Source organism: Lepisma saccharinum, chromosome 13 (genome assembly GCF_977018435.1).
Source record: "Lepisma saccharinum chromosome 13, izLepSacc3.1, whole genome shotgun sequence".
Taxonomy (NCBI): Eukaryota; Metazoa; Arthropoda; class Insecta; order Zygentoma; family Lepismatidae; genus Lepisma; species Lepisma saccharinum.
This window is the reverse complement of record NC_139241.1, coordinates 12,618,299-12,868,414: the sequence shown is the minus strand read 5'-3', so window position 1 is coordinate 12,868,414 and position 250,116 is coordinate 12,618,299. Positions and strand designations below refer to the sequence as shown.

At 38.9% G+C, this 250,116-nt stretch overlaps 2 protein-coding genes and 4 non-coding genes across 8 annotated transcripts; 3 read left to right on the top strand and 3 right to left on the bottom strand.

Moving 5' to 3' along the window:
- Positions 1-6,818: 6,818 nt before the first annotated feature.
- LOC145997178 (mitochondrial protein C2orf69 homolog) lies at positions 6,819-186,815 on the bottom strand. Of its 3 annotated transcripts, none has more exons than XM_083133870.1 (7): positions 186,665-186,815; positions 78,772-78,915; positions 68,378-68,530; positions 63,010-63,137; positions 30,072-30,134; positions 20,188-20,783; positions 6,819-7,908 (listed from the first exon to the last, which is right to left on the bottom strand). In XM_083133870.1, the coding sequence occupies exons 2-7, from the start codon at positions 78,856-78,858 to the stop codon at positions 7,706-7,708; spliced, it is 1,230 nt and encodes a 409-aa protein (XP_082989996.1). In that variant the 5' UTR covers positions 78,859-78,915; positions 186,665-186,815; the 3' UTR covers positions 6,819-7,705. The 3 variants fall into 3 exon arrangements, with proteins under 3 accessions (XP_082989996.1, XP_082989998.1, XP_082989999.1); XM_083133872.1 differs by lacking the exon at positions 186,665-186,815 and adding an exon at positions 146,473-146,612; XM_083133873.1 differs by lacking the exon at positions 30,072-30,134.
- On the bottom strand, positions 146,806-148,462 carry LOC145997179 (two pore potassium channel protein sup-9). The gene has a single exon (XM_083133874.1). The coding sequence runs from the start codon at positions 148,444-148,446 to the stop codon at positions 147,364-147,366; it is 1,083 nt and encodes a 360-aa protein (XP_082990000.1). The 5' UTR covers positions 148,447-148,462; the 3' UTR covers positions 146,806-147,363.
- Positions 186,816-201,226: 14,411 nt separating the features above from the next.
- TRNAV-CAC (transfer RNA valine (anticodon CAC)) lies at positions 201,227-201,299 on the bottom strand. Its single transcript has one exon. It is a non-coding gene; the product is annotated as a tRNA-Val (tRNA).
- A 9,947-nt stretch (positions 201,300-211,246) lies between these two features.
- On the top strand, positions 211,247-211,318 carry TRNAA-UGC (transfer RNA alanine (anticodon UGC)). The gene has a single exon. It is a non-coding gene; the product is annotated as a tRNA-Ala (tRNA).
- A 25,793-nt stretch (positions 211,319-237,111) lies between these two features.
- Positions 237,112-237,184, top strand: TRNAT-CGU (transfer RNA threonine (anticodon CGU)). The gene has a single exon. It is a non-coding gene; the product is annotated as a tRNA-Thr (tRNA).
- A 3,116-nt stretch (positions 237,185-240,300) lies between these two features.
- On the top strand, positions 240,301-240,373 carry TRNAT-CGU (transfer RNA threonine (anticodon CGU)). The gene has a single exon. It is a non-coding gene; the product is annotated as a tRNA-Thr (tRNA).
- The last annotated feature ends 9,743 nt before the right edge of the window (positions 240,374-250,116 follow it).

The following is a 250,116-nucleotide window of genomic DNA, read 5'->3' as shown; positions in this document are numbered from 1 at the left end:
GAGAGAGAGAGAGAGAGAGAGAGAGAGAGAGAGAGAGAGAGAGAGAGAGAGAGAGAGAGAGAGAGAGAGCACGAATATCAGAACACTTTTAAAAACTTACTGATGTAGCATAATATTTTAGCACTTAATTTCCGTGACTTTGTTTCAATGAAGATTAACATCATTTCATTTTCCATAGGATTTATTACCAGAAGATTGCAGCAGTGTTTGTTATAGGCACGGAGTTTTAGAAATAACACATTAAAGAAAAATAGCTTCCACACTCAAAGTTATGTCGCAAGCTCCGAAAGCATAATCATTTTAATAATTACTTTCTTCTTGCCACACAAACAATAACAAAGTATGAAGCTGTGATTCAGTGAAATAGTTTTTGTGGCGCCCATTTGAAAAAAAAAATAATATTTTGACCACACGGGTTTCCAACCTAGGATTTTAGCTCAAGAACCAGACCTTTTACCGAGATGGACAGAAGCAGTGGTGAGGAAACCAAGCTGTTTGGGTAATTTCTCCATAAGATTGCATCTTTGCCTGACCAGCTTCAAAATTACCATGTCGCTTCTCTCTAATTACATTCATTTGAAAGCAATAAGTTTCATCAGATAGTGTCTATATGCTGACAACACATTGCTCACAGAATTGAGTAAAGGTTATGCATGTAAATTTACGAAGATGATTCTACTTCGTGCTTTTGTGCAGGTTAGTGTTTCCAACCCTAAATGACCACCGTTCTCCAGTTTCTGTTAACAAAGCAGATTCAGCTACAGCTACGTGACGACGAATCTTATTAGCCAACGGGGCAAATATTATTTTATATTTTTAAACTACTTATTTCACAAAGAAGAGTCATTATTCAGGAATCAACGAACACATTCATTCAGCCTATACTGATTTTTCACGCTTTATTATCCTACTCTTTGTGTTCAATGACATGCTAGGAAAGCAGTATGCACACGTAACAGAAAGAAACGAATGTGATCCTGAGGGCACGTAACTCTGGCCTTTACAGAAAGACACACACTCCTATTGCCTTACATTGCTTATTTTGTCCCGTCCACATTTTGAATCTCAATTTGATTTGTTTCTTGTTACTTAGCATCATGCTTCTACCACTTGTGGCTAATTGTGACGATGATGATATGAGAAAATTGATGAAGGGACACGTGCAACAAACACCAAGGTCCTGGCCGGAATTCGAACCCGGGTCATCTGTGTGAATGTCGACTTTGATGATATGTTATGCTAAGGGAAGGGGGTAATTGAACCAGCATCCACTCCCATCGGTTTTCAAATAAATATGAGCTTTTCCCCAAGGGAAGAAACTGAGGCACTTTTTAAGATTAGTTATGGAATACTGAGTTTTTGGACACTTTTTTTTCCAAAAAAATTTCCCTGTTGTTCGAATGTAAAATTGGACACTGCATTGCATCTATAATTAGAATGTAAGGTTTTACAGTAACCGTTTTCCTTCACTTGAAGTCAGAAAATTCCCTGCATGTGGTGAAAAACTTGATTGCCTAAGAAGCTGGACTTCAACTCAAACGAGTGTGCCAGTTCATCTGAGAAGAAGTGTACAACACGGTTAAACTGAAAAACCCATCCACAGGAACAACCTGGAACTTAACACTGTAGGACTGCAACATCATCTTCTAGCAGACACAGCAAGTAGCGTCATCTGAGCCTCGATCACGTCTTCTTTCTCTCTCAACCAGCTCCGGTGATGACTGAGATGGAGTTGAAAGCTTGGAGAGACTTTTAAAGTGTCTTGTATCGTGTATGCATTGTGTGTTTTTTAACAAAGATTTTTTTTTACCATCATGACTAATTTTTACACCAATCCAAAATAAGGTTCCAAAAAGTTCATTGACCTCTTTAATAAACGTATGTTACCAGATGAACCAAGATTTTTGCAATGCAGAAGCAGCTGCATATTTAGACATTTAGTTTATATGTTTAGATAGATGAAAATTATAACAAAATGGCAAAATACTGCACTAAATTACATGATATTTATAGCTTTATCGGATCGGAAAAAATTATCAGTAATTTTATTGATGCACCGATATGCCTATATCAGCCGATACTAATAGAGCACCAATTAATCTGTCCCATCTCTACTAATTTTGCCACCATCTTCTTGTGAACTCGTTGTGCGATTGCTTGGTGAACGTTTGTTGGGTATAGATTTGTAGTATGCTGCAAGGAGGTACACTGTCGTCTCCTGTAGCATCCTCTGTTGCCCCTTGTTCCCAGCTGCTACGTTAGATGGATTCAGATGAGGGAAGTCCATAAAAATAAAACAAACACATGACATTGTGCACTTCCCACATGAATTAAACATCGACAGACAGGCAACACATTTTGTATAACATCACTGCAGCAGCTGGTATCAAGGAGCAGCAGAAGATGCTGCACCCAAGCAGGTGACAACAGCACACCTACTGGTGATCTCCAGGTGAGAGTACAGTGTAGGGCTTATGGTCACAATGTTGCCATATGATGCATAGCAGAAGGTTCCACCACTTATTGAACATTTGCTGCAGTAGTCCAGGGTAGCTACGAATTTTTGATTATGAAATTCCCAGACTTTTCCAGGTTTTCCAGACCAGAAATTAAATTTTTCCAGACATGTTTGTCGTCATGACTTTTGCTTTTGAACCTCATGTTTTTCAATTAAATATGCAGGCACGTTATTTATTATGAATATGAATATACACAGTTATTAGCTGAAAATTTACTAAGTGATTAATACAATGCTATTCAATGAAAAAATAAATAACTATTTTACTACCCCACTTTCACTAAGTCATTACAATTAAGGTGGTGTAAACAAAATCAACAACAAATGTGGCATATATCAAAGCTTTACAATATAACCTGTATACAACCTCAATTATATCAATACAAATGAGAAACAACATAAAATTAGGTCATGTACCTTTAGAAAATATGCAATAAGTTTAATGATTATATTTTTAATTTATTGAAAATAGTACATATTTCGGAAATTCAGAAAGTGAATGGGGCCGGTGACCAACCATACACCTAAAAAAATATATACGCTACGCAGACCATACTTTGGAATCAAATATCTCCATTATTTGAGTTTTCCACGTGCTGGAACCAATTTTATATTATGGAAAACATCGAAATCTGTCTATTACAACCTTTGTCAGAGAAGTTCCAGGACTGAGCTCGTAAAAAATAATTTATTCAACTTAGGAACTAATGGTCCTAGGTTTTGTCAAAATAGTCCCCTTGGCTATCTATACACAGATGCCACCGTTTCTGGAGGTCATGGAAGCAAGCAGGGAAAGCTTGATCTAGGATACTTCTCAGCACATCTGTCACAAAACCGTTTGGATTGCTACCAATATCTTAATGACGTTTCCTTTTCAGCGGTGTTTGCACATTGGGAGACAACAAACAATCAAACGGTAACTGGTCGGGTAAATATGGGGGATGTGGTAGAGCAGAAATACGATGCTTGGCCAGATATTTCTCCTCTGATAAAGCAGTATGTGGCCTTGCATTGTCGTGCAATAAGAACCACTGCCCAGATGCCCACAAATCTGGAAGGCGCCGCAGATCATCTTGCACTGAATCTCTGCCCTTCCGAAACCTTTTGTGACATTCAAAGATACGGCTTTTCGATCATGCCTTGTCACCAAATGCTGTATCATATTCCATGTTTCACTAGGGGTTTCCAAGCTTATCAAAAACTTAATGTTAACTCTCTGCTCGGAATGCATGTCCATCACGACACTTGTGTAACTTCCAACTAAATGCGCCAACAAGGCAAACAGTGGACTACTAAGCACAGCCCTGCCACCTAGTGTGTTTACATGGAAACACTTTTAAGGCCATTTCTATTCAGAACACATATCAGGTGCATTTCTTGTGTTTGAATATTACAGGCAAAGAATAAAAAAATCAGTCCTGGAACTTTTCTGACAAAGGATGTAAAAAGGTAATAGTTCCAAATGTTTTATGATTTTTTTCAAATTTTCCTAGCAGGAAGACTATCATAGAATTTTGGCAATCATTGTGACACGAAATTTGAACCTTCCTTAAAATAATGGGCACTGTTTGGATTTGAAAAAAGTTATGTTGAAAAAAACAAACTTCAAAATGACCTTACGCAAGCATACACGCTTCCCACGGACAAGGTATTCTCCGGTTGACAAGCTACAGTCGACAGTAAGTATCGTAAACTAGTGGGAATGAATGTAGAAATAAATCGGAACCTTAGTAGAGTGATTATTTTCTTGTAGTTTACGGTTATTGCAAGCATAAGAGAGTGCATTCAGCGTCTTTATTTTAATTCTAAGACAACCAAACCTGACCTTCCTAACCTAACCACAAAAGCATATATTGACAAAATCTTAATTAATGGCTAAAAATCTGCAGTATGTGTTAACAGACATAAATCAAAATCGAACCATGTAAAATTTGCATTTGTAGCATGATGAAATCGTAATAAAACAAACAGAACTTGGCCCATTTTCACCACTTTTCAGCATAATTTCATTATACACGCAAAAAATACGTAATATTAGTTTCAGCATCGAACCAACATTCCTAACCTAACAACAATGTGTGACCAGCGTACATTTAATTCCTCTATTTCGCAACAGTTTTTAAAAAATAAATTCGTTCTACATGCACAAAACACGTGCATATTCGAATAATGACATCACAGATATTGCATAAAATCACTAATTTCATTGTAACACATCTCTGCAATGTAAAAACTACGACAACGAGCAAATGAACTATACCCCGCGACAGGTTAAGTTTGCAGCAACTTTTCGCATATATGGACCAAAACGTGCGCGCAGAATATAGTTCCGCTGCAATACTGCTGATTTTCTCACTGTATGAGATATGAACAGCTCGACGGTTGAGGCAAGACTGGCACGGAAGATTCTCAGCGCCGTTCTCGCGCGGATTAATACATAAAACCTGCTGTAAACTTAACCTGTCGTGGAGCTTAGTTGATCAGGTTGCTTCTGAACGGGTCGCAAACGAAGGACTCAAATTCAAAGAACGGGTTCACGGGGGGAACGAAGTAGTTAGAAAAGTAGTAGTTGTGTTTACTCCGCATCCGCACCCGTCCAGTGTGACGTCAACCACAGCCAGTTACGTGAAATTCGGCTCTTCAAGGCAGAAAGTATTACATTGTCTTTGGTTCAAGGAGTATACAGTTATTGCAGATCCAAAACTTATGAACTGTTCGAAAACCAACTTACTCCGCTTCACGTATCAAAAGAGAACGAGTTCCGAACGGGTGTGTTCTTGAAGAAAGGAAATTTCCTCACCTCACACAAAGCTAAAGCAACATTTTTTTTCAGCAAGAAATTGTGAGGATGGCTGGTGCGCAGGTTTCGTCTTGAGTCGCTGGTTTTCTAAGGAAAAAATCTTACTCCTCTCCAAATGCCGGTCTTGAACAGGTTCACAAGAACAAGTCGCAAAATGAACGGACAGTCGTAACGAATCCAAGAACCTAGATCCGAGAATGAATAAACATAGAATCGAAATGCAAAGGAACCATAATTTTGTACGTAACAGACTAGAAGTCATAATGACAAGAAGAGCAAGTTTCTGAACTGAATCTGACTGGAATCACAAGAACCGTATTCGAAAGTGGAAATGAACCGTTCGTTCATTTTGTAACTGGTTCTCCTGCAACTCCAAAATGTGCGTAAATTCCAGAAAATATGCAAATTTCCCTGACTATTCCCTGACTTTTCCCTGACCAACCAATTTCCCTGACTTTTCCCTGTTTTCCAGGTTTTCCAGTCGCGTAGCAACCCTGAGTACACACTGAAACAAAATAACAGCCTCCTTATATTGAACCTGCCGAATTGCGGAAAACATAAGAAAGGAATATGTCATTGCAAGATGATCTGGATTGTAAGGGAAAGGTAGACAATCCTGATACTACGTGCATATTCATTCTTCTCTGTTCAAATGTTAACGACTTTCCTCCTAACAAGAACACTCTTATTGGGGGAAGGGGAGGGGGGTGATCTGAAACGTAAAAACCCATAAAGCCCTAGACTAAACTCTTCAACTGGGAACACCTATAGAGACATGCAACAAAAGCTCACCATGCCATAGCATAACAAATTCCCAAGAAAATGGTGCTCACTGAAATTAACAAAACACATACAATAAAGTTTTGGAAAACTTCCTTTCAGTTGTATTTATATTTATAAGTATTTAGTAGGACTGAGCCGATAGCACTTTTGTACAGATACCAATACTCTCACCGATACCAATAGTCCGGAATCAGCCCAGCATGAAGATGCTGGTTTTGAAAACATCCACGTTCTAACCCTACAAGTTTTGCGAGCAAGAATTTTAATGAATGGTTTATTTTATTTCCACATAGCAGTGACCACCAGGCAGTTTACGAGTCTTCAGTGTCACGTTTGGGTGCAGCACTTTAGTTCTGCCTTTGATCTTGTCATCTGCTTCCCAGGAGGGTACAGAATTTCTCAGAAATCTACATGGAACTTCCTGTGTTGGACCCCCAACTCACAAGGAAGGGTGAACAAACCTTTGAAAAGGACAAATATTAAAAAATGAGTTGTTTCTCTTGGCCACTCTTCGAGCCAATCAAAATCATTTGTATCAGCGAAGAAATTGCAACCACTGGTTGTCAATTGGTATCGGCTCAGCCCTAGGTTTTTTTTATTTTTTTTTTTATTTTACTGGAGAATCAAGTTTGTAACTTTGGTAAAACAATACTTTAAAACTGATTTTTCAATTCCTATTGTACAAAAAAACACAAAAACCAGATCTGTATTCTTTTATCAAAGCACTTTATTTTCATTGGAAGAATTAGGCGCAAAATGTGTTTATGAAACAACACTGTAACAGCCTTTCCCCTACCTGACATTAATTTAAATGATCACTCACTTAACAACCAAAATCCTCTTACAAAATTTCAATACTTACAAAACGATATTTTAAGTTATCGATTGTTTCCTTAAAAAACTGTACACTGTGTTTGCAATGCATGCCTCCTTAAAATTCATAAATTCAAAAATATTCACAAGTCACACATGCAACTGTAACAAACAATGATACTCGTAATTTGCTGCATGTCAAAAACACAATTAAAACTAAAATCACACAATCACTGTAAGGCCAAGCTTGGCTCGTATAACATTCAATCGTTCATACTGGATATTAATTTTGACACACAGTCGTCAAAGGAGAGAAAAAAATATTCATACCCTGTTCTTGTCAATGGAACTGGGAGGGAAAGGGATGAGGGGTGGCAATAAGATAACTAAACACACACAACTGTCAGTCATCGCCAATCTATGAACATCACCATGTCACAACTGTGCAAGCGTCAAGTCTATTGCAAAAATGACACACCAATAACAGTAATATAAAAATACTGCCTGCCTCGAGTCATTGCCACTTTTAACAATGTCAAATCCTCACACTACCTGTAAATATATATATATGTACATACATGAAATAGTATTAAAAAGAGACAGTCTTACGCCAAGAGGTATAAAGTTTCTATCAAAGATAATTGATACCAGTACAGTTAATTTCTGTTCATGAAAAGCACCTTCTCAAAGTACACGGTATCACTGTCAATGTTTCACAATTTCACAATGAGTACGTGTGATTGCATAAATTAAATGGAAACAAAAGAAGCTTTTAATTTTGTTTGCATTCTTCACTTATTAGGTTGCTTGAAAGCATTTATCACTTCAAAGTGGGTATACAGGTTGGCTACTTGATTTTCAAAGTGCAAGGTTCGTTGCACGGAGGCACCTAGTCTCCTCAACAGGTCGGCAAAGGCTTTCTCTTCTTTACGTATCCAGGGACGTCGCTCATCATGAACTTGATATGGGGTCACATGAATGTGGATCCTAATACCTGCAAAAGTATGTTATTGTTAGACAAGTACTCTCTCATGTACCTAAAGAAATGGCAAAACACAGGGTGTTGCAGCATTCATAGCATAATTTGAGTAGGAGTTGACAATTATGTTGGCAACAGTGTTGTCGTACTGTACATGAATTTCCATTTACAGTAGACTGTGCTTCAGTTGTTGTTTGTTATTATTCTGTGCAGTATAGTGGATTTCTTCCGACAGACCTTTCCACAAAAAGTGTTTTCCCGTTATGGTGACATCTGGTGGTTGGTTCGATTTGTCATCTTCGGACTTCTTCTTATGGGGTTTCCTTAAGCAAGAAGTATTCCAAACACATCCTGCCACGATATTGGAACTGAAAGATCGCAACAGGATGTCGTTACCAGTATCCTGATATACATGTCAGAACGAGTAACGAACAGCATCCGATGCTGCTTGGAAGAATATGTGGTGTGTCAAGGTCTCATCTGCCAGGGGTCAGATTCAAACATTAACTGGTAAATGGCATTCCTTTCTGTACCATTAGGTACTGAGGTAATTCAATGAAAGTACAGTAGAACGTCGTTTATCCGCAACGTCAGTTATCCGCACACTCATAAAAGCAAGATTCAACAAGTGTTTTCTCATTTTCACATGTCTTTTTCTATTTTGTACTGTACATATGTAGCACTGTATGTATAAAATAAATCTGTACTGTATGTGATTTTCTTTTTTAAGTAAACACATGTTTGATTATCTGCAAAAATCGTTTATCCGCATAACCTTCGGTCCCAATTAATTCGAATAAACGACGTTCTACTGTACTTAATTTCATATGTAATAGGAATTTCAAATTATGCTATGGTCACTGCTGCACTCTGTATATGAGGAGATGTGGATAGTGGCAAAACAGTTAAGCAAAACATTGCTATTTATAAAATAAGGTACTTTTTGCAACACAATGCACTCTACTGACATTCCCCAGAATATGTGTGTGTGTGTGTGTGACTCAAAGCACACTGTGTTGTGGTTACTGGCAAAATTGCGTCAAATGGAATAAGTGTTGAGTCAATGATGAAATTGCTCTGAAAGAAAACTGTCGGCCACATACAATGAGCAGGGATGATGATGAAGAAAATTCTGTGATCACCAATGAAAAGTTGGTGATGTACTGATAAAGAACTGGGTATGAAAAGAAAGGCTGTGCAGTCACTTGTCCATGAATAAGGAGCTGTTCATGTTGTATGCAAGTGTGTCATCAGTTGCAAAGAAGTGGATGCGAATGACAGGTGTTTATTCTGTGGTTGCAAATTGGGCAATCTATACAAAGACCAACATTTCCTTCTTTTCAAATGAATGGGACATTACACTGGATGGTCGAGTGAATAAACAAGATTTCTGGGATTTTAAAGACCTAGTTAGATAACACGGCTCTTACATTCAGCAAAAGGTTACTTCGTGGGTGCTGAGTCCCTACATTATCAAGGATGATCAAGGGAATCAGCTTACTGTTACCTAGGAAAGGTACAGAGAATTCGTTATTTCACAGTTTGGGTTTGATCTGAAGACATCTTGTCTGGTCTAGAATGTGTTTCAGCAAGATGGAGTGACACCACACACACAGCTAGATAATCCTTAACAGTTTCTGCAACATCACCTTCAACAATGCATAATATCAAAGGGAAAAGGCTACCTGTATGCTTACAACTCACCCTATCTAATGCTTATTTGTGGGGAAGGCTGAAGGAGTATATCTACCATGATCCAGTGCTTTGAACTTCAAATGAATATCACACATATTTCGCATTCAATTACAAGGGACACAATAGCAGTAACATTTGAAAACCTGCAGGGTTGTTTATGTTCAAATGTTGTGTATATATATATAATGGATAAAAGCAAGGAGGGCCAAAAGGGCTAAGTAAAAATCAAATAAGGTAAAAGGAAACACTCACCGGACAGTAGGAAAATTCAAAATTTTCGCTAACTTATAGCATCATCGGTGTGAGAAGAAACAGAAGACGGAACCGGAAGTTGGGGTCCTGCAGAGTTGCCAGGTCCCCATTGAAGAAGAAGCGGTGCGTAGAACGAAAAAAACACTGTTTCGTCACCAGGCTCGTCGTAAACTGTGAGTGTGTAGGATGAGTTGGGAGGGAGGGCGGGAGGGTGGGTGAGGGTTGGGCATTACTGGGTGGCCTTGTTCAGGCCAGGTGGAGTGGTTGCACTCATGGCCGATATATAGGCCCTCTCCCATCTTTTGCGAACAGAGGTGTTGGCTGGTTGGGGTAGGAGGTGGATGATCGCTACCCGGAAGCAGTCGTTGAAACTGATGTTGTGGTGGTTGGTGTGGACGGCGACAGTGAAGTCCAGGTTGTGGGTGGTTATTGATGCGGAGGTTGAGGGCCGTTGATGATTCCCCCAGGTAAAAATCACCACAGATGTTGCAGGTGAGGATGTAGATAAGGTTTGAGGCATGGCAGGTCCCTTTGGGATGGAGGGTAAATTTGCCAGTGGCCGTGTGCACCTGGAGGGTGTGAGAAGTGATGAGGATGGGACAGGTCTTGCACCTGGGTCGGTTGCATTTATGGGCAGGGGGGTGTTGGATGTGTGGTGAAGGAGTGTTGTGGACCAGGATGTTTTGGAGGTTAGGGGGGCGTTTGAAAACCACCCTGGGTTTGTCGGGAAATATGTTTTTGGTTTCGGGATCACTGTGGAGGATTGGGAGAAGAGAGTGCAGTGTGTGCCTGATTTTGTTGAGGTGGGGATGATATTGGGTGATGAGTGCAGGTGGGTTGGTGGCAGCAGGTTTCTTGGTGGTAGTGGTATGTGAGGCAGCTCGTGATATTTGCTTGGTGACCAGGATGGAGGGATATCCAACCAGACTGTACTCAATTTATCCAGCCATAAACTGTGCACTGATGAAATAGCTGTTTTATCCAAAGGCCTCACCTTCTCCCCCACAACTCCCCCCAACCAATTCCGCCTACTTTTTGACATACACACATTTGCTCGCAGCCTCCGATGGCAACATTTCTGGGCCAAAAATCCCTCACTCCAAACTACTACCAGTGAAACCCACCCGAGCCTCCTTCAATTTAGCCCCCCCTCCTCCCAAGATCCACCCCCCCTGCCCACCAACCACCCCTTGGAAAGATACATCACTGCCGTCATTTCCACCACCTCTGACAGCTCATTCTTAAATAACTTTCACAACCAACCTAACCTCAATCCCCCCCAACAGAAAGCTCTCAGAGACCTCCGCAACAACCACAACATCAAAATCCTCCCAGCTGACAAGGGGTCCACCACGGTGGTCTTGAACTCTCAAGACTACCTGGCGGAAGCCAACCGCCAGCTGGCTGACCCCTCCACCTACAAACCCACCACAGTTGACCTATCCGCCGAACACCTCACCAAAATCCGGGACTTCATCCACACCCGCGGCCCACCTGAAGGCCTAACAGCTCGTACCACCGCCATGTTAATACCCGACAATCCCCGCACCCCCACCTTCTATCTATTGCCCAAAATCCACAAACCTGGCAACCCTGGCAGACCCATTGTGTCCAGCTATAACTCACCTACAGAACGAATCTCAGCCTTTGTTGACTCCCATCTCCAGCCTCTTGTGAAAGCTCTGCCCTCCTACCTCCGTGACACCAACCACTTCCTCCAGAAAATCAGCACCCTCCCACCTTTGCCCCCAAATACCATCCTTGCCACCACTGATGTCACTTCCCTCTACACCAACATACCTCACTCCCATGGCCTCCGCTCCATAGAATTCTATCTCAATAGCAGACCCAAACCTCACAACCCCAGCACCAACTTCCTGACCCACCTAGCCCACCTTGTCCTCACTTGTAACAACTTCACCTTTGAAAACCAAAATTTCCTACAGATCCGAGGTACAGCCATGGGTACCAGAATGGCCCCATCCTATGCAAACCTCTTCATGGGCCAACTTGAGCAAGAGTTTTTGGCTACCCAACCCCTCCAACCCCTCCTCTGGCTCCGCTTCATCGACGACATCTTCATGCTCTGGACACATGGAGAACCATCCTTGTCAGCCTTCCTGGACCAACTTAACCACTTCCGTTCCCTAAAATTCACCTGGACCCACTCCCCCAACCAGATCACCTTCCTGGATGTGGACGTGCACATCGAGGGAGGACACCTGACTACCTCCATCCACATAAAACCCACCAACCACATGCAATACCTACACTTCTCCAGCTCCCACCCGTTCCACACCAAAAAAGCAATTCCATTCTCTCTGGCCCTCAGGGGACAGCGCCTGAACACCTCACCCACCTCCCGCCAGAATTATAACCTCCGCCTACACCAGGCCCTGGTTAACCGTGGATATCCCTCCATCCTGGTCACCAAGCAAATATCACGAGCTGCCTCACATACCACTACCACCAAGAAACCTGCTGCCACCAACCCACCTGCACTCATCACCCAATATCATCCCCACCTCAACAAAATCAGGCACACACTGCACTCTCTTCTCCCAATCCTCCACAGTGATCCCGAAACCAAAAACATATTTCCCGACAAACCCAGGGTGGTTTTCAAACGCCCCCCTAACCTCCAAAACATCCTGGTCCACAACACTCCTTCACCACACATCCAACACCCCCCTGCCCATAAATGCAACCGACCCAGGTGCAAGACCTGTCCCATCCTCATCACTTCTCACACCCTCCAGGTGCACACGGCCACTGGCAAATTTACCCTCCATCCCAAAGGGACCTGCCATGCCTCAAACCTTATCTACATCCTCACCTGCAACATCTGTGGTGATTTTTACCTGGGGGAAACATCAACGGCCCTCAACCTCCGCATCAATAACCACCCACAACCTGGACTTCACTGTCGCCGTCCACACCAACCACCACAACATCAGTTTCAACGACTGCTTCCGGGTAGCGATCATCCACCTCCTACCCCAACCAGCCAACACCTCTGTTCGCAAAAGATGGGAGAGGGCCTATATATCGGCCATGAGTGCAACCACTCCACCTGGCCTGAACAAGGCCACCCAGTAATGCCCAACCCTCACCCACCCTCCCGCCCTCCCTCCCAACTCATCCTACACACTCACAGTTTACGACGAGCCTGGTGACGAAACAGTGTTTTTTTCGTTCTACGCACCGCTTCTTCTTCAATGGGGACCTGGCAACTTGAGTGTTTCCTTTTACCTTATTTGATTATATATATATATATATATATATATATATATATATATATATATATATATATATATATATATATATATATATGTTGTGTTGATGCAGATAACATTTTTCATTATACTAAAAAATTAAATTAACAGTACATGATCTGAATTTCAGTGTACTTTATTTCTGGCCATACTATTCAAAGCAAGAAGCAAATTTATACATGAAACAAAGTTATTGCAATTTATTGCACTAAATAGAATCACCAATAATATTAGTTAAAGTAAAATTGTGTAAAAATAAAATATGCATTCTTTCGTTAAGAAGCTCCAAACAAAAGAACAAAACAGTCAAAATACGGCCCTCAATATTCAATTGTATGCTGAAGACACTTACTATTATTTTATTGTCCTTTGAAATTAAATATCACCAAACTAATGACCAGAATCCAACAGTATTACTTGTGTCTTAATGTTGACAGAAAGAACAAGAAAAGTGAATGAAACAAATTTCAATTCAACAATCATGTAAAAGTTACTTCCAATATATATTCTGCTAGGTACATGTTAAATTAAAATATGCATAAAACACCTTAGCTATACAATTAGATGCACTATAAAACTTCAGAGTATTCAAAATCAAGTGAAACCATTTAATCTTTAAAAACAGAGGAATTCTTGGTAATGAAATAAATATATACAAGTGTAAAAATCCACCCTCCGTAGTTATCACTAAGCAGTTTTTCCGAGATTGAAATAAAGATTATAATTAGAACCAAGTCAATACCAATATCGATGAATCAGTATCACCAACATTAGTGGCACTGAAAATATCAGTTCAGTTTAACCCTTTCAGTGTGAAGAATGTGTACGTTTGATTTTTCTCTATTGTGTACAAATCACAGACAATATGAGTTATTATATTTTGAGTGCTTGTGGAAACATGTACACGTTTCTACATCGTTCATTGTCTTGCTGCAAAGGTTTAATATTTCTGTTCATAAGTTGCTCACTTGATGGCAGCACAAATGCTGTTTCTTTGTTCTTCCTCATTCCTTGAGACATGTGCGCTGTGAATTTTCTCATTTAACACAATGACTGGCAAAACTGTCTCAACTTGTTCCCAGCAGATAGTCTCCCCAAATTATATTCAGCATTGTCTGGAGGGGAATGTGAATGATACCGAGTCTCAACGTTCAGAAGAGAATGTAGAAATTCACTGAATATTTAGAAAATAGACTTAATGAATGGATATTTTTAAGATGGCAACACTGACATTTGAAGAAAATTACATTCTTTTAAGTTCCATTTGTATTTGTGAACAAAATTAGAGGTCTGTGTAGTACATACTAACAGAGTAATTAATTTTCAAAATAAAAGTTGTGGTATTTCCATTTCTGTGCCAATGGTCCGCTGGGGCCAACTTCGCCAGTTTTGCCATAATGTCGGGAACGTTTTCACGTAATAAATTTGAAATAGAATAATATTTTTCTACCTTGAAAACTAAGAATGCTAGTGTGATACATGATGTCTTGTTTTGTTCAGTAAAGATTAGGCTACGACCTTATAGTCCAAAATTCCTAATTTTCCTTTACCAAATAGAAAAAGAAAGTAAAACATCTTTGTTTTTTGTTTTTTTTTTCCACACACACACACACAAAATTTGAATTTCCTTGAGCCCCCATGTAAGCAATGCCAGGACGTGAGGGTTCAAAGCTGTACCTGTGTATTGCTCGATATGTATTCCATTCTCGTGGCAAGAATTGTGCACTTGCTGGTGATACTTTCAGAGAAAAAAAAATCCTTTGTAAAACCCATGCTCTTTTTTGTTTGGCAGAAAATTTATAATTCCATATATGTATGTATATACACTATATAGCCAAAAGTCACCGGACACCCAAGTGAACGTGGCGATAGTGTCATGGTCTGGGGGCTGATTTTCCTGGTTTGGACTCTGGCATTAGTTTTGGTCAGTGGCAACCAGAGGCATATTCTGGGTGCATGCGAATGCATGCGGCGCATGTGTTAATTGTGGGAAAAGAATTATTACTTTCTTTCAATTCAGATCCAAGAAATGTAATGTAAGTAGTTGAGGGCTCTCGTGTAAAATAAATACTTCTCCCATATGAAGAAATTAGAATGTAGAAATGCTCATTAATGTCGTCGCAGAGCAAGCTGTCTGATGGACCGCATCAGCGTAGGACGATTTTAACGTGGGCAAGCGCTGTTCGTGTGCTTCTTCCCTCCCCTCTCCGCTTTTCCCCCTCACAATGCGTGAATATCGCGTTGGCTGCATGCGGTGAGGTGACAGCTACAGAGAAGAGTATGCTTGTTGTTTCGTTGAACAAAGAGGTGGCAGCAATTGATTTTCTTCCTTGGAGGTACAGTGCAATGCACATTTAGTTTAAAGTTTGGTTTATTTTTATTTCTGGGCCTCTTTCAAAGTTCCACATGGCTTAGTGCAGTATTTTCCCAAAATATTTTTAAAAAATGACAGAAAATGAAGCAGAGGGTGTGATACAAGATTATTATTATTATTTGACTTTGTAAAGCTAAAGAATGAGTTGATTGCTCTATACTCTTCCCCCGAGTTTGAAAATAAACCTGTACATGCACTAGTACCATATACGTATGAACAGGAGCAATATTCATAACATTATGAGTAAAACTTACAAGTTGACTACACGTATTTTGTCAATACCAGCTTCAACTGCATCAGTGTAACGATCTTTTTCAGCATTAAGAAGAATTAATAATTATATTAGAGCAACCCGATCGCAAGAAAGATTAAGTTCGCTTGGTATATTATCCATTGAAAAAGAGCCGCTTCTGAAAATTAAAGCATTACCCTCATTTTACGAAGATGTTATAAGGGAATTTAGAACTCAAAACAGAAGAACAGAATTTACATTTAAATTATTTTAATTAAGTCTGGTCATTGTTCCTGAATCTCTGATTGTAATTTAGGCCTCTACTATAATGTTATTTGCATAAGCCAAACAAAACTAAATTGTGAATCTCCAATGTAAAAATAAATTGTTTATAAATATCAAGTGATTTTATAATTTTATGAAGACTTCCACATCAGACATCAAACCTGGTGAGTTTTAAACTTTATTATCCATATTTCATTACTTTATACGTTATGCAATATTTAGTAATGTTAATGTGCAAATCGTCAACTATTGAATACGTATAATGCTATCCCCCATTCCATAATATACAGAGTGATCAAAAAGTCATGCAACCCATGTAACATTTGTTTTTTATTGTGTTGAGGTGACTTGTGGTGTTAGTTGAGGCAGGAAGCAGTGTAGAGGTCCACAGCAGGATGGTGTACTCACTTGAGGAACGGATCTTCATTCTGGAACAGTACATACGGAGTTTGAGTTACAGAACCAACGGGCCATGCTTCGCCAAGGTGTATCCAGAGAAGACACCTCCGAAGAAATCAACAATTAAACGTCTGTATGGTAAGTTCAAGATTACAGGGAGTGTGGTTGATGCACCCCGAAGTGGTAGACCGAAAGTTCTCACAGAAGACAAAGTAATGGATATCAGTGCACATTTCTTTGACTCCCTGACTGACGAGGAAAAGGACAGAACATGGTTTCAGCAGGACAGTGCAACAGCCCATACCTCTCGTGTGAGCATGGACTATCTTGAATCTTTGTTACCTGGGCGCATCATTACGAAGCCACTATGGCCACCCAGGTCTCCCGATCTCACTCCGCCAGACTTTTTCCTCTGAGGATTTCTGAAGTCTGCGGCCTACGTAACACATCCACACACTTTGGATGAACTGAAGACGAATATTCAACGTACTGTGGACAACATTTCATGTGATACACTCCAGAGGGTCTTCAGGAACATGATCAAAAGGGTGCACATGTGTGAGGAACTGAATGGTGGCCATTCCCAACATATTTTATAGTCCCTCCATGGGTTGCGTGACTTTTTGATCACTCGATATATGTTTTAAAAAATGTGTGTACAGCATGCCGTTTATGAAAATCCAGGATACGCCACTAATGGCAACATGAACAGTGGTGCTTATGAGGACATTTTAGACAATAGTATGCTGCCCACACAGTGGCAACCGTTTGGAATGGGCCCTTTTCTCTATCAGCACGATAATGTCCCTGCTCATAAAGCAGGACCCATCGTGGTTTGAGGACAATCAGGTGGATGTGTTTAGCTGGCCCGCTCAAAGCCCCGACTGGAACCCCATACAACATCTTTAAGATGAAGTGGAGAGTCGGTTGCGTGCCAGACCCACTCGACCGAAAACCATCCATGAACTATTCACGAGACTCCACCAGCAATATACCAGAACTTAGTGGAAACACTGCCCGAAAAGTAAATGCTGTAATAATAGTGAAGGGAGGTCCGATATCATAATAGTTACCTGGCTGGTGTCCTTGGAATGAACAGCACTGGTTGTCCGGTGACTTTTGGCTATATAGTGTATATATTGGATACTATGAAGGCTACAAAGCTAGAGTTAAAAATTATACCTTGTTTTTTTCAGTACAAACTAGGCTCTAAGCCTTTGGTTGAAGAAACCTAATTCTCATCAAGTAGAAGACAAAGCCCCCCCTACACACACACACACAACTTGAACCATGTTCGTTGTGACATAAGCACTGCCCAAACATGATTGTCCAAAATGGTATCTGCATATTACTTGATGTTTTTCATACTTGTGGCAAGAATTATGAACTTGATGCTGATACTTTCACAGGAAAAAAATTCTAATGTAAAATCCATGCTTGTTTTTGGTGAGAAATTTAAAATTCCATCAAGGTTTAAAAAAAAGTTTAGATCTCAGAGTTACAAATTATACCTTATTTTTTTCAGTACAGACTAAGTTATAAACCTGTGGTTAATAAATGCAATTGTCATTTATCAAGTACAAGAAGAAGATGAAAGTACCCTCACATCATGGCGGCTACTAAGTGGGGGAGCAATGAAGTTAAAATTTTTAAAAAACTAATAATATTTGTTTTTTTACTACCGTCACCTTCTTCTATTTGGTAACGAAAATGTTTTTTTTTTCAACATAGGCTTATACCCTAGACTTAATTGAACAAAATGGGCTAAAATTTGTAGTTACCAAGATATAATTTTTTATTTAAAACTTTGCAGAATTTTAAATTTCCCGTCAAAAAAAGCATGGGTTTTATATTATATATTTCTTTTCTCTCCTAAAGTATCAGCTGCAAGTGTGCCATTCTTGACATATCGGGCAATACGCAGGCACAGTTTTGAACTCTCATGTTCTGGTGTTGCCTACAAGGGGGGCCCAACAAAATTCAAATTTCATTTTATTTTAAAAAATAAGATTTTTCTATTTGGTAAATTAAAATTGGGTTTTCTCAACAATAGGCTTGTGGCCTAGACACCACTGAAAAAAAGAATGAGCTATAATTTGTAGCTCTAGCACTTGTAGTTATCGAGATATACATTTTTATTTAAAACTTTGCATAATTTTAACCTTCCCACTGAAACACCCTCAGTGTTGATGGCTTATTAACATTGCCCTAAGCATTTAATGGTTAACATTTACTTTTCAAAACTTGAACTTAACTGAGTAGCCAGCGCAGACAGCTACAGGCTGTCCCTTGCTTCCAATATGCTCTCAGCCTCCAACATAAAAAGGTTGCTTGTAGCTTTCCTGGCGGCGAATGATGGAAGAAATTCTCTCGGTATATCAGCCAGGTGATCTCTGGATAGGCTTCCGAGTTTTCGAGAGCTAACATCACTTTCATCTTCACTTCGATCCCTGAAGATGAGAGTGAAGTTAGCTCTCGAAAGCTCGGAAGCCTATCCAGAGATCACCTGGCTGATATCCTGAGAGAACTTCTTCATAAAAAGGTTTGTTTTGACTGTACTTATGATACTAACCAGTGGTGTGTGGTGACGTTTTCCCTTGGGGAAGCAGATCCCGAAAAATTAAGAAAACCAAGAATTCATTGCTTCTACTACATGGTACGTTATACTGAAAAAAAATTAGCACTCTACCTGATACTGTTTCCTTAACGTCTCTAAGGGGAAAGATGAATGCGCAGTTGTTCATTTTTTCGAATTTCAGTTGGTCTGTTGTCAAACATATTTAATGCAACAGACAATCGCGGATGATTGAAACCATCAAGACTTTCACACATTGCAATATTCACAAATCCACTTTGGCACCATGTAGTTTCCATAGTAAATAGTAAACAATGCCAACACTAAAGTTTTTGAAGCAAACAAATAGAAATTCACCCACCTGAAAAACAGTAATTTTAACCTCGCAGGACACTTGAAAAAAGTGTGACCGCGGCCAGTGAGTTTTACCAACTCTATTTGGCAGATCTCTCCATCGACATGTTAGCTGTCTTAATAGACTGAACGGCCTGAAACATTTATCTTCACATAGAATATGTCATCCGTATGTCAGCAATCATATTTTTGTGTTTCTCCTGTGTTTTGAAACTTTATAGTTTATTTATGAATATAAATTTTAAACTAGCTTGGTGGATATGCTACATCACTGACAGTATGCAGTACACTTCAACACTTAATCGTGCAGTTTGCAACACTGAGGACATCAACCGACTGAACCGATCGCACTCTGGCTTTCTTCCAGCACTTGCCGATTGGGAAAAAAAATTGCTTCCACACAACGTACCCTCCCATTGGATCCTTCAATGTTGCCTGTTGATTTTTCGGGTGCTTGGTGGCATTGCAGGCAGGCTACAGGCTGGCCAGGGTGATGTTACGCAGATATTTTGTCAACACGCCGCAAGAGGGTGTTGATGGCCCCATATCGGAAAAGGACGAACTTTGGAGGATTGCGGCAACACAGAAGAAATAATGAAAAACCAAAAGTTAAAGTAATTTGTAACAGTTATGCTGTGTGCAACCACTGCTGGCCTTGCTGTACCGGAGTGCACGCGCATGATGGTAACATAATTTTTCATGAACATTTGACTTTGTTTTTCTGACTTAAACCAAAGTTGGCAGTTTACTATTAATGAAATTTGTAATGCATTTGGGGCGGAGTAGTGATTTACGTTACCTACATCTGAATGCTCACTATATCAAGAGTTGAATGTAGCATGCCATGACTTACCTAACCGAGTAAGCGTTTCCAGCAAACTTCTAGACGTGATCCAAGTATTCTTCCCGCCAGCATGTCCGCCATCCAACCAATACATATCTTTTATGCGAGAAACAAGTCTCATCATTGTATCGTCATCAGGAGTGAGAGTCTTGATGTAGTGGAACTCGTATATAAACTGATTCAACACAACACAGCCCTTGCTAAAGCCTATCAGGGTAAGATCTGCCTTGTCCAGGTTGATGTTCTCCTGCCACCAGAATGGAGGGAGGTTTTCTTCCTCTCGTTTCTCGCACTTCGCATCCTCTGGACCATTTTCGACACTCGGCGAATCTTCGTTCAACTCCCCCAACTCGGCAACCCCCTCGTCGACATGAGTCCCCTGTGTTTGGACCTCATCCTCTTCCTCCTCTGTGCATTTGAGGGAGTGAGACGTCTGAGCAAGAGGCTCCAGTTCAGAGGATGGAAGGGACTGGATCCTCTGGGATATTCCTTGAAGAAGGCGCTCAAGGTGTTGCAGGGAATAGTGAGTTGGGGTATGATCTGGAGCTCCGCAATTGTTACACGGCACAAAGTTGTCATAGCAACTGAAAGTTTTGAATTCCATCCTGAAATAAGAACAACCATAAAAGAACTATACGTAGAAGAGCTTATTTTATTCACGAAGCAATTTACTTTTGCACAACACAAATGAAGTAAATGTAAAATCCAATACATTTCAGAGTAAAATGTAAGGTTCTGAGATAACATACAAGCAGTACTCTTAGTTCTGATTATGCAATTCAAAATAGTTATAATTGTAATTTCACTCATATATACGCCTACATGTATATGTTGTTGCCTTGTAATCTGGGGGCTACGAGTTCTAATCAGATGGAGGCACATGGATCCCACTTTAAACTGTGGGCCCGGTCTCAATTAGCTTATCTGTGTAAAAATGCAACATCAATGTGTATCAGTGTTGGAGAAAGAGTTTGGTGGGGAAAGGTTTGAATGCCTTGTCAGTTGTCCCCTTACTGCCCCTAGCAAACAAGAAAATATGGAATTTTTGTATGGTATTTAGGTGTATGCTAAATGTGACTACCCCCTTCCTCTCCCCTCATATTTTTCTGGTGTCGTTACTGATGTTTATGCATCTTGCAGATATTGTTTGTTAATACAGCCAGTGGTATAATGTAAGAGTATGAAAAATGTGCATTATTGTGATCATTCACATTTTTTATGTGATATGGTTTGAGACTTGGAAGAAAGGTGCCAACAAAGGAGAACTTTCTCCAGCACAGATACAACCCCTACCCTTTGAACATATTACAGCCCTTTGAACATATTACAGCTTAACCAAGAGGAGAAAACCCACATGGCACTGCCATCCCATTTTTAACAGCAAGTGATTGGAAGGAGTGTGATCCTGCCCTTTCATTGTCAAAATGTTCAGCAATCTCCAGCACATCATCGTCACCTTTGGTCAATGACAAGTGCTTATATCACTATTATGGCTGAGCCGATACCGATGCCGATGAATCCGTATCGGTATCAGAAAGTATTAGTTCGAATTTATTTACCAGTACTTCTTGAATTTTGGTCTTTTACGGACTCTGAAAAAATGCTGCACGATACTCTTGCGGAGTGTAATTATCCTGGAAATTATGCAAAATTCAAAGTTTCTTTTTATTTGCACCAGTTTTGAGGTAAATAAAACTGTTGTTTTTTTTGATTATGTGACACATTTTAATATTTTAATTCTTGAATATTTTAAATCAAATTCTTGGTAAATTGATTGATGCATACAGTAAGAGTAGAATACATGCACACTGTAATATTAATGAACATTTTGAACAGTTTAAATTATAACAATTTTCAAGTAACAAATGACTAAAGTGAATAGTGGGAATTTGTGAGAACATCGGCATCGGTATCGGTTCAAAGTGGTATCAGCTTACCGCTAATCATTATAAAGGTGAAAACCATACACAATGGTGGTTTTGTTGAAGATTTTGACAACGAAAAAAGGGAAGGAAGCTCCTCTACACATGGTAACATGTGGGCACTCGGTCAGAAGTAAAGTGGAAGCAAGAGGAGAAAACAAATGACTGTTCACTTTAGTTCACAAGTTTGATGGGATTCTTCTCGTCTTGGTTGAGCTGTAAAGGAAAGAGAAATAAAATAACAATAGATAATTTGTTTATACATTTGCTGCTGGTTGTACCGTGTTGACCTCTAATGTACAATAAAGGAAAAAATTGGTTTAATCATACAAGATGAGAAAAAGATGTGTACTTTATGGTATCCCACAGACAAGTTACTGCTGCTGTCAAATGGCTGAGAGTTATTTTTCTTTTTTAATAAGATAGTAGTCTGCCCTCTAGTGACAGAGGGGAGATGAAGAGACAAGTCCAATGAGACTGCCTTTGTATAATAGATATTTCAAACCAAGAAATTTATGTAGTATTGGATGTACAACCATTTTTTATAATTTTTTACTTTGATTGATTGATTTGCTTGATTTTACATAATTTTTTGTGCCACTTTTGGCTAATTTGTGAATATGGGGATGAGTGATGACATGATGAAATTGATGAATGGACACTCACAAACATCAATGCCCAGGCTGGGATTCAAACATGGGACTCCTGTCGTCGTAGCATGATGTGATAACCACTCTGCCATAGGGGCTGGCTATTTTTTTTATTCTTTTTTTTTTTGCATAGTAGGGAGGATACAGATTAATCAGTACTCTATTCACATCTGTCAATACAAGTATTTCTGTGTATCAGTTTCACTATAGCTCTATATTGCCTGTAATTGGGTAAAGTATTCCGTTATGAATATAAACATAGAATTCATATGCCCTGGTTTTTTGTAAATTACATGTCAAAATACACAGTTATCATCATTCCAGTCACCTGGTTACGTGCATTGTGAGTTTTATAGTGGATCTGCATGGCAATAATTTTATATTAGTCAATCCCTACTACATACTGCATACAAATGAAAATATCTTTATGGTAAAATAGCTTTACGGTCAAGTTAAAAAAAATCCAATATTTGGCTTCATACATGTAAGTTGAATGCACGAAGTCTGTCAGTATCCATTTCTTCCTCCAAATTGAAACTTTATTCAGGCTCCCTTTGGAGTTTTTAAAATTTTATGTCAATACAAAACCCCTATAAAGGACAACACAACATTAATATTTTTTTAGGCTGTTGACATTTCAGACACTTATCATTATTATCTCATCATCTTCTGCATTACTAAAAGCCCAGTGAATTTCATAGTTCCTCTTAGAGCAGTGTACTGTGTGTGTGCACACACATGACTGCGTGAATAACTCAAAACTAGGGATCGAAAGGCTATTCAAATTATTATAGTGTTTAAAAAGGAAGACTATACTGCAATTTTAATAATTCTTCATAGATATAGGACTTGAACAACTGAAACCATTATAAACATACAGGAGTCCCTGGAATAAATATTTTATGAGTAAAAATACATTGGTTACCTTGTTTCTTTTTCAATGTGAACTATTTTACATACAAACCATATGATATATACGTTATCACAACTTTAAAATATAAACACTAGCATGACTAGCGACAATTCAAACAAGTGAAGCCTTTTACCAAGTAGTTATGTAAAACGGGAAGTAGGTAATATATGTACAATTCTTCAAGAAATTTTACACTCCTACAATCTTTGTCATGAAAGTTTCAGGAATGACTCTGTACTTCTGAAACAGTTATGTTACAGTTGTTATATTTCAGATTGTATTCAAACATGGGTGTTCTGCACATACATGGCCCTGAAAGGAGTTCAACCAAATTCCACTTGGTGGTAGGGCAGCAGTGTTACACCAGCAACAGTGGTGCTGTTGCGTTATGCTGAGAATTGATGTGGAAGTTGAACAGTGAGAGAACAGAAAGTTTTGTGTATAGTTAAGGAAGACAACCATTGAAACATGGAAACTTGATCAAGAGGTAAAAGCAATCCTAGTTCACCAGCTTCGAAGAGAGCATCACACTATTAGTCTCCATGGCAACAGATGCATGTGTTGTGGTGTCATAACGAGAATGGACGTGGAAGTTGAACAATAACAATAAGTTTTGAACAGTGAGGGAAGACAGGCTAAGGTGACGAGGCATTATGTAAAGACAAAGGCAATCCCATTTCACCAACTTTAAAGAAAGTCCTGAGGAAAACATAAAAATCAAAAACTGTGTTGATTGTGTTGGCATTGTGCACCACAAATATGTGCCTCAGAAATAAACATTCAAACTATATTTTTAGATAAGTCACATCTTACACTAACTAGACATGGACTTACTTTTACTCAAATTTCTGGCAAAACACGTGGCTTCTTTAGAAGTTAAGACAAGAATAGTCAAAGTTTAAAACATGGAAAGGTAAATTCTGTTAAAAAGATTAAATTTGAAGGTAAAAGACAATGTAGTGTGTCCTGTCACTGCTTCCTACTCCATCTCAGGTAGGCAAATCTTCAGCTACTTAGTGCATTTATTATTATTATTATTATTATGCCAATGTTCTGAAACAATTAAATAATATTTCAATCTTTAATGACAACGAATGATGATGAAGTTTTCTCAGGATATCAACCAGGTGATTTCTTGATAGACTTCTGAGCTTTTGAGAACTAACATCACTCTCATCTTCAGGGACTGGAGCGAGAAAACCTCTTCATTAATGTTCTGAAACATTTACATGAATAAGCAATTCGGTCTCACCAAGATAGCTTGTGGACGTCAAACAAGACCACACTACTATGTTGGTCCACAAATTTTTTGCCAAACACCAAATGATAGTTATTACACTTCACCATATTCTCATGAAGAAAATGCTGAAACGCAGGCAGTACATGCACACTGCAACTGCCCAGAAGGCACATTTAGGAAATGTGGGGGTTGGGCACCACACATTCTCGATCTCAGCCATTTTGGAGGTGATGTGATCAGCACCATGCTCTGGCCACATTTACCCTGCAAGGTTGACCCCAGGTATGCGTTGATTTGAGTCTGGGTGAGGCCCAGAGCCACTTTAAGCGGGGACAAGGCCGGAAAAATTCCGACCTTAGATCACACACCCCGGGAATCAATCCTGGGTCTCCCGTATGGCAATCAGATGACCTACGAACTAGACCACCTCGGCTCCTCCAGAACGGATGAGCTGAAAAGTATTCCAGAATAAACTATCTTGCAAAAACCTTCATGAGCATTGACAGCAGCGTATTAATTGCAGAGGGGAAGACTTTGAAGAGAACAAGTTGAGTAAGTTATTTCTTGCAGTGCCAATCCTGGAACTTTTATGGCAAACATTGTACATGCAAACTTTTATGTTAACTATGGAAGTATGGGACTCTTCACTGGGATGTTCAAATAAAAGCAGTCTCCTTGTTCTCCCTCCCTCTCTCACCATCAGACAACACATTTGAATAAATAACAACAGCGGTTAAATACTGAACATAGAAACCAAGACACTATTCTCAACTCCAGTACTTCCACCATTAATTGGATTAGTGGCAATATTTTCATGATTTTATGCTTCCTTAAATAAATTAATATCTAATAATATACTCACTTTTGTTTCCGACACACTCAAAGTTCAATTCTGTATATCTCAGGATAAAAGAAGCAAAGAAGGTGAAACTTACATAAGGAATTAAACTTGGCACAAAATGGCTGTAGCTGCACCAGTACAATTTAATTTAAAAGGGGGAGGTCCTCTTTTTAATTATTAGTGAGTGCAAATTTGTATACCTCTCCAGTGTGCAAACATCATGATTGCATTGTAATTGTATGTTGGGAGATTCATAAATCAAGTAAAATTAATAAATTTTATTTTTATGCAATTGTAATTTTTCAAGGTGATCCAAGCTTAATTTTTAAGTCCACCCCTGAGCTACAATGAGATACAAGAACGAAGAATAGCATGTTGCAGTGAAAAACACAATTATTCATTTACCAAATCAGTGGAAAATATGACTAGTTTTCCTGTAAACATGCAATTTGTGAATGTTGTACTGTTAAAACGTTCCAAGAGTAATTGCTATATTTATTTAACTTTAGTCACCAGACCTTCGCATGCCCTGTATTTCTTTTGAATCTCATGCCTTTTCAAGCACGTGCTTTTCAAACTTGCTGCAAAGTACAAAAAAATCGTAAATTGAGCACTAATTATCGTAGAGAGATGAAATTGATTTTGTTTTCTTTCTTAAAGACAGTGCTCTTAGCGAGGTAAAATTTTTACATTGTGCGTCCCAATAATTATGTTAAAGGAAGAAGAAGAAAGTTGAATTGTTTTTTTAAAAAATGGACATGCCACTCAATAGACCAAAGTGAATGAAAAAAAATAGTATGTAACGGTGCTAAATTACTACAACCATGCAAAGTTATGTTGAAATCAGAATGACACTTCTTGATTAAAAAAATAAAAACATTAAATAAAGCAACAGTGTTGCCAGCTTTGGGACAATGTCCAGAATTTCACTTCTATGGGTGATTGATAGACCAAATTTTCGAAGGAAGCACTACAAAAGACCACTCTATGAGGATATGTAATGCATGTGCCGCAACTATGAAAAAATCTGGAAATTACCGCATTCGGAAAATTTGCGTAATTACGGAAAATTTCGAACTTTGGGCCTTTGCCCCTGCTTTAACTTTATCTAACATTTATCTTCTTTTGTTCGATACATAAGTTTTCATACATTCATATGTGCCTACCTAGAAGTACAGGTTGTATCCATTAACATTATTATTATTAGTGTTCATGTTACACCAATAATTAATTATAAAGGGCACCTGGAATCAACAAAATCACACAATTTTAGTTGTGGGAATTATTAAGAACCTAAAGGTGGCCAATATGAAGTATCAGGTCCCAGGTACAAACAAACCCTTGCTAGCTAAAATTGAGGTAACAAAAACTTATTGTGATGTAAATAAATTATGTTAGGCAAACTATATCATACAATATATTATCCTACGATTCATCTGTTTTACCCAAACTGTGTTCATGATTTTTTGCCTAAGTTCTACTAATGTGTACTTCTGTAGAAAGTTTCTTTTGCATGTGAAAATTCTGCTTCCATGTCTAATTCAACTAATGCTAAAGAAGTGGCTCATGGTTTCTCTTGGATTGAATGAGTTGATGTTGCACCACACATTTCTATATATACTAAGTATCACAATGGTAGACATTTTCATTTCTGCTTGTAACATTATGTAAAGAAGGTCCTTGAAGCATAGGATCAAGGTAAATTGAGTATTAAAATGTACTCCAGTTTCATACTGCATTTCTTAATTCTATCAATTAGGAAAATGGATTAGGGGTAGGGAGAGAATTAGCATTTTATTCAAATATGTGCATTTGGGGGAGGGGATTCCCATTCTTATGATCAAGATTTAACTCCGATAAACTATTATTCTCATTTACTTATATTTATATTCACACAATCATTTACCACAAGGAACAAGGCAGCAAACTCAATTGCACTAATTAGTGAATAAAAAAAAACTAAAGAAATAAAAAATCAGAACTCAATTGTTAAAGCATGATGTTTATACAAACTTCTTGCTATTGTAATCCCAATGAATGTTGAAGGGCAAGGGAGAGAAAAAACTACTTCAAATATTATTTTATGTGCATTTATAGCGTAATCAATAAAGGTTTCATGTCGGGAATAATACCGTAAATGCTGAATTTTAGTCAGTTGTTAGAACACTATTAGTAGTGCAAAATCCCTCCCAATGGGGCTTTCCCCCACCAACGATATGAATTTTATTTCCCCTTAAAATGTAATTTAAGGTAAATTTAAAAATATAAAAAATAGTATTTTAAGGGTTTAGTTCGTCTTAAGTCTTCGAACACACATTTTGTAACCTACCAAATATAAAATACTATTGTTTGGTTTGAGAATTGTTAACTTTCAACTAGCAGTTATTCACATAAAATATTATAAATAGTGAGTTTTTCTACCAAACTTCTAATTTTATTCTTCAGAAATAGATTTGTTGATATATTAATAAAGTTTACACTATTTGGATCATTTCTGAAACATGATATTTCCCAAGATACGACGTATATCACATCCAAAATATCCAATATGGCAGACTCTTTTCAAGATGGCGGCTGTCAGGACTCGGATGGCGATTGGCTACTCGAATGAACATGTCAACTGGAATAACAATTAATTCTACCAAGTCTCTTGATTTTATAAAAAAAGTAAATGATTCCGGACTTAACTGCCGGACTGTGATGAAGACTTTTTTTGGCACTATCCTCCACTTGGAGACACATTTTATGATCTATCTTAAAATACATTAAAACTCATATCGTTTTAAAGCTTATAAATTGGGCTACAACTTTTATCCAAAACAATTTCTTGTAATTTAATTTGTTCAAAAGTTACAAGGCAAAAACTTCAGAAAGTACTAGAAAAAATCATTTTTAAAGATTATTTTGAAATTATGGCAAAACCACTGACATTATCGAAAAATTATACAGAATCTTTTTTGCAGCCCATTTAATGAGGACTAAGACTAAAAAAGATTACCTGTCTACGTCCACTGGTTATGGGGAGCCTGCGAAATTGATGTTGAGGGGCTGGGGGGAACCAAAATTCAGCTTTTACGGAATTATTCCCGATATGGGCCTTTTTCTGTCCTTCATTGACTGGGCTATTATGACAGTTACTTTCAACAGAAGTAAAACCTGTGTAATGATATGTATATTTTTTTTCATTTTGGGAGTTATTTAGAAAACCAAACTAACTTCTTGAGCAAAAACTACTACACTGACAACACATCAATCACAAGTTCCCTAAGTCACGTCCTTCTTTAATGCAATATGAATGTGAAGCATACACTGCCACAATGTATGAACGGTAACACTAAATGAAGTGGGGGAAAAAGCAACTAATGACTAAATATTTTCACAAATAATATCAAATTTGAAAGTATTCATTTCATTGTAGATTAAAAGTAATTATGAATAATCATGGAATAACGTGATCAATATTTCTCTTCTGTTCAAATACACTGCAACAAAGGATGCATAGCTTTCAGTTATATATTCATAGATGTCCATATACGTATTATCATACTCCAATTACAATCTGATCAAAAGATTATGATGATATCTTTCCAGATACTATTGTTAAGTCACTGTCCTCACAGTGATCTACAGTTGAATATACAAATAAGCATTAATACATAATAAAAAAAGTGTATTAGAAGAATTATCTTTTACCTCATTATACGCAAATCATCGAACTTAATTATATGCACAAAAAAACATTATTAAATTTAGTCACATATCTTATAAAATTAACATTTTACTTTAAAAAGTGTCTCATTTCCTCTATGCTGACAGTTTAATTTTATTTTTAAACTTAAGATGCATTTGGAACCAAATGATAATAGCAATTAATGTGATACTAGCAGTTACATGGACTTATACCGTACATTATTCATCGACATCACCAAAAATTTCTCCAAATTTCTCAAAAAAATTAGTAAAAGTAATTTCATACATAATTATAAAATGTTTTCAGAATGAATCATTACTAGCAAATGAAAATTAAACAGAAAATTAAAATTTAATGTATTGTAATGAGAAGTTAAATGAAGCTAAGAGAACTGATATCAAAATATATATTTTTAATTATTTTACTGGCTGCAAATTGTGTTTCACTTTCACACAGAAGTCTTAATAATTTGGTGCCCTTCTCAAATTTATCAACCCATATTCTCCCATAAAACAGCAAAAATATGCAGCAACCCCTAAAATATCTCAAAATATGAAAAATTTACTCACTTATTTGTTCACTTAGTGTTCTAGAAAATCAATTTGAAATAAAAGACACTCATTTTGATCCACTTGCCTGTTATGGTCCCCTTCAGTAGAAAGAAAGCCCATGAATGACGCTAGCTTAGGAGTAGTGGATCTAGTCAGAAGGAACCATGGTGTACAATCAGTATTTTAGTCAAAATTTGCAGTCAAGCAGTTTACACAAAGGGATTTTTACCTAATAATAATAATTACAGACTAGCTCCTACACATGTAAAAATGTGAAAACACAATTATCTTGCATACAAATATAACCTTCGTCAAGAAAGTTACAGGATTGATTTTTTTAATTCCCAAACTGTGAACTGTGTGTTATTTAGTCACCTCATATGTGTTGTGAATATGCATATCCTTTGACCACCAGATGTCAGGGCTGGCCTAGCAACGCATTTGTTTGTCGTGTTGGTTCATTCAGTTGGAGTTACACAAGTGACATGATGGATGTGAAGATGCAGCAGAGTTAACGTTAAATTATGTGTTAAGCTAGGGAAAACATGGAAAAAAAAAGCTAAGGAAACACTGAACACGATACGGCAAGCTTACGGTGACCAGGCATTGAATGGCACAAGAGATTTCGGGAGGGCAGGAATTCAGTGGAAAACGATCCACGATCAGGTCGGCCTTCAACAGCACATACTGCTGAAACTGTGTAACATGTGAGGAAAGATAATGAACCACAATTTTAGCATTGAGGTAATGAAATGTTTGCTTGATGCAATTTAGCACAGCCGACCTGAGTTGTGTGCATATGGGCAGTTATTCTTCTTGGATGATAACGCAAGGCCCCGTAATGTATCGGTACAGGAAAATGTCTGGCCAAACATTGTTACCCTAAAAAAACACTAAGTTGCTGACCAAGTCAGTTTATTAACACATAAAACACTTAACATGTTTTTATGTCTTAATAAACTGCCTTGGTTAGCAACTTAAGTGTTTTTTAATATGGAAACAAGGCTTAATTATATTAGAATTGTATCCCTGCTCCTCAACATCCTCCATATTTGCCTGATCTGTCACCATGCAATTTCTTTGTTTTCCTATGTGAAAAGGAAAGCAACATCAAGATATTCCAGCATCCAAAAGGCTGTCACATGTGCAGAGAAGCATCCGAGAAAAGGCTTTCTCTGCTTGCTTCCGAGACTTCCAGAAACACTGGCAACTGTGTCTAGATATAGGAGGAAACTACTTTAACACAACCAAGGATCATTAGCTGGTGAGTTCAATGTACAGTGGAACTCAATTTTACGTTTTTCAGGGGACCAAGCTGAAGTAACTTAAAACGCAGGAAAATGTAAAATAAAGGAAAATTTTATAACATTTTCAGATGTTCAGACCATGAAGATTGAATGTATAATGAGGGAAAATGTAAAATCTTGGAACATAAAATCAGGGTTTCACTGTATTAGTTTTGACAATATCAGTCCAGGAACTTTTCTGACAAAGGTTACACACCACTCCCCCTTGACCCTTGAAGTAGGCTCTTGTATACTTTGTCAAGATAAACACACAACTGAACTTTGCAAAATATTAAAGAACTGATTTCATCTGTGTCAAGCCAAGGTGAGTGTTTCCGTTAATTTATATGCAAAACATGTGTTGACACATGATAAATCATTCTGAATACTCTTATAATTCTTTTCTATTATTATTTACTTATATCAGACACCACAAATAATGCTTGCTTAAGCAAAGTCTTAATTATTTATTACTTTAACTTCTTAAATTATAGAATAACACTCTTCATTCAATACATACTTTAAAATCCAAAATAAACTGCTGCACGAACAGCATTTGCAAAAATATGAAAACTATAACCTGGTGCTGAATGAATAAGTTTGTTTAGTTATGAAAATATAGTAACACATTCTTGTAAGAAGTGCTTATTAATATTTTCTAACTGAATACTACAATAAATCAAAACATCTTTTCCCACGCAATTCTACAGTTAAGAACAGTTCATTGTGCCATTTTCATTCTTGGCAAAATAAACAGTATTTCAAAAAGCATACTGTCACTGTTTGTACAATCACTAACCAATGAGAGACTTTAAAAACGATTAAATATTCACTACTATTGCATTGTGCATTTATACTTCCAACATAATACAGCTTTCGTTTTAGCAAATTTAAAGTTTTCAAAACAAATTGTATGAAATGTGTAGTCAAATAACTACAAATTAGCAGGATAGAAACATAATTACAAAATACATCTTTAAAAAAAAAAAAAAAAGTTGAATATTGCATTCAATGTTGTCCACACGAAAGCAACATTTCCAGCAACATCTGCCAAAGAAAATAATGCTTTAAAAAAAGAAGTCTGCAGATGGATGGGAAGGCATTCAAAAGTACCATAAGATCAATACAGATAATAATAATAAAAATAATACAGACCAAAAAATGCACTTTATGAGATTATTATTAGGAATAGGACAGACACCTTTTATCAGAATTGCCCAAAAAAGTATAGCCGTTTGATGGTAATATTGCTGATAATTTTCAGATTAATTATCTAAATAAATAGCATACAAATCGGCAATCTACTCATTGTTTTTATAAATATAAAGCTATAATTTCTTTACCACATTTTTGTAAAATACCTTTTCTTCCCAAAAAGAGGGATGTGAAGTATCAATCAAGTTCATGAAACAGTCAGCACTAAATGTAAAACTAGTACTTTACAGGTGCTGGTAAAAAAAATCTAGTGTATTCATTGTAGCTGCAGTAACTCAGTCATTAGGGCATCTGACTATCAAGCAAGAGGGGACACCGGGATTTTTTCCACCTGTTCAAGCGGTTCTGGCACCCACCAAGCATCGTATAAACTGGGTACCCGGAGGAAATTCTATGGGGGTAAAGGCAGCTAGGGGCATGGTTCTGATCAAATCAGCCCCAGCTTTGGCTGTGTTCAAGAAAGCATTGGGCCCAACTTCACAGCCCCTATACACATTCATGGCATGATGCAAAGCACAGGGGAGCACGTTAATTTACTTTATCCCTTGAAAATAAGGTAACCAGTTGGCTTGGAGGTCAAGCACATAAAGACTCGGCTGGACCTTTGAAAAACACCGGGGCAGCTGTTTCAGAATTTTCCTCTCCTTTTGAAAAACCGCTATGATATTCTAAAATCTAAAAACTTACACATGCTTAGAATTCCTTCTGGAGCATTCACATGAAATCTTTCAAATGGTTCGCTTTCCACATTTTCTACATATTATCAATAGTTTAATTTACTTGCGTAGTCACAAAACTATTGAGATTATCTAAGCAACAGCAAAAGCAAACTACATGAAGATTCATGTAACACACAAAACAAACCTAAAGAAGCATCTACTGTCCAAACAATAGTGTCTGGATTTGTCTTTGAATGGGAATGAGGTATTGGTTTTAGTTTTAGTTTCTGTAATAATTGTATTCTAATTGTGGTTTTAGGTTTAACTCTGTACCTTCAGTACATTAATTGTTTACATTATAAGTATGAATGTTTCATTTCTATTTTTCTACTGCAACAGTGATTTTCAAGAAATGTAAAGTGTCAATTGTAATATTTTATTTTGTTTTTGTTTTAAGGGTTTGTTGTAAGGCCAAAACACGCCCTCTCAATAAAGACATTATTATTATTATTATTATTATTATTATTATTATTATTATGTGAATGCTCTACAAGGAATTCTAAGCATATGTTATTTGTCAGATTTTGGAATATTATAGCAAATTTACGAAAGGAGAGGAAAATTCTAAAACTACTGCCATGGTGTCAGCCAAAGGTCCAGTGAACCTTAAGGGGTCACATTGAAGTTCCTGGACTCAAGCCCCATCATGCACATGGATGTTCTTTGTGAGCATCCCTTCATCAATTTCATCTAATCATCACTCATCCTCATCACTATGATCAGTCAAAAGTGGCACAAAAAGCAATACTAAATATAATTCAATACAACAGATGCAATGTTACTTTTCACAGAATTTAAAGTCCTATGCAAGGCAGAAAAGTTGTTGTGGGCTCTCTTCTTGAACAAGAATCACTCCTGACGAAACCATCAGACGGGTGACGAAATCAATCACGAGAAAAATTTACGTGGAAAAAATTAAAAGTGAGCTTATCATAGTTAATTACCTATCTCTGTGTATAACATAGAAAAGAATATACAGATTAAATTGAATAAAACAATAGGACATAAAAATGATAATACGTACAATGTGTACATATTCTTTGGGATGAGAAAGACTGAAATTAGCGTTGTCAATGCCTATTTGCCGATGCCAACACTGCTTACTTTTAATGTATTTTTTAAAATTTTTGTTATTGAGCATCGGTTTTCTGCAACTTTTGACCAATCGCAAAGATGAAGATGGGTGATGATATGATGAAGTTGACGAAGGGACACTCGCAAAGAATGCCCATGCCGAGGTATGGCTTCAAAGCAAATTGTGCTAACCACTCTGCAGATATTTCACATAATTATTTCACACTTTCTTGAAATTACAGCTTGACCTAGATTAGACTGCCTCTGAGGTGATGCAGACGAACTTTCAACCATAGGCATGGGGAGGGAAGGAGTAAGAGCTATGCAATCAGTTCCTTGCATTGTTCGCATGTTCATGCATTGTCAAACTGTGCAGCACTGTCGAAAGCTCGTTGCTCATTCAGTGAAAAGTATTAATCATCACTAAGGGGAAAACTGTACACAGCAAAAAGAGAGATATTGAACGTACCTGAAATTTTTGACAACGGAAGCAAGGGAGGAAAGTTGTAAATGGAGCCCTGGATAGTTACACACTTAAAATACCTAAAATATGCATGCAAATATGCAATAAAAAGGTGCAAAATATGCAAATATATATATGCACTTTTTGAAATATTAGCGCGAAAACCTTACATATAAACAGATATTTGTTCTCTTTTCAGCTCAGGATTTAGCATGAAATAAATGTAAAGTTGCAGTTCCGAATTCTTCCACACATTCTATTTTAATTGACACTGCTGTTTCATAAACGAAGGAAAAATTACATGATTACTAGAGGCATGCATATTTATTTTTTTATGAAAACACGAAATGTGAAATAACATATTGTAATGTTAATTTTTCATGTTTCTGAAAGGGGTGAGGTGCATTTTCCTACCCTTTTTTATCACGAAATAATGAGAAGTGAACTGCAAAATGTGAAATAGACTCTAAACATGAAATATAGAGTTTATTTACCGACGCGACACTTTCTGAAGTCAGAATTATCCTGTGAGTTATGCAATTCATGGAAAATTGATTAATTCTGCTGTAAATATTTTTGAAGCAAAAATTGACACCCTTATACAGGATTAAACTTAAAATTCTGGTAATGACATAAATGTGCTATTAGAAGGCATATGCTTATTTTGTGTAGTAAGTGCAGTTTATAAATCAAATTTGGGATTATATTCACATTCTTTAAAACCAAAATGTCATTTTATATACTGCCTATCACCGCTATAACAGCAAAATTTTATTGTATTTACCGCTTTTAAAACCGAAATTGACTCAGTTTTTGTACCTAACTTTTGTTTTTTATTTATCAAAAATATGTGCCTCTAATGATTACATTTGATTACAACATGATATCTCACATTTTCAACCTTGAAATTTCTGTTTTCGACAAGAATATTTATATTTAAAAAAAATAAAAAATCACAAGATGCAATTGAACAATATTTTAAGGGATGACAAAAGGAAGTCTTATCTCCTTGTTTTGTAAAAAAAAGTGGAGAATAAACAGCAGTGACGGAAGGAAATAGGAAGTTATTTTATTAAGAAGACAATATGTCATACACACAAATATAAAATACACTTTTAGCACTGGTGGTTGGCTCAAAAAATTGCATGAAGTATATGTGCAAGATTCATACATGCATTTGCATGTTCCACGTGTAAAATGCATAACTAGCGAGGCCTACAAAGTGTTCAGCTTCTGCAGTAATAAAAGTCAAATACTGTGGAAGTGAGAGTGAAATTGTGAAGTACGAAGAAGGAGAGTGGACTGAGTGAGTACTGTTCTTTTTTCATTATTATTCTCTTGATTTCACTTTTTTCTTTTGTTCCTCATCAGTCCTTCATGAGAAATAAGCAACTGCATGTGGTGGTCAGATCGGCATCTTCCTTTGGTGTATGCAAATGTTATTAATCTCCTAATTCACTATTACCTGAAGAGCAAGGGAAGAAATATTTACTAAATACTTTGCAAATCAACAATAATGCTGATATATTAGATCACCAATATTTTCATGGGTTGTAGATTCTTTAATCTTTCTTAAATTTTTTCACACTTCTCATTAGGTGCCTTATGTCAGTGACCAATCTCCAAAGGTCCCTCAAAAATATAAATGTTATTGAATACCTTAGTGAATAAAATTTATGGACGAATATAACAAAGTGAGGAACGGAAGTTATTATGACGATAATATCACAATATCAAGGTACAATGCATGCAGCTACTGGTATGTAAAAATTGGTGGTATGTAAAAATTGGAAAGTCTCATCGAGAAAATAAAAACAGGGGAAGAATGGTATCCTCTAATTTAATTTCTATTTTTAAAAAACATAAAGTTATCCCCACACCACTGGAATATGTAAGGGTGTGAAGACAGGGTCTCACACATTCTTGTTCTCAGCCTTAATAGATGTGATATGAACAGCACCACACTCCAGCAGTCTTTGCCCAACCCCTCTCCCAAGATACCCATTGATCAGAGGCTGGGTGAGTCCTGGAGCCACTTTAAGTTGTCATAAAAATTCCCAACAATATATGTGACCGAACCATACCATCAGCCAATGTCGGTAGTTCTATTCTATTTTCATTATTTAAATCACATTTCTACTGGTAGGAGATAATGGCGATGAGGATGACGGATGATCTGATGAAATGTTGACAGGACAGGTACAACAATATATTTATGCCTGACCAAGGTTCGAACCTGGGACCTTTGGCTTGGTAGCAGTTTGCACTATCATTATGCCATGGAGGTCCATTCAATATTAGTATCAAAGAGCAGCAGTTTGAAGTCTCGCTAAATTAGCCCATCGTGCAAAATCTTCTGAGAGCAAAGAGCTTTTTCTAGATAAAAATGGTCAGCAGGAACTAGCCTCATTGCTACTATATAGGCAAGTCAGTAAGTAGGCCACAAACGTTTATTAAAAAAAATACTAAGTGAGATACGGACTTGAAAACTGGTTTTATCCCACCCCTTTATTATTCCCCCAAAACTTGCTGGATAAAAGTCATTGGACTGCTGTCCCAGCCACAGTTGCACCTCACGTTCTACATCCTCATCATCAGCAAAATGTTTACCACCCTCTTGTGCACACTTTTCAGAAATTCAAACAATCATGCATTAAACTAAACTATGGGACTAGCCTATTGTAGTTGCTATGCTGTCTACGGTCACTCGCCTGTCAGCTCGAATCATCTCATCCACCAGTACCATTTCCATGTAGTCCTCGAGTACGGTCACCATTTTCAAACTGAGTTGCCCATGCATGTGTCTTCTATCTAGTGACTTCTAACTGAATATCACCCAGCTGGATTGTGCTGCCACCTAATGCCACCTTTAGAAACTACTCTCTATTATTTTCAGCTATCCTACATCAGTTTGTGACCTATTTCCTGACTTCCCCTCATATAATCAGACACTAGACCAGATGAAATGTAAATTCGTGGAAATTGTGCAAAATGTATACTTTTCATTAATTTTGCTCTAGTACTGTGTGGAAAAAAGGATCTTGTGTTTAACCTTTAGCAGACAGAGCCTTGGGCTCCTGTAAAGTCTCTCAGGATGGAAACTTCTCACAATCAAACTTGGGACAAAGTTTAAAAAAAATGTAGCATGAGAACTATTTCTCATAGAGAAATTAAATAGGTTAAGTTTTCTTTCGGAATGACAGGGCTTTTAGGGAAGGTGAATTTTATACATTGTATCTCCCAATAATGAAAGTTAAAAGAAGAATAAAATTGAAATTTAAAAATAAAAAAAAATGTATTGAGCACTGGCACACACCTATGACCACCACAATAGACCAAAGTGAATGAAAAAATGTAGTATGAAGCAGTGGTGCATTCAAACAAACATGCAAAGTTTTGTTGAAAACAGACTGAAACTTATATTGAAAAACAAAAGAGCAGCAGTGTTGCCAGCTTATGGAAGCAATATATATGTAATTTTGCTTCTAGCGTCGGCCCTATGCATGTTGAATGGACCAAATTTGCAAGCAAGCATGATGAAAGACCACTCTTTGGGGATATATAATGCATGTCCCCTAGTTATACAACATGCAGTACAATTTAGGTTCAAGAAATGCCTTCCTTAGTTGTAGGTCGAAAAGCTATTGCTATGTGGACTAAGACAAGAATATTGTCTTGTACATACAATGAGTCAACAACCTATGCCACCTCCCACCCCTTTCAATTCTGTATAGTGGCACCACCAGCAAAATAACATGTGCAGACCAGTGACTCCTGTGCATCGAACTCCCATGTGGAGAGGAGGGGCTAGAGTAAAGCAAGCTTCCTTATGGCCTGAGTTGAACAGATTGAGGGGAAGTTCTTTTGTTTGTAGTTGCTCTACAACAAGCTTGTTTATTGTTTACTGCAAGAAAGTAAGATCAAGGGAGCAAATTAGGGTGACCAACTTTCAGCTATGAATTTAAAGGAGATTTCAAAGTTTTGGCATTAAATTTACAGGAGATTATGGGATATTTAGTCATGACAAATTTTGCTCATATTTAGTGGTGTGTCATCACTCAAACAAATGTTTATAGAATGGATAATATTAAACAAAATAATTTACATTTTATAAAATATACAAATCTCAATATAGAATAACAAGTTACAAACTTGCATGATCCTTAGTCCTAACGCATATGTTGTGCATTGGTGCTGAACTAAGTATCAATCAACTACTGCAAGATATGACATCATTTCTGCCTGCCAAACATTAAGTGCAGCAGCGGTGCCAGGATTAATCATCTAGGGGTGCTGAGGGGGTGCGGAAAGAAATTTAGGGGGTGCGATGCTGAAAATAAGGAAAACATGAAACATGCATGCAACCTTTCAAAACTGGGGGAGCAAAGTGCCAAGATGGGGGGGGGGGGCAGGGCGAGGACAGTTTACTTTCCCTTGGTAGATAAGGTTTAGCATAATGCAGGGCCAAAAAAAGCAAAAAGCGGGGGTCAACTGCACCCTAATCGCCACTACTGATTAACATAAATTACTGACTGAAATAAAATTGTATGTGTGAAATACGTATAATAACTTTAGATTGACATTTATTTTCCAGGGAGGCTGTGCCCCCTTGCCCTCCCCCTGGACATCCATGATGATATGTATTAAGTCTCATACTCCAAGAAAGTGGTCATATAGTGTAAACATTCAGATACACGTTGCAGTCTTATTGAACTATGTAGTGAAGTACAAAATGTTATCCTTGTCTTTAAAAACACAATTTTTGAACCTTTTCAATGTAACCCATGGAGATACAAAATATATAAACACTTCAGGACAAAACGCAAAGTGCACAGCGATTTAGTCTTCGTTAATATCCCTTCTACCGCACTATACCCAACAACGAACTGTAAAATTTCTTCGTGACCATTGGGCCTCTTCCTAACGGGTTTTGAAAAAGCCTGAAATTGTATGTTTACTAGACATGTTACTTGGAACAAATACACAAAATGTATTAACAAGAAAACTACCCTTCACGTTACAACTCACAATACATAATTTCCCGAGCACAACTTGGTGGTACCTTGAAAACAGCTAAAATTTGTGCTCCAGTGTGAGGAAGAACAAGTAGGCAGAAAATAAAGCGATTATCAACAATGCAAAAAAGAAAAAGGAAAAACTAACATTAAACTCTAGGCTGTTGCATACAATAATAACGGTCTTAGGTACTTAACTTAACATTAGTACTTAACATTCGGCGCTCAATATGACGACATGACATAATATGACACGCTAAGGGTAGTTGTTTTCAGTTGAACTTAGGGGGTGCTGAAGGGGGTGCAGAAGAAAATTAAGTGGCATGCAAGCATCCCCTTGTGTCCCCCTGGCACTGGCCCTGATTAAGCGTGCAAGATCTTGCAGTCGGTATGAATTTCGTATGGCTCGCTGAACTCAAAATGAGTTGAAATTTCATAATCTTGGTTGATAATTAAATATACGGGGAAATTAGAATGTAAATGCGGGAGCTGAGAGGTTAAAAAAAAATAGCTCTAATGCAGGAGATCCCAGGGTATATGGGAGAGCTGGTTACCCTACCAGTTCTACAGAAGGTTGTTCGCTTTATATCCGACCATTTTTGACGGGTACTCACCTTAAGAGATACCGCGCCGCCACCACTGATCATGTTCTTTTGGACCCCCAGCATTGTGGACTATCGCCCGGCACCACAGTTTCCATTGCAGCAAGCTCCGGTGCAGGACAGGCATGGGAATTCTGTCCCACTCCTCCCTGCAAGCGTTCCATAGACCATCCAGGGTGCGTGGGCAGCGATGTTGAAGACGTCGTTTCAACAGTCCAAATGCGCAAAAATCCATTGGACTGGCATCTGGGCTTTTCACAGGAATGTCTTCAAATGGAATGACACGAATTACTAATTCATCTGCCATTTCCTGATAAAAATGTAGTGATGTTCTGGCAGTATGACTCGAAGCCTTGTCCATATGGATCATCACCTGGTTCGCGTCCATTCCATACAATTGTGGGATGTCTCTCCAATAGATAGGTGTCAGAATGGAGTCTTGGAAGTATCTGGCATTCACTTTCACGTTTTTGTCCACCTTGTGTATCATCAACTTACCCTCATATCCGAATCCCGTCACAACCATAAAGCCACGAGGGAAACTTTCCCTGCACTGACGAACAAAGTTGTAGCGCCCCTTGCCATCAATGTCACGGTATGTGATCGACCAAATGTGACCACCAGCAGTGAGATGGATATATGATTCATCCATTGTGACAACTTTCTTCCATTTGGAACCCGCCAGGTACTTTTCATACAGTTTCCTGCAATTCGTCTTACGTTCGGCAATGTGACACAGTAGAAGGTGGTGTACACGGGCCTTCCGCACACACTTCAACCTGAAGCGCTTGCGAATTGTTTTGTTCACAGTTGACGGTGCGAGGTGAAATCTGTGGGCCATATCATGTTGAGTTGGGGGAGTTTCTTGGCACGGGCCACAATAGCTTTCGCAGTAGTCACCCCGAGTGTTAACCCATTCTCCCAACACTGTTTCACAATGCATACGTATGAAAACTTAGCATGGAAAAGGGCCATTACGTAACCCTCCCAATACCGGTTGATTTCGGTGCCATTTGATAACATTCACTACCAACACTCACGCACCTACAAGGTCAGACACAACACTGCTCCCGCCAGCAGACCCATAGTTCCAGCATGATACGCCAGATGGCAGCACCGAATCGACAATGGTCGGATATAAAGCGAACAACCTCTGTACTGCTGCTTTCAAATTGCAAACTGTGCAGCATGCACAGGAAAATATCAACAGGGCTGCAGCTCGAAAATTCGATGTTGGTAAGGCAACTGTCAAGAATGGCAGGAGCAAGAAGAAAAGCTGAATCCAGTAGTACCATCCAGCAGAAGGGTTGCAAATATCCAGAATGAGCAAGTTATTTCAAATACCAATATTATGCCTCCCATGCTGTGGGAGGTGCATGCTCAAATACCTCTAGAATGGCGCCGCTTGTCTCGACATCGAAAAATGATCCAATAGCAGGTGAAAAATCATGAGAAACAGCCACTTCACTTTTATGTGTGCATTTCTTTCTTTAATTTATTAATGCTAAAATAATGAAACCTGGCTGCCTAATCTAAGCTATTTGTACAAAATCTTATAAGGTAGAAATACCTTATACCGTAGACATGAGAGCAATTTTTGAAGAAATTGTTTACAATGATTTCCTGTGAACATAGAAAAACTGGCAGGCATAATTTATATTTATACTTGTTGATACATATGTATTATATGCAGTGACTAGGAATCGCTACCACCTGTTGGTGATGGGTTCTAAAGTGGAAATGATTATTGAGGAAGTTGTTTTCCATTATTTCTCCTGCAACAAATACCGTTCATATGCCTCCCGTGTGATGGGAGGTGCACACTCAAAATTCTGCCAAAATGGTGCTACTTTTCTCGGTGTTGCAAAACGTACTTAGAGTGTAAAAGCTTAGTGTTCCCCTGTGCTTTGCACCAAGCCATGAAGGCATATAGCAAATGTGGAGTTAGGGCTCCACACTTTCTTGATTACAACCATAGGTGGGGTTGATGTGATAAGCACCACATCCTTGGATGCCTTTACCTCCAAGAGTTTCCTCCAGGTACCCACTTTATGCAATGCTGGGTGTGCGCCGGAGCTGATTGAACAGATGGAAAAAAATCCCGATTCTCCCCCACCAGGGATCGAACCCCGGGATCTCTCGCATGGCAATCACATGCCCTAACGACGGAGCTACCACACTCTAAAACGTACTAATACAAAGTGAAAAATTATGGGAAATGGGCATTTCACTTTTATACTTTTTCTGTTTATTGATAAAGAAACCACAAGCTAGGAATTTGTATTTGCACCTGTTGATATGTGCATGTTAAATGCAGTCACATAGTGAAACACGAATGATTTAATTTTGGATGTTTAAATTATTCCATGTGTAGCACACGCCACAGTTAAGGGAGACAGAAATTTTGGGAAAAAGTGATCATTATACATGTGTAAATATGATATGTGGGAGCGGAGGTTGGCACGTAAAAAATGCCTTCCGAAAAGCTTACCCCTTACACCACAAAACTCTGGTAGATCAGCATGGCATAGTTGCAACAGAATACTTACATATTAATAGTTACAATACTCTGAGCAACTTATCAGCAAATGTGGTATTGGAAACAATTCAAATTCATATTGGCTCAGTCCTACAAAATACACAGCCATGTAATTCTGCACCAAGAACTGTGTAGCAAGCAGGCTGGATAAAAACCATGATTTTTATTTTAAAAAATCATTTTTGATGATTTTTTAAATTTAAATCGTATTTTTTTTATTTGAATCTATTATTTTTATTCTTTTAAAAAACACCCTCAAAATGGTTTGTATGGTTTTTGGCACCATACATATAGATACATGATTTTTTATGGAAAGACTTTTTCTGGTAAACAGACCTGTAAAATATTTGAAGAGTTTGATTAAAGCAAAAAAAAAGTATGTAAATATACATTTTTCTATTTCTGATACTGTATGAACCTACTATGGAAATGTTTGTTGAGTGTGTTAATGAAACTATAATAATTTATGTAACTTTCTTCGAGTAAAAATAAAACATTCTGGATGTACTATATAATTGAAACTTAAAATATATTTATACCCTTTGTAGCTAAATTTTGGCAATTTTTTATGATAGTTTGGAAAATACAGTTTGGTCCAAAAAAAATATCCCCGCCAAAAGGTTTTATTGAAAGCACATGAGAATGAAAACTAACCTAATTTAACCAATAATTTTCAAGCTTACTAATAGAGAACTACCTATACTTTGTCTTGGGAATCCGTGGAGCAAGACCATGTGGTAGTGAAGGGGAGAAAGCGAGTGGGCAGAGCAAAGCAGTGCACGCTGATGCAAATGGATGGTAGCTGCAGCTGCATTTTCCCCTCCATGCCCTCGCTTCCACTCTCATGCGTTAATTGGTCGAGTCAGTTCTTGTCCAGATGCATGTACACATGTAAGAAAATTACTCTGGGGTGTTGAAATAAAATTGTTTAGCAGAAATAAAAAGAAGCACAACCATCTACAACATTGCCATCAAACATATACGTAATAAAATATAATTCAATTCTTGTGTATGTATGATGTAATTCACGTCGATTATCTGTGTGAAAGGATGTCAATAATAGGCATTCTTATCTACAGTTACCAGTTAATTGATACTTGTTTCTAAAATAAATAATATTGGCATTCCTATGACATTGAAACAGATTTAAGTTGAAATATATGAAGAAATAAACAAATATTGCAAGTGGGGATATTTTTTTTGGACCAAACTGTATCAGCTGCCATGTTTATTTACAGTTTAATGATAATGACACTCTTTGTGGTTTAATATGATTAGTATTTTGTACATTATTCTACACAAAATGCCTATTTTTGCCTGTAAAATTTATTGAATTTTAAATCAAGAGAAATTTAAGAATGTTTAGTTTACATATTCTTTCGTACGAGCTTTGTGCCATCAGTACATATATTTTGTATCCTTTCTTTACCTTTATTAGAGCCTAATAAACACCAATTAAATAATTACTAGATTAATGTACTTTCACCAAAGATGAATATGTTATCTACAAAATCCTTATGTACATTATTCTATGAATTATTTTTTTAAAGTGATATTTTTAAATCAGTGATTTTTTTTAAAAAAATCATTTAAATCAATCCATCTTGGTAGCAAGTAAATTTTGTGATCAAATGGTTGATATTTTAATATATTTATTACCTCACATGTAAATCAATGTACACTTGTGTGTAAATTTCTATTCACACATTTGTAACTATTCTATTGTAATTAGAGCCTGAATTTTATATTTCATTCCAGTTATATTAATAACATAAAACTGTAAAATTCACTCACATTAACTTCTTGTTTTACATATTTTCATACACTTCGGTCAATTGTAGCTATTTGCAATGTACATAAAAATACATATTTTGGAGTTTTCCTAATTTAATGTTCTATATTTCTGCCCAAACTTGTGTCTGGCAAGCAAAGCTCAAGAGTATTATGGAATATGTGATGTAGAAAGTGGTGCAGTGCAAGCTGTTTTGGAAAAAAAAATGCACAAATAAGGGAACAAACAAAAGAAAAGTTCACCACCCAAACCTAGAACCCTTGGCAACTAGGCAACTACTACCTAACCTTCAACTGTTCTTATTTCCATAAAAATGAGAATTGAGAATTTATTTCTTTGTTCAATATTGTAAAAGATTTTTAATCACAACTTCCATGTATTCTAGGGACTGATAAATATGAAATTTTTACTGATAAGGTACTGATAAAAAAAAAACCAATAGCTGATAACTAGGGACCTTGATTTCTTGCAAAAGTGACAAAACCATGAAAATCTAGCATTCCTGTGTTTTATACTTAAAAAATAATAAAAACTACCATATTTGCATATGTATAACATGCGTGTCTTCCAAATTTTTATCACAAAAAGAAACTACAGTGCATGTTATACATGAAATAATTGAACAGCTACATCAAATTATATGTAAAGGGTGTTTTCCCATGATTTTCCACCTTCTATTGGAACATTTTGTATAACCGAGCAAATGAACATGCGGTGCACACCTACCATCACACGAGAGCCCTAACATCAGCATTTTTGTGCAAGAAATGCTCTGCATTACCAAGCAAAGTGGCACGGTTCTGGCAATGATCGAGTGTGCACCTACCATAAGCACACAAGACATAACATCAGTACCTGTTGTGCACGAAATAATTCAAAATAACTTCCTCAAAAATCATATGCAACGTATGACACTTCCATGAACAGGCATAGGCCACATGGCTTACAAATTAAAATACTAGTGTAAAAAACAATGGAATAAAAGTGTGCTAAAATCAAAATGCAAAATTTGAAGAAAAATAACAACGAAAAAAAGGTAATGCCAGTTTTCGACAAGAGAAAAAAAAAAAGCATTGAAAAGTCGAGGTACCTACTGATGATAGATATTCTACTGACCCAATATAAAATTGCCAATGTTTCTTGAAGTACGAGAATGGTGGTTCACTAACTTCCTTAATTCCAGATGCAACAAGATTACTACAGACAGTTTTGCTTTGAAAATAAAAAGCATATTTCAGCATTGGGTCAGTCCATGTGAAATCAACCAATGAAAAAACACTTTTCAACCTCACATATTCACACAAACTCGTTCATTTTGAAATCTGTCATATGGAAAGCACCAGCTGAGCTAAATAGATATGCAAAGTTGCAGATCCTTATCTTTTGTATTACCGAAGTCACAGTGGGTGCAAAAAGGGCGATTTTGATCATTTCTTCAACATCTTGTTAAATTTGAATTGCAATATTTTGGCAATCAGGGCACCTAATTCAGACGGCACTGAAGAGCTATTTCACATGAGATATTACATGCATATGTCACGGTAAAAAACAATTGAAAGTAGTGTAATAAAAATTTTGGTAGCCATTTTCTCCAAAAAGAGTCTTTCATCCTTTTCAAAAAATATATGTCATACATACACTATTACTCAATAACTGTGCAAAATATTAAAATTGGATGCCAATGGGATATGGAGTTAGGTTAGATTTAGGTCAAGTTAGGGTAAGTTAGGTAAAACATGATAACAATTTGATAAACAACTTACTATAATTTAAAAGTAAACATACAACAGAAATGAAAATTAAATATGAACACAATATCTTTGAATTAATGTACATGAAACTGATATTTACATTCCCATATCTTAGAAATACAGAGTGATTGTAAAGTCCGATCCCATAGGCAAGTCTGTTATTAGTGCACATAATGAAAAATGCTAAGGTATGAAAGTTGTTGGAAATAGACTACTTTGAATCTAACGTGCAAAACCATAGAATACTGGGAAATTAATAATTTATGACAATTACACGCAAAGTAAAAAAAGAGAAGAAGAAAAATGTGTTATACTTCCAGACTATTAGAAAAGGATAAATGTACATAAACAAATCTTGTTACATCCTGGTCATTAATACCCATTGGTGTCTGTTTAATCCTAGGAAAAGAGACAGGACTCCATGCAAAGGTACCAAGTGACATTACTGTCATTCATGTGCATCACATTTTCGACAAGCATTGAGGTTCGTAATAGTGTACAGCCTATGTTGAAAATTCAAGCACTTTAGATTGAAACTTGCCTATTTCCAACAACTTTCACCTCTTTCAATTTTTTGCTATGTGCACTAATAACAGACTTGCCTATGGGATCAGACTTTCAAATCACCCTGTATTTCTAAGAATTAAACTTCAGTTTCATGTAAATTAATTCAAACAATATTGTTTGCATATAATTGTCATTTCAGTTATACTTTTATTTTTGCATCATAGTAATTTGTCTGTCAAAATATGTTATCTTGCATAACCTAAAATACTCTAACCTAACCTAAGATCCCACTTTCATCCATCCAATTTTTAAATTTCAAACAGTTATTGAATAATAGTGCATGTATGACATATTTTATTTGGATTACAGTACTTTCATTTCTTTTTTTCTTAACCCTGACAGAGGCATGTAATATCTCATGTGAAATAGCTCTTCGAAACCTTACCAATGCTTTGTATCTAAAGATATCTGTTTTGCAGTTACGCGGAGATAGGTAATTTACTCTGATAAGCTTACTTTTCATTTTTCTGCGTAAATTTTTTTCGTGGTCGATTTCGCCACCCATCTAGTGGCTTCGTCAGGCATGTACTGTCTTGCTGCAGGCGGCATGGTTTCTTCTTCTTCCGCTTGTGCTGGTGGAAGCGCTAGTTGATGCGGTAAAAGAAGGAAGCACTACACCCACACGAGAACAGCAGAAAGTGAAAAGACAATGTTAACTAGTGCCGCAATGAGCATAAGCGGAAGAAGATGGAACCACGCTGGCCACAGCAAGACAGTACACGCCTGACGAAGCCACTAGATGGGTGGCGAAATTGACCACGAAAAAAATTTACGCAGAAAAATGAAAAGTAAGCTTATCAGAGTAAATTACCTATCTCCGCGTAACTGCAAAACAGATACCACGCTGGCCGCAGCAAGACAGTACACGCCTGACGAAGCCAGCAGACAGGTGGCGAAATCGATCACGAGAAAAATTTACTCGGAAAAATGAAAAGTAAGCTTATCAGAGTAAATTGCTTACCAATGCTGTCTGAATCACTTTCATGTGTGACCTGATTGCCGAAATATTGCCAATTAAAGTAAACAAGATGTTGAAAAAAAAATGGTCAAAGTCATACATTTTGCACCCCTGTTAACTTCAGAAATACAAAAGAAAAGGATCTGCCTTAGGTGGCCCTTTCAGTATGCCAAATTTCAAATTAATCAAGAAATGTAAAATTTAGAACCTTGTTGATCTATCATGAAATGACCCATTTACTTTACAAAATAATGTTCACAATCATATTATGGCTGAGTGCGTTAATTTTTAGTGAATGCAGCGATGCACAAAAAAAAAAAAATTCTCAGCATGAGAATTAATTGTAATAGAGAAATCAAATCAGTTTTTTTTTTTACCAGAATGACAGGGTTTTTAGCGGAAGTCAAAATTATAAATTCTACCTCCCACCAACAAAAGTTAAGGAAGAAGAAGAAAATCAAAATTTAACAAAGAAATTGGTATTCGGCACATGCCTGCAGCCACCACAATAATCCAAAGTGAATGTAAAAAGGTACTATGTAGAGTGGTCCATGCAAAGTTGCTCTGAAATTAGGTTGATACCTCTTGAAGAAAAAAATATCAACAATTTATAAGAGTGGCAGTCCTATGGACACTGGATGGACCAAATTTGGAAAGAAGCACAACAAAATACCACTCCATGATATGTAATGCTCATCCCCTAATTTGAAAAAAAGGAAAAAAATGAAAATTGTAATTTTCTGGTCACCTAAAGACCCGCTCTTTTCCAGCTAGCATGGGAACCACCTTGGCAGTGACCCTCTGTTGCCGCATTTACCTTCAAAAGAACTCACGATCAAACAACCAATTAGACCTACTGCTTGGGCAAGAAGCAGCAACATTAAAATCCCCCTCCCCAAAGCAGCCAGCAAGAAAACATAGTTTTGTCAAAATAACCATTCTGCACCATCATTGGACACCAGTTGGTACAGCGGCTCCATTATAATAGTCCCCCGGTGGTCTACTCGGTAGGGTGTTTGACTGCCATGTGGGAGACCCGGATTCAATTCCTGGGGTGGGTGATCTAAGGTTGGAATTTTACCGGCCTTGTCCCTGTATAAAGTGGCTCTGAGGTGCACCCAGCCTCAAATCAATGGGTACCTAACGGCAACCCTGGAGACTAAAGGCAGCTGGAGCATGTGCTGATCACACCTCCAAAATGGCCAAGCTTGAGAATGTATGGAGGCCTACCCCCACATCCCTTGAAATGTGCCTTCATGGCACAGTGCTACATGCATGGGGAACTTTTATCTTTGCCTAGTTGTAAAGGTGTTATTTTGTTCTCATTATTACATGTAAAAGTTAAATACAATAGAAAAAAGCGATGGTTCAGGAGTTATACGAGGGTGAATCAAATATGAACGAGCCTTGTGCGGAAAAAAAATATTTATTGAAGGAAACAGAGACAATGCCACATCCTATTTTTCTACATAGTCTCCGCCCTTAGTGATACATTTTTCCCAATGTTGTGGTAGGTTCTTGATGCCGTTCTCGTAGAATGAAGCTGGGTGGGTAGCCAACCAGTTGCGCACAAAGGTTTCCACCTGATCGTTGGTCTCAAATCGCTCGTGCCCAAGTGCTTCTTTGAGGGGTCCGAACAGGTGAAAATCACATGGTGAAAGGTCTGGGCTGTACGGTGGATGCGGAAGCGGTTCCCAGTGCATTTCCACCAGTTTCTGCCACGTAACACCTGCTGTATGGGGTCTGGCATTGTCGTGGAGGAACAAGACCTGGCGGATGGGACAGCCTCGTCGTTTGCGTCGATAATGCACCTTAACTTGATCCAGGAGGCCGCAGTAGTAGGGTGCGTTGATGGTCCGACGTTCGTGTAAGAAATCCACCAGTAGGATCCCCCTCCAGTCCCAAAACACTGTGGCCAACACCTTCCCCGCAGACAACCGAACTTTGGCCTTCACGGGGTTTCCTTCGCCTTTTCTCCTTTACTCCATGCTGGCACGCTTGGATGCTGGGGTGTAATGATGCACCCATGTCTCGTCACAGGTAACAATGCGATGCAAAAATGGTTCCCCTTCCACGTCAAAACGAGTGTGAAGCTGGCGAGCAATGCAAACTCGGTCATCTTTTTGAGCAACATCCAGCAGCTTGGGAACCCACCGAGCTGTGATTTTACGGAAACCCAAGTGCTTTGTGATGATTGATTGGACACTTCCATAGCTCACACCAAGTTCTGCCGCAATTTGCTTCACAGTGACTCTGCGATCCTGTTCGACAAGCTCACGAACACGAGCCATGTTGTCATTCGTCACACTGGTGCGAGGACGACGGGGGTGCACTTCATTTGCAACACGTTCACGGCCTTGCTGGAATTCCTTACACCACACCTTCACTCTTGCCCACGAGAGGGTACCATTCCCAAACTGGGCCTGCAGTCTCTGGTAAATTTCGGCCAGTTTGACGTTTTCCTGGGTGAGGAACTTGATGATTATGCGTTGTGCAACAGACACTGGCACACTCTGCTCACTCATCGTGAGAGCTACTAAACGAAGTATACGACATGCCGGCTGTTCTGGTTCCTGACTCACGGCAGCCCCACCTACTGGCCGCACATGCCCAATCACACCCTGCTACCCATTCCGACGCTTAGCCAATCAAGGCTCGTTCATATTTGATTCGCCCTCGTAATCTATTTAAGGGATCTATCCCATAATACTCAGAGGGAAGCAAAGGCCTTTTTCACATTCCGGTTGTTAATAGTAATAACAATAGACATACTGTGTGTAATTCGAGTATGTCATATCTTCATATGAATAGTAATGAACAAAAAAGACAGAACTCAAATATCATGTGCAGTTGTCAAGAAATTGCACATTAATTCCTGCCATGTGGTGCTGGGAAGCCAGCTTCCATCTTTAGTCTTTACTCACTAAAAATAAGCCAATACCAGTGGAACATGTATACGTATTGGAAAGTACATTTATAATGATTACCACAACTCTATTGAATACGGCTAACCATCAAAATAAAGGATTTGTTTCCCAAGTAAGCGTTACTAATCAACTATTTGTGGTATTTATTATTATACATCATGGTGTCTGTCTTCTTAATCCTTACATCTCACACATACAAATACCATTCTAAATACTTTTTGCAACAAAACTCAATGTATGTCGATGACTCCACATCAAATAATGCAAGTCTTGACCCCTGATGTAATGGATTTTGATAATCTCTGATAAATGGATATGGATTACACTTTCTATGAAATTTAAATCAATTTTGGATTAAATAAATTCCGATAAAACTTCAGTGGTTTCTTTAAAAATATTTATGAAAGTGTCTTTTCAAAAAAAAAAAATATATCTATAATTTAGTTTTGGACCAATAAAATGGAATATTGACTCTTCGTCTAAACTACTATCAGATCCTTCTACAGGGTGGGGCAAAAGTCCGGCACCAACCTTTCAATTTGAAGAACGACTTGACGGAGGGCGATGAAATTTCGGATATGGGTAATTGAGATGGGGGCACACCAGATGCGGCTAGTGTGTATCATGGTGGCCATCTTGAAAGCCGCCATCTTGGAATAACATCAAGATTTTCAAATGGGAAGGGGCTCATGTAGCATATCATTTTACATGTGTGTTTTCATAGAAATAAGAATATGCAGTTATTTTTCCCCTAACTTTATTTGATGAGGATATTTTCACAGTTGAAGTTCACATTTGGCGTAATGTAATGGGTTGATATTTATTTGTTCCAGGTGATCTAACATGGCTCTAACCCTCCAAGAACGGATCAAAATTATTGTTATAAGTGGGGAGCGCAGTGCCAGGGTAAACGCAGAAGATTTCAATGCCCGGCATCCAGAAAGAGATAACATCTCACATACCACAGTGCTGCGTGTAATACAGAAGTTTAAAGAGATGAGATCCGTGTGCGACAGAGAACGTAGTGGACGGCCATGGCCGAGAACAGCTACCGGCAAAGAAACAGCAATGGCAATCGCAGAATCCTTGGTCAAGAGCCTGAAATGTAGTACCCGGCATTTGGCTTTGGTGTCAGGAGTCAGTCACAAAGATCCATACTTCCCGTGTTGCAAATTCAAATGCAGCAGTCGCGCTGCGATGCCAAGGTTCCCGGGTTCGAATCTCGCACAGGATTGGTTGTTTGTGAATGTCAATTCATCAATTTCATCATTTCAACACTCATGGCCATCTTCGCAAGTTAGCCAAGAGTCACAAAAGGCGAAGTAAAATAAACTAAATCAATCAAATGCAGTTCTTAACTGAGGATGACCCAGACAGGCGGTTACAGTTTGAAGACTGGGCTTTGGATCGTTGCAACGAGGATCCACAGTTCCCGAAAAGTGTTCTGTTTAGCGATGAGGCCATATTCTTCGTGAACGGTGAGGTAAATAACCAGAATCATCGTTATTGGTCATATACCAACCCATCATGGACAGATGCTCGTAAGAAAGTAGGCGCAGCAAAGGTAATGGTGTGGTGTGGGATATGGAACACCCGAATTGTGGGACCTGTCTTCATCCATGGCAACCTGAATGGGGAGAGATATCTGAATATTCTCCAGGAAGATGTGTTTCCCTCACTGATGAACCCAGATGGTGAATTACCAGTCTATTTCAAAAAGGACAGCCTGCCTCCACACTACGCATTATGTGTCAGGCAGTGGTTGGATCAACAGTTAAAGGGTCACTGGATAGGTCGAAGAGGGCCCACTGAGTGGCCACCCCATTCTCCGGACCTGACACCCCTTGACTTTTACCTTTGGGGTTATCTTAAAACCATAGTTTATCAAGAGAAAATCAGTGATCTCCGACATCTCCAGCACCGGATCCAACAAGCATGTGACTCTGTCGACCCTGAAGTTATTGTGTGTCCATGAGAACTGGCTGAAACGTCTTGCATTGTGTGTAGCACAGAACAGGCAACACATAGAGTACATCTTGTAGGATGCCAAATGTGAACTTCAACTGTAAAAATATCTTCACCAAATACAGTTAGGGGAAAAATAACTGCATATTCTTATTTCTGAGAAAACGCACATGTAAAATGATATGCTACATGAGCCCCTTCCAATTTGAAAATCTGGATGTAATTCCAAGATGGCCACCATGACACACACTAGTCTCATTTGGTGTGCCCCACCCTAATTACCCATATCCGAAATTTCATCGCTCTCTGTCAAGAAGTTTTCAAATTAAAAGGGTGGTGCCGGACTTTTGACTCACCATGTAGTTTGATTCATTCTTTATATATGTGCATTGTACACTTCTCCAAATGTTATCTGACAGCCCTGAAAGAAATCAAGTACAGAAATCGTTAATTTGGCCACATAGCTCTTGAGCACCAGCAGAGTGTAGCCAACTGTTCTACAAGCTCCTCTACTAGGCGATAAACACTGTGGTGAAAGATTTACATTCTTGTTTATGATATGAAATCAGAAACTATATTCACCTAACATTTTAATAGAGAACAAAACGTAAAACTTAAGTGTGATGAATATTATTGGAGAATACTTGTGATTCAGCATGTTACAATTGGAATCAGAGAAACTGTTGTGAGGTTGGAACCACTGCATTAGCTAGTTGTTCACCTGGAGGGAATCGCTGTCAACTTTGTACATAAAGGGACATAATTACAAATAGTTTATGCTAAATTAATATAACACCACCTTGCAAAGTACTGCGCAATGAGCTAAAATTAAAAATTCTCACAATTTGCAGCCAAAATGTGTTCGTCAGATAGAAAAGTGGCAGCTTGCACAGTCATCAATATGTTTCAAGACGTTTGCTGTGAGCAATGTTGTAGAGCAGTGGTTCTTCAACTGTGGTCCGCGAAACCTTCCCAGTGTTCCACAAAGGTTCGGAAAACTACTAAGACAAGAGCATTTACTCTTTAATGCTAAGAATGAATTACGAGAGAACCAAAATTATAGAAATTTACGATGTCTATTTACTGAGGTAAAAGAAATTGAAGTAGATAACCGAAAACGCAGACATGACTAAGGATCACCAGTTTCCACAGCAACAGCATGCATGTTTCGGCTGAGAACTGCCTGGGCAGGTGCTTGAGGGGGAGGGGGGTGCTTGATTGTTTGGCTCGGATTGCTTCGCGCGTGACTTTGCTCCACAGCATGAACAAACAAAAGCCGCCTTTGCAGCTGTTCAGAATCTTGTGACGTTTGCATCCTCGGAAAGCCTTGTATTACTTCTTAGAATTTTTCTCATCCTTTGGAGTATGTTCTCGAAGAAAGCCGCGTATAAAAGTATTGCGGCGTTCGAATCTGAGTTAGTCTACAATTGTTAGCAAAGACTTCTCAGTAATCGTAAGTTGTTTCTGTTCGGGCCTTGGCATATTGTTGGATAAAGGTAAAGTTACTTCTCAATATTTCCAGAGTGAATTTTATGCTTGTGACTTCTGACCTATGATGGACCGCTGGCTGAATTTGAAACGAAAAAGTGCAGATTCCGATGATGAGGGTGTGTCGAGTTCAAAGCAATGTGAACCTGCCAGTCTTCTTAGAAAGTGCTGCCGTTATAGCAAGGAATATCTGTCCATGGGTTTCACGTGTTCAGGCCCAGAAGACAAACAACTTCCACACTGTGTGTGATGTTATGACATATTGACCAATGAAGCCATGAAACCATTGAAAGTGCGAAGGCATCTTGAAACTAAACACAAAGAACACATCACAAAGTGCATTGACTTTTTTAGTAAGAAGCAGGAGCTTCGCAACAGCAAGAAAATTGTGAAAAGGTCTATAAGTGGGTACAACAACGAGAATGCCGTGAGGGCGTCATTTGAAGTTTCTCACCTGATAGCAAAAAATTGGAAAACCTCACACAATTCCTGAAGAACATGTATTACAAGCTGCAAAAATCATGGTTTCTGCATTGATCAGTGAAAAAGCTGCCAAAGATCTCTCTTTGATACCATTGTCAAATGATACTGTTAAGAAGCGAATCGTCAGTTTGTATGAAAATATTAAGGAGCAGTTACTAGAAAGAGTTTGCATGTCCCTATTTTGCTTTGTAACTGGATGAAAGCACAGACATTACAAACAAAGCAATGCTGATGTGCTACGTTAGGCATGAACATCTCAAAAGTGTTTACGAGGACTTACTCTTCATCTCCTATTTGAAGCACACTACAGTTGAAGAAGTATTTGCCAGCTTAAAAGTGTTTATAATATCTCATAATATTGACTGGTTGAAATGTGTTGGAGTTAGCACAGATGTCGGGAAGTCTCACTGGACTTGCAGCACGAATAAAAGAAATCGCCCCAACGGCAACATAGTTCCATTGTGAAAATTGTCAATTTCATAAAAAGCAAGTCACTGAATTCAAGACTTTTTGAGCAGCTCTGCAAAGAAATGGACAGTCAATATCATCAACTTTTGCTTCAATGTGAAGTTCGCTGGCTGTCACAAGGTATAGTTTTGTCTCAATTCTGGGAATTGAGAGACGAAATAAGAATATTTCTCTTGGATAAGCAATTTCATCTCAGCGATCGTTTGAATGATTTTTCCTGGTTACTCAAGTTAGCATACTTATAACATATCTTCATCCATTTAAATAATCTGAACTTAAGCCTTCAAGGAAAACAAGTAACCGTATTTTTAGTTGAAGACAAGATCGAAGCAATGATCAAAATGATCAATTAATGGCAAACTTGCTAAAGTGGAACCATAAGCAAAAAAAACCTGTGCAGACCCACGACTCCTGTGCACCGTACTCCTGCATGGAGGGGAGGGTCAGGGTGGAGCATGCTTTCTTATGGCCCAAGCTGAACAGAGGAAGGGAAAGCAGCATGGAGACTTTTCGTCTAAGGTTCTTTTCCTTGTGGTTGCTCTATAAAAAGACCATGTCAGGAAATATTGATGTGTAAATTATGCAAGCAAATGCATTTAAAATTCACAAAACAAAAATGGAGGGGGGAGGAGAAAAGTAAGCATGAAATGAAGAAAAGTGCAACAAAAACCTTAAGAAATACCGGGAAAAAGAGCTGAAAAATTAAAAAATAGAAACAAAAAAAGCAAAGTACAAGTAATGTTTTCTGTTTGTAGTTGAAGGGAAACAGACTGATATCAGGTTTAGCATTGTTTTTAAGGCTCAGAAAAGAATATGATTTTTTATCAACTTCCGAGCCCTAGTCTCACATTCCTTGTTTGACCAAAACAAAATACAAATACGTTGAGCAAGTGGAAACATTTGTGGAATTTTACACTTAATTAATTATTGCAAACATTCTGAAACAAAATTATTGAGCTTAATTCCTAAACTCCATACTCAATTTATCTCAATGCAATACTTACAAAAAAAATATATATGAATGGCTTATTGCAGAAAGGGACCTGAGTCACTTTTGCACAATTCTGAGAAAAACAATGAAAAATCGTATAATATTAATAGTGTAAGAAAGAAATTTGCCGTTGTTGGCTCAAATATTCAACATAATGAATAGTTAATTTTGCAACCCTCAATGCACCCCCCTGCAGTATGCTGCTAGACACAGTGGAGTTGAAAAAATTAACTCCGATACCTCAAAAATGTGACTCAGGTCCCTTTCTGCAATAAGCCATTCATATATATATAAAAAAAAATTGAAGAACTTTAGATTTGAACCTGCGACCTTCTTTCCTAGGAAAAGAGAGAGCTCTGACACCAGTACTTTACCAAATGCTCTGCAACATTGCTCACAGCAAAGTCTGGAAATGCACTGATGACTGTGCAACCTGCCACTTTTCTATCTGATGAACACATTTTGGCTGCAAATTGTGAGAATTTTTAATTTTCGCTCATTGCACAGTACTTTGCAAGGTGTTGTTATATTAATTTAGCATAAACTATTTGTAATTATGTCCCTTTGTGTTCAAAGTTGACAGCGATTCCCTCCAGGTGAACAACTAGCGAATGCAGTGTTTCCAACCTCACAACAGTTTCTCTGATTCCAATTTTAACATGCTGAATCACAATTATTCTCTAATATTATTCGTCACACTTAAGTTTTACATTTTGTGCTCTATTAAGATGTTAGGTGAATATAGTTTGTTGCTTCATGTTATAAACAAGAATGTAAATCATTCACCACAGCATTTCTTGCCTAGTAGAGGGACCTGTAGGACAGTTGGCTACTCTCTGCTGCTTCTCAAGAGCTATGTTGCCAAATTAACGATTTCTGGAGTTAGAAATCTTTGAGGGTAGTCAGATAACATTTGGAGAGTGTACATTTATGAAAATAGTGTGTTAAAACTGTTAAGATTTTTAAATGTGTTTTCTATTTGTACCTGTGTTCCCAGACTGATTCTGTCTTCATCCTTAGGATGTTCTATTTGTCTCAAGTCATCTATCAGTGTTCCCCAAATACAAGGTGTCAATATGCATGGTTATAGTGTAAGATGCTCCACCATGTAAGAGAAACTTTGGGTTGACACTTGAAGTAATCAACTTGAAAATGTGTGTTTGAATCTCCTTCAATGCCGTTTATGTGCAATTGTCGGTCCCTGAATGATTGTGGGCATACGGTTCTCCCAGTGAATGTGCTACATTGTTCCTCGATTGTATGTTGACTGGTCAAAGCAGTGTTTAAGAAATGTTTAAACAAACATTTCCAACCCTGCTTTGACCAGTAAGCATACAATCTAGGAACAATTGAGCTTATGAATTGGGAGAACCATGTGCCCACAATCATTAAGGGACCAATAGTTGCACATAAGCGGTACTAAAGGAGATTCAAACGTAAGTCTTCAAGCTGATTACTTCAAGTGTCAACCTTAATCATCTCTCACATGGTGTATGTCACGTACACAAACTGCATTGTTGTTGTTTTTGGTAGAGGATTATAGATGGCAGCATGCACAAAGAATGACGCATATATTTGATGATGCATAAAGCAGTCTAGAAAGTGGGCCAGAGATGGCAGCACTCAAGAAAACTTCTACCATTGTAAAAAGAGAAAAAGGAAAGCGCTTATGTAGTGAAATAATGATTGTACATATTAATACTAATTATAATGAAAGAAATAAATGAACTTAGTACAATAACAGGATATAAATAAGGTGGAAAGGGTAATTAATATTCAGTAATAGCATAAGTGATCATTATATAAAAGTAAAGAAGTCGAATTGTAATTACGATTCTGGGTCTATTTCGGTTCCCATGAACCGAGAGTTTCGTGCGGCTTTTGGGTTGTTTTTCCCAGGTGTAGCGCCATTTCTTGTATCACCTTACAGTATAACCATGTAAATTGATGCTTCCCCAAACATATCTTGTGTTCGGGAACTACTGATAGATGACTAGTTACAGGTAAATACACTAGGGGGACAGAACCAGTCTCTGAAACATAGGTACAAACAAAAAACGGTGGTTAAAAGTCCAACATATCACTGGAGATCAGCTATAAAGAAGAAGAAATAGTGTAGCTCTCCAGTTTTTTTTTTTAAAGGATCAGAAATTAGATACAATTAATTTTTACCCAAAACCATTGTAAGAATATTTCAAAAAAATATAATTCACATCTCCTCACCACAAATTGTCAAAATCCAACAGGTCAGTTGTTACCACTTACTTAATTTGACATGAAATCAGCCACATTCCTTAAAAACAGTAACTAAGGTGGAACCACGATTTTACATTCTTGGATTTTACATTTTCTGACTTTATACATTCAATCTTCATGGTTCCAACAGAGCAAAATGTCATAAAAATATTCTGGAATTTACATTTTCTTGCATTTTTTTTTTTTTTTTTTTTTTTTTTTTTTTTTTTTTTTTTTTTTCATGTTGGTTCTCTGAAAAACATAAAACCGAGGTTTCACTGTATATGTGAATTTGCAGCACTTAATAATTAGTAGTACATTTTCACTTCAATCCACACAAGCACACAAACAGTACACAAATATGCAAAAAAATCTATGAAACAATTTGAAAATCTTTGTATCCCCACCCCTCCAAGAATACTTCCATGTCTATTGCAATAAGTCAAAAAGCTGTTAAAACCATTTACTAGCTTTTGTGCCTTCATGTAACTACTAGTACACATTACACAACTTAAGATAAAACTCAGAAAATTACATACAGGTACAGAGCTATGTAGGATTATTAAGTGTTTAATACAAGTCAAGAGTACAATTCACACACATAAGAAATTCATAAAGAAGTTGGTTATTAGTGCAAATAGCTGTGCCCAGAAAGCACAACTTAAGGTTTACTTCAAAGTTAAATTGAAAAGAACACCAGGTCACCATAATTAATGTTCCTCTACTCAGAGCTCCCTGGAGCCTGTTCGATGAATTGGGTTGTGGTGAAACTTGGTATAGATGCTATGGAGACCATCGAGAAGTGGATGTTGACGAAAAAAATAGTTAAAATTCTCAGCACCAGGTGGAAATGTAGTTCTGAAATCTGGTGGTGAACAACATCCTGGGAAACACTTTGTGCATTTGATCACACTGTCTTAAGGTATGCTTTCCTAGAACTGTCGCCCGGCGCAGGCAACTGTGGCCGCGCACTGTGCCGATTGGAAAATTATGTTCAGCGAAAAGGATGCTGCTAGGAAAGCACATTCGACTGAAACAACAGTAGATGTGTATAGGTCAATCGGCATGGTACAAGACTGTAGTCACCTGGGTCAGGCAACAGTTCTAGGAAAACGTACCTTTACTCTTCCAAAGGGTTATTCATGTTGACATGCACCTTCTGCTTTTAGGTCTTTAGGTTAGTCCGTATACAAATCTTTATCGGACTTCTCAAGGACATCAGAAGGTTAGTAGGACCAATTACCTGCGTGGTCAGTGGTGTAGGATTTGTTTTGTTTCTTACCTATATTGACTTGGAAGAAAAGAGTATTAGTACTCTTACTTAGAGATTTATTCAAACTTCCGACGATATACATAAACTTTTTTAAACAGACAATTCACCCAATGTAACTTGTAGACCGAAACCTATTAGTTATACCGAGTTTAAAACCCTGGTCTTTTCATGACACAGAAGAACCCCTTTTCAGCGTTAGGTTTAGAAATATCCACCTTGGAATACAAGTACCCCAAAGCCGCTCCTAGGAGCAGGGCAAGATATTTCCCCAACTGTCTCCTGAATCAGCAGCCTTTCAGCAACCAGGAGAGTGTCCCACAGACTTACAGAGCTATTGCCCTTTTATACAGAAAATTTGTTTACATTTTTCTAAAGCAACCCTATAGTTATTTATACATTCATAGTTACAGAACTTTTACAATGATTTACAATTTTCTTGTATTTTAAGAAAATACCAAAATCCTTTAAATTGATTTTCAGTAAGAATTCAGTTAAAAACCTTTACATATGTGATATTAACAATAACGTATTTTTAAAGAAAAAAATATAACATATTTTAATTAAAACAGAGTTGAACACAAATTAATCTTACGCAGATGCAACGGTTAGCGCTTGAAAAAGCTGCAGTCGACACAATGTTGATGGTGCGCCTACTGAACACTGCTACACTGACAAACTAAAAATAAAGCTTTGCATGTCAGATTTCTGGTTGTTGTTATTTCAGAACATTTCCTCCTGGTGGTCGAAATTTGAACTACTTTCTTTTCAATTAGCATTCGCTTTCCCATAGTCTCCATACCCTATACACAAATTTTCAACACAATCTGTTGTTTCGAACGGGCTACAGAGGGTTATGAGTAGGGGGGAAATTCAATTCTAAACACCACATGTCCATCTGGTGTTGAATATTTGAACTATTTTTTTTTCATAAGCATTCACTTCCCTATGGTTTTCATAGCCTCTGTATCAAGTTTCAACAGAACCAGATGCTTCGAATGGGCTCCAGAGAGCTCCAATAAGGAGAACTTTAATTATGACCACGCGGTACGTACAGTCACGTACAGTCACGGGCACTTCTGAGTTATAACAATCATATTGAAAGTCAATAGAATCATTACAAAACAGAATTGTCCTTTACTGTACCTAATTACATTAGCAGGAAAGGATGAAACACAAGCAAAGGAGAGTAAAACTATAATTCATGTTCTCAATTTACAATGGTGCTGTTAGTAACTACAAAACGGTGTTAATAAATAAATTGTCTGATGACAATTACTGATGAGACTGCATTGTGATAATCCACCACCACCACAAAGGAAAGCAAAGCACATGGAAATCCAGTTAGCCAGCAACAAATTGGTGATGATTTGGTATCAAGTTTACATCATAATAGAGTGCAGTACAAACACAGCAATCGGAGTAGAAGAAATTATTTGGCCAAAAAAGTACACGGTCAGGGTGGCTACTTAAAAGACCAACACGAGATAAAAAAATGTAAGCATAATTCCATGATTTCACAGTAAATTTTCAAAGAATTCAAGGGTAATAATCATAACAATTTTATAATAAAAATTAATTCATACTAAAATTTTATGGTACATATTTAAAAGAGTTCCTTGCATATTTTACAAATTATATAAATAATATGTGGACATGGAAACTGTCACAGAAGTTCAACAAATTATTACTTATTTGTAGGGACCTCGATTTTTCAGTGTAATATTTTCTTTCTTTTTTTCAAAAGCAGTGTTTGCCTTTCTTTGGCATTATTTCCCTAAATATTCACTTAGAATTATACCTTCAATGTGCTTTTAAACTTGTATTTTAAATTGTACATTACATGGCCCATGATTGTTCTCACAAGTTGCATACGTTGGGAGGTATTTTTGAGGAAGTTACCTTCCACTGATCCTTCTGCAACAAATACTGTTTTTATGGCTTCAGCATGATGGCAGGTGACCAAAATCACGCCACTTTCATCGATAATGAAAAACATTTCTCGTATGACAAATACTGACATTACAGCTACCAAGTGACATTAAGTGGGCACTCGAACTTCCGTCGGAACACTGCCACTTTGCTCAGTGATGCAAGACATTCAGATAGAAGGTGAAAATTTTTTTGAACATTCATTTACATGTGGTTTCATCTAGCTGTCAAAATTATTTCATGCATAACTTGTACCATGGTTTTCGTTTGGATAAGATTTTGATTGATTCATTCATTTGCTTAATTTTACTTCACTTTTCTGCAACTTCTGGCTAATCACGAAGATGAGGATGAGTGATGATATGATGAAGGGACACTCACAGGCCAGGATTAAAATTTGGGACCCCTGGCATCATAGTGTAGTGTGCTAACCAATCTGCCATAGAGGCCAATGGATAAGATTTTGGAAAACGTCCACATTATATATGCATATATATGATACGTTTTAAGCCTAAACACAAGATTATCACAGATTTTTCATTTCTTAAGAACAAGGTGTTGAAATTCGCAAAAGCCTTAATTTACATTTTATGCAAAATTCACGTTACTTTTTGATTTCAAATGGATGAAAAATATCTGCAGAACAGTACACTACAAATACATAAACACTCTTCTTTCAGCAATTAAGACTTTTCGATGTTACCGTATTTGCAAAATATCAAGGTCCCTACTTACTTGATTTTTTTTACATTTGATAATATAACAGAGCTTTAAAATTCAGCTGGCACCATCACATTCTTGTGTTTACTACATGCTGTCTTGCTTTTCCACTAGAAACAATTGTGGATCTCTTGAGCAAAGAATTCCAGGTAACATAAGTGAAAACATTCTATAGAAACTGTTTGACCATCTACTTTTCTTAAGAGTTTAAATTAGTTGGGTGTCCCAATATGTCACATTTATGAAGAAAATTCATGCGGAATTCGCATATAAATCCTGGTGTCAATAATTCAAACAAAATTTGCAGAATTTAAGGAATTTCTGGTCAGTAGACACCCTGATGATAAAATGATGTATGAGAAAAAAAAAGAACTGCAATTTGATTAGGAAAAGGCAGAGGAAAATCGAAATGCAGGTTTTTCTAAAAGCTAAAAAAAATCATGTGAGTACACACGTACAATGAAAGGCATATATGTAAGTATAAGTCATAATATGGAAAAATATAAACCTATACATTATTATTATTATTATAATTATTATTAAGATATTAAGTTTTCACTCACCTAGAAGGTCTCACAACAACAATATGACTCTCTGGGAAAAAGTTATGGAGCAGAACAGCTGTATTTTCCAAATTCCATTTCACATAATTCTTGTTGTCTCGGTGACTTTCCATGTTTTCAGGAAAATCCTTCACAGAAAAAGAAAGAACGCAAATGCCAATCACAAAATCAGAAAATACAAACGACATGTGCATGCATTTGTTAAATAGGCCACTTGATATAATTGCATGCTGCATTACAATTACAGATCAGTGTCACAATTTAACTTGATTTGATTTGAAAAAGAGAGCACAATGCAATGTTTCGAAATGCATGAAAATCATGTACGCCTGTTTATGTTGGTAGCTGTTTCTTAACTGAATTGATATTCAGTGGATTCAAATGCAATCAGAGACAAATGTACAAGTGAGAGCACTCCACATTGTAATAGATATTACATTTTATTCTCCTCAGTACAATAACTTTCAAATGACACAGATGTGGAGTAACTTTCAAATGACAATGATGTTACATTTTGTAGAATAACTACAGACTGGATTTTAAAGGGAAGTCCTTTTCAACACGAATCATGGAATAAATAACAACAGTGTGGATAATTATCTTCCACCAACATGGTTTTGACTTCCCTTTTTTCCCCTCTTTCAGCTCACATTCCCTCTCTTTCCCTTTTCTAAAACATTTTCCTATCTGGTCTCTTTATTGACTAGTTTTCAGCCTACATTCCTTTTTCCCCCTTTTTAAAAAAAACATCTTCCTTGGTCCCTTTATTGACAAGATATCAAATATTTTGTATGACTGACAAAACATTCAACAATTGTCAATTTCATGCAGTTTAGAGGAAAGAAAGAACAAACCCCTTCTACTTTACCTTCCCTGTATGAGTGTTGGGAGTATGTTGCAGCGATTGATGAAACAATACTATCAGAGCTTATGCAGCAACAAGTAACACTCCTGTTGGGTTGAAAGTGTACTTATCTGTTACATTTAGACTTTTATTGTGAAGTTTTTTTTAGAATAGTTTTAACTTAACTGTGTGACAGTGACAGTATTGAGTGTCAGTGAAATGACGAAACCAGGTACAAGTGGCAGCAAGCTATGGAATGCGGTAAGCTGTTGCACGGAAAATTTCATCGAAACGGATGGTAAGATTATTCACTGTACTTTACAACCTTAAAAAAATGGAAATTAAAAAGGACTATAGTTTATTTTGCACTCAGTTAAAAATATTATTTTAATTTTAAATGAAAGCACAATATATATAACATTCATATACAGGGTTGCTCAAAAAGTCTCTTGAACACCCTCGGTACAAGGTCATCGCAGTGCGCAACGTGGAAATGGTGATGACAAATCGTTGCCAGGCCAAGGGGGAACCACATTGATGCCACCCGCATGGTCAGCGGCCATCTTGATGTCCGCCATTTTGAATTCAACTTTAGAATTTTAAATGGGAAGGGGGTGATATGATATATCAAATCAGGTTAGAATTTCACGAGAAATGCAATGGTGAAGGTTTTTTTTTTATGTATCTTTAACCAGTAAAAAGTTATGACTGAATTCTTGTAGCAATTTGCTCCTTTTCGAGGTGTTACAAAAATGTCTTAAAATTTGTTTAGCGTATCGGTAACGGATCGAGATCAAAGTGACGTCTAGGGAGAAGAAGTTTTTGCATGCCATTGCACAAGATTTTAATCGGATACATCCATGAAGAGCTGTGCATTAAGAATGGTTGTCGCGAACAATTACAGTGTGACGCTTCCATTATATGAAAAGTCCTTCACAGTGACAAGGCTAATGTTTATGTTCATAAGGAAGTTCATAAACAGAATATTCGATGCTTTTTATCTGATAACTCATTTTCGACAGATCAAAGCTGAATGGTTAGTGCTGGTAAGTTAATGGTGTGGAGTGCTGTGTGGAACACGATTGGTTAGTCAATTTTCCATCAAGGGAACCTTAAATGCTTAGGGCTACTTGGATTTGTTAAATAAACAGGTTTTTTTATCCTTGCTTATGGAAGAAGGAACTTTTTACAGTGTTTTTTTTTCAATAGGGAGGAACACCAGAACACTATGGGAACGTTGTGAAGCAGTTTCTGTCCAAAGTTAGTTATCAGATGACAAGGGACGCATGTTCTGTTTATGAACTTCCTTATGAACATAAACATTAGCCTTGTCACTGTGAAGGATTTTTAATTCAATGGAAGCGTCACACTGTAAATTGTTCGCGACAACCATTCATAATGTGCAGCTCTTCATGGATGTATCCGATTAAAATCGTGTGCAATGGCATGCAAACTTCTCTCCCTAGACATCACTTTGATCTCGATGCATTACCGATGCGCTAAACAAATTTTTTAAGGCATTTTTCTAACACCTCGAAAAGGAGCAAATTGGTACAAGAATTCACTCGTAACTTTTTACTGGTTAAAGATATGTCGAAAGAACCTTCACCATTGCATTTCTCACGAACTTCTAGCTTGATTTGATATATCATATCATCCCCTTCCCATTTAAAATTCTGAAGTTGAATTCAAGATGGCGGACATCAACATGACCACCGACCACGTGGGTGGTGTCAATGTGGTTCCCCCTTGGCCTGATAACGATTGGTCATCACGATTTTCATGTTGCGCGCTGAAGTGGCCTTGTACCGGGGGTGTTAAGTGACTTTTTGAGCCACCCTGTATAAAAAGGGATACATTAATAGGAAATTTAATATATCCTTTTTACATATGAATGGTATATATTGCTCTTTAATTTAAAAAAAAGCATTTTTAGTGGAGTGCAAAAAACTATAGTCCTATTTTCACTTTTTTGGCAATAAATTTCCCTTTTTTTCTTTAAGAGTAAAATGTTTCCCTTAAAATTCAGTCTCTAAGAATAACTTTCAAATGACATAGATCTACATTTCATGGAATAACTTTCAAATGACATGGATGCTACATTTTGTAGAATAACTTTCAAATGACATAGGTGCTACTTTGTGGAATAACTTTCAAATAACTTGGTATTACATTTTGTAGAATAACCATCAAATAACATGGATGATACATTTTGTAGAATAACTTGCAAATAACAGGAATGCTACATTTTGAAGAATAACATTCAAATAACTTGATGTTACATTCTGTAAGTACTTTTAAAATGACATGGATGTTACATTTTGTAGAATAATTTTCGAATGACATGGATGCTACTTTGTGGAATAACTTTGAAATAACTTGGATGTTACATTTTGTAGAATAACTTTCAAATGACATAGATGCTACTTTGTGGAATAACTTTCAAATGACACGACTGCTATATTTTGTATGTAGTCCCTTCAGTCTCGATGTATCATATACAAAGGCTGTCTCAGAGAAGGTAAGACAGATTTTTTTCTGGCTTGGCAACACTGCCTATGGTTTCGGCACTAGCCGCGTCATGTAGGATGACTCATTCTGTTTCCGTAGCAAGTTGTCACATGTTGCGAAACCACATTAGTGAGCAGCTGTGTTGATTTACGTGGAACGTGTTTCGTTTACCTCTCCAGGTTTTTGTGTATAACATTGCTTTTCGCGATGATTATTCAAGATGAACAGCGACATGCCCTAAAATTTTGTTGGCAATTAGGGAAAACTGCTGCGGAAACATATGCAATGTTTCAACAGGCATATGCCGATCAAGACAGACTGAGTAGAGCCACAGTGTACCAATGGCACAAGTTGTTCGAAGATGGGCGCAAATCAGGCGCTTTGCTTCTGCAACCTGGACAAAGACCGTCCATGATTAACGAGACACTAGTGAATATAGTTGCATACCGCGCGGGCTTTTCAGGATTACGCGACGAAGAGAAAAATAGACATTTTCCCACATCCAGCATACAGCCCAGACCTTGCACCCTGCGACTTTTGGCTATTTCCACTTTTAAAGGCCGCTTTACATGGTCGTCATTTCATGAGTAACAAAGAAGTGATCACCGAGGAGCAAGTTTTCTTCAGTTCGCTACCTGACGACGAATTTTCAAAGACAACCACAAAGTGGCAGGAGCGTATGGACGCTTGCTTAGCTGTCAATGGTGCCTATTTTGAAAAAGGTGTATGTCTACTTGATATGGCTGATTCTGAATAAAAATTTTGTGGTTTGTACTTTTTTTTTCATTTTAAAGATTCTTGGAGGGGTCCATGTACATGCTCGTCTTTTAACTGCTACGCAGTCATGACTTTTTTACCTATTGCGCTCATTTTGGTCTATATCGGCAGCTAATGAACCAAATTTTCATCCTAGTAAATTTGCTAGCCAATGGAGGTTGCTGTTTACCTATACAGGAATTAGTCTCACCTTCTCCGTGACAGCCTTTGTACGATACCTTGTTTTTCTTGCTTTCATATTTTTTTCACAGATTGAGTTGGCACCCAGGGTCACCAGTGATAGTGATTTTGGTGAAACTGTTTGTTTTTACTTCATTCAGCATGCCCAGACAAAGAAGAGGTAAGTTTTATGATATTTTTGTTGGACCTTTCTTAATTGCATATGAAACAATTTTTAGATGTAGCTTCATTATTAAAGTTGAAATAAGTGGAAAGACAGTACACTATGTTAGTGTTATGATGTAATATTGCTCTGGTATCATATTTGATACCTTGAGACAACCTCACAAAAATACAAAGGTGAAAATGATCGCATGATCTTTTCCTCTTGCTATTAAGACTTTTCAGTTGAGAAGTTGTGTCAATAGTTACAATCACTGTCCAGGCAAAGAAAATGTACAGGCGGGGGAACCTCCAATACAGATATCCAACACGTGGCTGGTCTTGCTTGGCTATCGGGCTTGACTCCTTGGTGATGGGGTTACCATCAAGATTGGTAGTGGTAAAGCCAGCATGGACCAACACAAAGTATGCGTGTACACACATTTGTGATTGTAAGAAGGAAATTAATTATTTTCCTTCAAGTAGAGACACACCAATATGAAACACAACGTTTCTAGACAACTTAGATGTGCTCCTTCCAGTGAGGCACACAATAATCAAATTAGAAGTATCAATTTTGAGTTATAAGCTTCTGAAAAGAGCTTTAAAATAGTACAAAATATAAAAATAGTGTAAAAATAACAAATAAATATGCATACATCATAGTTCTTTCAAAATGTCTGTCTTAACCCAGTAGTAATTTTATAAACATTGAATTTACATAGTCTGTCTTAACACAGTAGTAATTTTATAAACTTTGAATTTACATAATGGTATGATTCTTTATCTCCTGTTTAAATGTATTTCTTTTGCAAATGATGCATGTTCCTGATATCAAAACATTGCTGTAATGAAGAACCAATGGAAATTATTTGATGTGCAGCAAATATCAATTAAAGTTAATTTACAAATTACCTGAACATCTCCACCAAAATAAACTACAGCTGTGCTCTGTTCAGCACGGACAGACGGATGACAGTATATCACATCATTTACTCGTCCATCATAGCCTGTTACACCACGTAATCTGATTGGACATGCTGATGGAGGAGTACCAAGCATTATAGCCTGAAAAATAAAATAACGACTAAGAATTAGTTATGTGCTTGAAAAATTGAAATCCTCGAATATGTGTTTGAATAAATATTTCTGTTTCATATTTAAAAAGCATGTAGCTTCTTTCCTTAACCCATTAACTATTATTTTATTAAAGTTGGTCCACAATATATCTGTACTGTCAAAAAAATAAAAATGCATACTGTGAAGTTTTTTCTAGCAGTGATTGTTTCTTGTATTTTTATCACTAAATATAATTAGTAACTATCCTAAAGAATTACATTTTAAAATACAAGAATTTCTGCAGTAATACATCATAAATGTATTTACACATGACATGCCTTGCATCAGTGAAGAATGCAAGGCCTAACTTGCAATCTTCACACATGCTTCATAATATTTTCCAATTTTATGTTCATACTGCCTGTATTTCTTTTTATGTTGCTTTACCGTAACAAAGAAGAGGAATAATTAGACGTAATTGATGAAGAAACACTAAAAAAGGTAACCAGACTCCAGTAGTCAGATCATGAATTGAATGAACACTTAGCAGGAGAATATGTGGCTGGTTTTGTGACTATATACAACCTTTGTCCGGAAAGTTTCGAGACAAGAGGCTATAATTGGAAGTAGAATTAGAATTAATTAGAAATCAGTTTCACAGCAGGTGGTAGAGTTGATTGCAGCTCTTCCTCTGACCTTTAAAGCAGTGTTTCTCAAACTCTGGTATGTGCACCCCCAAGCATACATGAACTACTTGAAGAGATGGTACGCAATCAGCTCGCAAGAGAAATGTCAAGAATACCCACAAGACATTTTTGCTGCAGGTGTGTAGAGCAGACTTCATTGTTGCAGATTTCATAGCTTCAAAACTAAACAGGAAAATAAGGCTGATTTTGTCACTCTTATCTGCGTTTCACATGTTTTGAAATAAAATACTCGTTTGAAATCTCTACCCATTTTGTTCTTAAACTCAAAAACTTACAAACATTTGTTAAAAGTGTAAAAATGTCACAAGTACGACTGGGTATACTCTGGGTGAAGTTTATAAACATGATGCAACAATACAGGTGGCACCTCCTACCTATTGATAATACCTACTTGCACGAAACTTGCATGTGCATTGTTAGATTGTGTCAAGTTTATGTACACGCGAGCACGCAACAGTTGGACTAAGGTCTCTATTGACGAGTAGTTTCGCTATTGACAGCTTTCAGTTACATGTGCCAAAAGTAAAATTGTGAGTACACGAATGCATAATTATTTTGTCTTATCAGGTCTTCTTAGCGTACATGTGATTACATTTTTATTTTTGCAACTAATCATAATGATTGTAAATGTATGAACGCCCAATGAAATAATAAACGTACGATTCTAATGTTTATTTGTTTAACATTTTTACACATCCATCCTGAATGCCATTTTGCTTTATTGCAGATACTTACCTCCAACATATCAACAATGCCCCACCAATCAGCCAGCCAAAGAATTCCCCAAAACCCACTATTCGGAGTACATTAGACGTTTAGTTACCACTAAAGGGTTCAATGAGAAAATGTTTCAGAACCGCTGCTTTAAAGTGTTTCCACGATATTCCACCAGGTGGCAGGGCGGCACACAGTAACACAAGTCTCTTCACTGCAGCGGTATTGTGTTCTTGGTGATGACAGAGCATGGATGTGAAAATCGAGCAGTGTGTGAACATGAAGTTTTGTGTGAAATTAAGAAAGACAGCCACGGAAACCTGGAACCTTATCCAGCAGGCCTAAGCTGAGAAGCACAAGTGTTTGAGTGCACAAGACTTTTGTAAATGGCAGGGAGTCAGTGGAGGATGAGCCTCACTTCGGGTGGCCATCAACAATCCATACTGATGACAACGTGGAGCGCAAAGGAACGGACCACATGAGGAGTGCCACGTCACTGTATGCATGCTAGCCAATGAACTAGTTATCAGCAACATGGCATGCTACGAGATTTTATGGTATGATTTGATGAAAAGGAATTCACCTCATGAATTGTCCCTCACTTGCTCACAGAAGAGCAGAAGGAACACCAAGCTTCAGTGGCTGCAGAGCTGCTGGAAAGGACTGGAAGTGCGGTTCATCATTGAAAAATGTGAAACATCTTGTTATAAATTCCACCCATGAACCAAGGGACGAAGCGTTGAATGGCGAGGTTCCAGTTTGCCAACATAAAAAAAGGTCAAGAGGCAACCATTAAAAAGCAAAATATTGTGATTGCTTTCTTCAATGTTTTGTCCACCACAAATACGTATTCGTAAAGTAAGTACCATTTGCAAATATAGCCGCTGAAGCGCTACAGTCGCGACTGTGTGAGTTCTCGCTGACGTCCTTCATCCGTTAGTAAGCCACAGGCACACAGGGGAGCAGGTCATGCTATTTCTACGTAGTTGTCTGAAGGTTTGAAATGATCAAGAAAAATCAATCGGCAGCCGACTGTGAAGTCCGGTTTGTGATTCATTTTCTCAATGCAAGAAACGTGAAACCAGTAGACATCCACCATCAACTGCGTGAGGTTTATGGAGAGGGAAATTCCATTGAAAATGACGATATTGTGAAGCGTCTGTTTTCACAAATTTCCGCGTTGACCACACGCACCAAATCCTCGGTAACAACAGATGGCTGACAGCTCCTTGGTTCATCATGAACTGTCTAACGACATTCTTTAAACATCTGGACCCATTTCCTCACCATCCCTTCACTCATTGCACCCTCTCCATAGGCCTCACACAGTTGACGGTGGACGTCTACCGGTTTCACGTTTCTTGCATTGAGATAACGAATCACAGACCAGACTTCGTATTAGGTGGGCCGATTGATTTTCTTGAACATTTCAAACCTTCAGAAAACTACAAAGAAAAAGCATGACCTGCTCTCATGTGTGGTTGTGGCTTACTAACAGATGAAGGACATTAGCGAGAACTCACACGGTCGCGACTGCAGCGGCAATATTTGCAAATGGTACTTACTTCACGTGCCCAGGGCAAAATAATAAACCAAACTCTCCATGTGAGTGCATTGAAACATTAACATGAGCCAATTAGGCAACGATGACCAGACCAATGGGCTTCAAGACAATGGTTTCTCTCGCATGACAACGTGCAACCACACACCGCTGTGTCTGTTCAGGAATGTATGGCAAAACTCAAAATTACGGCTCTTCGACAACCCTCCGTATACCTTCCTCTCTCTCCACAGTTGAAAAGGGCTCTGAAGGGGACATGGAATAGAGACCATGCTGCCCGAACCTGCAGAAGTGTTGACAGACTTGTGTCAATTCCAGAGGGACTACTTTGAAGGTACCCAGGACAAATAATCCATAATATTTTCATAGTTATCTTACAAGTCTCAAAACTTTCCTGACAGAAGTTGCATATAACTAACTTTAAAAAATACAAAAAATCAAAGTTTTAAGTCTATTGACAAAATATTAAGTTGTTCATGAATTTTTGTCATTATAATTTTTTGTCAATATTTTTTAAAAAACAGGGGATTTCAGCCTCATTGGGAGATGAGTATGAGTAAGTGGCTGCCTTTTGTTGCTATGTATGTTACTAAATGCACAAAATATATAAAATTTGAATCATTTAAAATATGTTTTAATCTTTTCATTTGCCTTATATTTATCTCCCATACTGAAGGACAAGCTTGATCCCACTATTAAGAATATGCTAGAGGCACATATTTAAGTAAATAAAACATCTAGATTTCAGTACAAAAACTAGGCACATTTCGTTTTCAAAAGCAGTATATGAAATGGCATTTCGGTGTTAAAATGGTTTTGAGGGTGGCAAAGGATCGCGTAGGGACACGCAATGCCTGGAGCCAAGACGGGCGCATTTTCGTATCTCACGGAGGTCGTCGCTACCTTATATCTTCCCCCGAGGATCTTGACGTTCTCCCTTGAGATGGGGTGCAACGCAAACTGAATACGAAGTGTAATGAAGAGCATATGTGACTTTTGTCGTTATGATACGCTGTGTATGAATAATTGTGTGTGTGATGTGTTCAAATCATGTGTGTTTAGTGTGAGTTTTTTGTCCGGGTTCTTGTTTATGTTATCGTTTTTTAATGTGAGTGTGTGTGTGTCATTCCCTGATGCTTTCCTCCATGCTATTCTGCTTGACAGGGTAAGTAATAATTCTAAATTTAATTTTGGTATGCTAATGTTTCTTCTCCCATCTTGTTTCTGTTCGTTAAACCTCAATTCTAAAAATGGCTAATCTGGCAACAACGCATCTCGGTGACAGTGGACGAAATTCTGAAGAGGGTCGTCGCTCTGCTAATTGTCCTGGCACTCCGCCCCCCGCGGTCAGCACAGCCGAAATTCTCGGAAACGAGCTGAAGACTTGTCCGAACTCACTGTTGGTGTCACATGTGAATGCACACAGCATTGAAGCACACCTCGATAGCTTCAAAGCTATTTTCTCCCCCCTGAATCTCCACTGCATTCTTGTATCGGAGACGTGGCTTAATCCTCTCACACCCTCCAGCATGGTCTCCTTGCGAGGCTACAACGTCTTCCGAAACGACAGGTTGGGGAAACGAGGTGGCGGGGTGATGGCACTGATAAGGGAAGATATTACTGCGGTGGTTGTGGCTAAATCTGACGGTAACTACGCACGAATGACAGAATATCTTTTCCTGGAACTTACCATCAACAAACAGAAGCTACTGCTAGCTGTTGCGTACCGTCCACCTGGGACGTGCTTTGTAAATTGTGAAGAGGAACTGGCTAAACTCATTCCCATGTACTCGCATGTATTATTACTGGGCGATCTGAACTTTCATTTAGAAACTGACAAACCCGAAGTAAATAAATTCCGCGCTGCTATCTCTTCTTACAATCTAAATATTTTGAAGCTCGATCCTACCTTCCACACGGCTACATCGCATTCTTGGCTAGATGTCATCTTAACAGGAGACTGCTCTCGAATCACCAAACATGGACAAACGAGCGCCTGCGGTCTCTCGTTTCACGATCTTATTTACGTTGCTTACTCGCTCAATGTTCCGAAATCCAAGCCAAACATAATTGAATACCGCGATTTAAAGAAAATTAACCCCGCTTCACTAAACGAAGATGCTACAAGAACCCCATGGAATTCAATATACAGCTTCACTAATATTAACGATAAGCTTAATGAATTAAATAGTCTAATCTTACACCTTTTCGACAAACATGCTCCACTCAAGAAAAAACGCGTCACGCGGCCTGCTTCCCCCTGGATGACCGACAGCATTCTCGCACTTATGGCGGAGCGCGATTCGGCTCACCGCAGGTTTAAATCTGACAAGCGCCTCAAATCTCCAAATACTTTAAACAGTTTTAATAACTACCGCGTGTTGAGAAATCGATGTAATCAGGCCGTGCGCAACGCAAAGAGAAGGCTTTCTTACGAATTATTAAATATGCAAGGCAACCCCCGAATGTTGTGGAATAACTTAAGAAATCTAGGGCTAGGAGAGAAACGTAACGTAGATCCTACTCGTGTTTCGTCCCTTGATGAATTAAATACACATTTCTCTCTCTCTAATTCAATGAATAACGATGCTAAAAATGTTACTATTAGAGCTATAGCAAACCACAAAACAGAAATGATAGAGTTCAATTTTAACCCAGTCTATGAGTTCCAAGTTGCAACTGCAATCGGTCGGATCAAATCTGGTTCTGAAGGAGCCGACAACCTCCCATTGCGACTAATAAAGCTGATTTTACCTCATGTATTGCCATACATCACTGACATTTTTAATCTTTCTCTGCGCTCTGGTATTTTTCCAGATAAGTGGAAAATAGCACACGTTCTTCCTCTCGCCAAGACTGACCCCGCCACTTCCATAGACAACTTCCGACCTATCAGTATTCTTCCCGCGCTATCGAAAGCATTAGAATACATTGCTCACGACCAAATCAGCCGACATACAAATGAAGTTCTGGCTCCATTTCAGTCGGGATTTAGACCTAATCACGGCACTAGCACCGCCATGACTCACATAACCGACGACGTCAGACAAGCTATGGACTGCAGACAGGCGACAGTTTTAGTTTTATTGGACTACACAAAAGCTTTCCAGTCACTCGACCATGATATTCTCATTTCCAAGCTAAAATCATTTTTTAATTTCACCACCTCTGCAACCGACTGGGTCAAATCCTACTTAACTGGACGTAAACAAAGGGTGGTTTATGATGGCAAGTGCTCGGCGCTATCTGAGATTACTTGTGGCGTTCCGCAAGGAAGTGTACTCGGCCCTTTATTATTTTCTTTATACATTAATGACCTACCAAATATCTTGAAACACTGCCGTTATCACCTGTATGCCGATGACCTCCAGTTGTACTATTCTGCACCCCCAGTAATGTTAAACGATGGTATTTCCAAGGTTAACGAAGATATAGAGAGGATTGTTAACTGGTCGCTAGACAATGGCATGTATATTAACCCTAATAAAACACAAGCGATTTTGATTGCTTCCGATAAACTGAAACGTTACGTAGATCTTAACATTCTGCCTTCCATTCTTGTAGATTCGACTCACATTCCATTTAACCAAACTGTTAAAGATCTGGGAATTGTATTAGACGGAAATTTATCATGGTCACATCACACAAGTTCGGCGTGTAGAAAAGCTTTCGCATCTCTGTATTCTATAAGACGCATGGGCAAGTTCCTCCCCACCTCTATCAACGCCAAACTATGTCAGTCCCTAGTTTTATGCCATTTAGATTATTGTGACGTAGCGTATTCCGGCTTAACAGGTGAGTCAGCTAGACGTCTGCAGAGTGTTCAAAATGCCTGCGTACGGTACATTTTTAATTTAAAATATTGGGACCACCTATCACCTTATTATCTCAAATTGGGGTGGCTACGTATGCAAGAAAGACGAACGCTGCACACTCTGATTTTACTTTACAAAGTTCTCAACCTCAAGTCACCTTCCTATCTCCTCTCTCGCTTCCAATTTCTTCACGAATTTCACGATCGCGACACCAGATCACGCAGCTCCTCAGTTCTCTCTATCCCCGTCCACAGATCAAACTTCTTCTCCAACTCTTTCTCCGTATCGGCTGTAAGACTATGGAATCAGCTGCCAGAAAACACTAGAGCAGTAAGCTCCGTCGGTTCCTTTAGCAGACGTGTTCGCCACTCTCTTCAGAGTAGTCGTTAGATCTTCCCCTGTCAAGCAGACTAAAAAAAATGCATGTGCAAGTGAACGAATTCTTAAAATACCTTGCAGTTACTTAAATACAATTTTAAATTTTGCATTCTTTCATTCCATATTTAGTTTTTTGTGTATTATATATTTTGTATTTTTTGTGTTATATTCAGGGCTTTAAGACTTGTGTGTATGAGTATAATGTGTGTGTGTGGACCTATGTGAAATGACTTAGGGTACTTTGTGTATAATATAATAATGTATAATTTTAAATGTATGGTTGAGTGGAAGAAAATGCTTTGTACGGCCTTAACTCCGCCATTTAAAACAAGGCATTAATAAATAAATAAATAAACCCTAAATTTGTTTTTAAAAACTACACCTATTACATAAAATTAATATTTCCTTTCTAATAGTACATTATGTAGTTGTCCGAGTATTGCGTTTATTCCTATGTAAACGAGTCCATTTTTACGTCCCAAATATTTAGAGCAGAGTTAACCAATTTCCGTGGTTTGCATTACCCACAGAATAATTCAGACTTCAGAAAGTGTCATGGTGGCATCTAAACTCTAAATTTCATGTTGAACAGTTTATTTTGCATTTAGCAGTTCATTTCGCCTCATTTCATGACAAAACAAAACATGGTTGAAAAATTCCCCTTACACCTTTCAAAAACATTGAAAATTAACATTACAGTGTTATTTCACATTTCGTGTTTCCGTCAAAAATGAAATATGCATACCTCTAGGAATACCACAAAACATTATCTGTTTTTTTAATATGCTGATGGCACATGACATGAAATATCATCTTTTCATTATAAATTTTGTCTTTCTGAAATGTTGAATATTAGATATAAAGATAAGAAAAGGAATAGATAGAACACTTATCTGATTCAAAGGTGACAATTTTTTCTTACAGTACTCTATCCATAGCAGCAGATATAGGCATATGAGTGTTTCGGTTCATCAGTTTTTGACAATACTTTTATTAATCTGATTGTTCTAGTATTTAATCCAGTCCAAAAATTCTGCCACTTTGTTATTATTTTATCACTACTTTATATCATATCAGTATATTCGTTCTTCATTTTCATAATTTAGCATTTTAGCCACATTATTTGTATTACATTTGGCAAATTTTTAAATATGCAGAAAAATGTTAACTTAAAACAATACTAGAGAAAAGATCACAAAAATATATGGCTAGGAAGAAAAAGAAATCCTGTACATCAGTGTTTCCCAAAATGTGTGTTACATTCTGGAATGCTGTATACCCTGTCCCAGCTAACTGTAGAGCAGGGCTGTGCATAGCAGCAGAAGAGGAGGAGCGAAATCGAGTGGACAAAGCCAGGTACCAGGTAACTCCAGTCGCCCCCTCCATTATGCAATCCCGTTCCTCTGTTCATTGGTGGAGCCATCTTGTTCTCATTCACCTGCTTCACAGATAGCTATGACAGGGTACAGCTTATGTTGAGGGTTCAAGAAAGTAATTTTTGAAATGACAGACATTAAATTTACATAATGTGGAAGAAATGTAAAAATACAGGTTTTGCAGAGAAATTATATTAGATGGACAGTTTTCTTTTTTGTTATTTTGAACATTGTTTTAAAAAAATTGAAAAGCAATTAATTTTTTGGTCGTTTATTTCAAAACACCAAGATTTAAACTATACAAAATATTCCAAAATGTGAAACATTTTCATCTCTTTAGAATCAGCATTCTATAAAGTGCATGAAATAGGTCTTTTCACACCAACATGTATGTACCTTAAGTATTTTTTACTTACAGTGCTGTGAAAAAAATCCGACACAGTAAAATATTTTTTAAGTATGTCCTGTTTCACTACCGAAGCTATAAAATAATAAAGTTTGAAAACCATTGTCATAAAGCACAAAAATTATTGCTGATTTTCACTTTCAAAATATGCAGACATGAAAAAAGATTTCCTTCACATGAAATAAAGGGAAGTAACACCATAACTATTTCTGGAATCAAAGATACTATTATAACAGATTATTTTGAGGACTGATTATTTCTTCCGAGAAGAAGGAGGATAGAGAGATTAACACCCCTCATGTAAAAGAACTGTCCTTACTATGCATTGTGTAAAGGGACAAAGAAAAACGCGATGAAGTTTTTCCAGCAGTGTTTGTAGAGCCTTTGAGTAAAAGGCCGCGTTGCTTCGAGCGTTGGCTGCAGAAGTTTACATGCAGCAGTTGGCATCGAGATCACTGGGTATGGAGAATTTGCGAATTTGATAGTGCTATCGGTAGCAAGTTGCAGTTAGATATTCGTGGACTGTTTTTTGTAGATGTCGTTTGCCTAGTGGACAGTTAACAGTGACCTGTGTTCCGGATATTTGAATGTTCGCGTGATTGGGAAAAGAGCGCGCGGAATTTTATTTAAATACAGAACTGTTTTCTCGTGGCAACTTTTATAGCGCGAGAAGTGAAAAGAACACTGCAAGTGTGTAGTTGTGAACTGAGAATTCCTAATCGAGGTGACAACGTTGATATCAAGTTCGACCTTTGAACTATGAATGCGGTGGTGAATTACTTCGAGGGATAGACGTTGAAGATCTTCGAGGGAAAGAAGACATCAAGGAGCATCTGCCAATAGTGTTCCTAGTGTCGAGAGCTCTCGAGATGTGTACTTTTATATCGGAAGTGTTGATTACAGTCAAAGTGAAAGCGCAGAGCTGAGTAAATTTCGTAAGTAGGTCGACCATATTCTTTTAATTGAAGTTAAAGTGTTTATTTTCTGTTTATTAATCTATGTTACTAACCTAAGATTAATCTAAGGCAACTGGAGGTAATTTTTGTATTAGTTTTAACTATGTAAAACAAAGCCCTCCAGCTTTCCGGGGCAAATAAAAATTTTATTAACCGATAGTTTCTTTTAGAAGTTTGTAATAAAAAACAGTAAAGAATCCTTGGGGTTTTCTTAAGCAGTTTTAAAGTGTACATTAGAAATGTAAAACCAAAAATATGTTCTAACGTAAACGAAACTGCGACACAAAAAGTCCAAAAACAACTTTCAATGTTATACTATCTGCATGCCATCACTTACCGAGTGTTCTGAACTTCCTTGCCTCCAAATAAAAAAGGGTAGAACAATAGGTAGAATACGTTCTTTTAATCTTCCAACAATATTCATTCAGTAGCCTTCTTTTTCTCAATTCCTTGAGAATCTCTTTTTACAAAGTGCTGCCATCTGAAAGACAAATTGTAAAGCTTTACATTAGAGCTTGTAATTTATATGCATATGAATGACAAAAAGTTCAATAAGTAAGACTGAATTGCACCTTTTTTACATAGAAACCTTTGGGGCTGAGTATAAAGATAAAAGTCATCTTCTCCAAATGGTGGTGTTTTTTTTAAAAAAAAAATCAGAACTTTTTATTTCCTATATTTTTACCACCTTGGATAAGTGACAATGGCGGAAATATAGGGATAACTACTATTACTACTGCCTTAGGACGAAACTGTTAGTTAGTCACTACTATAAATTTAATTTTGTATTGGTATTTGCACTTTTTGTAACATTATGTTGCAATTCTGCCACTTTTGGTTAATCGTGATATGATTAGATAAAACTGATGAAAGAACACTTAAAAAGAATGACAAAGAATAACCACGGACCAGCCAGAACTCTAAACCTGGGAATTTCGATGTCAAAATCAATCAAAGTCAACCTTTTGGTCACCAAGCTGGTTACTCTGAATCTCACTACCTAATGCTTTATTTATATGCACATAGCGTACAATAACTAATGAAAAACCCTTAGTTACTTTAACATAATGATTTCAAAATCAAAATGAGCAAAACTTAAACAAGGGTTAAGTAATATTTGATGGTTTTTTTCTCAAAAATGTTTAAAGGCATCACTTTTTTCTATCTTATTGTCAATTTCAGTAATAGTGCCCAGTTACAAAGTTCCATACTCACCCTGTATCTTTCGGGTACAAATTTGCAAGTAATATCCATCAATAGCACTAATTGTGTGCTTTATTCAGAACCTATAGTGGCATTAAAATGATACCTGTGAAATATGCATTAAAAATGTTCCGCATAGTTTCTTACTTTAGTCCTGGCAGGGGTGTATAATATTAGGCACATCCAGAAAGTACGTTTCCCACTCGCCCACAGGTGGCAGTAAATGCGTATTGAAACCGGTTTTGTGCATCCGTGAGAGGCACATGCCCTGGCTAGTGAGTGTCCTAGAAGACGCCTCCCAAAAGTCCTTAGTAGCTATGCGGCAGCAATGAAACATGGTGGCTATTATTCCATCTCCTGCCGTGTACGAGGTTCGTTCGGTGGTCAAGTTCTTGAATGCACAAAACATACAGCCGATCAAAATTCATCGTCAGCTGTGCCAGGTGTATGGACCAGACATCATGAGCAAGCAGGTGGTGCGTAGTTGGTGCAGGACATTTACTGAAGGCTGGCAAAATGTGCATGACGGCGCGCGCAGTGGGCGGCCATCGGCCGTTATGGACGAGCTTGTGGAGTAGGTGCAGCAGCGCATATTGGAGGATCGTTGCATCACGATCACGGAACTCAGCAGCCAATTCCCGCAGATTTCTTGGTCGGTGTTGCACGACATTCTTACCAAATGCCTCTTGTTCTGGAAATTGTGCGTCTGGTGGGTGCCGAAACAAACTGATGCCCGAACAACACAAAGGAAAACGCATGGGCACGGCACTGACATTTCTGCAGCGTTACCATGATGATGATCATTTTCTCAACCGGATCATCACAGGGGATGAAACGTGGGTTGCATACAGCACCCCCAGAAAGCAAGCAGCAGTCCATGCATTGGCGTCACAATGGATCTCCATGCAGGACGAAGTTCAAACAGACTGTGTCGGCACGAAAAGTGATGTGCACGGTGTTCTGGGACAGACAAGGCATTCTGCTCATCGAGTTTTTGCCCAGAGGTGAGACTGTGAATGCAAACCATTAATGTGAAACACTGGGGACATTGCGTGAACCATTCAGAATAAGCGACGCGGTAAGCTCAGTGCCGGGGTGATCTTGCTGCACGACAATGTGAAGCCGCATATGGCTAAGTGCACTGCAGCCCTTCTGGACAGGTTCGATTGGGAGGTGTTCGATCATCCATCCTACAGCCCGGATATCGCTCCCAGTGATTACCACCTGTTCTTGCACCTGAAAAAGTTCCTGTCCGGTCAACATTTTCACAGCGACAAAGAGGTTCAGACAGCTGTCACACAGTGGTTCAGCACCCAGGCGGCACACTTCTACGACACAGGTATACAGAAGTTGGTCCCACGCTATGACAAGTGCCTGAATTCCGGCGGGAATTATGTTGACAAGTAACTGGACAAGTGCTGTACCTGTGGCAATAAATCATTGAATGAAATAATGTTTCCTTTTTGTGCATGACCCCAGGGAAACTTACTTTCTGGATGCACCTAATATATTTTCATAAATAACACCATTTTTTTAAAAATCTATTAATAAATGGGGAGAACATTATATGTATTCAATTGTTGACTATAATTGCACATTAATGTTGTGTAGTATATAAATTAATGAAATGCAGATAATAAAAGTCAATTAAATTAAAGCATTTTATAATTTTGACAATGTAACTGCACAGATTTTGGCACAATTATATGGCACTCATACACCACGAAAAAAAACTGCAAAAAATTCCATGGATTGTTTCATAATTGAAACGTAGCTCCACATTAACATGCTTCATAGATTTATATGTAGCTGCACATAAGCCTCACATCATGAAGATCACTAAAGCTCGGAGGCTCAAATGGTGTTTAAACCATTACAACTGGACCTCTGGAGCAATGGAAATTTGTTCTGTGGAGTGACAAGTCAAGATTCACACTTATTCAGTCCGATAAGCGCCCGACCCTGTGGCCAAGTGGTTAGCACATCGTGCTGCGATGCCAAGGGTCCCGGGTTCGAATCCCGGTCGGGCTTGGTTGTTTGTGAATGTCCATTCATCAATTCCATCATTTCATCACTCATCCCCATCTTTGCAAATTAGCCAAGAGGCACAAAACGCGAAGTAAAATAAACTAAATCAATCAATCAATCAATCAGTCCGATAAGCAAGTATGGGTGTGGCAGATACTCAGAGAATACCTTATGCCACAGTGCATTAGTGCCCACAAGGTGGTGGTGGCAGCATAGCGTGAGGGTGTCTCATGTTTTACACCGTGGGGCTATTGGCCATGGGACTCGCAGTTGTACTGTAAAATTATAGACAATGAGCTGCTCCCAACATTGTGGCATTTTTACAGAATGGACCCCTGATATTACCAGAATGATAATGTTAGGTGTCATATTGCTGCTACTACTTTGTGTTGGTATTAAAACTACAATGTTCAACACTTGGATTGATATACTGTTTCCGAGGATAAAACCCCCCTTACCTATTCAAAGCTCAGGCTGTAAAGGGGGCCTCAGCACACACAAGGACAAACACAGTAGAACACAACTCTACAGAGGATTATAATAACCCTTCATCCAGGCACAAGAGCCTCCTGGGGCTGCAAGAAGCAGTTACTGGGATGTACTAAGCAGGGTTGGCATTTTTCCCATGTTTTTTTTCTTTTCGATAACCCCCCCCCAAAAAAAACTGGGTTTTATTGTTTTTTTTTTCAGGTTCTGTTTAAAAATATATATCTTGAAAATGAAATACACTATTACCCTGGTAGTAATGTATCGTAACATTCAATTTGTATTGCTTTATACCCTGTCCTAGCTATCTCTGGAGTAAGAGAAAGAAAACAAGTCTCTGTGCAAGTAGTGACGTGAGACTGCTAAATCAATGAACACATGAGAGGCAACTGAATTGCGTGCTATGAGTGGCCTTGCTCCAGAGATAATTGAGACAGGGTATAGTTGACTGAATCAAAAACAATTTCATTGAACCTTTCTGTTAACATATTCTGTTCTAAAATATTTGTCCAACAGTTTGATTCTACTCTTCCTGGATGCGTAATAGTTAATGCTGTTGCTATGTGATCAGTTTTCAGGGTTGCATTCCCTGAGGAGACCCATACTTTGATGTATGCAACAATCAGACTACCGGGGGGGGGGGGGGTACAATATATGTTACAAGCCCTGTTTGGGGGGGGGCAGATAACAACGGTACTCCTTAATGGAATCTTACTATAGGTGAGGACTAATAACGTTTTATTTTAACAAGAAATGCCTATGATGCCAGAGGTCCCAGGTTCAAATCCCAGCCTGGGCATGGACATTATATCTATGTTCCTTCATCAATTTCATCACATCACTCATTCTCATTTTTGTGATCATACAATGTGGCAGAAAAGAGAAGTAAAATAAACCAAATCAACCAAACAAGATAAATACATGTGTGTGTGTGTATGTGAATACTTGCATGCAGTGATGGTGATTAAGGGATGGGAAGTGGAGCAGCTCCCCTCGTTTTGCTACATTTGAGCCTACACTATGCTAAACCTTATGTATAAAGGGAAATGAAACTGTCCTTGCCCCCCCCCCCCTTCAGGTTTGGCACCTTGCACCCCCAGATTTAGAACCCAATCGCTGCCACTGTTTGGATGCATCATCGTTTATGAACATAACACAATTTTGAACAGTTGTTATGATGAACACATTAACAAGCAACACAGTAACATGCAGGGTGGCTACAAACAAGCAGAAATGAAATTCCCTGACTTTTCCAGGTTTTCCAGGACAAAATTTATATTTTTCCTTGACAATTACAAACTAAACTAAATCGATGTTTTTGCAAATGGAAATAATAAACTCATACAGATCCAGGTATGGATTTGTTAAAGTACCAATATTATCTTCTATGAAATTAACTTAATTTCTCTATTCTCTATGATTTGAATTCAAACAGCAAAATAGTGAATTTCGAAAATTATTACAATTCACAAGCTAGGGAAGGATTACGGAATTTTATCATACGAGTTAAGTTCAAAATAAAATACTTTATTATTTTTAAAGTTACGATTAAGAAATACAATTTGTAATTTATCAGTCTCCTTATACATTCTCGGTATTATATGTTGATATTTCCACTGAGGTTTGGAACCCTCTGATTGGAAGAACCATTTTTTTATGCATAAAACTACTTCTCTCTTCTTTGTAAAGCACACAACTTAACTCTTGCATAAGCGAAACAATTGAATTGTACAAAAGAAAGTGTCATATTTCCTTACATTATCAATGGGATTTCTGCTTCAGTATCAGTATATCCAAGTGAAGTACTGTGAAACTCACAACATGCAGTTATACCATTATTGCTGACGAAAAGGGTATGTAGGTATTAGAAATGTAATGCAAGGAATTTATAGAATTGCATTGTATAAGTACCTGATTTAGCTAACCACACATTAAAGCAGGAACACACTGTTAATAACAGCTTCTGAAAGTTCATATACGAGGGGCGTCCAGAATAAAGCTCCAATGGTGCCTATACGCAGAACTAGTGATCGGAGAGCGACACACACACACACATGCAGGCAGGAAGCTGTGGCATGTAGCTGTAATCTTGTGCAGTTGAAATGCAGCCGTTTTAGGACAATTCTAGGTTAAAGATTGCAGATCTCATACAGTCTCCGACCAACTGTAATGTAGCCTACGTGTAGTAATCAGATTTTAGAACACTCAGAATTTGGCACAGAGCCACCAGCAATCATGTGAGGTGTGCAGACCGGATGTCGTGACTGATAGTATGGTCAGACGATGGTGCAGACAATTCATGGAAGGCCAATCGAATGTGCACAACCCCATATACAGCTGAGTACACACGGGCCTTTTGCATCACTACAGGTGAGAGATCTTGGGCCACTCCTGTACAGCCCTGGCCTTGCATGTACAGGCTTTCATCTCTTTGTTTAACTGAAGAGGCTTCTGGCAGGACAAGGATTTGACAGCTATAGTGCGGTAGAGATATTTCCAGTCTTTGTTCTCAGACACATATGCCATGGGCATACAAAATTTAGTGCCCTGCTACGACAAATGCCAGAACAACTATGGTGGTTATGTCGAAAATTAGGTTAGGACTCACTGTTACTAATGCAATAAATTACAACTGATATTCTTGTTTTATTTATGCCTAATCGGTAGCGACCTTGATTTTTTGTTGTTGTTTTTTTACAAATTGGTGTATTATTTGTATTTTTTACTATTTGGTGTAATTTTTTCCAAAATTCACATTTTCATTTTCATGCATTTTCTGGCAAATAACTCAAATTATGCCTTCATGGTGTTTTTAAACTACTGTTTCAAATTGTAAGTCACATGGCCTACGCCTCTTCGTGAGAGTTTGATATTTTGAAAGTTATTTTCCATGCCCCCTTTTTAATTTTAAGGTAAGGGTTTTAGATAATGGAATTTTCCCTGTATATACGGAAGGGTGCATAATGACCATAAGTGGCGACGCACCCAAAAAATTTAAATCAATCAATCTCACGTGACAAATACCGATATATTATGGCACCAAAAATTGGAATTATCTTTTCTTGACTTGTTACTGTTATGTTTCCCAAAATTCGCGTTTTTGTTTTAGAACATTTATCTGCAAAATATACCGAAACTTAATACTCCATTGTGGTTTTAAACTATTATTTTAAATTGTAGGTCACATGGTCTATGTATTTTCGTGACAGTTTGATATGTTAGAACAGATTTTTGAGGAAGTAAAAATAAAGTGCTCCCCTGCACTTTGCCATGAAGGTGTATAGGGGTGTGGATCACAGCTGAAGGTGGGTGTGATGAAATCAGCGCCACACTCCTGGCTATCTTTATCCCTCAAAGTTTCATCCAGGTACCCGCTTGATATGATGCTGGGTGGGCACCGGAGTAGTTTGAATATGTGGAAAAGATCCCGGTTCTCCCCCGCAGGGGATCGACCTCTGGTCTCTCGCATGGTAGTCAGATGCCCTAACGACTGAGCTCCATTATTTCTCGCTCGACAAATCCCGATGGTGCGCACTTAGCTTGGTAATTCAAAACACATCTCGCGCGACAAATACTGAAGATGTGGCTACCGTGTGATGGTAGATATGCACTCGATCTCCTGTTAGAACCCAGCCACTTTTCTCTGTGATGGAAATGGTTTTGATAGAAGTTGAAAAAATCGTGGGAAATACACGATTTAATGTGGCTGTCGGAATTATTACATGTACGGTATAACAAGCATTATAGTTTACTCTTGAATAAAATGTTGGAAAACTTGCACATTTTATGTACACAAACATAGCCTAGAAAAGACAAGAATGTTGGATTTCATGGAATTTTTTGTTGTTTTAGGACATTTTTTTAAAAAGAATCGCTAAAAACGCCAACAATTTGCATTTTATGCCAAATTCGGATTATTTCGATATTTCGCATGGACGGAAAATGTGTCCAGACATCACTGCACATTCATAAACACAATGTCGCAGCAATTACCATTTTTCACTGTTTTCGCGTTTGCGAAAAATCAATGTCCCTACTAATTGGAAATTACTTTCTGGCCACCCCTTGTATAAATCAGTAGATGGAAAGTGAAAATTTAGCAGGGCTGGCAGAGAAAAGTCAATTCTTGAAGAAAGTGATTTGATTTTATGATTGATTGATTCGAGTAAATACGAGTATGATATTAAAATATTTACGTATTTAATAGTATTTTATTTCATAATATTGGACATTAACTTCACTCAGTGAGAGATTAATGACCATCTCTCACGAGTTTAAACAGACAGGACAGAGAGTGGAGTTAATTTCATTGCAATACTAGTGTTGCAGTAAATTTGAGGTTGGGAGCATGCATGCACTTGCCAATTTTTATAACGTTCACTACTGCAGATTTATGTTTCACTTTTTCGTGATAGTATTCAATATATATCCCGTTTTGTATGATTCTTCTTGATATCTAAGAATAGTGCAATGTCATTGTAAACGCATGTTAACGTGTGCGAAACCAGTAATACGTAAGGATGATGAAAGAAAACCTTCGTAAGCACTACTACATTAAATAAGGTGAAGTGAGCCAGAAGAGTAACAAAATTCCAGCAGCATATTTGCAGTCTAAAGCTCTTCTTGTTTATGCATGCGATGTTGCAGTCTGAAGACATCCAAAAAAAATCAATTTGATACGAGTGCCATGCATGCAATTTCTGCCGCATGTTGTAGTGTCGGGTGGCGATATTCAACAAAAATCGTATGTATCAATGGAGCCTATTTGTTTCCATGTTCCTTCAGTTTGTCCAACAAAATGCCTAACTACGATGTCCGATCACCTGCTCCCATCCCCTCCATCTGTTGAGAGTTCTGTCCCCCTTACTACTCCCATACGGGCAAGAAAAAAATATAATTCAATGCATTTTCCACATAATATTTAGAGGCTTAACACATTTTTCTGCCCCTCCGGAAATTTCTCTCTCTCTCCCCTCCTGCCATCACTGGTTTCTGGCGCCATGGTTGTGTTGTGCATAAAAGGGGCCTAAAAGTTGAGGCCGAAACTTAGCAAAAACATTTCCTGTACTGTTCCCGTGCAGAGTTCCATAACGATATTTAATAATAATAAATTTTAAAAAAAATATTCAATCAAGACAAAATTCCCTGACATTTCCCTGATTTTTTTTGACACCTCAAATTCCCTGACTTTTCCTGGTTTTCCAGGTCTATCGCCACCCTGTAAAATATATGTTTCTCTAATTGAAGGGTATGGTGTGAAATGTTATTCTGCTCCCCTGAGAAAAATTCTCGGGGTACCCTTGCTTACAAGAAGATCACCCCTTCCATCCTAAAATTGCAGAAGAAAAACCAATGAAAATAGCATACTCGGTTGTTAGAAAAGAAGATGCTTTCTTTCATGGTGTAATGATGTAAATTTCATTGTGTGAAGAAGTAAAATGAGGAAAGTAGAGGAAAGTAAACACAAATAAAAAGCATCCTCACACACTCCGCCCTACAACTTAAACTTAAACTGGTAAATGATGAAAAGATTCTCTCGGGCTATGGACCAGGTAAGTTGTGGAAAAGATTCCAAGCTTTCGAGAGCTAACATCACTCTCATCTTCAGGGTAGAACTACTGCTGGTGGTTAACCTGGCAGTTTGCTAGGTCTCATTCCAACAGCTGCTTAGCCTTTAAATATTAAATCACACTTCTTGCACTTTTGCCATTTTTCTAGCGAACAGCAGAAAACAATAGAATGGCACCTTAGTCTGCCTACTTTCTACCCGAAAATGAAGAATACTAATTTTTTGCCTGCCCTTGACCAAGAACAGAAAAACCTTCTAGCAGTGTTGCATTTTCAACCGGAAGCAAGCAGAGGGAGTGTGGCTGATGCAATCAGCTGTTTGCCTGTAATCCTCCCCCTGCATTGCTAAAGTGTGCAGCATTCTTCGACACATGATCATCACCTTTATTCATCACCAAGTCATTCTGAAGAGAAGAACCGTACATAAAGAAAGTAGAGAAATAATATTTAAAGTTGTTGAAGTTTTTAACAATGAAGAACGATAGGAGAGTTATAAATGTGGCAACACGAGGGCCCTGAGGGAAGCTGCAGGAGTATATAAAAAAAAAATGTCCACTTGTAGTTTGCGAGTTTGCTTGAGGTTTTCTCATCTTGCTCGAGTGGTATAACTATCAGAACAGTCTTCCAATATCAGGCTAAGAGCATTGAATTTTCTACGAGTACTGCTTCCATTGTTTTGTCTTATTGGTAGAAACTTTCACAAAATATATAGGTTCCAAATGAGTATAAAGTACAGGAATAGAAATTCAGACCTAAAATCTTCATGACTCGAGGTTCGGATGTTGGGGATCCAGGATCCAAGTTCACGTGTCACATTCAGGATTCAAGGTTTCGATGTCAGATAATGGTTCAGATGTCAGATCCAGGAGCAGATGTTTGGATCAGGTAAATATCTAGAAATATATTTGGGGAGGGGTGGTCCAAACCAAGTGTCTAAGAAATAATAATGTTTTAAATTAAAATAATTCAATTATAATTATATTAAATATCAATTAAAATATTTTTCTTAATATTGCATTTTTATTATAACATTAATATGTAAAAAAAATGTAAGAATATAGATATAACAGCACGTATTCATTACCTAAGTTGAGTATCCCTAAAATCTGTATAAAAACAAGGATATTAATGTCAAATAGATACAGAATTGAATATTTATTGAATAATAAGGATGTTATCCAATTGACGAAGTAAAGTTTCTGATTAATATTTTATGCATATAATCAGAAGTAGTAGTGTGCATAAATCTTTGTACTGTCCTTCAAAGCAGTATGATTTCAACATAATAATCATTGCCTATGGTAAACAAGGACATTTTCATTATTTTATTTTAGTACTTGGTAAGTGTTTCGGGACGGTTCGGACCCCGCCCCCCCTCCCTCCCTCAATATGTCCTTGTTTGGAATCTCTGATATGGTTTTAAATGTCGGGTTCGGAACCGAGGTTAAAATGTTAGATCCCGGATATAGGCTTGGATGTTGGATACGGAATCCATGATCTATGTCAGATCCAGGTTGAGATACCGCAACAAGGTTCGGATGTCAGTTCCTGGATCACGTTTGTATGGCAGGTCCCGAATTCATGTTAGGATCTCGGATTCAGTATTTGGACAATTGCTCATACCAAATCGGAACAGTGTGCAATGGGGAAAATACCATCGAAATTTTCCATTTCTAACGAAAAACTACCTCAATTTCAAATATGTGCGATCCTTCCTTTTCATCACAAGGTCTTGAATGGAATGAAGTTGCAATACCGCATGACATAAGACCAGTGATGTGCAGTGATGTCGACACTTGGGGTAGCAGTCAGTGGCGTGCACCTTATATTTGTTGGGTGAAGAGAAAACTTGCTGGCTGAGTGCTCACATATTTGACACACCCCATAACTGAAAATGAAATCTGTTCGCACAAAACTTGCAAAGCCATGGACGGATTAACGGTGAGAAGGGTCCTTTCCAACAAATTAAAAACTGAAAACATGTCATCAATCTAAGACTAAAAGGTGATCGCCAAAACCATGATGTCTAAAATTACGCTACTACCCCTATAAACCATAAATCTTTAATGACAAAAACGTAATTGGTGGCAACCCTTGATGTCTAACTCGGGTTCGATTCCCGGGGTGGGTGATCTAAGGTCGGAAATTTTCCAGCCTTGTCCCCACATAAAGATGCTCTGGGGCTCACCCAGCCTCAATTAAATGGGTACCTGGTAACAACCATGGGGGAGGGGGTTATAGGCGGCCGGAGCGTGGTTCTGATCATATCACCTCCAAAATGGCCGGGGTCGGTAGGGCCCCTATATATGCCTCATGGCATGGTGTAAGTGCACAGGGAATTTTACCTTACTTTGCCTTGAGGTCTAAAATTATATTATAGCCCCCTAAGGATCTAAAAACTACGTGATCACTCCAAAATGTATAAAACTATATAGTTAAAGTATCCTGTGCATGGCACCTTGCCATGGAGGCACATTTAGGAGGGCCCTACATATTTTCTATGTCGACCATCTTGGAAGCGATGTGATCAGCACCATGCTGCGGCCTTCTTTATCCCCCTTCCGGATACCATTTGATTTGAGGCTGGGTGGGCACTAGAGCCGCTTTATGCTAGGAAAAGCCGGAAAAATTCCGACCATTGATCACCCACCCCGGATTTCCTGCATGGCAGTCAGACTAGAATCAAGTCAGACTAGAATTTTACGAGAAATGCAGGAAAAAGTCTGCATAATTTTAACAAATGTATAATTTTCCAGGTGTGAGAAAACAGTGTCATATATACATCACATCATACATTTTCTTTTAAAAAAATTGAGTTGAATTCATTATGGCGGCCACCAATATGGCGGACTTTTGTATGGAACACACCAACGTGGTTCCCCTAAGCCTAACCTGTTTCTATCATGACCAATTGTACCCAGTCTAATTCCTTTACTTTTTATAGGGTATGTTAAGGGACTTTTGAATCACCCTCTAGGCCCTTATATCTGACTTTGTCAACATGAGGTCAATAATTTTTATTAAAATGGTGACACTGTTGCCGCTGTGAGACGAGAATATGGATAATATTTTAAACATGATGCCATTTCATTGGACAATGTAATCAGAATGTGGGTGGAAAACTTTGAAACTACGGGAAGTGTTGGAATGTGACATGAACGATTTCCGTCCCAGATTATCCGAGTGTCAACGACGAAATTGTTGTCACCTGTATGACGAAATTTTCAAAGCACGAACTTGGCTGTGCATATTTCGCACATGGCAATGTGTAAGGACGTAGTTGGTGTGTTTGTATTTAAATCAAAATAATAATACATAAAACGTAGTGGTAGTTTTGTTGCATTTCAAAAAGCCCATTTTTATGCAACAACCTGTATACACCAATGAATGTAATGAACCAAAGTTCCTTGACGGCTGTTTTCTCCCAGCGCTCATAAGGGTCCACTTGTAACAGACCTAGCGTTAGAGGCACATATTTTTGGTAAATAAAAAAGCAAAATTTCGGTACAAAAACAGATTTCGGGTTCAAAAGCGGTAAATAAAATAAAATTTCGGTGTTATAGCGGTGAATAATCACATCAACAGTGCTATATAAAATGACATTCTGGTTTTAAAATTGTGAATATAATCCAAAATTTGATATGAAAAGTGCACTTATTTCACAAAATAAACTTACAACTTCATATAGTTACCAGAGTATTACGTTTATTCCTGTGTAAAGGGGTCCATTTTTGCTTGTCAAATATTTACAGCAGAATTAATCAATTTTCCGTGAATTGCATAACTCACAGGATACTTCAGACTTCAGAAAGTGTCGCGTAGGTATATAAACGGTAAATTTCGTTTTTAAGAGTATATTTCGCATTTTGAAGTTTATTTCGCATTATTTCGTGACAAAAGAGGGTAGAAAAATGCGCCTCACACCTTTCAGAAACATGAAAAATGAACATTACAGCATGTTATTTCATATTTCGTGTTTTCGTCAAAAACGAAATTTGCATGCCTCTACCTAGCGTTTACAACAGGGCGAGGGAAGAAATTATGCTCTTACAGTAGGTTTAGCAGTATGGAATGTCTCAGATTCTAGTTTGTTCGGTGCCGCGAGTGGCGTTCGGCACCGTGGAACACGAAAGTAAACGATGACAGCCGAAAACACGGGAATCGATCGCTGACAGTCGCTTTCCTGTCCAGTTCAGAAGGTGCCTGGAATCAGTGTTGCCACTTGAAGAGAAATTTCCTCTTCTCCATAGAAATTCGGACCGAAATTCAAATCAAAGGGGAAATTTGAAAATATCGGCTCTATATTAGTGCAGATTATAATAGGTTTCAGTCTCGCATTCACATTTTCCCGCTTTGCCTTTTTTCTTCCATTAAGTCTATGTGTCTATTAGTATTTCTATTTGGTTTAATTTACATAGCCTTTCTACTACTTGGGTTAATAGCGACGATAACGATGAATAATGATCTCATAAAATGGATGATGGAACAAACACAAGTGTACACCGTGTATCAAAAAGAATCATCCGATTTAAAAGTTCTATATTTAGGAAACCAATGGACATAGAACCTTGCAGTAAGTTGTAAAATACATGTTGGAATATAAAGTTTCACTTACAGTACGTTTTACGTTGTTGCAGGTAGGTACGTTCCGAAAATCTTAACGAAACGAATTTAACGAAGGTAACTGGGCTCATCAACCTAGTGAAACGAGTTAATTTCCAGACTTATGGGACGCTCTAGACGAAAGCACAGGCGCAGCGTCCTCGTGCCGTCGAGCGGAAGGCATGTCCTTATGGCAGAAATAAACTCTACTGTGGGCATTGTTACTCATTTTAATCACATTGTAAGAACAGTTGAGGCACACTCGTCTTACGCATGTTGCTTCATATAGCTCTCTGTTAAAATTGTAATACATTTTCCGAACTAGTGCAGTTTAAAGCCATCATGCACGCGCGTTGTCTATACGCAGCAGATGATTCTCACCGAACAAACCAGCCTCCTGGTCCGTGCGTTTGGTGAATCTCGTTCTTGCACGAGAAGCACGGAAAGCGGACTTTTGGGACAGCATAACGAAACGCACGAGAGCACTTATGGGACGGCCAGTTACCATAACTCGTTTAACGCGTTCAACTCGTGCGACTTTCGGAACGGGCCCCTGGTGCTGCTTACTCTTTAGTCCGCTTCAAGATGGCATCCCGACAACCGAACGCTTTCTGCGCTCTCCACTTCAACAAATGTGGTCTGTTACAGTTGTGCAGCGTGAGTTTCGTCGTAAATACGGTGCTGCACCACCTACTGCTTACAATATTCGACGTTGTGCGCAGAATGCTGCCTGTTGCTGGGTTGCCATCCTGACGCGGACTAAAGAGTGAGCTGCACCAGTGGCACCTACCTGCAACAAAGTAAAACTTATTGCAAGCGAAACTTTATATTCCAGCATGTATTCTACAACTTACTGCAAGGTTCTATGTCCATTGGTTTCCTCAATATAGCATTTTTAAATCGGATGATTCTTTTTGATACACCCTGGATATTCATGCCTGACAAGCGTTCGAACCTAGACTGGCTGGCTATAAGCATGTATATGATTAATTTATTTAAAATTTTCATACTAGTCGGTAGGGCGTCTGGCTGGCACGCGGGAGGCCCAGGTTAGATTCTCGGAGTAGATGGTCTAAGGTCGGAATTGTTCAGGCCTTGTTTTCGCATAAAGCTCTGTGGCTCACCCAGCCTCAAATGAATGGTTACCTGGGAGTAAAGGGGGTCGGAGCGTGGTTCTGATCATATCACCTCCACAATAGCAGAGATGATCGAGAATAAGGTGGGGCCCTACCACCACATCCCCAAAATGTGCCTTGATGGCACGGTGCCGTATGCACGGGCAGTGGCGGCGATTTGATTCCAAAACGGGGGGAAGGGAGGGCAAGAACGGTTCATTGATTTATTTTTGCTTCATTTTACTTCGCTTTTTGTGCCACTTTTGGCTAATTTGCGATAATGGGGATGACTATTGATATGATGAAATTGATGAATGGATACTCTCAAACATCCACGTCCAGGCCAGGATTCGAACCCGGGACCCCTGATATCGTAGCGCGATGTGCTAACAACTCCGTCACGGGGGCGGCCCAAGGACAGTTCAGGTTTCCCCTGGTAGAAAAGGATTAGCATAGTGCGGGGGACAAACGTGACAAAAAGTGGGGTGGCAACTGACCCTACCCCCGCAAATCGCCGCCCGCCACTGTGCACGGGGAACTTTGCCATATATACGAACATGGGTGAACGAAAATAATAGAAAAACAACAACTGGAACTACCACTTATTATTATTATTTGTCATTATCTTATGATTTCTTTAGATGGAGGGAAAGGGGCGAATTGGGAAATTTTCCCCTCAAAAAGAGAAATTGTACCGACAGATTGTGGCGACACTGCCTGGTGTAGAGCTGCAGTCTTTGCGAATGCGGTTGTGACCACACACACCGTCCATCACAGCACACGGCGTTAACGAGATAGGCGACTTCCCTCCTAATTCTCACTATATAAATAAGTTTAGACTTCTTCAGTTACCTAAGCTTGGATTTTTTTTCATGAACCTCGAATTGAGTACAAGTGAATAAATGCCCACGGATAAAGTTCCTGATAATATGGTGCCTTAATTTGGGCAATGTGCCACTCGAGCGCGTTCCCGTGTTGCGGCTGGAATCACGCTGCTTGCCGGCGAAATCTGATGTGCGTGTCTCCTCAACTCAAGCGCATAGAGCATTTTTAAGCTTTCAAGGCGAGGTTTCGTAAAGTTTCTCTTCGGCAAGCACACTGCGAAACACTGCAATATAATTCTGATCAACATGATATTAACAGGTCAGTTTTAAGTTTCTTATTTCTGCAACTCATCCAAGATGAGAAGAACCCTGGTAAATTAGCAAATGAAAGTGGACAGTCATTTATTTTCTGCTATCGCTTCGCATTCGCTTGAGCCCGAGTGCCCCGCGTTGCTATTTTTATAACTCTCCTCCGCTGCTATAGTTGGCAAAAACTTCAACAACGCTAAATATTACGTCTCTGCTTTCATTGCATACTGTTATTCCATTCACAATGATACATACACTTGGCACTGAATAAAGGTAACGACGATGTGTTGAATAATGCCACACATTTTGGCAACGCAGGGGCAGAGTTACATGGTAATCAGCTGCTTGCATCGTCCACGCTTCATCCACTTGCTTACGGTTGAAAATGTGAAGACAGCGGCAAAGGGTTTTTCTCTTCTTGGTCAAGCTATACTGAGGGTGGTGTGTTTATGAGTGTGATGTGCTTCATTCTACAACACGAGTTTTAATCAGTGGCGAATTTTCCATGTTAAAGCGTTTACCACCATAAACCTACTTCTTCGTGTGTACATTTAGTTTTAATATACCAGTTATTGCTCATTATACAGGGTGTTTCAAAAGGATTGGAACGATAAAAGCACGTTCCATGAAAAATACAACATAATCACCGATCGAATATCCAGTGAAATACATTCAAACACATCCCTAAGTTGTTTTGAAATTTTTCTTTGGAACGGTCCCAGTATAGTTCTAAATTCTGCCGCCAGGTGCCAGGCTGATCACTTGTAAAATAGCTACCAGTATGTAAGACAAAGCATTTTGCGAGAGTAGGTCGATCTTGAGTGTGCAACGTCAACGATTACTTAACGATCCAACAAAGAACTATATCGCATTAGCGATGCGGTACATACCATTGTACGAGAACATGCTGAAACGTGCCTGGATGAAGTTAGTTACCGTATTGACTTGTGCAGAGCGCAGATTAACGAAGGGTGCTCACATTGAGCATCTGTGAGTTAACTTCGCGATAACCATTGCCACTTAAACTTGGACAGTTACTTTTGACAATATAGACGGTGTTAAAGGCGGAGCTACTGCGAAGCATGCGCACTCGTCTGGTCCCCCTCGAACATCCGGTTACGCTTACGGTGCTATGGACAATAATATGAAACGGCAAAGTGGAGATTCCTATATTCCTTGTGGAGATTCTTTTACAACGAAATAGCGTGTCAGCTGTGTAGCATATGGTTGCACAGTTCAATCGGGAACAAATTTATTGAGTCAAGTATCACTTCGTAGGTTTCCGAAGGACGTATAGAGACGAAACCTGTTGATACAAGCAGAACGAGAAAGGATTGGTACCCGGAAAGTATTTTTAAGACTTGCATTTTGTTACAAGCATGTTGATCGTTTATCTGCGTATTGTGTTGTGGTGGAAAGCACGCCTCTTAGTGAGGTTCAAACCGAAGCGACACGCGACATCAGTGGTTCGTACAGAAGTAACAAGCGATACAGGCCCATTTAGTCTATAAATAAGCATTTACCGCTCATGGGAAATCAAGTCTCAGGCGGCACAATACACGCCATTGGGAATCTGAGCGACACGCGCAGCTTGTCATGTCGCTTAGGTTCGAAAAATGTCATTGATCACTGAGGATTCACTTTATTTTAAGTGGCACGCAGATTACACACCGAAGCGACAAGCAACAGCCCCTTTACTCTAAAGGAAACAATTCACCTTGCATACGAGTACAACAGAGCGAGGCGACACGATGTATGTACTGATAAAACAACAGTCTAGTCCAAGTGACACGTGCATTTTCTCGTGGTGAATTGGTTCGAAAGGAAGCTTTCAGACTGCAGCGATGCGTCTCTCTTGGAAACCAACATTAAAAAATAAACAACACCTTCCGAACGACAAATTGCAGGTGTCGCTTGTTGCTTGGACTGGGCCGTTTTATCAATACCGTGCATTGTGTTGCCCCGGCCTGTTATTTGCACAAGCGTGACTGGCATAGGACTGGTGAATGGTTTGCTTTAGATCTAATACTTCTGTGCGAAATCCCGATATCGCTTGTCGCTTCAGTCTGAAAACTCCCTTGTTACTTGAAGTAAATTCGTGCAAGTGAAAGTGCATGCCATATCATAGGTTTTCCGTAAATCCCTCAGGCGGAAAGGCGACGTTGAAAGCACAAATATTTACTAGCATTTGTTATGTCATTACTTTTGCAGATTTGTTGGCAAAGATTCACTTAATCATACTTTATAATATAATAATATCACTAGTTTTATAGAATTATCTTTCCCTCACTTTTCCATTTACAAAATAATTCAATATATCTAAACGTTCGTCGTGCGTCTACATGAGATACTTGTATGTACGTAGTGTGCTACACACATCATATTTTAATAATCTGCTCTGCAGATGATCAACCGACGGAATCTAGACGTCCACTCCTTCATAGTAGAACTTTAACAAATACCTTTCTTGACTATCGTCTCACAACTGATGAAAACAAGCGTTCATTTCTTACTTCGTATGCCGGTGAATTTGCACTGGCAACAACGGGGACTGGCCTAAACCGGAAGTTCCGGGGGGACCAAGCAAGACCTCACCAATGTTTATGTTTACATTTTTAACACGGTCTATATGAAAAAAAATATGTATATAACGAGTTGAAATCGTTCGCATCATTTTGAAACACGATGTATTTTATACAAACTATTAAAACAAGCTTCATATCCAGAATTTACGGAAAATTATTTAAAGAACTTAAAAACCGGTTTCTGTACGCCACTGATAGTTCTTCATCGCCTCTTCTGACGACCGGGTTTCCTCCCAGATTATACGGGTAGAAGGCGGGGGAGCCAAGCGTGGCGAGTTCCACCGCTACTTGTTCCTTCTTGCTTTCTGTGTCGCGCTTAGCAGATGCAGTGTTACTACATGAAGGGAAATTTCCCTACGTGCAGGGAAATCTACGTCCAATTTTTAAAAAAGGAATTTTATGAAAACTATGGAAACTGACGGAAAACTTGAAGTTGTGTAACTTCTGTGTTTTGTTTGCATGCCTACATTGGTATTTTATTTCTATTACATCTAATTAATTTAGATGGATTGTATTGTATAATACATATTATTTGTTGCGGTAAACCAGGTGAAATTTCCACTATACGCCACTGTCGCCTGGAAAATTCTCACAATAAAATGCATGGTCCTTTCGGCAACCTTCTAAAATCTCTATGACGATTTCAGTACCTTCTTGTTTTCTCACCTTGTCCTGGTGAAACACTGCAACTACGCATAAACACTTTCTTTATCATCCACTATAAACGGATTATGATTCTATCTATGACAACATTCGTGCCAGGTGTTACAAAGAGGTAATCCAGAAACGCTGAGCATGACTTCTCATTTACGATGTCTTTCAACCCAGAACAGTGTTTTCACAGTGGACAAGGAAAACGTTATCTTTAGTCTTCGGATGGCTCTTTTTATGATCATCACAGAACCTGCGCGCCCGCTTGCAACGAACAACGACACATTATGTTTTTGACGATGTCCATGCCTTCCGCATGGCGCGCCTGTTCCGTCAACCTCGAAGCAGTGTTGCCAAAACTTGAGGGCACAATTTCCCTTTGCAAGAGGTAAAATTTTTCTTTTTGCTCAATTTTTCCTTTCATCGAAAGAAATCATATATTGTGATTATTATTATTATTATTATTAGAAGTTTTAGTTGTTGTTATACTATTAATTTCGTGCGTACACATTCGTACATAAAGGGTGATGCTTTCGCTGCAAGACTTGGAAAATGCGAACATCTCAGCTCGTTGGAAAAGTACAAATGTGAAACATGCTGTAAAAAGAACCTTATACTTTGACAAAGGAAAGAAATAAAGTCAGCTCACGGTGAGAAACAATGTGTGGCCGTAACATTAAGAACCAAAGTAGCGTCGTGATGGCATGCCACATTGTTGCCACTTACGCTCTTAATAGACCCTTTTACTATGACATAAAAAACGTTTTAAATCCATTCATTTTGCGGATTATGACACAAAAATGTGTTGTGCAAAATATCGCGGCGATATTTGTTTTGGTTCTTGAGAAACAGGCCTTCAAACATTGCCGAAATTCACTTCTGACGTCACTGAAGTGAAAACGGCCTCTGACGTACGCTGGCGTCATCTATCAGCGAGGCGTGCAGGCAGGGCTTTCTGCTGGCCACATAAACTTAGCGTGGGCCGTGAAAGCGGCAACAAAAGTCACTAGTTAATAGTTACTGTGTAAAAACACAGTGCACCATTTCTTGCAGATGCATTATATCCGAACAGTGGCTGCATTTATTATAATTCAGCCACTCGGTGGAGGGTTTTTTCCATTAAAATGACAAAGCAATATTGCCGTCAATAGTCAATGACTGAACACTTGAACAGTCTTGTTAATTGGCAATACATTGGTTCTGACTGGAAAGAAATTATTGTTACAAGAATGACTTTCTGGAATTGCAATTATTTTCGTCACAATATTTTGTTCACAAATTTTAAAATAACAATACGTTTAGAACACTCGGGTTAACACGTCATTTTCTCCAATAAAGAAAGTACACGGAGTTTTTAATTTCCTGCCGTAAATGACACTTTTCTTCAGTTAATATATATTTTGGAAAATTATGTCTTTACGCTACTTTTAAGTTTATTTTCTTTAATCGTAGCTAAGAGAACACATGGTTAATTTAGTATTCTCTTCTATTGCGTCACTTTTCTTGACACTTTTGGATAATCGCGACAATAAAGATGACTGACGATAAGCAGTGTTCGAAATCGGGGTGAAGGAGGGCACTACCCCCATTACTACCACCACAACCAACAACCAGTGAGGGACTCCCCGATGACGCAGTGGTGGCGTCGTCGCCTCGTAATCTAGGGATTCCGGGTTCGATACCCGGTGGAGGCACATCGTGGTTTGGATCCCACTTTAAACTGACCCTACAAGAACAGACCCACCCCTGGAAAATGGACAAGACTGATACTTTGTCCGAGATTCTCGATCTCGTTCGGGACTTTGTTACGTTATTGAAAAAGAATCATGCAAACCGAATTTCTTATACTTTACTAGAATACTTCCTCAGATAAATCATGAATTTTGTGTATAATTAATAATTAGTACAACGCCAGTTCATTCGTTGTAATTCTGATTGATTGGTTGATTTGTTGTTTTAAATCCACTTTATGCACAGTACGGTTAATCGGGACTGGACCTACAGTTTAAAGTGGGATCCGAACCACTATGTGCCTCCACCGGGAATCGAACCCGGGACACCTTGATTACAATGCGACGACGCTACCATTGCGCCATCGGGGAGGCCCCGTTGTAATTCTGAATCGGATGTTTGGTTTGCATATATAATCAGGAAAATATCCCGTTTTCGAGGGCTGGTAGCGTCGAAACGAGACGTCAAACAAAAAAACGTTAAGAAAAGTTGTCTTAAAAACTTCTATACACTGTGAAAGTTTGTACTGTGACCCTATATTTTTTTTAGACTTCACACGAGAACGAGAATTTCCCTTCGAAATCGAGACGAGACCGTCAATGAGATGTTTACAAATCAACACGAGACAGACATTAACAACTCGAAACGAGACCGAGTCTGCCATGTCTCGTCTTGTCTCGATACCACGAGCTCGGCTAATGAGATGAGGCAGCTATTTCGCCGTACAAAATTGAAAATATATCGCGCTATTTCACTATGTGATCGTACACACATTATTTCTTGTAATTCATAAACTACAGTAAGTATTGACATCTCTTGCACAACTGATATAATCTTCTACATTATATTTTTTCTTATCTGCACAAAAATATTTTATCATAATATATAATGAAAGGAAACACAAACTGAAATTGCCTTATGGAAAAGGAAGTAAAATAGAAAATGGAAAAATGAATACCATACTTTTACCTCACTCTTGCCGAACCCTGTGGCCGAGTGGTTAGCACATCGCGCTGCGACGTCAAGGATCCCGGGTTCGAATTCCGCTCGGGCTTCATTGTTTGTGAATGTCCATTCATCAATTTCATCATTTCATCACTCATCCCCATCTTCGCAAATTAGCCAAGAGGCACAAAACGCGAAGTAAAATAAACTACATCAATCAATCAATCAAAACCTCACTCTTATTTTGCACTCCAGGTTAAATTTCGATAAATACAAGTTTAAAATTTATTTTTGAAAATTTGTATGTGGGGTTAATGCAGACGAATGGGTTACACAGTAGTGGAGTATGTGTTCACTGCAAATATGCAGCGTCGAGTTCGAGCCTGCCTGGATAACGGTGATGGACATTTTCAATGCCTTCTGTAGCATGGACGTGTTTATAAGGAATCAAGATATACTGTATATTCTACATAAAATGCACGACCTTTGAGATATTCGCATTTTCCAGTGTTTTAAGTCACCCGGTATACATAAATCTTGAATAATGCTTGTACATGCTTATAGTCAGCCATATCGCAACAGGGATAGATGTCCCTGGTTCGAACCCTGATGGGGCATGAATATACAGGGTGGGGCAAAATAATGTTACCTGTTTCCACTCATATAGTTTTCCTGTTTCTTTTCAGATAAAATATGGACACACGATTAGGTATGGAGGAACGAAGGAAGATCGCAGCATGGATGGAAGTGTATCAATCACCAGGGTAGCTACGATTTTTTGATTATGAAATTCCCTGACTTTTCCAGGTTTTCCAGACCAGAAATAATTTTTTTCCAGACATGTTTGTCGTCATGATTTTTGCTTTTGAACCTTATGTTTTTCAATTAAATATGCAGACATGTTAATTATTATGAATATGAATATACACAGTTATTAGCTGAAAATTTACCAAGTGATTAATAGAATGCTATTCAATGAAAAAATAATAACTATTGTACTTCCCAATTTTCACTAAGTCATTACAATTAAGGTGGTGTAAAAAAAAATCAATAAAAAAATGTGGCATATATCAAAGCTTTACAATGTAACCTGTATACAACCTCAATTAGCCTATCAATACAAATTAGAAACAACAGAAAATTAGGTCATGTACCTTTAGAAAATATGCATAAGTTTAATGATTATATTTTTTTTATTTATTAAAAAGTAGTACATATTACGGAAATTCAGAACTTGAATGGGGCCGGTGACCAACCATACACTTAAAAACAATATATACGCGGGCCATACTTAGGAATCAAATATCTCCATTATTTGAGTTTTCCACATGCTGGAACCAATTTTATATTACGGAAAACATCGAAATCTGTCTTTTAAAAGGTAACAGTTCCGAATGTTTTATGATTTTTTTTTTCAAATTTTCCTAGCAGGAAGACTAATTATCATAGAATTTGGCAATCATTGTGACACGAAATTTGAACCTTTCTTAAAATAATGAGCACTATTTGGATTCGGAAAAAGTTATTTATGTTGAAAAAAAACTTCAAAATAACCTTACTCAATCATACACGCTTCCCACGGACAAGGTATTCTCTGGTTGACAAGCGACAGTAAGTATCGTAAACTAGTGGGAATGAATGTAGAAATAAATCGGAACCTTAGTAGAGTGCATTCAGGGTCTTTATTTTAATTCTAAGACAACCAAACCTGACATTTCTAACCTAACCACAAAATCCTATATTCACAAAATCTTAAGTAATCGCTAAAACTCTGCAGTATGTGTTACCAGACATAAATCGAAATCTAACCATGTAAAAGTTGCATTTGTAGCATGATGAAATCGTAATAAAACAAAATGAACTTGGGCTCATTTTCACCACTTTTCAGCATAATTTCATTCGTACAATTACTATCACCATGAAACCAACATTCCTAACCTAACAACGATGTGTGACCAGCGTACAGGTTCACAAGAACGAGTCACAAAATGAACGGATCCAAGAACCTAGATCCGAGAGTGAATAAATATAGAATTGAAATGCGAAGGAACCATAATTTTGTACGTAACAGACTAGAAGTCATAATGACGAGAGGAACAAGTTTCTGAACTGAATCTTTTGGGGGGACTGGAATCACAAGAACCGAATTTGGAAGTGGAAATGAACCGTTCGTTCATTTTGTAACTGGTTCTCCTGCAACTCCAAAATGTGCGTATATTCCAGAAAATATGCAAAATTCCCTGACTATTCCCTGACTTTTCCCTGTTTTCCAGTCGCGTAGCAACCCTGATCACACACAGTAGTGAGAAACAAGTTTAGAATGTGGTATAACAAAGAACCCCCACCCAAAGTAGATTAACCATTCGGCGAGTATGAAAAATTTGAACAAACTGGTTACAAAGGTAACAGTGAACGAACCAGAAGTGTGAGAAGTGACCACAACGTCGTAAAGGTGCAATAAGCCATGTTGAATAGCCCAGAAAAGTCACTTTCTCGGTTCAAATGTGAAACAGGAATTTCTCAACGATCTCTTCGACGAGTCATGCGCCATGATTTGGGATTAAAACCATATCGCATCCAAATTGTGCAAACACTTAAAATCGCTCGTGTCAAAATCGCAGAACTGTTAGTGGAAATGACAAGAATCGATCCATCTGTGCTGTTTTTCTTCTCCGACGAGGCAACATTTCATGTGAGTGGTCGCGTTATCAAACACAACTGTGTGATTTGGCCTACTGAACATCCACATGTAGTGAGGGAACACATACGGGACTCCCCGTATGTTTCAAAGTTGGGAATAGTGGGCCCCTGTTTTTTTAACACTGCAACGGTAACTGGCGCCTCCTATTTGGCTACGTTAACTCATTACGTGGTAAACAACCTTCCATTAGCCATTCTTGCACGCGGCTACTTTCAACAAGACTGCACACTATCACGCGGATGTTCGTGGTTACTTCGACAGGACATTCGGTCAACGATGAATTGGTCGGCGTGGTCCACTACCATGGGCGGTAAGATCACCAGACCTCAGCCCGTGCGATTTCTGGTTATGGGGGATGGTACGTGTTTACGCAACAAAACCGCGGGACATACAAGACCTTAAACAAAGAATTTCGACAGTGATACGCTCTATACCGCAAGACATGTTCAAGGGTCATGGATTCAATGGTTGACAGAATGCTCAAATGTATTAACATTTCTGGTTCACAGGTTGAAGGGGTATATTAAATAACAAATAATTCTATTTTCCTAAACAGTACACAAGATATGGTTACATAGAACGAATTATTATTTTATGTATACGGTTAAAGGTAGTCAAACTACTTTCGGAGGTATGCGCTTATGCCCTGGTACCTGAAAATTAACCCAGGGCGTCAGTTCCATGAATTTTCTACGGATTCCCCCGCTTTTCTTTGATTCATCCTTTATTTATCATTTTTTTTTATTACAATAATTCACTGTGACATTGGCAAGAATGCTCCAGTGTGAAGAACCAAATTTGTTCGGTTTTCCTGAACAAAGTTGGTTTTACATCATTCTACAAGGTAAGAAGATTAAGATAAAGGTTAGAAACAGTAGGAAATAAATAAGTGTTAGTGTTTAACATTAATATTATTTATAATCACAGATACGAAATTACATAAGTGTGTAATTGGGTGGGTAATGTTTTCTTAGGATAAGTTTTATTGTGTGTCGTGTGCATTAGTGTTGATGGATGAGATGAGGAATATACATTAACACGATTCTATGAATGTTAAGCAGGGTCTATGTTCTAGTATGTTATGTTTGAGATAGTTAGAGTATTATTGGCTTTGAGATGTAAGTATTAATACTAGGAAGGGATATGAAAGAGCGAGTGGTGCTTGATACAGGGTATATTAAATGTGTATCTTTCCCTTTCGGTGGTACCATTTTTTTGCCCCACCCTGCACAGTTGTGCTTGTTTCATTACCCATTTAATATGTTCGCCATTCATCATTACAGTCGCTATTAACCGAAGTAGTAGAAAAGCGACATAACATTTTTAAAAAATACAAATATAGATAAGACATGTAGGCTTATACCCAAAGAATGAAAAAATCTGTGAATACCAAACTTGAACTTACTGAGCCTAACTTGAAATATCCATGAAATTTTGGTATTTATCGAAATATCCCTTTTGGCTTAAAATTCCCTCCGAATTTCCCTGCAAGATAATTCCCCTCCATTTGGCAACACTGCGGGCAGCCTGAAAGCACAAGGCAGTGAGTTAGTCTAAAATTAGAGGCCAGAAAACCACGTTAGCTCCCTGCAGAAACCAAGCGTCGTGAGGAGGAAAAACTGACAATCACAAGCTGTAAGACATGCGCGTCGATGTATTCTTATCTCCCGATAAGAAGTGGGCTGATTGACTGACTGGTTGTTCTCGCACAGGAAGCGACGAGAGACGAAACATCTTGTCCGAAACGAAACGTAAATTTGGAACCGTACTCCCACTCGGAGCAATGCTACGTAAAGGCGCATCACCACTATGCCGGACGTGCAAAGTAATCCAGTTACAAGCCTCCCCGATAGCGTAGTGGTAACGTCGTTGCATTGCAAACGGAGCGACCCGGGTTCAATACTCGTTGGAGGCACATAATATAATATGGTAAAAGAGGGGAAGTTCGCCACCAAAATTGTTTTCATTTTTTCTTTTAAACGAATTGGGGGAAGAGGACAAAAAGTAGTCATTGTGGATTATGAGGAATATAACATAAAAACTGTGCTACTTATACTTATGACGTAATATTAAAAATACTAAAATAAGAACATGTTGGGAAATTCGCCATATAACTAATTTATCATTTTATCGTCAGTTTAAGTGTATGAAATACCAAGTTGTTGCCAATAAGTCAGACAACAAAGTGTAAAAGACCTACAAATGACAATACAAAAAGATACAATACAAACATGTTTAAGAAACATATGCATAAGTGTTCATACATTGTGAACAAGTTGTGTGTGAAAGATCGCCTGTAAGAAGGGGAATCGACACATTTTCTGTTACTCTGGCGAATTTACAAGCAAATGCACAGTCGAAAGAAAACAACTTATGTTTACTTGTACATGCACGCTTTCCAAAGCAAATCTTTTCACGACATTGTTACAGTTTGAGGTTACAACATCAATAATTAAAAGGAAGAAAAATAATTCTTATCTGCCACGAAATGACAATTTCCAACCTAGTATTGAAAATCGGCATCTTTCTTTGTCTTCTGTGTACACGCAACTGCGCATTCCAAACTGTACTGCTTGCTTGCTAGTTCGCTCACAACACTGCAGTTTTCAGTGAAAACAAGGCACATGTTACTTGATTTTGTACAAGCATCAGTGAGGGTTTCAAACCTATAGTTTCTATCTACGATTACAAAAACCATAAGTACGGCGAAATTTCGAGCATGGTGAACATCACTTCTTTTACCCTATAACCAGCGGCTCAACAGCCCGTGAGGGTCAGGGCCTACCGACTGCTGGCCTCACTCCCACTTGCAGAGGTGGGCGATCATCCAACCGGTTAAGGGGTGACGTGTGGTCAGCACAACGAACCACCAGTCGTTTTCATGACCGGGTTAGGCCGGTTTTAGACGAAAGCATTTCCTTTAACATTTTTGCTAGGATAAATGCTATATAAATGCTTCCAAAAACCTCATAGCAGATAGCACTTTACACGGAAACATTTCATGTAACTTTTCGGTTAGCTTTTGCGATTACAATGTGTAATATATACAGCACGAAAGGCACGTGGAGTTACACCATCTATGCTGAGTGCACGGTGTTTACAATTGAAACACCTACAAATATTCTTCCATACGTGTACAGTAAAGTTGTAAAGTACGTATTTAAGCACCGCCATTGTTTTATAGCTAATGTTATTACTCTCGGTTGAATAGTTATCGGCTCTTAAAAATGTGAAGTGATACATTCTTTACATCTCACGCGGCCGCCATTACAGCTGTACCCGTGACCTAGAGGTTGCTTCTGATTGGTTATGCTAGGCAAAATGCTACGGAAATAGGACGGGTTTTATCCTTGAGACATGCCATGAAATATGCCATGGCATCTGAAATGCCATACGATTTCTCACTGTACAAGGTAGTATCTTGGTCATGGCATAAATGTTAAGAAAAATGCTAAGGAAAATGCTTTCGTCTAAAGCGAGCTTTACGCTATTCATTCGTAGCTCCCCAATTTCCTCACGATGGTGGGTGGCCACCGGTCACATACACAGGCCGAAATATCAGGAAAAAAAAGTTGTTACGCTTCCCCCAAGAGACTCGAACCTGAGCACGTTCCGTACTCGCAGCCCAAAACCTGACGCCCTAAACCGTACGGCCACGGTGCGGGACTCGTTGGAGACACACAGTTGTTCGAATATCACTTTAAACTGAAGGTCCAGTCCCGATGAAGTCATGGTTGCCAAAGCGATCAGATCAATCCACAATTTTTATTACGAGGTATACATTTCTCGTTAATTGCATTCCATGTATTAAAAAGTTATAGTAGTGTTCAACTAATTTTGTAAATGTGCCTTTGTCATAATAAATGCACATAAAGTAATAATTTATAAGGAATTATACGGGTATCATGGACATCAGTGGGATTTTTCTGAGGAGGGACACGTCAATTTGAAGTTATCATTTTCCTGCAATATCCTTTTTTTTTTCATAAACACAAATGAATGTGACTGAAATAAAATTATATGTGTGATATATGCTTTTAAATAGACATTCATTTTCCAGGGAAGACGTCATGCCGCCTCCCCCCCCCCCACACACACACGTCTTACGGGCGTACTTGAACATATTTAAAATTTGCATCAATGATATTTTGAAGCTACTTGGGTTAGGTCTACCTTGGTATACATTTTCTTAAAAAAAATCCGGAAATAACTTGTCATATTTTCTGGAGGAATGAAAAAAACACGTTTTATTTCTGGCTAAGTAATATCACATATGCAAGTTCGTTTTAAAAATGCTTATGTTGATGTTGCACCAATATTTTATTAATTTATTGGTGTACTAAAATATGAATGTGATATGTTGTCACATATTTTTCTGAAATCCTTATTGTTTGGTGAGAGCATTGTTGTGAAATTTCAAAAAAATTGAACAATTTATAAGGGACATAGATTTTTCTACGATAGTGAAGCTCACAATGGAGGTACGGGAAAGGAAGAAAAAGAGGAATAACTAAAACTTTGAGGGGATAAAAATGAAACCAAATAAGTTAGAGACAAAATGATTATGTGGTTTATCACCATGGAAGGATTAAATTTGCTGTTTCATCGAAATCTGAGATTATGGGTTAAAAAACCTCCCATTTTTGGTTGAACTGTCATGGAACGGCATTGAAAACTATGTATAAACCACTAAATTATGTACATATACATCGTCGTCACGATTAGCCTAAAGGGAGAGAAAAGCGACACAAAATAAGAAATCGAGGTATTGTGATGCAAAAAGGAAAACCTTTATAAAGTTTATCCACATTAAGTGGGAAACAGATCATTTGGGTGCCTGTTTATATATTCGTTTTCAGGATAAAATTTATCCTGAATAATCTAAGTGACCTAACAGTACGGTAGAACTTAATGGAATTCGTTTCGACACCTCTGCGTGCATTTTACATGTTGAAATGACGTCCTCCTTGCTGATGTTCAATTCGTTCAAAAGGAATGATGAAATCATGTAAATGCATTTACATACGTAGCAAACCTAAACACAGCAAGGTGTTATCAATTACTGCGTAGAATGAAAGTACAAAAGCCAAAAACTTAGCATGTGGAAAATATTGTCTTGTAGGTAAACATAATTATTGTACGTAAAATTGCAGAGATTCTTATCATAAAGCAAATATTTCCAAATGACGATTCTTCTTGATGAGAAAACATTGCAACCAGCCCCTTCCCCAAAGATATGAACGAACGCTAAAATACTTGTGACATACCAGGGTGGCCACTCTAGGACCATGATAAAATTCAAGTTTAATTTCCGGTTTTCAAGGCGAACTTTCCAAAAATTCCAAGGGTAGAAGCAGATGTTTTGTCTATTTCAACCTTACCTTGAATATATTAACAATATAAAGGGTCTGTGTGATTCCAGTTATCAAAAATTCTAATTCAATTAATTTAAATGGTGTATATACTATTCACAATATTCAATTTAAGGTGTGGAGTTTACATTTGGCATTTCATATAATGTTACGGAATATACTAACCTCGGAAAAATTGTTAACTGTAGAAGAATTTCAAACTCAAATTTACCTAATCAACTTCATGATATCATATCTTGCAATGATCTTCTACCTGTCAGACAGATTGTTCTGCAAAGGACACTAGCAAAGTAAACAGATTGAGAAAATTATATTTTCCATGCAGCTTTCATTCCCTTTCCTTCCTCGATAAAAATAAAATATAAACTGTGAAAAACTTGTCTCTGGGCATTTGTAAATGCATGAATTCATTTGCATTAATAAAAGTTGCAATTTTTCACGTCTACGGAGAAAAATTCACGCATAATTCCCAGAATTTAAGGAATTCCCGGTGAGTAGTCACCCTGCATACGCGTATTTGATTAACATCAGCACACGGGTTATTTTGCCCGTCACACAATAAGAGAAAAAGCTCCTTTAACTAAAACAAAATTGATGACAGGGGCATTAACAAGAACATAAAATATGACTATTAAAAACTTATTCACTCAATTTTTCAAACAAATCCTGTCACAGATTCCTTAACAAGAAATAAAATTATGCTGCCTCCCAGGCTAAAATCGAACGCTGTGAAAGGACGCTTAGCACACATTCGGAGAAATACATGGCAACACAACCCCACATATAACACTGCTCTACAAATTTTCACTTTTTTCTGTTACTGAAATTGACCTCCTGAACACAAATATGCACTTCATTTCCTAAGATTGGCTCTTATTTTGAAGTTACGGCATAATTCATGTTACCCATAAGCAATGCATTGGCTCTTATTTTCAAGATAAGCATAATTCATGTGACATAACAATTAATCATAAGCAATGTGGGCATAACTTGATAAATATATTAAGAGCACCAGCAAAAAGTGGCCGCGGTGGCTCAGTCGGTAACGCGTCTGACTACCATGCTCAAGGTCCCGGGTTCGATCCCCGGTCCGGGAACTTTCCTAACGTAGGAAGCGGCCCCGGCGCCCACCCAGCGTCGAATAACATGGGTACCTGGGGGAAACCCTGGGGGGTAAAGGCGGTCAGGGGCGTGATGCTGATCACATCACCCCCACTCACGACCGGATCAAGAAAGTGTGGGGTGTTACCCCCACACCCCCTATACGCCTTCATGGCGTGGTGCTAAGCACAGGGGAGCACTTTACCTTTCTTACCCGCAAAAAGAGACCGCCCCCCGAGATATCTGGGAAGAATTAATACAATTCAAATTTTGAAATTATAGAGTGGAAACACAGATGAGAGGTAATGTGGAGACAGATTAACTTAGTGCTTTATGATAATTTTCTTAACTGGGGGAAAGCATAACTCTATGTTATGCCCCCCCCCAACAACAAACACACCCACAAAAATCCTGTGGACGACCTTCAAATAAATGGTTACTGAACCCTCGACAAGAATGTTTTTCTGTTGTATACGACAAAGTACGCTTTCTTTACTGAAATAGACCCCTTGAACAGTAAAAAACACTAACAGCAAAGCACTAAGGAAAAAAGGTAATTAAGTAAGACAGAACTTGGAGGAATCAATAAAATGTTTCCAGTCCTTGGTCTTATGTGATGTATTCATCGATGCAAAGAAGCCTTTGTCATGGCACACAGTCAGGTCCCCTTTTGTTTCGAAAAATGGAAGATATTGTATGTCTGTAGGAAGAAGTACCTTTCCATCATCCGCCAGGTGATTCCATTGTTGCAGCCGTAAGGTCAACAATTCGGCTTCATTTTCGGGAAGTTCTAAGTCCCTGATAAGGTAATTTAATTCGGCCTGTGTTACCTCGTGGATTGCAGGATTCGTGATGGGAAACCTGATAGTAAGAGACCTGTAGGAAGGCCAAGACGAAGATGGAGGGATAACGTTGAGATGACCTAAAGAAAATCGGTAAGGATGGAAAAGATTGGATTGATCTTGCCCAGGATAGGGACAGATTGAAGGCTCTTGTTGCTGCAGTCATAAACCTTCGGGTTTAAGAAGGCTAGAGAGTTAGTTATCTTGTGGGGTTCGCTAGCAGCCAAAGGTGGTGAAATACTTCCCTGAATGCATGGCATGTCGGAATGGAGTGCTGTTGTTGGGATGCTACGTTGCGAAACAGCCACCAGTGTTGCCACGTTGCTGCATATACTGCATATACGAAATCTAACATTGCACAACTGAATGCAAACTGGCCACTGTTGAGGGGATTTGAAACAGCAAAGGATGGCGTGATATACTGGAATGCGACCTGCCATACCGTCATCTGTGTTGCCATATATACTCGAGCTGAGCTGGGTAGCTTCAATGTGGCCCCTTACCCCCCCTTCATCCAAAACGAGTCAATCGAACTTTTTTAATGTCATTTCCGTCATGGGAGTAACTTGGGACCTAACTTTGAGGGGGCAGAATTAAACTGGGTCTAATTTTCAGGGGGGCAGAATTAAACGGTCTAATTTTCAGGGGGCAGAATTAAACTGGGTCTAACTTTCAGGGGGCAGAATTAAACTGGGTCTAACTTTCAGGGGGGCAGAATTAAACTGGGTCTAACTTTCAGGGGGGGCAGAATTAAACTGGGTCTAATTTTCAGGGGGGCAGAATTAAACGATCTAATTTTCAGGGGGGGCAGAATTAAACTGGGTCTAACTTTCAGGGGGGCAGAATTAAACTGGGTCTAACTTTCAGAGGGCAGAATCAAACTGGGTCTAACTTTCAGGGGGGCAGAATCAAACTGGGTCTAACTTTCAGGGGGGCAGAATTAAACTGGGTCTAACTTTCAGGGGGGCAGAATTAAACTGGGTCTAATTTTCAGGGGGGCAGAATTAAACGATCTAATTTTCAGGGGGGCAGAATTAAACTGGGTCTAACTTTCAGAGGGCAGAATTAAACTGGGTCTAACTTTCAGGGGGGCAGAATTAAACTGGGTCTAATTTTCAGGGGGGCAGAATTAAACGATCTAATTTTCAGGGGGGCAGAATTAAACTGGGTCTAACTTTCAGAGGGCAGAATTAAACTGGGTCTAACTTTCAGGGGGGCAGAATTAAACTGGGTCTAATTTTCAGGGGGGCAGAATTAAACGATCTAATTTTCAGGGGGGCATAATTAAACTGGGTCTAACTTTCAGAGGGCAGAATTAAACTGGGTCTAACTTTCAGGGGGGCAGAATTAAACTGGGTCTAATTTTCAGGGGGGCAGAATTAAACGATCTAATTTTCAGGGGGGCAGAATTAAACTGGGTCTAACTTTCAGGGGGGCAGAATTAAACGGTCTAATTTTCAGGGGGCAGAATTAAACTGGGTCTAACTTTCAGAGGGCAGAATTAAACTGGGTCTAACTTTCAGGGGGGCAGAATTAAACTGGGTCTAATTTTCAGGGGGGCAGAATTAAACGATCTAATTTTCAGGGGGGCAGAATTAAACTGGGTCTAACTTTCAGGGGGGCAGAATTAAACGGTCTAATTTTCAGGGGGCAGAATTAAACTGGGTCTAACTTTCAGGGGGCAGAATTAAACTGGGTCTAACTTTCAGGGGGGCAGAATTAAACTGGGTCTAATTTTCAGGGGGGCAGAATTAAACTGGGTCTAATTTTCAGGGGGGCAGAATTAAACGATCTAATTTTCAGGGGGGCAGAATTAAACTGGGTCTAACTTTCAGAGGGCAGAATTAAACTGGGTCTAACTTTCAGGGGGGCAGAATTAAACTGGGTCTAATTTTCAGGGGGGCAGAATTAAACGATCTAATTTTCAGGGGGGCAGAATTAAACTGGGTCTAACTTTCAGGGGGCAGAATTAAACGGTCTAATTTTCAGGGGGCAGAATTAAACTGGGTCTAACTTTCAGGGGGCAGAATTAAACTGGGTCTAACTTTCAGGGGGGCAGAATTAAACTGGGTCTAACTTTCAGGGGGGCAGAATTAAACTGGGTCTAATTTTCAGGGGGGCAGAATTAAACGATCTAATTTTCAGGGGGGCAGAATTAAACTGGGTCTAACTTTCAGAGGGCAGAATTAAACTGGGTCTAACTTTCAGGGGGGCAGAATTAAACTGGGTCTAACTTTCAGGGGGGCAGAATTAAACTGGGTCTAACTTTCAGAGGGCAGAATTAAACTGGGTCTAACTTTCAGGGGGCAGAATTAAACTGGGTCTAACTTTCAGGGGGGCAGAATTAAACTGGGTCTAACTTTCAGGGGGGCAGAATTAAACTGGGTCTAATTTTCAGGGGGGCAGAATTAAACGGTCTAATTTTCAGGGGGCAGAATTAAACTGGGTCTAACTTTCAGGGGGGCAGAATTAAACGATCTAATTTTCAGGGGGGCAGAATTAAACTGGGTCTAACTTTCAGGGGGGCAGAATTAAACTGGGTCTAATTTTCAGGGGGGCAGAATTAAACTGGGTCTAACTTTCAGAGGGCAGAATTAAACTGGGTCTAATTTTCAGGGGGGCAGAATTAAACGATCTAATTTTCAGGGGGGCAGAATTAAACTGGGTCTAACTTTCAGAGGGCAGAATTAAACTGGGTCTAACTTTCAGGGGGGCAGAATTAAACGGTCTAATTTTCAGGGGGGCAGAATTAAACGATCTAATTTTCAGGGGGGCAGAATTAAACTGGGTCTAACTTTCAGAGGGCAGAATTAAACTGGGTCTAACTTTCAGGGGGGCAGAATTAAACTGGGTCTAATTTTCAGGGGGGCAGAATTAAACGATCTAATTTTCAGTGGGGCATAATTAAACTGGGTCTAACTTTCAGAGGGCAGAATTAAACTGGGTCTAACTTTCAGGGGGGGCAGAATTAAACTGGGTCTAATTTTCAGGGGGGCAGAATTAAACGATCTAATTTTCAGGGGGGCAGAATTAAACTGGGTCTAACTTTCAGGGGGGCAGAATTAAACTGGGTCTAATTTTCAGGGGGGGGGCAGAATTAAACTTGGCCTAATTTTAAGGGAGTAGAATGAAACCTAGGGCTTAACTTTGGGGGAAGAGACTCGAAAAGTTTTCAATCCCATAAAAACAGCGTCAAGGATTATTTGCTAAATAACTGTGACGTTTGCGAAATTACAAATATTACTCTTTATTACTTTGCTTCTCAGGTCCCCTAACTTGTAAATTTTTATAAACCAGAAAATGTGGGGGGGGGCATTCTCAGGTTAGTAAAGAATGGGTACTTTCATTTCTGTAACAAAATGTGTGCAGAACAGTGACTGACCGTGCCAGAGCTTCGTTTAGCGACAAAACTGCAGTTACCGGGGTTTAATACATGGCAGCAGCGGCGGCTCAAGGGGTAGAGCCGCCGTGTCATGGCACTACCCTCAGAAGAAACGCATATCTCGAACAAGTATTGTTAAATTTATACATTGATAGTTTACAGACAAAGGAGATTCGAATCTTGCCATCGGTCAAGCTGACGTGACGACCGCCCCAACCACAGACTATATAGATATGAACCGCCCCAACCTCCTCACTGCATCGCCAGCTGTTTCGTACCTCCGCGAGGCAGCGGTCCGCGCCACCCAAGAGTTGGCCTAACCAACTTGACACACGTGCAGAGGGTTGGAGAAGTCTCAGCGAGAAACATTTTCACCATGAGCCGGGAACAAGGTGGCAGGGGGTGGAGTTAGCCCATAAGACACCATCCGTGCCCGTTTTCGCCAGGCACGGCGAAAGAGTTGACACAGTTGCCATCTTCAGAGATAAGTCGCTAAATACGACGGATTTGTAAGACCCGTCGGGGAAGTAATTCGTGAAAAAGGTACTATCTACTTTTCTTCCTACTTTCGGAGAAACGAACCTAGTATTTTTTCCAAAGTTAAATGAACATTTTGATAATAGATAGATGCGCATCGAGGGCCATCCAGACTTTTTTAAAAATATAAAAGTAAAAAATCCTATGGTGATGCGAGTTTCCTTTGGCATTTCGACAATTTCTTTTTACATCTAGAATATTTTCAACATCCAGTTGAGGAGGAGAAGGTGAGAAGATTTGTTTTCCCTTCTTCTTGTAATTATGTTTTTAGTGAAGTGTCCTGTAGTGTATAAAGATAGGTTAATGAGTGAAGATTAATCGGATTAGTGTGTTATTACTTAAAACACACATTGTTTTCCACGTTACCAAACGAGGATACACATCTTGGCCAGTGAGGCAACCTCAAGGAGGGCGCGGGGGAGGGGCATTGCGGAGGGTTTTTTTTTCGATTTCTTGATCACGTTGGCACTACCCATCATACTTGTCGCCGGCCGCCACTGCATGGAAGTGAGGTTCACTCTACCTTCTCAGATCACACTTTACATCCCTCAAATAAGAACTTTGAATCATTAACGAACTACATTTGTTGGGGGGGGGGAGTGGGAGATGCTCCAAAAACACTGGAATTAGCCATTTGCTTTCATAATCATCCTATTCTAAATGGGTGTATTTCGCTCCAAAGGGGATTACGTAAAGCTTCCCTACTTTCCAAGAAAGTTTTCGAGTTTTAAGTCCACTCTATGCACATATAGGCCAACCGGAACTGGACCTACAACTTAAAGTGGGATCCGAACTAAGAGCGTCCGGAGATTTTTTTTCCTCGAGGGGGAATTATTACAGCTATTATTCTTGCTACTATTATTATTATTATTATTATTATTATTACTACTACTACTAATGTTTTTTTGTTTAAATTCTGTATATCCATATACAATGAAGAACTACTTTAATGACCTCTTAAATGTTCATCTAGGAGAAAAATCAGAAGTAAATGAAGTTCACACAGCAGAACCTTTAGTTCCAGAACCTAACTTGACTGAAGTTAAATATGCTATTAAGAGGCTAAAGAATAACAAAGCACCTGGCATTGATTTAATACCAGCTGAGTTAATTAAATATGGTGGATATTCGTTAATATGTCAAATTCATAATTTAATTTGTATAATATGGAATAAAGAAGAAATCCCTCAACAGTGGAAAGAATCGATAATTGTTCCTGTGTTTAAGAAAGGTGATAAAATGAACTGCAATAATTACCGTGGAATTTCTCTACTCTCAACAACCTATAAAATATTATCTAACATTCTTTTAACAAGACTAACCCCATATGATAATGAAATTATAAGTGATTATCAATGTGGATTTAAACGTACTAGATCAACTACAGATCAAATTTTTCACATCAGACAGACACTTGAAAAAAAAAGTGGGAATATAATCAAAATGTCCATCAGCTATTCATTGATTTCAAAAAAGCATATGATTCGATCAAAAGAGATAAATTATATAATATGTTAGTTGAGTTTGGAATACCTAAGAAGCTTGTTAGTATTATAAAAGTATGTACCAGTGAAACAGAAAGTCAAATTCGTGTGGGTATTAATGTGTCTGACAAATTTACAATTCATGATGGGTTAAAACAAGGAGATGCATTATCTCCATTGCTCTTTAATTTTGCCTTCAAATATGCTGTTAGGAAGGTAAAAGAAACTAACGAAGGACTAAAATTAAATGGTGTGACTCAGTTGTTAGCATATGCAGATGATGTAGACTTATTAGGGGATGATATAAATACAATTAAGAATAATGCTAAAATATTTTTCAAAACTGCTAAAGAGATAGGTTTGGAAGTTAACAAAGAGGAAACTAAATATATGCTTACAGGCCGAAACCAAGTGTTAGGTAATCAAAATCTAATTATTGATAACAACTCGTTTGAACCAGTTTCCAATTCAAACACTTAGGAGTAATATTAACAAATGAAAATTATATTAAAGAGGAAATAAAAAGTAGGCTTAATTCAGGAAATGCAAGTTACTTCTCTCTTCATAAACTTTTGTTTTCTCGTTTAATATCTAAGAAACTAAAAGTTAAAATATACAGTACAAAACAGTAATTTTGCCTGTAGTATTATATGGGTGTGAAACTTGGTCCCTTACATTTAAAGAGGAACATAAATTGACAGTATTTGAAAATAAGATCCTTAGGAAAATATTTGGATCTAAATGGGATGAGGAGACAGGTGAGTGGAGAAGGTTACATAATTTAAAACTACATAATTTGTATTCATGTCAGTAGAACACTATACCCGGTTCTAAGCCCTCATTTGGGGCTCGAATCATCATGTGGGGCTCAGTGTTGCCAACTCACCCCACGAAAATTTCACCAACTGATATTTTGAAGCCTTTCACGGTGTATGTTAACCTCACAAGCAGTGTTGCCAACTCGGGCGAGGCGTTGCCTTTCACGGTGTATGTTAACCTCACCAGCAGTGTTTCCAACTCGGCGTAGCCTTTCACGGTGTATAATTTTTAGCTTTTTTTTGTGTGTGAGTGTACATGTGTTCGGGCGAGGCGTAGCCTTTTACGGTGTATGTTAACCCCACTAGCCTCAGCGTACATGAGAGTTCTGAATCTTTTTTTGAGGCTCGAATCATCATTTGAGGCTCGTCGTAGCCTTTTATGATGTATATTTTGAGGGCACAGAGTTGGCAACACTGTGGCCTATTACTGTAGCTTTTTATGAGGGGCATTTGGACAGTTCTGCGCCCTCTTTTGAGGCTCGAATCATCATTTGAGGCTCGTCGTAGCTTTTTATGATGTATATTTTGAGGGCACAGAGTTGGCAACACTGTGGGCCCTTACTGTAGCCTTTTATGAGGGGGGTCTATTGCCCTCTGTTTACATCTGGCAACACTGCCGTAGATTTTCTGACAGTGTTGTTAACCTACTGGGTTTTTCACTGTAAATTTTCATTAAAGGGCCTGAGGGGCCCATGTACCCTTTATGTCTGGCAACACTGTTGGGGGCCTAGTGTTGGCGACCTGTGGGCTCTTACTGTAGCCTTTTATGAGGGGGGTTTATTGTTTTTTTTTTTATATTTGGCAACTCTATTGGATGTTTTTTTTTTGAGGCTTGGGTTTTGCCAACCTATTCGAAGAAAATTCCACTATATGATTTTTCACTGGCTAAGCTAACCTACAAATAGGAATTGGCAATACCGACGAGGCTCGAATTATCATTTGAGGCTCGAATCATCATTTGAGGCTCGAATCATCATTTGAGGCTCAAAATCGAATCGCTAAATATAAAATAAAATAACAATGCCTATGAACCTGTTTGGCTTCAGGAAGCAGGCTATGGAGGCATTCGCCCAAAGTGCACCGTCGCCACCTGCGAGCTTGGACCTGTTGCCCTCCCTATTATCTAAACTCAACGGTTTGTTGATTATACACTTGAATAGCATTCTGACCCAGTATGACGAGGATGTGGGCAAGACTTTCTACATATTCAACAACAACTTGAATTATTACCAGTTCCCCATCTCCGGCAAACTGCAGTTTGACATGAATCCCGAGAATAAAGGAGAGGCCAAAATTTCTTCTGGCAGGAACATCTATCGCATCAAACACGATAGGATGAACAGTGCCACCACGTACGATGTATCTGCTGGCGATCGTCTGTATATAGAGCTCTTGGACGACTACGACAAACTCATCCCTCTTTTCATAGAAATGAAAATTAGCTATCCTATAATAAATAACAATAATGCCTAACGATATTTTTGGCCACACGAAACGCGACGACCATGGCGACGAGCTTCTCATGCTCGACGTCAGGGTTAAAAAGCTGCGAAGCGACCTGCAGGCCCTACAGTCCACGCTCAACTCCAGCCTCCAGACCGAGATAGCCAGCTTGCAGTCTCAGTGCCTGGACCCTGTACTCAAGATTGATGCAGAGCTAAAATCGCTGCTGCAAAAATACACTGACCTTGCGTCGATAGACAATCTCGACAAGCTGGCACTGAGTGTGGGCAATCTGCAGAACGAACTTCTGAAGCTGCAACAAACGCAAACCTCAGACGTTGAACAGCTGAAACAACGCTTCCAGGACCAAACAAGCAACATCCAGACCGAACTGCAAACTATCATCCAGAGCATTAAAACACAAGACGACTACGATCGCGTGAACGCTAGTATTGCTAAATTGCGCGAACAGTTTCAATCTTTCAAAATCCCTACGTTGGAAAACATCAAGGCTGAGCTACAAACGGACGCTTTGCATGCGGCCATCAACGAAGTAAAAACTAAACTCCAAACACTGGAGGATTTTATCGACAATTTACCGTCGTCTAGCGAACTGAACGCCATTGCCCGTAGCGTGGCCAACATCAAACTCCAACTTGAAACCTACGAGGATTTCGGGAAGCTGCAAGGCACCATAACCCATATTGAGGATGCACTTGCTGTCATTAGAAATGATCTGGCGAACGTTCACGATGAGCTGGAAACCAAACTGCCGGGCATCAGGGATACACTGGCCAACGTCCAACAGCAAATCGCCAAACTGGAAAATCTGAATGCAGAATCCGAGTTGTCTCATTTCCATCACTTGATCGACGACATACAGACTAAGTTGGAAACCCTGCAGCAATCTACCCCCACCCAGGATGACATAACGCAACTGCAAGAAGGCATACGTGCTGCTGCCGATGCCTCCGAGTTGGACGCGGTGAAAAAAGCTTTGGAATCGCTCCAAAACACGGTGGCCACCCTGCCTACCTCTCAGGAACTGAAAAGCGTGAAGAGAACTCTCAACCGAATACTCAAATCCGACGACATCAAAAACATCCAATCCGAAATTGAATCGATACGGGGGTCTGTCGCGATTTTACCTACCAACCAGAACATCACCGAGCTGCATGAATTGTTTGCGGAAATTAGAACCCAGGTCCACGACCTTGTAATACAGAGCTCCAAGTTGACGCTTGTAGAAAGCCTGCAGCAGATTATTGCCAGCGTGAAAGAGCAAATTGGGAGTATCGAGGCAAGTCAGGAATCGACTATAGCTAATTTCAGCACCCAACTACATGACTTAAATGAAAAATTCAAGAGCCTTATTGTCGATGTAAAGATCAAACCAAACTACGACACTGTTGTTCATGCTATCGAGGAACACCTGGAATCGGTGAATGGCAGATTGGAGGATGTGGAGACTGAGGTTCGAACCAACGTAAACACTCTAAATGCCAGCATCGACAATCTCAAGTCTACGATTGTCATCGAACTGTACAGCATACCAAACAGAGAGTTCTCCTCCCTTTTCAATTCAGGTTACAAACTCTACATGTTGACTCCTGCAAAAGCCTATCACCAATTTTTCCTTGCTGGCACACTTCAGTTCGTCAAGGTTTCCTACTGGTCTTTGCCTCATGCAACCCACTACCCAACCATGACCATAACGAACATTAGCGACGAGCCTAAAATAAGAGGAGTTGAGCTGGTCGATTTCACACACCCCGAAAGTCGCGAGACTGCCTATGCCGAAGATGCCACTCAAATTATCGACATAGAAATAGGTGACAAGCTGTATATAGAAAACCCAGCATTGTCTGCAGCCAGAAATCCCATCCAGGCTATATTCTTATTTTCGCGCCATGTCTAGGCAGGGTATCGTGAACGAGCTGCATAAACCTGCACGACGAAACTACAAACGACTGGCGGTGGTGACCAAAGGCGTGGATGACCTTTGGCAGGCTGACCTTGTGGAAATGAGTAGCGGCAACCTAAAAAATTTACATAAAATCAACAAAGGATACAAGTATCTTCTTACTGTTATAGATACATTTTCAAAATTTGCGTGGGCTTTGCCCCTCAAGGCTAAAACAGGTGTGTGCGTAATGGAAGCATTCAAAACTATTTTCAATGAAAGTGGCAGGCGACCTCGATTTCTTCAAACGGATAACGGAAAGGAATTTTACAACTCGATATTTCAACAGTTTGTTCAGAAGCAAAATATTCAACATTACTCGACTTTCAGTCACATCAAAGCCAGCATAGTGGAACGTTTTAACCGTACTCTCAAAACACGCATGTGGAAACGATTCACGCTTCAAGGTAACCACAAGTGGGTCAATGTGCTTCCGGAACTCGTAAACGACTATAATCACAGTTTGCATAGCACGATACGCATGAAGCCTGCCGATGTCAGCAAGTCTGATGAGGCACAATTGATCTCTACTGTTTATTGCCCCAAGTACCGGCCCACTAACAAAAAACCGAAATTCAAAATTGGAGACCAAGTAAGAATTAGTAAATTTAAGCGCATGTTTGAAAAAGGCTTTACCAAAAACTGGAGTACGGAACTTTTCACTGTTGCTCGATTGTTACCCGGTAACCGTCACACGTATATAATAAAAGATAATCGCGACGAAATTTTGAAAGGGCGATTCTACGAGGAGGAACTCTCTAAAACAAAATACCCCAATACGTATCTTATCGAAAAAGTATTACGTAGAAAAGGTGACAAACTGTTGGTGAAATGGTTGGGACTCGAGGAAAAAAGTTGGATCGACGCAAACGAGGTGATTGTGTAACGGGTGCTTGGGATGTGGTGAGGCGACTGCCAGATTTTCCCCCGGAGCGTCAGGCTAGGAAAAACGGCGAACTGTTGCCGGACAACATTCGCTGCCTTATTGTCGGACCTTCAGGGTGTGGGAAAACAACTTTACTTATTGATAATTTTCTTCTTGCTCCCGACTGGTTAGATTGGAAGAACAGGCACTTGTATGTTTTTTCCAAAAGTTTGGAGCAAGCAAAATATCAACAGCTGACAAAACTGTACGAAGGGCTGAGCATAGCTACTTTTGCCTCCGAAGTAATGCCACTAGACTGCTGCCATGAAAATTCGGTGGTTGTCTTCGACGATGTCATCCTGGAGAACCATAACGAAATTCGCAATTTTTTTACACAGGGGCGGCACAGAGGCATGGACTGCTTCTACCTTGCTCAGACTTTTTCTAAAATTCCCAAGCAGCTTCTCCGAGACAACGCTAATTTTATTTGCTTGTTTCGTCAAGACCACACCAATTTAAAACATGCTTACGATGATTATGTAGGCGGGGACATGAACTACAATCAGTTTTCCAAATTTTGCTCTTCATGCTGGAATCAAGATGATTTCGGATTCGCCACGATAGACATGACGAGGAAACCCAATGACGGAAAATACAGAAACAAAATAAACAACTTTCTAAACGTTGCGACGTTACAAGAAACGTCTTGACGTATTATAAATAACAAATAATGAAACGCAAACTCGCAGACGACAACTTGAAGCTGCGCGACTACCTGGCCAAACGCTTCAGGGGTTGGAAATCAGAGAATCGCGGAATTTACGAAGAGAAAAAGCGACAGGACCAACCTATTATTGATGCTATAAGTGGACTAGGTAAAGACATCAAAGATGTTACCGAGCAAAATAAAGATTTAATCAACGAGCTCGTGCCACTTGCTGCTCGAAATTATGCTGTGCCTACACCGATATCCAGTATTCACACTACCCCGTTCGAACTTGGAGCTGCACCTCTGAGACGTCAGGTTCTAGGCAGTACCTCTTCGGACAAGGTAGTTGAATTAGGTCCGTTGGCGAGAGATTACCTGAGCACCGGGAAATTTGAAAAGGACGAGGTGTTTGGATTGTACCCCTCTGTGGAACCTAACGAGGGTGTGGTTTGGAAAATTGGAAAGTCAAAAGTTACGTTCGAAGGTGACGACGTGAAAATTAATTTGGGCGAGAAGAACAGCTGGACTAGGTATCCTGGCACTGTGGGCCTGTGGGAACTTATCACCAAAAAGCAACCTAAAGATTACACAGACGAGGATTACCAAAGTTACACAGAAATTTTAATCATGACGGATGCCCTGTACCAAAACAACGATGCAACACAGAATCGCGTAAAATCAAGCAGTGGAGAAAAATACAGGAACCTCATCAAGCCAATATGGAACCAGCTCAAGACTGGCAGCGGTGTCAAACTCTACAATACCCTACCTAAAGAGTTTGTTTGGGTGGACGACGTAAGGAAGCTTGTAGATCGATTGCTGGTTATCGCAGGCGAAGAAAATGCAGGCAATCGCAACTTCCACAACGAGAAGGTGGGCATCATGGACATGATTAGCACCAAGCTTAGCAACTTTATTGTCAACGACAACAAAGGTATAGGTTACCTTATCAAAATCATCAACACCCAGCCTCCCAAATTCTGGAATGTGGCCGAGGGTCGAGGTCTCGTGAACGACATCATCAACAAGCTACCCTTCGAGATGCACCTACCAGGTTACCAATACTGCGGACCGGGTACTAAACTGGAACGGCGACTGGAGAGAGGATACAAGGGGGTAAATCTGCTGGATGCTGCATGCAAGGATCACGACATTGCTTACAACACATATACGAATTTAGATGCGCGTCACGATGCTGATAGAAAATTGGAGCATGCCGCGTTCGGGAGACTCGTCAGCAGAGACGCCTCGCTGGGTGAACGGGTTGCAGCATTGGGCACGACCATTGCCATGAATACAAAACGAAAATTGGGGTGGGGGCTGTAATTAAATAACATACAGTAAAAAAATGTCTACGCATATAACAGACTTACCAACAGAAGTGTTATACAAAATATTTACATTTACTTTCGACGATAGTCACGAGGATGTTAAAAAGCTTATTGATTTAGTTAAAATAACACCACAATTTCGCTTGCCCTGTGAAATGCTACTTCTGGATCATCTGAGAAAAATAAGCGGTGTAAAATCTTCTTCTTCTCCCTATGCTCTTTTTCGGGCTGCTGATGAAAAATTGGCTGATAAGATGGACGAACTTCACGAGTGGAGACAGGGGAGGAGACGATATACAGACGACTGGTATGCTTCAAATGCTGAAACCAGCAGGATCATCGATCACTTGATCGCATTAGGCAATGCCGAAATTTTTTTCTATAAATAACACACTGTAAAAAATCTACGAGACCAAAAAAAATATTTCTTCGATATGAGTGAAAAAATTAGTGACGTCCAGGCATTAAAACAAATGCTAAATTTGTCAGTCGAATATATAAAAATTCAGGAATTGGAAGTGGACAAACTTTATGCAATAACTTCTGGTTCAATTGTTGCAACCCAGTTTGGTCCTAAAGTACGTCTGTTGCTCAACGGACAATAGTCTATTTTTACCAGATCGATACGCTAGCATGTTATCCGACGAGAAGCTATCCATTTTAATCGAGAACACAACTCGAATCGTGTACAAGGGGACAAAAGAACTTCTTGGTAAGAAAACAAAGCACATAATCGAATTTGTTTAATAGCTGCAAAGTATATATAAATAACATACCGTAAAAAAATTACACGGGAGGGAAAACAAAAAATCTCTGAACATATATAAAATAACATACCGTAAAAAAAAATTACATCATGAAGGCCAAGGGCGTCGTGTACCAGATACCATATTCGAATCTGAAAACGCTGGGTGCCCTCGATGGGTTACTCACCAAGAAACAACGCGAAAAGAAACGTTCATGCTTGTCTAAAGGACACGGAATGAAATTGCTGCTCAGCACTCCACAATTGAAAAAGTTGCAGCATTCGCGGAAGCAGCAGAAGATTGGAGGTTTCATATTCAGCATTCCGGCCATCTTGGCAGCTTTGGGTGCAGTGGGCAGCTTGGCAGGAGGCAGTGCTGCCATTGCCAAAACCGTCATCGATGCAAAAAAGAACAAGGCCGAGCTGGAAGAACAGAAACGTCACAACCTGGCTATGGAAAAGAAGGGGAAAGGTGTGACCAAAAAGCGAAAAAACAACCTCGATGCTTTGAAGAAATATAAAAAAAAGAAGAAGCCCTGTCCAACTTCGATATTGAATCTCTGATCGAACTGTTGGGAATAAGGAACTTTAGGGGTGTTTTCATGTCCGATTCTCTACCCTCTGCTGTGAAGAAAAAGGAGTATGGCGTGGTCAACCTGGACAGTTACAAAAATCCTGGTACACATTGGATATGCTACCTCAAAATTGACGATGACAAAGCATTTGTTTTCGATTCGTTCGGTGGCACACCGCCTGCCAGGTTGGTGAAGTATCTCAGTGTTGCCAACCTCTACTACAATGAAAAACGCATCCAGGGTTTCACCGATGTTAACTGCGGCCACCTATGCCTTTCCGTTCTCGCATACATGTCTAAAATAAATAACCCCTCAGTGGAGCATTTTCAGAAAGCATTGTGGTACCTAAAACACCATGGGAGTGTTCCATCTCACCAGCGAGACTTCGGTCTTGAAACTCGCGTTGCATGACGACATCATCTATCCTAAATCTATTGCTCTTCGTGCATTCTACAGCATGTACCTGATACCCAATGTCACGGAGCACAATAACAAAATTACTGTTGGAAATGAAAAAATAGTTATCACGCCAGGACAGTACAATCTGTCTACCTTGCAAGCCCAATTGCCAAGAAATATACTGCTATCTCAAAATTCTGTAACTCACAGAGTTGAAATTGTGTCTGCTACGGAAACAGTAGACCTAGGCACTGTTGGAGAGCTTCTGGGATTCGAGAACAACACAAAGCTCGAACCTGGCATCAAGCACATCGGTGCCAACATTCCTAAATTTCTAGCCATCGAGACTGAACATACATTGCAACGTGGCAGAAGGCATGATCACCAAATCCTCGGATGGCATCCCAGGCAGCCACAAGCATACAGGTATCATCGCTACGTTCAAACCAAACTCTGAATTCATGGAACCGATTATATACACACCCTCACCACCGATATACTTCCCCATATCTCGTAATCGCATAGACAACATAGAATTGGCAGTGACAAACGAGAAGGGGGAGGTGGTGAATTTTGCCGGAGCTACTACCACCGCCGTCGTGGAGATTAACGTATAATAAATAACAATCATGGAGCAAATCGAAAGTTACGAGTTGCAGTCCTTCCCACCCAATCGTCGCACGTTCGCCAATTTGAACGAGCCGAACAGGGAGATCGAATACGATGTGGACGTCGGGGATGGGTTCATTCACCCTCACAGAGCTGATTTGTATATCAAGTTTGATGTGGTGAAGAGAGACAACGGCGAAGCATTTAACGCCAATGCAAATTTAAAACTTGTGGACAATTTTGTGCCGCATCTGTTCTCGCAAGTGGAAGTTAGAAAGCATGGCACCGTCATCGATAGGGTTGACTACCCCGGGATTACTTCTACAGATGTGGGAACACTGAAGCTCTCCAAGACCGATGCAGCATACTACCAGGCAGGGGGATTCGAAGGAGATACAAAAATCAAAACTCAAAGCCACACAGTACTGTTTCCCATGCGCTTGCTTCCAGGCTTTTTCTCCGACTACACGGAGATTATGTGGAAGGGTGGCTTGCGCGTCACTTTTCGCAGAAGCGCCAACGACAACGATGTGCTGATGCGTTACAGCACCTTGGGTGCAGACGGTACAGCACTTGCCAACACACTACCCGACGCTGCCAAGTGCGTCATCCAGTCCATGGAGCTGCGCATGCCTGTGGTAGAATACGAATCTAACTACGGTCTCAAGTACAAAGCCGACATCTTGAAGAACCCCCAAGTACCCATCCAATTTTACGGCTACCAGTGCGTGCAGAAACCTGCTTCCGGCAACCATTTTGAATTTGATGTTACTACGCAGTTCAACAGCATCCGGTACGATATGCCAGAGTTTACCGTCGTGCTCTTCCAGACAGGGAAAGATAATAACCAAGAGAAAGATTCTAGCCAGTTCGATAATTGCAAAATTAAGAATGTTTACCTCAAAAATGGCAGGAATGAAGTTTTCCCACGCGAGAACTACAATCTAAACATTACGAACAACGATTACCAGAAACTTTACGAGGCGTACACAGCTTACAAGAGAGTGACCTCCAGCAATGTGGACGTGTACTACAACCCCAACGAGTTCATAGCTCGCAGACCCATGTTCGTCATCAACACATCTAAAAGGAAGCAGGTGGTTGTCAACGATCGTACCAACATAAAGATCGTATGCGAGTTCCACGACGCCTTGCCTGCAGATACTCTGTGCAGCGTCATTCTTATTGCAGAGAAAACATTTGTGTATGACGTCAAGAATGAAAGAGTGACTGAACAGTTTTAAATAAATAAAAAAAATAGCACACAATAAGAAATGTGGAATTTTATATACACAAGTACAAGTACAAATTGCAATTAGCAGTTTCCAGAAGTTTAATTTTGCTGTGCCATGCATGCATGTTTTTTTTTCTTTTCGCATTGCCTATTACTTTTTGTTACACTCTGGGCAGGCCTTACTAGTTTGGAGGCAATAGTGGCCCCACGGAAGTGTATGAACCCCACATTCAAGAATACACCTCTTGTCGTCGTGTGCATCCAGAGCAACTTTCCTGACAATATTAGTTGTAAGCACATGATCGACGCTTTGGATACGATGCTCTTTTTGTAGAATGGGCGATTTTGTTCTGAGGCACTCGAGGTAATCCTCAAACTTGAGGTGCTCCCGAACCACTTGCCTGCTTACACCCTTTGCCTTTTTTGTTACAGAACCCTCAGCCCGGATCGCATAGGCTTTGGCACGAAGTCCAGCAAAGTCCACAATCACATCCCCGTCTTTCTCGTCCTTGAGTTTGCCGGGTATTTTTTTGTCGAAGAGCTTGACAAGAGCTGGAACTTTAGCTATATCACCATACGCATCGGCCGTGCGAACATGGTACACCAAGCTGTCTGTGTCTGTGTAGAGGAGCGAGATATTGTGGTTGTAGTGTGCACGTAGTATGTCGTAATATGTCTCGAACATGCACAACTTGCTCAGATCCAAAACTGCAGCTCCCACATAGATGGGCTTGTCGAGTAGCACCTCGCCCCGGTTCATGTGAATCAGAGACATCTGTTCATTGTAAATTGTTCGAGACCTGAACAGTGGGCTTGCAACAAGTCGACGACACTGTGTTTTCTTCGTCACCAACCTCACATCAACGTGATTTCGCACATTCTCCATGGTCTTCTCAAATACCGCATTGTTCATTAATTTGAAAAAATCGCGATCAAGTTCCGAAGTGGCAGCAGTGCGATGTTTGGTGTTCAGTTCGATGTACGGCTTCAACCATGGAGACTGCCTGAACAAGAGCACGCGGTAAACTGCTTTGACCGAGACTCCTTGCTGCATTAACCACTGCAGGTTCCGATAGTGTAGCACATAATGCTTTTTGGGCTCCAAGTCCATGACGAGCTTCGGTTGATCCGAGCCAGGTGGACACTTGAATTCCGGAGCAGGCGAAAGGTCACAGAATGTATCCTGCAGCTTCTCAGGGAAGTCAAGGTCCACCTCGGCAAAAAACCCAAACTCGTCGCACTCTTTTTCGATGTCGTGGTATAAAGGATCAACCCACTCAAACTGTCCTGTTGGGAGTGGCTGCATCATGGAGTGCCCGTAAAGATTATTCACATCAGTGTACATGATGTAGATTGATGGTTGGGAGGGGTCGTAACCAGTGGCCATGTGGTGATTGTTGGCGTGTGCGAAGCGTTGCGACACTTGTACCATGCCGCCCCGGATAGCTCTCTCGATGAAAAGCATTATATCAATATCGGAGATAAGTGAAAGTTTAACTTTAGTCAGCAGAAGCATGGCCGACCATGCCAGTCCAGGAAGGCTGTAAAAATATACAGGGTCCAGGTTGTAAATGTTTATCGCAGTCGCCCGAAACGCCTGGAACACATCGGCAAGAAGCGTCACATCAAGCTTCAGGTATGCATCGTGGTAATCACCAAAAGTTCGGCAACCCAACTTGACCCACATAGACTGAGCATGCTTGTACTCCTCGTCGGTAATACCTGAACCTCTCAGCTGGCTGTAGAACTTATCCTGGGGAGGCAGCAACTCTTCTTCGAACTTGGAAGGGTCTGTGACGTATTCGTAGGGGTAGACCCCTTTACGTCTGATGAGTGTGACATCTAAGTTCGGGAAACTTGATGTGGTAATGGCTAGTTGGTCGTCTCTGAGCTTCCCGGCAAGAGCATCGAGGCTTGCCTGGAGGAACCTCAGAGAGTCGAGGAACCGAAGCTCGATGCTGCTGCTTGAGTCGGGGATCGGCACCCACTTGCTGACGCTAATATAACGCTCCTCGTTTTGTGCCAGGACATTGATTCTTGCATTGTCGTACCCTAGATGTGTGACCAAGTGATGGAAATCATATCCCGAGCCATTGTGAAAAAAGACCGGTATGAAGCGCGGGTCCCTGGCTCTCAAGTTACACCCGTTGCACAACGGGCCAATGTAGCTTCCGGTCCCATAATGGTCATGGTGGTGGACCTTTTTGTTATCGTCATTGAAGACTGAGTTGCAAACAGGACAATTTAGAGCCATTTCGTGCTGATGCTAGTCTTCCGGAGACAGAGGCAGCATGGGCTTGGGGGCCAACAGCACCTTCCCTATCTTGATGGCTTCCTGTTGCATTCTCTCCAGGAAGTGTTTGACCGGGTCGGGACCGCGATACACATAGGGCTCGGAGGCAATATGTTGGTCTCGCCACACCACAACATAGGAGTAACTCGAGGCCTCGTGGATTTGGAAAGAAATAGTAGAGGATGTTTCGGGGTTGGGATGGCAGTTAGACAGAGGTTGAAGAAAGGCCTCGAAGTCTGCTACAATATAGGCAGGATGCTTCACCATAGCACTGTGCATGCGAAAACACTCTACTGCACCAGGTTCGCGCAGGATAGTTCGTGCAGGCTTGTTGGTACCACAGTAGAGCATGTGGCGAGCTAGCTTCTCAGCAGCAATGTTGGGTCCTCGAGAGTGTTTGAATTTATATTGTTTTTGGTTGTCGAAAGTGGACAGGCACCTGCGACACACCTCGACATGGTGACTATCACTGCTCCGTTGGCTCGAAACAAGCCGAGAGAGGGAACGGATAAGGGTGTAATGGTGATGGGTTTCGTCCTTGATGAGCAGGAGGTTGATTTCTCGTGCCTCGTTGTTGTTGCTCACCCGGATGGGGTGGACCTCATGTTTGTTCTCGGTGAGACCGTAAACATTGATGGCTAATTGCAGGCCCAACAAGTCACGAGCACAAACCTCAAACTTGCGAATATGCGAGACTTCTACAGGGTAGGCAATCCCGGCCATTGCATCCTCCAGTTCCGACTCATACTGCGTGTAGTGGTTAACACGGTACGAGTGGTTTTTCCAGTAAACAGGGTGCAATGCTGCCAGCACCGACCAGAGGAAGCATTTGGTGTCTTTGTTCTGAATATTGAGAACAGCTTTCCTTGCTTCAACCTCGGGTGGCAGGGCAATATAGCTAGACCCTGCCAGTGGCAGGAATTTGTTAAGTTTCAGACAAAGTTCGTGGGGGTCGCCACACAGCGAACCGCCCGAGCCTTCAGCCTGATGCTCCTCGTGCTTTGCCACAAGCTTCTCGACAAACTTGTCGTAGATGCTGTCGAGGTCAGTGACATCTGCCTGATGCAGTGTTTTTGCTTTTGTGGCATGGAAGAATTTATATATTTCATCAGACGGTTTCTTATACTTGCAGCATAGCACAGCATAGAATTTAGTGGAGTGTGTACCCAATGCATCGTTGAGGATGGATATTATCTTAGCTCGCTCGCTCTCCAGAAAACTACGCACATCGCAGAAGCTGTCTGATGTTATGTTAAAGTCTTCTAATAAATGCTCAAACGCAAATCGGTCTGCTTTCTTCGCCAGCTTGACGCGTTTGGCAGGTGGCGATGCATCGAGGGAGGTTACTTCTACCTTTCGCTTGGAAGGTTGCGGTAAAGATGTTCCAGTGCTCTTGCAAGTAAGCTGGTATCGCTTGAAGTTGGCAATAGAAATATTTTTTCCACACTTAGAGCACAGTTTGGTCGCACATATTTGTTTTCCCGGCACACAAGTACGACAGTGCCTTTGAAAATGTTTACTTGACACAGCAGTTTGGCACGTAGGGCAATTTTTTACAGAACGCATAATGCAGAGATTTTTTGGGGGTATGTTATTTAATATCCAATGCTGTGCAATGCAAAATATAATTGTTCACTTTTTTTTTAACTATTCTCTATGACCTTACTTGGGTTTTTTTCGCCAAATTATATGCTTCTAGTCTCCTATACAATACAATATACGTACAATATTGTCAACAGTATCATATTTGAGCAGGTCGCTTGTCACCTAAACACTACAGCTCAGAGGTTGGTAAAATTTCACATGAAAGCAGATAATACGCTTAAGTCTTATTTATATATAATTTTCACGGGCGTACAATATTGTCAACAGTATCATATTTGAGCAGGTTGCCTGTCACCTAAACACTACAGCTCACAGGTTGGCAAAATCTGACATGAAAGCAGATAATACGCTTAAGTCTTATTTATATATAATTTTCACGGGCGTACAAAATTGTCAACAGTATCATATTTGAGCAGGTCGCTTGTCACCTAAACACTACAGCTCACAGGTTGGCAAAATCTGACATGAAAGCAGATAATACGCTTAAGTCTTATTTATATATAATTTTCACGGGCGTACAATATTGTCAACAGTATCATATTTGAGCAGGTCGCTTGTCACCTAAACACTACAGCTCACAGGTTGGTAAAATTTCACATGAAAGCAGATAATACGCTTAAGTTTTATTTATATATAATTTTCACGGGCGTACAATATTGTCAACAGTATCATATTTGAGCAGGTCGCTTGTCACCTAAACACTACAGCTCACAGGTTGGTAAAATTTCACATGAAAGCAGATAATACGCTTAAGTCTTATTTATATATAATTTTCACGGGCGTACAATATTGTCAACAGTATCATATTTGAGCAGGTCGCTTGTCACCTAAACACTACAGCTCACAGGTTGGTAAAATTTCACATGAAAGCAGATAATACGCTTAAGTTTTATTTATATATAATTTTCACGGGCGTACAATATTGTCAACAGTATCATATTTGAGCAGGTCGCTTGTCACCTAAACACTACAGCTCACAGGTTGGTAAAATTTCACATGAAAGCAGATAATACGCTTAAGTCTTATTTATATATAATTTTCACGGGCGTACAATATTGTCAACAGTATCATATTTGAGCAGGTCGCTTGTCACCTAAACACTACAGCTTACAGGTTGGCAAAATCTGATATGAAAGCAGATAATACGCTTAAGTCTTATTTATATATAATTTTCACGGGCATACAATATTGTTAAGAGCGTCAGTTTCCGTAGAGCTCTTTTTTTCCATCTTCCCTCTATACAGTGAAGCTGTAGAAGACACAATTAGCTAACCTAGCATACAACATACTTTCCTAATTAACCCATCCGCTTACCTAGTCGTCGAATCGACGGCCTGACTGGACGTTTCCTTCCTGTACCTAGTTGTCGAATCGACGGGTTCCTGATTTTCATCACGTAGTTCCTTTTTTCATTCAATAGATGGCAGAAGTTGTATGATCTTTCAAATCTATGACGTGTATGTTTGTGCTGCTAAGTTTTTCATACCATTTCAAGCGTGTTTTGTTCAGTAATTTCGCATGTAAACAAACCTTCAATTGTTACGTCTTGCAAACATGTTGCTTAAGAATGTTGTAGATGATTCTGCAATTGAAAAGTTGCTTTTCGATAGCGATGAAGAGGAAAATGTGGATTTTGGAACGGGAGATGAACACGGGGGTTCATTTTATGTTATTGAAATTGAAGAATGTAGTGAAAGTGAGGAAGAGGTGGCTGTGGCAGGAAAAATATAAAAGGTTGAGGAATGGAAATGGAATGCAAAGATGTGTGTGATCAAATTTATTAGGTGAGTTTCTAATTATCTTTCAAGTAAACTGCATATGTGCATACTTATTACTATACTTCCACTTCAATATATAAAATTTTCACTTAAATTGCTTGGATAGTTTAAACAATATTTGACATCTTGTCTTGCTGTGCAACCTTCACGGGAGATAGCCAAATTTAAATGGTATTTTATGGCAAAAAAATTGGCATTTAAATGGTAAGCGGATAGGTTAATATGGATATTGTCACACATTCCTCTTATTTTATACTGTTGTAAATGGAAAGGATTATGTACGGTAAATGTTTTGTACATTATAGGGAAAAAATGCAAAATATCCCCCAATTTTAATTCGATCCACCTCTGAATCGATTTTTTTACATATTCTCACGCCGGCACATATGTTGTTCTATTTTGCTTCTTTTACTTGCCTTGCTTAATTAACTCTCGCTAATTAGCATTTTTTTGAAAGAAGTCAACTAGAACAACATATGGCGGTATGAAAAATATGCAAATTAAAGAATATTTTAGTAATATAAGGGCCCTAGCAATTAGCTTCGTCGACTAAGAGTACTCTTTTAAACGTCTTCAGCTAAATCGTATTACTAAGCGAAGACATTCAAAATGTTTGGGTGTTGAAAAAGTTTGACCTACTTTTTATTTCTATTGTTTGCTAATAGATGGCGCTGATAGTACCTCCTCTCTCTCTGTCCCCTCTTCTCCTCTCCCCCTCTTTCTCCTCCTCCTCTGCTGTATGACAAATAGCACAAACATAAAATCAAGATTTTGGAGAGCAAAACATAAAATTTGCATGCATCTGATGTCGAACTAGGAACTTTATCTTTCGGGGAGTCAACATTATTTTTTTACTCAGTCGTCATATAACATGAACACACGCAAACATTCACATGTGCTTTTATTATTTTGTGTTCGGTAAGTACAAGTATATTCTAACATAAATTATTGTTTAATTTAATAAATTGTAAACTCGGAGCCTGCTATACTAACACTCCTTCTGTGTTTCATTATACTATTGAAAGCGAATGTTGCGTGCATACGGAAATAACACAGAAAAAAAAAGCTGATGGAAGCAATTTAAAATCAGCGGAGCAAGGTTAGTATTACGAGAACGTAAAAACATGTGCTTTCATTCAACTTCGAAAAATAAGAATAAATGTGTGCATACAGAACACATATGCTTTCTTTTCACAGTTGTAAAATCATATAAATTGTACATGAAGTAAGTTGCGAGAAGGCTCTCTCTTTTATGTCTGTGTATATGTATGTTGTACAATTAGGTACAAGTATTGTACAATTAGGTACAAATTGTTGTACAATTATTTCCCCTAGTTGCCCAGTTGGAGTTGGGGGCATAACACTGGTACTATTTGTACTCACAGTGCTTACTCATGTATTTTGTTTAATATTTTATTTCAAATTCACTGTCAAAAACTAGTGTTGCCAGTTCCTGGATGTAGGTTTACCTACTCTGTTGGTTGTCACTGTCAAGCTTCCAGTATTCGTACAGCATAAAAAGCTAAAAATTATACACCGTGAAAAGCTACAACAAGTTGGAAACACTGCTGGTGGGGTTAACATACACCATAAAAGGCTACGCCTCGCCCCGAGTTGGCAACACTGCTTGTGAGGTTAACATACACCGTGAAAGGCTTCAAAATATCATATAGTAGAATTTTTGTAGAGTGGGTTGGCAACACCGACGAGCATCAAATAATAATTTCGAGCCTCAAATGATGATTCGAGCCTCAAATGATGATTCGAGCCTCAAATGATAATTCGAGCCTCGTCAGTATTGCCAATTCCTATTTGTAGGTTAGCTTAGCCAGTGAAAGATCATATAGTGGAATTTTCTTCGAATAGGTTGGCAAAACCCAAGCCTCAAAGGAGGAACATCTAATAGAGTTGCCAAATATAAAAAAAAACAATAAACCCCCCTCATAAAAGGCTACAGTAAGAGCCCACAGGTCGCCAACACTAGGCCCCCAACAGTGTTGCCAGACATAAAGGGTACATGGGCCCCTCAGGCCCTTTAATGAAAGTTTACAGTGAAAAACCCAGTAGGTTAACAACACTGTCAGAAAATCTACGGCAGTGTTGCCAGATGTAAACAGAGGGCAATAGACCCTCTTCATAAAAGGCTACAGTAAGGGCCCACAGTGTTGCCAACTCTGTGCCCTCAAAATATACATCATAAAAAGCTACGACGAGCCTCAAATGATGATTCGAGCCTCAAAAGAGGGCGCAGAACTGTCCAAATGCCCCTCATAAAAAGCTACAGTAATAGGCCACAGTGTTGCCAACTCTGTGCCCTCAAAATATACATCATAAAAGGCTACGACGAGCCTCAAATGATGATTCGAGCCTCAAAAAAAGATTCAGAACTCTCATGTACGCTGAGGCTAGTGGGGTTAACATACACCGTAAAAGGCTACGCCTCGCCCGAACACATGTACACTCACACACAAAAAAAAAGCTAAAAATTATACACCGTGAAAAGCTACGCCGAGTTGAAACACTGCTGGTGAGGTTAACATACACCGTGAAAGGCTACGCCTCGCCCGAGTTGGCAACACTGCTTGTGAGGTTAACATACACCGTGAAAGGCTTCAAAATATCAGTTGGTGAAATTTTCGTGGGGTGAGTTGGCAACACTGAGCCCCACACGATGATTCGAGCCCCAAATGAGGGCTTAGAACCGGGTATAGTGTTCTACTCATGTCCAGATATTATTAGAAAAATTACATCAAGAAGACTTAGGTGGGCAGGCCATGTGGCACGAATGGGAGAGGAAAGAGGAGTTTACAGGTTTCTTGTTGGGAAACCTGATGGTAAGAGACCTGTAGGAAGGCCAAGACGAAGATGGAGGGACAACGTTGAGATGGACCTAAAGGAAATCGGTAGGGATGAAAAGAGTATATAGATTTTGCTCAAGATAGGGACAGATGGAAGGCCTGTGTTGCTGCAGCCATGAACCTTCGGGTTTAAAAAGGCTAGAGAGTTAGTTATACCCATATACAATTTCCATAACTGTGTACTGATAAAAAGCTGTTTTTTTATATTTACATAATCAGTGTAAAATAGACTAAGCTTAAATGTAACCCTACTTTAAATAATAATAATAATAATAATAATAATAATAATACTTGTTGCAACTTACGTTTTGTTATAAAATATCGCTGCAATTTCACCATTTCGAATTACATTAAATATTTCAAGAAACCTCATGGGTGCAAGTGCCCCCCTGGTACCTCCCTGTGGGCGCCCTTCATCCGAACCACTGTGCAATGTGCCATAACCGGATATCGAATCCGGGACCCCTTGCTTACAAGCTGACTACGCCATCGGCAAGCAAGGCCGTGTACTTTCCAAGGGATTCACTTTATTTCGCAACTACCAACATTAGAATTGCAATGGTGGTTAGTCAGCAATCGTACTTCGTCCTCATGAGGGTCGAAGTACTACAAATAAAAAAGGGGGAACCCTGAAGGAAAAAAAAGTTCGCCTCCACCTGCAATACTATCTAGGGTATGCGCTTACATGCTGGAACAGGGTGTATACCAAAATAACAAATCAGAAATTCTTTACTTTTTCTTGACCTTCCTCCCCCCTTCTTAATCGCCCCCTACTTAGGTACAGTTCGAAATTATGAAAATATATATTTTTATTCAATGAAAAACCCCTACCACAAGACCGGTTAAGATGAAAACTGAAGCTGTATTTGAACAAGAGATTTAGACTTGCTTTAATTGCATGTAAAAATTAATGATTCAGACTTCATCCTGGATGAGGAATGGCCACTACAAAACTTCACGCACACCAGAATGTAATTCTTAAGAAACAAAGTGGAAAATCTCAACCACAACTCAATATAATTATAGATTTCCAAATACTCAATTTTATCAAGTCCCAGTTGAGGTATATAAGAATGTAAATTCACTATACTGTGAAGAAATAGCAAAAATTCTTGACCAAAAGGTAATTTCTTGGCTTTTCCTTGACCTACCTGATGATTTCTCGACATTCTTGGCGGGTAGACATTCTGTGTTACCTTTAAAATAAACCAGGATCTTAGTTCTGTAATGGACAGGGTTTGCATGTTCCTGTCTTTATTTCTACATTGACATTTGGGTGCGATTTCGGCGGAAAGCACTGGATGAGATGTCTTCACGGTCCTCGTGTCCTCTAAATCCCTTATCTGGAGTAAGGGCAAAACGATTAAGGACGTGTGAATTGTTTACTTCTTAGCCATGACCATAAGAAGCATTGTCATATATGGGACTTCCTGCGTTTGACAAGAGGCAACAAAAATAGCTCTGTCGAAGGCAACCCCTAAGAATAAAAAACCCAGAAAATGGGTAAAAAGTGTCGCAGATCTGAGATACGGCCGAAGGCGATGTCCGGCCTCCGATCCAAGATGACCATCCACCCAGCCGAGTTCAGGCTATCTCCAGACACTTAGAAGATGGACAAGAATCTGCGCTAAGTATCGCTAATCACCCCTTATTTCCAAGCAGCTCCCTTGCCTTAACACTTAGGCAGAGATACTCTTTACATATCAAACTCTATTCTTCTTATAATAAATCTTGTAATTGTTTCGGAACGGATCCTCCGTTTTTTGAATTGCACGTTCTTGGTGTTACTCTCTTACAACAAACCTTGTCACGGATAAAAAAAAATACTAATAAACACAACTGATATATTAAATGAAGACATGAAATGAATAAAAAATAAATCTCTCCAAAGGTAAAACGATCCATGCGAAATCCAACGCCCTACCATTTATAACGAAGCCGAGTTCTGAACAGCCATGTTCAAATATTACTTGCCAGAGAGAAACCGCGACCTTTTCGGTATGCAACCCTCTTGTCCTCAACGCACTTCTGGTTGCCTGGAGGTAAGGAACATTTGCATGATCCTGAACGGCTGTGGCATATTTACTAAATACTTCTTTACTAATGCCTGAATCACACGAGGCTACAAGTCCTGCTGGATTTTCCGTTGGACTTGGACTAGTTTGGTGGCACTGACTCATCTGCTAGTTTTCGCCTTACACGATACAGCTCACCGCTCACGAGAAGATAGGTCTATTTGCAGCTTTTAGGGGTAGCAGGAAGTCTTCCGCTGCGATCATTGTCGTTGTGGAAGTGCTTGTGCGTGGGTGTTTAATTGTGATTTTGGGGGGGATTTTGCGTGGTTTTCTTGGTGTTTTAAGAGTTATGGCAGGTGTAAGGAGGAAAGGTGCTACTGTGCATAGTGAAGCGGGTGAGATTATCAGCAAAGTTATTGAATTCTGAGATCGTGAATCTGAAGAAAAGAAATCTGTCAATTACGCAGAGCACCAAGCGTGCGTCTGCAGCAACAGGTTTGTCGGAGCCGACAATCAAGAGGATTCGGAAAGAATCGCTTGAACGGAATGATCGGCCACCGATGATAAAACTTGTTTCCCCCGGAATGATTAGGAAAACACCACTTCACCGTAATGTGACTCTCATTGATTTTGACATGAATGTCATCATGAATTCAATTCGCTTTGAATTATGAATTTGTTTATTTCTCATTGGTTGCTCCTTTTTCCTTTTCAGTGTACAAAATATTTTTGTATTGCTTATCCTGTACATTATTTAGCCGTGTTGTGTCGGAAACGTTTCTAATAAAAGAAATTATGAACAATGTCGATATGAATCAATCAGCCCAAAAATGTTCATGCCAAACCTAGATCGACAAAGTAATGTTTACCATTGTTAACACTTGTAGTTCTGCACATTGTAAGTGCAAATAAATGTTCCCTATTTTTCTTTGCCATTTTCTTCGAACGCCAGTGCTGTAAGAGTCAATTCCGTCCTTAAAAATATCTTAAACATTGTAGTTAGTACAATCGTCAGGTTCTTTATTTTAAAAAAATCAAAAGGAAAAATCTGTGTACTCTGTCAAGAAATCAACACCAGATTGACGTTGATCATACCTTGACCGCTAATGTGGATACCCCCTGACCGTGCGCGGACAGTGATTTGAGCGTAGATGTGAATCAAGTCTTACAGCGAGTCCAAAGCGCTTGTTTCTGACCCAGGGTGCACTCCCCCAACCCTAATAGTGGAGTCGCCTACCCCTACGTCACTTGACTTCCGGCAGGGATCTTCTCCTGAGCGGTGAGCTGTACTTGTTACAGTACTTGCTGGTATACTTTTGTTCCCACAAGTCATTGATCAGAGCAAACAAGCTAAAAAGATGGACGAGCGATTTAAAAACCGTTGTAGGAGAATACTGCTGTTATTAAAAATTAAAATATATTTTTTTAAGTATGGGCTACATATTGGCCCGAAAGAAAACATGAAAATGAAGGTTTACTCAACAAGATTCTTAATGAACTCGGGTACAGGGTCTGAATAAAAAGTAATGAGACCAAATTCGGGGGGGGGGGAATGTATTGAAGATATCGCTACAAATCATTAAAATGCTTCAAAATAGGACCCTTGGACGTCTTCTGCCAACGAGTTTTCCAACAGGAAAAAGTCCACCGGAGCCACATTGGGACTGTAGGGGGGCTGGGGAAGCGTTGTGATGCCGTTCCGGGCCAGGTAGTCGTTGACCACAAAGCAGGTGTGGCTTGGTGCATTGTCATGATGCAGCCTCCAATTGGCACAGATTTTTCTCATCTGCAAATCCTCGGTAATGATGGTGTGCATAGTCATTTCATCACTTCCTACGCGGTCTGCAATCATTCGAACACTTTACCGACGGTCCGAGTTCAACACATCACGCACACGTTGCACATTGTCCTCGGTTCCGCTCGTGGACGACAGTCTTTGAATCACTTGTGCCATCTCAAAACAGCAGCTTTCGATAGGCTTGCTGGATCATGACAAACGTCTCCATAGCCGATTTTCCGAGTCCCACACAGAATTTAATGGCGTAGCTATGTTCGATGGCACGTTACATTTTTAAGCTTCGACCGATCCTATAGACAGGAGTCCACTTAAACCACGATACGAATCACACCGACGCTCGTAGGCGACTGACGCTAGGTGCGTTTTGAAGCTTACTTCCCCTCCTTCGAACCCACCTGGAGCGAGCGACTTGCAACGTCAAAAAAAAAATTGGTCTCATTACTTTTTATACAGACCCTGTATGTATATTCACACGAGATTTGCAGCATTCACTCGTTAAAAAAATATTTTGTTCAACTAAGTATGTCAAATATTTAATATACTGGTTATAATAATGATTTTCACTTTCGGTTATCACACTTGTCGTGTACAAATCTCATCGCCTTGGATAATTCACAGATTACCTTAGCGATCGCCAACAACGTGTCGTTCTTCCAGGAACTGTTTCTAACTTTCTTCCTGTCCTCTCTGGAGTTCCACAGGGTAGTGTTCTAGGACCTCTCTTGTTCATATTATTTGTCGATGACCTTGCCGACCATATCACAGCTCCCTCTAGCAATTACCTTCTTTTCGCAGATGACTGTAAAATTTTCAGAGAAATCTCCACTTCCGACGATACTCATCTTCTTCAGAATGACATAGCAACATTTACTTCCTGGTGCCTGACATGGGACCTTATATTACATCCTGACAAGTGTACTACTCTCACCATCTCTCTCAAGAAGAATCTGTTAAAGTCATCTTACTCCATCTCTGGCAATAACATCGAAGCAGTATCCTCTCACAAAGACCTAGGCATTGTTTTCAACCAAAAGCTCACATTTGAGGAACATATTTTATGCACCACAAAAAAGGCAATGCGTCTCTTAGGTTTACTCTACAGTTTCACTGAAATTAGTGACATCTCAGCCCTCACCTTGTACTTCAAATCATGCATCTCCCTAATAATAGAATATTGCTCTCTCGTCTGGTCCATGGCATGTCCCACTCACCTCTCCAGAATCGATTCAGTCTTTCACTTCTTCCTAGCTATAGTCCGTCACAGGGTTCCCTCATTACGCAATTTTTCATCTCTGCATCTCCTGTCTTTTCTAAACTTACAAACTGCTTATCAGCGACGTTTGCAGAATGATTTCAGTTACTTATACAAAATTGTGAATGGCAAAATCCGCTGCAACACACTCCTTGAGGAATTCCACTTTAGAGTACCCATGCGCACAACACGCAACACAAGATTATTTTATACAAAAAAACCTAGACTAGAAATTCAAAAAAGATCTCTATTTTACAGACTTGCAGCACAATACAATGATCTCCCCTCAAATATTGATATATTTTCCTCCGAGTTTGCCTTTCGGTCTTCCATCAGAAGAAATGCTTGTAATTAATATCACATAGTGCCATCTTTTACTTATTTTTTTTGTTCATTTGCTATTCACTTTTATGTTGTTTTGTTACTCTTAATTATTTTTATTTTTTTTATTTTTGTGCTTATTATAATTATTGCTTTCTCATTGTTGACAATTTCAGTGTAAAATGGCCACCTGTGCTGTATCTGAAATTTTCTCAATAAATAAATAAATAAGTATTAATGAACACGAATGCACATCATCTCTGTTCTTTTTCTTTCTTCGAGCAGTGAACTAAAACGACAATCACATAGAAATTACAAAAAAAAAACCTTCATAAACTCTCAGATTATCTTCACATGGTCAAACTTTCGCTCTGACTGTCTGTTCCACAGAATCTAGCAGAGAAAGACAGTTGCAGTTGGAACACGGTCTAGTCGCCAAAACCAGTGTAGCAGCCAGCCTGACGACCATCATTTTCAGCCAGGTAGCCAGCCAGTCCAGCGCCAACTAGGGAAGTCCTAGTTGGTAGGGCAGTCTTCCAGTTCCATGCAATTCGGCCTTAAGCTTAGAAATTATTTATCACCGTTTGTAAGTTAGATGTTGGCTGCGAAATTTCCAACCACAAGGCTTCTGTTACAAAGGGCCCTTCTCCAAGAAAATGTTCCCCACGCTCGCCTTCAAAGTATCCTTATTTTCTACCTAAGAATCGAACTCGTGTCCAAGCCGGACGTTGCTTTGCGTTCACATAAAATGACATGCTGACAAGAGAATGAAATTTCCGTTTTAACTATGACACTGAAAACGTCAAAGCAAAACAGTTTGCAATTACGAGGGAGAATCCAATGGAAAAACAATGCTTTTTGGTTATGTTTTTTACCTAGTAGATTTCCGCATGTACAATTCCACAAGTTTCCTACAATTTAGCATAGATTCATTGCTGATCTATTATACATATACTTCCAAGTCTGAGTTAGTGCCTGCCTGCATACTTCAAGAAGAATCTTTTGGAGGCACACGAGTCACTGCAAAGGTCTCTCCACCCATCAGCCTGAGAAGTGAAGCCATTGTCCTCAATGGATGATATTCGGCGAACAACTTCCCCCCCCCCCAAAAAAAAAAATCATTGCGCGAAAGCACGCCCGCCGCCATGATTCCGGCAAATGTTTCGGAGCGTGTTGAAAACACGTTTGATAAGTATTGCGTTCACAGCTTTTGTGGCAGTGATTCAAGATACAAATATAACGATTATATGCCAAATGTAGTCCTTCATATTTTGCTAAGACTCGTAACAATGACCAGAGTATCTAAAAGAATGCTTTTTGCCACAAAACAACTTTGTATAAAGTTACGTAACATACGAAAAAAATACAGGACTATGGAGCCTGTTTCTCATGGAATCAATCAAGCCTATCCGATAGTGCAGTGGCTCATGCTATCCCCCTTGTAATCGAAGGATCCAAAATTCGATTCCCGGAGGAGAGAATTAATATATATATGTATATGTATTTGTTTAAAAAGTGGATTAAAAACTAATTTTGTCTCGCGATAATGATAACTTATAGAAATGTTCCGAAGTACAAAATTGTGAACTATATTTTTTAAGGTCGTAACGTATCATTGTCACTTTCGGTATATATATTGAGACAGGCACAGAAAATATGCTGAAAAGAATATGCAAATATATACGCATACCGCTAAGGCATCCTCTGGTTGATACGCAGCATTTCATTTTATTTTCTTTGTGAACGTTATTAGAGATCGTACAGCAACCACACGCGTTGCAAAGCACGCGGATGTAAATAGTAGCATACAAGTCATATAACGCTAGCCATAAACACAGTACTTGCCTTTAAAATGCGATTCATATTTCACCCCAGATTTGAAAAATCACGCCATCTTAACCATCGAAGAAACTGTATGAATGTGTGATGTTTCTCCCACAATTAATACACAAACAATGGCATACACACAACACACACAAATACACAAGCCCAGAAAAAAAAGCATTAGAATATTCAACACAAAACATTTTTAAAACACCGATTTTAAATTAATATCTATTTTTCACTGAACAGCGAAAAATAGGCAGAAAATGGTACAAAAGTAAAAGTTAATATCTATGCACAACAGTGGCATTACCTTTAACAATATGTGCTATCATTCACTCCAAGGAGTTAAGATTGGTCACGGTCGTTGAGGAATTTGTCGTTAATGATTCTGATTTTAAAAAAAAAAATTGCACGATCTTGTTCATCGTCGCGATATAATTTTCTGTTATTTCTCGGAATTCCTGCTGCAATTAACATGACCTCTTACAGAATTTTGGTTGATTAAGCTTGATAATTGATTTGTTCGTAGCTATCCTAGTACTTTGAGTGAAAGAAAAAGCCACTTTTTGTATGCACACATTGCTTGCTGGTCTGCACTAGGTCATGGTGTTGCATTTCGTTTTCTGGTCAAGAACAAAAGAAAAGTTTCGAATTTCAGTTCAGAGATTCACTGTTCTCGTCCCTGACACGCTCTCTATTGACGTGGCAAAACAGGTAAATGGCTAATTCTGAAGCTAAAATTAAAGAAAAACAAAACTTCCACTTGTGTTGATTGATTGATTGAATGATTTGGTTTATTTTACTTCGCTTTCCTACCACTTTGACTAATTGCAAAGATGAGGATGAGTGATAATATGATGAAATTGAAAGGACACTCACAAAAAACACCTTTGGCCAGGCCGGGATTTGAAACCGGGACCACTAGCGTAGTAGCGTGCTGTGCACTCTGCCATGGATGTCTGCAAAACTGTCACTTGTGATCCCCATGTAGTTTGGTTCATACACTCTGCCGCACATTTATATCAAAATTATGTGGTTTTTGTTATTTAACGTCGTTCTACTGCTTTGACTTATCGCGACGATGATGTGTGATGATATGATAATGAAAGGTCACAGTGGCGTACGCAAGGGGGGGGGGGTTACGGGGTTTAACCCCCCCCCTTGAGCTTGTGAAATATTATGAAAAATGCTGTGGGGAAAAAAATTAAATGGCCAATTTTTCACAGTCAAAGATCTGGGATAATAATATTACTGTTACTACTTCTACTACTACTACTACTAATAATAATAATAATAATAATAATTTGAATTATTATTTCCATGCAGCATGGAGAAAAGCACAGCATTCCAAACACACGCGTCTTTCAGAGTGATGCCTTGAAAATAAACACGAGTTTATGAGGTTAGGTTAGGGTAACTATGATTGACAGTTGTTTTGTATCTCAGTTGCAACAATGTTGAATACACTGCCGGATACGCAGAATTTTGTTTCGGGAGGGGCTGGAATAGTAAATGTGGATAGCACATGGCTTCGTTTTGGAGGGCAGGATGCATAATAACATATTTCGTATTTTTTGAGCTTTTCAGTCTATTAAAATTGTATTCAAAGACAAAAATGGTAATCGGGATTCACTTTAAAAGAGGTTTCGCATTTTCACATTTTGATTTTTTAAAGTTCTTAACGGATTTTTATTTGAAAATTCTGATTTTCTCAAAATTTCGGTAGGGGCTGGAACACCATCGGCCGCCCCTCTACGTACGCCAGTGTTCAACGAACATGTATTTTTTTGTGTGTGAACAATGAGAATTAACTAAATAAAGTTATTGGTACGTTGTAAGAGGCTAATGTATAGACAAAGGCTAGGTGGACAAAAATACAGTCACCAATTCGCCTTCCCATTGTATTGTTTACCGCAGCACTTTTGAATGTCTCTCTTTCAAATGTGTCACCTTGTTGACTAGACAATTATTAAAACGACAATAAGCTTAACTATTGGAAAATGTTTTGTTGGTAAGAACAGGGAGACAATCCAGATGTGAATTATCGGGATATTTATGCGGGGAAGAAGCCGAAAAAATTCCAACCAATTTCGGGAATCGAATCCGGATCTCCCGCGTGATTGTCACTTGTCAGACGCTCTACCGACCAGATCACCGCAGCTCCTTGGATGAGTTCCATACTTTGATTATTTCAATTTATTTTTATATATTTTCTTGTATTTATGGATCTTCTTCACCCTTGAAATGTCTCACCTCGTTTTATTTCGTAACAAAGAAACAAAAAAAATGCTACCAGGATTTGATAAAAATCGAATGACTAGAAAGTAATTTCGTTCTAATGTATTCATAAATACTATATTTATGTAGATCTCTACTACTTAATAGTAGTAGTAGTGGTATTAGTAGTATTATTAGTATTAATTTAGCTAATTAATTAATTATAAGTATTATTAATTAATTGTGATTATTATTATTTAATTAAAGTATAATAAAACAATGGTAATGTGAATTTGGAAAAAAGTTTTAGAAATAATACCCCCCTTGATGAAATCCTGCGTACGCTACTGAAAGGTCACTCAGAAAGTACTCATGCCCAGGCCGGGAAGCGTCGAAGCGCGCTGTGCTAACCACTCCGTCACGCAGATCAGCTGTATAGTGTAGTCCAAATATTATTTAATAATATTGAAATAGAAATGAAAAATCGCTATATAAAGTGGCAGATAAAGATTGCTCTTTAGTTGTTTCCACTCTAAAATGAAGGTTCTTTCTCTTGGAAACAAAACTACGATAAGGATGAACGATAATGTATGAAAGAATAAACGTAACGAACAGTTATGATTCGAATCCAGAACCTTCGCGGCGAAACGGTAAACTTACAATTGTCGACAAATTACAAAAGACTTGTCGAACACTAAAAGCAATCGACGACTGGCAATGGTTTCACATTGTGTGTGTTCTTATGCTTGTGAGTAGATTTACATTACTAACATTAGCTTTAGACTGTTGTTTTTTTGTCATATAACAACACAGAATGCAGAATCAAAAGTTGGAACACCTGGTAAGACGTAGTCTGATGTTTCAGTCAACAAAACCTATAAATACAAAATATGCGCAAAAATAACTAATATATAACTTATAATATTATTTCTTTTAAAATAGTTTTGTCGCTTATAATATTTTCTTTAAACAAAATAGTCCATACTTTTAGCGTACAGCAAGTATATATCCCATTACAAACGTCCCCCCCCCCCGGGGATTTCGCACCCTGATTCTCCCCTAAAAGGGTTTGTGAAAAACGGTTAAGTATTCACGCACATGTATTTTCTACAGTAATTAATAAAATGTGGTTTTGCTTATTTAAGAAATAGTACTGGTACTTTGTCAATCATGCACAGACCTAACATTATCTAAAGTTATAATTGTTGTTCTTGCTCGGTAATACAAGTATCCCAATGCCACTCAAAACAGAACGATCCATGCCCAATTATACCAACGATATTCTCTTGTTCAAGTAATAAGTTCAGATAATATCACATTAAAATTTCTCGTAACATTGTCGATTTAAGTACTTGAATTGTAGTATCAACTGGCGAATGCACACAAAGGAACTTTTTGCAACCGTAAATTCTATTTTCTTTTTCTCCTATCAATTACGCTGGAAAATGATTCTGTAAGAACATTTAGAATTTGAATTTTAAGTTTGGGTTTTCGTTTTAATTCAACCTTTAGGTACACAAAGGCTAATCGGGACTGGACCTACAGTTTAATGTGGGATCCAACCATTATGTGCTTGCACCGGGTATCGAATCCGGAACACCATAATTACAAGGCGACAAAGAATACTTAAGGGAAATAGTTTTTCATATTAAGATATTTGTTTGTTTTTTTTAATACAAAAAGGACCATTAAAGCTTATAGCTCGGTTAATTTGGATCATTCTTGTCAACAGTAACGACGTTCCTATATTATTTGTAATGTGAATGTGCGACTGATTACCATGTTACGCTACATTCGCATACCTGGTGTTATTTTTATATTGTTCTTAGGATTCAATTACTTTAATTTTCTACAGAAATATTAAACTAAAAACACAGAAAGGTCAAACATTAGTGCAAAGTTTGCACACGCACCTACCTTGTATCTGCAAATAAATGAGGCCCTATTTTCACTCCCAAAACATCTGTTTTTCCACGACGAATAATCTCATACGGTGTCTGTTGTCCACTCTTAATGAGGTTTAAGTCACACGCAATCACGTGACTTTCCACCCAACTTTATCTAAATATTATCTATGATCGTGTATTTTATTGACTAGCGTCTGCTAAAACATCACATTAGTTTTCTTTCACTTTCTAGAAAGCATAACAAAGAACGTGTTTTGATTCTGACGTCAAAACTATCTCCTCGACACTTGGAACTTAAACGATCACATACACAGATATATCCAATCATTTAAACGATAGCAGCTGTTTCGTTCCTTTCAGTGTTGCATAGCGCAAGAGGGGAGTTGATGCTGCAAGATGGCTAATTCTGAAGGTAAAATTACCTAAAAACGAAACTGTCATTTGTGATCCATGTGTAGTTTTGTGAGCACATACTGCCGCAGAGTATAGCAAAATATAGCGGTTTTCCTTAATTGACCGGCATTTATAAACTCTACATGCTTCTCTTTGTAGTCCAAACACTTCTTTAGTGATCTTGAAAGGAAAATGCTTGCACACAAGCTAGTCTTCACGAGAACTATGGCACACAGTGACGTGCTCAAGGGGGAGGTTGGTGGAGTAATAACGCCCCTTTGTCCAGTATTTGTAAAGAAAAGAACGTCAAAGGCAGGAAAAGATGGCCTGAATACCAAAAAGAGTGTACGTATTCCCCCTTTCGAAAATACTGGGCACGCCACCGATCACACATTTCCTTCACAGGCACGAGATGAATCCTCTGCTTTGAAAAGTCGACCAGTAAGTGTAACAAGAAAGAGGAATGCGTAGAAAACATCACAGTCGCGTCACTCAGTGTTAAAAACACTCAATACCGCCGAGTAGGGAGCTCGTCCTTCTTGAAGCAGGCCACGAACCTCAGCCTCACCAGTTCCAGCCACTCCCCGAGGTCTCGCTTCACCTCCCGCACCTTCACCCTCACCTCCTCCCTCATCAGGTTGTAGCACATGGCGATGAGGCCCATCCCGAGGAGCAGGTACACGAAGTTGATGACGAGCTTGGTTTGGTTGCCGCCTCGCGACTCGAGTATGTTGGCGCCGGGGACGAAATCGCCGATCCCGATCTTGCACAAGCTGGTCACGCAGAAGTACGAGCTGTCCAGGTAGTTCCACTTCTCCCACTCTGCGAACATGATGGTGCCGGTGAGGATGTACCCTGCGAGCACCCACAGGCAGGCCGTGGAGGGGACGATCACCCTAGGGGCTTCCTCCACCTCGATGTCGTCCTCCTCGTCCTCACCCTCCTTGCCACCTTTCCCGCCACCCTCCAGGCTGCACTGGTAGAGCTTGGTGTACAGCCAGCGGAACGTCTGCGCCAGCACCTTCCCCATGTTCATGAAGTACAGAACGTACAGGGGTATCCCGAACACTGCGTACAGCATGGTAGCCACTTTACCCCAGTTGGAGCGGGGCACGAGGTTCCCGTACCCGATCATCGTGAAGACGGACAGGGCGAACATGAGAGCGGCGGGGAAGGACCACATCTCCGTAACGTTCTGGGCGGTGTAGCCCTTCTTTATGGACGTCACGACCCCGTCCTGGAACTCTTTGAGCACCGCGTTGGCATCTCGTCTCCAAGAAGTCTCGTTGAACACGTTCTGGACTATGGTGATGTCCCAGAGAACGGTGACGCAGTTGGATCTGAGCACCTGGACCGTGCCGATCTGCTTGTACTCTTCCTGCGTTTCTATGGCGATGAAGACCCACGCTCCCATGATGGCGTAGCATACCACCAGCCCGCCGACGCCGACCTGGGTGCACATGAAGGCCACCAGCTTCCGGCAGCAGTCCTTGACCTTCTCCCGAGGGTCGCTGGTCGTGGAGGAGGACCCTCGGCTGCGGACAGAGCTTCTCATCCCGCGAGCGGGCACCCGACCTCTCTCCGGAGCCATCGCGAACAACACCGACTTTCCGATATAGCCCCTCGCCGATGACTGCCAGCGGCCAAAATCAAAAATAGAGACCAGACGCACTATTTTTGAGGCGGCGGAGGAGTCCACTCGATGAAACTGACTCATGAAACGGCAGGTGTTGCCATATCTTCCCTTCTTGGCATCCATTCACTTAGTGTACACTTACGAGCCGCGGTTTAATTGTCAGCGACGGCGTTTCCAACATCCCATTTTTCTTCCGCGGAATTCGCAACACGGAGGCATAAATATTTAGCACTGCCGATGCGGAGAAAGAAAACTGGGACAAAAAATAGCACGGCCCTTGGTTAAGGTTAATGTACAACTTCCAACGACAAGGAAATAAGAGTTCTGATCGCCAGCACATATTTGTGCCATTTACGCAATAAGGATAAGCACCTTAACTAGAACAAAATGCCCAGGCCTGGATTCGAACTCGGGACCCCTGGCGACATAGCGCACTGTGCTAACCACTCCGCCACGGCGTTCGGGAATAAATTATATTAACAACAAAATCTATACCGTCTCTGAGGATGAAATTTCCATACTGACTGCAACGCGGGAGTTCCAGGTTCGATTCCCGGGGGTGGGGATCTAAGGTCGAAATCTTTCGGGCCTTAATCCCGCATAAAGCCAGCCTCAAATAAATGGGTACATGGGAGGGTAAAGACGGCTGACCACATCACCTCAAAAATGGCCGAGATCGAGAATGTGTGGGGCCCTACTCCCACATCCCCTAAATATGCCTTCATGGCACGGTGCTATAAGCATGGGGAACTTATCTTACCTTTACATATACAGCCACGCACCACAAATTAGTGGTTGTCACTATTGTTATAATATTTTCTGTCCGAAAACGACAATATTTTGCTACGCTGAGGATAAATTGTGTAAGGCCTGAGATATGCGCCTATTTTGCTGCAAAAGGTCAATATCCATGTTACCTGCCCATATCCCTGCTTGCATGGAATGGTTTCTGCAAAAGACTTCGTTAACCATTTGCCACGATTACAATAACTCCCCTTAAAGCTTTCTCAAATAACAATCCCTACACTCAGGGCGGATAAAAATCGCGATTTATAAATGTAGATCACATTTTGTGATTTGCAAAAAAAAAAAAAAAAAAAAAAAAAGGGGGGGGGAGGAAACGTATAAGAGTGCTTGCATGTTTTTCGGCACAGTACATACAGATATATGTTGTTTTTTTTCTTTATGTGAAAAATGTTTTATGTTACATGACCCTCTGAAATGTTTGAACAGTTTGATTAAAGCAACTAAAAAATATTTGTAAATATACACTTCCAACCTACTTTGGAAAAGTTTGTTGAGTGTGTTAATGAAACCACAAGTGACCTCAGGATTCGCAAAGCCAATTTTCATTGTCGTGTGCAAGGAAACATCGTGAAAAAAGGGAGCTTCTGTTTTAACAATCGAATACTGCATAATGTACCATCGTAAACAATGTCCCTCCCACCCTCTTGAATTCCGTATGTTTACAAGAACTGGCCTCCAACACGCCTGCACGAAGCCACAATGCAACAGTTTTTATTATATAAGCGTGTTTCACCGACGTCACAATTTCAGTAACTTTTCTTCCAGTAAAAATTACACATTTTGGATACAATTGTAACTCACAATATTTTTTACAGTCTTTGTAGCTGAATGTTGGCGATATTTTAATGAGAAGTTGCAAATTATTATCAACTGCTATGTTTATTTAAGAGTGTAATGATGATAAACATAATTATTGTTCTACACAAAATATTTTCTATTTTTTACCTATGAAAATTATTGAGTTTTAAAGCAACAGAAATTTAGTGAGTTTCCAGTTTACCTTTCGCATGAGCTTCACCACATCATTACATATATTTTGTTCTCATGCTTTTCCTTTGAAAGTGTTATAGAGTATCAGAGAGCCTAATAAACACCATTGAATGATAACGAGAGTAATGTACTTTCACCAAAAATGGTTTTAATATCTACAAATTATTTATGTACATTATTCTATAAATTATTTCTTTCAAATGACTTAAATCGCGATTTAAATCAACCTTGTCTACAGTATATCGAAACATTCGGCTCGTATCGTGTAGTGATCACAAAGGAAAACGTCTCTTTAAAAGCAGGCAGAATAGGGAATTACGTGGGAGTTGAACATCGTCGCCTTGTGATTAAAGGGTCCCGATTTCGACACACAGTGGTTCCGATTCAACTTTAAACTGTAGGTCCAGTACCGACAGCCTATCTGTGCATAAAGTGGACTTAAAACAAGACCTCAAATATAATTATATACAGTGTGTCCAAGAAGTCCCCTACCCCTAGATCATATTACATAGTACAGATTTTCCCTCAGCACTGTAACTATCTCTGCACACATCAGCCATGCCGCAACAACTGAAGTACAAATTCGAGAGAGAGTTCTATGTGGACTTCAGAGCGGGGATGCCAAACACAAAAACGAGCGATATCATTCCCAAGCAACCGAATACCGGCCAATTTTCAACACCGTCGCAACAGTTTATATGCAAGGAGGGATACGGGGACTTCTCCTACAGTCTATATATGTGTATACGTGTAGTTCTTTTTTAAAGAAAAAGCTTCCGCATATAACAGCATATTTCGTATCTCTGAACAAAAGTGTTTTTCTAGCGTACTGTTATCTGCACAAGGACAAACAACAGATAAATTCCCACCTGAAACCTTGTAGAAGATTCCGAAGGATAATTCAATACCGTCCACATGGTGATCAAAGCAAAAGATATGGAAACACAAAATGGATCCTTTGTATGGAACCTCTTTCAATTTTAGTATGATTTTGTACAAATTTCATCTACAGAAACTTGAGAAGAACTATTTTCACCTAATAAATTAATGAAGACACAGAGGACGCTTTCGTCTCCGATATAGATATTGCCTCACTCGACCAGATTACCCCCATTATAGAATTGTGTTATTCCAAAGCACACGAAAAGCCATAGTAGCTATGTAGTTAAATGAACATTGCACCAAACTACATACGAGGGACACTATTTACGAGGGGCGTATCATAAAGAATTACACTTTATTGTATTCGATACATACAGACAGCGGCGGCTGGTGACTTTTCACAGATGCGTGCTACAGGTAGATGTTGTTTCTTGCACTTACAATTATCCCCCCACAGAAACACATACACATTTACACACTCACTTGGAGTTGCTAGCGTACGCAGGTTTTTTTTCCGAGGGGTCTGGAATTGCAAAGGTCTGTATCACACAGCTGCTTTCTACGTACGGCCGGAATAAACTATAAAAATTTTTGCAATCACCGATTGAAGCCTTCATTTTAAGTTATTCAAAAACAAAAATGGTAATCGGAGATTATTTTAAGGGGTGTTTGCATTTAACACGTTTTTTTTTGTTTCCGAGTTCTTTGCTGCTTTCGTCCGAAACTCAAAATTTGGAGATGGGATGTAGCTCCCAAACAATTTCCTAGCCCCAACCTCTCGTACGCCACTGCTTGAACGACAGAGCACAACTGTCCTTTACAATGACTGCTCCATATGCCACGCGCATGGCCGTGAACCGCGCAAAAAAAAATCGTGTCTGATTCTGTAAAGCTATCCGCGAACTTTCTTCTTATACTGAGATGACAACACTTACCGTGCTGTGGATCTGTGTAGCACGCTAGGAGACGAATTTCGCGAGCTGATTGGCTCCGACCGTACCTCCCCCATAGAACCGAGTGGTATTCGGCCAGATTCGGCCCGCTGCGAGGTGGTGGAAACGTGCTATGAAGCTAATAGCACGGTATTCGTTGTAGGTTAAGAGCGTGAGGAAAATACATAGCGTGCTGCAAATTTTTGAGCCTCTTAACGTGAGAAGTTTCATTTCACTGCAGTGTTTTATTAATCTTCTTCAATCTATGAAATGTGTCCCTTCCTTTCTTTTCATTTTAGTAAATTGAGTAGCGTGCTATAGCACGGTAGCACGTATTATGCAGCCGCCACTGCATACAGACATAGATACATTTAATCGGCTATATGCACTTTCTCAACATAGTCCCCCTGGAGCTGTAGACACTTACGCCAGCGGTGTGGAAGTCGTTCGAGACCATTTTGAAACCAGTTCTTTGGAGTTGTGTGCACCCATCGCTGGACAGCCTCATGGGAGTTCCTCACAATTGTTGAAATGGTGACCATGCAGGGGCTTCTTCATGGCGCCAAACAAGTGAAAATCGGACGGTGCCAAATCGGGAGAGTATGCTGGATGTGGTAACACCTTGAAACCCAGTCGGTCAATAGCAGCTGTTGTTTCACGACTGGTGTGCGGCCGGGCATTGTCATATTGGAGAAGCACACCTTTGCCCCATTTGCCTTGCCTCTTCTTTTGAATTGCACGACGCAACCGCGTCAGTGTTGCCACGTAGACTGCACTGTTAACGGTGGTTCCCCTCGGTAGCCAATCAATGAGGATGATGCAATCACTATCCCAAAACACAGTGGCCATTTGTTTCCCAGCCGTGGGCTCTGTTTTGAATTTCTTGGGTGGGGGGCTACCCTATGTTTCCACTGCATGGATTGGGATTTGGTTTCCGGTTCGTGGTAATGCAGCCACACTTCATCACCTGTCACAAGCTTCCCCATGAAATCAGCTGGATTCTGGTCGTAAAGTTCCAAAAACTCCCTGGAAATGTCTACGCGTTGTTGTTTGTGGCATGCGTTAAGACATTTCGGTACCCACCGAGCTGACACTTTACCCATTTTCAAGTCACTGTGCACAATGCGTTGCAGGGTTCGTCTGCTTAATCCCGTAATCCTCTCCAGTTCCGTAAACGTCACGCGCCTGTTCTCCAGTATGACATTTTCCACACGCGCGATGTTTGCGTCTGTTTTCACACTCACATGTCGCCCTGGACTCTTTCCCTTCTCCGTCGACGTTTGACCGTTTTTCCAGCCAGTTACCCAATTATACACCGTTTTCCGTGACACTGCATACTCGCCACATACAGCCACTGACCGTCTATGGATACGTGCCGTTGTTTCCCCTTCCTTCCACAAAAACCAACTCGTCCATCGTTGACCACGTTCATCTTGTTCCATGTTGTCCGCAACAGCACTCGTGACGTTGTGCTTCGACGGCTGCACAGGCCACAGACTACGCACTGTCACACGGTGCTGCCACCTGGCGGTAGACAAGGTACCTATGCGCCCATCCTGCGCAGTGCGTGGAATTACGCCATTTCATTTTGCATTAAAACAATAAAGTGTAATTCTTTATGATACGCCCCTCGTATATTTTGAGATTTGGCAACACTGATTGAAGTTAGGCGCGATTTGACGTTTGCACGGAATCGTCTGGCATTATTGACCATAACGTACTTCAAATGTTTTGTCAATAGCTTCATTTGTGATGTTTATGTTGCCTTAGAGATTGCGCGACAACAATAAAATGGAATTAACTCGAACATTTTTGTGCGATAATTTTTTACGATTTTCGACGTGGATTATCAAGACAGAGTGCATCGATCAACTTACTTCCACATTTGGCGATGAAGCCCCATCCTTTGCCACTGTGAAACGCTGGTATAACGAATTTAATCGTGGCCGCCATTCGCTCACCGACGAGATTCGCGAAGGTCGTCTAAAATCAGTTGTTGTTCAAGAAAACATTGATGCTGTGCAAAACCTAATACTGCAAGATCGTCATGTGACATACTGTGAGATTGAGGCAACCATAGGCATTAGTTCCACCAGCATATATAAAATACCGTGCGTCCATTTCGATCTGCAGCCGAGAGATCGGGAAAAGCATGGCGGGCGGCGCTGACGGAGATGCCGACATTTGCGGCCTGAAATGCCCGCTTATTTTTATGGACATATGCAGACATTTATATAAATATTGCAAAACGAGCACTAACCTGTGTTATACGAGTATGGTTTTAATTTTAGTACCTTAGTGACTGTATGTGCCGATGATTTTGACACGCCCACCTCTTGTGAAACACGGCGTAGAGGTTTGTTTGGAGAACGTTCTAACGCTGCACCAATATCATCGAGTTTTGCTTCGGTTAGAATCCGTCGTTTTTGCTTAGGTGTTTTAAAATTTAACGATACAGTTCCTCGTAATTTAAGGACAAGATGTCTAACCGTATCTCTGTGTGGAGTTGAAACGCATGGGAATTTCTGTACAAATTACCTACACACGTCTCGACACGAGTTTGTTTTCACGTAGGTACGTGTCATACATAAAAAAATCTTTGTTCTAACGTGAATCTTGCGGCTGGCATTCCAATCGTCTCACTGACACGTCACACATACACACTACAATAACACAAACAAGTAACTGCAAGTAACCAAGAATAACACTCTTGCGCACAGTACGAAATTAACACGCTCTTGGTTTACATTGCTCGCCACTATATTTACAACTCTGTCTTCATCTAGTCGCGAAGGAACAAAAAACTCGAGCTCGGAGATTTCGGATTGCAAGGAAGCTCACGAACACTATTGACTTTTAACGGTTTCTTCTACAGCGTAATCTTGATACAGTGTTGCACATTCAAAACCTCCAAACGATCCCCATCGGCACAAAACTCTTTCAAGGATATAAACTTAAGCAGGACGTTACTGGTCAAAACTATGATTAAAATGTTTTATCTGTGGCTCTTAACATCGTTTCTAAAGCGTATTTATTTGTGCATATAAGAGCAGAACTTGGATGAATTACAGAAGAACTTTTGCGTGTTATAACACAGGTTAGTGATCGTTTTTGCAATATTTATATAAATGTCTGCATATGTCTATAAAAATAAGCGGGCATTACAGGCCGCAAATGTCGGCATCTCCGTCAGCGCCGCCCGCCACGCTTCTCCCGATCTCTCGGCTGCAGATCGAAATGAACGCACGGTATTACATGCGTTCAAAAACCATATTATGGAGGTGTCTCAAGAAGATTGGAAAAACTGCTTTGACAAATGGTTCGAACGAATACAAAAGTGTATTGACCATAAAGGAGAATACTTAGAAAAACAATAAAGCAGTTTTCAATGCCAAATTCCTGTTTTTTCATTGTTAGGCTCAAAATATAAATAGTGACCTTCGTATGTCATAAAGTAATGTTCTATTTGAAGGGGCACAGGAAGCCCTGACCCCTCTTCTGGTGTTCCTTTACCAGACTCGACTTCTCTGAATTCATTCTCAACTAGGGAAAGAAAACCACCCTATATAAGAAGAAATGCATTGCCTCAGTTATTTTCGTATCATTCATCGATATGCATAATTTTCCGGATTATACCTTAATTTTACATGTTTGTGGTGACAAAGGAAATCCTGGAATTGTATCAAAATTGTATTTTTAAAAATAAAAACTGAACTGCAACTTTTTAATAATAATACTGGAAATCAGAGCCATTCAAACAGTATCCCGCTGTGGTTTTCCATGTAGCCCGCCATTGTACATAAATCAGGGTTGTATATGTCTAGGAATTTAAAAAAACAAATTCAACTCCGGTTCAGGAGAGAAAAATCAGTAAGCGTGAATTGGTTCTGAGCCGTAAATAACTTTTTTATCAGTAAAGTATTTTATTTCTGTCCAGGAACCTTCCGGATGAATTTAAATACGGTCCAGGAACCTTTATTTCAGGATGTTTAAATAGGGTCAAAGTTCAGCATAGGTGGGTTTCATGTGACGTCAGGATGCACATAGTCGCCATGTTTGTGGTCAATTTTATTTGTCCACCACCTAGCGTATCTTACATCTCCACCAACTGCACGTTTCTTTTAAATCACGAATGTCTGTGTTAGGATCTCCTGCTCGACCGCTTCAATTCCGTATGTTTTAGGGCTGACCCGATACCTATGTCGATGTATCACTATCGGTTGGAATTTTTTTACCGATACCCGCCGATATTTTTACTACACATTGGTTTTTCACGGACTACGCAAAAATGCTGCGCGACACTTTTTCCGGAGTCTAATTATGCTGAAAAATAAGCAAAATTCGAAGTTCCTTTATATTTTGCACCAGTTTTGTGTGAAAAAAACTGAATTCTGTAATAACATAAAATGTTATTTAATAATCTGACGTCATTCTTGAATATTTTAAAGCAAAAGTGTTGGTAAATTTGTGCATATAATAAGAGTGGAATACTTACACACAAATATTAATCATTGCTTTGAACAACTTCTAATTATTTCCATTGTCAAGTATCGGTAGGAATCGGAAAAGAATATCGGCATCGGCTGAAAGTGGTCTCGGCTCAGCCCTAGTATGTTTACAAGAACTGGCCTCAATCATGGCTGCTCGAAGCCACAATGCAACAGTTTGTGACGTCGGTGAAACACACCCATTAGAATTTACGGGTTCTTGGACCTTCAACAGCCCTGACATAAATAACATGTACCTTTAATATGATGCACCGATCCTAATGCACGTGATCGATTGATTTATTAGGTTATTTTACGTCGTTTTTCTTCTAGGTTCGCTAATCGCGACAATAACAATCAGTAATGGTATGATGAAATTGATGGGCACTCACAAAGAAGACCTATGCCCAGGCCGGGATTCGAACCCGGGAACCCTGTTGTCGCAGCGTGCTGTGCTAACTCTCCGCCACCGAGATCGGCTTTTCTGTACGTGTAATGTTACATGGCCTGCAACCAATTGCTCGAGTACTTACTGTACGTATTTGTGCTCAAAATGGAAATTCCTACCTGGGAAATGCTTGATGAGGTTTGGGGATTATGTGTGTGTGTGTGTGTAGGGGGGGGTTATGGTTCAACATGGAGACAGTAAAGCAAATTTTCTTTACTGGGGGATACCATCCCCAAACTCGAGCACTGCTGCATAAAAATGTGTGGGGCGAACTGCCGTAAGCCTCCAAAATGTCAACTTCTCTTTCACCTACACAGAATAAAATGTTTGTTTGGATTAACCAAAAAAAATTGTACTGGTGAACAAACAATTCGTTTGTTTACATAGGCATCAACCAAACAATTGTTTACCAGTACCAAAAGGTTTGGTCAAGTTCTATTTGTTTGTCGTAAAGATTTTTTTGGTTACCAATACCAAATATTATTTTGGTAAATCTAACAAAATGTAGCCCATTTGTTTAAGAAAACCAAATAATTTAGACAAAATTACCGAACTTGCCTTCTTACTAAATGTTTTTATTTAAGGTTACCAAACAATTTGTTAAATAATTTATTCGAACTTACTTAATCTGGCTAATTTTAGCTAGGTAGGCTGGATAGTTTGTACAAACTAACTGATCTCAAAATACACATTGAGAATGCTCAGAATAGAAAGTTCACATAAACTAACAATTTTTGGAGCGTGCTTGTTTTTCTTCGCCGGATAATAAACCTTTTCTCGAGCAAGGCCTCATCTCCAGGAAGCTATCAACTCGCGGCAAGCCACGGCACCTAGCGACCTGTTGAGTAAGATGAGTCAAGGCAAAATGGATAATAAACCTTTTCCTGCTCGCACAAAAATAGGCAATAATTAGGGTGGAGAGTTCGATGAACTAATCGATCTCTAATTACGCACAGGTAATGATCAGGCTGGAAAGTTCATACGAACTAACCGATCACTTAACTATTCAATAATATTTTCTTGTTTTTCTTCGCCACTCTTAGCTCCTAGTTATATAGTCTGGAATCAAAAAGGTTGGTCATGGGAGATTCACTTTTATTCACTGCACTACATTTTCTTCTGTATCTTGTAGCTTTATTGTTCACACATCTATCGAATAGTGTTAAAGCACAATTTTTTACTATTATTACAATCAAAAGTATCGTTATTTGTTGTAAAAAAACTTATGTTTCTTCTACACATTTTTGGCAGATCCATCTAGCGGCCATTCTATGAACCATCAGCATAAAGTGTGTATATCCTGAGCTTTTACTTCAGCATATTAGGCTACACGGGCTACACATCATGACGACTCGCTTCGAGTAATTATCTATCTACACGAGTTTCAATTTTCGACAAGGGACTTTCGTACTACACTCGACGAAACTGGACAATCGTTATTTCAAATGCGAGAGCACGCTCACGCATATTTAGTAAATTTAACCAAACGTTCAGTTTCTCTTTACTTACACATGTATGATTTTGTTTACGAGTACCATATTTCGTCTGACCAAATTTTTTGGTATTTTTAAACAAAATGCTTTAGTAATTACAAGGAACATTTGGTTATCGGCAAGAAAAAGCATAACCAAACAGCTCAACCAAACTTTTTTTTGGTAATTCCAAACAAACCAGTTTTCTCTGTGTAGTCCACTCTGGACTGCATGCTTGCAGACAGTGGCGTTCCCAGGATTTTAGATAAGGGGGAAGGAGTCAAGCATATTCATTTTTAGTAGTTAGTCCTCATTTTGCCAATTTCCCTGCCTTTGACTTTATTTTTCTTTTAGGAATGCTGGGCCATAGGGTGAAGGGGATTATGACTACCCCCTCCTTGGGCACGCCACTGCGTGCAGATTAATGAGGCTCTAGCGTCTGGATTCACAAAAAGAATCAGAGAAGCGAAGTAAAATAAAAACAAATACAACGTATAGATATGTGTGACTTACTTTAAATAGTACGTTTCGTTGCCATGACCTAATTTGAGGTTCTAACAGTCATAATAAAAATATTCAAGTGTGAAAATGAAAATTTTCAAGTCCCCCCCCCCCTTTACGCACTTTGTTCAACTCTTCCCCAACATAAACAAAATAAAATATAGCTCTCCCTGTCTTTCCTACTCACTGACATAGTTCTGGCGACAATCTACCGAGGATAAAAGGCACAAGCAGTGTTGTCAAGTTGGCCCTTTTGGGGCCAGAACTGGCCCTTTTGAGTACGTACTCAGCCCCAAAATTCAGCAAAAGCCCCTGAAATCTTGCTACAAATCTAGCCCTTTCAGTAATGAAATGTTTATTGGTATTGCAGTAAACTGCAAAGAACTTAACCGACCCTCCTCTGCACCTGTAAGCTCGTCCTGCGACCCCTCCTGGGGAGCCGGTAGCAAATGCACATTGTCACTGTATCCCATTGTATCTGGTTTTGGTATGCTGTGTAGCCCGAGGCGAATTACGGATAACATCCATTCCAGAAAATGCGAATCTTTGTTCAGTTGCATTGCATCTGGTCCTTGAAAGTTCAAAGAAGTGCGGTGCGGAAGCGACGAATCGTTCGTAACAGTGAGGCTCACCCAGAGACTAGTTCGTGTTTAGCGGCCGCGTGTGTGTGTAAGTGTATGTGTGCATATATATGAAGGAGGAATATGCCGAAAATGTGTAATGCTTTTGTGTAATCTACTGCACCACAATTTAAAGGGGAAATAAATTATTTAAGTTAAGAAAATTTAATTTAGTTGAGCGTATGCCCCTCATCTTGACAGTTGATTAGTTGTGGTTCTTGAGTTTCAGAAATTTTGCACCAAAACACCCAAGAATTAAGAACCAATTTTTTTTTCAGTGCGCAGCCGCAAATTTGTAAATCTAGCCCCTTGGATGTGAATTTTAGCTCCATTTTGGGTGCGATTTAGCCCGTTTTTCTCTCGTGCTGTTGGCAACACTGGGCACAAGGAGAAACGCGATACCTAGGGACTGGAAATAACAAATGGAACAAAAGATAGTGGACAATGATAAATGCTGCTAACCAGGCTGTTCCCAGTAGAAAAGTGGACGAGTGGTACACAACTATTTCAATCATGTCTTCCAATATTAACTGGGTCTGTGCGCAGCGCTCAGAGCATAATATTACTCCCGGGATGCCGGTCTTTCCGAAGAGAGATCTATTTCCTATTTATATACCATCACTTGCAGTTACAACCGTATTCCTAGATGTTTTTTTTTCGCGAATGGGCAGAGCGCCACGTAAAATAAGATAATATTTGTTTCTATTTCGGTTATTTGACATCGCTTTTGTGCCTCTTCTGTTAATCGCGACGATGAGGATGAATCATGGACTGAAGAAATGGTTGATAGGCAAATTCAGTGCTTTACCCAGGATTGGAACCTGGAACCTCTAGCTTCGGGCAATACAGTTGTAGTATCTGACAAACTGTATCGCTAGAAAAGTAAAAAAAGGAAAGAAAATAGTAAATACGGCACTGATAAAGAAGACTAATGTAGGATGTCCGGTCTAAAAGTATGAAAAAACAATGAATTATAATGGGGAAAAAACTGGGATCCCGCATAAATATAGCCAAATTCTGTCGGCCTCCGTGGCGGAGTGGTTAGCAAAGAGCGCTGCGACGCCAGGGGTCCCGGGTTCGAATCCCGGTTAGGACGTGGATGTTTGTGTTTGTCGGGGGATACTACCTCATAGGGGTATTCCTTTTTAAAAAATTGCTAGCGCTTCGCCTTTGGTGCGAGCGGTCCCAGGTTCGAATCCCGGTAGAAGCATTCAAAATTTCAGCGCTGACCGAGCATCGTGAGGGCAATTGGGGAGATATTTGAAGGGACGAAGTGGAGGGTTCCGATCTCCAAAGTCGGAAAGCAGCGATGATGGGATTCGATGCGCTGACCACGTTTCACCCAACGCAAAATTGCTCTCGAAAGGCTGCTTGTTGAGCCACGGGGTTTAGATCTCCCGACTAGCAAAATTTTCGCAAAGCATCCCCCACAGCATTGTGATCATGTTAAACAACAGGATCATCCCCTCACCTAGCCGAAAGACTCGACCAACCATCCCCCGCTAAGAATTTTCATTTCAAGCGCAGGCAGAGATGCACTTAACAGTACTTAATTACCATTCATAAAACCTTTCCGAGCTACCTTGTATAATAATTAACATTATTTCAATAAACATTACATCTGCGCGTATTTTTTTTTTTAATGTCCTTAGCCCTGACACTCTGTGGTTTGCCTTCGCTGTTATCAAGACATTTTCAATAGTTTCACGATTAAGTAAGTCCGTTAAACTATTGATAATATCTACACAACAGCGAAAGCAAATCACACGAAAATTCACGTGTGTGTTATAGAAGCAATTCTAAAGTGATGTAATTTTTCAGATTTTGGAATATTAGAGCGGTATTTCGAAAGCATAGGAAAATTCGAATACATCCGCCGTGGCGGCAGCAAAAGGTTTAGCCGAGCCTTAAGAATTGGCACAATTGTAGGATTTTACTCAGAATAGTACATTTAAAAGCAAATGAGCGTTAGCCTCCCGGTACAAAGTACCCTATGAACCAGATCACCGACCTGCCATACTTTAGCCCTCAAAATAAGAGCAACGCGAGCGTGTTGGCGTTTTCATCTCAAGAAGTAAAAACTAAAACTTAGATTAAGCTCAAGCATTAAAGGCAAGACGGAAAGACCTCGGTTGACACCTCGTTTCGACTCCCCTAAAGTTCAAAGCGCGAGTCTAACGAAGGAGGAATTCTCCGCTGCAGTTTGGAAGCGCGACCACGTTGGTCTCAGGAAACCACACATTGTGGGTCAACCTGTCCGGAGTAATACATGCACCATTTAACGAATCTGGCAACGGTTCCCGATAATCTCTGCCAACGAAATTCCTGCGTCCTCCCGCGTCAGGCAGAGACGCACAAAGCAACAGGGTGCACGGATGGTGGGAAATTCCCCGCAAACTCCTACGAAAATGGGCAGTTTTGCGGCTGAACGGGAAACTTTTGGTGTCCTGTAGAAATTATTGCACGTTTTATGCGTAAAGTACACTATGCTTTAAGCAAATCAAGTACCGGGTGGCCAGAATTAAAGCTACCCAACTCAGAGACCTCTGTAGCCTGTTTGAGGCATCGTAGAACTGTGAAATTTGGTGAATCCACTATGCAGACCATGGGGAAGAGGATGGTGATTAAAAAAATAGTTCAATTTTCCGCCACCAGGTTGAAATGTGGCGCTGTACTTCCATGATGGGTTGTACAAAGAATAAGTTATTTAGCTGAGTTATTAATTAGAAAGACATTTGTTAATGCGAGAAAATAAACTCTCGTTTATTGCAAGATTGCAAGGTAAAGGCAAATCCATAACCAATTGGAGCAGTAAGTACATCATGGAAGTACAGGCCACATTTCAACCTGGTGGCGGAAAATTTACCTATTTTTTTTATTGCCTTCCTCTTCCCCATGGTCTGCATAGTGGATTCACCAAATGTCCTCAAACAGGCTACAGAGGGCTCCGAGTTTGGTAACTTTAATTCTGGCCAGCCGATACATGTCATTTGTAAATCCCCTTCACAAGGGTGTCCGCAACGATTTCTTTCTTGCGGTGGGGGCAGAGTAACACTTGACATCTTGTTTTTCAGTCATAGTTACTTACTAACTACTTATTATTACAATTATTTTACAAAGAATGAAATTGAATTAAAAATACACTGGTGTGGTTGACAAGTTCAGAGTAAGGATGGCCACAAAATCCGGATATCCAGATAATCCGAATAGTATAGCTATCCGGATAATCCCAATATGTGGATAATTCGGATAGTACAGATTTGATGAAGGATTTGAAGAAAATCCTTACAGTGAAATAAGAATATGACGAATAAAAGATTACGTGGATAGCCCACAAAACGGACAAAAACGATAAATCTTTCCGGATAATGCACACACAGGATAATCCGGAGAATTGAAATATCAAAATATCCGGATAGAAAATTATCCGGTATCTGGTCATCCCTAGTTCAGACTTCAGTTCACTATTTAAATAGAAACAGCATTCGCTTTGCCTCCTTCCCATAAACATCCATAACTTTGGTGATGAGCAGTTCTTTGCCTTTTTGTGCTCATTCACGATACACAGATATCAAACAGGGATCACCTTATCTTCTGATCCATGTTTCTACACACTGAAGGGTACTGTAAAAAAAAATGAGGGGGTCGAATTTTCAGATCCCCACTTCGGGAAACGATTTACCGACTTTTCGGAAAAAATCGAGAAATTCCAAAGGACCGTATTTAAAAGTGGTTGATTCATCGTATTTTCAACACTATTAAATGCTTGCAATTTCTTGAAATTAACAAATTTATTACAGAAGAGCAAAATCGATTACTTGAGGCGGAAATAATGCGTACTTGGCAATCACTCTAAAGATGACGATGTGCTGAAGACGTCCGCACACATTTTGGCAACGCAGGGGCAGGATTACGGTACATGGCAAGCAACTGTTCGCATCATGCAAGCTCCCTTCGCTCGTCTACGGCTCATACTTCGACAGCGCCAGAGGGTGTTTCAAAACTATCCGAGGGAAGAAATCACTCATTTGTTTACTAAAACGACCCAGTCATTGAAAATAGACTCCATCGCAGTGTTCAAATTAAGTAAAACCTCACGTGAGTACAGTAGCAATCAGACTCTGCAATACACAGTAAAACGAATACAGTACACCAAGCCGGGATTTTCAGTACAAGAATGTCGAGATGCCATAAAATGGACATTTGAACCAATAATAATAATAGAGCATTAACCCTAGCATACCCGAGGGGGGCGGGACTGTCAGGCCCACCACCTCTATTTTTTTTTAATTTTCAAACTGAATTTTTTTTAAAAAAAAAAAATTGAAAATAAATTGCATTGTTCCCTATGGTGTTCTGAATAGTCTGTACCAGTTTTGTTCATAAAAACATAAATGTAATGTACATAGGAGGCAAAATACACTTGGAGGGCGTATCAGGCGCCAACATTAAAAGCGTGTTATTCGAGACACTCATGTTAGTGAGAGTGTACAATTTGTTGGTAATGATGGCACAGGCGACGACTTTGGGGGAGAAAGGCACTTTCTGCCCCCGTCCCGCCCAAATTAACGTAGAAGGACACATTTTATGTATATTTACATATATCAAGTATTGTTTATATGCCGATCTTCCCCCCCAAAAAATATCTTACGTTGGTGCCTCTCATTGATGGTATTTTTTTGTAATTATTAAAAATAATAAACTGCCCCCTATAAACAAAGAAGCAATAATAAAAAAGTATGATTCTTGTGAGTTTTAGCAAATGGTAAAATATGGGTGTAACACTCATGCAATAATTGGTCATTCTTTTTTATTAATGATGGTATTTTTTGTAATTATTACATTCTCTATACATATAAAAATGGATGTATGTGTGCATATATGTGTGTGTGTTTGTTCAGCCATAACTCTCGAATGCCTGGAGCGATTTCAACCAAACTTGGTACACATTTCACTTGCAATATGGAAAGAAATACTGTGGAGATAAGACACCCCTGGGGGTGGGGGTGACATGTAAAAATAATTGAAAACGACCAATATTAGTGTGGATTCCATAGTTTTCGGGGTCGCTAAGATGAATAGTGACACTCCCAATGCCGTTCAACTCCAAGACATATCTGGCACCCCTAGGGATGGGGGTGGAAGTGGGTGACATGAAAAAAAATATAAAACGGCCGATATTAGTGTGGAATCCATAGTTTTCCGGGTCGCTAAGATGAATAGTGACACTCCCAATGCCGTTCAACTCCCAAGTTCTTTTTACACTATAGTTAGAATTCATTATTTTTCTGTCTAATAGAAGATTGGGATAAATAAATACCCGGGCAATCAGCTAGTTAATAAATAACTAAACTTCTATAAACAAGAAAAGCAAGAAGCAATTCAATAACAAAAAGGTTTCTTGAATTTTAGTGACTAAAAAAGTATGGGGCTCTTCAGGTAAGTAAGCTTCTCGTACGGCGCGTGTAAGCTAGGGTTAAAATATTAACGCTTTCAACTACAGAAAAAAAATAGACAGCGCGAGAGCTTGTGTGTGGTTTGTTTGATTGATTGATTGATTTGATTTTACTTCGCTTTTCTTCCACTTTTGGCTAATCGCGAAGATGAGGATGAGTGATAATGTGATGATATTGATGCAGAGACACTCACAAAGAACACCCATGCCGGGAATCGAACCCAGGCATTATAGCTCGCTGTGCTAACCACTCCGCCACGGAGGTTGGCGAGCCCGTGTATGGGAAACTGCATACGTCGTAGGAGGGATTTTTTTTTTCAAAAACGGGAAATTTGCTACTAAAAGAAAAGATGAAAACACTGCTCTCAAGCAGCTGAACACACTCCTGAGTCGCAGCCGAGTAAACATCGTAGAAATTTCACAAACATCTGCCTTCAAACTGGCAGTCGCTCCTATCCTTCGGCATAGAACGCAAGATGATAATGTTTATTTCGCCTGCCAGATGAAAACCTGCTTCCTTCGAAATCTCCTCTCGGCATCGCCCTACTTAAAAATATAACGAAATCTGGAACAAGGTCCTGTTCATAATGCCATGGAATCGCAGCCTTTCAAAAATCCCTTCTGCACGTGTCGGTAGGTTCAAACAAAATAACCGTGTTGCACAATCTGAGTTGATTTTGATTTCTGTAATTTAGCGTCGCTTTTCTTCCACTTTTGGCCAATCGCGGAGATGAGGATGACATGATGAAATTGTTGAAGGGACATAAAGAACGCCCGTAACCACAATGTGATTCCAATCCGAGACCCCTGGCGTCGCAGCGCAGTGTGCTAACCGCTCCTCTACGGTACGGATGTCGGCGTTCTACACAATCTACCGCCACAATGAACATGGGCGTCGCCAGAAATTTTTGTAGGGTGAGTGGGGGATAAGGCCATTGGCAAAACTTGAATTGTACAAGAATAATAATTCTAGGCTTTTCGGCAAAAAGCACTTAAGGGGATGAGGGACAATTTCGCACCAGTTGTGCATTTTTTTCAATATCGTCCGAATGGTGCCGTGCTGTAAGCGAACGTGCTAATATCGAACACGTGCTCTTAGCGAACACAGTTACGGAATGATTTGCAGGTGCGTGCTGTTAGCGAACACGCAAACTTGTCCTGTCTTATTTGTCCTTGAAACTGGTCAGCATGCAAGTATTGCCAGTGATACCTTGTAATCATTTTGTGTTGAAATTAGCTAAATAAAGGATCCTCAACAATTTAGGTTAGGTTAGGTTAGTGGTGCCATCATTTTTTCCTGATGACATGCTGAGACTTCCAAACGGTGACAGCTTTCTGATTGTAGAGGAGACGATGGAAGATGCGGCAGAAAAAGTAAAAGCTGTCTTGGAGTCTCTAGCGGTAAAAGGACGAAGACTTACATGAACATCGACACCCGGATAAAAACAGCTTTGGAACAACTGAAAATTAATAACAACATTTACAAATGTATTAGGAAGTTGTCCTTTGTACAAAAAGTAACATAGGTTGATTAACATTTACATTTCCTATGTACAATTTGATTTTAAGGAAGCTGAAATATATCAATATTTTAACAAAAACTTTCATGTAGTTAACCTAAATTGTTGAGGATCCTTCATTTAGCTAATTTCAAACACAAAATTATTATAAGGTATCACTGGCAACACTTACATGCTGACCACTTTCAAGGACAAACAAGATAGAGTAAGTTTGTGTGTTCGCTAACAGCACGCACCTGCGAATCCTTTTATTCAGGTGTTCGATACGAGCACGGAATCGTCGGAATGGGCAGTGCTACTGAGGGAAAAAGCTGGAGTTCAATAGAGTACGAATTTCTCCACATGTTGCAAGTGAAAGTGTTTTTTAGAGTTGATTATTAAGCTAGATACGATGTTTGAAAAATATAATGAATAAGAATTTTCAGAAACCCATGTATTCCTTATGGGGAATCAACTTCAACTTAAAGGTACGGCTAATCAAATGGAAGTTTCGACATTTCCGCCTGCCAATTACTACTTCAATCTGCCCTTTTTCCGTTGATATATTTTTCTATGCCATAGGAAGTTTGATATTCCCAAGAGAACAAATAAAATAATACTTCCATAAGAGCAATGTATTTCTCCTTGCCTCCTACGGCCATCCTGGCAGTGTTGCCAAACCAGATGCACATAAAAGAGTTAAATTTCACCGTAAACGGAGTAAAACCTTTCAAGGAGCTAGATTTACGAAACTGGATGAAGTGCCTCCTGGGGTAATTTTAGGTGTCAAATGAACGGGGTGTGGGGGCGCTGTTATTACCGTTAGCATTAAAGTGGTGGCAATTTATTCTTAGTTTTCACAGTCTAGATCCGGCGGCATCACCCATCTCAATAATCCAGCGATGGTCGTATGAAATCGAAAATAAAGTATTCCCGGGTGACAATAATACGTCCTCTTCACGTCAGCCAAGGCGCTATAAAGAAAAGTACCTGGGGATGTAAGAGGAGGTGGGGCGACGCAGCCAATATCACGTCACGTGCAAAATGTATACTTATGACAGAAGTTGTCTATGTAAGCCGGAGCCAATGATGGCATCATAGTGGGGCAGGAGGGCGGGTGCCATAGTTCACAGCCAAACGAGTGCACAAAAGAGCCAGATCTGGCTCCAAAAGAGCGAAGCGAAGTAGGACCTAGGGGAAATTGTCCGTCTCCCCCTTAAGAAAAAATGTAATTTTACAGAAAACATTTTTTATGTTTATTACTTTAATAGCAAATATGATATACATGTTTGATCATCACTGTTTAGAACCTTTACAAATGCCCTTTACTTAGCCACGATAGTTCAGTTGTTAGAGCGTCTGACTACCATGCGAGAGACCTGGGTTCGATCCCCGGTGGGGGGAGAACCGGGATTTTTTCCACCTGTTCAAGCGGCTCCGGCGCACACCCAGCGTCCTATAAAGTGGATACCTGGGGGGTAAAGGCGGCCAGGGGCGTGCATATGCAAAAACAAAGGTACCCTTGTGCATGTGCATACATTCCATGAAGGCATGTTGAGTGATGTGGAGGTGTAGAGCTCCACATATTCTTGATCTAGGCCATAGTTGGAATGATGTGATCATTTTTTTTTTAAAAAAAAATGGGAATTTCAATTATAGCAATGTGGGGAGGAAAAAGAGAAGCTGGAGTAAAGAAGTGGTAGAGGGAAAGAGAGAGGAAGGATTAAATATGTAAAAAAAAATCAACTTTAACGCATTCTGCTAATGGTTTATTAATAATGTTTTTGTTTGAAACTATTATATGTAAGTAGATAGAACCAGTTAAAATATAAAATGTTTGAGTCTTACTATTGCATTCAGATAAATTCTTAACTTGTGTAAACCTTGTGCATTTCACATTGCATGGCAATTCTCTGTTACGTTATTCTATCCACATTAATTCATTGATTCAATTTGATATCATGAGCACATAAGACTATATTGGCTCGTCACACAATACGGGGATGTGGCCCTTAACTAAGTGAAAATTGAGGACAGAACTCAAAAATAGCCATTAAAAACTTATTTATTCAATTTTAAATTCGTTCAATCATTCCTTAGGACAATCTAAAACTATACTGTCTGTGAGAACTAAAATACCCTTACCTAGCAAAAGCTCCTACGGAGGATTATGCTGGCCATCAGTGGCGGCGGTTGAGTTCCAAAACTGGAGGTGGAAGGACGATTTACTTTCCCTTGGTAGATAAGGTTTTTTAGCATAGTGCGGGAGCAAAAGTTGCAAAAAGTGGGGGGCGGTTCCCCCTAATCCCCGCCACTGCAGTGGCCATAGGTCCAGACGCCAGAGCCTCGTTGGCTTGCAATATTGCAGTTACCGGGGTGTACTACGTGGAAGTGGGTTGACGTTTTGCTGCCTTACACCCGTATCCACGTTAATTCAACCACATAAACATGTTAAATAAATGTATCATAAGCATTGAATTGTTGCACGAAAATACAAGAAACTTATAGTAATAATGTTATGAGGATTTCAAATAGAAATAGAATGACAAGAAGGGAATGTTTGTTGCAGACGTATGTGTTTCAAGATTAAGGGCATCCGGAACTGTTTCCTCCAGGCTCATCCCTCCGAGTCAGTGTTGCCAACTTAGCTCTTTTGGGGCCACATCTGGCTCTTTCCTGCACTCGGGCTCGCCCCCATGCCCCACTATGATGCCATCACTGGCTCCGGCCCACATAGACCAACTTTTGCCATGAGTACACATTTTGCACGTGACGCGATATTGTGTTGCGTCGTCCCACCCCCTCTTACCTTCCCGGCTACTTTTTATAGCATCGTGGAGATGACATAATATTGTTATCCGGGAATCCTTTACTTTCGATTTCATACGACCATCGGTGGATTACTGAGATGGGTGATGCCGCCGGAAAACTTAGAATAAATTGTCATTACATTTAAAGGTAATAGCAGCGCCCCCACCCCTTTGACACCTAAAATAAAAATGATTTTATTCAGCCTTCGTAAATCTAGCACCTTGGAAGTCAGTTTTAATTCAATTTAATGTGAAATTTAGCTCTTTTATGCGCATCAGGTTTGGCAACACTGTCATGCTGGCCGTACGAGGCAACGAGAAATGCATTGCACTTATTTGATTTGTTCTCTTGGGAATATCAAATTTCCGATGGCATAGAAAAGATATCAACGAAAAGAGGGCAGTTTGAATATGTGTTTGACAAGCGGAAAAGTCGAAACTTCCATTTGATTAGCTGCAAATTGAAGCTGAGGTTGTTCAGGTTTTTCTTTCTCCATAAGGAATATATCGGAATCTGAAAATTCTCAATCATCATATTTTTCAAGTATGCTAGCTGAATGACCGGCATAAAAAATCGGCCTACTTGCAACATGGGGAGAAATTCATAGTCTTGCATTACTTTTTTAGTAGCACTGCCAATTCCGACGATATTGATTAAATGCACACATGGTGCGGTGCGTAACTGTAACTCCTCACCTTAACATTCCATGACAATGCCTGAACTACTACAGTGAACAAGGCCATCACAAGTATCTTACATGTGTCGCCATTGATCTTCACAAACATCTGTAACTCAGTTATGAGGGAGAGGGAAGTAATGGAATGAACCCATTGGACTCTGTCATAAAGCATGTAGCTGGTGCAAAGATACGACCCCAGATACTGGAGGTGGTGTGTTCAGCATCACACCCTGACCACCTAACCCTCCCCACAAGGATTGCCCCAGGGAGCAATTAATCAGGGGCTAGATGATTCCCAGAGCTGTATATGAAGGGTCACTAATGAAAAATTCTCACCTAAGATGAGATCGCCCACCCAAGGAATCCAACCCAGGTCTCCCAAGAGGCAGTCAGATGTCCCAGAAACTGGATCATTATCAATTCAAAGTTCATAAGATAGTTCACACCTACAACTGTTACGAACTAACATTGCATAGTTTCCTACAGTTTTTCAAACAAAAACTTGACTACAGGGTAACCACAAAGAAAAGAACCTTCTGCCAAAAGTCTCCGTGCACCTGCCCCTCCATCGGTTCAACTTTGGCCACAAGGAAGCGTGCTCCATTCTGTCCCTTTCCTCCAAGCGGGAGTATGATGCACAGGAGTCACAGATCTGTGCAAGCTCTTTTGACTGTGGTTCCACTGTACTAAAAGCCTTCGATTGATTGATTGACTTGTTTTAAGTCCACTTTATGCACAGTAAGGCTAATTGGGACTGGACCTACAGTTTAAAGTGGGATCCGAACCACTTCTGCCTCCACCAGGTATCGGACCCAGGACCCCTTGATTACAAAACAACGACGTAAAGCCTTCAAATGGAACTCTTTATTGTTTATTAACTAGCTGTCAGACACTATACGTACTTGGGAAAGTATTAAAATAATGACAAAATCTCACAATAAAAGAATAGAACACACATATGTGAGCTATTTGATTATTTGGAATAGTACAGTAGTGTAAAACCAGAAAGCAGCTATGAATGTTTTTATAATATGTAATCATTGCTTATTCAATAACATTTTCATTCTCACTTTAAACACTTGACTACTTTGCATTTAGCAAATTCTGAAAAATGTTCACTCAATAATGAAAATGTAATGTTATTCAATCTGAAGAATACTAATGTTTTTATAGTACTAACGATTGATTACCTGTCATTTTTATCCACTTCACTGGTTATTACAATGCAAAACACAAAAGCACTTTTTTTTAAGCAATTGGCTTTAACCTTGGTTTTTACCATGATTAACCCTATGTTAGGCACATGGAGTACAGGTGTTCCTCCTTGATATTCACTGCGAGATTGCAACACTGTGAATTACACTGCACATGAGTGCTTTTATGTAGCTGAACATTCTTTCTATGTATTTGTTGTAAGTACGTTTGCACAATTCTGCTGCACTTCTAAGTCACATAAAATTACAGCCAGCGTGTTTGGCATGCAGTTGCCTCTAAATACGTGACAAGAAAAATATCAGACAAAGAACACTGCAGATTCTGATGTTATACAGGAGTGGGTTAGTAAGGACATGTAGCTATGTATTAGTGCCCAAAGTGAACATAAAAGTGAACGCATGACTGAGCATGGCACTGCTTCAGTTTTTCACTATTTAGGTGCATGGGGGACAACTATAAACCAAGTATGCAACTGGTGTTAACTTTATGATATAATGTCATTTTGAAAGAGCAGCAGAAAATTGCACCTGATGATAAAAAGTACACAAAGAAAGAACATTTTGAACGCATGATCAGTATTATACATGTGTATTTCATACCTTAAAGATAGTTAAAGGGTTGGGGGGCAGGTGTACACCACTCACCCATGCATGTGCAGAAAATGACGCACCTAATGGAGGGTTAAAACCAACTTTAAGGAAACCACCTATTTGTGGCAAACACAGTTTCAAATTTCTTCTAAAATTCAGTAATTAAACGAAAATATCTCCTAAATGTAAATTACTTTACTGTGTGACTTATTTGCAACCTATCAAAGGGGTAACTGATTTTTTCTTAATATGTTACATATGTTTTTGAAGTTTTGTACCTTGGTTGTTTTGATAAGGGTATTTTCTTTTTATCTTTTTAACTGCATTATTTTTAGGGTATAGGCAAATCAATACCAAGAGCATAGTTTTGATATCAGGATGAGACAGGCTTTCTCATTCACATGACAGTATTAACTAGGGCTGAACTTTTATTTGCATGAAAGGCTAAAATTTCCATGAATTATGGCCAGAGGCTGGTATTAACTTTCTCGTTTACATGGATTCTACTATTTGCAATGGGTTTTTTCCTCTTGGTGTAAGCACAGGTTCAAACTTTCAATTAAGAGCAAGACATAACCTATGCCTTTATGTTTGTTACATCCTCTGTCTTGTTAACTTGATAAGAACCTCAAGTTCACCTAAAATGTAACAATTTCGTAGATCTATATTAAGAATTTTTGTTCTATCTCTGTCTTTATGTCATTTCAATGTTTGTAATTTTGATGTATTAATTTAAAAACTAATGTAATGTTCATTATGTTTTATTTATTGACATTAATGTATTTTATATTCATATATTTTTATGTATTTAATTTATGCGAGATAATTTATTAATATACTTTACATGTATTTAAGCAACAGTACAAATGCAGCCGCAGAAAATATTTCATGTATGAATGCCCATGTGCACATTAACATTAATCTTCAAACCTTATGTGTTCGTGCAAAAGGTTTGATTTTAAACTGGATATCACAGATGTTGCTAACATCAATGGAAAAGATTGAATTCACTTGTCTTCCATTCTGTATAGATAATAAGTTTGATAGTACAAAGGAAACTGTTCTAATTACAATACTTGTTCACCTTTGCCCTTACAAATTTCTTTCAACCTTGCAGGAAGGGCATAAAAAACAACTCAATCAGCATGCATTCCATCAGCAATGGATCTATAATTAATGTCTCCATAAACACTTTGAAATAAAGATGTAAATATTCACGATGTTGCTTATACTTTAGAGATTTATCATGATGTGGAACAAGAGTTTAGGAACAGACACAACCTTTGGAAAGACAAAATACGGCGATAGATGAAGAAGGTGTTTGAGTTTGGTGCGATAAGTGAGACTCTTTGACGAAAGTCAGTAGCACTTGGTACTAAGAAGATGGGAGGATGTGTGGCAGGGACAGAGAAAAAATCATATACAGCACTGCCAGCACCTTCTTCGTACTGTTGTTAAAGGAGGAACTAACAACACTCTCGAAATTGCAATTCCTTTCACATCCAACTTCAGGTTAACCTACGTAGGGAGATGTATTTGTCTCTGCTGATTCATATATAAATTCTTATTCATACAAGTATTTGTTTTACGGTTATTTCTTAATTTATTTCTCAACAATCTATGTATAGGAGTGAGCAAGAAATGGCTGAAGCTAACCTAAGGATATGCGAGGGATAGTCGAAAAAAGTTTCCCGCATGTGTATTTCCAGAAGGCGTGCAGATTTTAGGTTAGTAATATGTTGTGGTTATATGAGCATCATCCTTCTTATGTTGTCCGACACATGACCTTTTCCTTACAGAGGGAACCAGCCTACTGCTATATTAGAGACAGGAAGGGTTGAGAAGTGTGTGCCCAGCAAACATGGAGAACAGAGGTGTGTTGCAATCGTGGACAAAGGATGAAGTGCGAGCTGGTGTTCGCTAGGAACGGGCATGTCGGATTTCCGGTATGGAAATTCATAACCCGTTGGTGGAAGTGTATGGGCTTCACATAATGTAAAAGCAAATGGTGCGGCGATTGTGTCAGCAATTTCAAGGCAGCGGGGAAAGTGTGATGGATGATGTGACACCCGGGCAGCCATCTACAGCCACTAGAGGACAACATCCCACTTTTTCCCTCTTCTGAAGAAGGTACTGGGAGGGAAGCATTTCACCACAACAGCAGAACTGGAAGCCGCCGTACACAACAGTACACGCAATGTTACTAAAAGGGTTTCTTGAAACTTGTGAAACGGTACGATAGGTGCCTGAATGTCGCTGTGGATTACGTGGAAAAATAGTGTAACGATGCCTCTTCCTGCTCATGTCATGTTCTTTCTCCAGAATAAAACTCTCTGCAGACAAGGGAAACTTTTTTTCCCCAAGTAGCCCTTGTACAATGTATTCATTGTCACACTGTTTTTCTCATTCTAACCTTACTAAAGAATCTTTAGTTCACATCTACCTTCAGGTAAAATCTCATCCTACTAACGAGTTCCAATACGAAGTATTATCAATTCAAAGAAACCCAGGCTGCAGTAAAATTTGCAACCCTTAGATCCCAGAATATCTCAACAAATTCTTCATCGCAGCATGAACATTGCCTATGAAGAAATCATTATACACTGCTCAAAAAATAAAAGTAGTCTCTTACAGAACATTAGATTTTAAAAGGCCAATAATCAGTACAAATGCTCTAATGTGGCTTCAGTTACATTCAAACATTCCATTCCGCAGGAGAAAGATGAAAAGATTCTCTTGGGCTATCGACCAGGTGAGTTGTGGAAAAGATTCCAGGTTTTTGAGAGCTAATGTCAATTTCATCTTCAGGTTAGAAGTCTTCTATCTTGTCTTCTATCATGAAGATGAGTGACGTTAGCTCTCGAAAGCTTGGAATTTTTTCCACAACTCACCTGGTCGATAGCCCAAGAGAATCTTTTCATCATTCGTCACCAGGAAAGCTTCAAGACCTACTTTAGGAGAAAGATGGTTTGACTTGATTTATTTCACTTAACTTTCCTGCCACTGTTGGCTAACCACAAAGATGAGAATGAGCGATGGTATGATGAAACTGATGAAGGGATACTCACCCAGGAACATGAAACTCCACAGAAAATATGGCACCATCATCACTGCCATAATCATTATTCTTCAAATCAAAGTGTGTGCAGGCGTTGGTCTGTGTGCATTGTAGTGTCCACAATCCAGAGCCAATCGTGAAAACTGAAGCAGGCAGCGAGAGTGGCAGTTGCCATCAAAAGAAGCTACTCTGCAGTTGCATTGCTTCAAGAGGGTCATTCACAGTGGCATGTTGCCAGAATACTGAGAGGTGTGCAGGATACCATATGGAAACTGTGGAAAAGTTTTCAAGATCAAGGAGGTGTTGGACTCCAAAACAGGTCACCAAAGGAAAATAATGCCAGCAAAAGACCATTTTGATTGTTCATAACCATCACTGCCACACAAGAACTACAGACAATATACAGCATGCTGAGGTGTAAGAATTAGCAACCAAACTGTCAGAAACAGACTCGGGGAGGCTGTAATGACCAGCTGAAGCCCCCATGAGAAATGCAGTTCACCAGAGACCATATACTGCAGCAGGTAAGACACTGGCAATCCTATGTTTTGTCTGATGAGTCCTGTTTCTCCTTACACATGTTTTATTGAGTTTTTTGAGTCCACTTTATGCACAGATAGGCACAAGTGGGTTCCGAACCACTATGTGCCTCCACGGGTATCGAACCTAGGACCTCTTGATTCAAGGCAATAATGGTTCTTCTATAGGTTCCAAGACGACAAGAAGAAAGATTCCATCCAGCATCAATTCAACCAACTGTTGCTTATGGAGGTGGATCTGTTATGGTCTGGGGAGGCATAAGTTTGGATACAACTGATCTCTACATTGTTCGAAATGGGACCATAGCTATACAATGGTATAATGATGTCATTCCCCAACTGAGGGAACTAGGAAAAAGCATGCATGCAACAATGTCATTGTGAGATTTTTCACAAGTATAATTTGCAAAGAATGGAATGGCCAACTAGGAGTCCAGACTTCAATCTGATTGAACACCTCTGGGACCAACTGAAACAATGTTTTCAAGACACAGAATAACCTCTCCAAATACTACAGGAACTTAAAAAAGCCCTTGTAGACGAATAGAGATGTCTACTCCAAGTGAATGTACGGCATCTTACTAGAAGCATGAACAATAATAGTGCTACTGTCCACCAGCCAAGAGCAGGAAATATTCCACATTAGCTTGCTACCATTTAATAATGTTGATTACCTTTGTAGGTAACCAATGGTTTCCATTCATCTGTGGCAAGTGAACACTTTGGTTTCAGACATTTCTTGTAAACAAACCTATGAACTGAGTTGTATACAGTGAATTTATGTTTAATTTGTGTACAGTTCCAAAGAAGAAAAGTTGTCTTCATGTTACCATAGTTTCCATTTTAACACACAGCAATACAATGAAGTTATACAAGTTTCAATATGTGATCACAGTGGAACCCCAATTTTACATTTTCAGGGGACCAAGATGTAAAAACTTAAAAAGTGGGAAAATTTCATAACATTATGCTCTATTCACATCATGAGGACTGAATATGTAATGTCGGAAAATGTAAAATAGTTCACTATACTTTTATTTTTGAGCAGTGTATGTTGCATGTTGTCACTTGAATCGAGTGAAGGAGCACATTTCAATTTAAATTCTTGTTTTACGTCAACTTTATGCACAGGTAGGCTAATCGGAACTGGGCCTACATTTTAACCCTGTCAGTACAGAGAAGGAATATTTATGTTTTCTTCAATGGTGCACAAATTGCGGATAACGTAGATATACGTTCTTTGTTTCTTAACGCTTATGGAAACATACACATGTTTCTACATTGTCTTGTTGCAAACGTTTGATATTTCAGTTCGTAACTGTACAGTGTATAGTAACAGAGTAATAAAAATAGAATGAAGAAAAAATATAGCTACATTTTTTTTTATTTTGGGGGGATGGCAACACTGAAGCTTGAAGAAAATTACATACTGTTTCTCTAGGTTACATTTTAGACAGTAGTGATTTATATTTGTATCAAAATTTTAGGTCTGCAGGGTACATAGTAACAGAAATGAAGAGAATGAACAAACAAAACAATTTTTTTAGAGATTTCTTTAATATTTGGGGGGGAGCGCAATACTAACGCTTGAAGAAAAATACATAAAGTCTTGTATGTTATTTTCTAAATCGTAGCATTTTGTATTCATACATAAGATTTGAAGTCTGTGCCTCCTCTGGGTTAAACCTGGGATCCCTTGATTACCCCTTAACGCCATCGGGAAGGCCTGAGACGAGTACGAGGGTTCCCTCGTGAATTCAAAATGTATTTTCCCTGGGTTTCCCACAATCTTCCAGAGTGGTCGATACACAGTGCAATACATTGTAAATTTATTTTACAATAGCTTACATTCCCCTTATAGCCACACCACCCTCACCTTCTTTATTATTATTATTAATAGATCTGATTTGACGTTAATTATTGAGCATCACTTATCTGCCACCTTTTGGCTACTCCCGATGAATAGGACGAGTGATAAAACTGAAGGAACACTCACAAATAATGTCCAGGCCAGGATATGAACCCAGGACCTTTGGCTATTATTATCATTAGAGATGGAATGGATTAATTGTTATTCTATCAGTATCAGTAATACTAATGATAATTTTACAATCTGATGTGTTCATAAGTAGTCTGCAATTTAGTGTAATATTCCGCCATTTTGTTATTATTCTTATCATACAATTCATATGCCATGGTTTTGTAAAGCAAATGTCTAAACACAGTTCTTTATTAGATGGAACCCATTGAATTACTTCGTCATATACACTAACTGAGGAGGTGAACGAAGCAGTTGATTTTTGGTTAACTGAAAAAAAATTCATATCAGTTCACTTTCTGATAGTAATAACAAAACTAATTCAAGAATAAAAATGATATCCTTGCGTGAATATAATAAAGAACTAAGGTTGCAGATATTTGTAGGAGTTCAAGATGTTTTCAAACTGTATTACATTGCACAAGGTAACATTTCAAATTAATCAAATATAGAACAAATATTGGTAATGGTCCTAAATGTTTAATGATTTTTTGCAAGTTTTATACGAGAATGCAGGAAACGGTTGTGGGAGTAAGATTCAGGGTTGAACAAGCTTAGGATAACATTTAAAAGTTTCACTAAGTAGTATTTACTGGAGAAATTATGGTTTGAAAAGTAGCTTATGCAAGCATATGCCCTTAGTGTCCGGTTGTCTCAAACACGGAGTTGTAATGGATTCCATGTGAGACTTGAAAGAGGTTTTGTGCTTGGGAATAGATTTATTACATGATCAGGTGTTGGAAGCATTTAGGGATGTTATTTTAATGCTAAGAGCACAAAACCTGACCCACCTAACATAACAAAAGGCATTTAGAGATGTTTTATTAATCCAGGAGAGACAAACCTAACCTAACACTGACAGCATTTAGAGACATGTGAAGTAGATCACTGCAGCAGCCTGTACCCAACACAAGAGTGAACGAAAGTCTACTCCCAAACAAAAAAAAGTGTAAGGAAGGGAGAAAATCATTGTCAAGACAAGACACAGTAAGTAATCACTAAAACTCTGAAGTAGCCTATGTGTTAACAGACATAGGGTAAACCATGTAAAAAAATGTCTGTATACCATGATTAATACTGAATTTAAACAATTGGAACTTGGGCCCAAATATTTTCACACTTTCAGAAACAGAAGTTTACAAATGGGCAGAATAGTAATTAATTTGTAATGCAAAATATACATGTATCTAAAGTCTATATCTTCAAAACAGCTTGTGTAAAGCAAATTACTGAAGTTGCAACAATTGATGTCTACTGTAATTGTTATTATCAACAGGCAGGAGCATAGTCTAGTCCTTCAGAGGTACTTCACCGCACCTCACTGAACAATTAGATGGTTTTCCCTGTGAATTTTATTTTTTCCAAATTCCCTGAGATTTCCAGGTTCTCCAGGTGTGTGGGAACTCTGAACCCATGTGCACATTAGGGATGGCCAAATGGATCCGGATCCAAAAGTTACGGTACCAGATCCGGATCCAAAAGTTCCGGATCTGGATCCGAGAGTTTCGTATCTCAATCCCATTATAATATTACCACACCTTAAAAGGTATTATGATCTTCGATTACAAAGAAATTTTTCATTAGTTAGTCCTTCAAAATTTTTTTTCAAGTGTTGTTCCTAAAATACTTTGCTACGCATCCGCTAACACACTCGTGCACAAAAATAATCTTACTTGAGGAGGGGGGTCTGCCCCCTAAAATCGTTTTTAGCTGAAACACAAAAACACGTACTTGTTCCTTTGCCCCCCCCCCCCCCCGCCCCATACACCTGCCAAATTTCATGGAAATCGGAGTGGCACACAGGAGTCAGATCCCCACGTCAATTTGTCTTCATCTTGACATTTGAGGGGGGTTGCCCCCTAAAACAGTTTTTTAGCCGAGACAAAAAAAAACATGTAGGGCCCCTCTATACACCTGCCTAGTTTCATGGAAATCGGAGGGTGAGACTTAGACCTCCCTTGTAAGTGTATTAATTACAAATCGCGCACACACACTATATATATATATTAGCAAGTAACAATATGTTATAAACACATTCTTACTTTCCAAAGAAGCGCTCATGTGGGATGGCAAAACGGATCCGGATTTCGGATCCGGATCTGGCCATCCCAAGTGCACATCAGGAGACAGTTTTTTTAAAAAAAATAAGCTCTAAGGAAGCCATGAATCCAACTAACATAAAGCTACACATTTTGAAATATGATCTTAAAGCATTTAATTTACTAATTAATACAAGATTGCATTAAAAATAAGTAATTCTTGCAACAGAATGGCCTTCCAAAAGAATGCTCTATCAGTAACATACATTCTAGTACATGGCTGACTCTAGCATATCGCTGCAGATTTCAAAAATTGGCTGGCAACAGTGCAATCATTTATAATGACATGTTTGTTATTCTGATTTAATGATACAGGAAACAGACAAACATTAAAAAACACATGTTGTACTCATTATTTTTATAAAAAAAGGTAAAGTTTGTAGTGTTTTAAATATAAGTTATTGATTTTGAAAAGTGAGCCATGGTAGCTCAGTCATTAGGGTCTGACTACCATGAGAGAGACACTGGTTCAATCCCCGGCAGGGGAGAACTGTTTTTATTTTTGACTTGTTCAAGCTGCTCACCCAGCATCATATAAAGTGGGTACCTGGAGGAAACTCTTGAGGGCTATAGGCAGCCAGGGGTGTGGTGCTGATCACATAACCCCCCCACCTTCATACATGATCAAGAAAGAGTGGGGCACTAACTCCACACCCCTTATACACATTCATGGAATGGTGCAAAGCACAGGGGAGCACTTTGCTTTACTTTTATTGATTTTGAAAGTGATGAAACGGAAGAAGGGCAAATGGGTGTGAAAGAAAGTAGACATCATGTTACATTACGTTTGTGGTTAATATCTTGGAGCAGTAATGGAAGTATCGGAGATTGAAAGTTGGCAATTCTGGTGCAATGTCAGGGGGGTGCAAGCCTTACTGCAGACAATGTTTTGGTGCATATCACATGGTACTTGGTTTGTGTTTGGAAGGGGGTGGGGGTCGTCCATCTGTAATGTGTCCATGCTTGTGCACGTAGGAGAAAGTGCACTTTTTAAGTACTTATATATTTTTGTTCATATTTGAAATTGTTGTTAGGTTAGGTTGGTTGATTTAGTGTTTTAAGTCCACTTCATGCACAGTAAGGCTAATCAGGACTCGGCCTACAGTTTAAAGTGGGATCCGAACCACTATGTGCCTCCACCGGGTATCGAACCAAGGACCCCTTGATTACAATGCGACGACACTACCACTGAGCCCTCGGGGAGGTCCTGTTGTTGTGCTACATCATTAGGTTTCCTGCTGTTTGGTAATTTTTATTGAAAAAAGGAGCGAAGGTAGTCTGGAATAGGAGTTTATATTATTTACGCAGGTGATGCTTTCGGATGAAATGTCTCTCTTATTATCAATAGCAGTGTTAGATTTATAAATGTTTATAATTTTACATTGTTAAATGTTTGGTGCCAGTAGGAATTTTGGATGTTTTTGTTCAGTTAGGAATGCTAAGTTTGATGGTGTGATCTTTTGCACCTGTTCTTTTAGCTATTTGAGTGTGCATACAACCAGTGTTTACCAATAAAAAGGTTTTCACTTGCATGGGCCATACTTTGGGATCAAATATCTCCGTTACTTGTGTTTTCCACATGCTGGAAACAATTTTATATTATGTAAAACATTGAAATCTGTTGATTAAAAGATATTCAACTAAATTCTCGAGGGGGTACAGTGGCCCCTTATGCATAACCCAGGGCAAGATGCATTCCCAGATGTGTAATTGTATATCTGATATGAATAACATCAAAGATAGAAAAGGTATTGTGTATACATTCACACACACAGGAAAATCTCAAACTAGGTATGGTGCATGACTATATGGTAGTTTCACTGATTCAAAAGTCCTCAAAGAAGCAGAATTTGAAACTAAATATGTCCATCTTAGTCCACTTGATTGTATTATTCTTGCCCATGTTCATCTTTAGAGCCAAGTTCAAAACATCAATAACAAAGTTGCATTTTAATCATGTTCCCAGCAGTTTCATTCACTTATTTGAATGCCCTATGTGCTTTTAAAGAAAGAAAGGTAATAGTTCCGAATGTTTAATGATTTTTTCAAAGTTTCATGGGTTTATGAACCTTGGTGAAAAGTAATTACCATGGTTTGAAGTTCTAAAAAAAGCAATATATCAGCAAAAAAAAAAAAAAAACATAAAAAGTATCTTATGCAACCAAACACTCATCCATCAACAAGGCATTTCTTGTTCATAGAAGAAAGATAAAGTAGAGAAGAATAGCAGAAATGACTGTAAAGGTAAATTTGAAGCTTTCTGAAAGTAATTAGCTCTGTTTGCAGTTACGAAAAGTCCTATTTATTGGCAAAAAGTAGTAAAAGGTACCTTATGCAATTATCCCATCCTTCCATCAAACAAGGCACTTTACAAACTACTGCCAACATGAGGCTTAAAGGGGGTGTCCTACTTGAGACCAGCACCAACATGATAAAATGATGAAAGCACACCATAGGCACTGACTCCATGGGGCTTGGGGGGGGGGGGCTCAAGCCTCCCCAATGTTAACGATCTGGGGGCAAGCCCCCCAAATAATTTTGCTTAAGAGGATTTAATATATTATTTTGCTTCCCTTATAAAGTTGACTCCGAATTGTGCCACATGAACTTAACTTTAAATACACATTTGAAATGTTCTAGACCATCAACTTTGAGGGGCTGATACCGCTAAACCATCAACTTTTGGGAGCTATGACCAGAGACAGCAAAACACAGGACTTATTACTATATACTAAGTATATAATTATGAATATTGTTGACATTTTTACTAAAAAGAGTTTCAAAAGATGATGTGCATGAACTAGGAGAGTGGATGGGATATTCGGGCTACAAATGGCTCTCACATGACATTCAGAATGAGATCATTGATATATTAGGGAGATCTGTTTTGCGCTCCATGGTAGCAGATATTAAAAGTCGGGAATATTATGCTATTATGGTTGACGAAACATGTGACATATCCATTCGTGAACAATTGACATTTTGCATTCAAACTGTAAATGAAAATTTTAATATTTTTAAGGAATTCATGGGCTTTTACGAGATTCCGAACACTGAGGCCAAAACTTAAAAAAGGGAGGGAGTGAGTCATTCATTAATTCATTTCAGTGATCAGAGCCCCCCCAATAATTTTGACAAGTCGGCGCACCTGAAGCACACTAAGAGATCCAAACCTGGCACACCTAAAGCAACCACGAAAGCATTTAGAGATGTTATTTGAATATTAAGAGCCCTAAACCTGGCTTGCCTAACCTAACTACAAAACCCCTCCGCACTAGTCTGTAGTCACAGACGTGACCTAAATAGCAGTAGCAGTTCGTAACCAAGACGACAGTAAACAAATGGACAGTTGCAAGAGAAGAATCGCTTTTTACATGTAAAAATGTTCCTGAATTGGAAATATTTGCCTATATTTAATTTAAGGCAGGCAACCTAACCATACTAAAAAGAAACACACTCTGAGCGTTGCGAGTGTTAGATAGGCCTACACGGGCACCACTGCAAAATCTTGAAACACTAATGGCCGTGTGCACGAACGAAGATCAAATTATAAACTCAGATCGGGAAAGGATCACTGGAAAATTCTATTGCACGAAGATGGTTTAACACTTGATCGCGATCTAGGAACATCAAAACGAGTTTATCTTCTGATCGGCCATTCGCCACAGTTTTGGTGTCTGATCCTGGTTCACGATACTGACGCTTCGACTGCAGGCAGTTGTTTTTTAATATAAAAAGAGCGGAAAGTGATATCGAGGGCGTGCAAACGCTAGAGATGTTGGATGTACAATGCTGATAATTCAAGAAATGTGCAAAGTAAACTAAAAACTGCCAAAATAATAATAATAATTCGTGGTTCTGTGGTGCAAAGTCGAAATGTTTCTAAATACTGTACTTTCTATCCCAGAACACAAAACATGTGCAAGTGCAAGGTAAATTAGAACAGAGCAATCTTACGATATTGCTACATGGTGTTGGAAATATGATTGTATAAATTTACGAAAATACATGTTAATGGCTATTTACACGACACGACAATATAAATATGTAAGAATTAAGAAATGAAAAATTCAAATACTTACCACAATACAGTAATAATAATAATAAAATATCTTTATTGAGCGGGCGAGGTTCAGTGTACGCTGTTCTCTTGCGAATGCATTTCGTAAGGCATTGAAGTCCCGTAGAAAAAGGTTCCATGCTTTCTCCTTATCCTTTTGTCTTGTGCTGTCAGTTCTTTTTTAAGATTATTATTTCTTTACACCCTACTACATCCTTGTACTCGTCGACAAGGTTGATCAGTACATTTCTCAAATTCAGATAAATTTGCGGCCCGAATTACTTTCTTCTCCTACACGTTGATACTTTAACACATGGCACTACTCGGTGGGGTTCTTGATTGTCATTTGTTTTAGCCAACCAATCAGGTATAGCCTTACAAATTAATCTCGGATCATTTGAACGAAATCTCGTGAACGTCGTTTTTCGTTGGTGCAATGCAAATCTTTAAACCAAGTTCATTTAGAGTGGATCAAAATTGATCTCGTTCATCTGAACTTCGAAGTAATCGGCGTTGGTGCACGCGGCCATAAGGGTGCCGTGAAACGAAAAAGTTTGGGAACCCCTGTGTTAACGGACATAAATAGGAATCGAACCATGAAAAAAATGCCTGTGTACCATAATGAAATTGGAATTAAGCAATAGGAACTTGGGCCAAATGGAATTCTACTGACATTGACGCAGACGTTATCAACTACTCTACTGATGCTCATCTTCTTATTATCCCCCTCCCCCCAATTCTTGACCCATGCACTGGGTAAAACAAAAGTGATTAAACATGACGATACACAATTTGCCTGGCAATACTTATGCATCTCACTCATCCAGTAAAATAAAATGTAACAGTTTGTTATATCGGAGACACATTAAAATTGGATATTTTGTGTTTCGCATGGTTCGTACTTACCAATTGTGTATTGGGGAACATAATTCAAGGTTCCATTATGCTTTTTACACGACAAAAAAACACAATTTTTCACATAGAGAGTAGTTTTTGTTATTCCTTTTTTCGCTTCCCTAACACACAATATGGCAAGCACACTTTGACTACCGTTGTCAGTATGCAGTATTTCCAACCTTATTCACCGAAAAATACTTACTATCGGGTTCATCACGTGTGCAAATTGCACATTATGCACGGGTAGCTGACGGATAGCCCCACGAACCATTTCCGATAAGGTTAGGTTAGGCAAGCATAGTTAAAAAAAAAGGGGGGGTTGGAAAAACTGACAGGGTGTTACCTCATGAAACGTATGGAGCATCCGGTTCACGTAGGAAAGCAATGGCAATTGTGCGTCGGTGAGATATTTCTCGTGCAGAATAAATGATTTCCCAATCAAATAGATTCCACGATGAAAGAAAATACCTCGACGAACGTTAGAAACCTTAGAGAAACTCATTTCCGTAAGTAGTTTCTTGTGTAAAAATGAAGAAATGTGTCTCCGATATAACGAACCCTTACCGGTAAGAATTTACAATATAGATATATTGTGTAATTAGTTTACTAGTTGTTATACTCACTAAATATGCAGTCGTACTTACGTATATGCACATAATATTTGGGGGTAACATGTTTAAATTGCACATTGACTTGTAGAACTTGTAAAATAACGTTGTTAATTATCGCGATGATTCCCCATAAAGAAACACAGGAACCATGTTTGATGATGTGAAGAAATGACGATCAACGTCCGTTCTGCTGTCTAGAGCGTTGAGACGCTGTTCCGAGCGATTCTCTTTGGTTAACAGCATTGGTCATGGAAGAATGGTGGAGAGGAATGAAAAGATTGTTAATGTGCTACAGTTATATAAATGGAGTGTAGAAGAGGATGGTCGTGGTTTGGTTAACAAATTGATGGAATTTGGTGTTCTGCCGAAGGAGGGTAGTTACTAGTTACATGTGTCCACGCGGGCATGCTTTGAAATTGTACAGAAACCGTGTGTGTATTGATAAGAGCATGTGGAATACTGATTTTAATTAGGGGTAAGTTTGAAAATGGTGATTCAGTTCCTTTGATTAAAAATGTCTCTCACCAGTTACGTTCTACAAAAGTGTAGAACCATGGACGTATAGGTCACGCACCATTGGCAAATAGCCCCCCATTCACAGGAAGGTTTGGTTAGTCATGCATAGTTAAAATTCGGGGTCGTAGAACCATGCATGCATAGGTCACGCACCATAGGAATAGAATAGCCCCACCATTCACAGGAAGGTTAGGTTAGGCAAACATAGTTAAAATTTGGGGTTGTAGAACCATGCACGCATAGGTCACGCACCATTCACAGGAGGTTTACGTTAGGTTAGGCAAACATAGTTAAAATTTGGGGTTGTAGAACCATGCACGCATAAGTCACGCACCATTGGCGAATAGCCCCACGCACCACTCACAGTAAAGTTAGGTTAGGTTAGTTGCAGTTGGGTTAGGCAAACATAGTTAAAATTTGTGGTCGTAGTATATCAGGAAGATGTATATTTCGTTGTGAAACGATAGATCTTGCGATAAATAATGAGCAATTCTACAATGTTGGTTGAGATCATGGACCCCCTTATTTTCCGATTTCTAGACGTGACCCCCAAATTTTAAGTTCAGATTCGTGGTTGTGAGGCCTAAATTAGTGAGTATGCGAAATATTAACAAAATTGGAGAATATCTCTATATTGTAAATTCGCTTCACTTGTTTCATTTTACTTTTCGTCTCTATCAATCGGGAAGATAAGGATGAATGGTAAGGTGATAAAATGAAATTGATGAAAGGACAAACACAAATTGACAGTACAGTCTCGCAGACAATTATACTGGCTAGGAGTCCCGACGCCAGAACTCAATGTAAACAGGTTACGGCAATTACAATATACACTATAGAAATGTACTGAAGGTAAAAGGTCCTTCTTATGACGAAAACAAAATATTCCCAACATACATTTTCTATTTAGATTATAAATACTAAAGCAGGGAACAATCATCGAGAAATTGTTAATTCGTGTACTTACCGTCCAACGAAACACCGCCTTCTGCAATATATCGGTCAGCAATTACATATATATATATTTAAAATTTAACTACTTCCTTCATCTAGTACGAAATTTAGACAAAAATTCTTCAATGCAAAACACAACCGAGCAAAAGTCCGACATACACACAGAATATATCCGAAGTTCTTAATAGTGATAGTGATATCAATCAACATCCTTCTTTTCAGAGAATAATGTAAGGAGTTAGGAGAGCGAGCTCCCTCGGCTCTGATCGAGTTGAAATCTCTTTGCTGCGTGAATATTGGTTGGAAGAAAATAAAATAACATTGCAGTGATAAATATATCTACCCTCCATATATGCAGATGACCCAGGAACTTTCGGCGAAGGGACGGGAATGTGTGCAGCGGCCAGCGACTTATTGTAGTCAACGAAGTTAAGCCCCTATCACACGGAACTGGATATCCAGTAGGTATGCCCTAGTTCGCGTTGGATGGCTACCAATTTTCTAGTTTTCGCCTCACACGATACTTATCAGCATACTTGTCAACATACCTTTGTTCCCATACGAGGGAAGTTGTAATGGCGGCCGCGTGAGATGTAAACAATGTATCACTTCACATTTTTAAAAGCCGATAACTATTCAACCGAGAGTATAACACCATTAAGCCTTGTTTCCATGATTATGAAAAACTAAATATGCTGACCAAGGCAGTAATTTATTTTATTAAAAACATAAACTAAACGTAACGTTTCAACCTTCTAGCAAGGTCTTCTTCAGACTCTGTATCAAGTACAAAAGTAACAAGATACAAAAAAACAGGGCATTATATATACACAAACACTACTCTCTCCAGACTATTTAGAAAGTTGTTTGGAACTTTCTAGCATGTGACTTTCACTTGCCAACTTTACTTTCACCTAAAAGGCTAAACACAATTACTTCCATATAGAATGTGGTTGGACTTTTAATCTCACGCTCTTTTCCCTTCATTTTTCTTCCTTCTCCTCTCCTCTTTCTCTCTTGTCCTTTCCACTCTTTCTAACATCTTCTTCCATTCTTTGTTTAACTTCAGTCCCCCATTCCAGTTCATTGTGTCTTCTTCACCTTTCTTCTCTTTTTCCTTGGCTTCCTTCCATTTTCTCACTAGTATTCTCTTCTCCCTTCCTATCTGCTTAGCCTCATCCCACTCTATGTCATGTCCTGTTTCTCTCGTGTGTTTAAATATTGCATTTCTCTCTCTCTTAAGTCGTACATCATCCCTATGTTGTTTCAAGCTGTCTTTCAGCCTTTTTTTTCGTTTCTCCTATGTACACACTCTGACATTCTTTACATTTCACTTCGTAGATAATCCCTTCCTCTTCTCTGTTTTCCTTTTTCTTGTTTGCATTCCTCGCTATTCCTAAGATGCTTCTCCCTCCCTTCCTGTAAGTTTTAATTCCCGCTTTCTTAAGCACTTTGCATATCTTTTCTGTGGTCTTCCCCATACTCCTTATTCCAAACCTTCTCTCTTTTTCTTTCTCTTCCTCTTTTTCTTTCTCTTCCAATTCTTCCCTGCCCGTCTTCTTCCTTCTTCTGTTTATGTCCAGTCTATCCTGCTTCTCATAGCCATTCTTTTCCAGCTGTTTCCATAGGCTATTTATTTTGCCTTCTTTTTCACATTCTATCATGCATATTTTCTTGATTCTGTCCTCCATATTCTTTATAAAATTTATTTTTGTCACCTCACTTACATCACTTCTTTTGTGGCAGAATACCCCTGCTGCACACTTCTTCTGATGCCAAGCGGTTTCAATTTCTTGTCCTCTCTTCCTTTTCATCAATATATCTAGAAAGCTTAACTTGTCTTCTTCTTCTATTTCAAGTTCCAATAATATCCCTCTTTCTTCATCTTGTATTTCTTTGGCAAAAATATCAAGCTGCCTCTTCGTTCCCTTCCATATGCCAAAACAATCGTCCACATATCTGCAAAACAGAATTATTTTGTCACCTCCTTTTTCTATCACTTTCTTTTCCCATTCATTCATAACCAATTCAGCCAATGCTGGGCTTAGACTAGAACCAGTGATCAGAACGCTACATTTTAAAAGTAGCTTCGCTACAACTACAGCTACTCTTCCAAATTGTAGCTTCGCTACAGCTGCAGCTACATTTACCAAAAAGTAGCTCGCTACGCTACTCCTGTTCGCTACTCGCTACTTCGCTACTTTTTGCGCTACTTCTGCATAAAAAAAGTTGAAAACAACGATATGGGTATTAAAAAAAATCCCCTACTACTGGTAAGTAGATTCTGTTATTCATTATAATGATTCCAGTCATTCGATAATTTTGATAGCAATGTTACTTCAGTTACTTATTTTTACTATAGTTTTTGAGAATACCATACCTATGCAAGTGGCATATCAATTCAAATTTGATATATGAATATTGCAATTATGGTGTTACCCAAATTACATAATTATTACAATTATACACAAATAAAATTTGGTAGAATTACGTATTTATGTTCACATCAACATATTTTTCTTGAGAATAAATATTTCATTATCATTCTTCCTCGTTCTCACAATTAGCCGAAAGTGGCAGAAAGCGACTATAGATAAGAGAATAATTAAATAAACCATTTATCCTCATTGTCATGATTGAGAGAAGTGGAAGAATAGATGAGGAGGTAAACAGAAGAGGACAAATGAATGGTGGTGGACTATATCAAAGTGTTCGAAGATTAATATGGAATAGGGATGTACCTATGAAATGCAAGAAGGTAATATGTAACACATACTATGTGCCAATAATTACGTATGGAGCAGAGACTTGGACAATGACATAGAGAGACAAAGAAAAGATGCAGGCAGTGGAGATTAATTTTTTAAGGAGTCTTGTGAGGAAGACTAGAAGGGATAGAATAAGAAATGAGGAGATCTGACAGACAGTGGGTGTAGTGAAGCTTCAGGACAGAATAGATCAGGCACAGATGAGATGGTTCGCACATGAAGAGGATGGATGCAGAAAGACTACCAGTAAGAGCTTACAATGCACAAGGAGTGGGAATAAGGCCAAGGGGGAGACTAAGATGTCGGTGGAAAGAGCAGATAGTGGAGAGTGTTAGGAGACAAGATTGGAATACCTTGGAAAGAGAGGAGTTGTGAAAGACTAGGAAAAAAATGGAGAGGCTTGACTTCTATGCCGACCCAGCCAGAGGCAGGAAACAGCGAAGGATGATGATGATGATGTAATGATTAGCAAAAGTTACAGAAAAGTGACGCAAAAGTAGGAGAAATACATAAATTTGAAAACTATGTATATTAACTAAAGAAAATTGTCGTTTCTGCAGGAAAGTCAATAACTCGTAGCCGTACATACTTTTTGCAATATGATAAAATTATTGAGGAAACTGTCGTGTAAACCTGAGTGTTCTAAACGTATTGTAATTTTAAAATTTGTGAACAAATACTATCGCGAAAATAACTGTAATTCCAGAAACTCTATCATTCTTGTAACAATAATTTCTTGCTGGTGAGATCTTATATACTGACGATGATCAATGCTGTTAACGTACTGAGCCATTTATTGCTGGCACTATTCCCTTGTCAGTGCAGTAGAAATTCCGTCGCTCGTTTTTGCACTGCAAGTTGTGTCTTACACAGCAATTAATGACATTTTAGTGTCTCTTACACCATGAATATCCACAGGATTTGTTCCGGGGGTGACATAAACGAGGCACTTTTTTCCAGTGGTGCAGCAAACGAGGCATGTTTCTCCCCAAAATAGCGATGCAGCTAAAAAAAACGTAGCTGTTAGCAGGAATATATTCATATATGTCAGTTAGTTATCTGGATATCTGAATTCTTCAGATACTAATTAAATAAATTACGCAGATATCTATAATCTACAATCTAGATAATCTGTATCTCCATGTGATAGACTGTCTTTATGAACCTCCTGCAAAATTAAGGGTTATTGTCGATTTTTTTCTGATGCTGTTGCCACATTCAAAATTCACCTCAAAATGCCAAGAAAAAATGTAACTGTAGCGAAATTTTCGCTACAACTACAGGAATTTTGTAGCTTCTCTACCGCTACAACTACAATTTTCAAAATGTAGCGTCGCTACAGCTACAGCTACAAATTTTGTAGCTAGCTACAGTAGCGACGCTACAAGTAGCTCGCTACTTCTGACCACTGACTAGAACCTATATTTAGTCCTTCACTCATTAACATTATTTTATCTCCCGTTATACTGTAACCGTTATTCCAAATGGTTTCCAGCGCCTTCACTACCCTTTCACTATCCCATTCTCCTATAATTTCTTGTCCCATTCTCTTTTTAATAATGTCCAAAACGTGTCCCCTCTTGATGCTCGGGAACATACTTTTCACGTCTAAGCTAAACATTGTCGTCTTCATCTCATTTAACTTAAGTCCTTTTATGAGGTCTACTACTTGTTCACTGTTCTTAACTGCTCTGCTTTCTTGCTGTGTTACTAACACGTCAATAACTTTCTTTAATCTCTTTTCTAAGGGTTCCAAAATATTGTTTCTAAGACCAGTAATGAACTGCAGCATAGATGGTGTAACTCAACGTGCCTTTCATGCTGTATACGTTAAACATTGCTGGAGTAACACTCGGAAACCACAGACAAAAACGCTCCTTTGCACACTCACAGATTATCTTCACATGGCGAAACTTTGCTCTGATTGGCTGTTCCACAGAATCCAGTCAAGGAAAACAAGTAGCAATTAGAACATGTCCTATTCCTCCAAACTAGTCAAGCAGTCAGCCAGGCGGCCATGATTGCTACCTAGAAAGTTAGTTCTGCGCCAACTAGGGCATTCCTACTAGAAATCCAGTTCCGTGTGATAGGGGCTTAACTTTCTAGGTAGCAATCATGGCCGCCTGGCTGACTGCTTGACTGGTTTGGAGAAATAGGACATGTTCTAATTGCTATTTGCTTTCCTCGACTGGATTCTGTGGAACAGCCAGTCAGAGCAAAGTATCTCCATGTGAAGAAAATCTGTGAGTGTGCAAAGGAGCGCTTTTGTCTGTGGTTTCAGAGTGTTACTCCAGCAAGGTTTAACGTATACAGTATGAAAGGCGCGTTGAGTTACACCATCTATGCTGAGTGCACGGTGTTTACATTTGAAACAACTAAAATATTCTTCCATACGTGTACAGTAAACGTTGTAAAATATGTATTTAAGCAGCGCCATTGTTTTGTACCTAATAACGTTTTATGCGAAAAGTTATTCCTCTCGGTTGAATAGTTATCGGCTTTTAAAAATGTGAAGTGATACGTTGTTTACATCTCACGCGGCCGCCATTACAACTTCCCTCGTATGGGAACAAAAGTCTATCGACAAGTACGCTGATAACTATCGTGTGAGGCGAAAACTAGAAAATTGGTAGCCAGTCCAGCGCCAACTAGGGCATACCTACTGGATATCCAGTTCCGTGTAATGCGGGCTTAAGTACCAGGGTTGGCAAAATTTGTGTTTTTTTAAAAAATAGACCAAAACAAGTTTTTTTTAAAAAAAACAACATTTTTTTTGTTTTAAACATGAGTTAAAAAACATGTTTTAAATAAAAGAAAGTCAACCTTTTCCCAGTAAATTATAGTTAAAGTCATTAAGAAATTTAACAACAACCAACATTATGTATGTATGTGGTATTATATCTATGAATATATATATATGAATATATATATATGAGAGTGTGATAGAGAGAATGAGAAACAGAGAGACGTTGTTAAATTAAAATCAACTCTCATATACACACGCACGCAACTCACCATCGTACGCAGGATGTTTTTCTGGCGGGAGGGGGAGGGTAGAATTGTAAAAGTGGATAATACACTCTAGGGGTTAAAATTGTACTAAGAAAAAATAATAATCGTGGTTCATTTTAATGGGGGTTTGCTTGTTTGAGTTGGCGTTTTAAGCCCACTTTATGCACAGCCGGTGTTACCGCAGGTAACAGCAAAATGTAAAGAATTAAAAAGTTGTTTCAATGAAATGACAACATTTTTAAATACGTTAATGAACCCCGTTGCCGTCGAGTAGATATTGCCTAGGGCATTTTTTCTGCAGCCGACAGAAGCGAAGGGAGGCCGTTCCCCTTTCCTGAAGAGGCAACAAGGGAGAAGAGGGCTCCAATGCAAGGAAAGAGCGGGGAAGGACTTTATGGGGTTATTCATATACCGGTTAAGGGGCCCTGTTGCCGTTCAAACCCACCGGAGCAGCCAGTGTTGTCACATTGGATTGGCAGAAAAGAGCTAAATCCCGCCTAAATAGGAATTCAATTTCTGTAAAGCAACTAGAGGTAGACTGCAGAGCCAAGGCTGGAATGAACTACAACTGAGACCAGTTAGGTAATAGACGAAAATATAGTTCCTTGGTGTGATTCGTGATTTGGACAAACCTTGCTCCAAAATACTAAGTTGGCAACAGTAGTACGTACAGCTGGGTTTCCCTTCCACGAAGGAGCGGAGTTCTGTCGTCTGCTCAGTGCTCACCACACAAACGTCAAACTGACCCGAGAAAAGTGTGGTTCTTCTTCTTCCCCTTCGAAGCTCATTGCAAAGAAACAGAGACAGATGAAGAATTGACAAGGGTCTACCACTATTCATTGGATTTTCGTGGTAACTGTCTCATGAGTGGTAGTTCTTTGTAGGAGTGTTTGTAGCTAAATCACTGTGCTGATTGCAAAACAAGAACGAAATGAACAAATATCTAGCTCGAAGAAATGTTTTCTTTACCGAAGGGGGGGGGGGTTGTAATAACGTCTAGCAGGCATAAATGTCGTACTGATAGCCGGTAACACCTTTTAAAGAGTCACGCCACGCCACTGATGCACAGGAAGGTTAATCAGGACTGGACCTATAGTTTAAAGTGGGATCCGAACCACTGTGTGCCTCCGCTGGGATCCGAAACCCGGAACCCTTGATTACAAGCGGCGACGCTACCACTACGTCATCGGCGAGGCCAGTAATGGGGGTTTGCTTGATTGATTGATTTGATTGATTTTACTTCGCTTTTCTGCCACTTTTCGCTAATTGCGAAGATCAGGATGAGTGGCGATATGATGAAATTGATGAATTGACACTCAACAAACACCTATGCTCAGACTGGAACTGGAAATTTCTGACATTTCTCCACCCCCCCCCTCCCCACCCACAAACTGATCAACCTAGCTACGTCCCTACCTTATGGCTAGGAAATATGGTTCTATGTATCGAGAAGAATAGTTATGACAAAAATATTTTATATTCTGTTTCATGTCTCGCAACATCTAGGGCTTTCTTATTTACAGGAAATATAATTTTAAAATTGTTGTAACCCAAAACATAAAGGACGAAAATACGAGGGGAAAATATCTGCTTAATACAAAAAAAAAAAGTATGTTAAAATTAAGTTATCGGATAAGGCATAGTGTATAATAATAAATATCATGCGCTTACTCGTGGTGCCAGATTGTAACGTAAAGGGCGTACCGTGGTCCCGTGGACCACCAACTTGAATTCACTATTTCCCAGGCGCGGTTGGCTGTATAGCGCAAATGTGCAGTGAACCCCCAGTAATATACAAAATAAACAATAACTGAGATGTTCATAAGCGTAGAGTGGCAAATTCTCTTAGTGAGAAGGAGAAACCGCGGGCCAGAGCCACTCAGCTCCCCTCTAGTTCCGTTTCGTGCAAAGCCTCCGCTGAACCCCCGCAAGCCAACCCCTACCATGCTAAAAGCTTAGGACGGCTAGCAGAAGCTCGACGCGTACATATGGCGAAAATACATGCAGTCGGATACTCAAGGAAGGTCGTCGCGTCAAAACGGACATGCGCAGTTCGTAGTATCACCAGCGAGCTGGAGTTAACCACGCTCTTCTCTCTTCCAGTGTTGCACTATGTGTTTCAATTTGAATTCATTTGGCATTCTCTTTTTGTATTATTTATATTTTACAAGACTTATTAGATTAATGAAGAGGGTGTAATATAAATGTAGAGGTGACCCCAAACGAAAGCTAGAAGTAAAGATAATGGGACAAATAAGATAAATATGATAGGAAACAACTTGCCTACACATTCAGAGTTTTCTTCTTTAAGATGGAAACACTTCAGGTGGAAGCAGCCGAAAGGTCAAAAATAGCGCGAGGGCGAGGGGTCGCTTATCGGACAAGATTTAAACAACCTTTTGGTCTTCTTACGTCAGACAATGCTTTCGTTGACATGTTAGGCTTTTTAGGTTTAGTTGTCTTAGAATATATACACTGCGATTGTCGGGGCTTTACCGTGTTTGACCAAAAATGTAGTATTTACTCTTTATTCAAGCCTAACCTAACAATGAAGGCATTTCGCACTTACGTCAGAAGACGACCAAAAAAGTTGTTTGGGTTTCGTGCGATCAGTTATACTCTAGTGCGAGAGGGTGTTCGAAGGGACGCGCGCATTTGACTTTGTTACGTGTCATTGTCTCCATACTTGTTAGTTTGTTTTGAAGTGCGTGGCTGTTGATTGAAATATATTTGGCATGGTGATACGTTGAGTGAAGTGAGGTGGATTGTGTATTGGAAGGAGTGTAGTTTGTGCGTATATGTGTGAGAAGTTAACATATTGCATAGAATAGAATCTAATCGCTTTGATTTAGCGATATACTTTCGAATAGTTATATAAGAATTATCTTGTAATCAAGGGGTCTTGGGTTCGATTACTGATACATACTCATTTTAGCAGGCAGAGATTTGTATTTTCAACTGTAGGTTCAGGATTCAGTTCCAATAATATAGTCTATTTGACAGTGGTGGGACCAGAAAAGAGTTGGCAAGAGTGGAAGAGGCAAAATTGAGGCGAGAATATTTTCTGAATTCTGAGATACCCCTAAATACAATACCATACGAAAATCTTAAATTAAAATGATCGCCCCTACACACACACTCCTTGGTGCTGTCAGTGTTATCTGAACATAAAGCAAATCAACTTTGTCAGTAATCTACCGGCCAAAATTTGATAATTTTCCCGGTACTATCTCTACGAACCAAAGCGTGTAGTGTCTCAAAAGGTTTAGATAAGTCCACCTTGCATAATTTTGGTGAACCCCCAGGAAAATTATGCACGAGCCGCGCCTGCTATTTCCATAAGTTATCGAAACAGTAGCGACCTTTTTCACATACCTTCTATATGGAATTATGATAAACTTTTGTCCACTCTTTCCGTTATTGCGGTTCTTATTACTCAATTTACCTAATGCTACAAAAATCTGTCAGTTTTTCGAAACGGCTCTGTAAATACATTTTCATGTGACTGTAAGATACAAAAAATCATTTATTGTTCAATTATCACAGAACATGCAAGTAATTACACAAAGAAAACAAAATCACATAAAAAAATTCACACAAAAAAATGTCTGCACAATGTCAAAATGATTGATTGATTTGCTTTACTTTATTTCGCTTCTTGTGCCACTTTTGGCTAATTTTCAGAGATGGGGATGAGTAGTGATATGATGAAATTGATGAATGGACACTCGCAAACATCCATGCCCAGGCCAGGATTCGAACACGGGACCCCTGGCGTCGTAGCGCGATGTAATGAGGGAGAAAAGCTACCGGTAATTGTTCGTAGCGATACTCAGTGGAGATAAGTACTTCATTATCACTTTTATCAGACTCCAGATCTGATAATTCACTTCCGCTTCCAACTTATTCATGTGTGTCAAGCATATTTTCACTAAAAATACGGATCGTCAACAGGGACGTCGAAACCGGGGGGGAGGGGGGGGGGCAGGGGAGCGACTTTCCCCCGCTCATCATCGAGCGGTCACGTGCTAAAAATGAGACTATATTTCTTCCAACTTGTATTTCATTTTGAAAAAATTGGAAAATATTTTTGCACTAGTTAAATGAACGTGGACTCAAGTTTCGATATAAGCAAGAAGTACGTGACAGAAAGATCCATGTTCAGATAAGAATCGCAGCCACGTCTCCGCAAATGAAGTGTAAGGTGGAATTATCGCCTTGGAAATTCGCCGCTTCGATTTTACGGACAGATGCGGTCGGTGTGAAACAATAAACCCCGCGTACCCTGATGGGAAGGGGGCAGAGAGCAGCCTAATTTTAAATCTCTTCTTTTCCATCTGCAACTACATTCCATGGATGCAAGGGCGCCGAAACAGGGGAGCAGGCGGAGCTTGAGCATTCTAGGTAAAAAGGTGAAGGTGGGGGATAATTCGAGACGAATTCGAGATGACACGGTGGTCTAGTGGGTAGTGCGTTTGACTTCCACGCGGAGACGCGGGTTCGATTTCCGTGGTGGGTGACCTAAGGTCGAAATTAATGGGTACACTGGCCTCAACAAGTACTGTGGCAGATTGTTTCTTTATACAGCATATTTGCACAAGATACAATTCAATCTACACGTGTATCAATATACGCTGTATATAGAGTACTGCATAGTCAAGCTTTTGCCTACCCGTGCTTCTTGCCCCACGAGAACAGGTTTACCTGCTCGCCTGCCCACGGCAACGAGTCGACTTGCGTCTTTACCCGGGTTCTTCGTCTTCAAGGCGCTCTGCGCTTTACAAGCGGCCTTGCGTCCCTCTCCAACTGTAAACAAAAGAGGCCCCCACAGATGGTAGAGACATTGACGGCGTTGTGGGGCTTTCCACCAACATCTACCTATACCATTTTCTAGTTCTCTTATTTGCAGATGATCCAGTGAAAATGAAGCCAGTCTCATCAAAGTAACAAATAAAATGGAAGAAGTTCTACACAGCGGTTGTAAGGGAAGAAATGAACGACAGAGGAGGTGAAGGAACTTATTTAGATTATATAAAAAATATAGAGATAGGAAAGATATAACAAAAAGAGCTTTTGTGTGTGTGTGTGTGTGTGTGTATGTGTGTGTGTGTGTATATATATATATATATATATATATATATATATATATATATATATATATATGGGAATTAGATTACTGAATGAGAAAAATAAACAGAAATAATACACTCTGTAGTTCCATATCGTTTTCCCAAAAAGAAGCAGCACACAGGAAGAGGAAGAATCATACGGAAATAGAGGGAGAGAAAGCTATAACGAGAAATTGAGAGAGCAGTACAGAGAAGGCAGAGCGAAGCAGTACACGCTACGGGCCTGAGGTGTATTTTCTCATTTCTTTTGAAATATGTGTAAACAGTTTCAAAAAAATAACTGCTTTCTAAACAGTGTGGTTTAACCAGCTCAGTGTCCACATTGAGTGGCTACCTCACAATCTTGCCACCAACTTTGGAGTACTCAGTGGGGGTCAAGGGGGAAGGACTTGTCCCTCTCCCCCAAATTCAGGTTTATTATAATTTCCAACTTTTGTTAACCTCTTTAGACCTGAGGAGCAAGTAAACCTTCTAGAAAATGAGTGACGAAAAATTACATTGCTTCATTGTGGATTTTACATTGAAAAAAATAAATAATAGATGAACATCTGGCATGGATCAGGCCATCCAAAGGTCTCCCAAGAGCAGTGGCAAAGAGTAGTGTCGCTAGAAGAGTACACTCTATCCCGGCTATCTCTAGAGCAAGCGAGCGAAAACAAGTCTGCGCAAGTAGTGACTCTAGAGGTCTCGGCCAATGAACTCTGAGAGTTTGCAGAAGCGTGCACTGCTACACTCATTCAACCCCCTTCGCTGCCGATATGTGCGGTCATGCTCCACAGATTCCTGGGACAGAGTATATAGGCACAGGCCAAGGGCGGATTAAAGGGGGGCGACCCCCTCCGAGACTCTTGACGGGGAGTCGTGGGTGACTTCCACCCAGGAACTATTTTATTTTTCATATATTGATAAAGAATTTATGAAGTGGAATATAACACATTGTGTCAATTAAGAAACATACAAAAGAAGAATAAAGGGGGGCGGAGAGGGCGCCCCACTACACTTATTTTATTTCTTTAATAATATGCACGGTTGAAATTCAATAAAGCAAATATTGTGGCATTTCACTAAGAACTACAGATATGGAGAAGCAGGAAGCTTAACGGTCGGTGCAACGAGTGTCTAAAATAGGGGCCACGAAAGATAGGCACCGAATGATGAAGGGCGATGAAAGATGCAACGTGCCATCACTCGTAACTCCAGGGTATGGAGATCCGAATTGGCAACACACCGCTCCTTGCTCCGGCTGGTCAGTTGGGAGCACCAGTTCTCACCCAGGGTTCGGGATTAAGACGATCCACCCTTCCTCCAGGAAGGAAACCACCGAATTGCGACACGTGACAGTAAATAAAATTCCAAATACTTTATAATTGAAATGTCCAAAATGTTTAATCAAGAATCGCGAGTGTACATACTGATTCGCACAAGTTAAAAATTATATTTTGTTGGGTCATGCACGTTCGTAGGCAGTGATAAGCAAACTTATTTAACACGAGAGTCCGCGCACCGCCTTCACAGTTAATAGCAAGACCTCAACTCCTATTATAACACCATTAAGCCTCGTTTCCATGATATAAAAAACTAAATATGCTGACCAAGGCAGAAATTTATTTTATTATAAAACATAAACTAAACGTAACGTTTCAATCTTCTAGCAAGGTCTTCTTCAGACTATGTGAAGAAAGAATATGGAGGACAGAATCAAGAAAATATGCACAAAAGAATGTGAAAAAGAAGGCAAAATAAATAGCCTATGGAAACAGCTGGAAAAGAATGGCTATGAGAAGCAGGATAGACTGGACATAAACAGAAGAAGGAATAAAAGAGGAAGGGGAGAATTGGAAGAGAAAGAAAAAGAAAGGAGGTTTTGAATAAGGAGTATGGGGAAGACCACAGAAAAGATATGCAAAGTGCTTAGAAAAGCGAGCACTAAAACTTACAGGAAGGGAGGGAGAAGCATCTTAAGAATAGCGAAGAATGCAAACAAGAAAAAGGAAAACAGAGAAGAGGAAGAGGAAGGGATTATCTAGGAAGTGAAATGTAAAGAATGTCAGAGTGTGTACATAGGAGAAACGAAAAAGAGGCTGAAAGACAGGTTGAAACAACACAGGGATGATGTACGACTTAAGAGAGAGAGAAAAACGATATTTAAACACATTAGAGAAACAGGACATGACATAGAGTGGGATGAGACTAAGCAGATAGGAAGGGAGAAGAGAATACTAGTGAGAAAATGGAAGGAGTCCAAGGAAATAGAGAAGAAAGGTGAAGAAGACACAATGAACTGGAATGGGGGCTAAAGTTAGAAGGAAATAGAGCGTGAGATAAAGTGTCCAGCGACATTCTCTTTCAGGTGAAAGTACAGTTGACAAGGGAAAGCCACCTGCTAGATTGTTCCAGAACTACTTTCTAATAGTCTGGAGGGGAGTATTTTTGTGTATATATATTTCGTCCTGTTGTGTACCTGGTTACATTTGTACTTGGTGCAGAGTCTGAAGAAGACCTTGCTAGAAGGTTGAAACGTTAAGTTTAGTTTATGTTTTATAATAAAATAAATTTCTGCCTTGGTCAGCATATTGAGTCTCAACTCCTACCTCAAGCGCGAGGCGCAGCATAACAGATTGTTCTACGTATCTCATAAAACAACACAAGAAAAACTGATAATTTATTTAACAGATCAATGTTAATTAGCGATAGTAAGCTAAGTTCAGGTAGGCAACAATTAAAAATGCCAACGTGGAAGTTTTTACATCGCCAAAAACACGTAGCGTGATTCCCCCACTCCTATCATAAACAGCCAATAGGAAAACGATATTTTATTGAAAACGAGGGAGAAATACTTTGCTATAATATTACAATATTAAACTATATAGAAATAACTAAACTGATTTTATCAAATAAATCATATTTGCCCTTGCACATAAAAATGATTAAATAAAGATTTAGTTATAACGAAGACAAATTATTTCAATCTTGTACATTGTTAAACAAAAATCTATATTAAGAAGAAATGTATTTAACTTGTGCTTAAACAGCAATGAAAACGTTGCATATATTATTAGGGATAATATTAGCCTATAAATTCTGAATAAATGTTGCAAAAATATGCAAATAATATTATAACATAAGATAAAACGTAAATATATACATGAATTATAAAAACAATTAAGTATAAATAATTTAATCCAAGTTCTTAACTTGAAAGTATACGAATAAGATAAATGCCAATATACGACTGAAATCTGCCTAACATGGCGGTCGTTACAAAGATAGGAGGAGACGAAATATAAGGGGCGATGAAACATAGGAGATGATGTAAGATTAGAGGCCGACGAAAGATAGGAGGCGTTGAGAGGCAGGGACGAACAACGATAAGAATGACGAAAGACACTATGTGCCTCCATCGGGTATCGAACACGGGACTCCTTTATTACGAGGCGATGACGCTACCACTGCGCCATCTGGGTAGAGGAGCCCCATCAGTGGATGGAATAAATAAATTAAGCAATAATGATTTCACACTCTGATCTAGGAACGCAGAGAATTTACGGATGAGAATTGGACACATGAGCGTGAGAAGGCAAGAGATCCACAGCAAAACAAATAAAATATGAAAATTGTTCTCAGGGATCAGCTATTATCAATGTAGAAAGAAAGAAAAGATACTAATGTTTCCGCCCGGGATCGAACCGGCGACCTTGCGCGTGTGAGGCGCACGTGATAACCACTACACTACGGAAACAACTGGCAATCAGTAGTTGAGCCCCTCCATTAATACACCCTGGGCTGTATTGCAGACCAACGAGTACAGGTGTGACTTGGCGGGAGCAAGGGGGCGCTTGCCCCGAAAAGTTACCGGATTATTATTATTTAAATTTGAAGGTATTTTGTTAACCTCCGAGGAAATATGGAACAAGAAACTAAGGAGTAATGATCTCTAAGAAATCGAGTTATTATTTAGCAAAGTAGTCCGTTTCGATTCTGTCCCCTCCCCCAAAGTTGTCCTATGTGAGGTTCTGAAATGAAAATGTTTGTATATGTAACCAGTACGTGCCTGCACCGGGTATCGAACCCAGGACTCCTTGATTACAAGGCGACGACGCTACCACTGCGCCATCGGGGAAGCCATTTTGTTAACTGGGAACATAGGCGTAACTTCATGGGATTCCCCCAAAAATTTTAGGCTACTTCTATCAATCTCTTAGGACCTGACAAGCGAAGTAATTAGTGTTGCCCACGGGACGAGACGGGACAGGCTTTTAAAAATTCGAGACGAGACGAGATTGATCATGTGTCCCTTTGACAAACTAATATTTTCGAGACGAGACAGCATTTCACAGCATTTCCACGAGACGAGACAGGCCAAAGTCTCGTCTCGTGGGCAACACTAGAAGTAATGAGTAATTTTTATGAATTCGGAAGTTTAACAGTTTGCCTCCCACTTTTCGCCATTTTTGTCCCCGCACTATGCTAAACCTTATCTACGAAGGGAAATATACTGTCTTTGCCCCCCCCCCCCCCCAGTTTTGGCACCTTGCCCCCCTGGTTTTGGAACCGAATCGCCGCCACTGCTAATGCGTATGATAATATAAAAATAAACTTTCCAATCATACAGACACAAATAAAATAAATAAGATTATTTCATCAGAAATATGCGCGTACTACTGATAAATGTAGGTACGTACCTTTAAAGCTAATAGGTCAATAACTGATTATAATTATCGGCCTCTCCGAAAGTGTAGTGAGAACGTCGTCGCCTTGTAATCAAATGGTCCCTGGTTCGATACCCGGTAGAATGACATAGTGGTTCGGATCCCACTCTAAACGGTTAAGTCCAGGCCAGATTAGCCTATCTGTGCGTAAAGTACACTTAAATTGAGACGTCAAACAATAACTGATAATTGTGTTGTATGTAACCTCACACTAGTTTTAAAGCAAAAACAATAAAATTAAAAAATAAAATAAAATAAAACTGCCGTAGAGCACTAAACATGTCATTGGACTTTGTGGTGGCATAGAGGCACATAGTGGTTCGGGTACCACTTTAAACTGTAAGTCAAGTCCCGATTAGCATATTTGTGCATAACGTGGACTTAAAACAAAAGCTCCAATTTTGTTTTGAACAAGATAAAAGAAGCTGGTATTCAAGTTATAGCCTCAATCTTTCTTGTTAGCGATAGGACTGCAACCAATTAAACTGAGCGAAACACAAGAACTTTGAATAAACAATGGCTGTGTTCAGGTTCCCTTATAGAGCAGTGTAGTGTCTGGTGGTGGAAGAGACGGTGGAGATATGATTTTCAATTTAGATATGCCAGCCTCCGTGGCGGAGTGGTTAGCATAGCGAGCTACGACGCCTGAGGTCCCGGGTTTGAATCCCGTCCTGGGCACGGGTGTTCGTGAGTGTACCTTCATCAATTTCATTGTATCATCGCTCATCCCCATCTTCGCGATTAGCCAAAACTGGCACAAAAGCGAAGTATAATAAAGCAAATCAATCAATTTAGATACAGACGCGCATACATCTAATACACATTCAATTCAAACAGACAACGGACCTCACCCATTGGATGTTTATAAAATTGTCAGAAACTTCGCACTATTCGGAAGACAGTTGAATCTAGTTTTCACTACCCTCACCGGTTTCTGTGGCAAAATGGTAACAAATATTATTTCATTAGTTGTCCGTCTCTCTCTATTTCTCTCTCTCTCTCTCTCTCTCTAGCCTGCAAGATCGTATTTAGAGGGGGCTTCCAGGGGGTCCAGACTCCCCAAGTTCATATTTAAATAAGCAAAATACCTGTTTACTGTTGTATAATATAATATGAAGCTGATTCATTTACGCAGAACTTACATTAAGTTGACAAGAAGATTGTGATTAAGCAGGCTTTGAGTTAGACAATGTGTGCGAAAGTTCATGAGAACCACTAGCCTACTAATAATAATATGCATAAATCTTGATCAGGGACTTTACTTCTCACCTGCTGGACCTAACAACATTTTTGGCATGCAATAAATAGTCCATGTTAAACCTTTTTTGACACTAATTTCTTTGGTAGGATAGCAGTTTTTATACATACGTATTTTAGCAATTGTAACTAGACATAAGCTAGATAATGAATACGTGTTGTTTTTTCTCTGTTCTCATGTTTTTTTTTATTATTATGTTCAGGTAATGACAAGAATAATACCCATTCTTATCATAATATTATTATTATTAATAAATACATCTTATTATTCTATTGTTCTCCGTCGCCGTGTGTTCTAACGCGCTGTGCTTTGGGCTCTGACTGCTGAACGGCATCGGTTCGAGTCCGCCTGGGTTCTCGGCTTGTGTATAAGACCGGTGGCAACCCACCATTGTGAAATTGGGAAGCTACGAGTGAGTAGCGTAACCCGGTCTCGGAATTATCCTATAATGGCTGGGGGTTCGACGTGCTGACCCCACGTCACTCCATTACCGGTTGAAGAACTCCACACCTCTAGGTAGGATTGTGGGAGGGAGACTGGCAGTCGGGAGATAGGCCAAGGACCTTTCGAGGGCTGTCGAGCCATGGGTTGTTCTGCTTCTTATTATTATTATTTTTATTATTACATATGAGATGTGCCTGCTAGCTAGCTATCTCTTTTCCTCTCCCGTTCTTATTCATTCCCTGTTATACTATTTGTCTATCTGTCAGGGGCGGTCCGTGACTTTTACAACAAGGGAAGCACATGTCGTAAGAAATTTAAAAAAGGATTATTATTTTTGTTATTATTATTATTATTAATATTATTATTATTATTATTATTATTATTATTAACGCCTCCTTTGTGAATTCTTCTATCACTAGATTGCAGAATTCTTCTTCTGTATTTTCAATTCAGTTTTAGCAACTTATTCTCAATTACTGTCCTTGGGTATTTCTACATTAACTGTGAATTCGGTGAAATGATGAAAAAGATCGTTCAGCACTAGCACTAGACACGGGAATTGTTTAAACCAACGAACTTTTCTTCAAGTGAAACAAAGGTTTTTGTACTCCCATCGAGACATATTTATCTGAGGAATAAGCAACACTTAGTTCACTTCTGTGACGACCCATGTCAAATGTTGACCATAACTGAATCTCAAAGAATAGAAAGTGTCTTCAGGAAAACTTTTTTGCGTTCTTTTTATCAACTAATTGTAAAAACATTAATTTCTATTTTTCATTCATTAGGTATCTCCAGTTTGCGCTGTTGATCTTGTTGCAAGTTTATTCTCATAGTTGCAAATGTTGTCAGGAGAATTTCAGCGCGGATTTGAGTTTGCCGATGAGGCTGTGATGTTTAAGTAAATTGTTCATGTCATCGAAACCTGAACTGCTCCACACACCCTTTTCATTTGAAAATAGGTCCTCCCGGATGGTAGAGTGGTAGAGCTCGCGCACTTTCGGAAGTTCTCTGGCGTATGGATGAAAGCTGGTCAACGAGCCTCAGCAAAGGTTCGAGCTGGCGCGAGGTAGGGGAGGGGAGAGGAGAAAAGCATGAGTCAGAATATTGTTGTCGTGGGCGGCCAGGCAGAAACAAGTTGGAAATCGGTTGTTTATCTTCACGCGGGTGCTGTTAATTTCACATTCGTTTCTTCGTTCGTTTCAAGGGAAACATGCCTCCCGTTCATTCTAAGGTTTTCCGCAGGACGATTCGTGGGCAAACACGGGAAGTTGTGGCAAACGTGCTGCAATTCATGCAAAGGGAAGCCGATGAAAATGGATGTACCATTCCACTAAAGAAAGTATATGAACGTGTTTCTGCTGCTACCGGTGTGTCTTTGAAAATTATAAAATCTGTAAAAAAAGAAATGGAAAAGGTGGAAGAAGGCACATCAACCAGTTATGGTACACCGCGCAGAAATCAGAACCGACCGCGACGGTGCACAAATTTGGACGAATTTGATCTCTGTGTAGTGCGAAGAACAATTAATGAATTTTATATTCAGGAAAAGAGAATTCCTACCTTGAAATCCGTGTTGCTGAAATTGCGCCAAGATATTGGATATGAAGGTCAATCATCTAGCTTAAGAAAAATATTTCGAAAACTGGGGTTTCGCTGGAAAAAGGTTCAAAGCAACAGACGGCTGCTCATTGAAAGAAGTGACATACGCAATACACGTACAGGGAGGTTATTTCAGTCGTTCACCGCCAGCGTGACGGCCGTTCCGCGGACTCTTCATGCAACAGGTCCCGGCAAATTGCGTTCAGGAAGTCCGTAACAGAAACAGCTTGTTTTGTAATGTTTCCACTTTTCACAATTACAGTTACAATTACAATTGAAATAAGCACGTACCTTGTCGCACGGATGCAGGAAAAGGTGTCCTCCCAAATACAAATATTTCCGGCACCTTATTTCTGACAACTAATCTTAGATTAGACATCGCTACTTTATCCTCAGTTGACAGAAAGGGAAGACAGCATCCCGGTGCATAAAGCAAACCGAAAGCGTAAAATGATATTTAAAAGTAATAATAATGATGATCACTAACCTCCTGTGTTATAAGAGATGTTGAAAATGACCACCTTCAACAGCAATACAACACGTTTCTTAGGTTCAAGAGATCCTGTCTCTCGTAATTGCCTGACCACTTTTCTGCAAGAATTCGTTTTCACGTAATTATCGTACATAAAAACTCTCTGTTCAAGACTATATTTGTTTAACGACATAAGTAATGAATGAATAACAATTAACACACAATAAAGCACTGGCCATGAGTAGCGCATTACAATAACACAGTATAAGCAACACGCGTACTGTTGAACGCAAACAGAATTGAACATGAACGAACACTGACGTCTGGTAGCCGACAGTGTTGCTAACCATTTTTCGGCAATGTCCCTACAGACGTAGTCAAAATGTCCCTACAACTGACCAAATGTCCCTACGCCAAGTAAAGTGACTAAAAAAAAAACACCTCATGAGCATGCAAACAGAAGATAAAATATACACATTTAATTACCAAATCTTTCTGCTCGGTGCTTCCACAATTAATGAAGGAGCGAATTTACAATACAGGACCTCTCCCCGATTTTTTGTAATATTTCGCATACTCACTAATTGAGGCCTCCTAATCACGAATTTGAAGTTAAAATTTGGGGGGTCACGTGTAGAAATTGCAAAATAAGTGACATTGAGTGGTCCGCGATCGGCACGATTGCTTATTATTTACCGGAAGATTTTGTGTTTCCAATACTTAAAAAACGAAATATACATTCCTGATATTACTACGACCCCAAATTTTAACTATGTTTGCCTATCCTAACCTAACCTAACCGTACCTGAATGGTTCGTGGGGCTATCCGTCAATGGTTTGTTGGGCTACCCGTGCATGTTTTTTTCGAGCCCAAATTTTAACTATGTTTGCCTAACCTAACTTAACCTAAACTTACCGAGAATGGTCAGTGGGGCTATTCCTGAATGGTTTTGCGGTAATTGTGATTACGAACCGATAAAAAATATTATTTTCGTAGCACTTTAACGGCAAACGTTCATCATCGAAGACGCCATTTTCGTATCCTGCAATTTTATGATTGATGTACTGTTGCCAAATTTACCTGTAATCAAATCAGTTCTTCTACATCGTGATTCTCGCTGTCACATGTAAGCACGTTCTTTGGGCAATATACTGAAATCCATAAGTTTATTAATTAGCCCACAGCCATCCTCCTGCACACTCCACCTAACAATCTGTACAACATTAACAACTTTTTTACTGTTCTCTTCCGCCATTCTTACACGATCCATGCTCTCCAAGTATGAAATCAACAGTGTGGCAACGCTGTAGACAGCGTAACTAATTTTAATTTGTTCATATCAACAAATATGGCTACCATACTTGTATACGGAGAATCATTGCGAGAATTGAAAAGCTTATTTTACAACTTCTAAACGTTAATGAACATTTTTTCCCCCTCACCCCAACATGTTAACTTGAGATAAATAATCACGAATAATTATTTCGTGAGTATAAGACGTAGCATAGAAATTACAGAAGGGTCCGGTATTGTAAATTCTTGCCTTAATGAATAATAGGGGTGTGCTGGACAGAATTTTTTGGGTCGGGACGGGATCGGGACGGTAATTTTTTTTAAATCCCGACATTCGGGACTGAAAAATTTGCAATTTCCCGACCAAGTCGGAAAATTTTCTGGACGGGAAATGTTCGAAATTTCCCGAAACACTGGAAATCTCGAATTTTACAAGTCATTTTCACTTTAAGTGATTGTTTTTGCATTTCTAGAATAAAAACTTACAACTTTCGATAAGTTCCAGAAACTTACAAGGCAGAAAACGTCGAGAATTAACGACTTTTTAAAGTAAAGAATCCAGCACACCCCTAATGAATAACGTTGAGTCGTTTACTGTTGATTATGTTATTTGAAGTCATACATGCTGCTGCTGTGAAGAGATAGATGTTGGTTGGTGATGCTGTATTTCCTGCATTCTTTAACAATTTTGGTCCCATTTTATTTCCCTTTTTTGTTTTTGTATCACTTAACATTGAAAATATTCTTTCCGTTTCCGCGTTAGAATGCGGCAATGTTAGCACTATTTTCGCGAGAGTGGAAATGTTTTCAAAAAGGAACTTGCCTTGAAAGTTTTTGGTAACCGATAACATGTTCCAAAATTCTGATGGAGATCTGTTAGTTAGTTCTTTTTTCTCCTCCTCGCTAAAGTATCCAGATAAACTAATTCATAAAATGTAATTTACCAAGATTGAAAAAAGTACCTACGTTTTCCCTCATTTGGCAAAATCTGTCCCTACGTTCCTACGCGGGCGAAATTTAGTGAAAAGTCCCTATGCGTAGGGACATGTCCCTACGGTTGGCATCACTGCCGACACGTGCAGTATGAAGCGCCCTCTCGCGGCTGACAACTCACCCAACTCCCGATAAGCTGCAGGCGCTGTCGCGACAACTGAGAATAAAGTAGCGATGACTAATCTAAGATTAGATGTCAGAAATAAGGTGCCAGAAATATTTGTATTTGGGAGGACACCTTTTCCTGCATCCGTGCGACAAGGTACGTGCTTATTTCAATTGTAATTGTAACTGTAATTGTGAAAAGTGGAAACATTACAAAACAAGCGGTTTCTGTTACGGACTTCCTGAACGCAATTTGCCGGGACCTGTTGCATGAAGAGTCCGCGGAACGGCCGTCACTCTGGCGGTGAACGACTGAAATAACCTCCCTGTATAGCTTACTTGAGAGCCATTACCAGATTTCGTCGGGAAGGGCGACCGATAATATACAGTGATGAAACGTACATACATAGTTCGCACGCAAATCCCAAAGCATGGTGCGATGATAGTGTAAAAGCTATGAAAGTGCCTATTTCAAAGGGACAGCGTCTCATTATCGTACATGCCGGCAGCGAAAAAGGTTTCATTCCCAACGCGTTGTTGATTTTCAAATCGAATCAAGCAACCGGAGATTACCACAGAGAAATGAATTCTGAGAATTACATTCGCTGGGTTAAAGAAATGCTCCTACCCAATTTGCCACCTACCTCTGTTTTAGTAATAGATAATGCTTCTTACCACAATGTTCACAATGTATGTTTTCGCATACGTCTCATACTGGATTACAAATGATTTGTTATCTTTAAATGCACTGCTGTATTACTAATAGTAATAGTATTCTACTTTATCCCTCTCCAACTCTCGCTGTTACAAGCATTCTAGCAGAACAGCTGATGCCGAGGCACTTGGTGCTGATTGGCTCTGACATTCGCGCCCACTCACTTCCCCTCTCCCGGGAACCTCCGTGCGGAGTGTTAGACTCGAAACGACGCTGCGCATTAGAAACGCCAGAGAACTTCCGAACGTGCGCGAGCTCTAACACAGTCTCCTTGTAATGAAGGGATACAGAGTTCGATACCCGGTGGAGGCATATTGAGGTTCGGATCCCACATTAAACTGTAGGTCCAGCCTTGATTAGCCCGTCTATGCATGAAGTGAGCTTAGGAGCAGAACTCATTTGAAAATTGGACCCGAAGCCAACAAGTAGAGTTTTAATGGTCTTCTGCAACCACTTATTATTCCACATTGATCTGGATTAAAATGTCGAACACATTTTTCTTCTTTATTACACACTTTATTATTTCGTTAGTATCTGTCAATGGAAATGTTTAGCATTCATTTGAAAACTCTTAACATCGAATGATCTCTGTACAGAATTATTTTAAAATGTTTATCAACATTCTCAAGATGTAATAAACAGTGGTCTGAATTACTAATCGGCACTGTTACGTCAGTTGAGTGTACTATAGTTAAATCATCCACCCACCTCCGTGTCAGTGTTTTGCACAGCGCGCCAAGATGACAGAGGACCCTGCTTCGAATCCCGAGGTGAGCACGGGCGTTCTTTGTGAGTGTCCCTTCATCAACTTCATCAATATCATCACTCATATTCATATTCGCGATTAACCAAAAGTGGTAGAAAAGCGAAGTAAAATAAACCAAATCAATCAGTAGTTGGATCATCCACAACAATGACGTCTACTGTTGTTCAGAGGTGCTTGTGATTCAGGTAGGTTTCTTAATGACTTGCGTCATGCAGAAAGGTATAAAACACCAGAGTTCAAAACATTTGTGGCATAGTGAGGCAGGCATCTAATTTTCTAGCTAAAACATGCATGAATGATGTTTTATTGAAAACCCAGCTGACTTGAGGCAAATAAACAATATCTGTGGCGACTAAAAGTTAATTATTAAGCAAGAAAGGGCCGACCCTTCCTTTGGACTTGGCGTTCCCACCCGAAATTCCGGCTAGAATTTACAATATAGAGAAAGTCTCCAATTTCGTTAATTTTCGGTATACTAACTAATTTTGGCCTCCTAATCATGAATCTGTTGTAAAAAACCGGGGGTCACGTCTGGAAATTGTACAAAAATTGTTCGTTAGCCCCAAAAGCCATCCACGGGAGCCCCACAAACCATTGACGTTAGCCCCAAAAAACCATCCACGGGTAGCCCCACGAACCATTGACGTTAGCTCCAAAAACCATCCACGGGTAGCCCCACAAACCATTGACGTTAGCCCCAAAAACCATCCACGGGTAGCCCCACGAACCATTGACACGAGGTTAGGTTAGGCCTGTTAGGTTAGGTTCCATTAGCACTCATTTCACCCCTAAATTCATCGAAAAAAATAGGGATCGTGCTAGAATTGAACATCATAAATCATTTTCTTGTAAAACAACGGCGTGGTTGGACACAATGACAGGAGATTACATTTTTGTTCGTAAAACTACGCATATACACCTATATATAAAAAAAATTCAATCGGCTTTTTTTCAAATTTTCAGACGTGACCCCCGGTTTTTTTCAACAGATTCGTGATTAGGAGGTCAAAATTAGTTAGTATACCAAAAATTAACAAAATTGGAGACTTTCTCTATATTGTAAATTCGCTCCGATATTCCCATGCTACACCACTGCTATCTACATGTTTATTTCTGCTAGTAGATGCATCGTGAGTAGGTTAGGCAGTTCAGGTTTGGTGCTGTTAGAACATATCTCCAAGTTGTAATATCTGTTGCTAGCGTCAACATTCGATTCGAACGGTTTCGACGGCACAGGAAAGTGAGGAAGGAGGACAGGGCACACGGTGCGCTTGCCGATCCAGACACGGATGTAGCTCACGCTACTAAACATACAAAGATCGTAGTCCGGGGATGTAGCTCAGTGGTAGAGCGTTCGCTTTGCATGTGAAAGGCCCCGGGTTCGATCCCCAGCATCTTCAGTTTTTAAATTATTTTTCCTTAAATCGACATGTCTCGAAATTGTAATAATGATTCATGTCCTTGGAAGGGATTGAGTATTTTGCCCATAGGTACATTTTGTTAGTGGTAATAGACACCATCTACCCCTTCCCAAAGGTTACAATCAGGGCCTTATCGATGTGGTCACGTCGTCGTGTGTTATGAAGGGTATCCGGGTTCAAAACCCGGACGAGGCACAGCTTGTTCTGATCCTATGTTAAACTGTAGGTCCAATCTCGATTAGCCTTTTTGTGCATAAATTGGACCTAAAACTGAATTCAAACAATAAAATAATCATCTATCAAAGTGTATGTAATAATAACCCGTGGCAACAGCCCATTCATGGTCCGGGCGGGCCTACCTACCGACTGCCCTCACTTCCACCTGCTCCTACCCACTCACTCATCCGAGATGGCAGATCATCCAACCAGTTACGGGGTGACGTGTGGCCAGCCCGACGAATCCCCAATCGCTGTTGTAGGTTTTCATGACCTGGTTACGCTACTTCCTCGAGAAGACTCGAACCTGCGCGTCCCGTAGCCGGAACCCAAAGCATGACGCACTGCCAAGGTGCGGGACAATTGTGTGTAAAATTGTGCCATAATTAATATGCATTTCCCATATAAATTTGTGGTTTTGCTGTTCAATGAAGCCAGTTCATATATCAACACAAGTAACAAAAATAAAACAAAGAGTATTACGATATTCTTATTTTTTTAATTTTGTGGCACAGTGATAGCGTCGTCGCCCTCTAATCAAAAGGGTCACGGGTTCGATACCCGGTAGAGGCACAAAGTGGTTCGGATCCCACTTTTAACTGTAGGTCCAGTCCCAATTAGCCTTACTGTTCATAAAGTGGACTTAAAACATCAAATGAATCATTATTTACATATCCTACGCTAATGTAAACATTTTCGTATCATATTGTGGTGGATAATATTTTTCTGTCTTTATTTGTTTCTTGAATATTTTACTCTATATTCATTTCTTATATTTTCACCATTTTTACTCACTTCCGTATTTTTCTTTCTATTATTAATTTTAGTTAAATAAAATAAGACTATAAGGCAAAAATAGAAAAATTAATAAAAATAAATAAAATGTTAAAGTAAATGTACCAATATAATTGTATGTTCAGTAACTCATCACGAAAAAGTTCCATTGTTACTTCTACGACAATCTGTATATACGAGGGGGTGCTGGTAATTTCTTAGCAAGAAACAAATGAGACAGAGATGGGAATAATTTTTTTTTATTCAACATAATACCCTCTGAGGTGAACACACTTCCTAAGTCTTTTCTCCAGTTGTTGTAACCCCCCCAAAAAAATTCTTTTGGTTGGTCCGCAAACCACGTACGTACCTCCTGTGCCTCAGAAAGTGACCCAAATCTGACCCCCTTCAGAAATTTCTTGAGATTTGGAAATAGGAAGTAGTCAGAGGGGGCCAGATCTGGTGAATAAGCAGGGTGTTCCAAAACTGTGAACTTCAAATCCTTTAATTTTTGCTGGGTAATGCCTGCAGTGTGTGGAGAGGCATTGTCGTGCAAATACAGAATTCAATTTGTCAATTTTCCGCGTCGTTTGGACTTAATTGTCTGCTTCGAATTATCAAGAAGTGATGAATAATATGCCCCTGTAATAGTTGCACCCTTTTCCAAAAAGTCAATTAGCAGTACACCGTCTTTGTCCCAAAAAACACTGGCCATCACCTTGCCTGCCGTCTTTTACACACGGGCCTTCTTTGGGCGTGGTGACTCAGAGTGGGTCCATGCCTTTGACTGTTCTTTTGTTCCAGGATCATAGAGGTAGATCCAGGTCTCATCCTCAGTCACCAATCGAGACAAAAATGTGGACGCATCCTTTTGAAAATAATCAAGAATCACTTTGGATGTCCTCACCCTGTCACGGTGCTGATCAGTGTTCAAACGTTTCGGGATCCACTTTGCTGAAACCTTACTCATACCTAGATGGTCGTGGATAATAACACCAACTCTTTCACGGGAGATGTTTAGAGACTCAGCAATGATTTTAGTGGAAATTCGCCGATCTTGAAGAATTAGATCATGCACAGCATCGATTACTTCCGGAACAACCACACATGCTGGCAGTGGTCGGAAGTAGCGCGCTACTTGTAGCGTCGCTACTGTAGCTAGCTAGAAAATTTGTAGCGGTAGCTGTAGCGACGCTACATTTTGAAAATTGTAGCTGTAACTGTAGCGAAGCTACAAAATTCCTGTAGTTGTAGCGAAAATTTCGCTACAGCTACATTTCTTCTCTCCATTATGAGGAAACCTTTGAAAGTGACACACACAGCGTTAAAAAAAATCGACAATAACGCTTACTTTTGGAGGAGGTTCATAAAGACAGTCTATTACTTTCAAATACTTATAATCTAGATTATAAATATCTTGATATCGCAGATTATAGGCATCTGCGTAATATATTTCATTAGCATAGAATAAATCTAATATCCAGATAACTAAACTGAACTAGTATATATGAATATATTCTGGCTAACTGTTACGTTTTTTTTATTTAGCTGCATCGCTATTTTGGGGAGAAACATGCCTCGTTTGGGTCAACCCTAAAAAAAGGCCTCATTTGCGCCACCCCAGGAACAAATCCTGTTGATATCCATGGTGTAAGAGGTAGGTAAATGTCATTAATATCTGTGTAAAACACAACTTGTAGCGCAAAAACGAGCGATCCAGTCTCCACTACAATGACAAAGCAATAGTGCCAGCAATCAATGGTTCATCATTAATCATTGTTAGCATATAGGATCTCACCAGCAAGAAATTAATGTTACAAGAATGATAGAAATACACTTTCTGGAATTACAATTATTTTCGATATATTTTTTCAGAAATTTTAAAATTGCAACGTTTACAGCACTCGAGTTTACACACCACTTTCCTCGATATATTTTATGATATTGTAAAAAGTATGTAGGAGATATTGACTTTTCTGCAGAAACTACAATTTTCTTTAGTTAATATACAGTTTCCACATGTATGTAATTATTCTACTTTTAAGTCGCTTTTCTGTACCTTTTCCTAATCATGGCAATGAGGATGAATGGTTTATTTTGTTATCTTATCTAGAGTCGCTTTCTGCCACTTTTGGCTAATTGTGAGAATGAGGAAGAATGGTGAATGATGATGATGAGCAGTGTGGGGAATGGAGGAGCAGGAGGATCCATCCTCCCAACTAGGTGTCCTTCCTAGTTTTTGTTTTGAGTCCACTTTATGCACAGAGACAAGCTAATCTAGACTGGATCTGAACCACTATTGCCTCCGCCAGGTATCTAACCTGGGGCCCTTTTGATTACAAGGTGACAAAGTTTCCACTGTGCCTTCAGGGAAGCATTCTCAACAGGAAACTTACATAAAGAAAATCTCCACATGTCGCTCATTTAGCTATACCAAAGAAGCACCCCCCAGCTATCCGCAAAGTTAGAGCAAACATCTAACAAATTACGCTCGTATAACGATCTACGATCGTATTTTCTAGCAAGTACAACTATCATACTATAGCCTGACAAGTTAAGTCCCGATATGCGCAGATCGGTGCGGAGCACTTCGTATTACGTCATCCTCCCCACCACTCTTCTACTCACTGGTCTGGCGTTGAGAGTACCAGTGGTGCCAACTCAGCAAAATTAAGCTAAAACAAATATGACAAACAATTTTCACTGTTTAGCGTGACGGTGCATGCAGGCTCCTATTATATCAGTGGTTCATTTTATTTAATGCGGCCTTTGAAATTGCGTGCGATGCGCCGATCGTAAACTGTAGTATTACGCACGTGCGTTAAGGTTTATACCGAAGAGAAACTACTGGGCTAATGGCTTCATTTTCTGAATGCGACATCGAGCAGTGGCCATTTTTTTTTTGTTTAACAATCACCACGAGAAGGCAATCTGATAACACGCTTGCCTGTGTTCTTTTCTAAAGCATTGAAATGTTCATGCTCTTTACTCTTGGCTGCAAGATTCTTACTTCGAAAGAGATGGACTTATGGACGAGCGTGTAGATGAACTGATAACACAGGGCCGCAAATTAAATTCAATTTAATGTTGCTTTTTGTTTAATAGATGAACTTTATTATTTGTGCCATGCTGATCACGAATATGAAATCAGTTTTTCTCTATCACGCAAGGTTTTCTTACAAATCAAATTTCAAAATTTGGGCTTTGCCCAATATTGCATACTGTTTTATTATCATTTTTCTTTTCTTCAATCAGAATAAGTAGCTTATCACACTAAACGCATCAACATGTTTATTTTAAAATGAATATAGACAGACACAAGAGACCCATATAATATAGAAAACGACATATAGCAGTATATAATATACACACAAGAAAATCATTACACAATACTTATTTTTCAGTTCTGTTTAGCACGCTTTCTTCTGTAAGCTTTCCTAACTTTCTTGTGATTTTCTTCTGGCGTTTCTCTGTACAATGCCCAACAGTAGTCAGCCATCATGCTAACACTCCAATGTCCTTGATACCTTTTCTCCATATCCCTCATGTCCTGATGGAACCGTTTGCCTTGTTCCTCACTTAATTCGCCGAGGTGTGAATGCAAAAAATGTAATTTGCGATTCATGTTGCAACCCAGCTCTTAAAATTTAAGTAACATATTCTCAAAAACTGTAATCAGGACTTTAGTGGTTCCCCAAGAAGTTCAACACTACACTTTTAAATGCTATCCAAGCATCTCTTTCGTCTACAGTCATTGTTTCCTCGAAGTCTTTATCATTCATTAATTTCCCAATGTCTGGTCCAACAAAAACACCTTCTTTCACTTTGCCGTACAACAGGGATGGAAATTTGTTGCATATGAACTGGAAACATTGTCCTTCCTTGTTAAGTGCCTTCACAAATTGTTTAATCAGCCCTAATTTGATATGAAGAGGAGGAAGTACAACTTTCTCAGGACTGACTAAATGTTGTTGTACGATGTTCTTTGAACCCGGGTTCAACGTTTTCCGTATTGGCCATTCTTTTCTTTCCCAGTGGTAATATCGTGCCCTACTATCTCACTCACAGATGTAACATGGCAATTTCGTATATCCACATTGTAGTCCAAGTAAAATGCTCAAAACTTTAAGGTCACCACACACCAACCAACCATGGTCCTCATATTTTTTTTTTTTAAGAACAAGTTGCATATTGCTGTAGGTTTCTTTTAGTGACACAGAATGAGCAATCTTACATATTCCATTACGTAACAGAACAAAATTTTAAACTTGTTTTATTCGGGTCATTGAATAGCCTCCAATCAGTTCAAAGACAAGGAAAATTTATCTTAGTCACCAAAGCGGACACATCACAACAAAACACGAGATAATCTTTTTTCGAGAAATAAGGCACAAACTCTTTTTCTTGGTGTCTGTAGGAAAATGTTCCACGAGCCAGCAAGTTATTTTCGTTAAGTCTGGAACCAAGAAGCTCAGCTGATTCTTTAGATAAATTTAGGTCTCTAACGAAATCATTGAGTTCGCTTTGAATGAACGGTATAGGGTCACGAGATCCGTGGATGGGGTCATAAATGTCATCTTCCATTTCACTTCCTTCCACTGAATCACTTAGTGAACCAGGATCACTTACACACTCAAGACTTGATGGAGGTGTCGGTACAGGCAAGTCTGGACCGTACAACACAGGTCTCATTGCAGAGGGAATATTGGGATACACTATCCTCTTCTTGTTTCTATTATTTCGACCTGTAATTTCACAGGAACAGAAGTAACAATCATTTGCTGTGATCCTGAGGCTGCCTCTACACCATGGGTATTGCAAACGGCATAGATGGCCGCTTTTTCTTGCTACAGTTTCGTAAAGATTCCACACATGATCTACATACCTTGTGTGAGTCCCACGATTTATCTTGATCTCCTAGTTTCATTTTAAAGTATGCGTAATATGCTCTTCTTACAAAATTTGTAATTTCCTGTCTCTGTACCCGGGGAACAAATTCACCGCAGATGTTGCAAAACACATCTGGGCTATTCAGACAACCACGAGATGCCATGGCCACACCATTCAAATTAGGACTTTTGAGACTTACATATAAAATTAATTTCAAATGCTATATCAATGTTAAGCATAGTATTATTTTCAGCATTTAGGCAAGAAACATATTAATTAATTTAAATAAAACAAAACTTCTCTGTATTTAAAGCGTGTTCGTCTTTATTACTTGTTGAATAATTTTGAAACGTACCAGTGACATCTAGCGACAATCACTTCAATTGCACTGAAACGTGCATACCACAACCCACATATAAAAATCGTGAATTGTAAAAAAATCTTGCGTGATGTGAGAAAACTAATGCCAGTTTCAGCATCAGCAAGTTCAAATCCATGTAAAACACCCAAAATTATAAAAACAACAGAACCCATGCGGCCTTGTGTAATTAGACTTGGTGAAGCCGATTCAGACACGGACACAGATTCATCGTTAGACACAGACTCGGATGAGTGGGAGAGTGAAACTGAGGAAGGAGAACTGGAAAACATTTAGAAGGTGAGCTCAGTTCTATCGTTTATATATTTTTCATTTTTCTATCGTTTTATTTCATACATTTCTTATGCTGGTAAGAAATATCCCTAATATAACTTAATTCATTTAAGGTTTAAAGGGAAAATATCAAAATGTATTTAGAATTTAGCGCAATCATTAGGTAGCGTAGGTGACGGGATACTAATTCATGCCTTTCACATTCAAATTTCGTTGAAAATTCTCAGAGGATTCAGCTCCCTCCAGTTTGCAACACTGCGAATGAACGTCGCCGCAGACAATGGAGTGGGGAAATGTGATGTGAGGTGCGCAGCGTCTTGTTTTTAAACTTGTCAAGTTTTTTTTCTTATGCAGAAGTAGCGCAAAAGTAGCGAAGTAGCGAGTAGCGCACATGAGTAGCGTAGCGAGCTACTCTTTACTAAATGTAGTTGTAGCTGTAGCGAAGCTACATTTTTGGACAAGTAGCGGTAGCTGTAGCGAAGCTACTTTTAAAATGTAGCGTTCTGATCACTGCATGCTGGCCTTCCTGTGTGTGGCTCATCATCTGTGCTGAAATGGCCGGTTTTAAATTTAGCTACCCAGTTCTTAACAGTGGCATATGCAGGGGCATGGTCCCCCAAAGTCTGTACCAACGTGTCATGTATCTCCTTGCCGGACTTTCTCTGCAGGAATGAAAACTTTATCACCAATCTATAGTCTTTTACTGTAAATGTTGCTTCAGGTGCTGCCATCTTTCAGTCACATCTAAAATAAAGAAAAACCATTAGACGTACAAATATAATTTTCTCTACCAACAATATACAGACATTAAGCTGAAATTTAAGACCAAATTCATGAAAATACGACAACATGAAGGGGGTAAGGCTAAAAAATTACCAGCACCCCCTCGTATATATGTATATAATGCTGCAAAGAAGACTTCTTCATAGTGATTCCTTATTTGAGTGATTTCAAACAAAATAAACACTTTATTATTTTCCATTGCATTAATGCACTGGTGGCGTTCTAACTGTTCACTCCCAAAACCCGTCTACACTGGTACGGAACTGCAACGACAGATAATACACGACCGACACTACCACTGCTTTGAGAACTAATCATAGGCGCCGACTCCATGGGGCTTCGGGGGGCTGCTCGAGCCCTCCCAATGTTAATGATATGGGGGCAGAGACCCCCAAATAATTTTGCTTAAGAGGATGTAATGTATTATTTTGCTTCTCTTGTAAAGTTTACTCTGAATTGTGCCACATGAACTTAACTTTAAATACACATTTGAAATGTTCTAGACCATCAACTTTGGGGGGCTGAGACCGCTAAACCATCAACTTCGGGGGGCTATGACCAGAGACAGCAAAACACATGACTTATTACTATATACTAAGTATACGTATAATTATGATTATTGTTAAAATTTTTACTAAAAAGAGTTTCAAAATAAAGAGGTGATATGACAATTATACCAGTATGTTGTTTAGTGAATTCTGAACAATTTGAGGTCTAATCAAGGTGTCCCAGGTACGATATCCGGTGGAGGCACATGGCACAGTGGTTCTGATCCCACTTTAAAAACTGTAGGTCCAGTCCCGATTAGCCTTACTGTGCATAAAGTGGACTTAAAACACCAACTCAAACCAATATTACTTTAAAGGGCCCACCTTGAAAACAATGGGTCCCGGGTTCGATTCCAGGTGGAGGGAAAGATCTTATTGTTTATGAACTAGACAAAATTATTTGTATAATAATACAAAGATCTTATTGTTTAGATCTTAGGAATAGTTTACACCAAGTGACAAGTGACACGTGTCGTGTGTCACTTGAAGAATTCTGTACTGTGAAAACATGAGAGAATATGTTGAATATGAGACAGAACAATACAGGGTGAGACACCTCAGTCGCCAGATCTAACACCCGTGGATTTTTACTTTCGGGACACGTAAAGACCATCTTGAACGCTACGAAAATTAAGAGCCTGGACCTGGACGGACACGTTCAAAGAAAGGGTCACAAGCGTCATTTCCTAAATCAACCCCATCATACTGGCAGACACCTCACGCAAACGGGAGTTTCGAATTGAAGCATGTATTGTAACATACGGTACGCATGTTGAACACATACTGCAACTGTAACCAGTGTGGTATTTGTAGGGGAGATGGGGGGAATTCCCCTCCTCCTCTGGATACTTGTGTCCCCTCTCTGCTTGATAACTTTTATTCCTTGGGGGGAATGGTGTTGGGGGGGGGGGAACAAGAAATTATTGGCAATTTAGTTACTTTTTCCTACTTCGCCATTCAATTGCAACATTTTCTGTCAGACAACTGGAAGCTCCATTTGGCGAACACAGATGTGGCCTCAAGCCATTACCTTCTATATCTGAAAGCCTCATGGCTTGCTCCGGGCACGTGACCCAAGCGTCATCAACTGGAGGCAAGATAGCCGCCATGTTTGATTTGCTTCTTCGGAATCAATGTTGGACCTTTTTAGTGAATATGGAATTGTAATACAAATTTAAGAACTGTAATCGAGTTTATATGACGTATAAATATGCTTAAATGTGCAAAAGGTATGGTGTATAAGTGTTGTGTGCTCAATTGCAGAGGCAATTATGATGAAAAAGGTAAGAGTAACGTTCACATTTCTTTAAGATGTTGCTGAAAATTAGAAATGTTTAGGGCAATTCCATGTGATTTGGTCCCTATGAAAAGATATAAGTTAAGTAACAAAGGTTTTATACTCATAACTAAATAAAAGTAATAGTTCATGATGTAAATATTTCATGTGTCCGGAATAGGCATCTAATATACTCTTAAATGTAGTCATGTTTTATCTCTTGTCAACAATTTTTTTTAGAAATATCAAATAATTTACCCTGAATTACAAACGTTGGTTAACGTTAAGATTATTACTTATCATTGCTAATTAATTTGTTTCAAGATTTAGTCAACGTTTAAAATATTTCGTTCGTGTCTACCAAAGCAGTATTTATGTTACTGCAAATTTTATGCAAGCATTCGATAAAATATTCATATTATTTACACAAATTTTCAGTTTCAAAATATGCTTAATGAAAGAAAGCTATACAACGGGGCAAAGTTGATACATGTGTACATTTACATTCTTATTATATCCTGCTTTATGCTTCTTTATGTTAATCGGAGGCTAATGGAAGATATGTTGTGTATTCAAATACAAGGGTGAGATGTGTAACAAGAACTTCTATGATATATTCGTGTGTAATACTATCCACGAGTATATTACTTAAGTTTCAAATACAAATGTTTTCACGCAGAAAGCATTTTGTTACCTTGCTATGTTAATATGAACTACAAATGTATTAAATTTTATAAAACTGTTTCATATGAACTGTTTTTTATTTTCTGTCTTTGTGAAGCTTCAATGTTCGTAACTTTGATTATTAAATTAGTGATAATGTTTATTGTTTCATAATTTATTAACATTCTTCACGACTTTATTAGTGTAAAACCAGTGTAAGGAAATATTCCAAATGTTTATATCCTAAGTGAACGCTAAGAATCGACAATGAAAAGATTCAATTTATTTATTACCTTTCGTTCAATAAAGTCAATAGGATCGAAATTACAATGTGACAAATGATTTAGGTTTAGTCTTTATTCACAGAAATGTAACATTGCCCTTGTACCAATTTCTTTCGCTTTTGCTGAAAGATTATAGAAATTACGTTTTTGTATTGAGATTGTGTAGCTATACAGAATATCTGCATTATCTGGTTAATTCATTTTGGGTAAAGTTAAAGACAATTTACTTGATTAGGTAATTTGGAAAGTTTACGGTCAACCTAACATGGAGGTTTTGATTTAATCAATTTATTTTACATACAAAAGTTCATACGAGTTTTACTGTAGCTGACAAATATTCCCGATATTATTTTTCAAAAATATACAATGTTCAAATTTTTCCGCCAGGAAGTTTCTAACGGTTTTTTTAAGGAATTTTTGTGGTGGCCAGAGTGACTTCCTGAATAAAAATTTTGGTGTAAATATTCAATATTATACTTTTTCTTCTAACTATATTCGTCGGGAGGGTAAATGTCAAAATTTAACTTCATAAAAGAAATAAATATACCTTAATTCTCTACGGTAAAATTACGACAAGGGGTTTACAGCGTTAAGACGATCGCCTCCAGATGATGACGTCTTCACTGAGCGCTGTGGCCTGAACCTCAAGATGGTCTTGCTCGAGCGCTGCTCTATTCCTGGAACTGTCAAAAAAGTGGACAGGGTTGAAGATCACCTCCCCTCTTTCCTTTTCTTTGTCCACGGAATTTGATAGGAAAATGCATGTGAAAGTTACAATTTAGTTGTCACGTGACTCGAACTTGTCACCTCAGAACGTCTGAATTTGTATGAGTGGAACAATAGTGCACGAAGATAGCCTACATGGAATTTTTGACGCAAGCGCGATAGCCCTTTACGAAGTCATTTTTTTTTTTAATAATTAGTTAGATTTCTTTTTGAAGCTAGAATGTTAGTGGGAAAAGTGAACATTACGAGTTCCAGACTCTGCTATATCAGGAATCTGCCTTCGAAATGAACGAAATCTGATAAAGATGGTGGCAGTGAAGGCTGTGTTGATCAAAGGATCGGTTTTGAAAATTTGCAAATGCATCTACACAAGAAGGAGGTAGTGGTAAAGTGTTGAGTTTCTTTGTTTGTTGCTCATGAAAGATTTAACAAAAATGTAAAATTACGTGGCCATGGATGGCTTGATGTAGGTATCTAGTGATAAAGTTACATATACATTATCTTTCATTGCCCACCTAACAAATTTTCAGAATTAACAAGCTAATAGAACTTGTGTTAAGCTCCTGGTTCCTGAGATGATTTCGCAATGTAACGATTAATTAGCAAAGTAGCCTTGGGCGCTATTTTTATGTGGTAGAAAACTTTTTGATTCTGCCTCCCCCCCAAAAGTTATGCCCAAGTTTGATTGAGATCCCCAAAAGTTAGGTCCCAGACTAGATTTCTGGCGGTGGGTGTCAAAATCTCACTTTACAAACTGTAGGCAAAGTACCGATTAACTGTTCTGATCATAAAGTGGATTTGGCCATTTCATTCTGTCAAGATACAAATTTACATCGGCAATTTTTCGTCAATTATTAAAAATACGTTTTGTTCAAAGCTTTTTAAAAAAAGTTCAGTGACATAAAACGAAGTGTGGAGTGACCCCATTTACCAATTAAAATTGTCACCTTGTAATAAAGGGGTCCCGGGTTCGATACCCGGTGGAGGCACAGAGTGGTTCGGTTCCCACTTTAAAACTGTAGGTCCAGTCCCGATTAGCCTTACTGTGCATAAAGGTGGACTTAAAACATCAAATCAACCAATCACATAATATATATATGTAATATACATGTGTAATATATGTATACATACATGTGTAATATATATACATACATATATATATATATATATATATTAGTACATATATATTACATCGGGTCACGCAATAATATATGAACATTATCTCATGCTGTCTAGAGTCGGTAGAATTTCCTCCCCTCTGGAAATTTCTTAAATACCACACTGACTGTAACCATTACATATCAATCATGTGTATGTTTGTAATGCACGTGTTTGCTTTCCTATGCAACCTGACTTTTGCCTCACCCTGTAGTGAGTTACTGTATTATCAATTGCTCTAGTTCCATCCCAATACCCTGTTTTCTCATTGACGTAGTAATGGCGAAATATGCATACATGTGCCCTAACAAAGTACTGCAACTAGTTGTTCATAACATGAATTTCTATCAGGAACACATACCTATCCTTTACTAGAAAGGATCTAGATTCGAGTCCCGGCTTGGGTGTTCCTTTGTGAATGTCCCTTTATCAGTTTCATGTCTATCAACCTAATCGTCTCGATTAGCGCGAACACACAGAAAAGCGACGTAAAATAATAATAGACATACAAATTGATAGTATCGAGTTCGAATCTTCCTCGATTGCGTTATGGTTAATCGAGGAGGCTCGGGTTCGATTCCCGATTGAGTTACATGGTGATTCGAAACCCGCTGTATATCTAGTCCCGATTATCTTGTGCATGAATAAAGTAGAGTTAAGCCTTGATCAACTTTCAGCTTGTATCTTACTGTACTCATATATCCCTAAAATATTGACGAAAAATAATAAACAAAATTTTCAATTATTTTAGACCGGCTTATCAATAGATATACTATATAGATCAGCTCATCAGGGATCACTTCCGTAAACCAGAACACACGGCGAATGACCGAGCGTTATGTGCATGAGCTACCAAAACAGCTAGATAAAACACTTACCTGTTTTGCTACTAGAGGTCACTGGCTGCGAGACAGAAGAATCCTGCGGAGCTAGTTGCCATCTCTTTTATAGCTTCCTTGCTTCGAGAAGGCAATTAATTGCCTAGCCAATCGTGTTTGGATTCCAGCGAAGAAACTGAGGTAAAAAGACCTTGTTTGCATTTCAAACAAAAGCCATTTAGCATTCTTCGTAACAAGAAACTGAAGAAATGCTTTTCTTAATGACAGATTGCATACTAATTTAGACAATTAGAGTTTTGTTTTTCTCTTGTTGCTAGTTCCCTTGTGAAAATAAACTATCGTTTTTTCTTCTTCTGTCTTATCTTCTGACTATCATTCGTCTGTCTTTATCTTCTCTCTCTCTCGCTCTCTGTGTTTACTTATTTGTGCCTTATTTCTCTGTTTTCCCTTTTGTTTTATCTCATGTCTTTCTTTTTGTTTATTTATCTTTAATTTCTTTCTTATCTGCCTCTTTCTCTCTTCCTCCCTTTTGTTTCCGTATTATCTCTCTATCTATCTTTCTTTCTTTCTGCCCTTCTACACTCTAACTTTATGCTTTTATCTTTACCCCCTCTCTCTGTCTTCCTCTCTTTTATTTCCGTATTATCTCTGTCTACCTTCTTTCTTTTTGCATTTATCTTTATCTCTCTCTTTATTTTTCCTATATCATCCCTCTTCGTTTATTTCATTCTTTCTGCCTTTATGTCTTATCTCTTTATATCTTTTTCACACTCTTTCTATCTGCCTTTATTTATTTATTTAACAAGAATTCCAAATACAGCGTTAGCTATTTTACATTGGAATGTATAACCTATTTACCTGACTCTTGTCTCATCCTGTATTGTTCTGTCATATTCAGCCTATTCTCAAGTATTCACGGTACAAAGCTCTTATTGTTCACACCAAGCGACACGTGTCGTGTGACTATTTATTTCTGTATCATTTCTTCTTATTTCTGCCTTGTGATTCTCTCCACCTATGTTATATATCTTCTCCAATGAATCTCTTTTTCTGTCTGTATCTCAATATATCAATTCCTTATTTATTTCTCTCTCTAATTTCCTATTCTTGTCTTTCTTCATTTCTCTCTACTCTCGAGCCTCAATATTCCTGTCAGTAGACGGACATGTATCATTTTTTGTTGTTACATGACCAGTTTAACATTCAGTCTTATTGACATGATTAACCCTAGAGGAAGAAAATCGATTCCTTCCCTCCCCTTAAACTCCAGAAATCAGTTCTCCACGGGTGGTATTTGCCAGGTGGATGAAGAAGAATTCTTCCCTTCTGGATATTGCATTCTACCATTTCTGGTTACAAATATTTACTCATAGTAGCAACGGTGGTTCAGTCTGTAAGCGGTCTGACTACCATACAAGAGAGGGGAGGTATCTCAGGTTCGACAATGTACAAAGTGCAATATTGAATCTCATTTACAAAAACGGTACACCACCATTCTTGTTTTCGTGAGCACAGGCGTATTTCTATCGTCACCTCTATGTGCTGCCGCTAGAATGAGAAGTAGCCTAAACATGAAGCCAGTAACCGCTTGGGATGTTGAACAACTGAATTGATATCTGTTTCCATGCATAGTAGAGGAATGAGAAAATATAATCATATGAAGAAAAACTTTCAAATTTATATTTGAAAATACTGTTGCAACCATGTGCACTGTGGCAGGCACGTACTTAGAAATTTATTTCGGGGGGTTCGAACCAAGTGTCTCAGAAATAATAATAATAGTGTTAACATTTAAATTACAATAATTATTATAATTATATTCAATTAAAATAATATTAATTAAAATATATAAATGTATATTGTATATCGTAGATATAAAAGCATGTATTCCTTATCTAGCGTACTTGTAGTTAAGATCGCTTAAATTTTGCATGAAAGCAACTGTCCTGACAAACAAATCAGTGCCAAATAGAGAAAAAAATAATATTTATTAAATAACAAAAACTAATGTTAGATCCAGTTGACGATAATTAAAGTTTCAGATTAATATCTTTGGTGCTGTCATTCAAAGTTCGGTGGAAATAAATAACGTCGATTATACAGCAAATGCTAAACAAGAATATTTTCATTATTTAATTTTAGTACTTGGTAAGCCTTTGGGAGGGTGGGGGTCCGGACCCTTGGCCCCCACCCTTAAATATGTCCTTGCCAGTTCTTTAGAATAATATTGTCTCGAGTCTCCTAATAAAATAATTATGCAACAAAGGAGTCATTGTACTACGTTAGCTCTTGTTTCGACAGACACACTCAAATTAATGATAAATAAAGCAATTATAAAAACTAAATATTCACTGCCTTCAAATAAGTTCGGTGAAAATAAATATCACTCGATTGTACAAAAAATGTTAAACAACGTATATATTCAATATTTAATTTTTGTAATTGGTAAGTCTAAATACGTCCTTGCACTGTGAGTATATTTCTAAAATACGAATCATTAAATTAATTACTTTGTAACAGCTGTTAATACTTTAAAAACGGTTATGGCCAATATATTCTACGGTAGTTAGATGATAGCGGAAATTGAGGGTATTCGACTGTCGTTTTCCTGTCAACCTTTCATGTGTGTGCGTGTGAGAAGGGGGGAGGCTTTTGCTCATCGTGAAATAGTTTTAGCCCATCCAAACAGCCTACATGAGGAATTTTCAAAATCGTGCATTGCATGGCAAGAATCACACACACAGGGGGAAAGAGATACAAATAGAAGTTAGAACGAAAGAGAGGTGAAGGAGAAGGGAAGATAGAAAACGACAGAGGAAGAAAGAAAGCAACAAGATGGGGGGAAGATAGAAAGTTAAAAATTAAAGTAAAGAACAGAGGCAGAAGGAAAAGAAAAGGTGACATAAAGCTGTAGAGAACACAAGTGAGGGCCTCCCAGATGGCGCAGTGGTAGCGTCGTCGCCTTGTAATCAAGGGGTCCCGGGTTCGATACCCCGTGGCACAGTAGTTCTCATCCCACTTTAAACCGTAGGTAAAGTCCCGATTAGCCTTACTATGCATAAAGTGGACTTAAAACACCAACTGGAGAACAGAGCCAAGCTGTGTTCCAAGAAAACGTTTAATGGAATCGTTACATAAAGACTTGTGGTTTTTCTTTTTCCCTCACACCACCCATCCTTGGAACACACATAACTTCCCCCGCTCCTTCCTTGCTCTCCTTCCCTCCCCCTTGAACATATATTCGCAAACTAACTAAACATTTGTGTAATGTAAAGACTATAATTTTTAAAATTATGCACAGCTTGCGAATATTGAAACGTGTGGCACTCATGAACAATTAGCAGCTACTCGCATATCCTGAAGTTAAAGTTTGTTACGGTTTTTTGAGTTTGTGTACTAGGTCGCCCTTATTATTGTTTATTGTAATTATATCAGCACATGTTCTGAACCTAATAATCACCAAATATAATTTTCTTGGAAGTTTATGTTTCGTAACATGTTTCAACGACTGTTTCGTACAAGCTGTAAGTTTTTTTTACTGATATTACACTCATTTCCAAATATGTGCTCTTTTAAATACTTTTTACACATAAAATGTTTCTGAATTGGAAATATGTGTTTATTTTTTAACTTGCGGCAAGCAACCTAACCACACTGACTGAGCGTTCGCAAGTGTTAGATGGGCCTATTTTCTGACTTGGGCGCCGCGGAAGAATCTTGAAACACTAAGGGCGCCTTGAAATGAAAACGTTTGGGAACCCCTGTACTAGAGATTCTTGTGTAATTTTGATAAATATAACTCATTGTTTTTGCAGAAACTCGCACATTTACACATTGGACAAGTCAGGTCATGTGTAAGAATATTTGCGACCAGGCTTATTCCACAGAATGTTTCAAAAAGTTTGCATGTTTTGAAGTTCACGTTATGTTCGGACAATATAATCGGGACTTAATCTGCAATTTAAAGTAGGGTCCGTACCACTGCACAATGTGCCTCCACCAGTAATCGAACCCGAGGCCTACTGATTACAATGCGACGGCAGTAGCCTCTACGCAATGAAAGATGACCTACAGAGTGTTTCAAATGTCACTCTACCTTAACTTTGATAACACACAAAACTTACCCATATATAAGGAGAGGGGTTAACGGGTTCAAACCTCTACCATTGATTTCGTAAACATTTTTACATTTTTCACTAACACTTGTAATATTAAAAAAAATCTCAAAATTGATTAAAATAAAATATTGGTTCAAAAGATTTTGAAAATTATATTATTATTAGATATACACACGCCATAGTAAGTGTTCAAAAATAAAAGCCAAACTAACTGTAAGAAAGCTAAAGGTAAAAATAATATTGTTATGGTTAATATAATTAATGTGAAGTCAATATTTACACATTTTTTGGTAGAGAAAATTTTATTGACTATATTTAAATTTGTGTATTAATAATAAAGAATTACGAGTATAGTAACAAACTATAACCATTAATATTGTACCATCCTTTAGCTTCTGTGTTGAACTCACCCATTATTTCTGTACATGCGCAATCATGATGCGAGATACTTGCCTTGCACTGGGTTTTTAGCGTTTCGGTGCAAGGGAAACTGAATTATATTCTCACTAAGCGCATAGGAATCTTTAGCTACTGCTCTGAGTATTAGTTTTCGTATGCGTTTTGATAACAGTGTAATTATACAAAACCACACTTATGTTGAATATGTTGGAATTTTTTGTTATATTTTGCACATGAAATGCATATTTTTGAGAATTTATCAAGTTTGCTACTTTTTGAAGCAAAATATAGCCTTTTTTTTAAACAAAATGTAAACTGATTTGTGTAATTTTTCAGACTCCTCAACTAACCCGTAGTAATCACCATAATGTGAGTGACATCAAGGTCACTGAGGGAGGGGGCGGGAATGTCTTGTCCTTGAACTTAACTGACTGCAAGTAAAGACTAAAAACGTAATATTTTTTTCTTATGTCGTTCAATTTATACCAAAATATGCATTATACATGCAATAGTTGAGGTGATATTTCATTGAAAAAGTTTATATCGTCTGTTGGGGGAGAGGAGGAGGCACAGTAATAGGAACGAACTGTCAGACTGGAAGAATAACATTCTAAGCCTAGACTAGTGCGTACTATATATAAACGTAGATGAATGTTTGAGTTCGTTTTTTTTAAATACACTTTATGCACTCAAAGGCTAATCGGGATTGAACCTACAGTTTAAAGTGGGATCCGAACCACTATGCGCCTCCACCGTGTATCGAACCCGAGGACCCCTTCATTACAAGCCGACACGTTACCACTGCGCCATCGGGAAGGCTCTGTGAACGTAGAAGAATATCTGTTGTAAATTTTTAACAAAAATCGTAGTTGAATATTGGAGGATGAAATATTGTAAGTATTGTTGATGAAACATTTTCAGAAAAAATGGATAACTTTATGTATTGAGTCTACTTTGTGTATCAATTTCATCTTCGTATTCTGTATGTTAGCAATGATATTGTTTTCATAATTGTTATTCGTGTTCATTTTAGTTCATATTTGCATGCACGTTTTGTTAGTTTTTAGTGTACCGGTACATAAGTCCTAAGTCTAGACCACCACATTCCCACAGGACTCGACACTACAGGTAAGTAAACTAATGTTATCAACTAGCAGAATTACCGGTTTTACTTTGACTATTTCCCACATTGTTAAAACGACCTCATGGAAGAGATTACTAATGTTCTGTCAAAGAACGTGTGCATGAAAGGAGTTCTCCGTTAAAAGGACATTGACTCGCTGACTATTAGGTAAAGCCAAGTGCAAGGTAGCACACTAGGTGTCGCAACGTAGTTCGAAATGTTAGCATTTGCCTTTTTTCTCTTTTTCGTGGCTGTGCTCGAACGAATGCTGAATTATAAGTAACACGCATAGGTGCAGCGAGTATTTTATTCTTTAGGAGGGCCACATGATCATGCTAAGGGAGACAAAACAAAAAAAAAGGGGGGGGTGACGCAGCCCTTATTGAATGTCTGTATATTATACAATTGCATGTTTCATGCAAGTAACTCATTTGCATTTCAATCTCTGAACCATTCATTAAGGTAAGGTGATGTTCTTGTAGGTCACCTTTTCAATATGGTTCCAGAAAAGTGATAAGAGACTCAATCATATAGGTAAGGGGGAAGAATTTACTACAAAACCGTACAGATATTGGCCTGCGCAGATGATAAATATCTACAACTAGTTATTTTTCTACGTTGATAGCTACATCCAAACTTCTCAAGAAATAACAAATTAACGGTTTTTTCTGTTGAGGAAAATAATTAAGTCCGGTTCTACTTCACACGAAGAAGTGCAGATCCGAAGAGAGTCATTGACATTGAAAAGTGTGGCAAATCATGAATTGGCAAATCCCCAGAACGATCTGCGTTAAGCCACTAAACACTGGCTTGTATACTTAATACTATGAAAAGCACAATTTCAATAACTGATGCCACATAATGGAGTTTCCTTTAACAGCTCGGGGAAATTGATTTTTTGTTGTGTTTTTTTTCTGAAACGAAACTTACATACAAATTTTCTAAATTGAACGAAAGGTGTTTCGAAAATACCTGGTTGAAGATTTTTATAGTACAGACGTACGCAATGTGCCAGGAGAATGAGAAGCGTGATTTTAGGAAGCTCCCCAAGCTCGGCCATACATTCTTGTAATTTTGAACGTACAGTAGCCTACATACAATTTCGAAACATAAAACTTTACACCTCAACTCACAGTTTTGAACTCATTTCAAACACATTTTACTTCTTCATAAAGTTTTCCGATAGCAGAGGACAAGCAAGGTAACAATAAGACCTTCCTAATGGCATAGTTGTAACGTTGTTGCCTTGTAATTAAGGGGTCCCGAGTTAGATATCTAATGGAGGCACATGGTGGTTCGGATCGAACTGTGGACAAGAGCAACTATTTTGGGGCAACTTTCTCTGAACGTCAGGATCTTGCATCAAAGGTTTCAGGAAGTTACTGTACCTTCTCTCCAACATTCGTGGTTAAAATTTGCCTTCTATCCCCGTCCCTGCTCCACTGACCCTATCTAAAGATGACTTGGCTGTTGAAAGTACGAAGATGTGTGAGTTATCTTGAGTTGTCAGAGTAACGTGACATATGATACGAGTACATAGCAGTTCAAGTTAAAGCTAGTACACACGTCGTATGTTGCTTTCGTGTGGCTCGGACTGAGTCAATTTCTCAATGATGTGCATCGTGTCGCCTCAGTCTGTTGTTCGTGCACAATAACGAAATTAAGGTACTTTATTGCGACATCTGCCAGCGTACAGATGGCTTGCTCCAAATCGTCCCGACGTGAAGACTTCAGAAGCTGTTCTAGCTTTAACTTGAACTGCTTTTATCATATGTACTCGTACTTGCTCTTTCGTTCCAGCGATCACGTTAAAGTGCGTGCGTATTTGTCATTTAATACAGGGTGAGTCAAAATTATGTTACCACACAAATGGGATAAATATTTATTTATTAAGCATACAACAAACATGTATGATATCGAACTTTTGTCATTATTGTATTACAAAAAGTATAATGTACCATCATATTATAATAACTTATCATACAATGACCTACTTAATGAGTTTAATTATGAAAGTCTTATTAATAGAAGGGAAATAACACAACAAATATTTCTGTGCAAATCAATGACTGGCATCATAGATAACCCTACTTTTCTCTAAAAGATATGTTTCAATGCAAAGAAATATGGCTTAAGGCTGCGGCAATTGATGTCTTATGATATTCCTAAAGCAGAAAGATTCAAGAATTCACCATTATTTAGAATGTCCTTTGCGTATAACAAAATATCTATATTGCAATCTAATCTTGATTTTAGTATCTCAATCAATGAGTACAAAAAATATTAAGACAAGTGTTTACAACATAAATTATCAGATTTATTGTTATACTTAGCAATATATCACTGCATATGAATAAAAATGACATCTGGTTTGTTTCTTTGGTCTTGTTCTGTATTGTTTTGGGTGAAGCGCTTCTAAATTGCTAATTGGGTGTTATTTTATTCTATAGTATAGTTTAGTAATGTATATTACATTATATTTGTGTATGTGTTCTACCTGTGTTATGTCTCACTGTATTATATTATGTGTTTCTTTTGTTGTTTTTTATTGGCAACCTTCTGTAAAAGGAGATAATTTCTCTGTTGAAGGAAATAAATAAATAAATTATATTCTATTGTTTATGCTTGTGTATGTTTATTGTGTATTAGCTGTTAGCTGTTATTGCTTATCTCTTAAACTTGACTCATTATGTTTGTCTTGTTTTCCTCCATTCCCCGCGAAATGTGTGTACGGGGTTTACATGCTACTGTTAATCGTTGTTTTTTATGTTGATTAATTGATTGATTGATTGATTGGTGTTTTAAGTACACTTTATGCACAGTATGGCTAATTGGGACTGGACCTACAGTTTAAAGTGGGATCCGAACCACTATGTGCCTCCACTGGGTATCGAAACTGGGACCCCTTGATTACAAGGCGACAATGCTGCCACTGCGCCATTGTTGGTTTTTTTGTGTTGAACATGATGGCGAACAGGTTGAGAACGTCATGCAAATGATTTATCACATTTGATGACCTAGTACATTTCTACCATTTGACTCACCCTGTATATGTCGATTATTAAATAATTAAATTATACCTATCATAAAATATACGAGTACAATACGAGTAAAATATATAGTACAATATATTATACCCATTGTCCTTCATTCAAAATTCCATTGCAAATTGAAGTTTTTAACATACTACTAATGCTATGAACAATGATTTGTTGACTAGGGGAGAGGCAAAAAAAAGGTACATTAAGATTATATTTTCCTGTATAAAATTTACATCTAAAAGCCAATATTTTTTTTTTTATTTATATATTTTGCGGTAGCTGACAAAAGGCGATGAAAATGGAGAAGAAATAACAAGTCGGACTAATTTCTGCGTTCTGGGGATTGCTGGGTCGAGTGTCCTTAGAGATGAGGTTCTTTGTTGTTCGCTCTTCCTTTGTGTTTCCGATATTATTTCCAGTAAAGTATATTCGACTTCAAACTAATTGTTTATCTCTCCTCCCTGGGTAAGTTTGATGTTGGAGGGGGGGGGGGATTTTAGAGCAAGTTTGTTGTGGAGGGAATTCCCCCCTGGATTTCGCACCCTGGTCTGAAAGCTCTCAAAATTGTCCTCACGGTGCTGGGTCAACACCGAAAGTTTTGGAGCTCTAGTCTAACGAAGGATCAAAATTCCACTTGCATTTCCGCAAGGCGAGAATCACATAGATAGACGGGAGCACCTTAGCTGGAACATCAATATAGCCTATAGGCTATATATATTTACCTATTTTTTCTGTTATTTACTTTGAGAGAAATAGGTTGTCTCTTATAATTGAGATAAGGGATTCTTGATAGCCCTCCTCCCTTCTCCTGTCCCGAAAAAAAAAAAGATCTACTTTTGAAGTAGATCTATTTATCAGGTAAAATATCTCAAAATGTGAAAATTGTAAGCTCTAAAAATATTTCCATCTCCCCCTCCTCTCATCTAAACTCCGTACCAGCTAACTGTAGACCAGGCGAACGAGAACAAGTCTCTGCGCAAGTAGTGACACGAGACGGCTCCACCAATGAAAGTGAGAGAAACGGGATTGTGTAATGGGGGACGGGAGTTACCCGATTTCCATCTTCTCTCTGTAAGCGTTGCAAACTTTTCAAAAGGATAATGCCGAACATACATGGCAAACGGACCGTATTGTTGTCTCCACGTCCGTACGATTGGTTTAAGAATTTCTTAGGGAAATATTAGGGATAAAACTGCAAGAACAAATTTTGACATGCCGTGCATTTAGCGTACGGACTAAGGTCTGGACCGTACGGTTGGCAACACTGCGCTTTCACCACTCGATTTCCTCCTCCTCCTCTGCCGATATGCGCGACCCTGCTCTACAGTTAGCTGGGACAGGGGTATACAGCATAGGCGTAGCTAGAACTTTATATTTGGGTGTGCACAAAGAAAAAAAATGAGGTTTTGTACCTTTTTAATAGCATATTTGCAACACAAACACTTGGCTCTTTAACTGCACTGATGTTTGTAAAGGAATATAAATTCACTAAATGACAGTGTTGAAAATTTCTGAATATATGTAGTAGAAAAAAGTCAAATTGCATAAATTACACACACACACAAAATGTTCATAAATGCTACAAACAAATACATCAAAATACACGTCATCTATAACAAGAGACGTCTGTCAAACGATACAATGTTCTTAAACTCATCAATAACTTCATTTACATCAATAGACTAATCTTTTTCCTGTTCCACAAATAGCAAGAGCAGGGCTTCCAATTTATCCTGCTTCTGAGTTGCTCTTAATTTAGTTTTAACTTGGGGAAGCTTGGAGAAAGCTCTCTCTCACACGTCTTGTGACAGGTATAGAAGAAAAGCGCTGTAGTACAGAGTTTAATTCAGTAAATATCTTCTTTCTCCAATGACATAAAAAAATCGAAAATCTATAGACACCCGTTTCATCAGCGATAATGCACACGTTTGTACCAAGTAATGACATTTTCAACTTCTTACAAACTGACGCTTATTTTCCCTCTTACTGAAATATCTGTCTTTATTTCTCTTTGATAAAGCACACCCCGTAGCTACGCCTATGGTATACAGTTTCTTCATTCCGAACACTGTCCACGGGAAAGGTTAAACAACTCTTACTATTTTGCATGTGGATTCAGAACTGCGCAATATCACAAAAACAAATATCGCGAAACTAGTTCCAGCGTTTATTTTTTTGTTTGTTTGTTTGTTTTGTTTTGCTTCTTACATGGGCAGGTTTTTCCATGTCCATTCGTATACACGTCATCTGACACGACGCGTGTCCGTTCCCGGAACTGTAAAGGAATCTCCTATAGTCAACAACCCATTAACGATTTCATGACGTATTTTCTTTGTCCCTAAAAGCTACAGGTGTAGCGACTGTTTCAGAGTAAACACAAGCCTCAGAAAACCACACTGGAAAGGGGGGGGGGGGGGGGGAGAAATACAGGACAATTTAAAGGTGGATCCAGGAATTGCATTTTGGAGGCCGATTTTTCCGCGGAAGTTGATTCTACCCAACATCTACATAGTTTTTGTATCCAATACTTAGTGATTATAATGTACTCCATGATCTATATAGGGATTAACGTGCACAGGATGAAAATAGTGTTACTGGGTTGGAATTCCAAATAAATATCGGATGTTTATTGTGTTCTCCCTTCATTAATATATCTTTCAATTGTCGTGATAAAGCTAACAACATAGATACAGTCAGTGGAGGCGATTAAGGGGGGCGTGGGGCAGTACCTTTTGGCATCTTGCCCCCCCCCCCCAAGTTTTGGAATGTTGCACGCGTGATTCATGATATCTGTTCTGATTCCATTCCTACTGACATGAGTGTCATGTCGGGACACACATTCCAACAGTAGAGGGAGCCGCACCACATGAATTTTCGTCCTATGTACGCTACCTTTATGTTTTTATGAACTAAAGTAATTCAGAAACATTGGGGACACCTTAGGGAACAATGTAGTTTATTTTCAATTTTTTTAATAAAATATTCACAGTTGAATAACTGAATAATAATTATTTTTATATATATAATATATTATAATTGAAGAACAAGCTAGGGTTAAACACTGATACAGTATTGAGAAATGAATATGAAGATGGAGCTGAAGTGATAGAAATATAGGTAAAAGAACAGCAAATAGAAATAGGTAGAAATCAAGAAGGGGGTAGAGCGAGAAATGTGGATTTGATTTTTTAATTTGATTTATTTAGCTTCGCCTTTTGTGCCACTTTTGGCTAATTTGCGAAGATGGGGATGAGTGATGATATGATGAAATTGATGAATGGAGACTCTCAAACATCCATGCCCAGGCCAGGATTCGAACCCGGGACCCCTGGTGTCGTAGCCCGATGTGCTAGCCACTCCGCCAGGGGGGCTGGGGAGAAACAGGGTGAAAAGAAAATGAAAAGGGGAGACGGAATCGAGAGAGAAAGAGAGAGAGATAAGAGAAGTAGGAGTTAATGGAGAAGAGAAAGTAATGAAATGACAGAAGAAATGGATAAGGAAAGAAATGAAGAACAGAGGAAGAGAGAGATTGAAAATTTTGTATAAATCCCTGTATGAAATCCTACTCAAGTTAATAAATTCAAATGAGTTTGTGTTCAAAGTCAACCTTACCCACGACTAGTGCAAACTGGATATTTTAGTTTAAAGTTGGATCCGAACCACCATGTGCCACTTTCGGGTATCGAACCCAGGACCCCTGAATTATAAGGCGACGACAACTTGCCACTGCGCCATCGGAGAGGTCTGGATAAATTCAAATGTATGGATATCAGTGGTGTAGTTGTAAATATATAGAGTACCGGAATACTTTACAAACTGCAACAGAATGCTGGTACTAATAATGTACCTAGGTATGTTAGCTACAAATATTGTGTTACAGTCGTTAATACACAGTAATATTTATTACAAATTAGGATAATTATGTCTGACTAGTTACGCACAGTTAACGAATAGCACCGACAAATAGCTGATTATAAATCTCCAGGAAGATGAAATTTAAGAATAAATCATTCAATCGCATATGCAAGAAAACTACACTCTGCCTACGAGGACTTCCAAACGTATAGGTTCGTCTCAAGTGTCTCCCAATAAAATAATTGTTATCTTGTTGTTCTACAACAAAGGAGTCATTTTTCTGCATTAGGTTTTCTTTTGACAGGCACATTAAAAATGTTAAATAAAGCAAATTTAAAAAACCAAATATTTGTTGTCATTTGGTGAAGCAGAGCGCGCCTTCACTTCCAACCATATAACTGGCAACGATACCTTCCATTTACGCAGAGCCTTCTTAGCTCAGGGGTTAGAGCACTGGTCTCGTAAACCAGGGGTCGTGAGTTCAAGTCTCGCAGGAGGCAAGCGTGATTCTTTTTAGCTTACTATCCAAGGTTAGCCCATCCAATGTAACCAACGTTCTTTCAACCCAAGGGGAAAAGTATCCAATTCTAAATATGGAGCATGTCGATTAAGTAGAAGGTGATATTAATCTGGCAATTATCTATAAACTGGAATTATTTACATATATCCCCATTGCAAACCATCCAGCATTCGTTTTTAAGGCAAAAGTTAATCTTGATGGAACACAAACGAGCGAGAGGGGGACAGATATGATTTCTTATATAGAGAGAAAGAATGCTGGGGATAGAGCGAGAAATGAGGAGAAACAGAGAAAAATGAAAATGGGAGAGAGAGAATCGATAGATAGAAAGAGAGCTATGAGACTCTCTCCCTCTCTCTCTCTCTCTCTCAGCTTTTCTTTCTCTTTTCTTACCTCGAACTACCTCTTTCATTTCTTCGTCTCCCTCTCTATCGATGGTTCTCTTTCATTCTCTCTGTCTGATTTTCTTTCTCTTTCCCTAGCCCTCTCTCTCTTTTCTCTCCTCTCTCTACTCTCTCTCTCTCTCTCTCTCTCTCTCTCTCTCTCTCTCTCGATCTTCCTTTCTCTCCGTGGAAGAGGGAGAAGTAAGGAGTTAAAAGAGAGAGAAAAGTAATAAAATGACAGAGGAAAGGAAGAAAGAAAGAAATTGAGATAGGCTCGCCTCCACTTGCATACATTCAAGGTATGCGCTCATGTCCTGATGCCTTTAATTAAACCATGACGTCCTTTTTCACTGAATTTTATCTGTTCCCCGCCTCTGTATTCTATTTTCTTTCTTTTCTTTATTTGTAATATACAATTACCTACATATTACAAAAAATGAAAAGAAAAGCAGGTTTACACATATAAATTTGGGTATAATATATTTTATGTTGTTATAATTAATTGTAATTTAATATCACGACTCATTCTGGTATCGCCGGACCCTGTGGTCGAGTGGTTAGCAAATCGCGCTACGACGCCGGGGATCCCGGGTTCGAATCCTGGCTCGGACATGGATGTTTGTGATTGTCTGTCCTGAAAAGTCCTGAAATTGAAATTTGAATGAAATGATATGAGTGAATGAAGTGTGATGGGGGAAGCTTCCGCATAGGGACTTTCCTTAAAAAAAAAAAAAAAAAAAAAAAAAAAATGGTTATCACATCGCGCTGCAACGCCAAGGGTCTCGGGTTCGAATCCCGCTCGGGCTTGGTTGTTTGTGAATGTCCATTCATCAATTTCATCATTTCGTCACTCACCCCCATCTTCTCAAATTAGCCAAGAGGCACAAAACGCAAAGTAAAATAAACTAAATCAAATCATTCTGGTATCAAGAACGAGTTTCCTATTAATGTATGTATGGTTGAGTGGTTTGGAATTTCATATATTGTGATATGGTTGTTGTTGTATCGGTTTATGATATATGTTTTATTTTATCTTAAGCTTGTGAGTAGTAAATTAGAACAAAACAATTCTGGGATTCAGAATAGTTGAAATATAAATGTTGCTAGGCGAAACGGGTAGGAATATGGTGAGTATATTAGTATTTGGCAAGATAATAGTTATTAATTGGGTAATGTGAATTAGGGTTCATTAGTTGCTTCAGCAACTGGAGGGTTTGTTCCCCTCTTCTATCCAGATCAGGTGCGCCTCTAGTATTCAATGTGGAGTTGCAATGTATAGATAGAAATCGTTTTGGAGGGGTGCTTGGGTATTGTCTTATATAGGATAAGGCTTATGTAGTAAATATAGTATATAATTACTGGATTATAGTGAGTTTGTTTAGTAAGTTTGTTACATGACTATAATCAAGGGATTATGAGAGTCTTATATATAAGGATGTTCATTTAAGGATTATATAATCATAAAATTAATTAAGTAAAGTGAGAGGTGACCTAAGTTAAGCCGAGTTGATACATATCTACCTACCCTACATGCCAAACTATCACAAATATATGTGTTAGCCTAATTGGAGAAATGAAAGAACAACATGTACAAATAATAATAATAAGACATAATGATTAGGGAATGGGACTGAAATTAAATATAAATTAGAATTTTTAATCATAATTAAAGTGAAAATAAGATAACATGGTGAATACAATTAAATTAGTGTGAAAATGAAGTGGTATTTAGTTACTAAGTTGCTTTGGTTATGTTTAATTAGCGTCATTTCATTGATTTAGTTCATTTTATATTCTTGAGAACATTATTTCTCGAACTCATTTAGGTCTCCTGGGGAACTACTAGTGTCCTGCAGTATTTTGTTCTGTCATTGTTTGTTGTCACTTCAGTATTCCCTTAGTTAAAATTCCAGATTCTTCGAGAGTTAATCTCCCGGAAGTTAGACAAGAATGTCTACTTTTGCAAGCGAACTCGAAAAAACTGAACTGGAAAAAAAAAATATACCCGGTGAAAATTTTCAGGTGCCCCGTATTTTTCTACCCCTGCTTGGGAAAACAGTGATACAAAATTCTAGTAGTAAATATGTTAAGCGACACAACATGGTCTTTATTAGGAATTATGATAATAATAATAATCCGTGGCTCGACAGCCACTGCCAGTCTTCCTCCAACAATCCTTCCTAGAGGTGTGGAGATCTTCAACCGGTAATGGGCTGACGTGTGGTCAGCACGTCGAACCCCCAGCTGTTGTAGGAGATTTCCGAGACCGGATTACGCTACTCACTGCTAGCTCCCCAATTTCCTCACGATGGTGGGTTGCCACCGGCCCTACGAATTATGATGATCATGTGTAAATAGTTACACACGGTTAACGAAAAACGTCGACTAATAGATGCCTCACCTCAGGAATATAAAATTTTAGAAAAAAATAATTGAATTACTCATCCAAAAAAATAAACAGTCACCCAGTAAGAAGAGCTCCCAAACTAATACTTTCGTCTCAAGTGTATCTCAGTACAACAGTAATCATTTGCTACATTAGGTTTTGTTTTGAGAGAGACATAACAGCAACGTCGAAGAAAGCAAATTTTGAAGAAAGAAAAAAGTGCTTACTGGCACAATGGCACGACCATACCGCTTCAGCTGACACCTATTAAAAACATTCTTTACTTCCAACCATATCACTAGCAACCATAGCTTCCGTTTACCTGGAGCCTCCTTAGCTCAGGGGTTAGAGCACTGGTCTCGTAAACCAGGGGTCGTGAGTTCAAATCTCACAGGAGGCAGGTATGATTATTTTTAGCTTACTATCCAAGGTTCACTTATCTAATATAACCAGCATTCCTTCAACACAAAGGAAAAGGTATCCAATCTCTTCAGAGTAAGCATGTTGATAAATTGAAAGTGAAATTAATCAGACATCTATCGTGGTCAACCTGGACAAATTATTTATATCCTCAAACCATCCAGTATTCGTCTTTAAGGTAACAGATAATCATGATGGTTGACAGGTAGAAGAAAAATCCGTTATCTTCATTTTTGAAATCCGGTTGAAAAGTTGTAAGATATTCAAATCCGAATATTTCCATCTTGTGTTAGTTATAACACCATTAAGATTTGTTTCCATGATACGAAAAACTCAATATGCTGACGAAGGCAGAAATTTATTTTATTATAAAACATAAACTAAACGTAACGTTTCAACCTTCTAGCAAGGTCTTCTTCAGACTCTGCACCAAGTACAAATGTAACAAGGTACAGTCTTGGACACAGCTGGCTTGTAACGACCCTATTGAAGAAGCAGTGAAGCAAGCCCTCGGTGTCTGACCACCAAGCGCCTTGTGACTAGACAACCCAAACAGCATTGCAATTTTGCGGCTTGTATACCAGTCACGGGTATACATCTCTGTAAATTGAGTAGTGATGCCAAAGAGAAATACGAGATGAAGATTGTCGATCAATGTCTCGTGTTCTCGACATGGAATAATACTCGGTCCACGTTACGTTCCATTATTTAATGTTGTTTGGGAACGAACCTGACGGACTAGGTTTATATTTTCAATCCTTGCATTACAGTAAATTCCATATTTTACAATTATATTAATGCTTTGAACGAAAATAATGCCCAGAAAAACATCGAACACACGTTCACACCATTCTTCTCACACACATGCACGTGAAAACAAACACACAAAGCTAAGTTTTGACTTCCAAGTGAATCTCCAAATAACAGTAAATGGAGAAGAACGATGTGCGCAACATGGGATTTTTCACATAAAGAATGCGTCTATTTGTGACATACGTGGTTTCTATTAATAGACAATGAAACAATTATGAGAGAAATTAACATGCATTTTCGTCTTCAGGTGCTGAGGAAAGAAACAGACTGACTGGAAATAAGAAAGCATGGTGCTATTGATAGGCTGTTGGTTAGCGTACAGAGCTTTCATCAGTGAGCTCTAGGTTCGATCCCCACCAAGGACATTTATTTTTATTCTTTTCTATTAGTGAAGAAGTATGTAATATTGTTTTCTAGGCATTTTGACGAAAGGATACGCATCAAATTTGTTCGTTTAATCTGTATTTTCATTCTTCTAATAAGATCTCTATCGCACCCACCCACTTGTCTTATTTATTTACTTCATTTCATATCTAACGAAAACACACAAATATAGTTAGAACAAGAAACACACCTCGCTTCGAAGGTTCCAGACTCGAGTTCTGGCTTTTTTTTTGCGAGGGTGATTATTCTTGTGTGTCTGTTTATCATCTCTGTCAAAAAAATATTCCTCATTATTGCCGTGATTAACTTAGGGAGAGACCAAAGCGACTGAAATAACAAAAGTACAGAAAATGCAAGACATATCTGCCTAGGCATGTTATACCTTGGGAATTAGCAATCTGAAAGTTAACTTGCGTTTCAGTCGACTATTTGCGAAAGAGTTTCGTGTTGTCTCGTTTGGAGTGTTGGTTATCGTGTCGGACTAGCATGCGGCCAACCCGAGTTCGAGCCCAGCGGAAGGCAAGTTTTTTTTTTTTTTGTTTTTTTTTGTCTAATTTTATCCAACCTTTTTTATAAAACTGAGGTTTCTGCAAAACCTTTTGAATTGCATGCCACTTCGTATGTTGGTAATCTGAAAGCATCAAAGATGAAAATTTGATGTTTCGGAGCGACGATGTATTTGTGTATGTGTTCAAAAAACGCAGTTATTTAATAACGAAAAACATGCAGCCACGTGATCATTGAGAACGCTTCCTAGTTGTCAGTGCTAATATGGCAGTAACTACAGTCTGTCAACACACACCAACTTTTACATTTCCCGTAAAATGATTACCTTTCCACGTTTCAAAATCATGAGTGCTGTCTAAAGCAATACTTTGATACTTGCGTTTGCATGTTCGAATCTAAAGTAATACGAAACTTTTTCCCCAACAAATGACATTCAAACCATTAATAACTGTTTGAAATGTGATACTGATATCATATATATAGAAAGAATAAAAATGGAGAATTTCGCTTAATACAACTTATAAATAGGGAGCGGAAGTTGATGAAATGTCATCTTTTTTCTGACATCTCGGACACGATGCCCATTAAATATACACAATATTACATTTCATCTAGAACCCAAAAAAGGTAATTTTAAAGTGCATTTATTTGCATTTGTTGCCATTTGTCAGGTATTAGGTCATTTTCCCGGATTTTCGGCATTTACCCATCATTTTTTGCAATATTCGGTATATTGTTTCATCATATTTTGTCACTTCTTTAATTTTGGTAATATTCTTGAATCTTTTCACCAAGGTATATATATCTCGCAGGATTGCAATTTACGAGCAAAAGAAATGCTGAACTGGTGACAGTCTTTGTTGTGTCGGGGGAAACCACCAGGTGCCCGTCTGGGGCAAACTCAAATTTAAGATCAGATAAGGAGAGGCTTGAAATACCATAGCTAGACCCCGTTTGCACTGAAAATCCTCGTTGCATATTTTAATTGAATGTGCATGTGCTATCATTTGGTGCCCTTTTTTTTAAAGCAAGATTGCATTTTGTTTAATTTCATTTTCATTTAAATTTTTAAACTGAAACCAACAAATTTGATGGTCATTTTTTGCATTTTACGTCATTTTTTCCCCATTTTTTAGGATATCTATAGGCCATATACCTATATTTTTTAGGTCATCAACTTCCGCTTCCTACTTATAAATATATTAAATTATGTGGATACCTGATGTGAAACGTACGATGCTCGATCAGAGAGCCTGAATGTTGCATTGAAAACTGCAGAGAACAATGACTGACTTATGAACAGTGAAAGGTTTTTCCATGCTCCAATGGGATTTTATTTATAACTATAAATAAACAAGGGAGAAGGACACAGGTGGGTATGATGAACTAAATTGTAATCTAAAAGTTTTAATTGAAGAAACAAAACACGTTCGCGGTTAAAAATAGGGCATTCAATTTCAGACACATTACACTAACTGAAAGAGTATTTTCAAAATTAATAGTATTCTCGTTCTTCACCTTTTTCTCAATTGTGACACATGTCAATTTCCTCTATATTATCTGTATTCTCATTGGGACGAACACCCACATCCATGCCCGAACCGAGTATTGGTAATATCGCACGCTAGCCAACAATTCCAGAGGAAAAGTTTGATACGCGGTTTAGTGGTTCCAAGTGGTTAAAATCCCACTTTAAACTATAGATCCAGTTTTCTTACTGTGCATAAAGTGGACTTAAAAGAAGGAAAAAATCGAGGAGAAGCGCTTGAAGGTTTCGACGAGTTCCAAGTGCCTTGATGAGGCGAAACTATTACATTATTTTCAAGTGGTCAAGTGGCCCCGTGGTAGCGGATAAGTTTCACGTACAGAAGGCTTTGAGTTCGATTCCAGTTCTATTGCCCTATGTTTTTTTTATATAACTCGAGCAACTAATTATTGCATTTTATTTAATAATTTATTTGAGTAAAAGTTAAATACATTTTTACTTTAATTTTGGGTGGAAATCTTTACTTTACCGTTTTAAATTTTATTTGTGAATTTTTTTTTGCGATAGTTTTTTCCACATATCTCATCATTTTACAAACATACTCAACAAAATGTTATGCCTGGCGAAAAGTATACATTTATTTCGAGAAAATGATCCAGAAATACATACAATACTATTCACAAGAAATTATCGTAATCGTTTGGATAATAAAATTCAACAATTCGCATTGAAAATAAAAAAAGAATGTTCGCAATAAATAAATTCAAATATATAGTCGCTCGAGTTAAGAAAAAAAATTGGATGCAATCAAAGGGGAATCGAACCTAGTATCTCCTGCGTGTCAAACTTACACGCTACCAACCCACCACCTGGTCTTCTGTCAGTCGGACAATCTAATTGTCTTATGATTAACGCTTGCTAAGTTTCTAATCTTTGAAGCGCTTGTAATTGTTGTTGTGTGTCACGGAGTTATGTTTACTGCAACATTTGAGCACACAATCCAAACATACGTAAATTTTATACACAGAAAACATGGGTTTTCTGAACATAATTACGGAGCATGCGCTCTGTCAAGGACTAGAAGGAACCTCGCAAAAGTTACTGAAGCTTGTCTTCGGTGCTGACAGTTGGCCCCGGAGTCACGTGGTCTATCTCGTTATCAGTCGACATGACCTTGAGCCTGCAGAACCAGCACACTGAAGTGAACGAAGGTATTTGACTTGATTTGTAAACTGGAAGAAAACATGCCACGCGTTACAACAGACAGAGGTTTGTCTTCAGCTTTGGGACAGACAAACCACACTAGGCATACAGACAGAGTATAATGTAAGATAAAAGGAAATTATTTCTCCGTCTCCTCACACTGACAATTTTATTGCCTTTTTTTTGAGGTATTTGGCCACAGAAACGGGATTATATTATTGAAGTCGTATCTCGTGTGATGGCTTGGTTCAGTATGCTGATCAGGTTTTCTGACAAAAGCAGGACGAGCTACTCAAGAACAGTAATTGTCTATCTTTTATATCTGCTTCCTTCATCACCGGTATAAGGCAGACAAGCACATACCACAAATATGTAAGATAACTATTGCTAATTTGGTAACTTGTCTTGCAATTGAATTTCTGTCATGAACAGCTGCAAACAAACAAAGGCTTTCCTTTGAAAGGATTACACTGAATAATTGTTATTTGATTAGGAAACTAAAATGACTTCAGTATTTACATGCAGTACGCAAGAGATTCTAAACACACTCTAAAACATACTACTGTTCGTTTCAACGTATGATTTCAACAATCAAGACACAAAATAAAGGGCATGCTCAAGAAAAATTATGTTTCTTTGATTATCAAGTGCATTACGTTGTTAACATCAAGTTTGGATTTGCCGGTTAACCAAATATTATTAATTTTGAAAATAGTCTTTCAGTTAGTCTAATGTGGCTGAAATTGAATGCCCTATTTTTAACCGCGAACGTGTTTTGTTTCTTCAATTAAAACTTTTAGATTACAATTTAGTTCATTATACCAACCTGTGACCTTCTCCCTTGTTTATTTATAGTTATAAATAAAATCCCATTGGAGCATGGAAAAACCTTTCACTGTTCATAAGTCAGTCATTGTTCTCTGCAGTTTTCAATGCAACATTCAGGCTCTCTGATCGTGCATCGTACGTTTCACATCAGGTATCCACATAATTTAATATATTTATAAGTAGGGAGCGGAAGTTGATGACCTAAAAAATATAGGTATATGACCTATAGAATATCCTAAAAAATGGGGGAAAAAATGACGTAAAATGCAAAAAGTTTCAGTTTAAAAATTTAAATGAAAATGAAATTAAACAAAATGCGATCTTGCTTTTAAAAAAAGGGCACCAAATGATAGCACATGCACATTCAATTAAAATATGCAACGAGGTCTAGCTATGGTATTTCAAGCCTCTCCTTATCTGATCTTAAATCTGAGCTTGCCCCAGACGGGCACCTGGCACATACGAAGTGGCATGCAATTCAAAAGGTTTTGCAGAAACCTCAGTTTTATAAAAAAGGTTGGATAAAATTAGACAAAAAAAAAAAAACTTGCCTTCCGCTGGGCTCGAACTCGGGTTGGCCGCATGCTAGTCCGACACGATAACCAACACTCCAAACGAGATAACACGAAACTCTTTCGCAAATAGTCGACTGAATCGCAAGTTAACTTTCAGATTGCTAATTCCCAAGGTATAACATGCCTAGGCAGATATGTCTTGCATTTTCTGTACTTTTGTTATTTCAGTCTTCTCCATTTACTGTTATTTGGAGATTCACTTGGAAGTCAAAACTTAGCTTTGTGTGTTTGTTTTCACGTGCATGTGTGTGAGAAGAATGGTGTGAACGTGTGTTCGATGTTTTTCTGGGCATTATTTTCGTTCAAAGCATTAATATAATTGTAAAATATGGAATTTACTGTAATGCAAGGATTGAAAATATAAACCTAGTCCGTCAGGTTCGTTCCCAAACAACATTAAATAATGGAACGTAACGTGGACCGAGTATTATTCCATGTCGAGAACACGAGACATTACGATCGACAATCTTCATCTCGTATTTCTCTTTGGCATCACTACTCAATTTACAGAGATGTATACCCGTGACTGGTATACAAGCCGCAAAATTGCAATGCTGTTTGGGTTGTCTAGTCACAAGGCGCTTGGTGGTCAGACACCGAGGGCTTGCTTCACTGCTTCTTCAATAGGGTCGTTACAAGCCAGCTGTGTCCAAGACTGTACAACAACAGGACGATATATATAGGGTGTTTCGTAAGTTCGTTTACAACGCTTGGGAGGTGATTGTACGAGTGAAAATAAGGTGGAAAGTTCATGTAACGAAATTCCGGAAACGGCTTTGTTGCCGAGTTATTGACGTTTGAAAACGTGAGAAAATGATTTTCCGAAGTGAATAATGGCAAAACGGGTGGAGAGAAATCGTCGGTGTTGGGCGGTCCACTAAGAAATTGGGTACGCTCTTGTCAAAAAATCACGCGGCAATGTTGTGCAATGTCGGCGCAAGGGATTCCCCAAAGGACGCGAACGAAGATGTTGACGGGAGTGGGGTGGGTTTGCGTTCTGCGTGAGTTGGTATCGACGAAAATTGGCATGTGTTGAATGGCACCAAAAAACAAAGAAAATTTCCTGAGCGAAGGGCACCATCAGTAGCGTACGCAGGATTTCGTCAAGGGGGGGGGGGGTTATTTCTAAAACTTTCTCCAAATTCACATTACCTTTGATTTATTACACTTTAATTAAATAATAATAATCACAATTAATTAATAATACTTATAATTAATTAATTAGCTGAATTACTACTAATAATACCGGCTTCTTCCCCGCATAAATGTCTCCGATAATTCACATCTGGATTGTCTCACTGTTCTTACCAACAAAATATTTTCCAATAGTTAAGCTTATTGTCGTTTGAATAATTGTCTAGTCAACAAGGTGAGACATTTTAAAGAGAGACATTCAAACGTGCTGCGGTAAATAATACAATGGGAAGGCAGACTGGTGTCCGCCTAGCCTTTGTCTATACATTAGCCTCTAACAACGAACCAAGAACTTTCTTTAGTTAATTCTCATTGTTCACACACAAAAAAAATACATGTTCGTTGAACACTGGCGTATGTAGAGGCATGGTCGATGGTTAGAGGCACATACTTTTGGTAAATAAAAAAGCAAAATTTCAGTATAAAAACAGTCAATTTCGGGTTCAAAAGCTGTAAATGAAATGAAATTTCGCTGTTAAAGCGGTGAAAAAGCGGTATATAAAATTACATTTTGGTTTTAAAAATGTGAATATAATCGCACTATTACACAAAATAAACATATCCCTTCTAATAGCACATTAAATCATTACCAGAATATTAAGTTTATTCCTGTATAGAGGAGTCCATTTTTGCTTTTCAAATATTTACAGCAAAATTAATCAATTTTTCTTGAATTGCATAACACACAGGATACTTCAGACTTCAGAAAGTGTCGCGTCGGTATATAACAGTGGCGGCTGGCCAAGTGCAACAAGTGCAGATGTTTTCACCTAATTTTCAAATTAATATTGACATTTTTCATTTGCTTATTAAATTAAACTATTTCCCAGCAGAACGCACACGATAATACTCAAATAACACGCCGCTCGGCGCTACGCACGTATTGAGTTCGTCCCAACCCAAGAGCAAACACCGCTAGGTTGCGGAAGACTTAGCCGGTTGTCATGGCAACGGTGACGTCACCTAGCGTTGGCCTTGAACATGGTGTCGCCCTCTACGTGAATCAGTTCTCTCGTCGGAGAAAACATCGCATCCAGTGCTTGTGGCAAAATCTTCGCGTTCTCGCGAGATCTTGTTCCGCGTGTGTGTTTCGCGTTTCCTATCGTGTGTTGTGTTCATGTGTTGAGCTGTGGTTTCTACAATGAACCCAGTAAATGACTTAGTGTGTAATTTGTTGCAGACACCATTTTCCAGATGGACGGATGAAGACAAAAAAGGCGTTTTAAATTGGGGGGGGGGGGCACTGGCACTTACTATTTGTTTTCATTGCCTATAAATATACTTCTTCACCTGTTATTTTAGGCACGAGCCGCTACTGGTCGGCATATTAACATCGAACTCACGTTTTTACCTGAATGCTTTAATCAATATATGCTGACTTCTGAAATAACAACGTAATATTTTTTATAAATTGATTAGAAAATCTAGAAATTTTAACTTACTGGACCTCCCCGATGGTGTAGTGGAAACGTCGTCGCTTTGTATTCAGGGGGTCGCGGGTTCGATATTAGTTCGGATTTCACGTTTGCTTCATGTATATATAACTTTATTATACTCTATGTGCCACGAGGTTTGATAAGTTTTTTGCTGCGTAGTAGCAAAAATACAAAAGTTATAATTAAGAAAATTAACCTTAATTAAGAAAATAAAATTTTGAAGATTTTATAACAGATAACAGAACATGGTAGATTTCTGTTCTTTCCACACCTCGCAATTTTCATAACGTTTTACGTGTAGATACATCTACCGGCTAGTACCTGAACTTTCTGTCAAAATAGACAAAGGGCGTTCAGAACGAAGCGACACACAAAAAGGGACACGACAAGCTGAGCATGCTTAGTGAATGTTCCTCTTCAAACTAGATGTCGCTTGTCGCTTACCACTTCAGCATGATACCACCGTCTCGCCTGTCGCGTGTTGCTTCGGTCTGAAAACTCCCTAAACCTAGGCAATTTCATAAACATTGAATTGTAAATCAATCTTACATGGTAGGAGAAATCTAGTGTCATATTCAGATCACGCAAGTTCCAAAACACTTAAAAATATGAAGAAAAGAAGAAGAAGAAAAAGAAAAGCTTCCAAATAGTGTTAAAAGTTTAATCTAAGTAAGTTGCAATATCCGCCTCCTGGAGTGCAGTGGCGGATCCAGACAACAATTGTGAGGAGTGGTTTTCAGTCAGAAATTTCATATAATTAATATCTTTATACATAAACAATATAGCATAGTATTACAAGAAATGAATCTATACAGTACCGTAAAAAATGAACGATTTTTTAAAATCTACCCTGATTAACGTATAATACTTCACATTGTCGCAATAAACCTAAGGATATAAATATGCGACACACAATGGAAAACAAAGAAGAGAATTTCGTTTAAAAAGATGTGGTCCTTGTTGAATTGGGATATGTAAATATTGACGCATAAGATAATGATTTTTATTTATTCATGTATGTACGAGGGGAATACTGAAGGTAGTGAGCAACAACTTTTCATGAACCGAGTTTGATTGGAAATGCTGAGAATGCCTCAATAAACATGTAGGAACAAAATGATAATATCTAAAAAAAAGAGTATTTATACTTGGTTCTGAAAAAGTGGCGATACACATCACTACTGATATAATTATTATTTTTCACTCCACCACAGCTGTTACAATTTAGTGGTATCCATTAATTGTGGCTTGTCTGACATTTAGAAATTTGTAAGCAATACCTCTCAATACCTCACTA

Coding starts and splice junctions, on each gene's coding strand:
- LOC145997178 (XM_083133870.1), bottom strand. CDS start 78,858: ATGAATATTGTTGGAAGATTAAAAGAACGTATTCTACCTATTGTTCTA. Junction 68,531..78,771: donor AAGGAAGTTCAGAACACTCG/GTAAGTGATGGC, acceptor TTTATTTTTCAG/GCTATAATGCTTGGTACTCC. Junction 20,784..30,071: donor ACTGAAGGGGACCATAACAG/GCAAGTGGATCA, acceptor TTCTTATTTCAG/GATGGAATTCAAAACTTTCA.
- LOC145997179 (XM_083133874.1), bottom strand. CDS start 148,446: ATGGCTCCGGAGAGAGGTCGGGTGCCCGCTCGCGGGATGAGAAGCTCT.